The following is a 245,898-nucleotide window of genomic DNA, read 5'->3' as shown; positions in this document are numbered from 1 at the left end:
CCAGGTGATACACTTTTCCCCGGTCTAATACTAAAAACTAAGAGCTCTGACCCAGCGCATTTAACATGTCCCGAATTATTGGTATTGGGTGTCGGTCCTGTTAAGCAAGTGTTGTAGTTTTTTTTAAATAGTTCAAGAAAGACCACTACAAATGAGCAATATTTTGTACTGTTATACCATTTAATAAATCAGAAACTGATGACATAGTGCTGTATTTTGGGGCGGTATGGCTCGGTTGGTAAAGTGGCCCTGCCATCAACTTGAGAGTTCCAGGTTCTATCCCCGCCCGCCATCCTAGATACTGCCGTGGCGTCCTTGGGCAAGACACTTTACCAACCTGCTCCTAGTGCCACCCACACTGCTTTAAATGTAACTTAGATATTGTATTTCACAATGTAAAGCGCTTTGAGTCACTAGAGAAAAAGCGCTATATAAATATAATCCACTTCACCTATTTTACTTCTTTATCTATTTTTTTCAACCAAAACTGCTTTGCTCTGATTAGGGGGTACTTGAATTAAAAACATGTTCACATGGGGTACATCACTGAAAAAAGGTTGAGAACCACTGCTCTAGATGAATGGTGTGTTCTGTAGTGTTCGTCACAGTGATGGGTACATGACACTTTTCTGTCTGGAATTTGCACAATAACATCATTGACGATCACGCCCTCTGGTGGTGGATCAGCCACGTTAAATGGAAAGAGCATGTCCTAACCTGTAGCGTGTGGACAAACATGTGCTCGAGCATAGACAGTGGTGCACACTTGCCATCCCTCCCGATTTTTCCGGGAGACTCCCGAATTTTAGTACCACTCCCGAAAATATCCAGGGTCAACCATTCTTCTGAATACCTCCCGAATTCCAGCCGGACAACAATATTAGGGGCATGCTTTAGAGTCGCTGCCTTTAGCGTCCTCTACAACCTGCAGTCATGTCCGCTTTTCCTCCGTACAAACAGCGTGTCAGCCCAGTCACTCAATACAAGCAGCCTTAACAGAAACAAATAAGTGAAAGCAAGGCATACTTTATCAACAGCAATACAGGTCACACTGAGGGTGGCCGTATAAACAAGTTTAACACTGTTACAAATATGCGCTACACTGTGAACCCACACCAATTAGGAAAGACATACATATTTCAGGAGAACATCCGCACCGTAACACAACATAAGCACAACAGAACAAATACCTAGAACCCCTTGCAACTAACTCTTCCGGAACGCTACAATATACACCCCCACTCCCGTAACCCTGCCCACCTCAACCCCGGCGCCCATCTCCTGAATTCGGAGGTCTCAAAGTTGGCAAGTATGCTGTGGTGACTTAGTGAGCTGGCAACGTCACTCTCCTTACTCCAGTATTTACCACATACACCGGTCTCTGAGTCTACACCAGTATTCTGCAATAGCTTCAAAAACATTGTAGCCTTGATGGGATCCCTGCTCCCAGCTGGGTCATTTGACACTAATATTGTCACTTGCAGCTCACTTGTGGGGGATGAATCACTGTCTATTTTGAAGCTGACTTCTATCCAGCTAATGTAGTGGATGTGCGCGTTATTAGCAGCAAAAACCGTTGGCGTTTCATTATCCAACAGTTCTGAAATGTGCCTGACGAAAGCACGGGGAAGGTGGTGTTGCCGCCAGTTTTCATTTGCAATGCTGGATTGTGCACCTGAATCCCACAACACTTTGATGGGCTGGCTGTCAATGAAACAGTTCACGATACATCAGTTTCCCACAAGGTTTACTAAGTCACTAAGTGTGACTTGCATTGAGACGGAAGATAGCAAACTTCAGTTACAGTTGATGGGGTGATGGCTGCTGCTTCAATGAGGGGTAATGGTTGGCTTGGCTGTTGGTTTTGAAATATTTGGCTTTAGACTACTGCTGGTCCCATCTCAGTAGTCTCTCCCCGTTTCCCACTGATGGCCTCTGTATCCACGAGAGTAGTGACCCTCACGCCCACATTTGAAACAGTGCATGCAGCCTTCTCTTGTTCCATTTTCTTTGCACTTTTTACAGCTTTTTTCCCTCTGTTATGGTGCCATAAACATTTATTTATTTGCGTAGTTCTTCTATAATCTGCTGTGTTTTTGGCTTTGTCCCTTTTATTTTTCTGTTTTCAAAACCACTACAGTGGAGGATATGCTGGGTGATCTCTGAACAGGTGTTGGAGCTGCCTGATATTCTGTTTGGAGCTCTTGCAGCTTTGGAATCTTGGCAGCAGTTTATCTTTTTTGTTCCTCAGATCTTTCATATTTGAGCTTTGAAGCTTTGTTGATTGTCTCCATGAGTTCTTCATCTGATAAGGTCACATGTTTTAGGAGGTCTAATGTTGTGAAAATGGGCACAGCACCTTTAAGAGACTGAGTTCTCAAGTGTCTCACGTGTTCCCGGAATTTGAATGTTGATAGCACAGAGAGCGATAAATCTTGATGAGTGTGCTCTTGGTTTTGCTGTAAGGCACTTCACAGTCCATGCCGAGACACTTCATTCTCCCTGCAGACGTCCACGAGAAGATCTTTCTCCAACTGCTACAAGGCTGCACTCACTTTGTCGCGCAGAGACTGCGTTGTTTCCATTTAGTGATCCAGGGTTTGTCTCTTGGGAAAGGAAGTAGGGTTATTGATGGTGTTGATTTAATGTCAAATCAAATCAAATTAAATGTTTATTGGATTCATCATATACAGTGTACATCCACGACAGAACTACTGACTAAACTACTACCACAACTTGGTTTACTATTTATAAAATATAATAATGTAGGGTTACCTGGAACTTGAAATAGGCCACCCGGCCTGAATCCACACTTGGTAGTAGTTTAGTCAGTAGTTTTGTCGTGGATGTACATTGTATAGTGATGAATCCAATAAACATTTGATTTGATTTGATTTGACATTAAATTTGCAAAATTCAGTTGCGCATTTTGCAAATTGCGCGCCGTTGGTATTGTAATTACAACATTGACTCACTGGCGCCTCCTCCTAGCTGCAGAGAACCACTGGCCAACTCATTTACAGTGCAACATATTTATTTTTGCTAAAAACTGCAAAACAGGAATATATAAGTTTACAGAAGCAAATTCAACATGTTGCTTGTACACTTCCTCATCACAAACTGACTATCTTTTACCGTGTTAAAATACATACAAAACACAATATTACCATTTAAAACTGAAACAATCACTGTTGCTATATTTGTACAATTTTCCCCCACATTTGTCATCTTTACAGATTGACAAAATCTGACGTGTCATTTACAAAAATAACTAACTTGTGCTCGCTGATTTTGTCAAACCTTGGTAGTGTAATTGCTTGCGCGGTTGAATTTTATGCCACATGACGTGTGTTCGATACACGGCAGCGTTGGTTCTTGTTAGTGTTTATCACTGTAAAGATTACGTTTGATAAAGTAACACATTCTGTATCTTTTTTTTTAACCAGCCACCAGAATTCAATAGCTCCATGATGGAGAGGTTTTGTCAAGAAAAAAAAAAGAATCACTTGAAACAAAAACAAAAAATTAAATAACCTTCTCTGTTCTGTACATCACTGTCCAAGTTACATTATATTGTCATCTTCCTTTTTATACCATTTGCTTAAGGTGACAGTAAAACATTATACAACCTGCCCTATGATAAGATTCTACCATGTTGGCAAATTACAGTCACACAAAACATCTACATGTATAAGAGATAAAAGTTATTTTATTATACTTGTATTCATTCAACTAATAAAACGGTCAAACATTTTTTGTTAGTCACTGTCATTTCCAAGAGCTAGGACATACGCATCAATTCAATGCATTACGCATTCTGTAGTTAAAATACAGCTTTTTTTATTTATACATTTGACCAGTAGGTAGAGAAGCTTCAAGAAATTTTCGAACCAATTGGCCAAATTAGTTCAATGCCTAGTGAGGCTTCATCCGACCATCACCACTGCTGTCTATTACAAATATTTTGTTATGAATTTTGCTTACCTGCAAAACAGGAAAATAATATAGGTCAACAGAAGCAGATTCAACGTGTTGCTTGAACACTTCATCATCACAAACTGCCTTTCTCTCCCCGTGAGCTTCCATAATGATGCAGGAGGTACAAAACTCCCTTTGCTGGAGAAAACCTTCATTACTTATTAAAGCAAAATAGACGAACAGTATTCTCGCTGAGCAGAAGTTCCCTTAAGTATAAAAATAAAATGGGAGGGTTTAAAGGCGGCAGCTATTTCCATGTCATAAACCAGGGGTGTCAAACTCATTTTAGATCGGAGGCCACATGTAGAAAAATCTACTCCCAAGCGGACTAGTAAAATCACGGACGATAACTTAAAAATAAAGATTGTTTTTTTTGTTTGTTTAAAAATAGAACAAGCACATTCTGAAAATGTACAAATCATGATGTTGTTGTTTTTTTTAACACTTACATGTTGCGGTTAATAGTATTCTATATTTTTGTTGTTATTTATACTTTCTGAGTAAATGATGTTATAATGTTCATCAGTCAATTCATTGGAGTTAATTTGCAATCTATCAAGATAAAAAATATCAAAATCAAATTACAGTATGTCATTTATGCAGTTTCCAAATTTTCCTCGACATCATGTGGTTTATTTTCTTTTACATAATCTACAAAGAGGGCTTCACGGTGGCAGAGGGGTTAGTGCGTCTGCCTCACAATACGAAGGTCTTGAGTAGTCCTGGGTTCAATCCCGGGCTCGGGATCTTTCTGTGTGGAGTTTGCATGTCCTCCCCCGTGAATGCTTCCTCCCACCTCCAAAGACATGCACCTGGGGATAGGTTGATTGGCAACACTAAATTGACCCTTGTGTGTGAATGTGACTGTGAATGTTGTCTGTCTATCTGTGTTGGCCCTGCCATGAGGTGACGACTTGTCCAGGGTGTACACCGCCTTCCGGCTGATTGTAGCTGAGATAGGCACCAGCGCCCCCCGCAACCCCAAAGAAAATGGATGGATAATCTACAAAGATACAAATAATTGTGGAATCTAGTGGACACATTTAGAACAGCAGCTTCTTCCATTCAAAAATATCGGCTCATTTTTATACTTAGCAAAATCATCCCGCGGGCTGGATAAAACCTGTACGTATGTTTGACACCCCTGCGTTAAACTATATTATAGTGCCACACGTACCTGGATTCTACACTTTTAAAAAAAAAATATTGTTAGCCTTCGGAAGAAAGATTTTGTCAACAAACTGCCATAAGTTCAAATATCCCTATTATCGCTCGTTCGTCAAACATCTCTTGACATAATCACAAATATATGTGTAGACAATGATTAGTTCTGGTGTCAATTTCAGCTATGTAAACGACCGCCTATGTCAGCATTAGTCAGCCAGTCCGAGGGGCGTCAATATAAGCTATGTAATTACATTTTTGTAAAATTACAAATTAGATTACCACAATCCGTTTTTGTTGTCTATTTCTGTTAGCAACACTTTGACTAGCAGACTGTATTGCAAACATAATCTGAATACCATCACTTCCCCAGTGTTCTACTGAATTTAGGACGCTGTGCTGCATTTTAAACAATGTAGCAGTAACTAAATTAATAAACTGGTAATGGAGGCCAATATATGGATAGTCCAAGATCTAATCAAGAGTCATAAGAAGACAACCGAAATATTTATGTTTAGGATTGGTTACCTGACAGTTGACTTCCAAAATAATCTAAAATTGCAACCTAAAATGATGTTGTTTCAATGTAATTCAATAAAAACATACAGTGACTGAATTTTACTCTAAAGGTCTGAGGAATGCTGCAGTGTCTAATGCGTATATGAAAGGACAATATGCTGTACGTAACTTTCCCAAGAATAATAGGGAGACAACAAAATTATTTTGATATAGGTTAATGTCTTCCAGACCTACAGATGTGTCAAATTCTGTCTGTTTTAAGTCATTGCGGTTTAAAGTAACAAAACTGAACAGTTGAACCAGAACTTTTGTAGTTAATTTTATTTTTTATTTTTTATTGAACAAACATACATTTATAATTCACACAAAAGTCAGGGCGGCCCTGTGATAAAGTAGCGACTTGTCCAGGGTGTACGCCGCCTTCCGCCCGATTGTAGCTCAAAGAGAATAAGCGGTAGGAAATGGATGGATGGACAAAAGTCAAGACACTTTCAACATCAAGGAAAGAAAACAAAAGCAAATATAGAGAGTACTAATACTAAGAAATATATAGAAATGATAATAACAATAATAATAATAATAAAGACAAAAACGGCTAACTAAATCACTTTAAATATTTTTAACAAAGATATACAATATAAGGGCCTTTGTACTCCTAATCATTCTCCAAGATTTAATTGATAATTGTAACCCATTAAGCCAATTAGAAAATGTAGGCCTTATTTTCATAAATAATCATTAATGTAGAAAATATAGATAGATAGATGGCTAGATAGATAGATAGATAGATAGATAGATAGATAGATAGACAGACAGATATATAGTACTTGTTTGATTCCTTCAGGAGAATTCCTTCATGAAAATTAAAAAAATGACATATTGCCTGGAGCATAATAATGTTGACAAACATTTCTAGGTTACAGTTACAATTTGGATATCTTCTACAGAGAATGGGGACATCTCCACACCATTGTTTCTCAGCCAATCTCTGATCTCCTCCCAAAACACATTTACACTCTCGCATTCCACAAAAAGATGATTGACATCCTCAACAGCTCCACATATATAACAGCCATCAACATCCTTGTTAAACTTAAGTATCAAAAAAATAATTTGAAGGGTATATTCCGTTAATAATTTCAAATTGTATTTCTTTAAAAGTTGATCCAGAACTTTCTACAACATTGGGCTTTTCCGGCTTTGTTGCCTTATGAATGGTCATCCAAGCTCTGATTGGCCTAGAAGTCCGCCCGTCATTGGTGTGGGTGGAGCTTGTGGAATAACAGCGGAGCTCCATCTTGGTTGTAGGATGTGACGGGGGCTTTGACCTGTGTTGGAGAGGACCCGCACGGAGCTGTACAATTATGAGACCACTCCCACTACAGACGACTTGGCTTCAGAAACTGCTCTTAGCGTAGAAATAGAGTGCTTTCGCTCAGGGTTGACGGACTATTAATTCACAGCCACTTTAAAACATGTCTTGTTTAATTTGCACAATGGTAAAAACACCGCGGAATTGACGGCAAACCACGGCGTTAAATTAGATCCCCCTGCGTTTAATGACATTGTTTGAGTCCGTGACAGCGAGCGCCGTGAGACATGGCTGACAGAACTGCTCCCAACTGCCACCTGAGACTGGAGTGGGTGTACGGATACCGGGGACATCAGTGCCGCAACAACCTCTACTACACCGCCGCCAAGGAGATCGTCTACTTCGTGGCTGGCGTGGGAGTGGTGTACAACACCCGAGAGCACAAGCAGAAATTCTACTTGGGCCACAACGATGACATCATCAGGTATAGTGCAAATTACACGAGTCAACACAAAGAGTTTCTTTGAGCACCCTGGACAGCGTCTCCTTGTGTTACGTGATCCTGTGTATTGGAGTCCTCCACAGGGGGCTTACATGGCGCACACAGCAGCATGCCATGGGCTGGCGTGTGGGTGGGTGGTTTAGTGGTGGAGGGGAGGCTCCTGAGCCTTTTGCTCAAGGACACTTTAGCTCAACACCATTCACTGTCTATATAAATACATATTCAATTGGTGTTAATTGGATCCATAATGATCAATAAACCCAGGATTCTCTCTGGGAGTTGCAATGTTAGATAATGGAAATGACAATTTGGTATTAAATTGATAGATTAATACATATAGATCCTGTGTACGGATGTAAGAAGTAGGCATGAATCTGTATTTTAGCATTACATTACAATAAACATGAATCTGTTCTTGTCAGTCCGTCCCACGTTGTTCAATGTATTTTGTTTGTCAATGCACACTATTACATTAGTGTAAAAAAAATCCAATTGAGCTGAACAGCTTTTGTGTCATAGAGATGTATAGGCAGGTATGGAAGATATAGCATGACATAATCATAATCGTTTACATTGTTGGATATAGGGCGGCAACAATTAATTGATTACAGTAATTTCCAGGCTACAGAACACACCTAAATATAAGCCACACACACCTAATTTTGGGACAAATTTTATTTTGCATTTACTGTATATTGTCCGCAAATATATGCCACAGGTGTACCCATTAAAACAGAAAATATATACACATGCCTTTGTGTTAAACACGGTTTATGATAAACATGGCATACAGTAGCCTACCGGAGAGGTCGTTGGGCACGGCATTTGTCCTTCTTCTCCACTCCTGGTCTGGCCTGTTAATGGTGGTGGATTTATGTTCCGTGCGGCTGTTTAATTTATTTGATAGCAGGGTCGATCATCTTTGCTCTGGGGCTGTGTCGTGTGCATTTTCTTGTTTAGTCTTAATGACAAGGGTGAGTCCATAGCTTTCTAAATAGCTGACTGAATGAGTATATGTGCGTGTGATTTAATTCGAACAATATCATTTGTTCACCGTAACCTGTTCGCAAATTTAATTGGTCTGATGTGACAAGGCTAAATTTATTGGCGGCATGTGAAGCTTGTGAACCCAGAAAATCCATGTATTAGCTGCAGCATTGTATACAGCACAGTATTTAAAGTGTGGGAAAAAAATAACGGCTTATAGAAAATAAAAAAATTAAAAATTATGTTGCGGGCAGCACGGTGACACAGGGGTTAGTGCATGTGCTTCCGGCTACTCCGGCTTCCTCCCACCTCCAAAGACATCCATCTGGGAATAGGTTGATTGGCAACAAAAATGGCCCTTAGTGTGAATATGAGTGTGAATGTTGTCTGTCTATCTGTGTTGGCCCTGCAATGAGGTGGCAACTTGTCCAGGGTGTACACCGCCTACCGCTCGAATGCAGCTGAGATAGGTTCCAGCACCCCCCACGACGTCGAACGGGACAAGCACTAGAAAATGGATGGATGAATATTCTGTTGCTTTGTTTATCAATCAATCAATCAATCAATCAATTATTATTTATATAGCCCTAAATCACTAGTGTCTCAAAGGGCTGCACAAACCACAACGACATCCTCGGTAGAGCCCACATAAGGGCAAGGAAAACTCACACCCATAGACAATGATGACTATGAGAAACCTTGGAGAGGACCACATATGTGGGCTCCAGAGGAATTTTAAACATGTCACGAGGGAGACGCTGGACATTGATTCCGAGTGGATCAGGTTCACTATTGTCAAGCCGGCTGATGGCAGCTGTGGCCGCAAGGTGGTTGGTGCCTATCTTGGCAGTAATACTAAATGCCGTCAAGCTGAAGAAGGAGTCCTATCTGGTCCTTTTGGCTCATGGTACCCCGGAGGCAGCAGACAGGTATTGACAAGCTAAGCAGCGCCGGCTCTGGCAGTCGCAGAGGCAAAAACTTGGGAATAGTAATAGTTTGGCGAAGCAATGGAAAAACGACTTCCAGGCGGCTTTGAAGCGATTCTGAACCTCCATCTGCCGCCTCAGGAGGGGGAAGCAGTGCACTGTCAACATTGTGTGCTGCTGACCTTGACCCAGGATGTTCTGGATCGGTAAAAAAAAATACTTCGAAGACCTTCTCTATCCCACCTACACATCTTTCTATGGGGAAGCAGTGTCTGAGGAATCTGTGGTGGGCTTTCATATTTCTGGGGGCAGAGGTTGCCGAGGTAGTTAAAAAAACTCCTCGGTAGCAGAGCCCCCGGGGTTAGATGAGATACGCCCAGAATTCCTCTGAATGCTGTGGGGTTGTCTTAGTTGACAAAACTCTGCAGCATTGCGTGGACATTAGGGGCAGTGCCTCTGAAGTGGTTGACCCGGGTGGTGGTTCCTCTCTTTAAGAAGGGGAACCGTAGGACGTGTTCCAAATATCGTGAGATCACACTCCTCAGCCTTCCCGGTAAGGTCTATTCAGGTATACTGGAGAGAAGGCTACGCGGGATAGTTGAACCTCGGCTTCAGGAGGAGCAGTGTGGTTTTCGTCCTGGTCGTGGAAAAGTGGACCAGCTTAATACTCTCGGCAGGGTCCTTGATGAGTGTGAATTTGAGTTTGCCGAATCAGTCTACATGTGCTTTGTGGACTTAGAGAAGGCCTTCATTTGTGTCCCCCAGAAAGTCTTGTGGGGAGTGCTCAGAGAGTGTGGTGTATGGGACCGCTTGATTGTGTCCCTGTATGATTGGTGTCAGAGTTTGGTCTGCATTGCTACTTGGATGAGAATCAGCACCTCCAAGTCCGAGTCTGTAGTACTCGCCCGGAAAAAGGTGCCATCTATGGGTTAGGGAGGAGATCTTTCCCCAAGTAGAGGAGTTTAAGTTTCTCAGGGTCTTGTTAACTAGTGAGGGAAGAGTGGATCGTGAGATTGACAGGCGGATTGGTGCGGTGTCTGCAGTAATGCGGACCCTGTATCGATTCGTTGTAGTGAAGAAGGAGCTGATCTGGAAGGCAAAGCTCTCAATTTACCGGTCAATCTACGTTCCCATTTTCACCTATGGTCATGAGTTTTGACTTATGACCGAAAGACAAGATCACGGGTACAAGCGGCCGAAAGGAGTTTCCTTCATCAGGTGGCGGGGCTCTCCATTAGAGATAGGGTGAGAAGCTCTGTCATCCGGGAAGAGCTCTGTTATGGTTTCTACTGGGGAAGGAGACGGCACAGCAACGGGATGTCAAGTTCAATAGATTTATTGAAAACTTGATGATTGTGGGGAGTGTGTATGCTACTATGTGTGTGCGTGAATGGCTATGTGTTCAATTATCATATATGAATACCGTGAGGGTTTGTTGAGGTGCGTGTTGGATGAATGGCGTCCAAATCCGGAAGGGAATAAGCCAGAGGAAGTCCAAACTCCGAGCGGGGTCAGAGGCAGGAGAGCGGGTCCAAAGTCCAGAAAACGAGGTCGAGGATCCGGGAAGGCAAAATGGGTCCAGGAGGGAAACAGCGGTTGTGACACGACACTGTTGGAAGAGCAGGAAAAACAGGGATCAGGGAAACCCAAGGGGCACAAGGAAATAGACAACCAGCTAGATCAGGAGGTAGTCAGAGACACGCAGCTTACAAAGAGTAGTTTACGTTCCGACATCGAGGAGTCAGCGTCGGCCATCTTTATACTGCCCTCCTTCATTAATGTCAGGTGTGGACTGCCGCCGGCTGCAGCGGAGAGTGGGCATGGTCCGCTTGATGAGTGCGGGGGCGTCTCTGGTGTTTGCAGCGGAGCATCTGCGTGCTCTTGCAGCAGCGGGAAACACAGTGTGTGTGTGACACAACAGTGTCCCCCCCTTATGCGAGGCCCCCGACGAGCGCCGAAGAGCTCCAGGGTTGACCCGATAGAATTCTTTAAGAAGATTGGGGTCAGCAAGATAAGAGGCTGGAACCCAAGATTTATCCTCAGGTCCATAACCCTCCCAATTTACCAAATAAACTAACCCCCTCCCTTGATGACGGACCCCGAGAATCTCTTTAACAGTCCATACAGGATCACCATTGTCCAAAATTCTAGGAGGAAGCGGAATAGGTTCGGGGAATGATAATGGAGAACTAGCAACTGGCTTTATCTGGGAAACATGGACTACTGGATGTCGCTTAATAGATGGTGGTAATGATAATTTGACTGCAACGGGGTTGATTATGGTCTCTATGGTGAAGGGTCCTACAAAACGGGGTGTGAGTTTACGTGATGGTACCTCTAGATGCAGGTCCTCAGTACGTAGAAGTACTTGTTGTCCCGGAGAGTAAACAGGGGCTGGAATGCGTCGCTGGTTGGCACTACTGCACATCTTTTCAGATCACTTTAGTAGTGACGCACGAGCAGCTTTCCATATCTGATGGCACTTCTTAATGTGTTTCCGAGATGATGAGACAGATGCTTCCAACTCCTGTTGGGGACACATGGGAGGTTGGTGTACAAGGGAGCACTCAAATGGAGATAAACCAGTTGCTGAACTCTTCATGGAGTTGTAGGCAAACTCGACCCACCCCCCATCCACGAGAAAAAAAAAAAAACAGTCCAAAGTCAAGGGAGGGTGGAGGGAGGACAAGGTGGTGGGCCGCCAGGCCAAGTGTCCCCGCACCCAGTGGGGAAGAGTAAAGTGGCAACGGCGAATAAAACGCCGCTGCAATTTGCGAGGCGGTCGCCAATGAAACGACCACCTTTGTGGCCAACAAGAGTATGGTGGCGCCCTCAGCTGGCCCACCGGACAGGATGGTGCTGGCGCCCCCTGCTGTTGGCCCACCGGACAGGATGGTGGCGCCCCCTGCTGCTGGCCCACCGGAGAGGATGGTGGTGGCGCCCCTTGCTGCTGGCCCACCGGAGAGGATGGTGATGGCGCCCCCTGCTGCTGGCCCACCAGAGAGGATGGTGGTGGCGCCTCGTGCTGCTGGCCCACCGGAGTGCGTGGTGGAGTCTGCCGGCCTACCGTAGTGCGTGGTGGTGCCGTAAGTTGCAGACCCACCGGAGATGATGGCGCTGTAGGTTTCAGATCCACCAGAGGTGATGGCGCCGTAGGTTTCAGATCCACCAGAGGTGATGGTGACGTCTGCCGGCTCACCGGAGATGATGGCGCCGTCTGTTGCAGACGAACTGGGACGTGAAATAGCTGTGCCTCCCCATCTGCACAGCTACTGATAGCCCCCCCCTCAAGGGATGGATCCAAGACGTCCCCCGAGAAGCCAATAGGACAGGGATGGGTGGGAGGGATTGCAAAACGAGGCAAAGTGTTTCCTCGATTTGTTCATCAATTCCAAAACTTTGTTTAGCCTGTCCGACATAGACAACTCTGCGGGGTTCAAATTTGGCTGGATTATTCTGTCAAAGTTAGTTGGTGACAAACCCCAAGATGCAGGAAAACATGATTTAATTTAAAACACTAAGACAAAAACAAACAAAGGGGACAATCAAAAAGCGCGCACGTGGGCGGATAACAAACAAAAAGAGCTAGCGTGGGAACTAGAAAATAAATGGAGCTTAGCATGGAAGCTAGCAAAAACAAAAAGGCCTGGCGTGGAAGCTAGCAGGTCTCGAGCAGGAAACAGAAGTCGTACATGAAATATGAAAACAAACTTGGAAGCAGGGAACAAAAGGCAGTAAGCTAAAAACTGCAATCAAATAAAGCTTACTGCAACACTGCATTGACAAAACACGGCAGGTAGCAACGACATGAGCGACATCGACCTGACATCGACAAATCAATAATCCAGCACTGACTGGAAGACAAAGCAGGTACAAATAGAAGCGGGCTGATTGACACCGGGCGTGGCCAGGTGCCAATCAGCCACAGTTGAAGGGAAACAAAGCACTCAGGGAGACAAACAGGAAGCTGAACCAAAATAAGAGTGGTGACAGGAACTAAGGACAGGAAATACTAAACACACAGAGGAAAAACTAAAACACAAACAAACTGTCAGTGGCAAGCCTGACCCTGCGTATATTATGTGACTGGGCCGACATGCTGTTTGTATGGAGGAAAAGCGGACGTGACGACAGGTTGTAGACGACGTTAAAGGCAGTGACTTTAAGGCACGCCCCTAATATGGTTGTCCGGGTGGGAATCAGGAGAAATTCGGGGGATTGGTTGTCCCGTTCAGGAGGGGCACTGAAAATCGGGAGTCCCCCAGGAAAAATTCGGGAGGGTTGGCAAGAATGATAGAGCACACATGAGAGCGGTAGTGAGCTGTGTGGCGACAAACAGCGGGAAGTTAAAAAAGTATATATATATTTAGGGCTTGGCGATATATCGATATCAACGATATATCTCAGGTTTGTCTCTGTGCAATATAGAAAATTACTATATCGTAATATTCGATTATATGTTCTCAACCAGTTGCTTTTAGCTGCGGGCATTACATTACTGGCGTTTCTCACTCCTCGTCTCTTCTTCTCACAGAGACGTAAAACAAGCCCGCCTTCATACATACGTCACATACTGTCGCGCGGCTAGCGTCATACGCTCTCGCCGAGCAGAAAGGTAGCAGCATGGCTAACGTTAGCTGAGGCAGGTCGAGCGGAGCTTGTGACAATACAAGAGAGAGAAGGTGCGAAACTGATCACAAATGGAAGAAAAATAAATGCCCAAAATAAAGAGCAGGGGATCCATCATCTGCCGGTGGTTTGGCTTCAAGTGGGAAGATATTCAGCAGACAACAGCAATATGCAAAGTATGCAGCAGAAGTGTTACTACAAAAAGGTAGCAACACTATTAATTTGTTCTTTCATTTAAAAAGTCACCAGTGAGAGAATGAAGAGTATTTAATAAATACAGTTTTGGTCAATTGACTTAGTTGTGATTTCCCTCTCTGCATGAAAGTTTAAAAGTAGCATATATTAATGCAGTATGAAGAAAGAAGAATGTTTTAATGTCGACACATAGAATCATCATACTGCTGTGATTATATGCATCAGGTGTTCATTCAAGGCCAAGGCAAAATATCGTAATATATATAGTATATCGCAATATAGCATAAAAATATCACGATATTAATAAAAGCCAATATCGCCCAGCCCTACATTTAATGCACGCTTGATAAAAGTGCAATTTCAGTATTGATGATGTGCATTTACTAGAAAAAATAATAAAGGTTAGGCCAAGCAGAAAAAAAATCTAATTCCGTTATTATTATTATTGATATTATTAAAACAAGAATGGCAAATGTACGACAAATGCAAACGCGACAAGACAACATAGAGCCACAACACAATGAGTTTCAGCTACAGAACTATTGCAAAGGCCACAAAAACACAAACGCCACAACACAATAATACAAACCCCGTTTCCATATGAGTTGGGAAATTTTGTTAGATGTAAATATAAACGGAATATAATGTTTTGCAAATCCTTTTCAACCCATATTCAGTTGAATGCACTACAAAGAGAAGATATTTGATGTTCAACATCATAAACTTTTTTTTTTGCAAATAAAAATTAACTTAGAATTTCATGGCTGCAACATGTGCCAAAGTAGTTGGGAAAGGGCATGTTCACCACTGTGTTACATCACCTTTTCTTTTAACAACACTCAATAAACGTTTGGGAACTGAGGAAACTAATTGTTGAAGCTTTGAAAGTGGAATTCTCTCCCATTCTTGTTTTATGTAGAGCTTTAGTCGTTCAACAGTCCGGGGTCTCCGCTGTCGTATTTTACGCTTCATAATGCGCCACACATTTTCGATGGAAGACAGGTCTGGACTGCAGGCAGGCCAGGAAAGTACCCGCACTCTTTTACTACGAAACCACGCTGTTGTAACTCGTGGCTTGGCATTGTCTTGCTGAAATAAGCAGGGGCGTCTATGATAACGTTGCTTGGATGACAACATATGTTGCTTCAAAACCCGTATGTACCTTTCAGCATTAATGGTGCCTTCAAAAATGTGTAAGTTACCCATGCGTTGGGCACTAATACACCCCCATACGATCACAGATGCTGGCTTTTGAACTTTGCGCCTATAACAATCCGGATGGTTATTTTCCTCTTTGTTCCGGAGGACACCATGTCCACAGTTTCCAAATATAATTTTAAATGTGGACTCGTCAGACCACAGAACACTTTTCCACTTTGCATCAGTCTATCTTAGATGAGCTTGGGCCCAGCGAAGCCAGCAGCATTCCTTGGTGTTGTTGATAAATGGGTTTTGCATTGCATAACAGAGTTTTAACTTGCACTTACAGATGTAGCAACTAACTGTAGTTACTGACAGTGGTTTTATCAAGTGTTCCTGAGCCCATGTGGTGATATCCTTTACACACTGATGTCGGTTTTTCATGCAGTACCATCTGAGGGATCAAAGGTCCGTAATATCATCACTTACGTGCAGTGATTTCTCCAGATTCTCTGAACCTTTTGATGATTTTACGTACCGCAGATTTGGTAAAATCCCTAAATTCCTTGCAATAGCTTATTGAGAAATGTTGTTCTAAAACTGTTTGACAATTTGCTTACAAATTGGTGACCCTTGCCCCAAACTTGTTTGTGAATTGCTTAGCAGTTCATGGAAGCTGCTTTTATACCCAAGCACGGCACCCACCCGTTCCCAATTAGCCTGCACACCTGTGGGATGTTCCAAATAATAATAATAATAATAATAATAATGGATTAGATTTGTATCGCACTTTTCTATTGTTAGATACTCAAAGCGCTCACAGAGAAGTGGGAACCCATCATTCATTCACACCTGGTGGTGGTAAGCTACATCTGTAGCCACAGCTGCCCTGGGGTAGACTGACGGAAGCGTGGCTGCCAGTTTGCGCCTACGGCCCCTATGACCACCACCAATCATTCATTCATCATTCATTCACCAGTGTCAGCGGCACCGGGGGCAAGGGTGAAGTGTCCTGCCCAAGGACACAACGGCAGCGATTTGGATGTTAATAGGTGGGAAGCGAACCTACAACCCTCAGGTTACTGGCACGGCCGCTCTACCCACTACGCCATGCCGCCCCAATAAGTGTTTGATGAGTATTTCTCAACTTTATCTGTAATTATTTTCACCTTTCCCAACTTCTTTGTCACTGTTGCTGACATCAATTTTCAAATCATAGTATTCCGTTTATATTTACATCTAACACAATTTCCCAGCTCATATGGAAACGGGGTTTGTATAAAGCCACAACACAACTTTAGGCCACAAGCTATGAGACGGAGATAATGGAGGCGACAGCGGAGCAAATTTCGCCAACAGACCAGGCGTGGCTGAGATGCATGATTGAAAACGATATAATAAACATTGTATATTAATGTTTTTGAAAATGTAAAACAAGTGATTTATGACTAAAAAGTGGTCACACTAAACTCACTTTTTCAACTTTGTTCATTGCACCGTTCTCAACGTTCTGCCTCAGGAAGTCTGTCTGCCGCTGAAACTTGTCCCCTCTCACTTCTGTTACGTCTTTATATTATTGTGTTTTAGCTTATAGTTGTTGAGGTTTTATGTTGTTGGAGCATTTGCATTTATTGTGACTTTTCTTGGCCATCGTAGTTGTTAATTAAAATGCACTTAATTTCTCAGGTAAACTTACTGTTTCTTTAACCTGAAGACATGTTGAATGCACTTATTTTTTTATAATAATAATGTATAATTTTTATGTTGAAAAACAACAGCAGAAGTAGCAGATATATATATACTGTTAAATGTAGGTTACCGTACTAGGTTACCGTTTAACATGAGAGCAATAAAAGGTTTCCTCTTGTTAATTCAACCTAAAGTTTTGGTTTCACTATTCAAATACAATCTGAATGCGTTGGCCATTTGTTTAATTGCTTCTCTGTATCCATAATTCATTTGTACCTAATTCCCTTACTGGAAATAACAGGAATATAGGAAACTTCGCCTGCAGTGTCCAAATTTCATATCGTGGTTATTGTGATCAAAATAATCACTGTTATCATTATTATTGCGGTATTGTTGAATGTGCTCAAATAGCACTTACACACACACACAAATCTTTTACCAAGTTATTTTTGTAAATAAAAAAAAAAAAAATGACACAGTATAAAACTTACTATTTTGCATGTTTTGTGTTTCAGCTTTACTGATAAGTGTTTTAGGATTTTATTTGTTTGTAGTGCAGTTATCAATCACGGTTTTTTGATTATTTAAATTTAACACTATAAAACTAAACATTGAAGTTTCACTGCAGGTTTTTATTATTACTGTTTATCACACCATCACAAATGTTGTCTAATGATCCATGTACTTCATTGAAATAAAACAACAACAAAAAAACATAAGGGGAATTCAACGGTTTAATTAAATATTTTTTATGAACTGAAACAACCTATTTTAACAGTGATATATCATATAATTAGTACCTGGGGAGCTCAGTGGTCAAACACTGAGGCTATATATACATGGTACATGGATAGATACTGTTGATAGATGTCATACTTGAATGATTTAACAAGGATATTTAACAGATGTCAAAACTTGGCATTAGTCTTTTGCTTCAGAGAGCGAAATAACATGACTGATAACTAGGGATGTTCCGATCAGGGTTTTCTGCTACAGATTCCGATATCGATCAGGTTTTCTGCTGCACATTCCGATATCGATCATCCATGAGCGAGCTTGGCCGATACTAATACTGACACCAATCATTATTAACTGGAATTTTTTTTTTATTCATAGTGAGCGATATCGACATTTTAGTTTAACAATATTAACACAATATTTAACCTTGATCCTTATTCCCTTCCTCTCTGTGTAATATGTTCATTTTTGTCCTTCAATGATACTTAAGAAAACATAAGAAAATAAATGCAATTTATTTGCCATAATGTAGGTGACTATCATTAAGAGCGACTCCACACTGCGTATGGAAACACATAATTAACTGCTAGCTAATGGCAATCACGTACCTTTTTACGAAAATTGGCAGATACTGATCAGTGGCCGATCAACCGGCACGTGCCTATTGATAACAGATACTGTATATAGACTGTATTATTATTAATAATATTGAAATTAATTAAATAATTTAATCCAAAGATGTTATGAAAACAAATGAGTTATACCATATTTTGAATTGAGTGCTTAATGCTTATTTTTGCAGTAGCACTGGCACTGCGAAGCTCTGTTTGGGTCCTGGAAGCTCATCACACATGAGGCACCATCTTTATGATCAAAGGAAGATAATTAAGTATGATGATGTTGATAATCCAGGGTTTCCCAGCACGCCACGTGACAATGACAAGTGTCCAACGATCCAGTGCTTGTGTTGACATGTGTGTGCGTGTTGGCCTGGAGATAACTAGCTTTATATACTGTGTCGATGCTCAGCTGGGCTTCTGCTTCATTATTCATTGGACTATAGCGATACCAAACGCTTGCTGCCTTGTGGGCGAAGCGGCTCACACGGGTGCTGACTGCCTGAAACTTGTGAATTTGCAGAGGCAGGGAGGCAAGAGAAAATGCACTACAAAAACAAGATATTTGATGTTCAAACTCATAAACTAAATTTTTTTTGCAATAATAATTAACTTAGAAATTCATGGCTGCAACACGTGCCAGAGTAGTTGGGAAAGGGCATGTTCACCACTGTGTTACATCACCTTTTCTTTTAACAACACTCAATAAATGTTTGGGAACTGAGGAAACTAATTGTTGAAGCTTTGAAAGTGGAATTCTTTCCCATTCTTGTTAAATGTAGAGCTTCAGTCGTTCAACAGTCTGGGGTCTGCGCTGTCATATTTTAGACTTCATAATGCGCCACACATTTTCGATGGGAGACAATTTGGACTGCAGGCGGGCCAGGAAACTACCCGCACTCTTTTACTATGATGCCACGCTGTTCTAACACGTGGTTTGGCATTTTTTTGCTGAAATAAGCAGGGGCGTCCATGATAACGTTCCTTGGATGACAACATAAGTTACTCCAAAATCTGTCTGGACCATTCAGCATTAATAGTGCCTTCACAGATGTGTAAGTTATCCATGCCTTAGGCACTAATATACACCCATACCATCACATACAGTATGCTGGCTTTTGAACTTTGCGCCTATAAAAATCCGGATGGTTATTTTCCTCTTGGTTCCGTAGGACACCACGTCCACAGTTTCCAAATATAATTTGAAATGTGGACTCGTCAGACCACAGAACACTTTTCCACTTTGCATCAGTCCATCTTAGATGAGCTCGGGCCCAGAGAAGCCGGCGGCGTTCCAAGGTGTTGTTGATAAATGGCTTTCGATTTGCATAGTAGAGTTTTTACTTGCACTTACAGATGTAGCGACCAACTGTAGTTACTGACAGTGGCTTTATGAAGTGTTCCTGAGCCCACGTGGTGATACCCTTTACACACTGATGTCTGTTTTTGATGCAGTACCGTCTGAGGGGTCAAAGGTCCGTAATATCATCGCTTACGTGCAGTGATTTCTCCAGATTCTCTGAACTTTTAAATGATTTTACGGACCGTAGATGGTAAAATCCCTAAATTCCTTGCAATAGCTTATTGAGAAATGTTGTTCTAAAACTGTTCGACAATTTGCTTACAAATTGGTGACCCTCGCCCCATCCTTGTTTGTGAATTACTTAACATTTCATGGAAGCTTCTTTTATACCCAATCATGGCACCCACCTGTTTCCAATTAACCTGCACACCTGTGGGATGTTCCAAATAAGTGTTTGATGAGCATTCCTCAACTTAATCAGAATTTATTGCCACCTTTACCAACTTCTTTGTCACGTGTTGCTGATATAAAATTCTATAGTTATTCATTATTTGTACAAAAAAAAAAGGTTTATCAGTTTGAACATCAAATAGGTTGTCTTTGTAGTACATTCAACTGACAATGGGTTGAAAATGATTTGCAAATCATTGTATTCCGTTTATATTTACATCTAACACAATTTCCCAACTCATATGGAAACGGGGTTTGTACATCTGTGTTGGCCCTGCGATGAGGTGGCGACTTTTCCAGGTTCTACCCTGCCTTTCGCCCAAGGGCAGCTAGGATAGCGATCCCGAAATGGACAAGCGGTAGGAAATGGATGGATGGATGGAATTTTTGATATACTAATTTGCTTTGTCACCTATAACACAAAGCTTTATGTATGTGGTCCCTTCATCTCATAAATGCAGTCTTTTATATGTACCATTCCTTTCTGTTAGATAGTCTGAACGTATCAATACATGGATAACTAGATCTTGATGGTATTTACAGTTGTATAAAAAAGCCCAGACCAGTTACTCCATAAAAGATGTGAGTACAAAAAATGCCCAATTACTAAAAGATGGCGCGTGATTCCATGGACTTTGTGCAATTGCTGCAACTCAGCACAGCCCAGGCATGCGTCACCACGCCACAAGAAATAATTGACTTTTTCTCTGCTCTAATCTGAATATTCTCCCATGCATATAGTATAACTCTAAACCTTGGGTTGCTTATTTATGGCGATGTTTCCAGTAGTACAACAGTACTGTTAGGCCCTGATTTACTAAGTTTCAAATAACACACGCTCAACAGTGTGCTGGTCAGCACAGTGATACAGAGATCATTTAGTGTGCCTCACAATAAGAATGTCCTGAGTTCAATCCCCAGGCTCGGGGTCTTTCTGTGTGGAGTTTGCATGTTCTACCCGTGACTGCGTGGTTCACCCCGGGTACACCAGCTTCCTCCCACCTACAAAGACATGCACCTGGGGATAGATTGATTGGCAACACTAAATTGAATGTGAGTGTGAATGTCGCCTGTATGTCTATCCGTGTTGGGCCTGCGATGAGCTGGCGACTTGTCCAGGGTGTACGCCGCCTTCTGCCCGAATGCAGCAGAGATTGGTGGATGTGTGGTAGTTATAAAATTGTGTGTACTATTAGTGCACGTGTTGCAGTGGCGGGCCATGCGTTTCCCACCAAGGCCTTCAGTGATCTCCGACTTCAATGATTACCTCTCTAAATACCATAATTGATGTCACCAAGCTGAATAAATACTATACAGGAACACATTTACACCCTACTGTGGATTGACACACATTAACAGTGTTCAAAACTGATTATTTTCTGGCGCGTTTAAAAAACAATTAAAACGCATCAGCAATGAAAACATTTACTGTGAACTTCTCTGCTTGGCTTATGCCAATGTTTGTTTGATCTTGAATGGGATTGTGCTGAAAATTTTAATTTCTCCTCTGGGATTTGTAAAGTATGTCTGATTCTGACTCTGCAACTTCAGGTCAATAAAGTTTGATTCAAAGTACACACTTCTCAAATATATATTAACTGCCCTGACCATATGATGGCGACAAATACACATGTGATAACATTAATTAAATGACAAGCATGACACTTTCACAACAAGATTTTACAACTTTTAGTTGTACCAGAATATTTACTGTCAACAACTTGTGATCTGATTAGCTATCACAACTGTCTCTCAACTGTGTGTGTTCTCTAATTCATCCGCTAACGGTCCCGATTAATATCCAATCACAGGACGCGTAAATGTCACGTTCAATGTCAGGCTAGCTAGAAGGCCTTACTGACAACAACTCGTGATCTGATTGGTTATCGCAATTGTCTATCACTGTAAGTCCCCGTTCACTTACATTGCACGGACGCCCGCATTGTTGATGCTGAAGGCGTCTGGCAGATTTCGTACAGCATGGCATCATAAGTTGGTTGAATTCTGATTGGATACCAACTAAAACTAAAAATAATAACACTGGAACAAGCATAATATGATTTGAAGAGAATATATATAATTTTAGATATTTAGGGAAAGTAAATTAAAAAATAATTCAATCTTTAATCATAATCATGATTTTTGGTCATGTTAGGGCCTTGCTGGCCCTGACGGTACACCACTGGCGTGTTGCGTTTGATCTACTAAGACTAGGTGTGCAATAACAACTAGTGCAGACCAACTTATTTTCACTTTGGAGACACCCATTTACTGTACATTCATTTTATCATACATGCAACAGACATTACATGCATGAGCATTTTACAAGCAGTCCCTCAATGCAATCTACTTTTTTAGTGTGCTGAAGGTGCGCTCATGAGAGTCTGGCACAAACTGCTAGTGTGTGCTCAAAATGTAAGAAAATGCATATTGCTAAAAAAAATTTTAATATACAGTCCATAAAAAAATTTCATAATTAAAAAAGAAAAAGTCTAAAAACACCAATGCACATAAATTGAAATAAATTCAATCAGCCCCTGAAGTCATCCAGCAGATCTAAAATTATGAAATGATATTGCTTGATTGGCAAAAGCACTATTCAGCCTTTTCAGATATAATTTTACTTCAATTCCATGATGTCTTAATTACAATGAAGTGAGAGGTTGTTCTTTATTGATTCAACTTTTCCTGGAAATCTAAATTGTTAAGTATCCCCAGTGGAGGCTGCCTTTGTTTTTTTAATTTCTTCATTACCTGTTTGTTTGATAGGATTGAAATATTGTGGCAATTCTTAAGTATGTAATACTTGTTTGGCACCCATTCCAATAAGAAGCATGCACACTACTTTAATTTCCGAGACAAACTGTACATGGAATGTTAAGAAAAATCCCATTGTATCAAATTAAATTACATCTTCCGTGAATAAAGCAGAGCACAACTACACGTACACTATGCATGATTCTGTCCTCCAAACTCCCTTTTTATTTTTATTTTTATGCAGCCAGTGCACGGGCAAGTGTTTCAGATCAAGTTTGTTGGGCGCCTGGATTAAAAATGTCAAACCTCCAGAAAAATCCTAAATATACCCCCCGAAAGTATCTAATCCTTTCCTGCTTTTAAATCACACAGAGGCAGAAACCAAATACAGCCTACTACCGCTGAACAATGTGACTCAGTGTTTTGCAACTGTGCTGGTAGTCACAAACTGATTGTGCCAAAGTTGATTAATAAATGCGACTGCGGTTGATGGTGCCATGTTTCCATCCGGCTGTAGGTCTACTCTATGCATTCTTTCCACAGAAACATCTGCTCCTCATGCACGTTAACATTTATATAAAAAAGCTAAAAAAAATAACAGCCCTTTTATCGATGCATTATTGATGTACTATAATGTATCAAGTATACTGCAAATCAAAGACAGCTGCAAAAGAGAAAAGGATTGACAAACAAGAAGTCCGTGACGTCACGCCGCGGGCTGTTGTTCGACTTGGTGTTTATTGGGACATTTTAGCTCAGAGAAGTTACATGGTCAAAAAGCTGTTGCAAAAATATGTCTTTCCTGATAGTTCTAAAACCAAAGTTGAATGCAATCTGTTCTAGACGTTGACCTCTTGATTTGATCAGATTTCAGAACAAAGTAATCAATCCAAACGTCAAGCCTGCAATCATCAAAAAACAGTATTACTGTGGTGGGAATTTTTGAACCAGACATTCCTACTATTATAACAGTCATACAAGTGTAAAAATAAGTGAAGAATTGTGAAAGCAAAAGGTAAAAACAGTCTTTCGCATTAGCTTGGGCTGTTCCAATCAGAATCAGAATCAGAATCACAATAGTGTTTTATTGCCATTGTTTGAGAACGGGTTCACAAACTAGGAATTTTACTTGGTGCAATTGTGCAACATAAAACATATAACACTGAATAGAATAACATGAGCTGTAACTGAGCTATCAGACATTTTTATTGTTCTTGTGCCTGATGGCCGAAGGGATACAACTGTTCAGGTGACGGGAAGTGGGGGTCTGGATGGAACGTAGTCTCCTGCCTGAGGGTAGAGGGGAGAATAGTTTGTGTCCGGGGTGAGAAGAATCAGCTGTGATCCGACCCACACGCCTCCTGGTCCTGCAGGAATGGGAGTTTGCAGCCAATCACCTTCTCAGCAGCATGTACGATGCACTGCAGTTGATGCTTGTGGCTACATTATACACCCCCGCTAGCACCAAATCCCCCCACCCCCTCCGTGCGTCGGTTGAGGTGGGCGGGGTTGAGGGGAGGCGGGGTTTGGTGCTAGCGGGGGTGTATAATGTAGCCCGGAAGAGTTAGGGATGCATGGAATTCTGGGTATTTGTTCTGTTGTGTTTATGTTGTGTTACAGTGCCGATGTTCTCCCAAAATGTGTTTGTCATTCTTGTTTGGTGTGGGTTTACAGTGTGGTGCATATTAGTACGAGTGTTAAAGTTGTTTATATTACAACCCTCAGTCTAACCTGTATGGCTGTTGACTAAGTATGCGTTGCAGTCACTTTTGTGTGTTAACAGAGGCTTAATATCAAATGTGACCAGTCGGCACATAGATCGCATGATGTAAAAGCGGTCGCGACGACATGTTGTAAATGAGGTTAAAGGCATTACCATCACTGCACACCCTCAATATTGAAGTCTCGGCGAAAGTTGTAGAATTCAGTAGTGTTTCTCACCTTGAACTTGTGAAGTAGTTAGAGATCTGTGCTAGAAGCTACAGTAATGTTATCAGTCATGCCATGTATGAACCTCAACATTTTCACTTGCTGCTCTTTCTGCTTACTCAGACGGTAAACCAGGCGACCAACCCCTTGTTTGGAGGCATTCATTATTGAACTGTCAGACACAAGGCTCAGTCAAATTTTCCCATTGCCATCTACCACCAAAGTAGACTACAACAGCCTTGTAATGGAGGCTCCAATTACTACTTGTCCTAAAAATGGAAACAGTACTTCTCACATAGTGAGGACACACCTCAGAGCTGTTGAATTACTGCAATACACTTGTACACATTGTATATGTATTACATTGTATCGTGTTTGAAAATTGACAGCAAAGCTTGATTTCCTCTTGATTCATATAAAATCTTTCTGGGTTTGGTGGTAATCTTTCGCAGCGTTGTCTGTACCGCCAACTGTTCCAATTACCTCGTCTCTTTGTCGGATGTTATTTTTAGCAACTGATTACATAATTTGTAGGAAGGTTAGCTGAGAAACTGTGCCAGGTGGGTAAGAGGTTCCACGGAGAAGTGAAGAACCTGGAGAGATGGTGGATGATCGAGTCCATCTTGTCACGCGGCCATCAGCCTTTTTACTAGGATGTTTAACCTCTAACAGTCGTACTGAAGGAAAGAAAACTGACAAAGTCGATGCTGCTACGCCTTGTCATTTTCTCAGACTTGCTGCTTGAATATAGACTTAGTTTATAGCTTTCTGCAGAGCAGTCTGATTAGAATGGAGGGAATATGTGAGCGGATCAATCCCAATATGGGGCTCAGATGATAAAGCGGCCGTGCCAGCAGCTAGAGCGTTCCAGGTCTGTATTCCACTTCCGCTATCCGAGTCCCGGTTGGTGTGTCCTTTGGCAAGTGAATGTGAGTGGGAATGTTGTCTGTCTAGTTGTGTTGGCACTGTGATGAGGTGGCGACTTGTCCAGGGTGTACACTGCCTTCCGCCCAAATGCAGCTGAGATAGGCTGCAGCACCCCCCCCCCCCCCCCCCCCGCTGCCCCAAAAGGGACAAGCGGTAGAAAATGGATGGATTTTTTGTTTGCCTAAAATCTTTTGTGTTTTGTTCTCATTACAGTATAATTATATTCAACAAATCAAATAATAACAAACAAGTAAAAAGTATCAGTAACAACGTTGGTATTGGCAATACTTGCTGTGTATCGGATCCATATCAAAATGTGAAATATTGCCCAACCCTAATGACGGTTGCTCTCTACCAGCATGCAATACATAGGTCATGAGCAGGAAAGCAGTCAGAAGGGTTTTCCTGTGAGTTTGGAACGTGACTGGCAGCTGCCAAAAGGATGGGTGGGACTGAAAGGGGGAGGACGGGTGAGAGAGTGAGGGAAAGAGAGAGCTTTATACAACATGCTGTTGCTTGGCTGCAGCGCAGGAGTGTTCCAAGTTGGCGGAGGGAGGAAAGGATTATATAAGAGTGTTACAAACATATGCATGGTATACAAGGAAAACCCCTGCCCAATAAATTAGGCCAGGTGAATTGATCAGAGAATAGTTAAGAATGATAAGATATACAGTACTGTTTAAAAGTCCTAGGGCACCATTGGTTTTGTTTTTTGCATGATTTTACGAGATCAATTCATACAGACCAGTGACGTGCTGTCAGGGGAGTGTCTCACCTGCCACCAGGTGGCTTAACCATGAGATGTTCCAAAACTAAGTAATAAAATAAAATAAGTTTTAATATTTCTCTTTTGGTTTATGCTTTCTATGTGATTTTGGTGTGGTTCCTGTATATTTAGATAATTTTCATGGTCAAAATCGCGGAAATTCCATGTTTCCTGATCAAAACAATGCAGCAGATGAGAAGTAAGGCAGACACAGGCGGTGCCTCCACGGCTACACACAGTGTGTATTGGGCGTGTGCGTGTGAGGGGGCGCATGCTTGTTGCCAAGTGGAAAAGGCAAGTATTGAGGCAGCAAGTACCTCTGCCTCAAGGTAGGGGGCGATATATTGTCAACTTGCAGTTCAATGCCTCAGCAGTACTCTAACTCGCCACACTGGGAGAATTGGGGGCGCTCAAGCTAGCAGACACAGGTCTCTCCAGCGGAAATTGTATATATAACAAACATGGCATTTTTGTCGGATGCAAAAATATTGTTTAATTTCTTGGAATGTAATTGAATTAAATGAATGTTTCTGCCAATATAGAGGATGATGTACTGTATCCAACATTAAACACCTACTCAGTGGCCTAGTGGGTAGAGTGTCCTCCCTGAGATCGGTATGTCGTGGATTCAAATCCCGGCTAAGTCATACCAAAGACACCCTTAATGCTGGCACTCAGCATTAAGGGTTGGAATTGGGGGTTAAATCACCATAAATTATTCCTGGGTGCAGCACCGCTGCTGCCCACTGCTCACCTCACTTCCCAGGGGGTGATCAAGGGTGATAGGTCAAATGCAGAGAACAATTTCGCCACACCTTGTGTGTGTGTGTGACAATCATTGGTACTTTAACTTTAACTTTTTCATGGAGGATAGCTATTGCTGCTTCAGATACAAATACAAAAAGGTAATATACACTCACAATACTTGATTTATTTTGTTAAAAGCAAATGGGACCAAAATGTATTTAATAACAACTTTATCAAATAGTTTTTGGACCCAAAATAGGCCTAACACTGTCAATGGTTGTAGCGATATGGCACATGGGTCAGTAAGAATTTATAACACACAGTCAGGATGTGGATTAAAGTGCGGATACAAGATTTTATTTTCACCATCACTATGGCAACAGTGAAACCGTACATTTCTCAGAATTATAATAGCATCACTTGTCTTCTTATCATCCTTCATGAACCAAAAAGAAACATGCTAACTTACAAACACATGGACCAGCAAAAACACATACAATACTTTTTACTTTCCCTTTTGACGTTGGTGGAGCTCTAGTGACATTCCGGTTATATATGATTGTAATCATGGGCGGCTAAAACAACAGAGCGAATGATGCTCATGAGTTTTTCACAGTACTGTGTTAATCAAATGAGACTATTTGATTTATGTGACTGAAACATAATCATTTATTAGACTCTGTGACTATCCTTCAGCCACCCATTTAGCAATGCTATGTGTGTATGTGCGTGTGCATGTGTGTACGTGCATGCGTGCGTGTTTGTGTGTCTGTGTGTATGAGCATGACGAGTTCAGTCAACCATGTCACAACATCAAGCTGCCCCTCTTCTTGGCCCATTCAGTCCCAACACGGGCTTAATGTGTTCATCTCGTCCCAGTGGTTTTTGCTGGAAGGGTTGATCCTTGTCTTGCTTGCAGCTCTCACAGTACAAATAAAGGGCATGCAAAAATGACAACGCTGATATTATGTTATTTTTCCTTTTCTCCTCTCTTTACAGTCTAGCTCTACATCCTGAACGTGTGTTGGTAGCTACTGGACAGGTGGGCAAGGAGCCTTACATATGTGTGTGGGACTCCTACACTGTGCAGACTGTGTCGATCCTCAAGGACGTGCACACTCACGGCATTGCCTGCCTGGCCTTTGACCTAGAAGGACAGGTATAATGCATATATTTACTTATACCAATTGTCTGTTATGTGCAACTTCCTATTAACAGGTTAATGATATTTAGATATTGTTTCAAAGATGTCCCCATGAAATCAGAAATTTGAGCAATATTTGGATTTTTATTCTGTTTATGATCACAGTGGTGGCTGGAGACTATCCCAGCTGACTTTGGGGCTAAAGTGGATACCCTGGACTGGTTGCTGATCAGTTGCAGGACGATTGTGAATAGCACAATGAGTGACAATTGATCCCGAAATTGGTACAGCTCATGGAACACTACACTACAGATGGCCTATTAATTGAATTTGTATTATAAAATATAATATAAAATGTTTATCACATTAAACAATATTTAAAATTAATTCGTCAATTGAATGTTCATTTTCTCATAGCCAAATGCCCAAGCCTCAGTGAGATGCCTGTTTTTAGTTTTCATTACTTGTTGATCAGTGTTGCCTGTTGGTCTTTCAATTAGGAAAACATAATTTTCAGCTTCTCTGTAAACACAAGTGCAGTCTCCAATCACAAATAGAAGATCTAAAGATTCTCAATTTTAAAAAGACAGGATCACTATTTTTTTTTATTCTCCATATAAACTTGGAACAACATAATTATACTTTGGGAGTGATTTATATTTTTAAGGTCGCTGATTCGCTCATTTTGCTGTCAATAAAATTCAGCCTCAGACAGACCATCCAATCGCCATGAGGAATCTCAGCATTCAGACCCTCCTTGCCCAAGCCCAATTTCCATACACTTCCAGAGACCTCTCTATGTTCCCCCATTGAAGTCAATGGATGCTCAGTTTAATGCACTGACGCTACCAAAATGAATTAGAAGAAAGTAGCGTCAGCTATCAGCGAAAGTAGCTAAACAAAAGTTGAACATATTGTAGCACATATTTAGTCAATGAAATGTAAACACAAAAGTACACATTTGACCACTACTTTTTTTATGTGCAGTCTTAAAGCAATCGCCACTGTTGGAATGATATAAGAGGTGTGTCAGAAAAGTTCCAGGAATACAGTCACAAAATGTTTTTCAAACCCAAACTACAAGTTTTCACCTTAACCTTGTCGTCTAACGCACATTCCCAGCCTTTTCTGCCAAGGGTAGGGAGGTTGTTCCAGCACGGCAATCTTCTTCTCGAAAATTCTTCTCAGAAATGGTCAGAGGCTTCGGGCATTTTGAGTAGAAACGTTGTCATGGTGAACTTTTGCCTCGTTTGGAGCACTGAATGAAGAAAAAGTGCTTGTTGATCGACTGACCCTGTGGCAAGAACTCCATGGACAATGCCCCTCACATTGAAGAATGTGAGCAACATCATCAATCCCGGAACTTTTCTAAAACACTTTGTTTATAAATGTAGTGGCTGGTCTGTGCTGTTGGTGTGCTCAGTCAGTTATGCTGTCACAGCGCGTCACAAAGGCTGATCACACAAGCTCTGCTTGAACTGCAGACGTCATTACTCGAGCAGTGTCATCTGGACAGTTGCACTCAGGCATTTTGTTTGTTAGAGTCATGAGATCATGCAAGGTACAAACCCCGTTTTTATATGATTTGGGAAATTGCGTTAGATGTAAATATAAACGGAATACAATGATTTGCAAATCATTTTCAACCCATTTTCAGTTCAAAGACAACATATTTGATGTTCAAACTGATAAACATTATTTTTTTTGCAAATAATCATTAACTTTAGAATTTGATGCCAGCAACACGTGACAAAGAAGTTGGGAAAGGTGGCAATAAATACTGATAAAATTGAGGAATGCTCATCAAACACTTGGGTGCCAAGTTGGGTGCCATGATTGGGTATAAAAGCAGCTTCCATGACCAGCTACTGTAAGTAATTCACAAACAAGGATGGGGTGAGGGTCACCACTTAGTATGCAAATTGTCGAACAGTTTTAGAACAACATTTCTCAACAACCTATTGCAAGGAATTTAGGGATTTTACCATCTACGGTCCGTAAAATCATCAAAAAGTTAAGAGAATCTGGAAAAATCACTGCACATAAGCGATGATATTACGGACTTTTGATCCCTCAGACAGTACTGCATCAAAAACCGACATCAGTGTGTAAAGGATATCCCCACATAGGCTCAGGAACACTTCATAAAACCACTGTCAGTAACGACAGTTGGTTGCCACTTCTGTAAGTGCAAGTTAAAACTCTGAAATGCAAAGCCAAACCCCTTTATCAACAATATCCTGAAACGCCGCCGGCTTGGCTGGGGGCCCGAGCTCATCTAAGATGGACTGATGCAAAGTGGAAAAGTGTTCTGTGGTCTGACGAGCCCACATTTCAAATTGTATTTGGAAACAGAGGACGTGGTGTCCTCCAGAACAAGGAGGAAAATAACCATTCGGATTGTTATAGGCGCAAAGTTCAAAAGCCAGCATCTGTGATGGTATGGGGGTGCATTAGTGGCCAAGGCATGGGTAACTTACACATCTGTGAAGACACCATTAATGCTGATGGTCCATACAGCTTTTGGAAGAACATATGTTGTCATCCACGCAACGTTATCATGGACGCCCCGGCTTATTTCAGCAAAACAAGTGTTACAACAGCGTAGCTTCGTAAAAAAGAGTGCGGGTACTTTCCCAGCCCGCCTGCAGGCCAGACCTGTCTCCCATCGAAAATGTGTGGCGCATTATGAAGCATACTACGGCAATTAGAAAAGAATATTACAGTCAATTATTGGACCAGAACATAAACAATATGAGAGCAACATGGGGAATCCTAAATAGCATTATTAAAAATGATGCTAAAAAGAACTATCCTAAATACTCCTTAGATGGAAATTTTTAAAAATTACAATATGAACGAAGTAGTTTAATTCTTCAATAAGTACTTTGTGAACATTGGACCAAATCTGTCGGAAAAGATTCCAGATCCTGAGTCAGATGAGGACTTGAATGCCACCATAGATAGAAACCCCAACTCTATGTTTCTAGAAGGAGTGACAAAAGAGGAATTAATATTGGGAAAAAAGGTGAATCCAAGACCTCAACCGATTGCAACAAAATTGATATGGAAACGATAAAAAAGGTTATTGAACAGATTTCAGAACCTTTAACATATATCAACAACCTATCATTTGAAACAGGCAACTTCCCAGACAAAATGAAAATAGCAAAAGTCGTACCGATTCATAAGACTGGTGACAAACACCAGTTTACAAATTACAGAACTGTTTCTCGACTCCCACAATTTTCTGGAATTATTGAAATAGAGCTGAAAATATCTTGTGGCGTACCTCAGGGATCAATACTGGGACCAAAATTGTTCAATCTCTATTCAAACGACATTTGTAAAGTTACAAAGGACTTAAAGTTAGTATTATTTGCAGATGATACAACTGCGTTTTGTTCAGCAGAGAACACACAAAAGTTAATACAAAAAATAACACAAGAAATTAACAAATAAAAAACATGGTTTGACAAAAACAGACTATCTTTGAATCTCAATAAAACTAAAATAGCGCTATTTGTCAACAGTAGAAGAGAAAGTGAAACATAATTCCAAATAGACGGAGTAGATATTGAAAGGGTAAACATTTTGGGGTGTAAAATAGATAACATTAACTGGAAATTTCATGTAAAAAATATACAACATAAAGTAGGAAGAAACACGTCAATCATGAATAAAGCAAAACATGTTCTAGACCAAAAATCACTTCATATTCTTTACTGCTCACTAATGTTACCATATCTGAGTTATTGCTTAGAAATATGAGGAAACAACTACAAATGTGCGCTTCATTCACTAACGGTGTTACAAAAAAGATCAATTAGATTAATACATAATGTTGGATATAGAGAACATACAAAGCCATCCTTCCATCCATCTTCTTACACTTATCCGAGGTCGGATCGCAGGGGTAGCAGCCTAAGCAGGAAAGCCCAGACTTTCCTCTCCCCAGCCACTTCGTCCAGCTCTGCCCGGGGGATCCCAAGGTGTTCCCAGGCCAGCCGGGAGACATAGTCTACCCAACGTGTCCTGGGTCTTCCCAGTGGCCTCCTATCGGTCTGACGTGCCCTAAACACCTCCCTAGGGAGGCGTTCGGGTGGCATCCTGAATTACTGCCGGCAATGCGGACCAAGCTCTGACACTGATTGCACAGGGAGCGGACCGCCACAATCAGACAGTCCGATACCTCATACTTTCTGAGCACACCCCACAGGACTTCCCGAGGGACACGATCAAATGCCTTCTCCAAGTCCACAAAGCACATGTAGACTGGTTGGGCAAACTCTCATGCACCCTCAAGGACCCTGCCGAGAGTATAGAGCTGGTCCACCGTTCCACGACCAGGACAAAAACCACACTGTTCCTCTTGAATCTGAGGTTCCACTATCCGGCGAAGCCTCCTCTCCAGGACACCTGAATAGACCTTACCAGGAAGGCTGAGGAGTGTGATCCCACGATAGTTGGAACACACCCTCCGGTTCCCCTTCTTAAAGAGAGGAACCACCACCCCTGTCTGCCAATCCTGAGGTACCGCCCCCAATGTCCACGCAATGCTTCAGGGTCTTGTCAACCAAGACAGCCCCACAGCATCCAAAGCCTTAAAGAACTCCGGGCGGAGCTCATCCACCCCCGGGGCCTTGCCACCGAGGAGCTTTTTAACTACCTCAGCAACCTCAGCCCCTGAAATAGGAGAGCCCACCACAGATTCCCCAGGCACTGGTCCCTCATAGGAAGACGTGTTGGTGGGATTGAGGAGGTCTTCGAAGTATTCCCTCCACCGATCCACAACATATGACATACTTGCCAAACCAGAACAGACTTCTCCATGGAACACGGCGGCGGAACGGATATACTCAGCCATGAACGGTCAGTCAGCGAAGCACAAAGCGTTCGCAGCGCAGCATCGTTCACAACCCAGTATTATGGCCCACCTCGCAAAATGAAGACCAGATGGTGTATCTTATGCTGAGACAAAGATGGCTATGCTGATAGCTGGAAGCAACATCCCGTTCTCATTTGCGGATGTCTACAACAAATCTGTGAAGGATGTTCCCGGATTCGGAGATCGCTCGCCAATACGCAAATAACAGAACAAAGGTTACTCAAATTGTGAAAAGTAAGTTTGTTTTTTGTTTTTTTAGTAACCAGCAAGCTCAGTACAGTTAATAGAACTGTGTTTTTATTACTGTGTATTGTATTACATACATATATATGTATATATACATACATACATACATATATATATATATATCTATATATATATATATATATAGATATATATATATAATATATGTATGCAATACTCCAGTTGGTGAATTATACGCCACCCCTCTTAACCACGCCCCCCGCCCCAACCACGCAACAACAAAACACCACTCGAGTTCAGATACGTGCGGCCATTCTTTCCAGTCACGATGCCAACATGAACGTTGAAGTCCCCCAGTAGGACAAGGGAATCACCTGGGGGAGAACTGGAAGTGTATCCAAAATGGGTCGGTACTCTGAACTGCTGTTTGGTATATAAGCACAAACAACAGTCAGGACTAGTCCCCACACCCAAAGGCGGAAGGAAGCTAATCTTTCGTCCACCGGGTTGAACTCCAACGTACAGGCTTTGAGTCGGGTGGCAACAAGAATTGCTACCCCAGCACGTCGCCTCTCACTGCGTGCAACGCCAGTGTGGAAGAGAGTCCAGCCCCTCTCGAGAGAACTGGTTCCAGAGCCCCTTGCTGTGCATTGTAGTGAGTCTGACTATGTCCAGCCGGAATTTCTCCACCTCGCACACTAGCTCAGGCTTCTTCCCCCCGAGTGAGGTAACATTCCACGTCCCAAGAGCTACCTTATGTAGCCGAGGATCAGACCGCCAAGTGCATTGCCTTCGGCTGCCACCCAGCTCATAACGCACCCGACCTCTATGGCCCCTCCCATGAGTGGTGAGCCCTTTAGAGGACATAAAAAACCCAGTATTTATCAAAACACAAATATTGAAATTCAACGATTTGGTGCATTTGCAAACTAAAATTATATGCAAAGCAAACTATAACCTGCTTCCGAGGGATGTACAATTCTTGTCAACAAAAGAGGAGAAATATAACCTTAGAGGAAAATGTAATTTAAAACATTTGTATGCGCGTACAACACTTAAAACTTTTAGCAAATCCGTATGTGGAATTAAGTTATGGAATGGATTAGGTAAAGAAATAAAGCAAATCGCCAATATGATTCAGTTTAAGAGACAGTTCAAGCTACAAGTGTTCACAAAGTACACAGAACAATAATTTTGATGAACATCTTGAACCCCTTTTTTTTTGGAGATAAAGATTATTTATGTATTTAATATTTGTTTACCTACTATGGTATATTATTTACTAATTATTCATTCACTGTTCTGTTACAGAGAACAAGGAAATTGTATAAAATTGCTATAGTATGAAAAGGGGTAGGATTAAGTAAACTCTGCTTCTTCTTACTCCTTTTTGGATGTGCTGTAATGAAACAACTGGAAATATTAATATAAATATAAATAACAGAACTGAAAATGTAAACATGCTTTAGCCATCAACAAACATGAGTCAGAAAGCCCTCTGTCAAGAAAAAAATGGTGCCTGCTTGATAATCTATGAAATGCCTTTTTCTTGGCAAGCCAATAAAACGAGACTGAGTGCCTGTTTTAGGTCCAGACCCTAAATTTTGTATTGGGGAATACACATATTGCAGTGTCCACTTAATGCTGATTTAAACTATAAAGATCAATACTGCTTTATGTAGGAACTATTTCTTGATTTTTATCTGTGCATGTCTCCCACGGGAGCTCTTGCGCTGCGGTTATACCTCCTGTATTTTGCCGAAAGAAATAAGTCTATGCTCTTTTTCTGCATGGCTAACGAGCTGGGGAGTTAGATGCAAAGTGACAGTATTTAAAGCAGGAAATGCCTGTGTTGCTTCCCAGTTAGGTACAATAGCTCTATTTATCCCTCCCATTCAAAGAATGTCAGAACAAAACAGAAGGATCCCTGGTATGATTAGGCAGTCCAAATTTAAAAGCAATTAAAGAATGTGCAACAACATCCTCTCAGTTTGACGCTAACCAGAGAAAACATGAAATAGTGTAAAATGTGTTATTTCCGGACCGACTAGCAATCCACTGTTTCCCCTCAAGCATGGTTCAACAAAGAGGACTTGAGATTCCAAAACTGCATTTTCAGCCCTCTTCTGTGCACATATTTTAGCTGAAACTTCCCCATGCTGCTCACCAGTCTGCACATGTCTTAAAACAAGTGAAAAGGGAGACATCCAAAGACTGATTCAGTCAGAACATGTACGAGGACATCCCCTGTCATGCAAAGCAGGCTACAGAGTGGAGCTGCATTTCCATAAGAGGGGCTATGTTCACTTCTGCTCGGTTGCTCCAGCCTACTCACTCAGTTAGCCATAGGAGGCTCCTCCAGCAGAAACACTCCAGTGAGCTCACTGGGAGCGCCAGGGGCTGGACAACTGTTCTGTAGACATTATTATTAACCTTTTCATTGTAACTTGCCATGCCACAGTGAGGGTAGTGAAACAGATTTTACTTGTATTTAGTACAACAAAGCCTGGTCACTCTGTGTTCTTCTATTTGATGTGTGTTTCTGTTCGCAGTGCTTGGTGTCCGTGGGTTTGGACTCCAAAAACACAATATGTGTGTGGGACTGGAGGAGAGGGAAGGTTCTGGCAGCCGCACCGGGCCATACAGACAGGGTAAACACATTCTTCCAGCGCCTTTGTCCATCGACAGTTGTCATTTGTAAAATTGAGAGCCAGTCCAAATAAGACATATAGACAAATCAGCTCCCCTCATTGAATTTGGGTTTTACAGTGAGTGTTTCAGACACCACACAGCTAATCAAAAGGGATTTTCAAATGATGATTATACAGACAGCTGTTGTTTTCCAATACAGCCTACCCACTGTGCAACAGTCATTTCAATCACACACATTTGTCTCTTTTCATTTATCTGTCACAAATCTGGCAAGTTCGAGCATCCCTGCAATTCACACCCAGTTTCAATGGGATGTGATATTTGTGCAAAAAGCCGATATTTGATGTGTTCTATTCTCTCCACAGATATTCGACATATCTTGGGATTTGTACCAGCCAAGCAAGCTCGTAAGCTGTGGAGTCAAACATATCAAGGTAAAGATGCATTTGCATGTTGCTTTTAGAAGGGGAACGGCACTTTTTTGGGGAAATTTGCTTATCATTCACAATCATGTAATACAAGAACACATATGTTTTTCTTTTTTTCCTGCATTAAATCTAGTAAATAATTGCAATCAATAGTCCATTACAATGGAGATTATGGGAGTCCCTCTATTCTCTCTATAACACCCTTAACTGGCTCCCTGTGCGTTATCGAATCAATTTTAAACTCCTTCTATTTGTTTTTAAATGTCTAAACAACCTCGCGCCAACATATCTCTCTGACCTCCTTCAGCCTTACTGCCCCACCCGATCCCTAAGATCAGTCGATCAGCTGCTACTGACGGTCCCTGACACAAGGCTGAAGCTTAGAGGTGACAGAACTTTTGCCGCTGCTGCTCCAAAGCTTTGGAACGACCTACCTCAGAGTGTTAGACAAGCCTCCTCTCTTCCTGTTTCTAAATCGCTCTTAAAAACATACTTTTATTCCTTGGCTTTTAACACTGAGTGATATCCATTCTGCAATGGCGCCCCATTATACACCTGCTGTGAACCTGTTTTTATGTTTTTTTTGTTTTTTTTCATCATGTTCTGTTTGTGTTGTGTTGGTTGCTCGATTCTCGTATTATCTTTTAACCTGCCCATTGTACAGTACTTTGGCTACCCTTGTGGTAAATTTTAAATGTGCTTTATAAATGAAGTTGATTTGATTTAAAAAAACATCCAAACATCTCCATTAAGGTTTTATATACATGCTATAAGTATACATGGAAAGTAGTAGCTAGCACTTTTATAATAATCCATCCATCCATCCATTTTCTACCGCTTGTCCCTTTTGGAGTCGCGAGGGGTCGCTGGAGCCTATCTCAGCTGCATTCGGGCGGTAGGCGGGCTATTTTATAATAATAATATATGGATTTATTATTTACGCAATTTGCTCATTTTAGGCATTTGGCAGGGGATTTATTTAAAAAAAAGCTCCAATTAGATGCCAAAGTTGACCAACTCGTCATAATACGTTCTCATCCTTCTGCTATCCAGGTGAGAGGCATGATTTATGTTCTAGAAAAAACTTCCACGAGCAAGAAAACGAGGAAGCAGCTCATCAATCCATCATGTCAACATTGGCACGCAAGCTTGGGATCACGGCGCCGCTAGAAATAGTTGGTCTATGTTAGCGCTTATAATAACAATATCACTAATACTTGGTTAATATTCAAGTCACAAAGTGTAAATGGAGTATTGTTGGCTTTTTTGGATGGTTGTTTTGTGGGCGAATTAGAGGGCCTCCCATAATCGCTGCATTTTAAGCAGACCTTTATTTACTTTTATTTATAAGTTAGAATTAAAAAAAAAAATCCGTCATTATGTTTTTAAATGGTAAATAAAATATACTTGTATAGCGCTTTTCCACCTTCAAGGTACTCAAAGCGCATTTACACTATTACCACATTTACTCGTTCATACACACATTCACACACTGATGGCGGGAGCTGCCATGCTAGATCCTAACCACGACTCATCAGGAGCAAGGTTGATGTGTCTTGTCCAAGGACACAATGGACGTGACTAGGATGGCGGAAGCTGGGATCAAACCTGGAACCCTCAGGTAGCTGGCACGACCACTCTAACACCCGAGCCACGTAGTCCCTATCAATTGGATGCCAAATGATTGTGAACGATCGGCAACATTTCAAAAAAAGTGCAGTCCATTTTTAACATATACGAATTTGCATAATATTTGAATACACATTAGTGTGTACAACCATAGAGGTGTGCAAATTAATTTCACTCGAGACTCCATGAAAGTGATGTATTACATGTAAGTGTAGAAGCCAATAATTTGTGTTAGCTTCTCACAAATTTGCAGTCATTTGTAAAGAGGAAGGAATATTACAGTGCACTATGACTTCGAGCTCCCTTCATTCAGCTTTTCACAACTCTCTCAAGCTGCAGCTGTGCCGGCATCTTCTTTGGGGGGTGCTTGGCTCTATTGCTGCTCTCTCCACATTCTTCATAAAAAATTAACAAGTTCATCTAGGGTGTCGCTGCCAAACCTTCCTTTGGGATATGTTGCAGTATTCCTTTTGGTGCAAAGCCATTAGGAAATAACAAGGAGCTCAGAGCCTTGGAAGAGTTCCCATTAGGAAGACAGGCAACATGTTTATGGAGTAACTATGTGCGGAGTGGTCATGCAAAGCTGTTTAATGCATAAAATCAAGGTGAACTTCAACGGAATGCTAAAATGTTTAAATCATCCACTAATACTAGGGAAAAGAGACAGTTGGAAGTTTATTTGTTTTTTTAAATGTCCAGAGGTGCTGTGCTCGTGATGCAGACTACAAAGAAGTAGTTTATTTGCAATAGTTATGCACATTAAAATAAGAGATCTCTGTTTTCTACTAAAGATTGACTAAAAATAAATGTTGTTGCAGTGGGGACTTTTGCATGTAGATCGATATAATCTGTTGTAGCTACCCTGATATCTACCCCCAACTGCTATGGCACGGAAACCTTTGCCGGCAACCCCTCTAAGTCCACTCCCTCCTCCCTCTACACTGGTTTCACGATGGCAGGGCAATCCAGCAATTGTCCCACATAATTCCCCAGCCTTTACCCTGCAGACCATGTGACATCTGCTCCCTGGCCCTGGGTTTGCTCAGTGATTATAGCACTCAGAGCATCCAGGAGATTTAGTGGCAGTAATCCACTCACTCGTGGGCTGAGGGAAACAACCACTATGACAACGACCATGGCTGTGGACAACACACACTCTCACACACACACACACACACACCAACACGCACACACACACACCAAGCTAATCGTTTAGCCTTTTATGTTTTTTGTTCGGCAAGTAATAGTGTTGCCAACTCCATGAAAAAAACAAAAAAAGAGACCCCTTTAGGGTTGGTTGACACAATTTTTTTTGTTTGCCTTTTTATTTGTGTGAAATGAGTTTTATACTGTATACACATTGTTAATAGAGGCAACTGGATTCTTATTGTCCAGTCCAGTTGCATCGGTTCAACATTTGTGGATTACCATTACCTGATGACTGACAATGTACACAAACATATTCTTATACTATTTGAGTCAACCACAATCAGAATTGTACTAGATGTGCAGGTTTTGGAGTAATACAAATATGTTGGAAACACATTTAGTTTTTTTGTGTGCAAAATAACAAAATTAATAAATTAAATATGCATTCTTAATCACACATATATCCTGCTTAACAGTAAAAAATTCAGTGTGCTGCCTTTTGATGGAGCAGGGTTATCCATTGTTCATCATTATGGGAGCTACCTAGACAAAATTAAGTCTGTTAAGTGAGAACAAGGTGTGCAATTAATTTTGCGTCTCTGTCTTTATTAATATGCAAAATATATAGTGATTATCAAAGCGCCCACAATGCTGAGAGGAAAAGATGCAAATATAATTATTTAGTACCCGCAATATGATTGATCAACACTCATCACCATTTTACAAGCACTATTTAGAGTTTTATTAAGCACGTTTTTATTATCCGCTGCCCGGATCATATGTTTTTTGGATTTTTGAGTTTGTTAGTGCACTTCCTTGATTGTTCTGTCACCACGGTTGCTTATTAGTTTCACCTGCCCCTTGCTTTTGACACGCACCTGCCTGGTGATTACGTCCTTATTTAAGCCTGCCTTTTCTGTTCATTCATTATCGCTTCCTAGCTTTTTTTGCACGCAACTAGTGACGACGCTGCTTCTGTATTCTGGTAAAACCTGCTTTGTTCTTGCTAGCTTCCACGCTATGCTTTTGTGTTTTTCTAGCTCCCATGCTAGCTCTTTGTTTTTGCCTTTTTGTGCCTAGTGCAAGTTTTTTGTTCTTAGTCTGTTTTTAGTTTTAATAAACCAGTATTTCTTACCTTACGCTGTGTCTGAACCCAAACTGCATCCTAGAGAGAACGCACCCCATCTCCATGCCAGCCAAACGTCACACACGTGTCAGAAAGACGGGCAAACTGACAGTTCCAAACACGGCTGCAAGATCAGCGTTCGCGCTGCAAAGGACATATAATGGACAGATGAGAACCCCCCCGTCCTACATGTGTGTGTCAATATTTTGGATGGTGTAATAAATAATAAAATAGACCTATTTTCTATTCATCTACATAATTTTATGATTTTATATCTGCTAGAGCAGTAGTCCCCAACCACCGGGCTCGATTGGTACCGGGCCGCAGAAGAATTTTTGTACTATTTATAAAAAAAAAAAAAAAAAAAAAAATATTATCTATTTATTATTTCAACATAAAAAACACAAGATACACTTACAATTAGTGCACCAACCTGAAAACCTACCTTTTCAATGACAAAAATCTCCCTTTTTCATGACAAAGAAAAAAAAAAGAAAAGAAAAAAAAGAACCCCCCCACGTCCCACCCGGGCCACGGGACAAATGATCAAGCGTTGACCGGTCCGCAGCTACAAAATGGTTGGGGACCACTGTGCTAGAGGATTTCATTTAATCAATGCGGTTCGTTGTCCTTTAGTATTTTTAATGGTGTTTGTTTTTTTTTCACATATAATATATATTTTTAAAGTATATGAAAAATACTTAAGTGGTGTGCACTTTTGAGTTTCGAGCAAAGGTAAGTGCAGCTTCCATTCCATGCATCTTCAGTGGTTAAAAAAAAAGGAAAACAAAGTGGTGTCAATATAAATGCATTGCTTCTAAAATGCCCATAAAAAGTGGTAGATGTCACCTGCTTGTTTCAAAACATGTAGGAGCATGATAACAAGAATGTGCAGTAAAGGAGAGTGTCTTCGTGGTGATCACCCGTATAATACACACAAAATCCTCATTTAAATCAGGCGGTCTGCACCACTTTTCAGTTGCACACACATTTTTAGTAGATCACACACACATGCTGGCTGATTACCGCATTGTGTTTGGATCTTAATAAATCATAACCTAAATGCTTAAGCAAGTATTATTTGACCCTTTTGGTGAGTTATTGGTATCTCACTTGCTCTCTGTTATAGATACCTGAAGTGTTTCTATCCTGAAGCTGGACACACTATATTTATGTTAAAGGCCTACTGAAACCCACTACTACTGACTATGCAGTCTGATAGTTTATACATCAATGATGAAATATTAACATTGCAACACATGCCAATACGGCCGGTTTAGTTTACTAAATTACAATTTTAAATTTCCCGCGGAGTTTCTTGTTGAAAACGTCGCGAAATGATGACGCGTATGATAACGCGTGCGCGTGACGTCTCGAGTTGGAGGGGACATATTAGCGCAGCACCACTAGCGGCTAAAAGTCGTCTCTTTTCATCAGGCAATTACACAGTATTCTGGACATCTGTGTTGCTGAATCTTTTGCAATTTGTTCAATTAATAATGGAGAAGTAAAAGTAGAAAGATGGCGGTGGGAAGCTTTAGCCCTTAGCCACACAAACACACGGTGTTTCCTTGTTTAAAATTCCCGAAGGTGAAGCTTTACTATGGATCAGAGCGGTCAAGCGAACATGGATCCCGACCACTTATCAACCGGCAGGTTTGGGTAAGAAAATTGTGGTAAAAAGTCGCCTCTTACCGGAAATCAGCAGAGCTTCAGTCGTGCTGCTGCTGCCGTGACTTCCCTCAGGCACTGGCGTCAACACACCCGTGAACACACCCCTCCAACTATCAGGTACTATTTAACTCACTAAAACACTAGCAACACTATTAAAAGAAAAGGGATTTCACAGAATTATCCTAATTAATGTGTCTAAAAACATCTGAATCGCTCACAACGCAATCGCCTTTTTTTTTTCTAGTCCTGAGCTATCAATATCCTCAGCCACAAGTCTTTCATCTTCTCTCAAATTACTGGGGAAATTGTCGTTTTCTCGGTCCGAATAGCTTTTTTTGTTGGAGGCTCCCATTATAAACAATGTGATGATGTGGTAAGGGCAAGGCTTTTTTATTAGCGACCAAAAGTTGCAAACTTTATCGTCGATGTTCTCTACTAAATCCTTTCAGCAAAAATATGGCAATATCGCGAAATGATCAAGTATGACACATAGAATGGACCTGCTATCCCTGTTTAAATAAGAAAATCTAATTTCAGTAGGCATTTAAACAACTTACACAACTAGTGTTTTGAAGACAAGACATCATTATTATGACAACAAAAAAGTTCAAAGTTAAAGTACCAATGATTGTCACACACACACTAGGTGTGGTGAAATTATTTTCTGCATTTTACCCATCACCCTTGATCACAGAAAGCAGAGTTGTTAATGGCACCTGTAAAAATAAAAAACTTAAGGGAGCGTGTTACGATTTGGTGGGCGCATTGTGATGCGCGGAGGTGTCAGCCCCAAGATGCCAAAGACGGGAGCAAGCAGGAGTGGAGGTAGGAACCAGATTTAATAATAAAACACAACAAAACACTTGACAAAGGAAAAGAAAAGGCATGCCACCGCACGAAAAGCTAAATGCTACTTGTAGCAAGGGTAGAGTTCAAAAGTCCGTAAGCAGCGCGAGCCGAGCGCGCGGAAAGCTAAGCTAAAACTTAGCAGAGTGAAAATAATGAGGAATAACAATCGTAACTTGTTGCGGGAGCAAACGAAACAGCCAGGAGGAACTAAGGCAGCAGGTGGTCTTAAATACAACACAAATAATTCAAAACAGGTGTGCGTAGTGAGTCCGTGCGGGAGGCGTAATTAGGTTGCCATGGTGACAATACAAAACAAGGAAGTGCGCTAACAAACGGGATCGGTAGAGTCCAAAACATGATCAAAACATAGTAGGGCAATACAAAAGGGGACTAGACATACTAGAAACAGAGCGAGCAATAATTCTAACTTATAATGTACATTGTGGACGTGATAACCACATGTAGCTCTGACAAAATGGATATTTAAAATACCCCAATGGTTCTTTTTTTTATTACAAACACATTTAGTTGTAAAAAGTCACATTTGGAGTTTGATTGCCAAAAGTTAGGCAAATAACTCAAATTACCTTCCGCCAAGGTGAAGCACAGTGACAGCCAGGGCAAAACGAATACTCAAAGATGCCGAAAAAGGTGAACTGCAATGAGTTTATAGGTCAGCGTTCAGACCAGATGGCATTGATTGGCTTAGCCTGTGGCAAACTGTAAAATATCAATAGAGTCCATCAAATGACCAACTTTTTTTTATTCTCACGGTAATACAAATATGAACCAAAGTGTGTCCCTTGATTTCTCAATACAGGACGAATACTTTTTTTTCTAAATGTGGGACAATTCTGTTGTTCAAAGGACGATTGTCTACCATAGCCACGAATCAAATGTTGCACACCTTCAAAACAATGAGATTGCAAATGTGAATATTTATTATGAACCCCTAAACAAAACAAAAAATGGTTCAATATTAAAGCAGACTACTATTTTGGTTATTGGAATCAGCTATTGTACATGAAAAGGGGATAATATTGGAATCTCCACTCAATATGATTTATTGCAGTTCAACACCCATACAAACTGCAACAACGATAAGGACATCACTAATGACACAACCACGCACCGCATTCTGTTTAAGGTAGTAAGTAACAAAATTGGCTAATTGCAACGCTCAAATGAGTTGGCCCTTAAGAATACACAAATTGAAAACGGCATGCATTACTCTCTGTATGCTATAGAACAGAGATAATACCATTTGACAGAATATGATGTCCATAAAACAGAAAGGGCCTGTATACACATAATGCAAAACTGATCATGAAAACCTACAGTAAATATCAGAATCAAAATAAAGAGTTAGAATTAGCATATTAAGCCTCGTTATGCGAATGTTTTTATTTGCTTAAACGGCAATGATGTAAATTGCCACTGGACTTGACTTGACTCAATGCAGATGGACAAGAACTGTGGGAAAACCAGCTTCAAGCAATGCTCATCTACTTTTTTCTGCGTGCTCTTTGTTGACCTCTACTAGCGTAGCAGTTAGCACTCCGACACTGCTCAGGGTCCCTGTAGTTCGAAAGAAAAAGGAATTGACCGATGATGAACTACAGTCCATTCCCTTTTACAGTAATTGCTTTAATGAAGTTGTTTTTGACAATGGAGCAAATACTCCAGTCTATCATTGCTAGCCCCTGATCGTTGCATTACTGTCCAATGGTTGCTGCTAACATTTAAAAAATAACACTTTGAATTGTTGATGCTTAAAAAGTGTGATTCAAGACTTAAAATTAATCAATGAATTGTACTTAATTAAACTTTTAGTACATATTTAGTACCCCATTTTGTGCTTGTTTAAAAGTAGGAATGGGAAAGACTGTTGATTGTATTTGTGTTTAATAAACTTGTAAGATAATATGATGTTGTGTAATGACGGCATACAGTATTTTGCTCTGTGGCAGAACCTACTCAAGGGCCCAACTTTTTAGCTGCTTAAACAAGCTGCCATCAAAATAAAACAAAACATTAACACTGTTGTTACAGTCAGTCTATCCCAGGGCAGCTGTGACTACAAATGTAGATTACCACCACATAGTGTGAATGTGAAGTGAATAAATGATGAGTTCTTAGTTCGTACCGTAAAGCACTTTGAATGTCGAGAAAAGCTTTACATAAATCTAATCCATCATTTATTATTATAATGTTATTATATTTATTCTTCTGCATCCCCGCTCCACTACAGTGTTATCTTGGTTTTTAATATCCATCCAGAAAGTCAGATGAAGGCTGAAACATGCGGAAACCAAATGTTTCCTATAAGAAACAACGCAAATCCAATTAATGCATTATAGATACCCAATAATATTGACACATAATAACACAAAATTACATACAATAATTATAATTTTACATGCACAAAAACAATATCAAATAAATAAGAATGAGATAAAACGAATAATTGAACATTTAACGGAATTTTTACCTTTTATTGAAAAGATACTCATTGGGTAAGACGGGTGTTGAACAAAGAGGGAGTAGAGGAGCCACATGGACTTAATTAGTGTTTCTCACATTCTTTATCCCAGTTCTGGCACTCGCAACTTTCTTTGACCCTATGGTGCCCGATTTTGCAATCGTACTAAAAAAAAAAAACTGTCTGAAATCCTGTTTGCCTAACACTCAGTTACGCAGTGCCCTTGAATGTAAACAGTGCAGGGAGCACAGTGCTTGATAGATCTTGCTCCAAAATGAAGAAAAGACACAGACCTGGACTTGGAAACAATTCTCTACAGGGGCGTCACTAGCTTTTAAGGACAGGGGGGGCTTAGTCCACAGGAGATGCACAGGATGCAAGCGAACGTAGCGCACAAGCACAAAACTTCACAAATGGCTAACAAAGACTTAGAAATTATTCATTGTTATTATTATTATTTCAGTCGGTGAAGGAAATAAAATATATATGGGAGTCCGAATAGAAATGAGAAATGTTTATATATACTGTAAATAAGAAAGACTTAGAGTCCGTCTGCTGATCTGAAAAAGAGCCAAAGCTGTCAAAGTGCTGAGGGACCATCTTCAAAGTGCAATGCTGAAACAAATAATCCAAACAATAAAATGTAACTTCCAGGGTTTGAGATTAACATAGTCTCATCATTCCGGGGACAGTAAAAAAAAATGCACGGGACGAAATGAAATGCTCCCCGGAACGATGGCTTTTAACCATTTTTTTTCTTTTTCATTTTATGCATTCATTCATTTTACATTTTATTTTAAATGTCTTGGTTTTTCCTCCCTCTAAAAATTCTATGAAATATTTAACAAGCCATCCTATTATAATACAACTGCTATTAATGTAACAATATAATAAAACACATATATTTAATTATGTTTTTTTTTCATTATTTTAACAATAGGCTATATATATATATTCTACAAGAAACCCAAAACTTAAAAACTAAATTATTTACAATTGCAGTCACAAGGTTTCGTACAGCTTCACTCATTTTAAAGGAAGACTGAAGTCCACGCAGGAGAAAAATTACTACAAAGATGTCTGGGTTTTTCTTATATATATTTATATATATAAGTCTTTCATACATATATACATACATATACATGTGTACTAGAGGATGTTGTGTATCTTGTTGACTATTGGTCCTCCTAATTGTCAATCATTCTGGTGATGTTACGTAAGTATATATATATATATATATATATGTATATATATATATATATGTATATATATATATATATATATATATATATATATATATATATATATATATATATATATATATATACACAGTGGGGCAAAAAAGTATTTAGTTAGCCACCGATTGTGCAAATTCTCCCACTTAAAATGATGACAGAGGTCTGTAATTTTTATCATAGTTACACTTCAACTGTGAGAGACAGAATGTGAAAAAAAATGCAGGAATTCATATTGTAGGAATTTTTAAGAATTTATATGTAAATACCAAAATGGATACATGGATGATACAGCAGAAGATTGGGAGAATGTCATGTGGTCAGATGAAACCAAAATAGAACTTTTTGGTATAAACTCAACTCGTCGTGTTTGGAGGAAGATGAATACTGAGTTGCATCCCAAGAACACCACACCTACTGTGAAGCATGGGGGTGGAAACATCATGCTTTGGGGCTGTTTTTCTGCTAAGGGGACAGGGCGATTGATCCGTGTTAAGGAAAGAATGAATGGGGGCATTTATCGTGAGATTTCGAGCCAAAACCTCCTCCCATCAGTGAGAGCTTTAAATGGTTGACCAAATACTTATTTTTCACCAATATTTTCAAACAAATTCTTAAAAATTCCTACAATGTGAATTCCTGGATTTTTTTTTTACATTCTGTCTCTCACAGTTGAAGTGTACCTATTATGAAAATTACAGACCTCTGTCATCATTTTAAGTGGGAGAACTTGCACAATCGGTGGCTGACTAAATACTTTTTTGCCTCACTGTATATATATATATATATATATATATATATATATATATATATATATATATATATATATATATACACTATTGTGGAAGTCTTCCTGCCTGGGTTCTTCAGGACTACTGGAGACCACAACACTAGATTGACACCGTTTTATTTTTCCTGTTTGGCACACTTAATTATCAAATACAACTTAAAGTTTTTCAGCAAATGTTCGCCAGTCTTCTCATGCAGACCTCCGTGCCTTCTTCGGTGTCAGCGTGTCACCCTGCGTGCCTCGCCCGGTCTTTCGACCCCGCTCATGGTCTCCGGCACTCCTGATAAAGAGACAGGTGATTAGACAACTCGTTCCAGCTGAGAAATCTCCTCACCTGTCATCGCTTCACAGCCGGCTCCTGCGCACGCCCCGCCCGCAGGGGACACGTCGACCACGCCCCTCCACATTTTTCCACCGCCAGTTTAAGGCCCGGCAGCTGTCCGGCCGCGACCACTTTCCTCTACCTCCGTAGAGGGGCGAGAGAGGAAGTCGGTCACGGCCATCTGCGTACTCGGCCGGTGGACTACCCGGAAGTTGTAGGGTTGCAACGCGAGGTACCACCGGATGATCCGTGTGTTGGCATTATTCATGCAGTGGAGCCACTGGAGCGGCTTGTGGTCCGAGCAGAGGCTGAAGGGGCGCCCCAACAGGTAATACCGGAGGGCCCCGACCGCCCACTGTATAGCGAGGCACTCTCTCTCCACTGTACTGTACCTCGCCTCCCGGTCTGAGAGCTTCCGGCTGGTGTATAGGATGGGGCGGTCGACACCCCCCACCTGCTGCGACAACACCGCCCCCAGCCCCCGCTCCGACGTGGCCACCTGCCGGCAGCGGTTCTGGATGTTGTTGATAAATGGCTTTTGCTTAGCATAGTAGAGCTTTAACTTGCACTTACAGATGTAGCGACAAACTGTATTTAGTGACAGTGGTTTTCTGAAGTGTTCCTGAGCCCATGTGGTGATATCCTTTAGGGATTGATGTCGGTTTTTGATACAGTGCCGTCTGAGAGATCGAAGGTCACGGTCATTCAATGTTGGTTTCCGGCCATGCCGTCTACGTGGAGTGATTTCTCCAGATTGTTTGAACCTTTTGATAACATTATTGACCGTAGATGTTGAAATCCCTAAATTTCTTGAAATTGCACTTTGAGAAATGTTGCTCTTAAACTGTTTGACTATTTGCTCACGCAGTTGTGGACAAAGGGGTGTACCTCGCCCCCTCCTTTCTTGTGAAAGGTTTAGCATTTTTTGGGAAGCTGTTTTTTTACCCAATCATGCCACCCGCCTGTTCCCAATTAGCCTGTACACCTGTGGGATGTTCCAAATAAGTGTTTGATGAGCATTCCTCAACTTTATCAGTAATTATTGCCACCTTTCCCAACTTCTTTGTAACGTGTTGCTGGCATGAAATTCTAAAGTTAATGATTACCTTATTTTTCGGAGTATAAGTCGCCCCGGGGTATAAGTCGCACCTGCCGAAAATGCATAATAGAGAAGGAAAAAAACATATATAAGTCGCACTGGAGTATAAGTCACATTTTTTGCGGACATTTATTTGATAAAACCCAACACCAAGAATAAGAATCATTCAAATAACTATAACATATAGAACATGCTTTACGTTTACCAAACAATCTGTCACTCCTAATTGCTAAATCCGATGAAATTTTATACATCTAGTCTCTTACGTGAATGAGCTAAATAATATTATTTGATATTTTACGGTAACGTGTTAATAATTTCACACATAAGTCGCTCCTGAGAATAAGTCGCACCCCCGGCCAAACGGCCAAACTATGAAAAAAACTGCGACTTATAGTCCGAAAAATATGGTATTTGAAAATAATTTTTTTTTTTATCTGTTTGAACATCAAATATGTTGTCTTTGTAGCATATTCAACCGAATATGGGTTGAAAATGATTTTCAAATCACTGTATTCCGTTTATATTTACATCTAACACAATTTCCCAACTCATATGGAAACTGCGTTTGTATGTCCTTATGTAACATCACCAGAATGATAGACAATTAGGAGGACCAATGGTCAGCATGATCCACCCAGAAATAAATAAAACAAATGGCTCATCAATAAGCCATTTAAAAAAAAAATGTTTGAATATTTATTTATATGTATTAGGGCTGCGAATCTTTGGGTGTCCCACAATTCGATTCAATATCGATTCTTGGGGTCACGATTCAATAATATATCGATTTTTTTTCGATTCAATATCGATTCTTGGGGTTGCGATTCGATGATATATCGATTTTTTTGATTCAACGCGATTTCTCGATTCAAAAACGATATTTTTCCTATTCAAAACGATTCTGTATTCATTCAATGCATAGGATTTCAGCAGGATCTACCCCAGTCTGCTGACATGCTAGCAGAGTAGTAGATTTAAAAAAAAAAACTTTTATAATTGTAAAGGACAATGTTTTATCAACTGATTGCAATAATGTAAATTTATTTTAACTATTAAATGAACCAAAAATATGACTTATTTTATCTTTGTGAAAACATTGGACACAGTGTGTTGTCAAGATTTATGAGATGCGATGCAAGTGTAAGCCACTGTGACACTATTGTTCTTTTTTATTATTTTTATAAATGTCTAATGATAATGTCAGTGAGGGATTTTTAATCACTGCTATGCTGAAATTATAACTGATATTGATACTGTTGTTGATAATCATTTTTGCTTCACTACTTTTGGTTTGTTCTTTGTCGTGTTTGTGTCTCCTCTCAATTGCTCTGTTTATTGCAGTTCTGAGTGTTGCTGGGTCAGGTTTGGTTTTGAAATTGGATTGCATTGTTATGGTATTGCTGTGTAGTGGTTTGTTGGATTGATTAAAAAAAAAATAGAAAAAATTAAAAAAATTAAAAATAAAACAAAATAGAAAATAGATCAAAACAAAAAATTTGAATCAATTCTCTGAATCGCACAACGTATTCGAATAGATTTTTCCCACACCCCTTAAATGTATCATTATTCTCCTACTCACCTTTCCAGTAGAGGCCTCTCCCCTCTCACTTTCTGTGCTCCTCTGCCCTGACTCCTACAGCTCAATAGGGGTTGTGGACTGATTATTATTATTATCTACTGATGATAGTCATACGTGAATGAGCTCAGCTCCTGTTCTCCATGTGTACAGTGAGAAACAATGCTGATGCTCCAGAAGAAAGTAACCCCAAAGATAGCAATTGGAAAAAAAGAGTGCACATTGAACTTTATAAATAACCAGGACCTTCATGATGCATTTCAGGCTAACTAGCTAACTAAGTAGCAGCATTGTTTTAGAGCGGGAATGTAACTTTTGCCTGTGAAACAACAAATGTACGACGTGCACATAGGTTGTCTATAGTGTGCTAGACAGGTTTCTATTTGTCTAACACAGACCTGGTATAAAGTGGAGCTAATACATTTTACTCCAAGCAGTGATGAATACCTACTTTCTTGAAAACGTTTCTTATGTCCATTTTGCATCCGTTCACGTTCTTGTTCTGCAGCTCTGTGTGCTTTAAAGCTGTACACCTGCAGGACCGCAAGCAAAGTCGCAGAGAAAATGTGGACCGGGTTTTGAGTGATGTGGCATTTTCTAAATGAACAAGTGGAATGGATTGGATACCGACGCTCTAAAGGGGCTCGCTACCTTACGCTATGAGGGGAGGCGAAACTGAGTGAATAATGACAGGTTATATTATTATTTATTTAAACTCATATTCAGGCCACTTCATAATGAATATGTTGGCATGTATTTGTAAAAAAAATCCAAAAAATAAAATATAACACCAAATTATTTAGGGGGGCTTAAGAATATTTTAGAGGGGCTAGAGCTCCCCTAAAATAGGCCTAACAACGCCAATGGTTCTCTATGTGTTTCATGAACCATTCATCCAACCATTTTCTAACGCTTGGGATGCTGGAGCCTATCCCAGCTGCATTCGGGCAACATATAAACCACACACACATATTTAAAGATGATTAAAGGATTCCTTGGCCTTCTATAGTGTTGCAGTCTTTGAAGTCTTTGAAGAACCCCCACTATCAGTAACAGTGAACCCTAATCCAGTCTTCATGGAGACTGAGAATGTATAGTACTTCAGGCATTATAAACAAAAATTCTAATCAGTCCAGATACAGAACATTTCTACATGTAAGCATGAAGAAATGTCAACCGCCCCGCCTCCACGGATAAAACATTTGCTGTCTAAAATGACATGCACTTTGGACACCTTTAAGTTAGTATTGCGAACCATTGATTTACAGGGTCAGAATTAAACGAGTCATATATAACTTTTTCTACACTTACAACATTTCCAGAACTGCATTACATGTAAAGGCGATTTTTTGGTCCAAATTTTGAATAATTATGTTTTACAGACCGTCTTCGTATACTATTATTCTCTCAATGTTATGTTTGTATTGACTTATTAATGTAAAATTTGTAATTTTTTTATTTCTTATCTTTACATACATTTTATAATATGTTTTATACTATATTTTTTAAAGTGTTATTCATTGTAGTTATTTTCCAAAGTGGACTCCCCAAATGTGGTGTTTTTCCTCAAATCCTCGGTGCCATGCCTTGTTTTGCTTTTCCTTTGTTATTGTCAATAGTGCTGTGTGTATGTGTGTGTGTGTGTGTGTGTGTGTGTGTGTGTGTGTGTGTGTGTGTGTGTGTGCGTTTCATTTCCTTCCAACTATCCATTTTCTACCGCTTGTCCCGTTTGTCCCCTTCTTTTTTATTTATTTACTGTTTTATTTTGGACAGCACATTGTTTGTTACTTGCCTGTGTATGAAAAGTGCTACATATACAGTATCAATTTTGATTTCATTCAAGCTGCTTTCTGACGGTCCCTTTAGAATGTGTCGTTTTGTGGCAGTCTTATATATATTCCTCCATTTTGACTCTCTCTTCTTCCCGCCAACCATGTTGTAGTTTTTAGCGCTTCCATAGAATGTCTACCGACCAGATATATGTTTTAACAATACACTACTTTGTATTAGAAATGGCAACAGCGGAAGATGCATGCACAAGCCAGTCTGTCCCTCAACAAGATCATAGAGAAAAACACGGGACTCAAAGCTCTTTCGGTAAATCTTTACCATATATGGAATTTTCTGCTGATGTAACACTTTGGAAAAAAGTCACAAATACGGCAAATTCCTAACGGCTCGTTTGGAGGAAATATGAAGGAAGGCAAGATTTTTTTTATAAATATCTCCGCAATGCTTCTTGCTTTGATTTCAAATGTTCTGTACTTGTGCAGATCACATCCATCCATCCATCCATTCATCTTCTTCCGCTTATCCGAGGTCGGGTTGCGGGGGAAGCAGCCTAAGCAGGGAAGCCCAGACTTCCCTCTCCCCAGCCACTTCGTCTAGCTCTTCCCGGGGGATCTAGAGGCGTTCCCAGGCCAGCCGGGAGACATAGTCTTCCCAACGTGTTCTGGGTCTTCCCCGTGGCCTCCTACCGGTTGGACCTGCCCTAAACACCTCCCTAGGGAGGCGTTCGGGTGGCATCCTGACTTGATGCCCGAATCACCTCATCTGGCTCCTTTCGATGTGGAGGAGCAGCGGCTTTACTTTGAGTTCCTGTCGGATGGCAGAGCTTCTCACCCTATCTCTAAGGGAGAGCCCCGCCACAAGGCGGAGGAAACTCATTTCAGCCGCTTGTACCCATGATCTTATCCTTTCGGTCATGACCCATAGCTCATGACCATAGGTGAGGATGGGAACGTAGATCGACATGGTAAATTGAGAGCTTTGCTTTCCCGCTCAGCTCCTTCTTCACCACAACGGATCGGTACAACGTCCGCATTACTGAAGATGCCGCACCGATCCGCCTGTCGATCTCACGATCCACTCTTCCCTCACTCGTGAACAAGACTCCTAGGTACTTGAACTCCTCCACTTGGGGCAAGGTCTCCTCCCCAACCCGGAGATGGCATTCCACCCTTTTCCGGGCGAGAACCATGGACTCGGACTTGGAGGTGCTGATTCTCATTCCGGTCGCTTCCGATCCAGTGAGAGCTGAAGATCCCAGCCAGATGAAGCCATCAGGACCACATCATCCACAAAAAGCAGAGACCTAATTCCGCGGCCCCGAAACCAGAACCCCTCAACGCCTTGACTGCGCCTAGAAATTCTGTCCATAAAAGTTATGAACAGAATCGGTGACAAAGGACAACCTTGGCGAAATTCCAACCCTCACTGGAAATGTGTTCTACTTACTGCCAGCAATGCGGACCAAGCTCTGGCAGTGATCGTACAGGGAGCGGACCGGCACAATAAGACAGTCCGATACCCCATACTCTCTGAGCACGCCCCACAGGACTTCCCGAGGGACACGGTCGAATGCCCTCTCCAAGTCCACGAGGCACATGTAGACTGGTTGGGCAAACTCTCATGCACCCTCAAGAACCCTGCCGAGAGTATAGAGCTGGTCCACAGTTCCACGACCAGGACGAAAACCACACTGTTCCTCCTGAATCCAAGGTTCGACTATCCGGCCCTCAAGAACCCTGCCAAGAGTATAGAGCTGGTCCACAGTTCCACGACCAGGACGAAAACCACACTGTTCCTCCTGAATCCAAGGTTCGACTATCCGGCGTAGCCTCCTCTCCAGTACACCTGAATAAACCTTACCGGGAATGCTGAGGAGTGTGATCCCACGATAGTTGGAACACACCCTCCGGTCCCCCTTCTTAAAGAGAGGAACCACCACCCCGGTCTGCCAATCCAGAGGTACTGCCCCCGATGTCCATGCGATGCTGCAGAGTCTTGTCAACCAAGACAGCCCCACAGCATCCAGAACCTTAAGGAATTCCGGGCGGGTCTCATCCACCCCTGGGGCCTTGCCACCGAGGAGCTTTTTAACTACCTCAGCAACCTCAGCCCCAGAAATAGGAGAGCCCACCACAGATTCCCCGGGCACTGCTTCCGCATAGGAAGACGTGTTGGTGGGATTGAGGAGGTCTTCGAAGTATTCCTTCCACCTATCCACAACATCCGCAGTTGAGGTCAGCAGAACACCATCCGCACCATACACGGTGTTGATAGTGCACTGCTTCCCCTTCCTGAGGCGGCGGATGGTGGTCCAGAATCGCTTCGAAGCCGTCCGGAAGTCGTTTTCCATGGCTTCCCCGAACTCCTCCCATGTCCGAGTTTTTGCCTCCGCGACCGCTGAAGCTGCACACCGCTTGGCCTGTCGGTACCTGTCCACTGCCTCCGGAGTCCTAGGTGAGGCGTATGAAAACCGAGGTTCCACTGTACTTAAGATAATGTGTTTCAAATCTTTTTTTTTAAATACCAAACGTTGGCTGGAGGATTTTAAACAAAGGCAAAGTGTTTACAAGGCTCTGAACTCGAACTAAATGCGTTTTTTCAAACCATTTCACCTTTTTGCATTCCTCCACTGAGTGTACTGTGCTCCTGCCGCTGGCCTCATCAAAACCCCCTCTGGCATCTCGTCTCCTCTCAGCAATTCAAACAGTAAAGGGATTAGTTGGTGCCCGAGTCTAGCTGCCTTATCAGTTGTGGGCAGGGAGGGCTTTACAGTCACACTGCATCCATCCCCACTACCTCCACAGCAGGGTGGGGTACAATTAAAGCCTCCTCCCACCTCCTTTTGAAGCACCCTCTAACACATAGCGACACACTCAACATAGCCCCGCACGCATACAGCACAGGACCGTCCCAGATTGCTCACGCACCTGTGATGTGTGCGACTCAACTCTCAGCTCCAAACCCATGCACAATTTCTTGGAAATACGCTCATAACTCGGTTAATAATTTTAGAACTCGCTCAAGGACACAGCTCTTCATCTACATTGTATGAATCATGAGTTGGACTACACCCCACATGTTCCACCCCAAAAATCGTAATTCTTAATTTTATCTAGACATTTGGACAATTCTTTAACTTTCTGAGAACAGTCTGAGAAAAACCATTGTCTTTTGAAGCATGACACAAAGATGGGGCCATAGGCAGGCATGGTTTAATGAAAATTTAGGATGAACTACCACAGAGAATGTAAGTCAGGTGTTTTCTGAGGTCGAACTTCAGTGACATTTCACTTCAAAAAAGCAATTATTTGAATCAATGTTTATGAATTACGACACACACACGCAATATTGTCAGTGTGATTTCCGGGGTCCAAATACTCTTGTTGATTGTGCAAAGGTGTCCAAAAATGTTCTGTGTACTGAAAGAATCAAAGAATACGGTCGATGACGTTGGTATTTTTCTTTCTATTGTTCGATTCTATAAAAAGTCTGAAAAAGTTATTTATATTTAAAGACAAAACCTTGTGTTATTAGTTTTTTTAATATAAATATCCAACATCCCAATTTATTTTTCAATTCTCCCCATTTGCATGGCTGCATTTTCGTAAAATTTTATCTCTACAATCTGCCGCAGGCCAAGACAAAAAATATCTGCGGACTGCAAATGGTCAGCAATTTAGACACCACTGATATAGAGCATTCAATGACATATCCATGCTCATCATCCCTCTTTGTGATAATTGGTCCTCCTGTCAACATGTCACATGTTTATCAGTCAGGACAAATGTTTAATCAGTGTTGTGGATTAGATCAGTCGAGATTCGTTCCTTCCTTGATTAACAAAATGATACATTGAGCAATATCATCGTTGCGCAACACTTCGTGTCATTTTGTTCCTGCCTCCAGGTGATGAGAGTGTATGAGTTTTCACGTGTTGACAGCCCTGTCTCAGAATTTGAGAGGCTCATTGTGATCTTATCTTCATGCACGTCTCCTTTCGCTCTACCTAGCTCCTGTGTTTGATGGCTTTAGCCCTCAGACGAGGGTTTGCCCATGCATTCCAATGACCTTGCTTATAAATAATAAGCTAGCTGGCGTCTGTGGGCGCGCACCTGTGTCTGTGCATGCTGATCAGGTGGTTACAGCACACACTCGTAGAAGGGGGACGAGTATTTGAATTTGACTTTTGACATTCAAGGTGACTGACATCATAGTTGATGTGTGTGTGTGTGTGTGTGTGTGGGGGGGGGGGGGGTCATCTATACAGCATTGAGTACTCATTAGTCGGTTATACTCAAACACTCCATAATTGTCCACTAGCTGTGTTACTACAGGATTACACAGGGGATTATTAGCCACCACGACCACGCTCGTTCACTCTTATTTTTGTGTTTGCAGTTCTGGAGCTTATGTGGTAATGCTCTCACACCCAAACGTGGAGTTTTCGGCAAGACAGGGGATCTGCAAACAATCCTCTGCCTGGCATGTGCCAAGGATGAGGTCACGTATTCGGGTGCCTTGAATGGCGATATCTACGTGTGGAAAGGAATCAACCTAATGAGGACAGTGCAAGGCGCTCACGGGGTAGGTTTAAATCACCTAGATGTGCGTGGCAATGCTTCCCACCCCAACAATGCATTCAGCAAAGGTAAAACCAGACATGTTAACTTACTCAATAGAGAAAAATCACTCTTTTGCTCCACAGGATTAAATTATATGGTATCTACGAGATCAACAGCTTTGTTGTGGAATGGGAAGATGGGGGAGGGGATAATAACTACAGTACATGCTGATGCTTGCTTTTGGTACTACCAAATGTTTCACTGGGGATTCCGCAGCATGCTTCTCTAGCACTCGGACAAAGGAGACCACAGACAGACATTTTCAGTGATAACACAATTGCACCTCCTGCTCCTTCAGAGCTCAGTTTAATGTTCAGACCAAAGTAGCAAGTGGCTGCTGTGAAGGCTTCGTTAAACAGCCACATTTACAGTACAGCACAGAACTGGTTCTGTCGATGCTCATTTATCGTACACTAACAGACTGTCATTTCTTCCAGTCAGGGATTTTCAGCATGAACGCTTGCGAAGAGGGTTTTGCCACTGGGGGCAGAGATGGTTGTGTCCGCCTGTGGGATCTCAACTTCAAACCAATTACTGTCATTGATCTCAGGGAAACAGACCAAGGATATAAAGGTGATGTCAAACTGCCGCCTCTCGCTAATTTGGCCTGTTCACAGGCCAAATTAGTCTCAACCCCACCAAGTGGAATATCTATAAACAATGCTGTTTAAGTCATTATTTTATGTTTTCCCTACTAATATTTATTTTCTTCTTTCCTCCATCGCCTTTATTTGTTATCTTGGACCTAACAATAGTTAGACGTGAAAATAGCAGAGGTGGGTAATGTGTTAATGGGCGTATTTAAGAGGTGTGTCAGTCTGTTTGTAGCCATTCCCATATTGTTCTCTTGTTGTTAGTGAATCGTTTTACAGCATTTTTAGATGTCATACTTGCCCCTTGCTCTCGCATCCCTATCTCACTTTATTAAATTGTCAATTGCAAATTGGCAATGTCTGGTTGTGATGTCTTGTGTAGTGTAACCTCCAAGATCAAACACAATAAGTTATGGCAAACTTGTCAACTTCCAATTTGGTTGTACCATTATTCAAAAAGTTTTTTGCTTATTTTTTTTCCCTATAACTCAGTTGTTTTCAATTATTCATGACAGAATTTTTTAGCGACACCCCTAAATTCAATTACTACTGACAACTTGATTATATTTATTTTTATATCTGTACAACACTCTGTATGAGTTAAATGTTTCATATATGCCGCTGACGACAACACCTTTTTTTTTTTTATACTGTCACAAACTTCTCCATTTCTTCGCCCCCGTTAACTCTGTACACAAGTGTTCCCGTGTACTTACTAGTTCTGCAGGGTAGAACAGGAAGCCTGTTTCGATTAAGCACTGCTGCCTCATAGTTGCAGGCTTGTATATTTGTCTAAAATGAATACTAGACTTTAGACACAATCAGGAAAATCTACCTTTCTCCTCATTATCACTCTGACACCTCACCGCGAATCCAGGGGTCCCCACCCACTAAATGAGAAACACTGTCATAATTAATAAAGGATATCAAAATATTGTGTTTGATGAGGTAGCGACTTGTCCAGGGCATTTCGCGCTTTCGGCCGAATGCAGCTAGGATAGCCTTCAGCCACCCCCGCGACCCCGAGAGTGAGTATTGGTAGAAAATGGGTGGATGGAGAGAGAATATTATTTTCTAAAGTCAAACTGTCACCATCATTAAACCGTTATTACGAAAATCTTTGAAATGATGTTCTAAATAGCCATAAATGTTTAAATAGAAGGTAGCCAATGCATAACATAGTAATTGTCTTTCGGCTTCCCCCGTCAGAGAGAGTCTCAGTTAGTTCCTTGTGAGGCTGATAAATAAGCACTGGAGAGCTCCAGTGGGTGGATGCTCCATTGCCACTACACTACCATTAGCACTAAACAAACAATTATTCACCTTTTGATGATGTGTGACAAAAGAGTCAGGGACAACAAAATAGAGAGAAAGATGATCTTGTCTAAGCGTTTTAAGACAATTAACTCCCACAAAAGTGTGAACAATAAATTCCCTCAATAATAACATTTTGAAACTCATTTTTTATGACATGGATGTGAAAAGAGAGGATTGCTGCATATGCCTGGGGTTTTATTTTATTTACGACTAAACTGGCTGACTTTTACTAGTAAATTCACATTTCTGGCTCTATGATTACTGTCATACTTTTCCTCTTTGTAATCACTTTTTATACTTCTGTGAAATCACAACAAAAACACACATAAAAACACTGTTGATTAATTGGATGCTCATTAAGCTGAAGTATCTCTCGATATATTGAAAATTATTTAAACTCCCAAGTTTATTGCATACTTGTGATACAGTCTTCCCTAAAAATGTATCTTGAAGTCCAACATTTGACTTTGCAGGTTCCACTGTAATATTCCTGTTAACATCTGCCTTATTAACACTTGATGACTTATTAAAGTCTGAATCATCTTTTATGTTGTTGCTGAATGTATTTGCACTGGTCAATTTTTTGTTCAGAATATCTTTTGCTGTGTGTTTGTGTGGATAGGGTTGTCTGTGCGTAGTGTGTGCTGGAGGGGAGACCACATCCTGGTGGGCACACAGGATAGTGAGATCTTTGAGGTGGTAGTCCACGACCGCACCAAGCCTTTCCTCATCATGCAGGGTCATTGTGAGGGTGAGCTGTGGGCGCTGGCTGTGCACCCTAGCAAACCTTTGGCGATGACGGGAAGCGATGACCGCTCAGTCAGGTGATGTTATTGCAATATTATATCAATGTTTCAGTGTCTAGGATTGTATTGTTATACAATGTCAGTACATTTCACTGTATTGTATTAATTTGTATTACTGTGCATAAAAGCTCTCTTAATAAATTTTTTAGAGTTGGGTGGTACTCTGCGCATTTAAGTATCAATCTGATACCAAGTAAATACAGGGCAACTATTGCCAATACCAATACTGGTACTTTTTACCTAAAAATGTCAAAATTGTTGAAAGATTTTGTGAGTTTGACTCGCTATGTTGATGATAATTATAATCAGAATAAAACATAACATAGAGTGTGAAAGTTGTCTGTCTATTTGTGTTGGCCCTGCGATGAGGTGGCGACTTGTCCAGGGTGTACCCCGCCTTCCGCCCGATTGTAGCTGAGATAGGCGCCAGCGCCCCCCCGCGACCCCGAAAGGGAATAAGCGGTAGAAAATGGATGGATGGATACCACCATACCATACCATACCAACTTTATTTATAAAGCCCTTTAAAAACAACCATAGCTGAAGAACAAAGAGCTGTACACCACAAAGAAATAGAGCCAAAGGACATACTAAAAAACAACATTTAAAACAGAAGTAAAACACACATTAAAAAAGCAAATACACATTATCCTAAGAACAGTTTGTTAGATAAAAAGCAGTTAAAAAGTTCAAAACAGTTAAAAAAGTTAAAAACAGTTTAAAGTCTCATGCTGGGTTAAAAGCCAGTGAATAAAAAGGGGTTTTAAAAAGGGTCTTAAAAGTAGCCAAAGAAGGGGCTTGTCTCACATGGAGAGGGAGATCGTTCCAGAGTTTGGGACCCACAACATAGAAGGTCTTGTCCCCTCGAAGCTTGCGCTTTGATTTGAGTACCTCCAGGATCAGTGATCAGCTGACCTGAGGGACCAGGTCGGGGCATAGAGGTGGAGCAGCTCAGAGAGGTACGGTGGGGCAAGTAACAGAAAGGGATACAAACATGTTTTATTAAAAGCTTTCATTTGTATTCAACTCAACTATTAATATGAATTTTCCCTTAATTACAAACAGTTGTTGTAAAGTCAACAGTGCAAAATAACTAAACATAAGGAAAAACTATACCATTGCCTCTTTATTACAATACATACAATAGGGATGTAACTGTATGAAAATTTAATATCACGGTTATTGTGACCTATATTATTACTACCGAGGTATTGTTAAGTGGGCTTAAAAAGTACTTTTACACACAAGCACACTATTTTGCATATTTTCTGTGTCCAATGCTTCACTAACAAGAGTATTCTGCCGGGCGTAGTGGTGTCCTACTGTACTCTGTTCAGCGGTCCCTTGAGTGCACTGTCAAAACACACCTTGTTAGTTCAGTCTGTACAATTAAATTGCTTAGTAGCTTAGGCAGTAATGTATACTTTATACAATTTTAAATTGGGGTATGTTGTTTCCCAATGGCGAAAGACGTTAATGTCTGTTATATTCATGTTAGCATTTAAGGTGCTGCCAGTCCATCCGTAAATTTATCAAAGTGCAGCTATCAATCACGTTTTTTTTTATCATTTTAATTTAAACAGTAATACTAACCGCAGAGAGTTTAACCACGGTTATTATTAATACCGTTAATTGCTCCATCCTTAATATACTACATAACAATAAACAATGTAACAAGATAAAACAACACGAAAAACACAAATATATTTTTGATTAATATTGATTACATTGTGGTAGCATAAATCCGATACTGATACGATCTTGGGTATAAATACTATTAATAGTTGGATTGATTTGCCCACCACCAGAACTTTTGTCACAACTTTGATTTCTCATATCTGTACTCTTCCATAGGATATGGAGCCTTATTGATCATGCCCTGATTGCTCGCTGTAACATGGAGGAGCCGATCCGCTGTGCAGCCGTCAGCACTGATGGTATTCATTTGGCCCTCGGAATGAAAGATGGCTCTTTTACTGTCCTCAGAGTCAGGCAAGTATATAACAGAATGACAGACTGTGGAGGTTTTACGTCTGTTACTATTTGTACTTCATTTAACTTTTTGTTGTGCACCCCCAGAGATATGACTGAAGTGGTCCACATCAAGGACAGAAAAGAGGCTATCCATGAGCTGAAGTACTCCCCTGATGGCGCCCATTTGGCTGTCGGCTCCAATGACAACTCAGTGGACATTTACAGTGTTGTGCAGCGGTACAAGAAAGTAGGAGAGTGCATCGGCTCCAACAGCTTCATTACGCACATGGACTGGTCCACGGACAGCAAATTTTTGCAGACTAACGATGGCAGCGGTAGGAGGCTCTTATATAGGATGCCAAGTAAGTCTTGTTTATGTCTTGTATACTTAAATTTTTACAAAATGATTCCAAAATTCAATTTCTGTCTTATTTCTGTTTTTTTTGAGGTGGTAAGGAAGTGACGAACAGAGAGGAACTGAAGCTGGTGCAATGGGCATCATGGACATGTGTGCTCGGCCCTGAGGTAAATGGAATATGGCCCAAATATTCGGATATTAATGATATCAACTCCGTGGATGCCAACTTTAACAACCAAGTCTTGGTAACAGCCGACGACTACGGATTGGTCAAACTTTTACGATATCCGTGTATAAAAAAAGGTAAGGAAAACACATTTACTGTTACTGTTACTCTTCCATTGGTGCAACTCATTCATTATATTTCTCCTAATTTTAGGTGCAAAATGTAAAAAATATTTAGGTCACTCGGCGCACATAACTAATGTCAGATGGTCACATGACTACCAGTGGGTTATAACGATTGGTGGAGCAGATCACTCAGTGTTCCAGTGGAAGTTTGTTCCTGAAAGAAAGTCTAAAGAAGCGCTGCACATTGCGCCGCAAGGTAAGGCAGAAAACTGTCTTTTAAAAGATTGTACACAAGAAACCTTTCATTATGTATGGTTGTGAATATGCATGTGGGAATCTGAACATTTGTCTTGCTGAACAAGATACAAGATTCTTTATTTGTCATTGCACTGAACTACCACTGCATTTGCTGTGTAAAATCAGGGGTGTCCAAATTTGGCCCGCAAATTTAACCTAAAGGGTGACTTCCCAAATTTAATACACATTCATATTGACCTTTTTCAAGCTCACACAATCAATATTGGCATGTCCGCAGGGCTAACTATTTGCCATCTGCCCTTGTTATTTGTACGGATTAAAGGAACTTTATTATTAACATTTAGGGCTTATTGTGTTTCACGCTTAAAATGGCTATGTTTGGCAAAATTTTACTTTGGCACTTGGTGGTAAAACAATTGACCATCCCTGCTACAAACACACTGACATGTTGTTTTTAACAGTACTGCTCCCACTATTTTAATGGTTTTGACATGATGGGTTCCCACTTCTCTGTGAGCGCTTTGAGTATATAACAATAGAAAAGCGCGATATAAATCTAATCCATTATTATTATTATTATTATTATTATAAACCGTCATGGTAAATAATTCACATTCCATAATATTTAAAACACATCCAATTTCTGTGTGGAAAGTATGATTGCATTATCATTTCCACAGTCATTATTTTTGCAGGGAGACAGCGCAGCTAAAATTAAAGCACCACATAACAGTCTTCTTTTCATTTTCCTAATGGACTCGTTGTCTGGATCCGTCTTTTGCTTTCAGTCCAGCTTATTGCCTTTTCTTGGCCCGTCATTGCTCTGCAGCATCAGCATTCGGCTTGGCTAATAAATAGGATGGCAAACAATACGATAACATGACCAATCCTTAATTATATTCAAATAAGACATAGTGACTTTTTACAAAATTTGATAAGCTCGCTATAACACAAAGCTTTTTTTTCTATTTACAGAAACCTTAGCCGACTCAAACAGCGAAGAGTCAGACTCCGATCAGTCAGACGTACCTGAAATGGACTCGGAAATTGAGCAAGAGACACAGCTCACATATAGACGACAGGTTTGTGATTTACTCAGATACCCCCCCCCCCCCCCCCCAACATCGAGCTATGTTTATTTTCCTCATTAAATATTGCACACTCTGCATGAATTCAGGTTTATAAAGAAGACCTACCTCAGCTCAAAGAGCAGTGTAAAGAGAAACATAGAGCAACATCAATGAAAAAGAGAGAGCGAGCACCTGGGAGTGGCTTGAAGCTACACTTTATTCATGGGTGAGCACTCAATAATATCAACAACAAATAAATGGAGCAAATAAAGGTAGTGAATTCACTTCCTGAACTATTTGTATGATTTTTATTCAGCTACAGGGGCTATGATTGTAGAAGTAATCTGTTCTACACTCAGACCGGTGAGATTGTCTACCACGTGGCTGCCGTTGGCATTGTGTACAACAGACAGCAGAACACCCAGCGTTTTTATATGGGCCATGATGATGACATTCTCTGTTTGGCCATCCACCCACTCAAGGACTTCATAGCAACAGGCCAGGTAACCTCATGCTTATATACATGAAGTGATCCAATTTGGGTATCTTCTCATTCAAAACTGATTTATGTTTATTCAGGTTGGCCGTGATTCCTCCATCCACATATGGGACGCAGAAACATTAAAACCAATGTCTGTGTTGAAGGGTTTCCACCAGCTTGGAGTGTGCACTTTGGACTTTTCAGGTAAAATCTCTAGATACTGCAGCAAATAATCAGGTCACAGTGTTTGGCATCTTGCTGTCATAGAGTAGCCAACATCAAGTTACAGCCTCTCGTAATGGGGCCAAGACAGCAAAGCACATTCATCATATTTTTGAATTTCACCAGGCTTTGTCTGTATACGCTTCTAGCAAGGGCCATACATACAAACACCACAGGAGCTTAATCTGTCCGTGCCAATGACATAGGTTTGATTTCTCCATCACAGCGGATGGAAAGCGCCTGGCCTCAGTGGGCCTGGATGACAATCACACTATTGTGCTGTGGGACTGGAGAAAGGGGGAAAAGCTCTCAGCCATGTGGTGAGTGCACCTATTGTTTACATGAAGCTGCTTTCCAGAAACAGAGAGAGCTTTGACAGACCTTTGTGTTAATTCTTAGGATCATTGGAACTTCTCTCTTTTAATATGGACATTAATAAATGAGGATTAAATTGAAGCCATTTTGCAGTGCAGGGCTGACAGTGTGATTCATGGTAAGGAGACAGAAGAATGGGAATTGCCTATTAGATTAAGAGGCTGCTCCATTGCGACACTTAAGCCTGCCAAGGTATGAATAGTTAGAGCAGGAGTGTGCCCCAAGCCTCCAACTGTATCCATAATAAATGAGAATTACTTTTAGGGCTTGTCTGCTTGTGCGACCGATGTTGTATGTCAGATTTTATTTTGACAAGGAGATGAAACTACGTCAACAATATACAATAGCTAATACAAAAAAACAATAAATACTGAAAGACCAAATGAAAAGTGATAACATACAACCACATTACTGATTCTCAAAGCGCCTATTAGCTGCTTTAAGACAGTACTGAATAATTACACAACCACAATGATAGAAATATTTAGCTGTGAAAAAAGTCTGCATATCAAAATATATTTCTTCTTTCTTTATTGCTCAGCCCACTTGAAATTTACATTTAGTTTCACCTCGATTTAAAATCACCCTGACAAGTTTGAAGCAGTGTTTATTTTAACTGCAAGTTCACAGACGGCTTGAAGCTCCACTAATCTTCCTTGCTCACCCTGGTGGGTAGTGTGCACTGAGGGGAACTGAGGGGAAAGATGCCTGAGAGTAGCCTTTCAGCTGGGAGGTAAAATGTGGGAGTGACTTAATTAATGGAATAGAGGCTGGAAGACGGGCAGAGGAATGGGAAATGAAGTTTACTGTGGTACCTTGGTTTTTGTTATTAATACGTTCTAAAAGACCTGTCAGGAAAACCAATTGTTAAATAAAACTAATGCATTTTTTTCTATTAGAAATATTGTAATCCAATTCAGACATCCAAACATATCAACACATAACCTATTTTATAGAACAGGATTATAGTTTTATATGTAGAAAACAATGGGAAATACATTTAAATTATGGACAGTCAGAGCAGTGTATTAGCTTTCTTTAGCTTGGCTTAACACTTTCTGTGTTTACTGTCTCTCCCTTAAACCGTTCCCCCTGAAACCTGTATTAACTGCAATCGGCACTACCTTTGTACTTCACTACAAGATTTTTCTTGAATTCAATAGCCTTTCTCAACTTATTTATCAAAGTGCATTCTTCACAGATACTGACTCACCAACGTTTTTGAGCTCTCCGCGAAATAATACACAGGAAAATGGAGTAGTTTGTTATGCCGTACGAAAACCGAGCCATTTTTTTTACCAATACATTTTTTCAAATTCTTCAAAAACTGAGTTACCTCTGATTTTCTATATCAGTAATTCTCAAACTGTGGTACTTGTACCACTAGTGGTAAATATTGAAACAAAGAGTTTCTGTTCAAAATGTGTGTAATGTAATAGTTGATGTAATAGCCAAAAAATGTTAAATATACCTATTAAATAAAACGTCTGACTTGGTTTTAATGAATACTTAGGCCTACTATGCTACTTTATTTTAATGTTCGTCATTATGGTGGTTGTTCTTCTGTCTTTTCCTAGATGGAACGTGGTAAAACAATTTTGAGAACCACTGCTCTATTTTAATTATTTGTTTTCGCTTTACTTTATTTTGTTACCTCCGCTGGCACAATAGGTATCGTTATTTGTGTACATATTATTTGTTAGCAGGATAGCTCAAATAGTTATTTGAAAAAAATATATATGTAGCTTTGTCATGACTGAAACACAAATTGATTCACACTGTTCATTCGCTCCTGCACATGTTGTGTTTGCAATTGCACTACGAGATCTTAAAATAGGCCACACCACACAAGTTGTGTGTTGTCATAAAAAATATTTTTTGATTTTATTTGTATTCATTAATAACAATGTTTGTCATATATCCAATGATATTCACAAGAGTTGACTTTCTCATTAGAAACAAATTGATTTCTTGAACATATTTTAATGCTACATAAAGTGGAACCTCAATGGTTCTTGAACAGGGTTCGCCGACCAAAATGTTTGTATAGTGAAACAGATTTCTCCATAAGAAATAATTTAAACATGAATAATTGGTTCCAGCCTCGACAAAAGTCCCCATTTTGTATTATCAAATACACAGTTTGGAGACAGTATGGTGTAAAAAAAAATAAAATTAAATAAAATTAAAAAAATATATATATATACATATATAAACATTATAGGTTTGAATCAAAATAACATAACAAGTGGGTAATGGCTCAACAATCTATATTTTTTCATCCAAAACACGACAGCAACAGCCATCTGTCAAAGCGTCCGCACATGCAAGTCCCTTTGGTGCAATTCAAAATGTTGCTACAGTTAAAAACCTGAAATCATTTTACCTTGTGTCCTTGAATATTTGTGACATTTGTTAAACACTATGGGAAAGGTAAACAAGCATAGCGTCTCCTTCCACATGTTCCAGCCACCTCTAGTTTTAGCACAAACCAGCAGTGTGAGATGGCCGTCCATTAAGTTGTTGTTTTCCGGTACTGCAATCTCCTTCGCTGTTATAAAGAGCTTCTCTGGCATAGTTTTCCAAAAATGTCTGGTCTTACCACAGTAGCCTCTTGTGCTCGCTAGTGTTACCATATCTGAGTTACTGTGTAGACACATGGGGAAACAACTACAACTGTGTGCTTCTTTCACTAACAGTGTTACGGAAAATATCAAATAGAATAATACATGTTGGATATAAAGAATATACAAACCCTTTATTTATTGAATCAAAAATATTGAAATTCATCGACCTAGTGCATTTGCAAACAGCTAAAATGATGTACAAAGAAAACTATAACCTGCTTCCCAAGAATGTACAACATTTTTTCTCAACAAAAGAGGAGAAATCTAACCTTGGAGGAAACTGTAATTTAAAACATTTGTATGCACGTACAACACAGCATATCAGTTTGTGGAATTAGATTATGGAATGGATTAAGCAAGGAAATCAAACAAAGTATTAATATGATTCAGTTTAAGAGACTGTTCAAACTACAAGTGTTCACAAAGTACAAAGAAAAACAATTATGATAAACATCTTAAACCTTTTTTATTTTTTTTAAAAGCACGAGTGAGAGATAATGATTATTTATGTAATTAATATGTGTTTACTTACTTATAGTATACTTATGTATTTATTCAATGTTCTCTTACACACGGAGAAACAATAAATTATATAAAACTGCTTTGAATGAAGGGTTAGGTATTAATAAGCTCTGCTTCTTCCTACTACTTTTTGGAAGCGCTATAATGAAACAACTTGAAATGTGATGCATTACATAATAATTGTATTGTATGTATGCTCGAAATAAACTGAAACTGAACTGAACAGTTAAAAAGATAGGTAGAAATCCCCCCTCTTGAATAAAATCTAAGTTGAAGCTTCAGCGCTGTCCGAGCATCAGCAGGCATGCTGCACCCAACGCTGTAAATGACGGCTCCTCTTTTGAAACTTTTCTAAACACCCACGGTTCGTCTTAAATTATTATTCCGTGCAGGTTCGAGCATGGTCGCTTCTGGACATAGTCGCCATTTAAATGGCCAGCACTCACTCAAATGATAGCCTCGGAAATGCTATCACCTGCTGCTTCTCATTTAGCTACTTGAGCAACAACTTTTTGATCTGCTCTTGGACCTTCTATTCGTCCTTGCGAAGATATTTATCTCCTTCGGCAAAGTCAGCCACCATATAAACATTCTTTTTTTGATAATTGTTGCAATTGTGGTCTTGTTTCTTCATTATCTGTGAGCAATACCGTTAGCTTTTACAGACACCGCAGCTGTTACTTGGCTCAGAGTCGTCAAGACACAAAAAAATCTCCAATAACACCGGAAAAAGTCACTAGATTTATCGCTAGTAGCTGTTTACAAAAAAAGTCAACAACAGGATAGGAAAGTCGCTAGATTTAGCCACAAAGTCGGCAAGTTGGCAACACCGCTCGGAACAAAACATAAATAGGATCTGACGTTGGGGGCCCGTCTCTTCAAAATGGTGTTTTACAGGAAGTGTTGTCATCAAAATTGCTGCCCCCTAGCAGCAAATAAAATGAATAAATAAATGAGAAAATTAATGAAGCTACCGCACACCGAGACATTGGTCGCACACCAAGGCATATTGGGCTCGATCTAAATGTCCACAGACCGAAAAGAACAAAAATAGAGGCGTTTGTTTGATTGATTGATCGATACTTTTATTAGTAGATTGCACAGTACAGTACATATTCCGTACAATTGACCACTAAATGGTAACACCCGAATAAGTTTTTCAACTTGTTTAAGTCGGGGTCCACGTTAATCAATTCATTGTGAATCGAGGTTCCACTGTATATAAAAGAATATAATATGTATCCTGTGCATTAAATTGTGTTGATCTACAACCATGCATGTCAAGATTTTAAATGTATCAAATTTTCATTCCAATTTGTTTAAAGTCTGGAGATGAAGTATTAACTCTGCTCTTTCATATTGCAGAGGAACAAACTGCCTAATTAGTATATAAAACATATTCTAAACTATTTAAATTATTAGTGTAGTGTCTGTATGTCAGTCTTACAAGTGCCTTTTCTAGTTTTGTTACTATGTTTGCCTGTCCTCTCAACAAGATTACACAAAACTAAATGAGAAATCTCCATAAAACCTGGAGGAGTGGAGGTTGATGCTGAGCTATACCATTTTGCATAATGTAGGATTTGGAGCAGATCCAGTTGGTTTTGTCAATAATGAATATTGTTGTGTTTCCAGTGGAAGCAAAGAAAAGGTCTTTGTGGTGAAAATAAATCCCTACCTGCCTGACAAGCTCATCACTGCCGGTGTGAAACATATGAAGTTTTGGCAGAAAGCTGGTAAGACACACTCCAGCTTATTGACACTGACAAGCAGCCACACTAACAATCTGAAATCTGGCTTGGCTGCGAGGTATCTTACAGTGCATCCCATCTCTCAGGTGGTGGACTAATTGGGCGCAAAGGAAGTATGGGGAAGACAGAGACTATGATGTGTGCTGTCTACGGTTGGTCGGAGGAGATGGTCTTTTCAGGCACGTGCACCGGTGATATTTGCATCTGGAGAGACATGTTCTTGATGAAGACTGTCAAAGCCCATGACGGCCCAGTTTTCAGTATGCATGCGCTTGAAAAGGTAATGGAAGAGCTTTGTAAAGCAAATTTAAAGGATCCAAAATCATAGCTGAACATTATTCTGTTTTCCTAAATGAATGGTGTAATTACTGGTGACATGTTCATTCAGATTTAAATAGACCATTTACTGTCACTGCAGGGATTTGTGACCGGAGGAAAGGATGGTATAGTCGCGCTTTGGGATGACACATTTGAAAGATGCCTCAAAACCTATGCCATCAAGAGGGCAGTCCTAGCTCCAGGCTCTAAGGGTAATGTCGTCATCAAGTGCCAGATATTTTATATATCTGTCACTGCAAAACCACTGAGCACATCTGTCCCGGTTAAAGCAGAAATAACTTATTTTTCATTTTCTTAACTCTGTAGGCTTGCTTTTGGAGGACAACCCATCCATACGTGCCATATCGCTTGGCCACGGCCATATTCTAGTAGGAACCAAGAATGGAGAAATTTTGGAAGTGGACAAGAGTGGCCCTATTACTCTGCTTGTCCAGGTGTGACTTAGAAATTCTCATCCATATAAGAATATATACCATAGCTCTGGATCTGAGGCACAAAGAACACTAAATAGAATTTATGATTTGGAAGTCTAAAAAATACTGTATATTCAGTGGCAATTGCTCTAAAACTGCAAGAGAAGCTTAACTTCCCCTAAAATGTGAAAAAAATAAGTGGTGAAAGCTGTAATTTTGTGTTTACATTTCATTTACCTAATGTGCGCTAGAATGTGTTCAACCTCCTTGCAGAATCAGATACATTTGTGACAGCTGACGCAACTTTCTTGTCATTCATTGTGGTATCGTCATAGTGCATTAAACAGTGTTAAACCTTAGCGTCCTTTGACTTCAATGGGTATCATTGAGTGAGTTGTTCCACTGCACCCAAGCTTTGGATATTAGATAAATGCTCGGCTTTTTCCCTCCCATTGGATGCTTAGCGTCTCTAGAAATTGATGGAAAATGATCTTAGCCTAGGTCCTCATGACGATTGGATGATCTGTCTGAGGCTGAATTCCTTTTTAAGTGACAGTGAAACGAGTGATTGAGCTATCTTGAGTCATAAACCGCTGCAAGAGCATTTTTCATGTTTCTTATTTTTGTTCTGAGCTGATGTATAGAATTTTACAATCCTGTAAGTGACATTTTTTTTGTAAAATCTAGGGTCTTTGTATCTTTTATCTGTTTAATGGAGAGTTTACTTGTGTTTAGAGAGAAGCTGAAAATTGGCTTTCCCCCATTTAAAGCATAATTTTTAAAATACAATATACATTTCGGCAGCTGGTGGTCTTTTAATCAGAATGTCTGATTCTGATTCTGATTAAAAGACCACCAGCCGCCAAAATGTATACTGTATTTCAAAAATTATGCTTTAAATAAATCTAATATATGTTTATTTTTTATAACATATCTGTAAATGTTCTGAACTTCTACATTCACAATGTTTTATTAAGCACAATAATGCTGCCCAGAGGAGTTGTCACAGCAGACTTATTATAACCTTCCATGGCTGACATTGTCTTTTTCTTCTTTTGACTACAAACTATTTGATGCTCAATCACCAACACTTCTGCAGCCATTTTGCCTCAAACTCCTTCAGGACATGATTATTTCAGTTTTACAACATCAAGCCTTATTGTAAATTAATTCATTATTGTGCCCATTTCAAGTTGTAATTGATTTGTCAGTATTTGAGATAACACATGCAAATATACAATCTAGCACTCCATCTTATTTAACACCTCTGCTGTCCTTTACACTGATATAACCCAAATAGATGTTCATAAACAAGAAAAAAATGGTGCTTCTTTAGGTACAATTGGTTATTTAGCCAAGTGGCCCTTCACGGTGTACTTGTATTTAAACTGTCAGAGTAGTAACGATTACTCTTATTTATTATATTTTGAGGGATGTGGCCAATCGATAAAGGGAGAGTGAAGTAAAGGTTTTCTTCAGTAAGCTGTTGCACAGATAATTTAGATAATTCTCAAAACTTGTAGCCACATTTAAAGCCATTGTTCATTGTTAAAACACATACTGGATTATACTGCCCTTTTGAAATCACTAACTATGTCATGCAGGGTCACATGGAAGGTGAAGTGTGGGGCCTGGCCACCCATCCCCATCTCCCTCTATGTGCCACTGTCAGTGATGACAGAACTCTGCGCATATGGGACCTATCCCCCAGCCACTGCATGTTGGCCGTGCGCAAGCTAAGGAAAGGTGAGTCACCAGCTGATGAGTGTACAGTAGTTCCTCTTCATTTAGCCTGACTGCGGGTGCATCGGTCCCGGGTCATTAGTAAACACCTTGTTGTCCCCAGGTGGCCGTTGCTGCTGCTTCTCCCCTGATGGCAAAGCTTTGGCGGTCGGTCTAAACGACGGCAGCTTTCTCATTGTGAACGCAGATACCCTGGAGGACCTGGTGTCCTTCCACCATCGCAAGGACATCATCACAGACATCAAATTCTCCCCAGGTTTTTAGTTTAAATTTGCTCACATTGTTACATTGACACCATCAATCCCTAGAAAACATAATCCTAATGAGTTTATGTCACTGAAAAGAAAATCTGCTATAATGTTGGCTTCTTTGGGATTGAGAAATCTAAAAACCAATGTGTGTCTCTGCTCAGGTTCTGGCAAGTACCTCGCAGTAGCATCAGGTGACACTTTTGTGGATATTTACAATGTAATGAGCAGCAAACGCGTTGGAGTGTGCAAAGGATGCCTCAACTCCATCACACATCTGGACTGGGACAGGAGAGGTAAATGTCCCTCCCGCCTTAATAGTTAATATATTTAATTTTTTTGCTGAAAAAAACAATTGACCCTTTCATTCACAGGGAAACTACTCCAAGTCAATACTAGTGCCAAAGAGCAGTTTTTCTTTGAAGCTCCTCGCGGAAAGCAGCAGACCATCCCTGCTGCAGAGGTAAGGATGAACAAGAAGCAGTCGAGAAGTGGTAGTAGTCAAGTTTTTTATTGAATAAGGAAAGTCAGGTAGGTGGAACACGGCATAAAAGAAGAAACTCTTTTGTCGAACCATTTAAACTTTGGCACAGAATGGCAAACATTGTATCTCACTCACATAGCTTGTGTCTTGCAGCCACCATAGTGATACTTTTGTATGTAGAACATTAATTAATGAGGCAAAAAGGGTATTAATAATTTTTTACCAAAATCATGGTATTTAAAAACAAGTGTGTCTAAAGTTTTTCAACAAAGGCTTGTGGAAAAGTCAAAGTATATACAGTGGCCCATTTGATATTTTTTATTTTGTAAAACAATGCTAAAAGCATTATGTATACAATATTTAAAGGTAAAACAGCTTTGTGTTGTAAGTGACAATTCTTTATTTATTTTTTCTCATTAACTTACAACTTTTTGCTCTTTTTTTTCTACATTTTTAATGGGTTTTTATTTTTCGACAATATGCAGCGGGCTAACAATACTTGAGTTACCGTCCACTCTTTGGACACACCTGGGTTTAAAGGTTCATCAACTTGTAAGATTCCTTATTAGGTGGAGTGAAGACTATTCTTGTATCTGAATTCACACTTACATATATTTTTTAGTTTTTTGAGTGCATAGGTGCCTTAGGACTAAAATGCCATCCACTGTCAGTCCCCGAGTGTTGCACTCAAAATGTTCAAAATGGCGATTGCATAAAAAGTTAAAGCTAAAGTACCAATGATTGTCACACACACACTAGGTGTGGCGAAATTATTTTCTGCATTTAACCCATCACCCTGGTGAGTGGAGCAGTGGGCAGCAGCGGTGGCCGCGCCCGGGAATCATTTTCGGTGATTTAACCCCCAATTCCACCCATTGATGCTGAGTGCCAAGCAGGGAGGTAATAGATCCCATTTTTATAGTCTTTGGTATGACTTGGCCGGGGTTTGAACTCACAACATACCGATCTCATCGGACACGCTAACCCAGGGGTGTCAAACTCATTTTAGATCGGGGGCCACACGGAGAAAAATCTACTCCCAACTGGTTAAATCCCTGCATGATAACTTTAAAATAAAGACACCTTCAGATTGTTTTCTGTGTTTAAAAATAGAAGAAGCACATTCTGAAAATGTACAAATCATAATGTTGTTGTTTTTTTACACTTACATGTTGCGGTTAATAGTATTCTATCTTTATTTGTTGTTATTTATATTTTCTGAATGAATGATGTGATTGTGTTCATCAGTCAACTCAATGGTGTTCATTTTCAATCTATCAAGATAAAAAAATATCAAAATCAAATTACAGTATGCTATGTATGTAGTTTGATAATTTTCCTCGATTGATGTACTAACATCATGTGGTTTATTTTGTACATATGTACCATCATCTACAGCAGGGGTCGCCAACCTTTACCACTCAAAGAGCCATTTTGACCCGTTTCACAAAATAAAGAAAACTATGGGAGCCACAAGACTCTTTTGAAATTTTTAATGAAGTAACACAGCGCACAAGGTTTTGTTTTGCTTTGTGCTATGTATTAACCAGGGATCTCAGACACACGGCCCGCACCTTAAGATGAAAATGTAATATTAGTGCGAGTTTTATTTGAATGCCGCTTGACAACGTCACATTTGCCAACCATCTCAATTTTTCCGAGGGACTACCGAGTTTCAGAGCAACCTTTCTCTCGACTGTCTACTGGTTTTCACCCAAACAACAATAAAAATGGTGTGCTATGATGACAATGCGTTTAGCGCCCTCCACAACCATAACAAATAGCTTACTAGCCCAATTGCATGTTGTATGTGGCTTCCGCAGACACACATATGCGACTGCAAGGCATTCTTGCTCAACAGCCATACAGGTTACACTGAGGGTTGTGATATAAACAACTTTAACACTCTAACTAATATGCGCCACACTGTGAACCCACACCAAACAAGAATGACAAACACATTTCGGGAGAACACCCGCACTGTAATACATTATAAACGCAACATAACAAATACCCAGAATCCCATGCATCTCTAAATCTTCCGGGCTCCACTATACACCCCCGCTAGAACCAAACCACACACCCCCCCCCCCCAACCCTGCCCACCTCAACCGACGCACGGAAGGGGGGGGTGTTATTCACTGTAACAGAACAGTGAATACATAAATACAAAATAAATAATATACCATAAGTAAGTAAAGAAATATTAAATAGATAAATAATCATTATCTAAAAAACAAATTAAAAAAAAGTTCAAGATGTTTATCATAATTGTTCTTCTTTGTACTTTGTGAACAGTCTCTTAAACTAAATCATTTTGGTTCTTTGTTTGATTTCTTTGTTTAATCCATTCCATAATTGAATTCCACCTACGGATATGCTCATAGTGTTAAGTGTTGTTAAGTGTTAAGGTTATATTTCTCCTCTTTTGTTGAGAAGAATTGAGTGTACGGTCTTGGGTGGCAGGTTACAGTTTTATTTGTTCATTATTTTAGCTGTTTGCAAATGCACCAAGTCGTTGAATTTCAATATTTTTGATTCAATAAATAAAGTGTTTGTATGTTCTCTATATCCAACATTATGTATTATTCTGATTAGTCTTTTTTTGTAGCTCTGTTAGTGAATGAAGCGCACATTTGTAGTTATTTCCCCATATTTCTACACAATAAATCAGATATGGTAACACTAGTGAGTAGAATATATGAAGTGATTTTTGGTCCAGAAAATCCATCCATCCATTTCCTACAACTTGTCCCTTTTGGGGTCGCGGGGGGTGCTGGAGATTCGGACATATTTTACTTTATTCATATTGACGTGTTTCTTGCTAATTGTTGTTGTATATTTCTTACATGAGGTTTCAAGTTAAATTAGTCATATATTATTAAACCCCCCAAATTTTTTTTCTACCCATTCAATTTCTACTCCGTCAATTTGTATTGATGTTTGACTTTCCTTTCTACTGTTTCCTTTCTACTGTTACCTTTACCTTTCTGCTGTTAGTTTTACTGAGATTCAAGGATGGTCTGTTTTTCTTAAACCATCTTTTTAATTTGTTCATTTCTTCTGTTATTAGTATTAGCTTCTGTGTGTTCTCTCCTGAACAAAACACAGTTGTATTATCTGCAAATAATACTAACTTTAAGTCATGTATAACTTTACAAATGTTGTTTATATAAAGATTGAACGATCCCTGAGGTACGCCACAAGATACAGTATTTTCAGCTCTATCTTCACGTATTGCTTCCTGTTTGTTAAGTAGCTTCTAACCCAGTTCAAGACCAAACCTCTGATTCCATACCTTTCTTATTTGTTTATTAAGATACTGTGTATAACTGTGTCGAATGCTTTTGTTAAATCCATAAACACTCCAGCAGCACATTTTTTGCTATCTATTGCATTGGACTGATGACAAACACCAGTTTGTAAACTGGTGTTTGTCATCAGTCTTATTTGTAGATGAATGTGCACCTGAGTAAAGATCTTCTTGTTTGGTAATCCCGTGGAGCGTTGTAATTTTGTAGTCGAATGTCAACGTTTGTTTTCCGTCAGACTCCATTATCATTGTTGTTATTGTGGTTGCTGGGAGTTCTGATATTTGTCCAGATCCTGGATGTCTTTGACAACTAGGACTCTTGCTTGTGGACTTCCATTCAGCTAAATGTAGACTTTGCAGTCGGCGCTCCATTCCATTAATTTCCCCCCGTTTTCACAAGTCGTGTGCTTTCTTGGCGATTTCACCATTGCGTTTAGTGAGGTGCACGTTCATGTACACATTTGTGCCCTTCAGTTTTTTCCCTTGGTCAGGAATGCCATTTTGGATTTCCTATTGACGAGTTTAACGGTGGTGACTGGCATGGTATTGTTGCCTCTTCTATTCAGTGGTGTTAATATCGACATCAATTCCCTTTGATTGCAGAAAGTTGACCACTTGTTGCTCTGTTGAAGCAGTGTCTATATCATCTCGTTCTCCTTTGTTGTCAACTGCTCTTGCATAGGATCGAGGATTGATGCGTAGCCTTTAAATGATTGTCATTCTGTTGTGTAAACTAATATGGATGTATGTTTTTGTTATCTCACATTGAGCTGTTGTCTCAATGAAGCCATCTCCTCCCAGAAGTTATTTAGTCTCAACGGTTGCCGCAATGTTTCTATCTTTGTTCTAACGATCTCCACAACACTGCTGTTGTCCCAATGGGTGTTGTCTTGCTGCTTGTAATTCGACTGTTGGTGCAATGTTGCATTCTCCTCTTTCAGCCACCAGATATTTTTTATCAGGCAATCCAAATTTTGGTGATAATACTCCATTGAGTGTTTGCAATCCACTATTAAAACGGAGAGAAGTAGAGGAAGCAAATACATTTTGTGACTGTCATTAGTTAGTGTGTAATACTCAAAATTTGTGGACAGCACTCAGTATACTGTATTGAATATTATAGTCTTTTGTTTATCGCTGTTAATTGCTTCTGGACAAGATTGCAATAAACATATTTCTGCCTAGTAGGAATCATTATATGGATTGAAAGTGTGATGTGGAAATGCATTGCATTGTGGGTGTTGCTGGACTCTGAATTGTTTATTTACATAGGTGAATGCAACTCTGTGCTTCAGTTTTTCTTTTTTTTCTTTAGCAAGTTCAAAACATGGCGCAAACGTGCGGCATCATCAACTGCCACAATCGTGGTCATGATCTCTTCGGGGGAAAAAAGGATTTGATGAAATTTTTCTCAATAAGGACGTTTATTTTTTCACTTAGCAGGCAGCTGCTGCAGTTCTCGCGTATCTAGTCATCCATATACATTTATCTATGCTGTGCGCACTAACATTCCAAAACCGGAAATCAGGCCATATGGCATATGTCAGTAGCCAAAGGAAGAGCCTTTTAGACATTTTATTAATTAAATATGATACATCCATGATATATAATCATATATAATATGTTAATAATATACATCCATCGTGGGGGTTGTGGGGGTTGAGCCTAACCCAGCAGCATTCGGGCAAAAGGCATTGTACACCCTGTACAAGTCGCCTCTCATCGCAGCACCGCCAACTCAGATAGAGAGACAACATTCACACTTGCATTCACATACTAGGGCCAATGTAGTGTTTCCAATCAACCTATCTCCAGGTGCATGTCTTTGGAGGTGGGAGAAAGCCGGAGAACCCGGAGGGAACCCATGTAGTCACAGGGAGAACATGCAAACTCCACACAGTAACACCCCGAGCCTGAGGATCAAACCTAGAACCTTCTTATTGTGAGGCATACACACTAACCCCTGTACCACCGGGCTGCCCTAGTAATATACAATATAATAATAATATAAAAAAAGGTAATTAAAGGTGCATAAATAATCAATGTATTATCGAATCGTAGCTCCTGAATTTTAATCAAACCGTGAGTTGCTCAAAGATTCCCACAAATCTATTACATTTGAGGTACCTCACAAGATTTTGTCGAATTGCGCATGAAAAAAAAATTCAGAGTATATCCGGTGGGCTACATGATGGTTGTCAACCATGTGTTTTGAGTGGAGGATGTGTTTAGAAATAGATGCAGTGTGAATGGCTCACTTTTCACATTTCTTTCTGTGTTTTGAGATATTTTAGTTCATAACTAGGTTCGCAAAGTGTCACATAAAGTCATCCACTTTTCTGCTTGGTTAAGGTGGAGAAGATCGACTGGAGTATGTGGACGTGCGTCCTTGGCACGTCTGTTGAGGGCGTCTGGCCTGTGATCAGTGAGATCACAGAGGTGACGTCTGCTTGCCTTAGCAATGACAAGAAGGTGCTTGCTACAGGAGATGACTTAGGATACATCAAGCTCTTCAGATACCCAGTCAAAGTAAGATACTATGCTTAATGTGAGATGGTAGTTTATTGTCGGAAGTTAAAATCATAGGTTCATGACAAGTGTTATTTGTCACTTCTAGGGGAAATTTGCAAAGTTCAAACGCTATGTGGCCCACAGTACCCATGTTACCAATGTGCGGTGGACCCATGAAGACAGCCTTTTAGTGACGGCTGGCGGGGGAGACACCTGCCTCATGATCTGGGCTCATGAGCCTGAGACCCATCGGGAACTCAGACAGTGTGACAGCGAGGAGTCTGACATCGAGAGTGAGGATGATGGCGGTATGAGAGCGGGCTCTTTGAACTAAAGTATGTCCAAATTGTACCTACTGCTGTACCGGTGTTGTTATTCACCAGGTTATGACAGCGATGTGACAAAGGAGAATGAGATCAACTACACCATCAAAGCCTTATCCACCAACATGCGCCCCATGACTGGTGTAAAGCCTCACTTGCAGCTGAAAGAGCCTTCTGTGGATGAGAGGTATTCCATAGTGAAGTTGGTAAAACAGGAAAAATATACCTTCTGTGTGTCCTAGATCTCTTTTGTCAACATATTTTCTATTCTAATCTATAATACCCACCCTTTTAAAATAACTTGCACCTTTTCTGCTCTTCTTCTTTCCTATAATGGCTGCATTCTCTTTCTTGTCCTGCATGATTCTTTTATTCCATCTGAAGACAGGGTGTAGTCAGGTAAGATGTTTCATGTTTGTGGCTGTCTCATCCCAGTGTAGCTTATAGACTCATACGATTCCAAGTTTTGCTAATACTGGGGAAGGATAGTTGTCTTGTAATGCTTACAAATTATTTTTTGTATTTTCCAGTGTATGGAAAATAATTTAGATTTTTCCATAAAGAGCCTGATTTACTAAAGGTTTGCGTGTACTAAAACACGTCCAAACCTCATAGCACACGCAAAGCTGATCTACTAAACATGTGGAAAGTGAGCAGAACAAGGCATGCCATCCATTTTGCCTCCCTGTCTTCATGAATACGTAGAATATATGCTGATCATCAAAACGACCACAATTCTGTGAGGAGAAGATGCAAATATCATTAGTTAGCACACGCAATGTGATTCATCAACACTCATCAGTGTTTGCGCGCACTATTCGGCTTTTTATTTAGCACGTGTCAGAAGGACTTGCAAACTAACACTTCTACACACAGCTGCAGGATCAGTGCTCCCGCTGAAAAACGATCCTGCTTATGTGTCGACATTTTCGTATGAGGAGCCGTCAGGGACATTATTCCAAATTACCTCTCGCAAATATTACTGAAACGCTTTCACATAAACAACTGAAAAATTATTTACTCACACATACTACTGAAATGCTCTGATAAACTACTGAAACACTCTCACATTAAGGCCCCTCATATTTTTGGATGGTCAGAAATAAAAAATATTAGACATATTGTCTATTCAGCAACATCATTTATAATTTTATAGCTGCTATAGGCAGGGCCGCCTTAACATAAGGTGGGTTCCGACTTCAGATTTTACTCGACAGAAAAACAGAAATGCAAAATCCAATCCAATCCACTTTATTTATATAGCACATTTAAACAACAAGAACGTTTCCAAAGTGCTGCACAGCCATGTTAAAAACAATATTAAAAACAATATTATGCTCCACCAATGACTGAATAAAAACAAAAAATAAATTAATATAAAACCAATATAAAAACAATATAAAATAAATATGATTAAAACTATTTTAAAGGGTAAAATCAATTCAAACAATTAAATGTTCAGATACCCAATCAAAGTAAGATACTATGCTTAATGTGAGATAGTAGTCTGCAAAGTGAGTTCCTTGAACAAATAAGTAAATAAATGAATAATCAATCAACAAATGAGAATCAACCATTGTAAAAAAATGTTTTGTCCATAAGTACATCTCCTTTGCGACAGGCACATCACATCTGTGCGTGTGTAATAGAAACTAGTCAACTTCAAGTAAAGTGCTGGATAGCTGTGAGACTGCCTGTCATTTTAGCTCAGTAATAGTATGCTGGTCTTTCACATAGGCAACGTGAGTTTGAGCCCTGCTCGGAGCAGTATGAAAAAAAAAACGCAGCCGAGAGAGAGAACACGATCACTAGACAAAATCATACGCAACACGGCCAATGATAGTACACACTATTTTATAGATTGCTCACTTTGTTTACTTCGTGGTGTTTGGATCTTAGTAAATCACACCCTTAGTGTATTATTGTATTAATCATGGAGAATTATATTTACTTAGGCAGTAAAACATTAATTTATATGAATTTATTAATTCACTCATGTAGTTATAAGTGAATTGTTTATATTGTCAGATAACCTAGAAATCGTGCAATGAAAGGAATCCAAATCTATGAAAATTGTGTAATTTTTCAGTCGAAAGCTTGTAAAGACTAAATGCAGCCTCCACAAGGCAGCAGACTTTGGTTGTCATGGCTACTGCATGGCAGTGACTTCTCTATTTTACATGTATGTCCTCAGCAGCTGAGGTGTTGTCTTGAAGTGCATTTCCATTGAGCAGCAGTGACGGCTGTAAGAAACCTTTTTGGTAATTTTTGCTTTTTCTTTGCTATTGCTGCCATACAGAGGGTCAAGGTAAGCTACTTAATATTTTATGCATTCATTATCCCCCTACTGACGCCATGTTGAGATTAAAAGTGTTCATTTTATAGTAAGACTGTAATAAAAAAAGTACACATATTAAATGTTATTTTTGCCTCTTTTGTTTACTGTATACAGTATTTACTGGTCACAATACAGCCTTAAAAATATGTCAGAGTTTTGATCGGTACCCATCCTAATCCAGCAGTTTGTTGTCAGGCCTCCTGTCAGCAGAGCTTTGCCACAGCCTGAGAAGCTGCAGACCAACAATGTGGGGAAAAAGAAGAGACCCATTGACGTAAGAGAAACTTTGTTAATGTCCAAAATAACAGCTCATTTTAGATACTCTGTTAATAACTTGGAGAAATAGAAAATAATGTATCCCAAAAAATTTGAAAAAAAACACAGAAAGGCTAAATATTGTAAACTACTGGTTGACACTAATAATCACAGTCGATACTGAAATAAAATAGGCTTTCGAGTATGTTTCAGAGCATCATGTGATTAAAAAGGTAACTAATTAAAGATTTAAAGATGTGTCTGCTGTTCAGACAACCTCCCTGGTGATGCTCTAATTGAATGAGAATTTCAGCCAAGAGCTGGTTCTGCACATCATTGTTGTCATGACAACGAACAACCTTTCTGACTTTCTGACAGTCTCCTCCAACTCTTTCTGCAGGACTTGGTATTGGAGCTAGTTTTCGGTTACCGTGGCAATGACTGCCGCAATAACGTGCACTACCTGAATGAGGGGGCTGACATCATCTACCACACAGCCTCAGTTGGCATCGTGCTCAACTTGACCACCTGTAGGTTTGACGGAGTGCATGGAATTTTAAGACACTGCAAGCACAGATGATTACAGCATGTGTGTGTTTTCTTGAAGCTTGCCAAAGTTTCTATGTTGAACACAGTGATGACATTCTGTGCCTGACAATCAATCAACATCCCAAATTCCCCAATGTGGTGGCAACTGGCCAAGTAGGTATGTTTGTTCGACAGTGATCTCTCTTGTCAGCTTTATGCTTTTTATCTATAACTTACAAAAAAATGCATCATATATAAAATTTGTACATGCAGAATATTATAATATATAAAAAGAAGTACATTTTTACCAGAGGTTACCTGAGTCTCGTGTGGACAAATGTTCGTTCATAAATAAAATAAATCCTCTGTCCTTTTAGGTGATGCTGGTGACATGTCAGGTAAGAAATTGATCTTAAGAAGTCTTTTTTGATTGATTGATTGAGACTTTTATTAGTAGATTGCACAGTACAGTACATATTCCGTACAATTGACCACTAAATTGTAACACCCGAATAAGTTTTTCAACTTGTTTAAGTCGGGGTCCACGTAAATCAATTCATGGTACAAATATATACTATCAGCATAATACAGTCATCACACAAGTTAATCATCAGAGTATATACATTGAATTATTCACATTATTTACAATCCGGGGGGTGAGATGTGGAGGGGGGTGGGGGTTAGCTTTGGTTGATATCAGCACTTCAGTCTTTAAAAATTGCATCATCAGAGAAATGAACATTGAAATAGTGTAGGTCTGACTTGGTAGGATATTTACAGCGAGCAGTGAACATAGTGAGTTCAGAAAGAATAAGAACAACAAACATTTGATTATTTACATTTGATAATTTACAGTCCGGGAAGCTGGGATGTGGAGGGGGGATGGTGTTAGTCAAGAGTTGAAGTTGCCTGGAGGTGTTGTTTTAGTGCGGTTTTGAAGGAGGCTAGAGATGCACTTTCTTTTTCACCTGTTGGGATTGCATTCCATATTGATGTGGCATAGAAGGAGAATGAGTAAAGACCTTTGTTAGATCGGAATCTGGGTTTAATGTGGTTCGTGGAGGTCCCCCTGGTGTTGTGGTTATGGCGGTCATTTACGTTATGGAAGTAGTTTGACATGTAATTCGGTATCAGGGAGGTGTAGCGGATTTTATAGACTAGGCTCAGTGCAACTTGTTTTACTCTGTCCTCCACCCTGAGCCAGCCCAATTTGGAGAAGTCGGTAGGAGCGAGATCTGATCCGGGGGGGAGGTCTAAAAGTAACCTGACAAGCTTGTTCTGGGATGTTTGGAGTCTAGATTTGAGGGTTTTGGAGGTACTAGGGTACCAGGAGGTGCAAGCGTAATCGAAAAAGGGTTGAATGAAAGTTCCCGCTAGAATGTTCAAGGTGCTTTTGTTGACCAGAGAGGAGATTCTGTTGAGAAATGTTGTTCATTGGTTGACCTTTTTGATTACCTTGGTTGCCATTTTAACACAGGAAAGATCGGCCTCTAGAATTGAACATAGGTAGGTGATCTCATCTTTCCTGGTGATAACAATGTCACCCACTTTTATAGTGAAGTCACTGACTTTCTTAAGGTTGATTTGGGACCCAAATAGGATGGATACCGTTTTACCCAAGTGTATGGAAAGTTTATTGACAGCCAGCCAGGTGCAAATACTACGAAGTTTAGCACTGAGAATTTTTTCCACCTGTGACTTGTCCTTGCCGGATACCAGCATCTGCAAACAGGTAAAATTCACAGTCGCATGCTGATGACATGCCATTTACATATATTACATATATATGGGGGGGGGGGGGGACGACACGGTGCTGTTCACCTCTACCACCTGTTTCCTCCCCTCCAAGTAAGATTGCATCCAGCTCGATAAAGTTTTATCAAATCCGATTGCTCTGATCTTATCCAACAATATAGCGTGGTTAACGGTGTCAAAGGCCTTCTGAAGGTCCAGCATGACCATGCTGCAGTAATTGCCCGCGTCCACCTCATGTTTGATGTGGTCGGTCAGATAGAGAAGGCATGTGTCAGTGGAGTGGTTAGTTCTGAAGCCAGATTGGAATTTGTACATTAGTTTTTTAGTAGCAAGGTAACTATCGATCTGTTCATAAACTACTTTTTCCATTACTTTCGAAATGGAACTGAGAATAGAAACAGGTCGGTAGTTACCAAATACTAATTTGCTTCCTTTTTTAAAAAAGGTAGATACTCTTGCTATTTTGAAATCTTTTGGTACTTGGCCTTGTTTAATTATGATGTTTAATATGTGTGTGTGATGATTGGGGCATTGGTGGTGGCAGAGTCCCTGAGGAATCTGGAGGGGGATGTTGTCAAGGCCGGTGGCCTTGTTTAGGTGAGGGGCGCTCAATTTTTTTAAGTAGCTCGTCAGCTGAGACCATTTCTAATTTGAAATCGTTGTTGAATTCTCCTAGCTTTCTGTAGTAGCCTTTAATGTGTTCTACACCAAAGCGACCAGAGTGGTTGGACAGCTTGTTAACTAGAGATGTGGCTAGGCTGGTGAAAAAGGTGTTAAGTCTGCTTGCTACCTTCATTTTGTCTGTAATGAGGGAGTCGCCCTCCTTGATATTGATGTTGGTGAGTCTGATTTTAAGTTTCTGGCTGCATCACATGGCTTATTTGTGTTTTCCTCTATTTTGTCGTTACTGTAATTCTTTTCAAGGATTTAGTCAGGTTTTTTGTCTTATTTCATAGTTTATTGCATTGCTTTTTGAGTTTTGTAGGGAGTGATTAGAGGTTATTATTGGGTTGTTTATCTACTTCGGTTTTACACTTTTGGTATTTGGAGGATTTTCTGTCTGTCTTTTATGGCAGCTGGTATCATCTTAAGCAGGGATGTTCAACTAAATTTTTTGGAGGCCACATCTTCAGAATGCTTAGGACCAAGGTGCAGAACTTCTCCTTTTATACTTAGTCTTATTTATATATGTATATTGCAGAGAACCAGCGTCTACGACAATAGGCATTAGATTTTTGTCTGTTTCTTTTGTCAGAGTTACAGGATCACTCTGCTATGGGACCTTCTGTTAAAAAGCTATTCACAGATCACCTTGCTAACTATGATACAAATGTAGTGATATCAAGAATCTGCAGCAAAAATGTGACTCTTTCACAAGTTTTCTTAACTGAACTGAATGAAAAAGAGATCTAAAAATGTAACCTTGAGGAACACTTGATCGGGATGTGCCGATCAAACATGTGCTTGGTTTAGACCACTGTGAGACAGGTTAGTTTTACCCTACTGATGATGTGTTGTTGCAATAGAAATCCGATGGGTATTGGATAAAAAGTATGTGATCAGCCATTGCCGTTTAATGCCTTTTAATGCCAATCACAAACGCTGATCCTCACTGGATGACAAGCAACTATCAGCTAATTGTGTGTCTGTATACACAGTGTAGATAAGTTCCACTAAACTAATAATAATGCCCTCCAACACGGCAAACAAAGTGCATTACTTAGTATCATGAGTATGATAATTAGGTATTATTTTGCTAGAAGACGAGGCTCTACATGTTACACAGCGAGAGAAAGCCAGGAACAGACATTTTATAGGTGAGCTAACAAACTCATGGAATAATTCCCTGGATATTGGAAAATTTTAAGGGCTGAAACCAAAGGATTTAAAACAATAGTAGATAGTTCTTTATTTTGTTTAATTATTCTGTACTATTGACTTTGTTTCGCTTTAACTAGAACCTTTATTTAACCAGATAAGAAACCCATTGAGATCAAGCTCTCTTTCACAAGGGTGACCTGGCCAAGAGGTCAACAGCACATGTCACAGAGCAGTTTCCAAAAAGTAATACATTAAGACATACATTTTAAAATACATAAAAGAGAACTGTAAAACAATAAAGATTTACACCTTTTAAAAACACAGGCACTGAGCAAAAGTCTCTTGCTCTCTGTCCCTCAGGACAGAACGGAAGGCTCCAAATGGAAGTAGTTCAGTGAGTTTCAGTTTCGTCTGCAATGCATTCCCTGCCATAGGGGCAGCAATGCCAAAAGCTCTTTTGCCAAATTCAGTCCGTACATGGGGAACAGTTAAAACATACAAATTGTTAGAACGTAACGCATAAGAGCTGTTTTTTCTTTGTAACAAAGTACACAAGTATGGAGGTATTAAACCTAAAAGAGTTTTATAAATGATGGTCAGCCAATGTGTGTATCTGCGTGCACTCAATGAAGATAAGTCTGACTTCATATACAGTTGACAGTGGTGGGTGAGACTACGACAGCCGGTAACAAATCTTAGTGCTGAGTGACAAACAGTGTCCAAGGACTGGAGGCATTTAGATGAAGCACTAAAATAAAGCACGTCTCCATAATCAATTACGGGCAAGATAGTCGCTGTCACCAATTTCCTTCTGACTTTAAGAGAGAAGCAGTTTTTATTTCTAAAAAGGAAACCAAGCTTTACCCTAAGCTTAGAGACCAAGTTGTTAATATGGGCTTTAAATGAAAGCTCCTGATCAAAAGTAAAACCCAAGTACTCGTAATTTAAGACCTGCTCTATAGGGTTTCCATTTGATGTTACAATATTTGGAATATTTTCCAGTAGCACCCTTGAATGAGAGAAAACCATTACCTTGCTTTTATCTGTCTTTAATTTTTTTTTTTTTTTTGTCCCGTCCAGCTTCTCAGGCAAATCATATAGTTGATGTAGATGCCCATGTTCGGATTTACTTTACAAAAGAGAAGTGTAGGATACTTCTCTTGTTGCCTTATTTGAGTTTGACTTTATTAAATGTATTTATATTATCATTTGGTGCAGCCGGGCCGGAGCAGGAGGGGATGGAAAGAGAAAAAAAAGGAAGACAGAGGGGGAAATTGTGGGGATAAGAGGGGGATTAGACAGAGAGACAAAAACAACAACAGCAAATACAACAATAACAACAACAACAACAATAGAACAACACCAGCACATACAATATGTACAATTATGATCGTAAAAGTGATAGCAAATAAGCAGTTAGCGAAATAAATAATAATATAGTAATGACAATCAGCATTTTTACACTAAAACTGGATCAATACAAATACCAATAGAAAAAGCGCTGTTGATCATGAACAAAACCAATAGTTTACCTCTATTATCAACAATACAGTTTTTCAAATGCAACAATACGTATACATAATGATAGCTAGAAAGATAATTAAAAAAAATAGAATAAATGAAATAAAAAAATTAAAAAAAGAATACCGAAAGATGAAAGGGAAGACAGAGAGGCAACCTATATTAATCTTGTAGATTGTTATAGTAACAATGGGTTAAGCTTTGTCAATATGCCATGTGTTACCCAGTTTACCCTAGGGCAGGGGTAGGGAACCTATGGCTCTAGAGCCAGATGTGGCTCTTTTTGTGACTGCACCTGGCTCTCAGATAAATCTTAGTGGACATTGCTTAACACGGTAAGTAATGAATAATTCCGCCTGTAATCACAGTGTCAAAAATAACGTTCGAAATATAAAACATTCTCATGCATTTTAATTCATCCATCCGGTTTCTACCGCACCTGTTCAAGAAGTCGCATTAATGGTAAGAAGTATTTTATTTATTGTTGGTTAGCGTCAGAATAACAATGTTATTAAAAAGAATAAGATACTTATTATACACTAAAAATGTTGGTCTTACTTAAAAATGCGCGGATTTAGTTGTATTCAGTCTTGAATAAAATATTATATGGCTCTCATGGAAATACTTTTTAAAATATTTGGCTTGTATGGCTCTCTCGGCCAAAAAGGTTCCCGACCGCTGCCCTAGGGCAACAACGTTGATATATATTTGATGAAATGTGATTATGTGCATGAGTGTATGTATGTATATGTACTTGTATACTAACAGAATGTGTATATGAATGTTTGTACAGTGAATGTATATGTACAATATGTGTATGTTTGTACCGTGAATGTGCGTGTAGATGGACGGACTTGGAGTATGTAGGTATGTAATGTATTTGTGTATGTATGTGGGAGCGTAGGTACCTATGTATGTACGTTTGTATGTATGAATAACGGTGCATGTGTGTGAGTATATGTGTGTTTGTATGTACAATATATTTGACTCCCAGTGTGCGTGGGAGCCAGAGTGCGGCCCCAGCCGCCCAGAGAACCCAACCCATATCTGTATTTAAAACCAATTTAAGATCAAATAAGAGAGCCTGGATGACACCAAAAGCAGCTTGTAAAAACTCAAAAGCCTGAGTGATGGAGGTTGAACAGCAATAAATAATGGTGTCGTCTTCATAAAAATGGTACATTGCATTTGACAGATTATTGCAAAGATTATTTAAGTAGATAGAAAATAAAATGGGCCCCAGCACTGAGCCTTGTGGAACTCCTTTGGTAATGTCCAGTAATGAAGAGGTTGTCCCAGCCACCTGTACACGTTGTGTTCTGCTGGAAAGATAGTCTGTGAACCAAGCAGCTGCATTTTTTGATAATCCAAAGTGATGGAGAGCTTCAATGAACAGACTGTGGTCTACTGTGTCAAATGCTTTTGACAAATCAATAAAGAGGGCGACACAGTATTGTTTGCCGTCCACAGCCTTGATTAAATCATTGAGGACCTTAAGAGCAGCTGTAATAGTGCTATGCTGTTTTCTAAAACCAGATTGAAATGGGGATAAAATATTGTTTAATTCAAAAAAATAATTTAGCTGGTTACTGATGATTTTCTCAAACAATTTTGCTAAAATGCATAATTTACAAATTGGTCTGTAATTATTTATATTTGTGGGTTCACCCCCTTTTAGCAGGGGAAGAACAAAGGCTGATTTCCAGATTTTTGGAATGCTTTTACTTGTTAGACTGAGGTTAAAAATATGCGAGAGAGGCTCATCAATAAAATCAGCAGCCAATTTTAAGAAAAAGGGTTCAATTTGGTCAGGTCCTGCTGCTTTAGTTGTGTACAGGCTCTTTAGTGCATTGTATACCTCAGATACTGATACAGGTGTGAAGTCAAAAGTGCAGGTGCTGCTTCTAATTACAGCCTGTGGTGTATTTGGGATATTAACATTAGTTAAACCAAGTCGTTGAGGATTCAACGACTCAAACAAAAATCCGGCAGAAACAAAATACTCATTAAAACAATTTGATATAGTTGTTTTATCAGACAACTTTTATCAGGCTGATTTCCAGATTTTTGGAATGCTTTTACTTGTTAGACTGAGGTTAAAAATATGCGAGAGAGGCTCATCAATAAAATCAGCAGCCAATTTTAAGAAAAAGGGTTCAATTTGGTCAGGTCCTGCTGCTTTAGTTGTGTACAGGCTCTTTAGTGCATTGTATACCTCAGATACTGATACAGGTGTGAAGTCAAAAGTGCAGGTGCTGCTTCTAATTACAGCCTGTGGTGTATTTGGGATATTAACATTAGTTAAACCAAGTCGTTGAGGATTCAACGACACAAACAAAAATCCGGCAGAAACAAAATACTCATTAAAACAATTTGATATAGTTGTTTTATCAGACAAAGTACCAGATTGAGTAATCAAAGGACATGGAAAGTCATTTGTTTTCACATGATTTACAGAAGCTTTTATGGTTTTGCCAAAACTTTTTGGGGTCATTTATATGTTTTTTGCATTCATGCAGGTAAAAATCAGACTTGGCTCTCTTTTAACAAGCGAAGTACATTTATTTCTAAGCTGGCGAAAGCTAAGCCAGTCAACCTCTGCCTTTGTTTTTCGAGCCCTGGCCCAAGCAACATCTCTCTCTTTGAGAAGGTTTCCAATTGCAGCGCTAAACCAGGGATTATTTCGACCTTTAACTCTAAATTTTCGAAAGGGAGCATGTTTATTGACTACATGTTGAAATTCGTTAGAAAAGTATTTCAACGCTATCTCAATATCATCAATAAAGCAACTCTGTTCCACTTAAAGGCAGCTAATTGTATCTACCCATCCATCCATTTTCTACCGCTTATTCCCTTTCGGGTCGCGGGGGGCGCTGCTGCCTATCTCAGCTACAATCGGGCAAAAGGCGGGGTACACCCTGGACAAGTCGCCACCTCACTGCAGGGCCAATTGTATGTAATAAAATAGAATAAGGAACTACTTTAAATGGTATGTCAATATTGTTAAATTCTCAAAAACCTTGATTGGAACGTACCTACTACTAGTATAACTAAAGAAGTTAAACAAATGACTACTGACTACATCTGCAGTAAACAAGCTACAACAATAGCTTGGTTACATACATCACATTACGATAAGAATCTGTAACTGCCAAATAGAAAGGGACTTAAAGGCGTTTCTTGAGCAACGCCTCAGTTATGTTACTCACAAATTTGGACCCCTGTATTCAATGTTTGCTAGCAAGGTTAAACTGACAATATAAGAATCTGCCAATGTGTGTACAGTGGTCCAAGTTCCTCTATACCAGGGATCAGCAACCTAAAATGTTGAAAAAGCCATATTGGATCAAAAAACCAAAAAAAATATATGTCTGGAGCCGCAAAAAAATAAAAGCCATATTAAATACAGATCATGAGATATATATTGAATTAAGAGGATTCAAAGGAAACCAAATGAGCTCCAATATAGCTACAAATGAGGCACAATGATGCAATATGTACATATAGCTAGCCTAAATAGCATGTTAGCATCAATTAGCTTGCAGTCATGCAGTGAACAAATATGTCTGATTAGCACTCCACACAAGTCAATAACGTCAACAAAACTAACCTGTGTGCATTCATGCACAGCGTTAAAAGTTTGGTGGACAAAATGAGACAGAAAAAGAAGTGGCATAAAACACATCCTCGAAAGTCGGAGAAAGTTATACATGTAAACAAACTACGGTGAGTTCAAGGACCAGCAAAATTTGTAGGACAAAACAGCGCTCGCCAAATACTCGAAATTGGTGAAGCATGTTTAATGTAAATAGTGTGCTTTATAACAATTAGGGAGGTTTGTGTCATGTTTGTCCTCCTGCAGAAACCATATTAAAACAAAAAATATGTTTTTTTTCCCCCTCATCTTTTTCCATTTTTCAAACATTTTTAAAAAAGCTCCAGCGAGCCACTAGGGCGGTGCTAAAGAGCCGCATGCGGCCCTAGAGCCGCAGGTTGCCGACCCCTGCTCTATACAAAAGGAGCATTCATGTTTTTAGGAATTTGCTGGAAAATTGTTTGTCTCCAAAGATTTGAATTGAACTCTGGAGTGGTATGGTATCATTCGCAAGTCGGATTTGGCCCGCAAGCCGTCAGTTGAATAAAGGTGGACTAATTGTTTTAAAACAATCCACATAAATGGTTCTTACTGCTTTTTCTCTCCCTCAGCCACATCACCATCGATTCACGTGTGGGACGCCATGACCAAGCAGACGTTATCAGTGCTTCGCTGTTTCCACTCGAGCGGTGTCTGCTCTGTCAGCTTCAGCGCCACAGGGAAGCTCCTGCTGTCCGTAGGCCTGGACTCTGAACATACCCTCACCATCTGGAAGTGGCAGGAAGGTACAAGCTGATCTAACACGGGAAGTTTAGACGGTCACTTTCATCTCACCTTTTATGTACCTGTACTTTGCCTATCAGGTGCAAAAGTAGCCAGCCGTATTGGTCACACTCAAAGGATCTTTGTAGCTGAGTTCCGTCCGGACTCGGACACTCACTTTGTCTCAGTGGGGATCAAGCATGTCCGCTTCTGGACGTTGGCGGGTCGAGCTTTGCTCAGTAAAAAAGGAGTACTAAGCTCAATAGAGGACGCACACATGCAGACCATGTTGTCTGTTGCATTTGGAGCGGTAAGTTGCTTCAGATCATTGTCACATTCAGCATGGAGACAGCTTGCTGATGCTGTAAATAATTTTTTTGTAATATCCCACATAATCTTAAAAATGCTGCTGTTGCTATATTTTTGTTTCTGTAATGAAATGCTGCTGAACAGTTTGTGCATTGCTTGCTCTGCTCTCTTAGACCACTAGATTAGTGCAGATTTGTTTTCTTTTCAGAATAACTTGACATTTACAGGTACCATAAGTGGGGATGTATGTGTGTGGAAAGATCACATTCTAGTAAGGATAGTGGCCAAAGCTCACACGGGCCCAGTGTTTACCATGTACACCACACTGAGAGATGGCCTCATTGTCACTGGAGGCAAAGAGAGACCGTAAGTTGCATAAACTCATTATTTTTGTTTCGGCTGGTTCATGAGTTGATTAAGCTAGGCTGATGTGCACCTATTGTTGCCCTCTTCAGGTCAAAGGAAGGAGGAGCTTTGAAGCTCTGGGATCAAGAGTTGAAACGCTGTCGAGCCTTCCGATTAGAAACCGGACAGGTCATTGACTGTGTGCGTTCCGTATGTAGAGGAAAGGTAACAATGGAGATCTTACGCTTCACCTAAAACATGATCTGACATCATTCTCTTCAATTCATCCCTTTTTGTCCTTTGCTGCATTAGGGTAAAATCCTAGTGGGAACCAGGAATGCAGAAATCATTGAAGTTGGGGAGAAGAATGCAGCATGCAACATCCTGGTTAACGGTCACATGGACGGGCCTATTTGGGGTTTGGGCACACATCCATCCAGAGATGTGTTTCTGTCTGCTGCAGAGGATGGGACAATTAGACTTTGGGACATTCCGGAGAAGGTGAGTCCACTCCACTCCACTCAGACTTCCTTTAAAGAAGTTGCTATGTGGTTATTAAAGTTTATATGCTGGAACTATTACAGTCAATTACAATCACTGCAGTGATGCTGGTTGACAACTGATTTAGAGATAATCTGTTCTAGGGTCAAACTACAGAATTATTTGTATACTGACCAAGCTTAAAGGAACATTTTAACTATCGACCTGTGAAAACAGCTTAACTATTGTCTGTATTAGGAGATTTAAAAAAATATTTCACTTGAGTTAACATAATGATGAATTTGTAACATTTAAGCATAGGTAGAGTAAGGCACAGATATACATCTCATTTTTTAACATTATTACTTGCGAATGTTCTTATCTATCCAAGTCATTAGTCTCAGGGCATTGAATAAATCGCACTGCTAAGACTAACTTTAAAAAACCCAATTGGCCTCTCAACCAAGCAGTCTTCATCAGTTTATGCTTAAGACTATGGTAGATATGACAGCTTTAGTTTAAGGGGACGGTGTCTTGTGGGATCCAAGGTAGAAGCAACAGGCATACCAAGAATGATTTCAGTCTTTTAGAATGCAAAATAATAATCGTTAAGATACATCTGTAATTTTGCATTACAAAAGAGTGAAACCATTGTTGTTGGTACATGCCACTACATTTTAGCAGATGAATACTTGTATTCCACACCATCCTTTCAGACTAGAGCTGAGCTATGTAGTCCTGAGCATGAACTGTTAAAGCCTGCATGGATTAGAAATGAAACCTCTTCTAAGACAACCCAAACAGTCCATTTACAATCGATTGCATCACCTAAGACAGAGTTGGGCAAAATACGGCTCACATTAATATGAACTATAGAAAGTACTGTATTTCAGTGGTTGGAATCTGGGTTTTTGAGTTATTACGGTAATCTATGTCACAGCAGCTCCAGGCATCCGAGGTAAGAAGCATTGTGAGCGGGGTTTGCTTACAGAACAGCCAGTCTGAAACACTGGTGTCAGGGACAAACGCTGGAGCAGATTTTTGGTGTAAAAATATGCAGAAGAGTGATATTAAATCAGATTGTATGTGTTCGTTACCTTTCGTGTTCTTATTTCGATGTGTTTGTTACATTTTTGCTGTGTTTTGTCTGATTGTAAAAAAGATGTCGATGCAGGAGTTAGTCTGAGAAGTGAAAAAGGAGCAACGTTCATTTGTTGTTAATATTCAGTTTTTAATCATTAGTAGTTAATATTATTAATTCCACATTTTCATGTACAGTCTGGGTGTCTCATTCAGTAAAAACATTTAAAATTCCATTCTGTTTTTTGAGGTGGTTTGTCATAACATATATATATATATATATATATATATATATATATATATATATATATATATATATATGTCTTGATTGGATTATCCAGAGAATAGTGCTCGATACCGTGGTAGAGCAAAATATGTAGGTGTGGGAAAAATCACAAGACTACGTCATCGCTACAGAACTGTTTCATGAGGGGTTCCCTCAATCATCAGGAGATTTTAATGGAAGCATTCACATACAATGGTTTATATAGGGCACAGAGTGGGTGGGTACAGGCAGGCGTAGGGTGTGGTGATTGGCTCATGAGTTACCTAGGAGGTGTTTCTCGCCCGGAAAAGGGTGGAATGCCATCTCCGGGTTGGGGAGGAGACCCTGCCCCAAGTGGAGGAGTTCAAGTACCTAGGAGTCTTGTTCACGAGTGGGGGAAGAGTGGATCGTGAGATCGACAGGCGGATCGGTGCGGCGTCTTCAGTAATGCGGACGTTGTACCGATCCGTTGTGGTGAAGAAGGAGCTGAGCCGGAAGGCAAAGCTCTCAATTTACCGGTCGATCTACGTTCCCATCCTCACCTATGGTCATGAGCTTTGGGTCATGACCGAAAAGATAAGATCACGTGTACAAGCGGCCGAAATGAGTTTCCTCCACCGTGTGGCGGGGCTCTCCCTTAGAGATAGGGTGAGAAGCTCTGCCATCCGGGAGGAACTCAAAGTAAAGCCGCTGCTCCTTCACATCGAGAGGAGCCAGATGAGGTGGTTCGGGCATCTGGTCAGGATGCCACCCGAACGCCTCCCTAGGGAGGTGTTTAGGGCACGTCCAACTGGTAGGAGGCCACGGGGAAGACCCAGGACACGTTGGGAAGACTATGTCTCCCGGCTGGCCTGGGAACGCCTCGGGATCCCCCGGGAAGAGCTAGACGAAGTGGCTGTGGAGAGGGAAGTCTGGGTTTCCCTGCTTAGGCTGTTGCCCCCCGCGACCCGACCTCGGATAAGCGGAAGAAGATGGATGGATGGATGGATGGATGGTGTTTCCGTCTGTGGCGGCATGTTGAAATGATTTCACTGCGCTTGTTGAGGGATGATAGATCTGGATGATATATAATAAACAGTTTCTCTTTTAAGCAATAGTGGTAATAAAAGATGCAACCTATGCTTAAAAGAGAAACTGTTTATTATATATCATCCAGATCTATCATCCCTCAACAAGCGCAGTGAAATCATTTCAACATGCCACCACAGACGGAAACACCTCCTAGGTAACTCATGAGCCAATCACCACACCCTACGCCTGCCTGTACCCACTCACTCTGTGCCCTATATAAACCATTGTATGTGAATGCCATCCATCCATCATCTTCCGCTTATCCGAGGTCGGGTCGCGGGGGCAACAGCCTATGCAGGGAAACCCAGACTTCCCTCTCCCCAGCCACTTCGTCTAGCTCTTCCCGGGGGATCCCGAGGCGTTCCCAGGCCAGCCGGGAGACATAGTCTTCCCAACGTGTCCTGGGTCTTCCCCGTGGCCTCCTACCGGTTGGACGTGCCCTAAACACCTCCCTAGGGAGGCGTTCGGGTGGCATCCTGACCAGATGCCCGAACCACCTCATCTGACTCCTCTCGATGTGGAGGAGCAGCGGCTTTACTTTGAGTCCCTCCCGGATGGCAGAGCTTCTCACCCTATCTCTAAGGGAGAGCCCCGCCACACGGCGGAGGAAACTCATTTCGGCCGCTTGTACCCATGATCTTATCCTTTCGGTCATGACCCAAAGCTCATGACCATAGGTGAGGATGGGAACGTAGATCGACCGGTAAATTGAGAGCTTTGCCTTCCGGCTCAGCTCCTTCTTCACCACAACGGATCGGTACAACGTCCGCATTACTGAAGACGCCGCACCGATCCGCCTGTCGATCTCACGATCCACTCTTCCCTCACTCGTGAACAAGACTCCTAGGTACTTGAACTCCTCCACTTGGGGCAGGGTCTCCTCCCCAACCCGGAGATGGCACTCCACCCTTTTCCGGGCGAGAACCATGGACTCGGACTTGGAGGTGCTGGTTCTCATTCCGGTCGCTTCACACTCGGCTGCGAACCGATCCAGCGAGAGCTGAAGATCCCGGTCAGATGAAGCCATCAGGACCACATCATCTGCAAAAAGCAGAGACCTAATCCTTCGGTTACCAAACCGGAACCCCTCAACGCCTTGACTGCGCCTAGAAATTCTGTCCATAAAAGTTATGAACAGAATCGGTGACAAAGGACAGCCTTGGCGGAGTCCAACTCTCACTGGAAATGTGTTCGACTTACTGCCGGCAATGCGAACCAAGCTCTGGCACTGATCGTACAGGGAACGGAACGCCACAATAAGACAGTCCGATACCCCATACTCTCTGAGCACTCCCCACAGGACTTCCCGAGGGACACGGTCGAATGCCTTCTCCAAGTCCACAAAGAACAAGTAGACTGGTAGGGCAAACTCCCATGCACCCTCAAGAACCCTGCCGACAGTATAGAGCTGGTCCACAGTTCCACGACCAGGACGAAAACCACACTGTTCCTCCTGAATCCGAGGTTCGACTATCCGACGTAGCCTCCTCTCTAGTACACCTGAATAAACCTTACCGGGAAGGCTGAGGAGTGTGATCCCCCGATAGTTGGAACACACCCTCCGGTCCCCCTTCTTAAAGAGAGGAACCACCACCCCGGTCTGCCAATCCAGAGGTACCGCCCCCGATGTCCACGCGATGCTGCAAAGTCTTGTCAACCAAGACAGCCCCACAGCATCCAGAGCCTTAAGGAACTCCGGGCGGATCTCGTCCACCCCTGGGGCCTTGCCACCGAGGAGCTTTTTAACTACCTCAGCGACCTCAGCTCCAGAAATAGGAGAGTCCACCACAGATTCCCCAGGCACTGCTTCCTCATAGGAAGACGTGTTGGTGGGATTGAGGAGGTCTTCGAAGTATTCCTTCCACCTATCCACAACATCCGCAGTCGAGGTCAGCAGAACACCATCCGCACCATACACGGTGTTGATAGTGCACTGCTTCCCCTTCCTGAGGCGGCGGACGGTGGACCAGAATCGCTTCGAAGCCGTCCGGAAGTCGTTTTCCATGGCTTCCCCGAACTCTTCCCATGTCCGAGTTTTTGCCTCCGCGACCGCTGAAGCTGCACACCGCTTGGCCTGTCGGTACCTGTCCACTGCCTCCGGAGTCCTATGAGCCAAAAGGACCCGATAGGACTCCTTCTTCAGCTTGACGGCATCCCTCACCGCTGGTGTCCACCAAGGGGTTTTAGGATTGCCGCCCCGACAGGCACCAACTACCTTGCGGCCACAGCTCCGATCTGCCGCCTCGACAATAGAGGTGCGGAACATGGTCCACTCGGACTCAATGTCCAGCACCTCCCTCGTGACATGTTCAAAGTTCTTCCGGAGGTGGGAATTGAAACTTTGTCTGACCGGTGACTCTGCCAGACGTTCCCAGCAGACCCTCACAATGCGTTTGGGCCTCCCAGGTCTGTCCGGCATCCTCCCCCACCATCGCAGCCAACTCACCACCAGGTGGTGATCGGTAGAAAGCTCCGCCCCTCTCTTCACCCGAGTGTCCAAAACATGAGGCCGCAAATCCGATGACACAACTACAAAGTCGATCATGGAACTGCGGCCTAGGGTGTCCTGGTGCCAAGTGCACATATGGACACCCTTATGTTTGAACATGGTGTTTGTTATCGACAAACTGTGACGAGCACAAAAGTCCAATAACAAAACACCACTCGGGTTCAGATCCGGGCGGCCATTCTTCCCAATCACGCCTCTCCAGGTTTCACTGTCGTTGCCAACGTGAGCGTTGAAGTCTCCCAGTAGGACAAGGGAATCACCCGGGGGAGCACTTTCCAGTACTCCCTCGAGTGTTCCCAAAAAGGGTGGGTACTCTGAACTGCTGTTTGGTGCATAAGCACAAACAACAGTCAGGACCCGTCCCCCCACCCGAAGGCGGAGGGAGGCTACCCTTTCGTCCACCGGGTTGAACTCCAACGTACAGGCTTTGAGCCGGGGGAAAACAAGAATTGCCACCCCAGCCCGTCGCCTCTCACTGCCGGCAACGCCAGAGTGGAAGAGGGTCCAATCCCTCTCGAGAGAAGTGGTTCCAGAGCCCTTGCTGTGCGTCGAAGTGAGTCCGACTATATCCAGCCGGAATTTCTCGACTTCGCGCACTAGCTCAGGCTCTTTCCCCCCCAGTGACGTGACGTTCCACGTCCCAAGAGCTAGCTTCTGTAGCCGAGGATCGGACCGCCAAGTGCCCTTCCTTCGGCTGTCGCCCAGCTCACAATGCACCTGACCTCTATGGCCCCTGCTATGGGTGGTGAGCCCATCGGAGGGGTGACCCACGTTGCCTCTTCGGGCTGTGCCCGGCCGGGCCCCATGGGAACAGGCCCGGCCACCAGGCGCTCGCCATCGTGCCCCACCTCCGGGCCTGGCTCCAGAAGGGGGCCCCGGTGACCCGCGTCCGGGCGAGGGAAATCTGGGTCCATGGTTTTTCATCTTCATAAAGGTCTTCGAGCTGCTCTTTGTCTGATCCCTCACCTAGAACCTGTTTGCCTTGGGAGACCCTACCAGGGGGCTTTATGCCCCCGGACAACATAGCTCCTAGGATCATTGGGACACGCAAACTCCTCTACCACGATAAGGTTGCAGCTCAGAGAGGAGCTGCAGCTCAGAGAGGAGTGTATGTGAATGCTTCCATTAAAATCTGATGATTGAGGGAACCCCTCATGAAATAGTTCTGTAGAGATGACGTAGTCTTGTGATTTTTCCCACACCTACATATATATATATATATATATATATATACAGTATACAATACAAACCCCATTTCCATCTGAGTTGGGAAATTGTGTTAGATGTACTGTAAATATAAACGGAATACAATGATTTTCAACCCATATTCAGTTGAATATGCCACAAAGACAACATGTTTGATGTTCAAACTGATAAACTTTTTTTTTTGCAAATAATCATTAACTTTAGAGTTTGATGCCAGCAACACGTGACAAAGAAGTTGGGAAAGGTGGCAATAAATACTGATAAAGTTGAGGAATGCTCATCAAACACTTATTTGGAACATCCCACAGGTGTGCAGGCTAATTGGGAACAGGTGGGTGCCGATGCCTCAGACGGCACTATATCAAAAAACGACATCAATCCCTAAAGGATATCACCACATGGGCTCAGGAACACTTCAGAAAACCACTGTCACTAAATACAGTTTGTCGCTACATCTGTAAGTGCAAGTTAAAGCTCTACTATGCAAAGCTAAAGCCATTTATCAACAACATTCAGAAACGCCACCAGCTTCTCTGGGCCCGAGATCATCTAAGATGGACTGATGCAAAGTGGAAAAGTGTTCCGTGGTCTGACGAGTCCACAATTCAAATTGTTTTTGGAAATATTCGACATCTTGTCATCCGGACCAAAAGGGAAGCGAACCATCCAGACTGTTATCGATGCAAAGTTCAAAAGCCAGCATCTCTGATGGTATGGGGGTGCATTAGTGCCCAAGGCATGGGTAACTTAAACATCTGTGAAGGCACCATTAATGCTGAAAGGTACATACAGGTTTTGGAACAACATATGCTGCCATCTAAGCGCCGTCTTTTTCATGGACCCCCCTGCCTATTTCAGCAAGACAATGCCAAGCCACATTCAGCACGTGTTACAACAGCGTGGCTTCGTAAAAGCTGTTTATTATATATCATCCAGAGTGCGGGTACTTTCCTGGCCCGCCTGCAGTCCAGACCTGTCTCCCATCGAAAATGTGTGGCGCAATATGAAGCGTAAAATACGACAGCGGAGACCCCGGACTGTTAAACAACTGAAGCTCTACATAAAACAAGAATGGGAAAGAATTCCACTTTCAAAGCTTCAACAAATAGTTTCCTCAGTTCCCAAACGTCTGTTGAGTGCTGTTAAAAGAAAAGGTGATGTAATACAGTGGTGAACATGCCCTTTCCCAACTACTTTGGCACGTGTTGCTGCCATGAAATTTTAAGTTAATAATTATTTGCAAAAAAAATAAAGTTTATGAGTTTGAACACCAAATATCTTGTCTTTGTAGTGCATTCAATTGAATATGGGTTGAAAAGGATTTGCAAATCATTGTATTCCGTTTATATTTACATCCAACACAATTTCCCAACTCAAATGGAAACAGGGTTTGTACATTTTTTTTTCTCAGTGTGGCCCGTGAGTCAAAATTATTGCCCAGGTCTTAATTAATAAGTAGTATTAATTCTCATATTATCATTTTTTATAAACTCAAAGACAATACAGCAGCAGTACAAGAAGCTCAAGTAGCTAGGATTACATCTTGCAAGTGGTCAAAGGAGCAAGGTGATTTTTCACTATGCAAGAAATGTAGTTCCTCAGTGTTAGCTCTTAGAGTAAGAATGTCACTTTAGCTTGGTTAATATGCAGGTCACTGCATATTAATATGCAGATCACTGCATATTAACATAGAGTTGTTCGCGTTTTTTTTTAAATATTTTTTGAGGGCTTTATATTCGGAATAGATGAATTCCCTTTGAACTTATAGGTTTTTTGTATATTTATTTAACATGACTTCAACAACAAGAGAGAGCCTTTAAAGAGAGAGCTTCCATTGTATACAGCCGTTGTTTAGATGTTACATTGATGAAAACTTGCTATGTAAGGTCGGAAGATGTCAAAGGAAAATTCATCTGAATTTGATCCACATTTTAATTTAATTTGGAAAGCCCCACTTTGCTATGCTTGGATTTGAGTTTTAAAACCTCGTCAGATTAGGTTGTAATTTGTTTTGCTTAAGTAAAATGGTATTAAATGGAATGTTGTCCTGAATTAAATTTTACCTCTGTTTAGCTATTAAGATCCTGTATTTATACTCCTTTTGACTAGGGATGAACAGTATACAGAGTACCGGTATTATTTGCTACTGTTTCCTAATTGTGTCGGTCCAGCAGGATTGTTAAGATTCTGAACAACTCGCTACGGCTATCAGTATTTCGTAATTAGGTGACGCGGTCACATTTAGTTCAAGTGTTGCTGCTAAAAAAAAAGATACTAGTAAAGCAGGTTGAAATAATCACAAAAAACAAAGCCACGCCACACAAATGTTTGGAACAGAACACTATTTCTTCCACAAAAGTCCCTCAAAGTCACACGCACTTTAAAAGAGTTACTGTCAGTGCTTTATCCATGTCTGCCGCTACATCAACCGTCTTCCTAGCGATCCAGTAATCCATAGGCCAATGTTAATCCACTCAAAAAAGTGGATAATTGAAGTAATATAATAATCCATAAAGTTGCTCTGCAGTAAGATTGCATCCGCTGACAGGTATCTTGTCGCCGTCTGACATCACTCAAAACATTCCTTGCTAAAATGCACATCCACCTAACATGTTAATTGATTGTATTGATTTATATTGTACATTGATATGATACATCATGTAAAAGGTCTGTACTCTGCAAATGCATTTCTTGCGCTGAAAATATTGTTGACTTGTTTGAGACTTAAAAAGCAGGTGTTAAGACTTCCCTGCTGTGAGATTTTACATAATGTTGGTGATGTACAACTATGGAGGTTATTTGTGTCTTTATTGTGGAAGTTTTTTTGACACTGAATTTCTATCATTCCATCCATCCTCCACCGCCTGTCCCCCTCATTGGGGACACTGAATTCATTTAACTGAATTTTTTGCGTTTAAATTTTGTGAACTGAATTTTTTTACATCAAATTATGCTGACAATTTCATCAAAAAAAATCTGTGTTTTAAAATTCAGTCCATAAAAAATTCAGTATAAAAAAACATAATTATATAAAAAAGCAAGACTTCAAAAAGAAAGACTTCCATCCATCCATTTCCTACCGCTTATTCCCTTTGGGGTCGCGGGAGGCGCTGGTGCCCACATCAGCTACAATCGGGTGGAAGGCGGGGTATACCCTGGACAAGTCGCCACCTCATTGCAGGGTCAACACAGATAGACAGACAACATTCACACTCACATTCACACACTAGGGCTTACTTCCAGTAAATTAGGGCTGAAGCAATCAATCCTCTCTCAGAACCAGCCAATGAGGTGTCCAGTTTGAAGTCACGTAAATGGTAAATGGATTATAATTGTATAGTGCTTTTTTACCTTCAAGGTACTCAAAGTGCTTTGACACTATTTCCACATTCACCCATACACACACACACACACACATTCACACACTGATGACGGGAGCTGCCATGCAAGGAATAACCACGACCCATCAGGAGTCTTGCCCAAGGACACAACGGGCTCTAGGATGGCTGAAGCTGGGATCGAACCTTGGACCCTCAAATTGCTGGCACAGTCATTCTACAACCCCATCCACGCTGTGCTTGACACGTAACACAGGTCCTGCAAAACGGCATAAAAAGGCAGTTTCCTGGGCTACCCTGGCATAATAAAACATAATAAAAACTTCTGACCACCAGAATTACACACACTATCACCTGACCACCAGGTGTGAACTCACACACACTAGCGTCTGACTACCGGGTGTTACATCACACACACTAGGACCTGACCACCAGGAATGACATCACACACTAGCACCTGACTACCAAGCGTGACGTCACACGTGCTAGCATTTGACTACCAGGGGTGACGCCACATACAACCACCAGGTGTGACATCAGACAGACTAGCACTGGACCACCAGGTGTGACCTCACACACACACACACAATCAGCAGGTGTGACGTTAGACACACTAGCACCTGACCACCAACTGTTACATCACACACACTAGCACTTGACCTCCAGGTGTGCAGTCACACACGGCACCTGACTACCAGGTGTGACGTCATAACACGGCATAATCCAGCGTTTTCAAACTATAGAAATGATTCCAATTGTTACAATAGGCACATTTCAGTCATTTCTACAACAATGTTCTGCAGAACAGTGATATTATATTGAATAAGTGGATATTTAAAAAAAAAAAAATCTTTATTTTTCCGCCATGTTCGTTGCATCTTTGTTGTTCTTACTTGGGAAGTAGAGGAACAACGATCATATATTTTAAATATTCAGTGTTTTATTGTTCATAGTTAATATTGTAAATCCCACATTCTGTATTTTCATTTACATTCTAATTGTCCTTTTTATTAAAAAAGTAAACAGACCATTTCAAAAACGGAATTAACTTTTAGTTTTTTACTAAATTATATGACAGGCAGAGAATGTACATGAAAATACAGCATGTGGAATTTACAATATTAGATATGAACAATAAAACACGGAATATTGAGAATGTATGAACATTGCTTATCTACTGCAGACCAACTCCTTGAACAACATCTTTATAATCCAGCAAAAACAACAAAGATGCAACAAAAACTGCGAAACATAAACGCAAAGGGTAAAAAGCATCCATATATATTCGATATAAAATCTCTGTTCTGCAGACCTTTGTTGTGGAACTCTGCCTCTGTCTTACATTCGCTGCTCCGTGTACAAGCACCCACTCTACCCCACTCTCTCCTTATGCCCGGTCTGCATGAAACAAAGTTTCAGTGCAGACTCTAACCATTGGAATCATTACTGTTGTTTAAAAACATCCAGCGGGCCGCTGAAATATGACGTGTTATGACATCACACCTGGTGGTCAGGTGCTAGTGACTGTGATGTAACACCTGGTGTTCAAGTAGTAGTTTGTTTGGCGTCACACCTGGTGGTCAGGTAGTAGTGTGTATGACTGCACACCTAGTGATCAGGTACTACTGTCTGTGATGTAACATGCTGGTCAGGTAGTAGTTTGTGTGACATCACACTCGGTGGTTAGGTGCTAGTGTGTGTGATGTAACACCTGGTGGTCAGGGGCTAGTGTGTGTGATGTAACACCTGGTGGTCGGGTACTAGTGTGTGTGACGTCGCACCTTGTGGTCAGAAGTGATTATTATGTTGTATTATGCCAAAGTAGCACAGATAACTGCCTTTTTTAGGCTGTTTTGCAAGACCCGTGTTACGTGACTTCAAACTTGACACCTCATTGGCTGGTTCTGAGACAGGATCCATTCCTTCAGCCTTAATTTACTGAAATTGAGTCTGATTTGTGAAGCAGCAAATTTTTCGACTTTGAATTTTCATACACTGAATTTATTTTACTTTTTTTTTCACAGATTTTTTATACACTGAATTTAAAATCATTATGAAATTGTCAGAATAATTTGATGTAAAAAAATTAAGTTCACAAAATATAAACGCAAAAAATTTAGTTAGATAATTTCAGTGACAAAAAAAAGCTTTCCTAATAAAGACACAAAATAACCTCCATATACAACCTCAAAAAATGCATTTTTTCACATCTTTATTTACACCATTTATTCAGACAAGAGCACCAATAAATACTGGTATCAATAAGGAATATCGACATTCGTATAAGTATCAATTAAATCCTAATGATATACGGTACATACCTACTTTTGACAAAGTTGAAACTATGATGACGATTTAATACAACTATGAATGGGCTTGTGGGTCAACAGAAGATGCTGAATAAGGTGAACTTGGGTCACCCGGCGCGCACCATAAACTACAGTCCTGAAGGAGACATGGTGGCCATTGGCATGAAGAATGGAGAGTTCATCATCCTGCTAGTTGCTTCTCTCAAAATCTGGGGCAAGAAAAGGGACCGGCGCTCCCCTATCCAAGACATTAGGTGAGGGTGGTATAAAGAATAATTTTTTTTAAAATAGGTCAAAGCGATATATCGAACAAGTGCTTTGACATCTATGAGATTTTGTACATAAGCCTGCTCTCAGGACTACTTCCCTGGCATAAACACACTATGTCAGGGGTCTGCAACCTGCGGCTCTTTTATCCCTGTGTTGTGCCTCCCACTAGTTTATGTTTCTGTGTACTGTGGCCACTACACTGTCCTTTGAGGCACTGTCATGAGTCTTTCAAAGTTCTGCACCAGCCAATCAATTCTAGGGTAGGACTAGAAAAATTATCAAATTTTAATTTCGATTTCAATTATGGCTTCTAACGATTAGGATAATATAATCATCAAAACAAATGATTAATGGGCCGTGCAACGTGCATGCACATTCTGGACATTGTGACGTTCAAACAGATGGGAGGGAATAAGCAAAAAAAGAGCACAACCTACTAGAAGTTTGGGACCTCATCATGGTTGCTACTTTTTTTTTGACACAATGCAAGTATGCCTTAGCAATTGATTGATTGAAACTTGTATTAGTAGATTGCACAGTACAGTATATATTCCGTACAATTGACCACTAAATGGTAACAACCGAATAAGTTTTTCAACTTCTTTAAGTCGGGGTCCACGTAAATCAATTCATGGTAATCACTACACTCAAAAAAAAAGTAAGGCATATGATTTCTGCGTTAATGTAACTGTGGTCGGAGTCACATAATTAGACAATAAAATGGAATCCACTGTTAAACGCAGAATATCAGGGAATTTGACATAAATGTTTATAAAAATGTTGTCATTGTGAGAAGAAACATTTGTTTGGAAAAAATAATATCTCAGGTAATGTTCATTCATCCGCAAAACACTCAACAGCGCCACAGGGTGTTCTGAACTAAACAATGTCAACCAAGTCATTAGTACAGATATGTGGATGACACATGGGTTAAATGAGAAGTCAAGAAGTGCATGCCTTCACCAACCCCAGCGGACAAAAACATCAAGTTTATGTGAGGATTTAAAAGACAGCAAGTTGCCTTTTTTGGACTGTGATGTCCGCATTGGGGAAAACAGGAGCCTCCATGGCCTCGGGGTTTACTGAAACACATATTGATCAGTACCTATTTTTTGACTCACACCACCCACTGGAACACAAACTGGGCGTTATCAGAACCCTATAACACAGAGCTGATGATGTTCCTACCAGCCCACAGGCCAAAGAGAAAGAGAAGAGGCATTTGAGGGAAGCCCTCACAACCTGTGGTTACCCCAGCTAGTCGTTTGTAAAAAGTGCATCCAGAAGAAACAAGAACAGAGTGACAGACGCAAAAATATTATCAATCCTAATGTATCAGGTCTATTTGAGAAACTCAGAAGAATTTTTAACCAACACAACATCCCGGTACATTTCAAACCAGGCAGGCAACACTGTGAGACAGACACATCCTAAAGACCGGACACCCCATGCCTACAAAAATAATCTGGTGTATGCTATCCAGTGTAATGATGAATGCACTGATTCATATATTAGAGAAACAAAACAACCACTAAGCCATCCATCCATCCATTTTCTACCGCTTATTCCCTTTAGGGTCGCGGCGGGCGCTGGTGCTTATCTCAGCTACAATCGGGTGGAAGGCAGGATAAATAATAAATAAATAAATGGCTTGTACTTGTATAGCGCTTTTCTACCTTCAAGGTACTCAAAGCGCTTTGACACTACTTCCACATTTACCCATTCACACACACATTCACACACTGATGGAGGGAGCTGCCATGCAAGGCGCTAACCAGCACCCATCAGGAGCAAGGGTGAAGTGTCTTGCTTAGGACACAACGGACGTGACGAGGTTGGTACTAGATGGGGATTGAACCAGGGACCCTCGGGTTGCCCACGGCCACTCTCCCAATGCGCCACGCCATCCCCACCCAGGATACACCCTGGACAAGTCGCCACCCATCGCAGGGCCAACACAGATAGACAGACTAAGCCAGTGCTTCTCAAATAGTCGGGCAGGCCCTCCTGGGAACATGCTTTTTTTTGCCATACCAGAATATGATGAAGTGTATGTAGCACTTTGTTTCACTGGGAGACAAGGAATTATGGATGTGTGGTTTCCTTTAATGTTAATAAGCTTACAATGTTAAGCAGAGGTATAGTTATGACAATTTTATGGACAAATTTTGCTATTTATAGTCACAAGGGTGAGTGGGGGGGGCGATATCTACTTCCTCCTAGTGGGGGCGTAACAGAAAATATTTGAGAAGCACTGCACCAAGCAGGGCAGCACGGTGAAAGAGGGGTTAGTGCATCTGCCTCGCAATACTTAGTTCCCGGGTTCACTCCTGTGCTCTGGATCTTTCTGTGTGGAGTTTGCATGTTCTCCCCGTGACTGCGTGGGTTCCCTCCGGGTACTCCGGCTTCCTCCCACCTCCAAAGACATGCACCTGGGGATAGGTGGATTGGCAACACTAAATTGGCACTAGTGTGTGAATGTGAGTGTGAATGTTGTCTGTCTATCTGTGTTGGCCCTGTGATGAGGTGGCGACTTGTCTATGGTGTAACTCGCTTTCCGCCGAATGCAGCTGAGATAGGCTCCAGCACCCCCCACGACTCCAAAATGGACAAGCGATAGAAAATGGATGGATGGGTGCACTAAGCAGACGTATGGTACAGCATAGACGAGACAAACTCCTCAGGCCAAGACTCAGCTGTCTACTTGCACCTCAGGGAGAAACAGCACTCCTTTGAGATTCTGGACAGGGAGGACAGATGGTATGAAAAGAGGAGTGAGGGAAGCCATCTATGTCAAGGTTGCAAAAACATCCCTGAACAGAGGAGGAAAGGCCTGTGACGCCACCTATCTACCACATACAACACTGTCCTTTCAGCCTATCTTAAAAGACTCCGCAATTTAGTCTCTAACAAATAACAGAATATCTCTAACAGGCATTAAAAACCTTCTGGTCACAGATGCTCTTTTGTGCCATTTGTTTACAACTCAATGAAGTGCTAACTTAGTGTGTGATTCCGACTGTTGTTTGGCGGTTAGTGGTCGATCCACAGATATCGTTCTGCCACACAATACCTCAATGCCAACTAAAGGAAATTATACTTCAACGACTATAGTTGGTATTTAAAGCAGTATTGCTTGTTGGTATCTCAACCATTTTTGTTTTTTTTTCACTATGACAGGGCGAACCCATCCTTGCCCTGGCACACCCTCCTGGTACTGGAGTATAAATATTTGGGGTTTTAGCACCAGCCACTAGACCAGATCTGACCAATCTAAGTCTATGAGCATGAACTCATGAAGCCTATTTGGATGAGAGGCGAAACGTCTTCTAAGACAAACCAAACCAACCCTCACATTTACACCAATAAAGGATTTTTGCATTTAATGAGCAAACATTTTATTGCATTTTATTTTACCCAAAAAGTACACACCTACTGGTGGTAAATATGTGTAAAAAGTAAAAAATTGAATTAAAAACAAGTAAAATGGAAAAACTGAATTTTATTGCTCTTTTATATTGCTATTGTTATTTAAATGTATTGCTATTATTAATTATTTGACTTGTTGTGGTTTATTTGTTACTAATTTATATTCTTCTTCTTTTTTTTAAATCCAGGTTTTTTTAACTATAAAGTTGTGTTTTGGTTGTTCAAAAATACTCCAAAAATATAAATTAATAAACAATGTTGTAATTATTTGTGATTAAAATATCAATCAAAATAGTTGTGATTATTATTTTTGCCATAACTGTTCAGACCTCTTCCTAAAGGCAGTCTTTCCAGGTGAGAAACCATGACATTTAACTTTTCATGATTTAGCAACAACGGTAAATAGAGAAGGAATGAGTGTTTTTAGAAATGTTGCTTTGTTACAATACTTTAACTGCAAACAAAGAAGGCATTTTTGCAAAGGTAGGCGGTATTCCTCATGAGTGAATCGCATCAACACAGGACAAGAACCAAAAGCCAACCAATTACTGCCTTTGCTATGTCGCTGTGTTGCAAGGTACGTCACGCTACAGAAGAGGATTTGGAGGAGGATGAAAGAGCTGCTTATAGAGCAAAAGTACAGAAACCATGGAAACACCTAGTAAAGGAGAAACATGGAAGAAAAGGAGTGTGACAATCAGTGTAAGGCATAATAAGGTGTGGGTTTTAACAAACTCTAGGGAAAAAACTAGTAATGAAACCACAAACAAAAAACCATTCAAAATACGAGTAAAAAAAGAACATGACGGGAACAATGTGATAATACATTAAAGGAAGCTATATAGCATTAACTTCAATATAGTGGTCCGATCGGTTTTGTGGCTCCAAGTGTGAGCTTTTTTTTTTGTCCTTTCTAGCTTCTCAGGCAAATCATATAGTTGATGTAGATGCCCATATCGGCTGTTCAGATTTACTTTACAAAAGAGAAGTGTAGGATACTTTTCTTGTTGCCTTATTTGAATTTGACTTTATTAAATGGATTTATATTATCGTTTGGTGCAGCCGGGCCGGAGCAGGAGGGGATAGAAAGAGAAAAAAAGGAAGACCGAGGGGGAAATTGTGGGGATAAGAAGGGGATTAGACAGAGAGACAAAAACAACAACAGCAAACACAACAATAATAACAACACCAGCACATACGATATGTATAAATATGATTGTAAAAGTGATAGCAAAGAAGCAGTTAGTGAAATGAATAATAATATAGAAATGACAATGAACATTTTTACACTACAACTGGAGCAATACAAAAACCAATAGAAAAAGCGCTATTGATAATGAACAATACTAATAGTTTACCTCTATTACCAACAATACAGTTGTTCAAATGCAACAATACCTATACATAATGATAACTTCCAAGTGTGAGCTTGATTATGTGGAAATTGTCCCAAGTGGCTCTTTTGATGCAAAAGGTTTCCAACCCCTGCTCTATGCGTTTGTTTAGGGCCACAACTACTTAGGGGACCGGTTACCATGGCGACCAATCACTTCAGTGGCTGATCACCACTGTGGTCGTCGTGCTCTGCAGGTGTTTGCTTGTTCTACTTTGATGGACTGGATTACCTAATGGATACAACTATAGTTTGTTCCTGGTTAATTTCAATTTAGCAGTGAGTCAACATGACCTTTTAACAGTTTTAGTTTGGTTTAGCAAGATCGCAGCTGCATCCATTCAAAAGCCCATAGAGATAATTACTAATCGCTTTGAATGCCGTCATTGTGACAGATGTATGGCAGTATTTCTAAAACAACCATACTATTTAAATGTATATTGTAACCGTACCTTTTCCCTAAAGATATGTCTAAAATACATTAGTTTTTGCCCATTTACTGTGTTTTGTTTAGCGGTACTCTTTCAATAAATACAATCTCAATAAATGCAATCAACCAACCAATACTGTTTTGAATTGGCTTCACGGCGCTAGGAGTTATCAAACACTTTTCTTTCCTATTATGCCACAAAGTGTGAAGCAAAATGCACCACTTTTTAAGGTTTTATATATATATATATATATATATATATATATATATATATATATATATATATATATATATATATATATATCCATCCATCCATCCATCCATTTTCTACCGCTTATTCCCTTTCGGGGTCGCGGGGGGCGCTGGCGCCTATCTCAGCTACAATCGGGCGGAAAGCATATATATATATATATATATTTATTTTTTTTTTTACTTGCTTGCTCTTCATACTGCTGTTTGCAGTCCTATTATTGTTACGATCCGGCATGGTGTGATGTCTGCGCTTACAAAGATGTCGAGGACAGCAGGTCGCTTGCAGGTTACTTAATGATTAAATTCCAAGACGCAAAGTAAAATACAAAACTTAGGTACGATTCTATTCATGGAATGAACCTCGAGGTTAGCTCGAGGCTTACTTAGTATAGTGACACAAATTACATGCGAAGAAGTTAAATAGTCAAAATGCTCGTAGAACGTATTTAAAGAGTCGCGTATAGCGACTGACACCAAGAGCCGAGTGAACGGTGACACAGGTATTTAAAGGGGCGGGATTAGCAACAAAAACTCCTAGTGGGAACACGAATCACTAAGCAAAGGCAGGTGCGTCAAATCAGCGCACCTAGTAACAAAGTAAACAAAACAAACCAAATGGTGCTTGGAACAAAACTAAACTAAAACACAGGAAAAGGCTACCAAGCATAAACTAAGACATGACCAGGGCAACGGATCATGACAACTATATTTGCAATCTCTTCTTGCCATCTGCCCGTCACTGCATCTGACCACTGATTGGTCACCTGCTGCATGCGGTCAGCCATTGAGGTGCGGTGACGTTCCCAAGAAAAGTCAGCACCACAGAGCTCAGTGAGCTTTTTGGCGGTCTAGTGAACACAGGCTTCAGTTGGAGCGGCAAAGTGCTAGTCCTTGACTCGTCTCTATTCAATACAGAGTAACATTATTTTTGGACGGTATAAGGTGCAGGGGACCAAAACTGCCTTTTGAAAAAGTTATGGTCTGACAGACCCAGCGTGTCTCTTTCCAGGTTCAGCCCAAATTCCCGCTTCCTGGCCGTCGGCTCCACTGAGAGCGCTGTCGACTTCTACGATCTGACGCTCGGCCCGCAGCTGAACCGCATCAACTGCTGCCGGGATATCTCCAGCTTTGTCATGCAGATGGACTTCTCTGCAGACAGCACGTACATCCAGGTGCAGACCCTACAGCGGTGCATTCAGGGGTCCCATCACACACCCACTAATGTTCCTTTTGGCTTTGAATCAGGTCTCCACTGGTGCTTACAAGCGCCTGGTCTATGAGGTGCCCTCAGGGAAGCACGTCTTAGAGCAGTCCCACATCGACAGGATTACCTGGGCTACCTGGACCAGGTCAGATGAGAAGCACTGCTGTTGTGTTCTTACTTGTGCTTTGACCTTTCCATCACTGTTTGCAGTGTCCTCGGCGACGAGGTGGTTGGCATCTGGTCCCGTAACTCAGACAAAGCAGACGTCACCTGTGCCTGCGTGTCCCACTCAGGCCTTAATGTGGTCACAGGTGATGACTTTGGAATGGTCAAGCTGTTTGACTTCCCATGTCCAGACAAGTTTGTAAGTATGATTGGACTTCCTTTTACTTTCATTGTTTGTTTGGTTTTGACTATTTTTTTGTAATAATGTACAGCAGGGGTCTCAAACTCAATTTACCTGGGGGCCACTGGATGCAGAAACTGGGTGAAGCTGGGCCGTAAGATAAGATTTCTTTAAAAAATCCAACATGCATTTTTTAATGAATTCACCTTCTATGAATGGCTTTCCCGCCCTAGCAACATACTTGCCAACTCTCAAAATCTTCCTGGGAAACACCAAAATATCAGTACCCCTCCCAACAATCTCCCGGGGCAAACATTCTCCCGGTTTTCACCCGGTCAACAATATTAAGGGCGTACCGTGATGGCACAGCTTTTAGCGTCCTCTACAACCTGCCGTCTCGTACACTTTTCCACCCTACAAACTGTGTGCCAGCACAGTCACATATTGTAAGAGGCTTCCGCAGACCCACGGAAGTGACTGCAAGGCATACTTGATAAACAGCCATACAGGTCACACTGAGGGTGGCCGTATAAACAACTTTAATACTATTACAAATATGCGCCACACTGTGAACCCACACCAAACAAGATTGACAAACACATTTTGGGAGAACATCCGCACCATAACACAACAGAACAAATACCCAGAATACAATGCAGCCCTAACTCCTCCGGGCCACAATAGGGGGCAGGGTTGGGGGGTGGGAGGTGTATACTGTAGGCCGGAAGAGTGAGGGCTGAATGGGATTCCGGGTATTTGTTCTGTTGTGCTTATGTTGTGTTAGGGTGCTGATGTTCTCCCAAAATGTGTTTGTCATTCTTGTTTGGTGTGAGTTCACAATGTGGCACATATTTGTAACAGTGTTAAAGTTGTTTATACGGCCACCCTCAGTGTGACACCTGTGTGGCTGTTGATAAACTAATGTCTTGCAGTCGCTTACTGTCACTACAGAAGCCGTATTATAACATGTGGCTGCGCTGGCACGTTGTGTGTACAGGTTGTTGAGGAAGCTATAAAGGCAGTGCCCCCACGGTGCCCCCTTAATATTGTTGTTAGGGTGAAATTCTGGAGAATGATCGCCCCTGGAGGGGAGCTGAAAACCGGAAGTCTCCCGGATCAATCGAGGGTATACAAGTATGACACTGTAAAGCGCCATTCATATAAAACTAGCGGGCTGCACCAACATAAAATTTTCATATTAAGAAGCGGGCCGCAAAATAACGTCTCGCAGGCCGAAATTGGCCTGCGGACCAGGTGTTTCAGACCCCTGATGTACAGTATAAAGTATGTAGTACAGGTCTTTTACAGACACTATATTTTAATATATCATTCCCAGTGGGTGAGTAAAAAAAAAAAACTGAATGTATTTTACCGATGAGCGGGTCTAGTCAGGTCTATTTTTATACAAAAGGCGCACCAGATTATAGAGCGCATTAAAGGGGTCATGTATATTTTTCTTTTCTAAATTGAAAACACTTCCTTGTGGTCTACATAACATGTAATAGTGGTTCTTTGGTTAAAATGTTGCATAAATTGTTTTACAGATAATCTTTAAGCCGCTTTCTGACAGTCGCTTCAGGATGCACCGTTTTGTAGGCCGTATTTTTTACGTGGCTCACCCTTGGCAGCGTCTCTGTTGTAGCGGTGTAGCATGCAAGGACAGGAGTGGAAGAAGTGTCAAAAGATGAAACTTATTTTAAAAAAAACATTCAGACTTTACTTAAATCAATAATGGAGCAGCATCTCTTCCTCCGTGGCTCACTAGTGCAATAAAAAATGTCATAAATGTGTCCCGTGAAAAATCATCCGACCGGAACTCATTACTGGAGTTTCTTGGGTGAATAATGTAAAATCACGACACCGGTATGTTTTTGTAATTTCATGGCGAGTTTACTGACAGATATAAATAAGAACTTTACACTACTTGCAAGATGGCGGCGCCCGGACGGGCTGCGACACTGCGGTGCTCTTGCTAAAGATGGAACATTTGGCGGAAATGCCGGACAGTTCTGCAGACTTCATGGCTGGCTCGCATCGTGGTCACTCCGTGATCACGTACGACCGCCAGACACTTCTGGATATGGACACATCGGGCCGTTTTGGACTGATAGACGCGGGCGTGCTAAACATGCTAACTAGCATGGGGATACGTCGGCGGCTACATCCAGCGGCCTGTGAAGCAGCGGAGTCTAGTAGCAGCGGGGGCCGTCTACGGAGCAGACGCCAGCGGTGTGATCGGAAACGCGGATGTCGAGCGGGGCTAAAAACAAAGCAGAAGGCTAATCCCCACAGAACACCACTTCCCTCCACCCTGAAGACGGATTTAAATAGAGGATGCGAGACTACTGGTCTGGGTAAGGAGTCAGTTAAATCAGAACAAGTTTTTTCTGCTTTGAGTGTTTCAGCGTTGGACATGTGTTTTACTGAGGTGGCTAACTATGATGCGTGCAGTTTATCAAAGCAACAAACAAACAATCGGAAAATCCCCGTTACTGAGGAGGCTAACCATGATGCGTGCAGTTTATCAAAGCAACAATCAAACAATCGGAACATTCCCGTCGTATCAATTCCTAGATATGGTCGTAATTATACTGAATGCACTGGGCATAATAAACACAACATTATTAATATTGCTACTACGGATAATTTGATCAAAAATTCCCTAAAACAGCCCACTACCTATAATATAGGTTTTTTAAACATAAGATCATTGTCTCCCAAAACGTTGTTAGTTAATGATATCATCAGAGACAACAATCTTAACGTCATCGGTCTCAGTGAAACCTGGCTTAAACCAAACGACTTTTTTGCGCTAAATGAGGCATGTCCTCCTAACTTTACACATGCGCATATTGCCCGTCCGCTTAAAAGGGGTGGGGGGGTCGCACTAATATACAACGAAAACTTTAACCTTAGTCCTAACATAAATAATAAATATAAATCGTTTGAGGTGCTTACTATGAGGTCTGTCACACCGCTGCCTCTACACCTGGCTGTTATCTACCGCCCCCCAGGGCCCTGTTCGGACTTTATCAATGAATTCTCAGAGTTCGTTGCTGATCTAGTGACACACGCCGATAATATAATCATAATGGGGGACTTTAATATCCATATGAATACCCCATCGGACCCACCGTGCGTAGCGCTCCAGACTGTAATTGATAGCTGTGGTCTCACACAAATAATAAATGAACCCACGCATCGCAACGGTAATACGATAGACCTAGTGCTTGTCAGGGGTATCACCGCTTCCAAAGTTACGATACTCCCGTATACTAAAGTATTGTCCGATCATTACCTTATAAAATTCGAGGTTCAGACGCATGTTCGTCAAACTAATAATAATAATAACTGCTATAGCAGCCGCAACATTAATACGGCCACAACGACAACTCTTGCTGACCTACTGCCCTCGGTAATGGCACCATTCCCAAAGTATGTGGGCTCTATTGATAACCTCACTAACAACTTTAACGACGCCCTGCGCGAAACCATTGATAACATAGCACTGCTAAAGTTAAAAAAGGCTCCAAAAAAGCGTACCCCGTGGTTTACAGAAGAAACTAGAGCTCAGAAATTATTATGCAGAAAGCTGGAACGCAAATGGCGCACGACTAAACTTGAGGTGCACCATCAAGCATGGAGTGATGGTTTAATAACTTATAAACGCATGCTTACCTTAGCTAAAGCTAATTATTACTCAAATCTCATCCACCGTAATAAAAACGATCCTAAATTTTTGTTTAGTACGGTAGCATCGCTAACCCAACAAGGGACTCCTTCCAGTAGCTCCACCCACTCAGCTGATGACTTTATGCAATTCTTTAGTAAGAAAATTGAAGTCATTAGAAAGGAGATTAAAGACAATGCGTCCCAGCTACAACGGGGTTCTATTAACACTGACACGATTGTATATACGGCGGATACTGCAAATATCCAAAATAGTTTCTCTCGTTTTGAGGAAATAACATTAGAGGAATTGTTACAACGTGTAAATGGAATAAAACAAACAACATGTTTACTTGACCCTCTTCCTGGGAAACTGATCAAGGAGCTCTTTGTATTATTAGGTCCATCAGTGCTAAATATTATAAACTTATCACTTTCCTCGGGCACTGTTCCCCTAGCATTCAAAAAAGCGGTTATTCATCCTCTTCTTAAAAGACCTAACCTCGATCCTGACCTCATGGTAAACTACCGACCGGTGTCTCACCTTCCCTTTATTTCAAAAATCCTCGAAAAAATTGTTGCGGAGCAGTTAAATGAACACTTAGCGTCTAACAATCTATGTGAAACCTTTCAATCCGGTTTCAGGGCAAATCACTCGACGGAGACAGCCCTCGCAAAAATGACTAATGATCTATTGCTAACGATGGATTCTGATGCGTCATCTATGTTGCTGCTCCTCGATCTTAGCGCTGCTTTCGATACCGTCGATCATAATATTTTATTAGAACGTATCAAAACACGAATTGGTATGTCAAACTTAGCCCTGTCTTGGTTTAACTCTTATCTTACTGATAGGATGCAGTGTGTCTCCCATAACAATGTGACCTCGGACTACGTTAAGGTAACGTGTGGAGTTCCCCAGGGTTCGGTCCTTGGCCCTGCACTCTTCAGCATCTACATGCTGCCGCTAGGTGACATCATACGCAAATACGGTGTTAGCTTTCACTGTTATGCTGATGACACCCAACTCTACATGCCCCTAAAGCTGACCAACACGCCGGATTGTAGTCAGCTGGAGGCGTGTCTTAATGAAATTAAACAATGGATGTCCGCTAACTTTTTGCAACTCAACGCCAAAAAAACGGAAATGCTGATTATCGGTCCTGCTAGACACCGAACTCTATTTAATAATACAACTCTAACATTTGACAACCAAACAATTAAACAAGGCGACACGGTAAAGAATCTGGGTATTATCTTCGACCCAACTCTCTCCTTTGAGGCACACATTAAAAGCGTTACTAAAACGGCCTTCTTTCATCTCCGTAACATCGCTAAAATTCACTCCATTCTGTCCACTAAAGACGCTGAGATCATTATCCATGCGTTTGTTACGTCTCGCCTCGACTACTGTAACGTATTATTTTCGGGTCTCCCCATGTCTAGCATTAAAAGATTACAGTTGGTACAAAATGCGGCTGCTAGACTTTTGACAAGAACAAGAAAGTTTGATCACATTACGCCTGTACTGGCTCACCTGCACTGGCTTCCTGTGCACTTAAGATGTGACTTTAAGGTTTTACTACTTACCTATAAAATACTACACGGTCTAGCTCCATCCTATCTTGCCGATTGTATTGTACCATATGTCCCGGCAAGAAATCTGCGTTCAAAGGACTCCGGCTTATTAGTGATTCCCAAAGCCCAAAAAAAGTCTGCGGGCTATAGAGCATTTTCCGTTCGGGCTCCAGTACTCTGGAATACCCTCCCGGTAACAGTTCGCGATGCCACCTCAGTAGAAGCATTTAAGTCTCACCTTAAAACTCATTTGTATACTCTAGCCTTTAAATAGACTCCCTTTTTAGACCAGTTGATCTGCCGTTTCTTTTCTTTTTCTTCTATGTCCCACTCTCCCGTGTGGAGGGGGTCCGGTCCGATCCGGTGGCCATGTACTGCTCGCCTGTGTATCGGCTGGGGACATCTCTGCGCTGCTGGTCCGCCTACGCTTGGGATGGTTTCCTGCTGGCTCCGCTGTGAACGGGACTCTCGCTGCTGTGTCTTAGATCCTCTTTGGACTGGACTCTCGCGACTGTGTTGTATCTATTGTGGATTGAACTTTCACAGTATCCTGTTAGATCCGCTCGACATCCATTGCTTTCCTCCTCTCTAAGGTTCTCATAGTCATCATTGTCACCGACGTCCCACTGGGTGTGAGTTTTCCTTGCCCTTATGTGGGCCTACCGAGGATGTCGTGGTGGTTTGTGCAGCCCTTTGAGACACTAGTGATTTAGGGCTATATAAGTAAACATTGATTGATTGATTGATTGATACTTTATATTAGAAATGACAACAGCGGATGATGAATGTCCATAACAAAAAGATAGAGAAAAAGAAGAAGCTTATAGACTACAGTGTCGCCACAGACTTCAAAGGTGGATGCGCGCAAATTTTCAGGACTTATGCAGATCCCACATTCAGATCAGCAGGTACCAGAAGGTAAGAAAAGTTGCTTTTACATAATATTGCAAAACACAACGCCAGATAATGTCTTACCTTATACATACACCATAATAATACTCGTATGTTGAAGCACAATACAATCCATCAAGCGGTGCGGCTTCATAGCTTACCAAAGTTGTACTAAAACATTTTGATAGATTTTTGAGCGCCGTCTGTAATGTTCTATATTTTCAAAGGAACAATTTTGGTGTTATTTACTTGAGTCATATTGCCATCATAGTGCTGTCTACATGTGTGACTGCCATCTACTGGTCACACTTATCATTTCACCATGTACAAAATAAAATAGCTTCGAGGCCGGTAAGCACAACCAAAATTATTCCGTACATTAGGCGCACCGGGTAATAAGGCGCACTGTCGAGTTTTGAGAAGAGGACAGGATTTTAAGTGAGCCTTAAAGTCCGAAAAATACGGTATTTATGAAGGCTGGACTTTCGTCCCTTGTTTGTTGCTGTGAATTGGTTACGGACATGATTGTGATAAAATAATTTCCCGTAAGTAGCTTATACATCAAATATTTTCATATCTAGAGCATAAAAAAATGTTTACAACCTTCTAAAAAAAATTTTTATAAAATGAGAGCACTCAATGCATGAAATAACACCCTTTAGTCACATTTCCACTTGTTTAATCCAATATAGTAATGATGCCTGAGACTGAGCCAATCAGTGGCTGAACTAAACAGTCCGCTCCGATTTGTTTGGTCTCCTGCAGTGGCCAATATTTTACTGTTCTGTTGATATTTGTTTATTTCGCCATTTTTCTGCTTGAGAAGGCTTTTTTTTAGTACTAAAACATTGTAGAATATGCTTCAAAACAATTTAAATACAGTAGTACCTCAATTTATGAGCTAATTGGTATTTGAAAGCATCGCCGCCCATTCAAATGAGTTGAAGTCAATTTAATTGGTGTTTGCCCACAAGCACACCCCAATATTAACATGAAACTTGCTTTTAAAAATGAATACAAACTTATTGATAAGCAATAGTATTTGATGGAATAATGTAATAATAATGTACAGCTTTTATGCTGGAGAGTGAACTTCTAGGATATCCCCTTCCAGTTGCTGCGTCCAACACACCATTAGCAGATTTTCCATATTTTCATCAATAATTTTTTACCATTTAGACTTTTTTGTTACCATCCCTAGCTGCCGTTAGACTCATTCTTCTTCGGTATGGTGCAGACTCGCTATGCTCGAACTGCTTTGCCAAATTTGGTATGCCATGCTTTTGTTGATTTCTTACTTTTAATTAAATGAATATCAGCATCTCTTTTAGCACTCTCCTTCACACTCTCTTTGTTCCTTCCCATGGTTGGAAAACAAAGTTTTGTCAATATCTAACTATGAAGTAATGCTAGCAAGTAAAACCAGATGTTTTGGGCGGATTTAACAAGGTTCATCGTGACATTTGTTACGCCAACTAATGGCGGAGATACTTGCAACTCACATTTTTGCTTGCAACTTAAAGCAAAACAATAAAACAATTAGCCGAGGTACAGCTCTTATTTCAAAACAGTCTTAAGTTGAGATATCACTGTATATTTAAAAAAAATCTGGAGGGTGGTGAAGCCGCAATATTTGATGCGCGGTTTGCCAAAAGACAGCTGTACTTGATATTATTTAAAACATTGATATTATTACCATGAATTGATTAACGTGGACCCCGACTTAAACAAGTTGAAAAACTTATTCGGGTGTTACCATTTAGTGGTTAATTGTACGGAATATGTACTGAATTTTGCAATCTACTAATAAAAGTATCAATCGATCAATCAAATTGCAATAGCAGTCATTTACAACTGCTCTGTACCATAGTGAGAGGTGTGTCTATAATGTTGGCTCTCATGAAGCTACAAATAATAACTGTGTGTCTAATGATTTCGTATTGCCTGACAAGCTACATCAAGTTCTATATTGTGAATAGCTTAAAAACTACAATTGATAATGTGCCTTTTTTATATATATTTTCTTAGGCAAAACATAAACGCTTTTTGGGCCATTCGGCTCACTTAACAAACGTACGCATCACTAGTGGAGACCGCTTCGTGGTGAGTGCTGGTGGAGATGACAGAAGGTATGTATTTAAATGACAACATAGTTCATCAATGACATGGCCATCAGAACATCAGATGTCCCTTTTTCTGTCTGCTTTTGTAGTCTTTTTGTGTGGAGGTGTGTCCACGCTCCCCACTGAGGACCACATCTGTACCGCACTGCCCTTCGCCTCCCAGCGACTATCCAGTGAAGCATAAAGGATGCGTTTAAAGTAGAAAATTACTGCCTCAAAGCGTTGTGCGTGCATACTAGGGTGAGTTGTAAACCGAGGTGGCGTTCACTCAGCCACTATTCTCATGACATCGCTGAAAAAAACAACATCCATTGTGTATGTATGTGTTAAGGGATGGGTGTCCTAAAAGGCAGTCTTGCCAGTTGAAGGCCTATTGTGTTACTAACAATGCCATTAAAAAAAATACATGTAGCAAACTCAATTAGCCTTAATGTGAGTGTTATGAGGGTTTGTTTTTGTTGTGGTCATTTGTATGTTCTATTTTTTTACTTACTTCTGTGGCCTTCCTCCTGAATGTAACATCCACTGTTATGTTCTGGATGTCAGCATGCCAAAGCAGACTATGCACTGTACACCCGACCCAGTCACTGTGTCACCCCGATGGATTATCTACGTGCTTGTGATTTAGTGCTGGTAATGGTAGTGGTTGTTGTTGATTGGTTAATCCCTTTCATGACTGTGTTAGTGTTTGTTAACGGGTGTGCATGGAAGAAAATCAGTCTCCCCAGAAGGGAAAATAGCTGTAACTTGATGTTCCGAATATTTCTATCACTTTACAGAGTCCGCTGCTACCATGTATACTGAAAATGTTACATTTTCATCAATAGGAAGGGTGAAAGTTTAGTGTTTGTGTAACTGGATATATTAATGGAATGTTTTATCGCAAGAAAAATAAGTCTCCTTTTACGACTATATAAAAACAATATTCTACATATTTTGATTTACACCAGTGTAAATACCATTTGTAGATATTCTTTTTGTATATTTTTGTGAAATGTTTCTTAAAGTCCACTTTAATATTTAAAAGAAGAAGAAACCATGAACAGGGGGTTTTTCACTTGTGACTGTATAATGTTATGTGTGCATATACAACACTTTATTTAACCAATGTGATCAAACTATTGGTGCTCAATTGTTATTAAAAAAATCCTGGCTGATTTGTCTCTTTATTTTTTGGTTTTTGGGAAAAACTTTCCAAAGGGAAATTATGCTGCACTTTTCAAAAATATCATCAGAGGGATGAAATAATTTGCAAAGTTCTGGACTCCTGTTTTTATGGAAGTAAGTAAATTTTATTTATACAGTGCTTTTCACAAATAAAATCACAAAGCGCTGTACAAAACATAGGTGAAGTAAAACAACAATTCAATTAAAACAAAAGGGGTGACATCATAAAAGGATACAACGTGAGTTAAAAATTATAGTTAAAAGGTGCATTAACTAAAAGGTTTACTAAAAAGAGAAGTTTTCAAATGTTTCTTAAAAGTTTCAACAGTCCAGATCACGGAGGGACTGGTGCAAATTCTTCCAGAGTCTGGGAGCTATAGCCTGGAATGCCAGGTCTCCACGGGTTATAAAACAAGTTTTTGGGATCTTTAGAAGACCGGAGGATGCACCCTGAGGTGTAGGGGCATAAAAATTCACTAAAGTACTGAGGGGGCCCACCATGCAACGCACGGAATGTCAGGACTAAAATCTTAAACTCAATGCGAAATTTAAGCTACGTTATGCCAGAGTTGCTTTGAGCACAATAAAGTAGGTCTGTGTACTTGCAGATGTCATGCTTCATTTACTTCAAGGCATGATTAAACAACAATAATCATGCCTATCTCAACAAAAAATACATTGAAAATAATTCTTAACTTTTTTATTTTCAACCGCATAAATAGGATTTGTTTGGCTATTTACATATCGTACATGCATGAATTAAAAACTTAAAACATTTCAGCTGATACTTTACCATATAGGAATCTGTTACAAGCTAAATATGGTTATTGACAATACTGCCAATAATTAAATAATTGTCACAGATTACAAAGTAAAAGCCTTGCAATGGTTGTCCATTGAAATGAATATACTTTGTGTGTAAGAAGCTGGTACCCCAGGAGTGCAGGGAGTATTGCCATGGTGAAGCAGCCGATAAATGTTAGAGTTTAACCGAGAAGGAGCTGCCGCAGGAACAGCCGTGATCAGCTTGAGGATTTTTGAGTACTAGAAAGGTGGCGCGGATCAGTTCTTGGCTGAAATCCACCGTGGCTCCTTTCACAAACTCCAGACTATCTTGGTCCACAACGATGCCCACGCCGCCCTCCTCAAACACTCTGAATGAGATATGGATACTCATTAAGAAAACATTCCAAGGATTTAAGTGAAACAAAAATTTGAGAAAAAAATACTGTACCGGTCATCCTCATTCCTTTTACTATCAACTGAGAATTTGTACTGGAAACCAGAGCAGCCTCCTCCTTCTACATGAATTCTCAGGTACTCGCCTTTTTCCATGATCTCACCAAGTCTCTGAAATATGGACATGAACACAGCATTAACTACAGTACCAAAACAAACACACCAGGGGTGTCTAAACGCTGACTGAAAAATAAATTATTATTTGAAGCTTTTGATGTTTCAATAGCCGTGGGACAGACAATACTGAACCATTGATGCCTCTTAAAACACAAGGAGTGATACTGTGTCCCTCGAAGCCTCAATGTGTGTGTGTGTCGATTTAAGAAAAGAAAAACATGTGACTGAAAGTGTCAGACTGCTGTGCACCAAACTGTTCATCAGGCTCACTAGTGACAGCGAGTCGGAGTGTCTCTCGTGCCCTGTTTGACATTGGTTTTCATTTCCATCTTCAAACCCATCATCGATCAAAAAAAATAAGAAAAAGGAAGTGTGAGATCATTTTGACCTAATAATTTTGACTAGAGTTGAGCGTTTTGTATTATTTTATGCATGGCTATTTGCTTGAAAATAACAAGCACCTATACGTGCTAACTATTCATTTTATTTGCAAGTACAATGTAGTGACAATTTTTTTTCCGGTCGATGACGGATGGCCATTATGAAACGTTGACAGTCTCAGTGCAGTGTCAATACAGCTAGTAAGTTTGCCATACACTCACTGAGACGTTTAACCATCCCTAGTTAGTGGAATCAACATTAGGAAATTACATTATGCTTTTTTACGCACTCTTTTATTATTTGGATCTCTACAATGTGCCCTGCCTGGCCTATTAAAATGTAGCTTGTGGTCGTAAACAGATCCCTTAGGACAGTGGTTCTCAACTTTTTTTCAGTGATGTACCCCCTGTGAAATTGTTTTTAATTCAAGTACCCCCTAATCAGAGCGAAGCATTTTTGGTTGAAAAAAATAGATGAAGAAGTAAAATACAGCACTATGTCATCAGTTTCTGATTTATTAAATTGTGTAAAATATTGCTAATTTGTAGTGGTCTTTCTTGAACTATTTGGAAAAAAATATATAAAAATAACTAAAAACTTGTTGAAAAATAAACAAGTGATTCAATTATAAATAAAGATTTCTACACATAGAAGTAAATATCTCTATTACAATCCCCTCTTTGGGGATTGTAATATCAATCAATCAATCAATCAATGTTCATTTATATAGCCCTAAATCACTAGTGTCTCAAAGGGCTGCACAAACCACAACACAAACCACTACGACATCCTCGGGAGGCCCACAAAAGGACAAGGAAAACTCACACCCAGTGGGACGTCGGTGACAATGATGACCCATGATAAAAGAGATCCATCTGGATTCACGAACCTAATTCTAAACATTTCTTCACAAAAAAATAAATATTTAACATCAATATTTATGGAACATGTCCACAAAAAATTCTAGCTGTCAATGTTGTAAGCATTTCACCAATCTTGTGCACTTTGCAAATTTGGACGCGATCTAACAGCAAAACATTCTCCCAACACTGCGTAGATGGCATCAAGGCCTATTTATCCAAGCGTGAGGGTTGGGAAACGAAGGTGTCTGGCGAGGGAAGTGTGGATTCAGGCCGGGTGGCCTATTTCAAGTTCCAGATAAATAGTAAACCAAGTTGTGGTAGTAGTTTAGTCAGTAGTTTAGTCGTGGATGTACACTGTATAGTGATGAATCCAATAAACATTTGATTTGATTTGATATTACAGTTTTAAAATGTGGTTGCGCATTTTGCAGATTGCAGCCATTGGTATTGTGCTTACAACATTAACACTGAATATTGCATTGTTGCATTTCTTTTCAAGGTTTATGAATTTACATTCATATTTTGTTGAAGTATTATTTAGTAAACATATTCATGAAGTATTTTTGAATTGTTGCTATTTTTAGAATATTTAAAAAAAAATCTCACGTACCCCTTGGCATACCTTCAAGTACCCCCAGGACTTCAGACAAAACTGTCCTACAAAGTGACTCTCTTTTCATATTATGCAATTCCTTTGAAATTTGTGTCTACGTTAAAATGCGTAACTGAAAGGCTGCAAAAAATTGAGGACAACACAGCATATTAAAACATTGTAACAATAAGCAGTTATTTTCATAACGTTGGTTTTAATTAAAAACGGTTCATGAAAACACAAAGACCTGTTTACCTTGACGCATGACTCAGTGAGGTTGACCTTGTCTTCAGAAGGACCTGAATCTTCTGGCTTCAGCTGAGTTGAGGTGCTGCAAAACGCAACCATTTGACTGCTGGAGAGGAGCTGAGGGCTCTGCAGGGTCCGAGGAAAGCTCTGTCTCGCGGTGACGCGATTCAGGAGAGCAGAAGCCCTGTAAAACATCACTGGAAGGTTAAATGTGATACAAAACTGTGGTTAACTTAAGGTAGTCCGAAAAACGTCGGACTGTAAGCACGCTGACGTAAAAAAAAGCAAACCCCAATGTTTGTAAAATGTATATAATGAAGTCCTCTACTTAGACAAAAAGCATAATATTACCTTAGAAGGCTTATCACTTTTGACTTCGACGCAGAGATCATAGCTAGTTCTAGTACTTTCATAACAAACAACAAGGAAGTCCCGCCTCCAATGACAGAAACACGCTATTGGCGAATGCAAAAAACAATTTGTTCATAGACCTGTCAATCAATTACGTATGGTGTGGGCGGGTGTAAGATGATTGCCTAGATTTCAAGACCGCGGTTTTGTCTTTCAGGCACAACGCTTCAGTTGTATAATCTTTTTCAAAAAACAAAAAACGTCAAATGTTTTGATTCAGGTGACATTTTGTAACATTAATGTTTTTTCATCTCATTTTTTTTTAATGCAATACAATTCATTTGACTAAACACTTATCCTTTCAAACTAAATGTTGGGTACACTTTTAAACCAGGCGTCATTTTGATCTCGTGATAGGAGGAAATAAAAAGTACTGGGCTGTGGTCTACCACAGTTTGTTCCAGCAAAAACAAGTGGACAAACGTCACACGGGGTAATTTTTTTTCTGTGTCTATTTTCTTAACGATAATGTAATCGAAGTGAATTTTAAGGGTAATTATGTTGCTACTATTTGTTGGCATTTCGTTAAACTTCGATAAAAGCGAAGTCAAGAAGTCACAATATTGAACACGTGTGCCAACTTTGTTGAAAAGCTGCAGCGCGCCTTTAACAAAATCTGCTATGTACTTTCTTTTAGGTGGTCTAAAGGGAAAATCAACATGGACTTAAGAGCTGGCTTCGTTGTTATTTTGCTGTGCTTAATGGGGCTCACCTGTGCGGATCCAGTCAAGTACATCGATTGTGGTAAGTTTGCTGTTCAAGTCGAATCACTCAAGGATTCAGTAGAAACAAACATTGGAATGTTTAAAAGGTCAACCCTATCTCTTGATTGTCTTCAGGCTCATCCTCAGGCAAAGTGACCATTGTGGACATTAACCCTTGTGCCACTCAGCCTTGCCAGCTCCACAAAGGACAGTCCTACAGTGTCAATGTGACCTTCAATAGTGGTGAGTGATGCTTATTCACGTATGTTTTCCACAAAGTCCTCTTTTAATCTCACTAACTATGTTTGGTTGGCGGTAGCTGTGGTGAGCAAGACAAGCAAAGCTTTAGTCCATGGCGTCATCGCCGGAGTTCCCATCCCCTTCCCAATCCCCATCCAGGATGGCTGCGAGTCTGGAATCAAGTGTCCCATCCAGAAGCAGGAAGGCTATTGCTATGTGAACGCTCTGCCGGTCAAGACGGAGTATCCTGCGGTAAGGCTCCCGTTCAACATTGGGCACCATATCAACCAAAATGAAGTCATTTGAATTCAGTTGGTTTTCAAGCTCAGGCTTCTCTTTGACTTTATAGTTAGTCTTATGACTCCCAGTATACAAAAGTTAGGGTTCACTGCATTTGTTCATGGAGTAGGAGCATGACTACAGTCATGACAGCTGTGATTGACCGCTTAAATGCCAGTCATCTTTTTTTTTTGCCACAAATTGCAATGTTTACTAATTGTGCCAAACATAGTGCATATTTGGTTAAATATGTTCTCTTAAACTACTATTTGTAGCATGTAGTTTTTGTATGCTGCACCTTGTATGCTGCACTCTATGTGGGAAATCTGTATACAGCTGTACCATACCAAATAATATTTACTAATACATGCAGTAGTTGCAACCGATTCTTGTAGCAAAATGATGGACATAGTTGTGGGTAAAACACCCCTCAAACCTCTGCCAATTTTACACACAATTTCTAAATTTTACATGCATTATTTGCTAATAAACTTGTGCCCTAAATAAGAAAACCCATAATCTATATATACCCTTTTATTTAGCGTTTAGATCCACACATACATCAAATATTAGATTGGCATAATCTTGCCAACAACAAAATGTTTCCTTTATTATTCCACCCTAGTCCTTTAGGTGGCAATGAAGCCCATTTGCAGTGATTGACTGCAAACTTTGCAACTTTCCACCAAATGTTTTTTTCTAATTAGGTTTTATAAATTGTATATATCTGTAATGGTGCTTCATTTTATTATTTATTTTTAAATTGATTTATATCTTTTTGATCCTCATGATAAATGGATTGTGTAATTAAGCTGTTTGGTTGTGGTAGTTACAAAAGTGCAGCCCACTTCTCTTTATCTGAGAAATTGACTGTTCTGAAATAGGCAGTAGTTTATTTCGACTTCCTTTTTTTTTTTTTAACAATGCCAAAGTGCACCTGTTTCACTTTGCCTTTTTCTTCATCCAACTTCTAGATTAAGCTCGTAGTGGAGTGGGAACTGAAAGACGACAACAACCAAGATTTGTTCTGCATCAAGTTTCCAGTACAGATTGTCAATTAGATCTGCAGAGCTCGATGTTTTTAAGGGAATGTGACTAGTAAAAATAATGACTACAATAATAATTCTACACAAAAGTCCTTGTTTTATTCACTTACCGAATTGATTTTATGATTCATATCTCTTTGCCATGTTTGACTGCACAGCACCTATTTTCTGTTTACAGTCGTGGCCATGGACAAAATTGCAGTCAACGTTAATTCAGAAGCCACCTTTCATATGGTGCACGTATATTAATGGCTGCTATTTAGTCTGAATTTACACTGCAAACATTTATGGATGCTACAGAACAGTAACACTTAAGTAATTTCGTGCTATCTTTGCTGTAGGACACAAACTTAAGACATTTTAATGAAATGGTAAAAATAAAGAATTATTTTCATCTTGTGAATATGACTGAAATGCCCAAAACATGTCTAATTCCCTTTTTATTCTTACCCCACACTCACGTTAGTCACTGTTTTAGTGGTTTATTACACACAAATGCATGATTCAGAAACTTCATTGGTCTGCACAAAGGCCAGCAGTAAGGAATGACAACATAAGCACTGTAAAGTTCAGCTTTTAAAGCAATAAATTGACTTGGCTAAGCACATTTCACTTTTAAATGCCAAATGGTCATTCAATGCATTGTGCTATGCAGATCAACTTCAGACTAGCTTTGTTACAACTTGAAATGTCTTTGAATAAAGTACATAAAGGTAAGTTTTACTTCTCTAACCAAACAATCAGAATAAGGAAGTAAATTCAGCTTTAGCCCTTAGGACCATTGTAAGAAACTGAACAGCTGACGAACTCAGGTCACATCTGCAATGCTATTAGTATAAAAGATGCAGGAATGCACAGATGCAAATGTGCAGCATTAGAAGCTGAACATTTTTTCCGAGGCAAAGTCAACAGCAGATTGTTTGAATCAAGCTCAAGCAGCCAGCCAACCAGTTAGGTATGAACTACCGTGTAGTCAGTCATTGGGTGATATGGAACAAAGCAGGATTGATAGGGATAGTAGCGATAGGGATTGTTGAACATTCCATTCTGTATTCTTGGATGTGACCAAACATTTCTGCAGCTTTGTGAGCGCATTTACTGTCCATTTTGCTTGAGGTTTTCTAGTCGCTGGAGCAAAGCATTCCCAAAGGCTTCCCTGTATCCTGGACTCAGGGTGTCCAGTAATGAGTAGACTGTCTCGTGATACTGTGTGTTCAGGTCCTCGTCCACATGGTTAAAAGCGTAGCCCACCACCTATTTGCATGAACAAAAAACATTTATTAGAAAAACTTAGTACTGTAAAGGTGCTTGGACAGACAGACCCAGTGTTTACCATATGGCCTACCACAATCAGATTTGATGCTACTCAATCTTGTGTATCTTTCATTTGTGTTTTTGATGTTTCCCTCTTTTCATGTTTTTCTTTGCCTTTTGGTTCAGGCCCCTTCGACATTGTGCAACAAGGCAAGTATTTGTGTGACTTCTGCTGTGCTTTTTAGTTATTTTTTTGTAAAATGCTGATCTCTGCCACACCTGAGTCTGCGTGGAGAGACCGGAGGAGATGGGGATGCATCATGGAGCTCAATGAGCATGTATCCGACACTTACGTCTCCGAAGAAGGATTCTACGCGTGGACATTGCCCGGGGGATAGTGGGCAGCCTAGGACAGATTTTGTGTGCTTTATTTGGTTGGGTTTTATCCTGTCTCTAGCTGTGACCCTCCACGACCCTCCACCACCGACGATGGCATGAAGCACCGCAGAGGCCACCACGGTTTATATGGGTGTTAAAATTTAGTTTTATTGTCTACGCATGGTGCAATCATATGTGCGCAATACCTATGATTTATTGCTCATTTTTTATAATATTTAGTAATGGCGCCGCTGAAGTGGCAGCTGGTTGCATCAGTTTTGTGCTCTGCTTTTTGTATCTTGTACAAAATTTGAAAATAAAGGTTATATCACCTTTTAGTCAGTTGCCACTAAATGGTGGAACACTTATGAGCTGAGAGCTGCACTAAATGCTGGAACACTTATGAGCTGAGAGCTGCACTTTCTGTTGACATTCGTAAAAAGCAGTAGAAAACATTTAAGCGTGCATTCGAGTAATATTCAATAAACATTTTTTATTACTGTATATATTTTTTTACTACCACATTTTATTTTGCTTTTTCTGTTACATCATGCCGAATGCTTGTTTAGGTTGTACTATTTGTATTTGACCATGTAAAGCACTTTTTGAGCTCTGTGTTAAAAGTGTTGTGTAAATGTACTTAATTTAATGTCCTTTGTGTTCTGTAATGTTTCTCTCGTTTTCTAGTGTTTTACCAAATGTTTATGGACTTTTTGTAGTTGTACTACAGGTACATAATTTTTCAATTGTGGGATTAATAAAGTCTATCCTAGCCTAGCCATGAACTTTGCACAATGCAAAGTTTTTAAGACACAGTAAACGGTGACACCTGATTGTGTCACCACCACTATCATGAAAAAACATATGCATTATAAAATACATCACTGCTCCTGTAACTCTGGATGCATTGTATATTTTTCAGAACCTACATATGAATATATAGTTGTATTAGTTATATTGTACAAACCCCGTTTCCATATGAGTTGGAAAATTGTGTTAGATGTAAATATAAATGGAATACAATGATTTGCAAATCCTTTTCAACCTATATTCAGTTGAATGCACTACAAAGACAAGATATTTGATGTTCAAACTCATAAACTTAATTTTTTTTTTTGCAAATAATAGATTGTCATGGCTGCAACATGTGCCAAAGTAGTTGGGGAAGGGCATGTTCACCACTTTGTTACATCACCTTTTCTTTTAACAACACTCAATAAATGTTTGGGAACTGAGGAAACTAATTGTTGAAGCTTTGAAAGTGGAATTCTTTCCCATTCTTGTTTTATGTAGAGCTTCAGTCGTTCAACAGTCCAGGGTCTCTGCTGTCGTATTTTACGCTTCATAAAGCGCCACACATTTTCGATGGGAGACAGGTCTGGACTGCAGGCGGCCAGGAAAGTACCCGCACTCTTTTACTATGAGTTGTAACATGTGGTTTGGCATTGTCTTGCTGAAATAAGCAGGGGCGTCCATGATAACGTTGCTTGGATGACAACATATGTTGCTCCAAAACCTGTATGGACCATTCAGCATTAATGGTGCCTTCACAGATGTGTAAGTTACCCATGCCTTGGGCACTAATACACCTCCATACCAACACAGATGCTGGCTTTTGAACTTCACGCCTATAACAATCCGGATGGTTATTTTCCTATTTGTTCCGGAGGACACCACGTCCACAGTTTCCAAATATGATTTGAAATGTGGACTTGTCAGACCACAGAACACCTTTCCACTTTGCATTAGTCCATCTTAGATGAGCTCGGGCCCAGTGAAGCCGGCGGCGCTCCTTGGTGTTGTTGGTAAATGGGTTTTACTTTGCATTGCAGAGTTTTAACTTGCAATTACAGATGTAGCAACCAACTGTAGTTACTGACAGTGGTTTTATGAAGTGTTCCTGAGCCCATCTGGTGATGACCTTTACACACCGATGTCTGTTTTTGATGCAATACCGCCTGAGGGATCAACGGTCTGTAATATCATCGCTTACGTGCAGTGATTTCTCCAGATTCTCTGAACCTTTTGATGATTTTACCGACCGTAGATGGTAAAATCCCTAAATTCTTTGCAATAGCTAATTGAGAAATGTTGTTCTAAAACCGTTCGACAATTTGCTTACAAATTGGTGACCCTCGCCCCATCCTTGTTTGTGAATTACTTAGCATTTAATGGAAGCTGTTTTTATACCCAATCATGGCACCCACCTGTTCCCAATTAACCTGCACACCTGTGGGATGTTCCAAATAAGTGTTTGATGAGAATTTATCAACTTTATCAGTATTTATTGCCACCTTTCCCAACTTCTTTGTCATGTGTTGCTGGCATCAAATTCTAAAGTTAATGATTATTTGCAAATGTTTATCAGTTTGAACATCAAATATGTTGTCTTTGTAGCATATTCAACTGAATATGGATTGAAACAGATTTGCAAATCATTGTATTCTGCTTATATTTACATCTAACACAATTTCCCAACTCATATGAAAACGGGTTTGTACATGCAGTTACAATGTGGTGAGTCACCGAAATATTGTTTGTATCGATCATTCCTAAATGAATGATATACATTTATAAACAGGTCAGTAGGTAAGTCTTTGACTTTGTTTGTGGCCATCCAGTGAAAAGTATTTTTTGAGAAATAAAACCAGAAATTGTGGATTGCAGCACAAGATTTCGTTGGATAAAATCATGTTGGGAATTTAGAAAATTATTACACCTACTTTAGGAGTTGATAACACGATTTGAGTGCCAAGTTTTGATCTTAAGCAGCATATATATATATATATATATATATATATATATATAAAAAAAATATTACCATTCAAATATTTTTATGAGATAAACAACTGTACAAAAAAACACATTTATTGTGCTAATAATATAGTGAAATAATCTTGTATGTGTGCCATTTGCCCACAAGAGCATTAAATACTGCTCATGATGACTATTTGTGTCATGAAGCAAAATATCTGCTTTGATTACTTGACAAAATAAACACAAATAATACCATAGTTATTTGGACAACGACTTGGCAAACAGAAGGCTAAAACGTGAACATAAATTCTTCATCTCAACATTTCTCAGTCACGGTATATATTACTCTAGCTCTCCAAAAAATAATCTTATGACCTTAGTTGACATAAGCACTAATCTAAAAACATTGATTTTTTTCTTTAAATCGCTTTCATTGTCTTATTTCATTAACAGTCCAACTGGTGATTCTTAGGCTATGTCAACACAAACTTTTTTGGCCTGGGTGAAGAGTTTCAAAACTCTGTCCTCAAAAATGTCCTTGTGAACGGCTTAAACGGACACTTATGGCTTGCACCGTACAAGAGTAAACACCATTGGCTTTAAACATACTCAGAGAATGTATTGTATGTTTAAACGTAAACATAGTGCTACTTCCACTCTACACTTTCCATGTATGTTGCGACACTACTGCCGGCGCCAATGACAAGATCCCAGTCAGAACTCCAGGTGATAGGACAACTTTGAGAAGCAAGACTTTCTTCTTTGAATCATAAGAAAGGTACATTATCTCAACTTTTGAACCCTTATTTACCAACAGATTATCAAGTTGTTTACTTATGTGTGTTAGTTCCTTTTGTGCAGCAGTAGATGGGTGTGCGACGGTGCTTGGGCTTTATAACGCACCTGGGTGACTAAATAAAAGCTTTGTGATGTTTTCTGGGCTCTTTGTTCGTCTATGCTGATGTTAACAAAAAATGTGCACTTCATTGCACATGTAATATATCACCATATCCCCACAAGAGTTGGTTTTATTTTGTGCAGCAGGGCATGTGTACTGCAGGCTCTTAAAAAACTTTCAAGATGTTTCCGGAGCGTCTTGTTAGTGTGCACGGGTGTTAAGGATAATGCACACTTCATGTAATGTAATATGTAATAACATGTAATATATCACTACGTTGATGATTGAATGCGTTATAATTCCACGAGTGTTGGCTGTCATTAAGTGCAACAGCACATGCACTTTTGCGCACTGTCAGCTCTTCCCTGCGCTCTGTGTAAGTGTGCGCTGATTTTAAAGATAATGTACATGTCATTGTATGCCCAGTATATGATAATAAACAGAAGCAAAAAACATGATCATATCAAGAGAGGCGTAAAGGCACCGAATCAACTGTGGCTACTTTTCTGGGCTTCTGATTGGACAAAATGTGCATGACAGATGTCTTTCCAACTCCACTTTTAATTTTTTAAAATATCTGTGTTTGTGGGGACATGGTTTTAAACTCATCACCATATTCATGATTTAATTAGCACAAATCTATCTCACCCTCAGTCCTGCTTCTGTGAGCTCCAGACAAAAGCGGTTCCCTTCTCTAGTTTCCACATTTATATAGGCCACTTCTGATGTACTGCTGAGGTGTTTGGACACCTGCATTTGGATCACGGCAAAAAGGACATCGTTGACCACAGCCTCCGCTTCCAGTCTCATGTCCTTGACGTCGCAAAGCAACACGCAGTCATCTTCGAAAGCGGACACCATGGATTCCTCGGACTGGCAGTCCACTTCCATCCCTTGTAAAAAAAAAAAAAAATAGAAAATCAGTCACAGCAGTGCACACTTTACTGTGTTATCAAAACAAGAAGAATGTAACAGTCAACACAAGACTTGAACCATGAACTCTCATCAACAGTTGGTGTTGTCTTATAAAATCAAAATACACACTCTTGTTATTTTTTGTCTACACTTGTGTACCATTGTAGTGTCGTTGGAATGGCTGGTCTAAATGTGAATTACCTTTTATAATCATTTTTCAAACAAGTTTTATTGTCTTATGCGTGTTGAGGTATACTTAGTATACTTAGTTTTTATATAGCACATTTTACTATTGCGGTTATGTAATACACCAATGCAAAATGCGTGATGCTGGTTAATGAATTGCTTTAATATAAGTTAACTGAATTTCTATTTAATTTTTATGTCATTTTATACAGTAATTGTTCATTATGTTGTGTTTTTGGAAATAGTTTATTTAATTTTTTTCTTTGCAGCTTTAGGCAAGATATTCTAATGATAATTGAAAAAAAATGTTTTCTCGGTTGGATGTGAAACAATTATTTATATTTGTATTATTTGCAGATTTAACATTTAGCAGCAAGTTAATGTGAATAATGTAAACCCATTTAGAATGTATCCATGGGCTCAAATCAAAACACAGCTTCAACATTGGTTTTAATATGTTAATCTTATGTAAAATCATATTATTTAGGTACACTGCATCCAGAATATAAATAATCTGGTTAAACCAGACCACAGTACCGAACCGCACGTACAACCCTAGCTGATGGTGATCAATGAAGGATAGTCATAAAACTGTAAAAACAGCTAAGAAATATGTTTTTTTGTTGTTGTTTTTTTTAAATGGTGTCTTCAAAAGATTTTCCAAATGAGTCTTGAAAAAGAGGTGTCGTCTTGTACAGTTAGAATTTCGATTATTGTATGTGACGTCATTACAATCTAACTTCTCTCTTTTACGAGGTAACATGAACGTACCAGTTGGCCGATATGCATAATGCCAGTTTGCTTTACTACAACATTAAAGCAATTACTAACGTTTGGTTTATTAAAATGTCTACTTTTTTGCTTCATTTCCCACCGTTTCTCGCAGCTGGCAAACAGCCCGACCTTATGTAGGCCACAAGTGAATGAGTTTTCGTCATGAATGTGTCGAAGTCCATATTTAGGTTTCATTCAATTGCAATTGGATGGTGTAAAGCAGTATTTTTCATGCGCTAATTTTCTCACCTCCTCGCTGGTTGTGTTCCTCCGTCGAAGATTCTAGCCCACTATATCTCGGTATAGGCGGGTTGCGCTTACTTGGGATGGGAAGCCTTTCAAACCTTTTGATTATTTAACTTACCAAAACCTCGGCTCCATAATGTCAGACTAGTGTGTTTGAGTTGTAAATAACAACGTTAAAACAATCCCAGATGAAGTGAGTGCGCTGCATGACTTAGCCATGTTATGACGCAGCTGGTTGGGTCCCGCCCACATGATAAAAGTGCTGCCGGAAGTGTTCAAAAGTGCGATGCAATTGGTTTATTTTTTTGACTGAAGTTTAGCTAGACGAATTAGACGGCATCATTCCAAAACACTATTTATTTCGCTGCTGCGCCAACCTAACTAGCGTCAAGCATCCGGGGAGTGTGAAGGCTCAGGACGTGCGGAGTCATGAGAGTGTTTGTAAACAACACATTATCAAGGTAATTTATTCACCTGTATATTCCCTCGCTTTGTTCACATACGTAATGACTTAGCGAGACTTTTTTTGTTTAGGATATTAGTGTGGCCTGTATAGCGTATCGTAGCCAACTAACTAGATACATGTAAACCATAGCTTATGTTGGCTCTCTGGATTCTTTATTTGCTGGCTAACTAGCTTGATAGCCTTGTACTTGCCAGCCCAGCGGCTAATAAATGACATGCCTTTTGTCCCCTGAGCAGTTAAGCGCATCTCCTGTCGTGACAGCTCTGCTACGCAGCTCATGACTATAGCAGCTTGTTGGCACGCTAAAAGCTATTTCACAAGTGTGTTTCTCCCTTCCCGGTTGGCAAAGTGGGTCATTAAGAAGAATAACTGTTCTGTACTGTTATTTGTAACTGTTCTTCGGGGCAACATTGCATGATATGCTTTTAAGTTCAGTATCATAACACCAATTTTGTTTGTGTTTGATGTAAACTGTCTGTGTAATCATGTGTTTCTGTGTATAGGTGCAGTAAACAGGAGTCAGACCAGTGTCTTCTCAGATCCTCATCCTCCAAAAAGTCCCTCATTGTGGGATGTGAAGGATGTCTGAGCTCATCTTTTTTGACTTGTCAACAGGATGAAATAACTGTGCTTAATTCATAACCATTTGACATTCACATTTGGGCACAGATAAAAAAACAACTTCTTTCTTTTTTTTGCACTGCGCACACTTGAGTCAAGATGCCTTGGCCATTTTCAGAATCAATTAAAAAGCGGGCATGCAGGTACCTTTTGCACCGGTACCTTGGCAACTTTCTGCAAGAAAAACTGAGTTTGGATCAGCTCAGTTTAGATCTATATCAAGGCACAGGATCTCTGGCACAAGTGCCACTGGATAAATGGGTATGTTGATTTAATTTGTCTAGCAAGTAATTGTATTGTCTAGCGTCTGAGTCAACATTGTCTTTTGTTTTCAGTCTCTAAATGAGCTCCTAGAGACAGCAGATGCTCCCTTTGAGATCATAGCAGGATTCATTCAGACTATTTCACTAACCGTCCCGTGGGCCGCCTTGCTACAGGAAAACTGTGCTCTCGAGGTCAAAGGTTTGGAGATGGTGTTTAGACCAAGGCCAAGAATAGGTAAGACCGTTTTAGATCATCTATTGATACGTATGTTATTTTTACATTGGTTTCACATCATGCCTCACCTTCTGGCTAATCTTTTTTAGCGTCCGGCACTGAGCCCATGTACTGGTCCAGCTTCATGACAAGCAGCATGCAACTGGCTAAAGAGTGTCTGAGCCAGAAACTCACAGATGATATGGGAGAGAGCTTTCAACCATTTGAAGGACTGGAAAAGTTTGCAGAAACTATAGAAACAGGTTCTGGACATGAAGCACTTGCTCCTGAGAAACATAAGATTCTTACATGTCCACCAATGTATTTATTATATGTTGTTTATCTCTTATAGTTCTGAGAAGAGTGAAAGTGACATTTTTGAATACAATGCTGAGGGTTGAACACATTCCAGAAAATTCCAAAACTGGAATTGCTCTTGAGATTCGGATCAACAAGTAAGTGGAGACGATATTTACCAAAGCAACTTTAAAAAGAAAATATAGAAAATATGAGCACTCTTTTGAAGATTGTCTGGCTTTGTATATATGTATTTATGTATGATTAAATGTATACATGTTGAACATTATGATAAAACTTACTCATTTCATATTTTGTTAGACATACACTGCTGAGAAGTAACATGCTTCTACTGCTTTATTGCAAGGCTTTTGAATAATTGGTAAATATGGTTGCTTTGTTTTTATACACGCTACCTCAAGCAAAATAGCATATGTCTTTGTAGTGCAGTAAATGTAAAGGAGGTCATCTGGTTCAAAACGGATGACCTTGATTTTTTTTACTTGTTTTTCTTCCAGGATTTTTTATTCTGATGAAACAGGAGAGGAAAGCTCAAGTGTGAATGTGCATCAGCCGACCACATTCGCTCATAAAAAGCTACAGATGGAAGGCATCACCATATTTTGGGATGAGTTCTCAGATGTTTCTCGAGCTGGTTTTAAATCTTCACCCCCTCCTACGGTTTGTATTTTCAATTTTAACGTGAACAAGAGGTGTAGCGCTGCCACTGTTAAAATATATTCTTGTGTGCTTCTTTGGCAGGAGACTGAGCCAAAACTCTCACCTAGCTGGAATCCCAAAATCATTTACGAGCCTCATCCACAGTTCACCGAGACATTGGCCTCTACTGTGCCCTTTCAACCTGTGCAAGTTGGGAGTCTCTGCGGTAAAATTGAGCTGTCCCTTACACTAAAAAACAACCTAGCCATGCCTGGAGCAAAGGTGAGTCGACTATTGCTGTTGTAAAATGTTTGGTAATTAGATACGGGAATTGATATTTATAGACATGACTCCTAATCTTTCTTTGCGTTTCAGCTGGATGTTGCAGGTCACATTGATACACTGCTTATTCTACTGTCACCGCGCCAAGTCCATCTACTTCTGGATCTGTTTGGAGCTTTTTCCAGTGAAGGTCAGTACTCGTCTGTTGATGAAACTGATCTAAGATGTCGCTGAATGTAGCTGGTGTAAGCTGATCTTTGCCTTCGCATGAAGGTGCGCGAGAATGGCCTAAGGACAGAAAGAGTCGACCCATGCAGCAAGAGGATGAGTACCGACTCCATATGGAACTAAACCGCTGTCTGAAGAAGGACACGGCTATGGCTGGAGCGGAGGCCGACCTCTTTGAGAGCCAGATCACTCAAACTGCGTCCAGTCGAGGTTTGACAATTTTATTTTTTACAGTGCAACCTCTAAAGACAAACACATGGATGGAAAAATGTTTATGAGATCAAACAATTGCTACAAAGTGACATTTCAACAAAGGTTGTCAAAATTAGTGCATTATTGTGGATTAATCCATCATCATCATTATTACCATATTTTCTTGAATTTCCGCGGGGGCGCTAATTAATTTAAAACCTCTTCTCACTCCTGCGGTAAAAGTAAGCATGCGCTAATTTATTTTAAAACCTCTTCTCACTCCGGCACTTACCAAAGGTATGCAGTAAAAATTTGAGTGTGATGTAAGCTTGGACCTTAAATCATACTGAATAGCTCTTAATCTTCTTCCTTTTATGCGATTTCAAATTACCGGTAATGAAATCAGCCTCCTCCATTTTGAAAATGATGACAGGGGAAGTGTCACTCGTGACGTCACGAGTTTGACCAGGCGGTAATAATAGGCATGTGCTAATTATTTTGGAAAGCGAAGGCGCATACTATATGCCCTGTGGCAATTCAAGGAAATAAGGTAATCTGCCTAAGAATTTTAACAATTATATTACCTGAAACGTCTATGGCAGCACATAAGAGGCACTATTCCCATGTGCTTAAGTGAAAAAAGCTGCTCAGTTGCACAAACTCTGGAGGAGCAACATCTCCCACTCACCTTAAAAGGTAACTTCACTTTTTTAGGTAATTTTGCCTGTGATTTACAATCCGTGTTTGAGACAAAATCTGTCTTTCTCTTTTTTTAAGTGCCTTTTATCTTTGTGTTATTTGGCTCGTATTACACGGCTAACAGGCCCTGCGATGAGGTGGCGACTTGTCCAGGGTGTACCCCGCCTTCCGCCCGATTGTAGCTGAGATAGGCGCCAGCGCCCCCCGCGACCCCAAAAGGGAATAAGTAGTAGAAAATGGATGGATGGATACACGGCTAACAATGTACTGTAGCTAAAATAAGTCATGTATTCTGCACTTAGACCTCTCAAACATACAAAAACTGCCAACAACACTGCATTTACATGCCATTACCTGCATATTAACAAAATATTAGTAACATTGCTATTAAGCGCTAATGCATAAAAACTATTTTCTTTGCGGGCTACATAACATGTGATGATGGTACTTTGGTCAAAAAAGAAGGTGCTTATTGACTTCAGCACAGACTATAATGGCAGATGCATGCAAAGCACTTAGGGCAAATTTGGACATACAAGCAATGTACTGAAACATTTGAACATAAAGCATGCAATCACTATAAATGAATGTCGCGTTTCTGAACCGCGCCAAACTCTTCCTGACAACAATAGTCAGCCGACGTAAATACAACAGGTACTAAATGATACCGCCTATAATGTAAGCGCTATTACATGTTAAAGTGAAATTAATGCCTTCTCATTCAGATGAGCATAAGTAGACAGTAATGGCCTCAGTTCACTTTTGTCGCTTGCTTCCACTTCGGCAAGGAAGAGTACCACTTGGCCAGGAACAGTGAATGTCACCATGCAGTGAATTAAGTTTATATTTAAAAGCCTGCAACAATTTGCCACAGAGATGCTCCTTTGGTAGGTGAATGTTCAACTGTAGTCAGAGAAAAGTAATACAAGTTTTCCTCTAACCACATTTTCACTCAGTGATTATATTATACAGGTGAAACTCCTAAAATTATAATATCGTGTTAAAGTCCATTCGTGTGGGCAATTAAACTTCAAATGTGAAACTAATATATGATATAAAGTCATTACATGCAAAGTAAGATATGTCAAGCCTGTATTTTCATAGTGATGATTATGATTTACCGTTTTCAAAGCCCCACCTTTTCTGAGATTTTCAATTCAAGGTAATGTGGGGCGGCATAGCTCGGTTGGTAGAGTGGCCGTGCCAGCAACTTGAGAGTTGCAGGTTCGATTCCCGCTTGTACCATCCTAGTTACTGCCGTTGTGTCCTTGGGCAAGACACTTTACCCACCTGCTCCCAGTGCCACCCACACTGGTTTAAATGTAACTTAGATATTGGGTGTCACTATGTAAAGCGCTTTGAGTCACTTGAGAAAAAGCGCTATATAAATATAATTCACTAATGTAAGCCATAATTATCAACATTATATCAAAAGAAGGCTCGGAATATCTTGTGTTGCATGTTATGAGCCTATGTGTAGTGTTTCATCTTGTAAATCTAAACAAACCTTCGCACGGTATATTTTCTAGTCAGATGACAAATATTCCTAAAAATGTTTAAAATGTTACATTCCTGTGTAACTTCCACATATGTTTTATTTTGTTAATCAATCCATCCATTTTTTACCGCGTATTCCCTTCGGGGTCGCGGGGGGCGCTGGAGCCTATCACTTTCTGTAGAATTTTAACAAAATTCTACAGAAATGTTTTTTTGGGGGGTTTTTTCAAGAGTTTTTCTATGTTATGTACTTCTAAGGACCTCACTGTTCGTTTTGTAAGGTCATGTTAGCTCTATAAACTAAACAAAAGTGATGCTAATCTAAAAAATTTTTTCCTAATAACAATCAATAAGAGAACCGATAAAGAACTGAATCGTTAAGCAGAATCGGAATTGGAAAAATCTTACCAATTCCTATCCCTATTGATGGAAAAAAAAAGTTTTTTTATTTTTCAATCATTTTATAGATATAAGAATTGGGGAGAAAGGCAGAGATAAATGCAAAAACACAGGCCTAGAGTTCAATCATCAGATTACTGCTGAGCTTTTGTGCAACTTCAAAAGCAGATTTTCATTCCAAACTGTTTAGATTTATTCTGTTACTTTAGGGTCTTTAAATTTTAGCATTTCTACTGTATAGGTTTAAAAAAAAAAATAACATTAGTTGTCATTTTCATCTTTCTTTTTTTGGATGGAGTAGATGTCTTCTTCTCCATGGCTGCTGACATGGACATGTCCCACAGTTTGTCATCCCTCCCCCCACTGGGAGAACCTCCCACAGTGGATTTGGACTTGTCGCTCAATAGCAACTACTCTGCATCCCCTGGAGAATCTCCATCAGGAAACGCAACTGTAGGTCTTATCATGTGTCGCTCAATCAAAAATTAGGACAAACAATTTGTTGTTGTTTTTGCTGTTAGACTAATGAACCTATGCATTATCATTTTGGTCTGTATATGTTGTGGCCCTAGGCTTTGTGGGATGATTGTATGGACATACCACGACAGAGAGAAAAGCAGACTCCTGGACAGTCACGAGAGTCCCAACTACCTCAAACGTTGTTACGACAAACTTGTAAGTGTGTGTATGTGCCTGTGTGGTCACAGCAATCTTTAATTCAAACCAAAGATAATGTTGTCTTCTTTCCTAGTTAGTTCTTGTCTGCTCTGAGAATCTGCATTTGATTCAGTGAAAACACTAAGGGCCTGATTTACTGAGATTCAAATACTGCGCTAAATCTGTGTGCACAAACAATAATATTTGTGCGCACTATTTGTGGCTTTGATGCGTGTGATCTACTACAGTAACACTGCCTTATTTAATCGGGGATTTTGTGTTTACAGAGTTTTCACCAGGAGACACTAGATCATTTATTGCACATTCCCTTTATCGTGCACCTACCTGTGGTGTTTGGTTATGTTTTCAAAAATGTAGGAAACATGTTCCACTTTTATGGGCAGTTGCAATTCAATGTACATTGGAACCATATATTTTCTTTTCAGTGCTGTAAAGTGTGCTCAAAACGCAAAAAATGCATACTTTAAGAACAGTTTATTATATAGGAGCTTTGTTGACCATATATATTCTATGTTAAAAACAAAACACTATTAAAAAACAATAAAGGACTCAAACACATCAATTGAATTTGTTTTAAACAGTCTATTAGTTTTTATTTATGTCAGTCCAAATTTGTTGACACACACGTAGTACAGAGGATTCCCGTCTGTCCATCGTCTTCGCTATCAAGTTTGGATGTGTTTTAGTACATGCAAACTTTTAGTAAATCAGGTCCTAAGTCATTTGCTGCTCAGAGTTTCATCTTGACACATTGATATTGTGTGTTTCATGCTTATCTTGTTTTTGAGTTTAGCACATTCATCCAAAACCCACGGGGACGAGTCCAGGCCAGAGTTGGTGTTGAGCCTGACACTTGGTAGTCTGGCTGTCTCAGTCCTCCACATAGACCCTCTGCCACCACCAGATGGTTCCCCCAGTCCTCGGGGCCCTATGGCTGCACACTTCTTCAGCATGGTGGGCCCTGGCCAGCTTGCTCCCACCGCCTTCCTTCAGTCTCGACCAGTCTTTAATCAGGCCTGTCCTCAAGACCACCTCAGGTGCACTTTCCTTTACCGTTAGTTTTTTTGCTATTTTGTGCAATCTTACAATTAAAAATTTGACCCAAATTTTCCCTTAAGATTGCACATTATTTGATCCTGTTAGAAAAAGGACCGACTTCAACATAGGGTGTTACAAGAAAAATAATACCGGTATACACATGAAAAGTTAACTTAAGTAAGCAAACAGCATTCAAACCAGTAAGATTCCAGTAGTTATTATTACTATGCATAGGGGTCTCCAAAGTGCAGCCAGAGTGGCCCGCAGCAAATTTTTTTAACAGCCCACAGCACATCTTACAAATACTATTACAATAAAAACATAAAAACCGGAATAAAAGAGCAAATCATCGGTCTAATTTAACGAAGAAATTATATTTATAATAATAATAATATTTTAACGCTAATGACAGAAATTTAACATGCAGGCTTTTTTATTTTTGTTAAAAAAATCTATATACTGTATTGCACAGTTGTCAAACTTAAAGCCCGGGGGGTCCAGATTTATGTGTGTATGTCCAAATGCCTCGCTTTTATGACCATTTTTAGGCGTATTACCTTAGCTTGTGGAGGTGCATTCAACGCAGAATGTACACTTTGTGTCCCTAACTAAAATGTCTAACAGTGTTGGAAATCTGTGCGCAGCTGCACCAAATCAAAACTCGCATAACAAAAAATAGGAATTAAATTACTATTGTACCCTTAGGGCTTTATTTACTAAGAATCAAATACTACACGCTAAACAGCGTATGCAAAAAATGAAACAGTGTGTTATGAGTGGGCATGTTGCGTGTGATATCCTAAGTGGTGCAGACTGCCTTATTAAATGAGGATTTTGCGTACACACGTGGCTTTTACCATAGAGACGATCATTTTCTTCACATTCGTGTTATCATGCGTCTACCTGTGTGGGATGTGTAATCTGGGACAACAGAAACATATGCACACTGACACTTGGACACTCTTCTTTCACTTTCACATTTATTGCACGAGGCTGTGGATCACATCACTTCCGCATTTGTGCGCCTGGATTGACTAAAACAAGAAAATGCATAGTGAAAGACGTCTTTTCATGTAGGAGGTATAATATAGTAATATATTTCCGAAAAAAAAAAAAAAAAAACCTACATAAAAAAAAAAAAAAAAACGCCAGCAGACACCAAAACGCATCAATTGAATTAATTTTATCATCCTTATAAGTCATCCAGCAGCAATACAGTTTTAAAATGAAATTGCTGAATACACGATATGTTTAATAGTTTTATTTCTGACTGTCCACCAAAATGTTGACACACACACAGGAAAGAGGATTCTCGTCTCTCTGTCGACTCTCCGTCGTCTGTCCGAGCAGCACGATTACTGATCCTGCACCTTTGTGTGGAAAAGTTAGTTAGCCATCCTTTTGACATGTGCTAAATAAAACGCAAAAAGTGCTACGAAAACAGTGATAAGTGTTGATAAATCACATTTTATATTAGAATTTTTTCCTCCCAGTATTGTGGGCATTTGGATGATACATATTAATTTAGCATGTTAATAAAGACGGAAACACAAAATGGATTGCATGCCTTATCCTGCTTTTTTAACAGACACAATCACTTTGCGCACGTTTAGTAGAGCAGCTTTCCGTGTGGTATTAGGTTTGCATGTGTCTTAGTGCACGCAAACTTTTAGTAAAACAGGCCTTTAATTTTCCATTTTAAACTGGTTAACTTATTTTTACACTTTCATGAGGCAATAATGCTAAATTCTGCATTTTCTTCCAAAATATGTTTTGAAATATACACAAATAGGAGGTTGACCAGCGTTTTTGAGCCTTCTGAATTTGCTCTGTTCATATTCCTAATTGAAACATTAAAAATCTGTCTACATGTTGTTACATCTGCAGGTTTGTGGGCCAGGGTCTGAAGATCATCTACGAACACTGTCAAGGATTTACCCTGCGGACTTTCAGCACTGATGTCTCCCTTGACCAAATGGAGTTGCTGGAGTGTCTATTCCAGTCAGAGAATGTCATTAATGGCTCTCAGAAAGGCATTCAGTACACTGAGGTCAGCAATGCAGTGCTGACTCGGCACATTTTGCAGCTCTGCACGCAGTCTTTGGTAGACTCGCATGGTCATCACACATTTCTCTGTCACAACACAGCTTCTGACGTTTACCACTGCAGCCAGGGCCGACACATCGCTTAGCACATGCTTTCACCTGCTATACAAACAGGCCGAGCGCAAAGGCCCCCAGGTAAATGCATATAAATTTAAAAAAAGGCAACATTCACCAAGAGCATTTGCCACACACACTCGTCTCCTGACTTTGCATTTGTGCAGGGTGGCCAGGTGCGCCTTAACACCATCCCCAGAAAAGCTGAAATGCGGGTGGAGCTTGGCCACGTGCGCTGCGAGCTCGACATCAGCATTGTGGACCGTCTCAACTCTGTACTTCAACCTCAGAAGCTGGCCACCACCGAGATGATGGCGTCACATATGTACACATCCTACAGTAAACATGTCAGCTTGGTAAGAATCCTCTCTAAACTCAGTCCTAAGTACAAACTCCGTTTCTATATGAGTTGGGAAATTGTGTTAGATGTAAATATAAACAAAAAAACAATGATTTGCAAATCATTTTCAACCCATATTCAGTTGAATATGCTACAAAGACAACATATTTGATGTTCAAACTGATAAACATTTTTTTTGCAAATCATTAATTTTAGAATTTGATGCCAGCAACATGTGACAAAGAAGTTGGGAAAGGTGGCAATAAATACTGAAAAAGTTGAGGACTGCTCATCAAACACTTATATGGAACATCCCACAGGTGTGCAGGCTAATTGGAAACAGTTGGGTGCCATGATTGGGTATAGAAAGCAGCTCCCATAAAATGCTAAGTAATTCACAAACAAGGATGGGGTGAGGGTCACCACTTTGTAACCAAATTGTCGAACAGTTTTAGAACAACATTTCTCAACGAGCTCTTGCAAGGAATTTAGGGATTTTACCATCTACGGTCAGTAAAATCATCAAAAAGTTCAGAGAATCTGGAGAAATCACTGCACGTAAGCAATGATATTACGGACTTTTGATCCCTCAGGCAGTACTGCATCAAAAACCGACATCAGTGTGTAAAGAATATCACCACATGGGCTTAGGAACACTTCATAAAACCACTGTCAGTAACTACAGTTGGTCGCTACATCTGTAAGTGCAAGTTAAAACTCTACTATGCAAAGCCAAACCCATTTACCAAAAACATCCTGAAACGCCGCTGGCTTGGCTGGGCCCGAGCTCACCTAAGATGGACGGATGCAAAGTGGAAAGGTGTTCTGTCGTCTGACGAGTCCACATTTCAAATTATATTTGGAAACAGAGGACGTGATGTCCTCCAGAACAAAGAGGAAAATAACCATTCGGATTGTTATAGGCGCAAAGTTCAAAAGCCAGCATCTGTGATGGTATGGGGGTGTATTAATGCCCAAGGCATGGGTAACTTACACATCTGTGAAGGCACCATTAATGCTGAAAGGTCCATACAGGTTTTGGAGCGACATATGTTGTCATCCAAGCAACGTTATCATTGACGCCCCTGCTTATTTCAGCAAGACAAGTGTTACAACAGCGTGGCTTCGTAGTAAAAGAGTGCGGGTACTTTTCTGGCCCGCCTGCAGTTAAGACATCGAAAATGTGTGGCGCATTATGAAGCGTAAAATACGACAGCGGAGACCCCGGACTGTTGAACGACTGAAGCTCTACATAAAACAAGAATGGGAAAGTATTCCACTTTCAAAACTTCAACACTTAGTTTCCTCAGCTCCCAAATGTTTATTGAGTGTTGTTAAAAGAAAAGGTGATGTAACACAATGGTGAACATGTCCTTTCCCAACTACTTTGGCATGTGTTGCAGTCATGAAATTCTAAATTAATTATTATTTGCAAAAAAAAATCAAGTTTATGACTTTGAACATCAAATATCTTGTCCTTGTAGTGCATTCAATTTAATATGGGTTGAAAAGGATTTGCAAATCATTGTATTCTATTTATATTTACATCAAACACAATTTCCCAACTCATATGGAAACGGGGTTTGTATATTTTATCATGCAAATGCTTGTATTTTTGCCATAATTCTTTTAATGTTTTTATAATGCTTTATGACAGTATTCATGGAAACAACTTAGTAAGAAGCAAAAAAAGAACATATGGACAAACAACTATGGATGACAAAGAGACTAAAAAAGCTTGTTACAATAAACATACACTATATAGAACATTTATAACAATGTGTGTTCTTTATTTTCATGACTATTTACATTGTAAATAGTCATCAAAACTATGAATGAATACGTGGAGTTATGTACTAAACAAAAAAGGTGCAATAACTGAAAACATGTTTTATATTCTAGTTTCTTCAAAACCACCACCCTTTGCTCTGATTACTGCTTTGCACACTCTTGTCATTCTTTTGATGAGCTTGAAGAGGTAGTCACCTGAATTGGTTTTTCAACAGTCTTGAAGCTCATGGAGAGAATACCGAGAGTGTGCAAAGCAGTTATCAGAGCAAAGGACACCAATATTTGTACTCACATGCAATTAATCGTCAAAATGTAATTCAGAAACGTTTTTAAACATTTTACTTGAATGGATGTCATTAATTGCCCAAAACTTGGTTAAAGCTCTTTCAGGTTGTTTATTTCTATACAGGTGCAGATAATTGCACTACTTACAAATGCCAAATGCTCTTTTTATGTAAGTTTACAATTTTGGTACCATATTGGGTTTTGAATTTTCAATGTTTAATATTGTCACTTTACTGAATATTAATTTTTTTAAATAAATTATTTCAATTCATATCATATTGCACACTACAATCTATTGAGTTTGATAAATACCACATTTTCTACAATACTGTATACAGTGTTTTTATTCTTCAATCATTTGATATAAATGTATTTGACATTAAAGATGTTATTGAATGTAATAGCGTATAAAATAAAGGAATGAAAAATAACATGTGTTATTTTACTGAGTAACTAGTTACTCTTACAATGAGGTAACTGAGGTACTAACTCAATTACTTTTTGTGAGAAGTAATTTGTAACTATAACTAATCAAGGTATGATGACCATCACTGGATGTCATGCAGTTGTTGTATTTCTGCTTATAAAGAACTAATCACCACATGTTAGTGAATAAATGATTAAATAATAACTTTCATGATTGTTGTCATGTATTTTTTGCAGCATAAGGCCTTTGCAGAGGTTTTTCTGGATGACAGCCACACTCCGTCTAACTGCCACGTGTCACTGACCGTTAATACCCCAGTATTAGGACTGGCAGTCCGCTTTCCCATTCCCGATCTGCGCTCAGATCAGGAAAGGGGTCCTTGGTTCAAAAAGTCTTTGCAGAAAGAAGTAATGTACCTGGAGCTGGCAGACCTGGAAGTTAAAACAGAATTCAGAGGTGGCACCACTCCAGATCAAACTAAGATGGAGCTCACTTTTAGGGAGCTTATTGGTAAGTGGTCAGAGGTAAATACATGTTCCCCATTGTCCTCTGAATGTTCTCTAATCACATGCTTTCCTCATTGTCATTCTACAGGCAGGTTTCAAGAGGAGCCAGATCAAGCACTTACCCGCTTCCTCAGGGTGTCCCATACAATGGACGTAGACATTACAACATCCGAAAGTGTGAAATTTGATTGGCCCCGGTAGGTTTTTACCATCAAACCTAGGAATGGGAATTGATTAGATTTCGCCGGTTCTGATTCCACTTTTGATTCTGCTTAACGATTCGGTTCTTTATCGGTTTTCTTATTGATTGAAAAAGATAGTAAAAAGGTGGAATAGGTGGATTTTGTTAAGTTTTAAATTGACATGAATTTCAAAGCTGACAGTAAAGTCTTAAGAAGCACATAGCATAGAAAAACTCTTGAAAATAAATAAAAAAAATTCTGTAGAAATTAACAAAATAAAATATTTGGAAAATACACAGGAATGTAACATTTTTAAAACTTTTGGGAATATTTGTCATCTGTCTGGAAAATATACTGTGCAATGGTTTGTTTAGCTTTACAAGGTGAAACAAGTATAAATGGCTCATAAAAAGCAACACAAGATATTTTAAAGCCTTCTTTTGATATAATGTTGATGATTATGGCTTACATCTTATGAAAACCTTGAATTGAAAATTTCAGAAAATGTGGGGGTTTTAAGAACTGTAAACCATGAGCATTAAAATTATATTAAATGAAGGCTTGACATAGCTCACTTTGCATGTAATGACTTTTTATCACATATTAGTTTGACATTTGAAGTTTTTAATTGCAGACATGAACAAACTTTTGCACAATGTTCAAGTTTTATGAGTTTCACCTTTATAATATAATATAATCATTGAGTAAAATGTGGTTGGAGGAAAACATGCAACTTTTCTCTGACTACAATTGAACATGTGGAAAATTTAGTCAATGCATGGTCGTTCCTGGCCGAGTGGTACCCTTCCTTCCCTGTCGAGGGGAAAGCTTGCGACGTTGTGACCTGGAGCTATTACTGCCCACCTCCTCACCAGTCAGAATATGTTTCCTCATGCTCATCTGAATGAGAAGGCATTAATTTCAGTTCTTACAAGTAATAGCGCCAACATGATAGGCGGTATTATAGTATTTACGTCAGATGAGTGCTGCTGCCTGGGATGACTTTGGGGCGATTAATTTATAGTGATTACATGCTTTATGTTTAAATGTTTCAGTATATTGCTCGTATGTCCTCTTTATGGAATAGCAACCTTGGAATTATTCAAAGTATTGCTGTTTCAAACTTTTCTTCAAATTACAGAGCGCTTTTTCCACCCAGACAGCCTTTTTGCGATTTGACGTCACTACGCACGTTGCGAAAAGACATCATTTCCACCTGTAAGAACTCTTAAGGGAACCGCTAGATAAAATGCCATGCAATTCCAAGGAATTGATACACTGTGAACCGGTTCGGAAAAAGAAAAAAGAACTGGTTTTCGATTCCCATCCCTAATTATACCTAAGTCAGACTTTTGCTTGTTTGTTTGTCGTCGTCTCCCACTGACTGCATAATTCTCTGGACAGTGTTGTTTTACAAATGAACCCCACTGCGGTCCACTCAATCCTTGAGCGTGTGACAGCCGAGGATGACGAAGGGGCTGAGTACCACTCACTTGAAGAGGAAGAGGAGGATGGGGCTGCTCATTCACTAAAGGATGTGTGTGACTTTGGAAAACCAAAACCATCGCCCTTTTCTTCCCGACGGGTTATGTATGAGAATGAAGAGGTAGGGCATGGTTGTGTATTTTTAAGTTTATGTATTGTTAATATAAGTGCAACAGGAGTACCACTATTGCTGTTCAGGAAGCAGAAGACGACATCTTTTTGGAAATTTCTATGTTTTTAATTTCAGATGGTCATACCCGGTGATGTTGCTGAGATGACAGAATTCCAAGAGAAAACCACAAACAATTCACGTTTTGTTCTTGAACTATGTTTTCCCAACGTGCAATTGGCTCTACCCAGCAAAACATTTTATGAAAAACTACACAACAGGTATTTTTTTCATTATTTGCCAATACAATTGAGGAGTTATAATTATAGTACTGCTGTTAGACACAGTTGAAAAAGAAAATTATAATAACGTTTTTGTTGCACAATAATGTATCCCACAATAATGGTTGTCTCTCCAGCATGAAATGACCTTTTTTCCTCTTGTGTAGTACTCGCTAATGCACTTAATAATAATAATAATGACTTAGATTTTGTATTTACATTTAAAACTGAGAACCCATCATACATTCCCACATTGATTGACTTGATATGCTTTTGTATATTATCTGTATTGCAGAATAAACAATGATCTTCTATTGTGGGAGCCTACTGCTCCTTCCCCTGTGGAGACTGTGGAAAGTATGCCATATGGTGTTGGACTGTCTGTGGCCAGTCAGTTGATTAATACTTACACGAAAGACAGCTTTAGCCAGTTCCGCTCTACAGGACCTGAGGGTGAGGTGGCAGAAACGCGTGATGCTACTCAAAAGAAGCATGTTCTTAAGTACTGTGTTTTGTGCTTTCAGAGGATACCAGTGGTTCAGAGGAAGAAAACATGCACTACTACTCTCCTTCTTCTGACCGGGGCTTCAGGTCTCGCAAAAAGAAAAGGCCCAAAGCTCAGAGCAAAAGCTCCCAGAGCCTCTTCTCGGTCATCGTCAGTGTCAATCATGGCCTGGTAGCTCTTCAAACGAACGTCAAGGTATGCTGAAGGCCTTTTGCATTATACCTCACTTTCCTTGCATATTAATTCTTACCACTCTGCATCTTTTTTTGTAGAAGGAGGATAAAACACAATTGAAAAACAAACATGGAGAATTCTGGCTTGAGGTGAAAAACGCAGTGCTGTTCAGTGTTACACAGCATGAGGGCTTTAAAGACCAGCACTATGTCTGCTTCCACACTACTAATAGCTCCATGTATCACCAAGGTATCCACCTGCACTGTCATGGTGTTTGTAAGTTGATGATGTGACATATGACCTGTTAATTTTTCAACATACATAGGTCTTGTAGATGGAAGCCCTTCCATATCAGACATAAAGCTGCCATGCAGGTCACATCCACATTGGCTGGAACCAACCATCTATCAATCAGAATCGGCTCCTGAGAAATCTTCCAATCCCTCAGAAGGTATTAGTTTGGAGGCCCGCAGTATGATCTCTGTCGCTGTCAAGATCTCCTCACAGAATGCCGAGCGCAGTGTTAAGGTAGGCCATTTACATCGCTGACAAGTCAAAGGGCTCTAGTCATCAGTGGCAGGATATTTCAAATACACAAATTATAGAGTGTGAGTGTTTTGTTACTGTGTATTTATGTATGAAGGAATTCTTGGTTGCTGTCGGAGTGAGAGGAGCAACAGTTCAGCACAGAGTTGTCCCTCAGAACCTGGGCTGGTATGATCAGGTAGCAACACTACACTCACATTGAAATTATCTATAGCTCACTCAATGTACACATAGAAAACAATCAGCAATCTATTTACAACAGATGGTTGACTTTTTGAATGTTTCCGATGAGCCTGTGTTGGGTTATGCTCCTCCCACATCTGTCAGCACCCTACATCTACATTTATGGAGCTGCTCTCTAGACTACAGGTAAAGCACACCACTAATTGCTAAGTGTTTGTGTATGTATTCTAATGCTGGACCTATTTATTTTTGGAAAGACCGCTTTACTTACCTCTCAGATCGCTGCTTGTTGTGGAAACATTTAGCATCTCCAGCAGCGTGTCTTTAGACCAATCCTCATCAACTCTCAGGTATGACTTGACTTTTAGAGGAACTTCGGAGGTTGTGTTTCCACTGAGGATTTCCGTTACTGACTTTGTTCCAGGATCATTTTGGATGAAGCGGCCCTGTTCCTCTCAGACAAGTGTAACGCTGTATCTGTCAATTTAGCACGTGGTAAATCAACTCTCCATGACTGTTTGAAGAGTTCAATGAGATTTTTAACCTATTTGTGTACTTATGTTTATCCCCCACAGACTATGTCCAAGTGGTAGACATGGGAACTCTGGAGCTCAGGATCATAGCCGTGAAACCTGGCGTGGATGGAAAATTGGTAAAAGTATGATTATTTTTAAAAATCCAGTAAATTAGGATTGAATATTTCTTACACTTTCTCACTGTATTTTTGGTGGTAGTCTGAACCAAGATTTGAGCTTCGATGTTCCAGTGATGTCATCCACATCAGAACATGTGCTGACTCCTGTGCTGCTCTCATGAACCTCATCCAGTACATAGCCAGCTATGGTGATTTGCTTCCTCCTGCAGAACTAGAGGCCAAGCCAAGCGGCTCCACACAAAGAACCAAGGTGAGCAGTGCCACTACTCATGACCAAGTTACTCTACAACGGCAAGGATTCCCTTTTAATACATACACTACATAGATAAAGGTGTTCAGACACCACTTTTAATTATTATTGTACAATATCATTACTTTAGTGCTGAAATTTATCTAAAAAAAAATACTGGTAATTATAGTGTTAATTGGCAATCATTTGTGGTAAAATATATCGCAAGCAAAATTTGTTCTCAACCCAGGCCCTCATTATAAACATGAGCCTTAACAGAAGCGTTCAAACTGTTTTCATTGCAAGGGGTGATCACTACATTAATTCACTACATGTAATGCAGTGATCATATATGATCATATAAATAATTTTGCTTTGATAGTGTACTTAGTTTGGGCATATTTATCTACAGGCAGAGATTCCTAGCGGACCTGTTGCTCAAACCCTGTTGCTGGCCGAGACAGAGCAACAGATGTTGCAGGATCTGATGAGTGAAGCGATGGAGGAGACAGATGGCCAGCACACTTCAGGGATTCAACAGAATGGTCTGCATTTGATTTAGGGTCATTTGATTTATTTTAAAGGGGAAATTGCCTTTTTTTTTTTTTTTTTTTGCATATCGTTCACAATCATTATTAAAGACATGAAGACGAATGGATTTTTTTTTTAATGCATTCTAACTTGTAAACAAACGTCCACTTACAGCGGAGCAAAAGGGAGGTTGTCTATTCCAATTCCAGCAAATAACTATCAAAAAAGTGATAACAGTACTCCATTTGAATGTTGTGACTTAAGTGATATTGTTATAATAAGTGCTAACGCAGACAATCTACTTACAGTGGCGCCGTGATCACTAACGTGGGTGCCGATGATACATCATCAATTGCTGCTTTTTCCCTTTGTTGTTTCCTAGAAGTTTATTATAGATATTAAATCTTCCTCTCACCTGGATAGAAGAGGGCTGAGGATGTACTCCGACATGCTGGTACACTCTGACAGCCAAATTACACCCGGAAATGGCGAGAACAACATGAAAAGCCACTTTGTCCCATCCCCTTTTATTCTTGGGGATTATGAGTCATTCTTCATCAAAATGGGAATATATCAACAATCAGTCGGCATCCTAATGACAGTAGACCTTATTCAGTATAGCTCGGTTGGTAGAGTGGCCGTGCCAGCAACTTGAGGGTTCCAGGTTCAATTCCCGCTTCTGCCATGCTAGTCACTGCTGTTGTGTCCTTGGGCAAGACACTTTACCCACGTGCTCCCAGTGCCACCCACACTGGTTTAAATGTAACTTAGATATTGGGTTTCGCTACGTAAAGCGCTTCGAGTCACTAGAGAAAAGCGCTATATAAATATAATTCACTTCACTTCAGTAAGTGATGTTTTATTATGTTTGTTGGCTGTTATGAAGTTTGCAGTGAGTCTTAATCAGGGATGTAGTAAAAAAAAAAAAAAAAGTGAACGTTATGATGCGGTTTTTAAATGTGTCGCGTATGCTTAAATGCGTAAATATTAAATGCTACAATAAATATGCCCGTTGCTACATTACATACTTACAGCAAGTACAAAACCCAAAACCAGTGAAGTTGGCACATTGTGTTAGTCGTAAATAAAAACAGAATACAATGATTTGAAAATCGCATTAACCTTATATTCAATTGAATAAACCACAAACACAAGATACTTAATGTTCAAAAAGGGAAAGGTAATTTTTTTTTGCAACTAACCATTATCTTAGAATTTAATGGCAGCAACACGTTGCAAAAAAGTTGGCACAGGGACATTTTTACAACTGTTACATCGCTTTTCCTTTTAACAACACTCAGTAAACGTTTTGGAACTGAGGAGACCCATTTTTGAAGCTTTTCAGGTATAATTCTTTTTTGATTTACAGCTTAAGTTGTTCAACAGTCCAGGGTCTCCATTGTCGTATTTTACGCTTTATAATGCACCACATATTTTCAATGGGAGACAGGTCTGGACTACAGGCAGGCTAGTCTCGTACCTGCACTCTTGTACTACAAAGCCACGCTGTTGTAACACGTGCAGAATGTGGCTTTGTATTGTCTTGCGGAAATAAACAGAGGCGTCCATGATAAACATATGTTGCTCTAAAACCTGTATGTACCTTTCAGTATTATTGGTGCCTTCACATATGTGTAAGTTACCCATCATGTCTTGGGCACTAATACACCCCAATATCATCACACATGCTGGCTTTTGAACTTTACGCCTCTAACAGTCTGGATGGTTCTTATCCTCTTTGGACCGGAGGACACAAGGTCCACAGTTTCCAAAAATAATTTGAAACATGGACTCCTCATACTACAGAACACTTTTCTATTTTGCATCAGTTCATCTTAGATGAGTTCAGGCCCAGCGAAACTGGCGGAGTTTCTGGGTGTTGTTGATAAATGGCTTTTGTTTGCATAGTAGAGTTTTAACTTGCACCTACAGATGTAGCGACACACTGTAGTTTACTGACAGTGGTTTTCTGAAGTGTTCCTGACCCCATGTGGTGATGTCCTTTACACACTGATGTCGGGTTTTGATGCAGTACTGCCGGGTGGATCGAAGGTCACGTTGCTTTTCGTCCTTGCTGCTTATGTGCAGTGATTTCTTCTTATTCTCTGAAATTTTTGATGATATTACGGACTGTAGATAGTGAAATCTCTACATTCCTTGCAATAGCTCGTTGAGAAATGTTGTTCTTAAACTGTTCGACGATTTGCTCACGTGTTTTTTCACAACGTGGTGACTCTTGCTCCATCCTTGTTTGTGAATGACCTGAGCATTTCATGGAATCTGCTTTTATACCCAATCATGGCACCTCCCTGTTCCCAATTAGCCTGTTCACCTGTGGGATGTTCCAAATAAGTGTTTGATAAGCCTTCCTCAACTTTCTCAGTATTTTTGCCAGCTTTTTTGAAACATGTTGCAGAATTCAAATTCCAAATGAGCTAATAATTGAAAAAAAATAAGTTTCTCAGTTCGAACGTTAAGTATCTTGTCTTTGCAGTTTAATCAATTGACAATAGGTTGAAAAGTATTTGCAAATCATTGTATTCTATAATTTAGACAACATGCTAACTTCACTGGTTTTGGATTTTGTAAATAAAACTTTAATTGAGGTGTTTTGTGGTTTTTTAATAGGCTTCATATGCAGAATGGAGTAGCTCTTATAGGCTCCATTGTAAGCGGACTTTTGATTGAATGTATTTAATATTTTGAATGCATTAAAAAGAAATAAATACATCCGACATTTTTCCATAATGATTGTGAACAATAAGCAAAATTCCAAAAAAAGAAGCAGTTCCTCTTTAAGCTTCATAAATATCTAATTTTCACTCTTGCATGTTTAGGAGCGCATGAGGAGAGGAACCATGATCACGACCCCCCTCGCTCCGACTTGTTCCTGTTCCCAGATGAGAGTGGCAATTCAAACCAGGATTCAAGCTCTACTTACCCCATGCTCCACTCTCCTCTCATCACTCCTGTCCCCACCCTGGCACAGGAGACTGACGACTTCTGTATTTTGGAGACGCCCAGCTCGAGGACGGAGGTCAGCAGCCATAACAAACACTGGTTTTATACTTTATCGTTTCCGGCACATGATTGTTTTGTGTGCAGAACATTGGTCACAGTTTTATTTGGAACTTTTCACATTTAACCTGACATCTCAACATGGGAAAATGTATGTATTGTGTTTAAGGACCTCGATCAAGAACCAATAATAAAGCAGCTCACCACTGAGCCAGTGCAAATCAGATACAATCACTTCAGTCAGCCTCTGGACAGGATTGACTCCAGTCGCGGCACCTTCAATTTCCCCGTCCCTGAGGTGCGTTACCTAATTAAGGAGATTTCTGTTGTGTGGCACCTTTATGGCGGCAAAGATTTTGGCAGTCTGACATTCACAGCTTCTCCCGCAAGGAGCCGAGGGTGAGCCATAAAGTTTTTGACTGCACATCACTGTTAAATAATAATGTAGAACTCAACTAAAATGTTGAGTATTTCTTTCTATCTTTGCGATGCAGTGCTACTCCCCACAGCTCCCCCTCTCAAACTCCGGTCCGACAGTCAAGAGTTTCAGGACGCACAGGAGGTGGAAAAGGAAGGAACCCTGATGTCCTGATGGAGATCCAACTCAGCAAAGTACTGTTTTATACATACATATTACCATTACCGTCCTTATTCTTAATTGGCTCTCGAGGAACTCTGAAGAAACGTTTATCCTTTTCGCGATTCGAATGGTTTGTACAGCCTTAAACAATGCAAGCATAGAGTATTTTTCTTTGAGAAAGGCTAAATGGCGACTAGTACCCATTGAAAACAGATGCTGGTTTGACCACCACACATTTAAATTATCCAGATGTAATGTCATGTAAATCCAAGTAATATAACCGGAAGTTACGCAATATGTTACCGCATACATCAGGAGCTAAATTAGTAGCCTCTGTAACATGTTTTGAATTAGTGACATACTGTATATCGTTATTGCGGGAGGTTGCAAGAAAAAGTATGACAACCCTTTAGGATTACAAGGATTTTTGCATAAATCGGGCATAAAATGTGTTCTAATCTTCATCATGGTCACAACAACATACAAACAGTCTGCTTAAACTAATACTGCACAAAAAATATGATGTTCTCATTTTTTTTGGAACACAACATATAAACATTCACCGTGCAGGGTGGAAAGAGTATGTAAACCTTTGAATTTTAAACTGGTTGACCCAAGCTTGGCAACAATAACCTCAACCAAACGTTTCTTGTAGTTGCAGATCAGACCTGCAAAATGGTCTGGAGGTATTTTGGACATTTCATATTTTCAAAAGTTTAGCAATATGGTAGGGATGTCTGGTGTGAATTGGGTTGAGGTCAGGACTCTGACTACACTCTAGAAGGTGTATTTTCTTCTGTTTAAGCCATTCGATTGTTGATTTACTTTTACGCTTTGGGTAATGGTCCTGTTGCATCACCCATCCTCTCTTGAGCTTCAGTTGGCAGACAGATAGTCTTGGGTTTTCCTGCAAATTGTCTTGATACATTCAGGAATTAATATTTCTGTTGAAGACAGAAAACCATGATGCCCCTTCCACCATATTTCATTGTTTGAAGAGGTTTTGATGTTGGTGTGCTGTGCTTTTTTCCCCTCCATGCATTGTGTTGTGTGTTTCTTCCAAACTAATCAATTTTTGTTTCATTTGTACACAGAATATTTTATCAGTACTGCTGACTAACATCTGGGTGCTCTTTTGCAAACTCCCAATGTGCTGCAATTTTTTCTTTGACAGCAGAGGTTTCCTCTGTAGTGTCCCTCCAAGAACTCCATTCGTGTTTCATGTTTGTTTTGTTGTTGACTGGTCAACAAAAATGTTAGCATGTGCCAGAAGTCTTCAGCACTCTACGATTATTTGTCTGTGCTCTTGCGGCCATCTTTACAGGATGACCATGCCTAGGGAGAGTCGCAACAGTGCTGAACTTTCTCCATTTGTCGACAATCTGTTTTACCGTAGACACATGAACATCCAAGCATACTTTTGTGACCCTTTCCATCTTCATGTAAGTCAACAATTCGTGATCATAGGCTTTCAGAAAGCGCTTTTGAGCGACGCAGCTGTTAATGTAAGGCAATACTTCTTGAGAACAGCAAACTCAAAATTGGTTTGTTTTTATTTGGCAGGGTAGCTCTAACCAACCTCTGCAATCTCATCACACTGGTTAGATTCCAGGTTAACTGACTCCTGGCTCCAATTGACTCTTAGAGAAGTCATTAGCTTAGGGGTTCACATACGTTTTTCTATACCTGCACTATCTGTTTACATGTTGTGTACAATACAAAGTGAAACAATATTGCACTTTTGTGCAGTATTAGTTTAAGCAGACTGTTTGTCTAATGTTGTGACTTAGATGAAGATCAGAACACATTTTGTGCCCTATTTCTGCTAAGGTCCGCGTAATCCCAAAAAGTTCACATACTTTTTCTTGTTACTGTTTATCGCAAATTTAGGCCATACCGCCCATCCATCATTCCTCATAAACAATATATTAGAAAAACCTATCGGTATTGTTTAATGTGGCGCTATTGACGAGCAATATCCTCAATTATAAACCTCTCTGAAACAAACTAATATTGTATATTGGCAAAGACAAACTTATTGACACAGCCCACTGTACATACTGTTGCGGTTTTCAATTGTATTCCTTCATTAACCACCTTGTTTTTGGACCCAAGGTAAGATTTCAGCATGAGGTGTACCCACAAGATCAGGTGACCTCAAGCTCACCGGCGGACCAGCCAGTGTCACGACAGGTGTTTGTTGTTCAGGACTTGGAGATCAGAGACAGACTGGCAAGCTCCCAGATGAACAAGTTCCTCTACCTGTATTCTAGCAAGGAAATGCCCCGCAAGGCTCATTCTAACATGGTAAAGGAAGCAACACTTGCATATTCATTTTTTCAATTCTCAGTAGGATCAACTTTAATGTTCCTGTTTGTTGTTGCTTAGTTAACAGTAAAAGCGCTGCATATGTGCCCGGAGTCTGGCCAGGCTCCACAGGAGTGTTGCTTGCGTGTTTCCCTGATGCCTCTCCGCCTCAATATTGATCAGGTAAAATGTTTTGACTTTGTACGATTGACCAATAAAACAAAGTCAACAACATTTCCAACATGCTTTTGTTTCTTTGAAGGATGCACTCTTCTTCCTGAAAGACTTCTTCACAAGTCTTTCTACAGAAGTTGAGTTTTTCTCTCCCCCTACTCAAGATGGTAATTTATTCAACTGGCTTAAATATCATTAAGGTCTAAGCTTGCTTGAAGTATAGCCTGATTTGAGTATTCCATTCTGCTGTAGTAACAGTGTCCATGAAGAAAGCGTCCGCTCCAGAGATCTCATGCAGCTTCTCCAAGCATGCTAGCACCAGCCAGGACCCAGCACCCATCATCTGTGTGCCCGCTCAGAGACGCATGAGCCACAATGGTTTTCCCACGGGTGTACAGGAGGAGGCCAGTGACAGTGATGCACCAACTTCTTTCTCAGAACAGCCCATCTTTTTTAGGTTGCTGTCAGAAAACCAAAAAAATGTCAAACGCTATAGATTCTAGTTACCTTCCAATTGACTTCTCTTTTTTCCACAGGGAGTTCAGATTTACTTCTGAGGTTCCAATTCGCTTGGATTATCATGGAAAACATGTTTCACTGGAGCAGGTGCTTACTCCAACTTGGTTTTGACAAAAAGAGATTTCCCTGCTAATTTACGTAACAAATTACTTTATCATTGTTTTATCTCCCAAGGGAACATTTTCAGGGATCATTATTGGGTTGACGCAGTTGAATTGTTCAGAGCTCAAGCTGAGACAGTTGTGCTACAGACAAGGGTAAGTTAACAAGATTTTTTTAAGAAGTACATATTTTTGTTGGACCATAATTTCCCCGTCCCTGAGGTGCGCTATCTGAGGTGGCGGAATAAATGGTCAGCACATCGACCTCTCTGCCAAGTGATGCAGTGGTCAGCTGTTGACTTGGATGTCGCTTTGTGGAGTTTACATGTTTTCCTCATACTTGCCACATATCAATCTTCCCGTTTTTGCCAGGAAATCCATTTTCTTGTCATTCTTTCCCGGCGTCTTCCCGGTCCTGTTTTTACCCAAATGTGGCTTTCCATTAAAAAAAAAATCTCTACCAGTACTCCCGCTACTATAGCAATTTGGGTCCGTTTGACTAAAGCCTTGAAACACTTGGTGGTGGCAAGTTGCATTTGGCATGATGGATACACTTGAATATGAACACATTTCTGTCAAAAAGCCTATCTTTTTGTAAATATATATCTAGGAGATGTATTATCTTTACCAAAAGAAGAGGATGCAACTTGTCACACTTCCTCATGCTTTGTGTTACATCGAGAAAGAAATGTGCGCCATCTTGAAAAATGTCTCCGCCATAATACCCGTGAAAGAGCCAATAATTTTGTATTTTCATTTACACAATTTAACAGGTTTTTTCTCAATTGGTGTCTGAGTAGTTTCACTTGATCAAACCTTTTCTGACATTCCACATTACAAAATAATGAGAGTATACTATGATTTGTGCTGATATCGTATCGTAATAATATTGGTGTCAGGCAATGTTCCAATATTGATATCGTATTGCAAGTAGAAAAACTAAACATGCAATAGAACGATTTAAAAATGGTTTACAAAGTTTCCTTGGTTAGCTGCTGACAATAGATGGTAGCACATTGCTTAATTTCCTGTTGTATTTATCAAAATGTATCCTTAATCTACTTGTTAATAGCTGGTTACTTTCTGTTGTAACGTCTTAGACTTCCTTTTTATTGTCATTCAAATTTGAACTTTACAGTACAAAAAGGAACGAAATTGTGTTGCATTAGCTCTTGGTAGTGCAGGATAAAAAAAAAAAGCAATTAGGTGCAGATATAAATAAATAGATTACTGTACAGATAAATACATTGCACTTTTTCACATGCGTCCATGTAACGTCACTGACTAATCCAAATTTTAACACTATTATTGAAACAAAACACTATGGTGGGCTAGCAATATATATTCAATATTTTGCTTATTTTCTTATTTATTTTTATTACATACAATACTTTGAGGAAAATAAATGCATAAAGGCAAAATAGCTAAACACAATCAATAACTCCTATTGGCTCTATTTTAACATCCTTCTGTGTCCAGATACTTATTTCCTGAGTTTTTAAACAAATTAAAGAAAATGTCTGATGCGTTGCTACAGTCAGCTCTAATGCATTGTTGCAGCTCGATGATTTTTGAGCACATCTTGAAACGCGCGTTTGCAAGACGAGCGAGGGAAGTGTGCGGCAATGCTCGAAGTGTGTGGCCGCGGTGTCGAGAGCAGTGCGATATGAGGCTGAAGAGAGAAAGGCGAGGCATGTTCAGGGGCGAAAATGTGTGTCTGTTGGCCAATCTGCGGGTGGGGATGTCACTGATGTCATATTACTGTATTTTCCGCACTATAAGGCGCACCTAAAAACCTCCAATTTTCACAAAAGCTGACAGTGCGCTTTATAATCCGGTGCGCCTTATATATGAACCAATATTAAGCCACAACAGGTCTCGCAACTACGGAATGCATAACGTAATGCCAGCCTCTACTGTAGCGTCTATTCTATGCGCTTTATAATGCGGTGCGCCTTATAATGCAGTGCGCCTTATATATATGAACAAAGTTTTAAAATAAGCCATTCATTGAAGGTGCGCCTTATAATCCAGTGCGCCTTATAGTACGGAAAATACGATACTTTTTTTTTTTAATATTTTCGCAATTGACCAGTAGGGTCCCAAAGATTGTATGGTCGATCGTTAGTGACCTCTGTCCCATGGTGTGTATAATGTAGCATACTTTGATAATTCTGGTCATCTAATCCGCTAGTGATAACAATATTTTGCCTTTTTTTGCCGTCATGGAGGCCAGGATTAGTTAGCCGCTGTCTCACTAGCAAAGACGCTACATACCTCTTGAGGACGCGGTTGTTTTCTTGTCACTGTCTAATTGGCAGGAAACAGATAAAACGTGTCATCAACATTCATTATTAGGTTATGACGATGGTATTAAAAGCTCCATCGTCAGTCAAATTGATATTGTATGTATCAAACATTGTCTGTATTGTTCAACCCCAATTTCATTCCTATGGTTCTCTTTTTTTAGTTTTAAACATCTTTTTTCTTTGCAGTTTATTGGGCGTGGATAGGCTTGTTTCTTATGCAATTAATGAGTGGCTAGCCGACATAAAGAAAAACCAGCTTCCAGGCCTGCTGGGTGGTGTGGGGCCCATTCACTCGCTGGTCCAGCTGGGTAACTATACAGCTGTCCATTTATTTAGATACATGCACATTATATTTGATTGTTATAAGGAATTATAGCTGTTTTCTCTAATGTCTAAGATCAACTCTTTATTTATACATTGTAAATTCAGTATATTTCTCATCATCTGTCAGCTTCTATCAGAAGTTCATGATATGCCATAAAGGACAAGATCAGTCTGATTGTGTATCTTCCATTAACGTTTTTTTCAGTTCAGGGATTCCGAGACTTGGTGTGGCTCCCGATTGAGCAGTACAGAAAGGATGGCCGCATCGTGCGTGGATTTCAGCGCGGCACTGCCTCTTTCGGAACTTCCACAGCGATGGCTGCCCTGGAACTTACCAACAGGATGGTGCGGACCATTCAGGTAAACCGGCAACTCTACTGCTACTGGGAAACAAACATTGAAATGGCGATAATTTGCTTTTACCAAGGTGCTTTGTGCCGTTTATTTTAGGCGGCAGCTGAGACCGCCTATGACATGGTGTCCCCGGTGGCAAATGAGAGAAACAACAAAAGGATAAAACGGTTTTCCCACTATGGACTGGCTCATCAGCCTGTTGACCTGAGAGAAGGCGTAGCCAAAGCCTATACAGTTGTGAAAGAGGTACAAAACTGATGGAGCAACAGTAAAGGTCACCTATTATACTACAGGGAAACCTAGATTTATAAACATATTTGTTTCTTGAATAGGGTTCATGAATAGAAAGGTTTGTAAATTGAAGCGAATTTCGCCTTCAGAAACAATGTAAACTGGGAATGTACCGATTAGTGGTATTAATGACAAACAGTGGGAAAGACACCCTATGGTTAGTATTACAGTTTTAAATAGAAATTATTTAAAATCTGTGATTAATAACTGCAATTTGATAAACTCACAAGCCTAAATGCTAATATAAAAAAATAAGAGACATTAACATCTTTACCCATTAACAAACAACATACCCAATATAAACTTATATATACTGTACACATTGCTGTCTGAGCAACTCACTATTTAACTGTGCACATTGAACCTACAAACTGTGTTCCCTTAACACAGAGTGATCGTTCTACGGTATACTCATGGAGGAATACGGGACAGACAATAGTGTACTCAAAGTGTATTCCTCAAAATGTAGCCTAGATCCAGGAATTTTGACAGTTCAAAAATGCTGTAAACACTATACCGCTATGTTCATCCAAGACTGTCCGACCAGTTTATTTGGCACCAAAAAACACAATAGTGAACTCTATCCATTTTTTACATCTACACAGCAACTCTGCACTTGTCCAATGTTATAATAGATGCCAAATATCACATCCAACCATGTAACATGTAAAGAGTGGGACAGGAAGACACAAACGTTAGTAACACTACAGTAGGAAGGAGATTCATACGGTCTCATTTGTCGCGGTTTACTGCACACATGAAACGTGACGAATTTGGGGTTGCACTGTCCACTTTAGCCGCCAGATGGCAGTAGAGTGTTGACTATTTCAGAGTTGTGTATAGAGAGAGTATGGCCAACTCAATTCAAAAGTTGGTTACAAACATGGCGCCCTGTAGTCATGAAACAGGCTTTTGACCAATCAGAAAAAGTATGGCAAGAGGATCTCTTAAATGATTGGTCAAAAGGCCCACACGTGGCTACAGGGCGCCATGTTTTCTACCAACTTTGAAACTGAGTTGGCCATAAACGCTCTACACGGCTCTGGAATATCCTAAAATGTGTTTTGTGGCAAATCCAATGTTGACCACAGTGCCAGTTGCTATGTACAGTGGTGCTTTCCATAGTTTTCAACAGACTGCATTGAAAACTGGTTAACTTATTCTCTTCCTCTCACGAGAGATCCACCCTGGAATGGGGCCATATGAATTCCATCCTTACTGTAGCATAGCTTTGTGAGCTAGTGTTAGAATACAGTTGCTTTTAACAGCACGACGGATCACTTTGCAGAGCTCCAGCTTTATTTTGAGATGTGTGGCAAAGCCTCCTTTTTTCCCTCTGCAAAAGCTGTCCTCCATGAAGTAATGGGCACATCTTCTTTTAAAAGTGGAGCAAACGAGGTGAATGATCGATTTTACTGACGCCCGGTGGTCATATACAGGCTCTATGGACAGATGGCTGTTATAAAATCATTTAAGAGTCAATTTCACATAATAGGAGACCTATCATAGTTAAGATTCCCTTTCTTCATGCTGAATGTTTGTTTTCTCTAGGGGATCACAGACACAGCACTGACCATCTACGACACGGCCACTCGGGAACATGAACAACGCGGCATGACCGGGGCAGTGGGTGGGGTACTTCGTCAGCTACCGCCGGCTGTGGTCAAGCCTCTCATTATGGCCACGGAAGCCACCTCCAATGTCTTGGGTGGTATGAGGAACCAGATTCACCCTGATGCTCGCCAGGAGGAGTCTCAAAAGTGGAGGCAAGGAGAGGAGTAGCAAAGAACTGTCCTGGTGTAAATAAGGATCATTTCATGGCAATTCAAGCTCACCTTCTGCCCTCACAGTGCCTTCATGGTTAATAACATTGTCCAACTCGTTTATTCAAAAAAGGGAATGAACTGCGAATGAAGGATTTTGTTGACTTCAACAAAAGATACAATATATCAACAATATATCAACATATAATCATTGAGATGATGTTTACGATGTGAAACTCTCTCATTCTAGTTGGTGTCAGTAAAAATACTACACTCGTCGTTCTGGATTAATAGTACTGTACATTGTACATAGCCTCATTTCTACCATTTCATGCACATATTGTAATGGTGGGTGTTGAATGTGGAGTTAAAGCACTTTTGAGGAACTTGAAGGGTTACCCAAAGAAATTACATTTGGGGCAAAGTTTTCATTAGGATTTTTCATGGTTAGATTTCCAACTGTCACAATTGTCAAGATTCCACACACAGCTGCTTTCATTTTTATCCTTTGTTTAAAAAGAAATTCAGATGTAGTGAAATATCTTAAAAGACTTCAGGTTTTGCTTGTTTATATTTGCAACATATGCTGCACTCATTTGCTTCCTGGTGTATTTGGAAATAATTATTGTACATACTTGTATAGGTTATTCTTGAATTTGTATTAAAAGCATGGATGGAAATTATTTGAATATTTCAATTTAACATACAATCATGTTTGCAGCTCTGACTCAAATATTTAACCTGCTGAAACTGAACTTAATGATGTCGTAGAAACAAGACATATAATTTGGGGTGGGCGAAACCGCAAATTCTGTAATAGATTTCTGATTTTGCAGATACTTAATATTTATTGCTCAGTTGTCAAGATAAGCCATTTGTGTATTACTATTACAATCAGAAGAAAATACAAACTTTTTTGTTAATTTTTTAATTTAAAAAATGTAATACAATGTAGAATATACCAACATGTTGTATTCCCCTTCAATACATACAATTGTTTGAGAAAAATAAAGTCAATAATGCAACATAACTCAACAAAAGCTAAAACTACTATTAGCTCTTATTTGAAAACTAACTGATAAGTGCCAACCAACAAGATAACACCGATCTGGAGAATATTAAATATGAATATAAAAGATATCATCATTGCAGGGCTGTGCATCACTCAGATCTTACACTCTACAATGTTAAAGGATCTACAAGACCATTTGACACAATCATAATATCTTAATGAACAAAAGTTAGAACAGTATGGTATCGGAGGGTTGATCTTGAACTGGGTAAGAAGCTAATTAAATAACAAATAGCAATATGTAATGCAACTTAGGTCTACAGGGCTAAATCTTGTGGCGTACCCCAGGGTTCAATACTGGGACTAAAATGGTTCAATCTCTATATGAAGAACGTTTGTAAAGTTACGAAAAACTTGGTATTTGCAGATGACACAATTGTGTTTTGATCAGGAAAGAACACACAAGCTAATACAAAAACAACAGAATAAATAAACAAATTAAAGAGATGGTTTGACAAAAACAGAATTATCATTGAATCTCAAAACTAAAATAATGTTATTCGGTAACAGTGGAAGAGAAAGTTTAACACATACAAATAGAGTAGACATCAAAAGGGTAAGATGAATTATATTTTTTGATGTAATAATTGACGATAAAATGAACTGGAAGTTTCATAAAAATATAAATTTAGAAAGAAGAAATAGAAACACAAAATATGTCTAATAAAGCTAAATACCCAAAAGGGGACATCCATCTATCCATCTTCTTCCGCTTATCCGAGGTCGGGTCGCGGGGGCAGCAGCCTAAGCAGGGATGCCCAAACTTCCTTCTCCCCAGCCACTTCGTCCAGCTCCTCCTGGGGGATCCCAAGGCGTTCCCAGGCCAGCCGGGAGAGATAGTCTTCCCAACATGTCCTGGGTCTTCCCTGTGGCCTCCTACCGGTCAGACGTGCCCGAAACACCTCCCTAGGGAGGCGTTCGGGTGGCATCCTGACCAGATGCCCGAACCGACTCATCTGGCTCCTCTCGATGTGGAGGAGCAGCGGCTTTACTTTGAGCTCCTCCCGGATGACAGACCTTCTCACTCTATCTCTAAGGGAGAGCCCCGCCACCCGGCAGAGGAAACTAATTTTGGCCACTTGTACCTGTGATCATATCCATTCGGTCATGACCCAAAGCTCATTACCATAGGTGAGGATGGGAACGTAGATCGACCGGTAAATTGAGAGCTTTGCCTTTCGGCTCAGCTCCTTCTTCGCCACAACGGATAGATACAACGTCCGCATTACTGCAGACGCCGCAGCAATCCTCCTGTCGGTCTCACGATCCACTCTTCCCTCACTTGTGAACAAGACTCTGAGGGATTTGAACTTCTCCACTTGGGGCAAGATCTCCTCCCCAACCCGGAGATGGCACTCCACCCTTTTCCGGGCGAGAACCATGGACTCTGACTTGGAGGTGCTGATTCTCATCTCTGTCGCTTCACACTCTGCTGCAAACCGATCCAGTGAGAGCTGAAGATCTTGGCCAGATGAAGCCATCAGGACCACATCATGTGCAAACAGCAGCGATCTAATCCTGCAGCCACCAAACCAGATACCCTCAACGCCTTGACTGCGCCTAGAAATTCTGTCCATAAAAGTTATGAACAGAATCGGTGACAAAGGGCAGCCTTGGCAGAGTCCAACCCTCACTGGAAACGAGTCTGACTTACTGCCGACAAAGCCAACCATAGCTCTGACACTGATTATACAGGGAGCGGACCGCCACAATAAGTCCATTACCCCATACTCTCTGAACACTCCCCACAAGACTTCCCGGGGTACACGGTCAAATGCCTTCTCCAAGTCCACAAAGCACATGTAGACTGGTTGGGTAAACTCCCATGCAGGGTGAAAGGACTCGGCCGAGAGTATAGAGCTGGCCCACAGTTCCACGACTAGGAAGAAAACCACACTATTCCTCCTGAATCTGAGGTTCGACTACCCGGCGTAGCCTCCTCTCCAGTACACCTGAATAGACCTCACCGGGAAGGCTGAGGAGTGTGATCCCACGATAGTTGGAACACACCCTCCGGTTCCCTTCTTAAAGAGAGGAACCACCAGCCCGGTCTGCCAATCCAGAAGTACCGCCCCCGATGTCCACGCGATGTTGCAGAGTCTTGTCAACCAAGACAGCCCCACAGCATCCAGAACCTAAAGGAACTCTTGGCAGATCTTATCCACCCCTGGGGCCTTGCCACTGTGGAGCTTTTTAACAACCTCTGCAACCTCAGCCCCAGAAATAGGAGAGCCCACCACAGATTCCCTAGGCACTGCTTCCTCATAGGAAGGCGTGCTGGTAGGATGGAGGAGGTATTCGAAGTATTCCCTCCACCGATCCACAACATCCGCAGTCGAGGTCAGCAGAACACCATCCGCACCATACACGGTGTTGACACTGCTCTGCTTCCCTTTCCTGAGTCAGCGGATGGTGGTCCAGAATCGCTTTGAAGCTGTCCGGAAGTCGTTTTCCATAGCTTCCCCAAACTCTTCCCATGTCCGAGTTTTTGCCTCTGCAACCGCTGAAGCCGCACACCGCTTGGCCTGTCGGTACCTGTCTGCTGCCTCCGGAGTCCTATGAGCCATAAGAGTCCAATAGGACTCTTTTTTTCAGCTTGACGGCATCCCTTACCGCTGGTGTCCATCAGCGGGTTCTAGGATTACCACCACGACAGGAACTAACCACCTTGCGGCCACAGCTCCAATCGGCTGCCTCGACAATAGAGGTACAGAACATCGTCCACTTGGACTCAATGTCCAGCGGGAGGAACTCAAGGTAAAGCCGCTGCTCCTCCACATCGAGAGGAGCCAGATGGGGTGGTTCGGCATCTGTTCAGGATGCCACCCGAACGCCTCCATAGGGAGGTGTTTAGAGCACGTCCAACCGGTAGGAGGCCACGGGGAAGACCCAGAACACGTTGGGAACACTATGTCTCCCGGCTGGCCTGGGAACGCCTCGGGATCCCCCAGGAAGAGCTGGACGAAGTGGCTGGGGAGAGGGAAGTCTGGGCTTCCCTGCTTAGGCTGCTGCCCCCGCGACCCGACCTCGGATAAGCAGAAGAAGATGGATGAATGGACTAATTTGTTTATTCATGTATTTACTTTCTCATTCGTTTAGTTATCCTATGTTATCTGACAGATTGAGTACAAACAAATATGATAATTTGCTATAAAACGAAAGGGGTATGCTTAATTAAATAAGCTGGTTGGTTCTTCCTACTTCTTTTTTAACTTGCTGTAATAAGAAACTGGACATATGTGATGTACCATTTTGTAATTGTATGCAATTAACGTATTGTGCGCATGTATGTTAGTAAACTAACCAAAATGCAAAACTGATTAATCTGATCTAAAATTGTAATCGTTTGACAGCACTAATAGAAGTAACTAACAACAATGTAACACGGCAAGAAAACCTAAATCGACCTCGTCACAGTAAAATTGATATATTAATGTCGATACCATATGCAACCACTTGCAAACCATATTAATGATTATGTTTTTGACGACATTTATGTTGAAAGCTGTTAACGTGTGCTTCGTCAAAAGTGCTAAAGACCATCAATACTGAGACCAACGCATATGACCGCTTGTTAACGGTATACCAAATCTCGCGAGAAGATCATTTTACTGCATACTCTGCTCCCTCGGCTCTTGTTGATCATTGGTGATACTTTGACGGAAACACGGAAGTCTCGAAATTCCCAGCACATCCGTCAGATGACTGCCGTGACATGGACGTCAGTTTAATCGTGGCCTGAGTGGACTTTAATCGTCCCAAGTCGTCCCACTTGTGGCATTCGTGGTAAGGTGCATTTTGTATACTAACACATCCTCTTGTTTTTTTTTCCAGTTATACGCTAGCTTGTGTGAGCTAACAAGCTGCCATGATGCTGAAATCGTGTCAGTTTAGGGCGACGGAGTGTGATAATAAAAAATCGAGTACATTTAACACGTTTAATACTTTTGATTCGCTTTTCTAATGTAAGATATAGATGTCGTAACGACTTGTTATTTTACAGTTTGTCGCTAGGCGTCTGTTGCATTTCTCCCTCCCAGTCTTCCGGAGGGGCGGGGCTTCATCTTTTCAGCCACGCACACTGATGTTTGTCTTGTCTTTATAGCCATGGAGAGGTTGGAAGCCACAGCAGAGCTGCAGTCGCGGCTGTCTTCGCTTTCCTTCTCGTCTTTTCCCGGAACAACATCCAAACATTGCGGGAGCAACCTTATGGACAGGTTTGGTGCTGCGTTGAGCTTCCTTTTGCTTTTGATCTTGTTGCTATTAATCGAATGTGTTATATTTGTTGATTTTAGCCTCCAAAACACAGACCTCTCCAAGAACTTAAGCCAGCCCCAAAAACAAGCCGATATGGATGCATATAAGCAGCATGAAGAGGTAGTTTGATGTGCAGTCATTGAAGTGTGTGTTAATGCAATATATTTGTGCTATAAATGGCTTGTTTATGTATTTGAGGCTAATGATGAGGCCCCTGCTGAGCCCGCCTTAGGGGACCAGGGTGAGAAGAACAGTGCAAGGAGCTTTCCCCCGTCCACTGAGATTAAAGGTGAGGATGTTCTCATATTTGATGCTTTTTTTTCTGCACGGCTCGGATTCAAAGAGTGATTTACGCTATGTATGATAGGTCTATTTTCTCATTACACTGTTATTATTCCCCGTAGCTGAGATGCCACCTTTGAAACCCCCGTCAACATGGACATCGGCTGCCCTCAAAGACCTTAAGGCCAAACTGCGAACGGAGAAGGACAGCATGGTGACTGTGTATCGAGGAGATATCATGACAGTGCACGTGCCCACTGTCCCTGAAGCCAAGAAGGTGTGCTGGGAGTTTGTCACGGACGGCTACGACATCGGCTTTGGCATCTATTTTGATTGGACTCCTGTCACGAGTCGTACTATAACCGTGCACATCAGTGAATCAAGCGATGATGAGGATGAAGAGGAGGAGCCCGAAGGTCAGCTGGTGGTTGCATGTTTAAAAAAAAAAAAAGAAATTGTGGCATTACACCTGTGTATAAAAAAAACAATGTGTTGACTTTGTGGTTTTTGTTATTTCAATCGTAGGCCCCGTCACCAATGGCGATGTGGAAAAAGGCTCCAAAGCACAAAGCAACTCAAACCTGGTGGAGATTGTACCCGTGTTCCGTCAGGATAGCCACTTGTCCGTCTACGGTGGCAGCCACGACTTTCCAGGCGAGGGCACTTACCTCTTCAAATTTGACAACTCCTACTCTTTATGGCGAAATAAAACACTTTACTACAGAGTTTATTACAGTGCCTAAAATGTCAAATCTTTATTATAAAAATGTATGATTTAGAGAATGACATCAATTACTGTTCAGAATGCTAAATTATTTTTCAGTTTTGATACACAGCTTACATATAGGCTTATCTATTTTTATCACTCAGCTTAGGTTGCCGCACGTTCAATTTGACAAAGGCTTTCATAAGCGTCTGTGCCATTCAAATAGAAAACTGTGACACATCGATATTGTAGCAGTGGTCAGGAAAGACCGACACAGCATTTATCTTACCTGCCAGCTGCTCTTCAAGTGCTCGAATCACATTATTTACTCTTCTTTTAATCACACCTCTATTGAAGATATGTTATAATGTGTTAGCAGGGGACAAATTAAGAATGTACTATACCAAGCGATGACAGATAGTCCAGTGTGTTGTTTATGGCACAACTAAAGCCACTCCTTATCATGAAAAGCTCTTATTATGTAATATTGATTCAATATTTACATATGCCTGGTAGCCCGCCTGTCTTCAATTTGCTGTTTCAGAGGTTGACTAAATGTAGTGATGAAGGTCCCTGTGCTTGTATGTTTTGTGTGTCAGTCGTGCTTTTGTTGAGTAGTTCAACATTTTATAAGATTCCTATTGTTTGCCGTACTGTATCTTAAATTATGCTGTTATATGGAATTTGTATTCTACAATAAATATATTGTCTATGTAGCAGTGTGATTAATCCTTCGGTGAAGTCTGAAATTGTTAAAAACAAAAATGTCAAGCCAATCTGATGCAACATCATTTCTTGTGCTTCTCAGTACTCCATAATTAGAAAGTCCCCTGTGGATCCATTAAATGGTGGCATTAAGGGAGTGATGTAACATGTGAAACTACAATCTTATATTCAGATATCCCCAGAGGTCCTGCAAGGCTTGGTTGCAGTGTCAGCCATATTGAATCTAAAATACCTTGTCCTTAAATTTAGGAATACGTTTTACAAAGGACAGCATCTTTATATATGAAGCTATGAATAAAGGATGCAAAACTCAACAAAAAATGATGAATTTTTTTATACCTGCAAAATCATTGTGTTATACTACAATTTAATTAACCACATTATTCAATTTGAATTAAATGGCAAATTTTAAAAATATAATAAAAATACATATTCATTTAGAGTGCCCTGCGGTGAGGTGGCGACTTTTCCAGGGTGTACAACCCCTTCCGCCCGATTGTAGCTGAGATAGGCACCAGCGCCCCCCCGACCCCAAAGGGGAATAAGCAATAAAAAATGGATGGATGGGATGGATTCATCTATAGTGCTGAAAAAAAAATTGACGTCAGAATCACAATTATTATTCCGATTCTAAATCAATTTCTCATTTTCCAATGTCGATTTTTAAGAATCACCTTTTAAAAAAAAAGAAAAAGATACATTTCTACGCTGTTACGCGCTGCATGTATATATCAGGAAAGAGGAGCTTTTGTAACCTGTAGCGTGTTTTGAAAGGTTTTGTTAGCATTTCTATACTAAATAGTAAACTAGGACAATCAATCAATCAATGATTATTTATATCGCCTTAAATCACTAGTGTCTCAAAGGGCTGCACAAACCACAACGACATCCTCGGTAGAGCCCACATAAGGGCAAGGAAAACTCACATCCAGTAATCGTGTTGAATAGAGAATCGAATCTGAAGTGAATCGTCACCCCAAAAAATTGGAATAGAATCGTGAGTTGTTTTAGTCACATCTTTAATATTAAGATTACATCTCTCTAAATTACATAATAATATATGTGTGTGTGTGTGTATATATATATATATATATATATATATATATATATATATATATATATATATATAGGCGAGAACCATGGACTTGGATTATTATGTGATACATGAATATATATATACACATATACATACTGAATAATACTGAATAATAGATCGGATTATAATTTATTGTTTATAACATCGGATTATATCCACCCATCCATCCATTTCCTACCGATTGTCACATTCGGGGTGGCGCGGGGTGCTGTAGCCTATCTCAGCTGCATTAGGGTGGAAGGCGGTGTACACCCTGGACAAGTCGCCTTTCATCACAGGGCCAACGCAGATAGACAACATTCACACTCACATTCACACACTAGGGCCAATTTAGTTTTATTAAATTGGAGGTGTAAACAATAAAATATGTACGATTTCAAAAAATATATTTATACATCAAAATAGAGTCAAAGTATTGAGGGAGCAAAATACAAGACATACCGTATTTCCTTGACTTGCCGCAGAGCATATATTATGCGCCTGCTTTTAATTACTGCCGGGTCAAACTCGCTTCCCAAAATAACTAGCGCATGCTTAGTATTACCACCTGGTCAAACTTGTGACGTCAAGTGTGACACTTCCCCTGTCATCATTTTCAAAATGGATGAGGCTGATTTCAATACCTGTAATTTGAAATCGCATAAAGGGAAGGAACTTAAGAGCTATTCAGTAGGATTTAAGGTCCAAGCTTACATCACACTAAAATGTTTACTGCATACCTTTGGTAAGTGCCGGAGTGAGAAGAGGTTTTAAAATAATTAGCGCATGCTTACTTTTACCGCATGCCTTTGGTAAGTGCAGGAGTGAGAAGAGGTTTTAAATCAATTAGCGCTCTGGCGGCAATTCAAGGTAATATGGTAAATACACGGCAACACGGATTAATTTTTGATGTCTTAAGTTAAAAAAACAAAAAAAACGTCAAAATAAAATGTAAACTGCAAAATAATGTTTATACTTCAAACAACGTAAATCGTGAAGTTTTTTGTTTTTTTTAATTGAACTGAAACATATGTCCGCTGTGAGCTAACAAAACAAAATCCATCCATCCATCCATTTTCTACCACTTATTCCCTTTGGGGGCGCTGGTGCCCATCTCAGCTACAATCGGGGTACACCCTGGACAACTCGCCATCTCATCGCAGGGCCAACACAGATAGACAGACAACATTCACACTCACTTTCACACACTATGGACCACTTAGTGTTCCCAATCAACCTATCCCCAGGTGCATGTCTTTGGAAGTGGGAGGAAGCCGGAGTACCCGGAGGTAACCCACGCATTCACGGGGAGGACATGCAAACTCCACAAAGAAAGATCCCGAGCCCGGGATTGAACTCAGGACTACTCAGAACCTTCGTATTGGGAGGCACATGCACTAACCCCTGATCTACCGTGCTGCCATATAACACATTAAAGGTAGCAATTAAGTATCAGGTGCGAGTCTGTGACTTCCTTGTTCTGAACCAATCAGAGGCCACAAAAAGGTGGCTTACATTTTTGTGCTGCACAAAAAAACAAGTACTGAAATTTTTTTTGTTTACACTCACTGAGAAGCTTAAGAAACAAAGAATGGGACGGATCAACTTTTACGTTCTTTGGTCGCTCCGCGACGCTCCTCGACAGTTCATCAGGTACCATTCGTATTATTTTACCGTTTGTTATGTTATTCCGCCATCTTTACTGCCGTCCATTTGTTTTCATTAATGGTGTACAGCAAGTCAAACCGAAGATACTTCCACGTCCACGTCCCGCTGCCTTTACCCAAACAGCTGGTGATCTTTGGGCTCGGCGAGTGGGGGTGCAGTGAGACCACCGTCTCGGTGGAGGTAGTTGTCAGTGCTGACGTGCTGTCTCAGAACATTGGAACGCTTACATCACAAGCTAGGTAGGCTTTTCTTTTTCCTCTTCTTCTTCCACCGTGGAGATAAGATGGACAACGTGCTCTTCCTACAGGTGTCTGACCTTTGAGGGGGACTGGAACTCTGACACACTGGCTGTGGCAGCAGAGAGAGGCAGGAAAGGAGTTTATGGCAAGATTGTGCTCCAGGTGTGTGGACATGTTTTTGGCTTTTGTTTCATATATCTAATGCATTAAGTAAAATAATTTAAGTACGATGAAGTAGGTAGGCTATTTTTGACGCAGTGTTCATACATACTTACTAGGGATGGGAATCTGACTGCAATTTACGATTCTGATTCCTGGGGTTACGATTGGATTTAGAATCAATGCTCAGTTCAACATGATTCGCAATTCAAATTATGTAATTCAGTTTTTAAAAATTTGAATAAAACATTTTCAAAACTGGGCTTCACGGTGGGACAGGGGTTAGTGCATCTGCCTCACAATACGAAGGTCCTGAGTAGTCCTGGGTTCAATCCTGGGCTCGGGATCTTTCTGTGTGGAGCTTGCATGTTCTCCCCGTGAATGCGTGGGTTCCCTCCAGGGACTCCGGCTTCCTCCCACTTGCAAAGACATGCACCTGGGGATAGGTGGATTGGCAACACTAAATTGGCCCTAGTGTGTGAATGTTGTCTGTCTATCTGTGTTGGCACTGCGATGAGGTGGCGACTTGTCTAGGGTGTACCCCGCCTTCCACCCGATTGTAGCTGAGATAGGCACCAGCCACCAGCGACCCCAAAGGGAATAAGCGGTAGGCTGTTGATGTACGTGCAGCAGGAAAGAGATGGTCTAAAAATGTCTTTTAAAAATGAAATATTCGTTCTTAAAACATTTCTTAAATTATAAGTCCATTCATAATCAGAAAAAATACAAATATCGATTTAACTGTAAACGCACACTTTCTCATATTTCCACAACCATTTTTAATACAGTACAGTTGTCCGTTGTTTATTGCTGAGAATTGAATCCGGACATGACCGCGATAAATGAATTTACGGGAATTAGGAATTTATTATGAATCAAATATTTTCACAGCTAGAGCATAAAAAGCCTGTTCACGACCTTCTGAATAGTTTTTCAAACATTTTTTTATTATGAGTCCTCAAGGCATGAAATAACACCATTTAGTCACGTTTCCATTCTTCATCAAACCATAGTAATTTTGGATCTTGAGGGAACCATTCTTTTTTAAAGGGCCATTTTTTTTAAATATAAAGGAATCAATCAATGGAAGCAGTTTTAAGAATATTTGAATCAGAACAATTCAAATTTACACATTCCACTGTTATGTACTTTATTTAAATTAATTTATCCGAAATCTTGATAAATTAATTTGGTGTAGGTCAACACACACCAAATCAAATTGATTACAGATAAATTATGTTTTTATGTTAAACATTCCATAAATTGGGCCCTATTCCAAACCATATGCATTGACAATGAGATCACTACTTTGAATTTTCCCCAACCTGAAAATCATTGAAAGTACAGAAGATATATACAGACAATATTGTAAAAATTATTTGGATATACTATAGAGTAATCGGTGTACAGGTTTTGTAGCTGTTAGAAATGGCAATTTCGGCTCTTGTAAGGGAGACAGGTTTTTTGACTTGAATTGATCTATTTCCGAAATAAGTGTAAAATTACTTTCTAAAAAAATTTAGCAATTGGTAATCATTTGAATTTAATTATTATATTCATATGCTCAAACTAGAACAGATTGCTACAAAAACATTACCTGAGCTTGTTTCCTGCTTCTAATTTTCAGCATGTACAGGGTGACCCCCCAAAAAAATGGATTCTGTAAATGTTTTTTTGTGCATGAGATATTGGAACAATAGCCTTCACCAGCATGTCTTGGTCAACAAAGGAAAATGCTTTTTGTTTGGAAGCCTATTTACAGGCCTTGAATTTTAACTTGCCAAGGCAAGCGTTGCCTTAAAGGAGGGCTCATATTTTAGGGCACCAAGGCAAACATTTTTTTCTTTTGAGGCAGGGGCTCCAAAGCATGTGTGCGTGTAATTTTTTAGATGTAATTTTTTTTAAAGGAAAGGGGGGGTAATAACTGGGCACAAGACCGGTAAGCCAGTGTAAGGGGACACAATGGCCAATTTATTAGTTGTTATGCCCCTTGCGTGCATGTGTGTCTGTTTCAATAAAATAAAATACACAGGTCATACACTGTATGATACAATCTTGTAGTAAAGTTGGGTATAAAAGAATGTAAAAACGCCTTGCAATTTTCACTCCATTATTGTTTACATCAGTGACTTATGTTCAATGTTAACAAAAAAGTAAACAAATCCATGTGTTACACCCTTGGTTGTTGACACTATGAAATTAACCTACCTAAAAAGTTGTGTAGCTCGCTAAATTTTTTCCCCAACACCCTGTAATTGGTATGCGGGCTCTATCTAGTGGTATGCCAAAAAATCACTTGATGAAATATTCAAACACAGTGTAACTCTTTAAACTGTGTGTAATGTTACAGGCTAATAATTCTTGTTAAATAAAATGTCTGCCTTGTTTCTAATTAATATTTAGGCCTACCACGTAAGTGTATTTTAATGTTGGTGTTTTTGCTGGGACTTGGAGAGCAAAGCGTTTTCAGAGGTGGTACTTGGTGAACAAAGTTTGAGAATTTCTGTTTTAGAGAGTATGGTATTGTGCAAACTCTTAATTCTAACATTCCAAAGAGGAATGTGTTTGAGTAATTGACGACTTTGCGCAACCTATATGCAAGTTTGCATATACGTTGCATCTTTCAGAAAGAACATGACTTCAATGCGGGCTTCACGGTGGCAGAGGGGTTGGTGCGTCTGCCTCACAATACGAAGGTCCTGCAGTCCTGGGTTCAATCCTAGGCTCGGGATCTTTCTGTGTGGAGTTTGCATGTTCTCCCCGTGAATGCGAGGGTTCCCTCCAGGTTCTCTGGCTTCCTCCCACATGCACCTGGGGATAGGTTGATTGGCAACACTAAATTGGCCCTAGTGTGTGAATGTGAGTGTGAGTGTTGTCTGTCTATCTTTGTTGGCCCTGCGATGAGATGGCGACTTGTTCAGGGTGTACCCCGCCTTCCGCCCGATTGTAGCTGAGATAGGCGCCAGCAACCCCAAAAGGGAATAAGCGATAGAAAATGGATGGATGGATGGATGGATGGATGACTTCAATGCAAAGCTAGTAAGATAACAGAAACTTTGGGGAATGATCGTACACAGACTGAAGTTTAAGACATTTTCTTGAAACTTTCTGACTTTTGTAGGATTTGTTTATGGTCTAAACAGTTTGCAACACAAGTGAATAGCAGGGTAATTGTGTCTGGGCCAACAGTCAACAAGCCTGTTTGTGGTAGTGTTGTGGTCTGAGGCTGCATGAGTTCTGTCTGCATTGTGGGGGCTGCAATTTTAATATGGGCGAAACATTCATTTTTCAACATAAGGAGCCCAAACACCTCCAAGATTATTATTTTTTTGCTGAAGAAGGTAAAGATCATGATGTGGCCAATTGAACTGAACCAAGAGGGTTAAGACAGTGCTACATAACACTAGTGCTCATACTAAATATTGACTCTTTGTAGACAATTTGGACATTTGAGGTGTACTCGTGTTCCCTGCAACAGTATTAGGCCAATAATAGATATTGGCTTATTTTCCATGGATAATAAATCTATACTCCTTTCACTGACTTGTACTACTCTAAAGTATACCCAAAATATTTGTTTAGAATCAGAATCAAAATCAGACATACTTTATTAATCCGCGAGGGGAAATTAAAAATTTCAGCACAATCCCATTCAAGGTCAGACAAACATTACAGGGAGACAGAACAGGATCGCTGACGGGTCTGCCAACTTCCAGTGCCCCTCACAAAAAAGATGAGATACAGGTAAACAATTGGGGGGATTGGGAGAAAAAAAAAAAGATTAGAATAAAATAAAACAATCCGTCTAAGCCTGGGCCCCTGGAGAGGGGGTCCAGACTGAGGCCAAGGGAAAAAAACAACTCATAGCCATAGCACACATCCCTCTTACATTCTTACATGTGTGTAAGAGGGAAACATCAAACATCAATGAACAAAAAGGACACTTAAGACATTAAAGTTGCGGAGCTGATGCAACCAGACACTTCTACATTGAGCTATGAATATAAAATAAACATACACTCTGGTGGCTTCTGCGGTGTTCCACGCCGTCGTCTCCTGGGGTGGAAAGAGCATGGCCAGAGACAGGAGCAGACTCAACAAAGCAACCAAGAGAGCCGACTCCACTCTCGGTTGCCAACCAACTCTCGGCCAGTGTCCAGTCCGCATGGATGAGCGAGGATACGTCCAAAAAGACCGGGGTGTCTGATACCTGCTCATTCAGCCAAGACACTGTGAACCTTGTCTGTCCCGACGCTCAGTGCTAGTTCCGCAGCCCTGTCCCTTCATCTGCATCTCCTCCAGTCTCTCCAAATGGACTCTGGTGTGGCAGAGACCCAGCAGCTGGTCTCCATGGCCAAAAGGCTCCCGGGAGGCAGATCCAGAAGTCCACGTAAAAGCACCGCACAGGTCACGAAAGTGCCACCCCTTGTCACACAGTCCAAAAGGGTCCCAGAACAAAAGACAAAAAAAATAAAAAATATATAAATATATATATATATATATATATATATATATATATATATATATATATATATATATATATATATATATATATATATAAATATAAATAATATAATAAAACATGAAAACAAGAGGAAAACACAAAAGGATGACACAAGAGCACAGAGCTCCTGCTAACAGCAGCCACTACACTGGCGCCATCTTGGAAAAGAAAAAAAAAGCTTACAAGATTTTCCCTAAATAAGATATGTTTAATATTGCTGAAATCTGACGATTAACACATTTTTATTAAATAATATATTGTTACTTTAAGAGATTACTTTACATTCTATTTATTGAGTTTTCACTCTTTCAAATGCAGTTTCAGGAGCCACACAGCACCTTGAACAGTACCCCACTGGTCAAAAGGGAATGTTTGTTCCCAGAGCAGTTCGGCATCACTGATCTCTCCTGCACCTCACACCAAAGTGCTGCAGAAGACACGGTGAGCCAGCTGGCTTGAAGTCTGTTCACGTGTGGTGTATCGGCCAAATTCACACACACCTTTCCTGGTAGGTGACCCCCAACACCTCACAGTTGGGCGACAGTGTTTACTATGGCGAGATCCACGTTAATAAAGTTGACACCAGTGATTCGGCCTTGGTAAGTAAATCTTCACTTTGGCCAATGGTAAGTATTTTTGCAATATGTGAGTCGATAATAGTCAGCACTTAGAGGTTTTCATCAGAGATGCAATTAACGCAAATGCAACCCATAGGATAATTATTAGATAAAGTTTCTACCTTTTTTTTTTTAATTTATTTTTTCCAGTGCAAAAATGTTCACAATGATATTTTGATAGTATGTTTATTTCGGGATAGGATGAGACGCCCCAACGAACTGCCATCAGCAGGAGACGTCGCCTACCATGGAGCGCAGAGAAAATGGAGATTTCCAGAGAGGACATTGGGCGATCGTCAACTCCCAAGAAAATGAGGTTTAACAGCAAAGATGAAATGACTGTGCTGATAAAGGAAGAGGACAAAGAAGGTCAGAAATAAAAATATATACACAGTTTCACGTCAGGGGGCAGAAAAAAAAAGTTATTAATAAATGCCTGGCTCAGTTTCAGTGTTTCCGTCAAAACGTTGGAGCCACTCCATGTGCCTCATTGACCCTGACACCGTCATCCTCATTGGGGGTGAAACTTTGGAGGAAAACTTCAGCAAGGACTCTTTATGGAAGCTGGAGTTAGGTCAGTACACTGTCAGCTTCCAAGGCAGAATCGTTTTTGTTTGGGAAAAAAACATAAAACACACTCTTTCAGTGTTTCCACGTGGCCTGGAAAACTTGTAAAATGAATGACCATTCATGGAAAATGACGAGAAAAGCGTAAAATGTCCTAAAAACCACAACGTTGAGGCATCTTCTACTTGCCTTGTGAGCAAATGCAAACAGGTTCAAAGTTATGGGCATGACTGTCATCTTATCTTCTGGGCAACATTAAAGCAGAACTCGTGTCTGCTTCAATCGATGCAGCGCCCCACGTGATGCTACCCGTTTAACAAATTGGCATTTCTGCCTAGAAAACTTCTGCAATCCAGTGCTTTCAATTTACTTTTCAGACCTTGTTAAGGGTTTAGCACAGAGGTCTGCAAACCAAAATGTTTAAAGAGCCATATTGGACCAAAAATACAAAACAAATCTTTATGGAGCCGCAAAAAATTAAAAGCCTAATACAATGAAGGCAACACATGATACAAGTGTCTATATTAGGCATTTTAACATATACTATCAAAATGACCAAGTGGTGAAGGCTGATGCAAATCTTTGACAGAAATGTTGAAATTTAATATTTATTCTGCAAATTTGTATACATTGTAAAATAGTAAAACTAAGGGTTGTCAGACAATGAAACTACTGGAAATTACCCCGAATGGAATAAACGGTAGAAATGGATGGATGACTTAGAATGGCCAAAGATAAAGAATGTATGTCCAAGTTAAAGGAAATGCCAGGCTGTCTTCTCATAGATTTATTTCTTGTGGTCTGGAACGACATGGCACAAAACATACAGCTAGCCTAAATAGCATATTAGCATTGATTAGCTTGCAGTAATGCAGTGACCAAATATTACTGATTTAGCACTCCACACAAGTCGATAACATCAATAAAGCTCACCTTTGTGCATTCATGCACAACATAAAACGTTTGGCGAAAGAAATGAGACAGAAAAAGTGGCATCAAACACGTCTTTCTGGGGCAGCGTCGGAGAAAGTTATAATGTGAGCAAACTTTTGGGTCACAGTCCACACAACTACGGTGAGTTCAAGGACTGTTGAAATTAGTAGGACAAAACAGCGCTTGCCGAATACTCATCGGTGAAGCATAAACACAAACCTATTAAACATTTGGCTTGCTGACAATTAGGAAAGTTTGTGTCGTGTGCTCTCCTACAGAAACCATAATAAAACAAGATATATTTTTTTCCCCTTTTTCCATTTTCACAAATTTTTGAAAAGGCTCCAGGGAGCTACAAGGGCAACGCTAAACAGCCGCAGTTTAGCACTCAAGACAAAACTAGCAACTAAATAGCCGTATTGGTTCGCGAGTGCAGTTTTTTCTCTCGCATGGTTGTGCAGTAAACGGGGTGAAACAAAATGAATTTTATGGTTTTTCAGTGGTTTATTGAAAACATACAAATATTTGTAGAGTAACAGAATGAGGGGAAACAAGTAAGAAGAGAAAGTTGAGTTGCAAATATGCTTGATTGACCATTGTAAGTACATTTAGTCACAAGTTAAAATTGTAGGAAAGAACACTTCCAAAGAAGGAGGTGGACAAGGGGATATATTACTGTATGATTATAGTAACTTTTTTCTATCATCTAGAACATTTCAGGAAGAGTGGAAACTGTCTTAATCTCTGTTTGCCATAACTTTATTCAATAGATAGATAGTACTTTATTGAACTTGGAAATCACTATGTATTTTCTGTTCTCCAAGTCAACACACTGTCTATGTAGCTAAATAACATGTGAGTAAAACATGTCCAAATTGTGTCTGTGAATATTTCGAGTCACTAGCATTGCATTGATCCTCTTGGGCATGGAATTTACTAGATCGAAACAGTTGTGACTGAAAAATGCTCCTCCGCATGCCGCTTGATGGTCCAAGGAAGAACAAACTTTTTTGTATGGCTCTGGAATTTTCCTTCACTATTATGACCCTTTGAATTTTGTCTTGCTATTTCATATGCATATGCTTCAATTATGTCATTAAAAATGCACACATTTTTAATGACATAATTGAAGCATATGCATAGTTCTTACAAATGTTGCTAATTTCAAATGAGGGATAATCAACCTTGAAGGAGGTAAATGATAAACGGGTTGTACTTGTTTAGCGCTTTTCTACCTTCAAGGTACTCAAAGCGCTTTGACACTACTTCCACATTTACCCATTCACACACACATTCACACACTAATGGAGGGAGCTGCTGCAAGGCGCTAACCAGCACCCATCAGGAGCAAGAGTGAAGTGTCTTGCTCAGGAAACGGACGTGACGAGGTTGGTACTAGGTGGGGATTGAAACAGGGACCCTCGGGTTGCGCACGGCCACTATTCCACTGCGCCACGCCGTCCCTTGGTCTTGTGCTCTACTGAATTGTAAGTGCTGCAGCCCCAATATGGTTGCCTCTCTTGCAGACAATGACCTTTGGTATCAAATGAACTCATCCACATCTGGACCTGCACCATCTTGCACCCGAGGATTCTCTGCGACCTACGACCCGGACTCTAAGACGATCTTGGTGTACGGTGGCCTGAGGGAGGGTCAACGCTACAGCGAGCTGTACATTCTAAATACTCTGACCTGGAAGTGGAAGCTTGTCACAGTAAGTTTGTCACAAGCTTGTAGGAAATAAACATTGAAAAATTCAGCTTTTTGATATACTTTGCTTCATTTAGGCAAAAGGAAACATTCCTTCCTTGGCATATCACTCTGCTGCTTTTTATGAGAAGGAGCTGTTTGTCTTTGGTGGGATTCATCCGCGTCAGTCTTCCAGGGATAAGATGTGCAGTAATGCTTTGTACATTTTCAACCCAGATTTTGAACTGTGGTATCAGCCCATTGTAGAGGGGGACAAACCTATGCCTCGCTTTGGGTCCGTATCCTTTATAATCACTACATCACATTTACTTTCTTAAGGGTCGTTAATTTATTATGTATTTTCTTTTGCCCAATAGACATTCAGCCACACTCCTGTCACAAAAATTGATCATATTTGGTGGCAGGACAACTGCAACTTACCTAAATGACCTCCATGTTTTAGACCTGGGTAAGAAAAATGTTATATTTGTTTGCACAGATGTCATGGATATTTATTTTCCTTTCCGGGTGAAGGCTTCATGGAGTACACAGCTGTGAAGTGCGAGAACATGCCGCCGTTGCCTCGAGGGTGCGTGCAGCTTTGAAAGACCTTGAGAAAATGTCATGTCTTCAATATAGCACGTTAAATGTCTTTCCATTTAAAAAAAAAACCTCTATTTGTGTATACTTGAACAGGTTTCATGCTGCTCTCCCAGTTTCAGACAACAAGATTTTAGTGAACGGGGGATGTAGCACGATTGGTCCTTTGCAGGATGTACATGTTTTCAATACTGGTAAGTACTATATACCAGTGTTTCTTAACCAAAGGGCCCATGGTTGGGCCGTAAGCCCCCCCAAGAGTGCTTCCAAAAATTATCAGTTTCTCAGCTGCAGTCTGTACTTACTCAAAAATTACTAAAGTGATGTAGCTGTATTTTCATTGGGACTTAAATTTTGTATACAGTTTCTTTTAAGAAACGGTATTATAATTTATTCAGAATGTATTTATTTTAGCACTGCGTAATTGTACATTTATTTCTTTTGGTTTTTTGAGTCCCTTCTCATGGAGTATATTTGATTAGTATTTTGTAACCGCCTGCTCTAAACCCTGATAATAATCTTTGATTAACACATGGTTTCAGATCAATTGACAAGGTTGTAAACTAAGTTGGTTAGATATAATTAATGAACACAATTCAAATCAAGAGTAAGATAACTAATATAGTGTTAATATTTGAGTGGGCCTTGGGCTTCTCTGTAATGGAAAAGTATGGAAGTACAATTGTCTGTATATATATGTATGTATGTATATATATACATATATAATATATGATATTAATACATATGTGACCTACATACTCGCCTAAACAACCAGCAGAAGGCAATGCAGCCAGAGCGGTCTGGGTCACAGAGCATTATATGCAAAATGCCTGGAGTTCTCTGCACAAAAAAAATCCACGTATTTACAGAGAGAACTCACAAGGGGCCTGAGCTAGCTAATGTTAGCGCTGTATTAGCTAATGCTAATTTATCCAGTTCATCTGAAAGACCGTGCTAGTTGTTTATTTTATTGTATCAATGCCGTTTAATGACTTTGTCCCGATGTAGATACTGATCTCTTATCACAGTGGTTCTCAACCTTTTTTCAGTGATGTACCCCCTGTGAACATTAATTTAATTCAAGTACACCCTAATCAGAGCAAAGCATTTTTGGTTGAAAAAAAGAGATAAAGAAGTAAAATACAGCACTATGTCATCAGTTTCTGGTTTATTAAATTGTATAACAGTGCAAAATATTGCTCATTTGTAGTGGTCTTTCTTGAACTATTTGGAAAAAAATATATACAAATAAATAGAAACTTGTTGAAAAATAAACAAGTGATTCAATTATAAATAAAGATTTCTACACAAATAAGTAATCATCAACTTAAAGTGCCCTCTTTGGGGATTATAATAGAGATCCATCTGAATTCAGGAACTTAATTCTAAACATTTCTTCACAAAAAAATAAATCTTTAACAATAATATTTAAGGAACATGTCCACAAAAAATCTAGCTGTCAAGACTGAATGTTGCATTTCTTTTCAGAGAGTATGAACTTTAATTCATATTTTGTTGAAGTATTATTAAATAAATATATTTATAAAGGATTTTTGAATTGTTGCTATTTTAAGAATATTTAAAAAAAATCTCACGTACCCCTTGGCATACCTTCAAGTACCCCCAAGGGTACGCGTACCCCCATTTGAGAACCACTGTCTTATCAGGCTGCAGTGCCCTCTGCTGGTTGTTTAGGTCACATTTATTTGTGCATCTGGTTTGTGGGAGGAATGTCTCATCGACACAAAAGTAAAAAAACTATCCACATATGCAAATTCAATACAAAATCAGGCATTTATATTAAAATCTCAAATGCATTTACAAACACACGTTTGTTTGTACAAATTCTTGATTTATTTTGCAAGTCAAATTTTTATATTTATAAATTTTTATTTGTATATATTTTCAAATCTCAAAAATATATTTACAAATACGTGTTTATACAAATTCTTTAATTTGTATATCATATTTGAATATTTATTAATATATGCATATGTATTATCATATTAAGATATATAAGTTGATGTGAGACAGTTCTACTTCCATAGAAAAGTTGGTCCCTGAGGTCAAAAAGGTTAAGAACCCCTCCTGTATATGACCTACTGAGATTTTTTTTTTTTTTTCAAATTTATCAGTAAAAGTGGAACTTCTTCAAGTTAAACCCACTTTTTTAAGTTTGGAAACAAGTTTCTTCAAAAAAAAATTAAATTTTAACTGTAATGGCTATTTTAAAGTTAAAACAGTTTGAAATGTCTGATATAATCAATCTGTATTAAAAATATTATTTCCGATCATGCCGGGGTATGTACACTCGTGGTCAAAAGTTTACATACACTTGGGAAGGACATAATATCACAGCTATCTTGAGTTTCCAATAGTTTCTACAACTTGTATTTCTTTGTGATCGAGTGATTGGAGCACATGTTGATTACAAAAAACATTCATGAAGTTTGGTTCATTTATGAATTTATTATGGGTCTACTGAAAATGTGACAAAATCTGCAGGGTTTAAAGTATACATACAGCAATGTTAATATTTGGTTACATGTCCTTTGGCAAGTTTCACTGCAATAAGGTGCTTTTGGTAGCCATCCACAAGCTTCTGGTTGAATTTTTGACCACTCTTGACAAAATTGGTGCAGTTAAGCTAAATGTGTTTGTTTTCTGACATGCACTTTTTTCTTCAGCATTGTCCACACATTTAAGTCAGGATTTTGGAAGGCCAATCTAAAACCTAAATTCTAGCCTGATTTAGCCATTTCTTTACCACTTTTGACGTGTGCTTGGGGTCATAGTCCTGTTGGAACACCCAACTGCGCCCAAGACCAAACCTCCGGGCTGATGATTTAAGTTTTCCCTGAAAATTTGGAGGTAATCTTCCCTTTTTCATTGTCCCATTTACTCTCTGTAAAGCACCAGTTCCATTGGCAGCAAAACAGGCCCAGAGCATAATATTACCACCAACATGCTTGACGGTAGGAATGGTGTTTCTGGGATTAAAGGCCTCCCATTTTCTCCTTCAGATATATTGCTGGGTATTGTGGCCAACCAGCTAAATTATTGTTTCATCTGACATCACATGGACAACGATAAGACTTTCTGGAGGAAAGTTCTGCGGTCAGATGAAACAAAAATTTAGCTGTTTGGCCACATCACCCAGCAATATGTTTGGAGGAGAAAAGGTGACTCTTTTAATCGCAGGAACACCATGTTACCGTCAAGCATGGTGGTGGTAATATTATGCTCTGGGCCTGTTTTGCTGCCAATGGAACTGGTGCTTTACAGAGAGTAAATGGGACAATGAAAAAGGGAGGATTACCTCCAAATTCTTCAGGACAACCTAAAATCATCAGCCTGGAGGTTGGGTCTTGGGCGCAGCCGGGTGTTCCAACAGGACAATGACCCCAAACACACATCAAAAGTGGTAAAGGAATGGCTAAATCAGGCTAGAATTAAGATTTTAGAATGGCCATCCCAAAGTCCTGACTTAAACGTGTGGACAATGCTGAAGAAACAAGTCCATGTTAGAAAACCAACAAATTGAACTGAACTGCACCAAGTTTGTCAAGAGGAGTGGTCAAAAATTCAACCAGAAGCTTGTGGATGGCTACCAAACGCACCTTATCGCAGATTAACTTGCCAAGGGAAATGTAACCAAATATTAACATAGCTGTATGTATACTTTTGACCCAGCAGATTTGGTCGCATTTTTAGTAGACCCATTATAAAATCATAAAAGAAACAAACTTCATCATTGTTTTTTGTGACCAACAAGTATGTGCTTCAATCAATCTATCACAAAAAAATATGAGTTGTAGAAATTATTGGAAACTCAAGACAGCCATGACATTATGTTCTTTACAAGTGTGTCTGTACACTTTTGACCATGACTATTTCCTGGATTCCTGTGTGCAAAGGATGACTTCATCATACTGCACTGTGCTCCACAAAACAAAAAACTTGCTAACACAAGACCTGTATCTCCACAGCGTGGGATTACTTCAGTGTTTGGCGTTTTGGCTTGTCAATAATGCAATTGACAATGACTGTAAAGCGTTGGTTATGTAATGTGGCAGTAAAGGTGTTGTGGATGGGGGTGTGGCCTGCGGGCCTGCAGCGAAGCAGGGTGTGCCAGGACCGGCTTCGACATCAGCGACAGGTGCGTAGATGGCCCACCTGGGCCTCTCTTTCTGACAGCATCTTGCTGTTGTAAAGGATGGGCCGGGACAAAACCGATCCCAATCCTCTGCCCGACGCGTCAGCCTGCTGACAAAACGGGAGAGAAAAATCAGGCACGTGCAGGACCAGCTCCTCGCAGAGGGCCTTTTTAACCCTCTCAAACGCCTGCTGGCACTTCTCCGTCCACTCGACCAGATCTGGAACACCCTTTCGGGTGAGGTCAGTTTTCGGGTCTGGCAGGTTACCACCGGAGGTTTATACCCCGGTTTGCGGACCTGGCCAGCCCACTAACTGACCTCACCCGAAAGGGTGCTCCATATCTTGTCCAGTGGACGGAGCAGTGCCAAAAGGCATTTGAGAGGGTTAAAAAGGCCCTCTGCGAGTAGCCGGTCCTGCACATACATGCCTGACTTTTCTCTCCCGTTTTGTCTGCAGGCTGACGCGTCAGACAGAGGACTGGGAGCTGTTTTGTCACAGCAGGTGGAGGGCGTCGACCGACCCATCCTTTACATCTGCAGGAAGCTGTCCGAAAAAGAGGCCCAGGTGGAACATCTACGCACTTGTCGCTGATCTCAAAGCCGGTCCTGGCACACCCCGCTTTGCTGCAGGTCCGCAGGCCACGCCCCCCCTCCACAGGCATCTTCTTTCAAAATTTCTAATATTACACCCCAGGAGGAATCACTCTCACATGCAGCAAAATAGTGACTTGTCAATACTGAAGAAAACTACCCAGCTATACCCGGTTTATAATTTCACTGATTGTATTAGTCCAGACTTTCATACTTTACTTTATTTTTTTAAATGGATGTTTGTGCCATGTAAAAAGGTGCAACTTTCCAAATTGTCGTCTTCATTTATTGGACATCTTATTGATTCAAAAGACTAACCTGTCTTACTCGGTAATGGTAGGAGAACGTGTTATTTTAGTTGACTATTGATCATTATTTTTTTGTAATGGCTATTTTGGTGAGACAAAACGTTGAATTCAAATATGGCGCTTTTCCTATAACTTACATTGCAGTATTTGTCTTGCTCATCACAGTAAAGAAGTATGTGTTTATTCATTAAAGCAGATGTGACCTAAGAGCTGCTGCATAGTTATGGAGCAGTTGGTATCTGTATTAGAAATTAAGTGCTGAACACAATTGGATATCTGTAGGAAAGCCAATGTCAAATCTCTCTTGAAAAAAAAAAAAAAAAGTTGTAAATGACAAAAGCATAGTGCAAAATTGATGTATGCTGCAGATGCACCTCACTTCTTAAAATAAGTTTAATCAGTGTTAATAGTACTGTAGTCTTTTCATAGTATTCTCTTAACATCCTTTTTTAATAAAGGCTGGTACTACTGTACTATAAAATCAAAGTATCTATTAAGCTGATTTGTGACATGATATGAAATCATGAAGGCTGTGATCCATCTTTTGGAGTGTTGTGATGAACTGAGATCTCAGTGGTTGAAACTCCGAACATTTTAAGTTTCTTTTTCCTTCATTTCGGTCAAATTATCAACTAGACAATGTCTGGGGCATTTGATGATGGGGGGGTTTCACTAACAACCATTTTGTACCAACACTGCTTGGCTCTGTGTTCAGACACCAACATGTGGGGTTCAATGGCGTTGTCGGAGTTGGGCTCCAAGCCTCGTGCTGGACACAGTTTGATCCTTTTGAGTTCATCCACCTTAGCAGCCGAGCAGGATCGACCTGTCAAAGTCCACTGCAAACTGCTGGTGTTTGGGGGCTCAGACTGCTCTGGTAACTTCTACAATGACACCGTTAAGTGCACATTGGAGATTCCTTTATGATACATTTTATCTTGGATGGACACTGAACAGGATGTCATGGTTTTTTAAAAAAATGCTAGCTTCTTCATGTAGTTTACTTCTTAACACTTGAAACATTTTCTGCTGCCTTGTCCTTGTTTTAGTGTCTGCCATAAATAACCACACTTCCTCCGAGCAGCTGATTTTCCGCAAGCTTTGCATAACAAATCTGTCATTTGCATGTTTTGCAAGTACTCATGTTTCAGTGAAATGCTGGTGCTTTAATATTGATATTAATAAATGCCAATAACTATTTATAACGAAGTGTTATTGTTTCAAAAAACTGCAAAAATAATGGAGTTATATCCAAAGCATTTTATTTTAGTGTGTGTGAAGTGGGAGCCCAGCATTTGCTATACTCTCAGTTCAACAGGCGTGTCTGGCTGGCAAGATGGATGGCTCACTTGGAAAGCTTCGATCTCAAGTAAGCTTTGATTTAGCCTGTGGATTGTTGGATACAAACTGACGTCCACTTTAAACCTGCAGTTTAAAAACAAACTACATTGTGACATTTTCTAATTAAATATTTTTAACGTACTGTACCTCTCTGCATTGTAGACTTGCGGCACCAGGCATATGTCAGCCATGGATATCTAAAAAGGTAAAATGACTCATCAAATAAGCCCTCAAAATGACAAGGTCATTAACAGGCTGTTTTAATGGAAAGCTATTACCTCATCACCGACGCAATATTTCCCAGACGTTTGCTTGAGAATAGGCTCAAGAGCTGCACAAGAACAAACAGGCATGAACTTAATATTCAAATGTCTTGGTTATGGGAGATGTCAAAGGATTCTGCAAGTGGTGCACACCAACCTTCAAAACCACGATTAATGAAATACTGCGCCCACGGCACCTTCTCTGCTCCAATCTTTTGGATCACGTGTAGATTCTAAAATATTTAGAAATAATGATGTCAAATATGACCACTAATATATATTAAACTACTACAGTGGTTGCTCTGTTTTTGTCCCAAAGGTCTGATGAAAACTAAAGCAATTTTTCCCACATAGAAAAAGTCATAACAAATCCAATTAAGACGTTAGACACTCACAAATGTTAAAATAAAACACATTTTAGAGAATTGTACTTTTGCATGGGTACCTTTTCACATTTGAATCGATATGACACCATTTCCCGGTACCCGGGAATTTATCGATAGGCTACTGTACCAATTTGTGTGTTTATTTTAACCAATATTAATTTGTTTATTAATACAATCGCTAACATTAACAATGAGCTAAAATCTATGCTGTCCATTAGTTGTATATAGATTTTTACAATTGAGTCTAATGTGCAGGTAATATACAGTTGACTTTGTATGCAGTTGCAATTACAAGACATTAGATGGCAGTAATGTATATGCTAATCCGCGGAAATCAATGCCAATCCATTTTAAATAGCGGAGCCTTACTGTATGTTAGTGTCTTCGATCAAGCTTACTTGCAACATTACCTAGCGGCAGTCCTGCTTGAAAAAATGTCTGCTCGCCAAGTGTTTGAGCCAGTCGAGTCAGCAACTGGACATGTCATGTGCAACAAAGGAATCGAAATATGGCCCCATTTGATTTTTGCGTGAATCGATACCTGGTAGGACTGACAGAATTTGGTTACTGCCTATAGAAGTGACATATTCAGTACCCATCCCTAAAGACAATACAAAATGCTTGTAAATGAGGAATACAAGGGATAAATAAACATTTGACATCACTTTTATATTTTTATTGAAGATTACTGTTGGCAAAAGGGGAGAGGAGAGCCACCCAGACGCCACCTTTTGTAATTTGCTATGTGTTCTTTCTTGAATTCAATATTGTTTCCCTCCTTCTTTAGTAAAGTGCTGGCACTCACAACTTTATTTGGCATCATGTTGGTTTGGGTGTTAGGGAAATGGACTAGTTTGATGTGCAATGAACGAGATGGTATACGAAAACCATTGTAAACCTTTGGTGTGAATTTCCTTTAAATAAAAGTGGGGCATACAAAAACTGAGGTACCACTGTATAATGATTACGAGTGTTTGTCTACCTGCAGAGGTTGTATCCCAGAAGCAATAAGATCACTTATCATCCGAACCTGGGCCCGTTTCTTTGGCTCTGATGGCAGAAGGCGAGGTCCTGGCCTGGTCTCATCAATGTACTGGATCACTGCCAACTGTGTGAGCCCAACAGTAAAAGTAAGATCTGAACTGGGGGGAAAAAGAAAATCTTAGGTGAGAAGTTTTGGTGAGGTACTCACTGACTGGGAGAGGGTGATGCCATCAATTTCCACTGCAGGCACTTGCTGCATTGGGTTGAAAGTCTTGTATTCCTCTGTGAGCTGGAACGCACATTTTTTGTAACTCAAACATAAACTTTCAACTGATGTTGACTTGTAAACATTTAACTCTACCTGCTGACCTCCATCTTTGATCAGGTTGACAGGCACTTGGTCATATTCAATACCTTTCATGGCCAAAGCTATTAATGCACAAAAAGTTTAGTATCGCCATGTTGAGCAAAAATGTTAAGGAATGTCTTACCGATTCGTACTCTCCATGTGCAGGAGCTTCTGAAGTATCCATGGAGGACAGGCTGCAGGAAGAGAAGAAACACCATAGGAATAAAGAACATGATGTGCTCCAGTTCATCCTTTTCATTTCTTTTATGGCACCTTAGGTTGCTCTGACATAACTTCTCAGTCGAGTTTGCACCAAAAAGTGCGGCTGCAAAAAGTTGTATAAGCTGACCTCATGCCCGTCCTGTGACAGCCAATAGGATGTGTTCCTCGCATCCCTCCTACCTCCTCTTTGCTCCAGGACTGAGCAGCATCACAGCACATCTGCTTCATATTAGTCATAGTGTTCTCTTTGGACAAACTAGCAAACAGTTCATTTTAAATTAAATTACCTTTGCCAGGAGAACCCAGGACAAGCGCATGGTGAACTTTTTTTTTTTTTTTTTTAAAGTTTCCTCATTTGTGTCGCGAAGGATGTTTAAAGCGTCCTCTTCACCCTTTTACAGCTTAGTATGTCGGTCATTGTCATAGATACCAAGTTAGTTCGGCTAATACGACAAAAAACGCGGAAGTTGTTTGAATCGCTGATTGGTCAGTAGAGGTAAATAAGGCGGGAGTTTATACATTCTCTATTGACTATTGGTCAGAATCACCCGACGTCAACCAACCAGTTAGCGTCATTTTTACACAAACGAATGGTAGGCCTCAGATATTGATTAAACCCCGCCCATTCTAGTGACCCTAAAGTAAAACCTCAACGCAGTCGTCTTCTGGCGACCAACCCTCTCCCTACTCGTGGTTATCTCTTCTTAATGTCCTCATTATGGCTTCCATGGCTTTAAGATCAGCACTCAAAGCGAAGGTATGGTTTTGAAGCAAAATTCGTTCAAATTTCTAATGTTACGAGAGGTCATTGGCGGCGTGGACTTGTTTACACACTTCACTCACACAGGATGAACTCCCCTTTACAATTGTCATGCAGCTTTTTAAATGACAACTATTCCGAATAATCATGTGAGAGGACTTGCATTATTGTTTACATTTAATTCACAGGTTCCATTTAAAGTTGGTCGCATGTGCTACTCTTCTTCGGTGGTAAGTTTGAAAACGACATCACTGTCATACATGATTAAGTAAGTTGTGTAATTCACGTCTTGCAGCCCACTATCAAGCTGCTCATTGATGGAAAGTTTGTTGAATCCAACACTACAGAATGGCTTGATATTCACAATCCTGTAAGTATTCATAACATAACTGTAATATGCATAAACATCCGTTAAGTTTTTTTGATGCACATGTAAACTTGAGTGTAACGAAGAAGTAACTCAAATATTGATCATCTCCACTGCAGGCTACCAACGAGGTGATCGCCCGTGTGCCAAAAGCCACCCAGCAGGAAATGTTGGCTGCTGTGGACTCTTGTTCCAAGGCCTTCACGTCCTGGTCTGAGACTTCCATCCTGGCCCGACAGCAGGTCTTTCTGCGCTACCAGCAGCTCATCAAAGACAACATTGTGAGTCAAAATTGTGCAAGCCGACCAATAGCATCTAATTGTGGAAACTGATTAGAGGTTCTTTGTGTACCCCAGAAAGAGCTTGCCAAGTCCATCACAGTAGAACAAGGCAAGACCCTTGCAGACGCAGAGGGGGATGTGTTCAGGGGATTGCGTAAGTAACACACGCATACAGTAGTATATATAACTTTACAAAGGGCAACGAATAGGTAAATGTGTACTCTGCGCGTGTGTGTGTGTTGTATCTCATGGTTAATGAGTAATGTTGGCCACTAAGAACAAAGGGCAACTCACTCACTGTCTTTGTCTCTGCATTTTTAACTAGTTTCCTGTGTTTTTTCCCCTCATTTTATACATCTTATGCTATTTAAACAGATGTTATTAGTTAAAGTTAAAGTACCAATGAGTCTCACACACACTAGGTGTGGTGAAATTTGTCCTTTGCATTTGACCCATCCCCTTGTTCACCCCCTGGGAGGTGAAGGGAGCAGTGGGCAGCAGCGGTGCCGCGCCCGGGAATCATTTATTGGTGATTTAACCCCCAATTCCAACCCTTAATGTCAAACCCCAGCCGAGTCATACCAAAGACTATAAAAAAATGGGACCCATTGGCTCCCTGCTTGGCATTGATGCTGAGTGCCAAGCAGGGAGGCAATGGGTCCCATTTTTTTATAGTCTTTGGTATGACTCGGCCTGGGCTTGAACTCCCAACCTACCGATCTCAGGGCGGACACTCTAACCACTAGGCCACTGAGTAGTTTAAAAAGAATGTGTTTCTAGCTAGTGTTTATTTTAATAAACAATCAAACTGAGCATTTTTTTTTCCTGTTTGGTGGGGTGTTGTCCAGTAAATTATATTTATTTAATGTTGCAAGCTACTTTTGCCTTGGAGCTTCCTACAATTCTCTGGGGGTAGCGTCCCCTGTATCTTGGCAACATTTAATCAAGAGTCACTTGTAGCTTAGCTTACATTTTCTGAGTAGCTTGCCCATCACTGCATATTTCACATCCTTCATGAAGCACAAAGTAACCTGTTCTATGACAAATATATAATTCATAAACCTCTTAAAATGGTTGCTTTAGTCATTTTTTTCAGAAAACACAAAAAGCTGCTACATAGTAAATACTCTCGGCATATATGCCAAGTACTAAAAGTGTTACTCGCACTGCTAGATGACATTTTAGTTGTATGTGGCCTTTAAAGTATAACATCATATACAATAACATATCATGGTAATTTATGACTTTTTTGTTTTTTATCGTAGCAGCACCAAAATTAACAAATGAAAAAAGTGAAGGTGCCTTGAATGCTCATTTGTTTTTTACTTTGATCAGAGGTTGTGGAGCACGCCTGCAGCATCACCTCTCTGATGCTGGGTGAAACTCTGCCCTCCATCACCGAGGACATGGACACATACACATACCGCCTCCCCCTCGGGGTATGTGCTGGCATCGCCCCTTTCAACTTCCCCGCCATGATCCCGCTGTGGATGTTCCCTATGGGAATGGTGTGCGGCAACACGTACCTTCTAAAACCTTCCGAGCGGGTACCCACATGTGCCATGCTGCTGGCCAAGTTGCTGCAGGATGCTGGCGCTCCAGACGGGACCCTCAACATTATCCATGGACAACATGACGGTAAGAGTTTGTGGTCCACATTCTGTTTATTTGTGCTTATTGTTATTTGTGTGTGTATATAGAAATAGTATTATATGATGGTGTGAAGCAGTGAACCTCTCCTCGCCAGTGTGTGGTTCATTTACTGGAGCTTCAGTGCATCACAAATTTTAAAGTACCATTGCGATTTGAGAACCCATTTAGCTTTTCATGTTAAAATTACATACATTTTAGAGTGCATTCAATTTAAGTGTGTGTGAAGCACTAATAAAGACATTAAATACATATAGTCATAAAACTCAATAAATATCGTCTCGGAATTGCTATACTTCACAGAAATTCCCCTACCACAGGCGTCTTGAATATAACCAAGATAAATGATAAATTGATGAAACACTGCATATGCACATTTTTCAAAGACAATATGTAGCTATAATAATAATAATGGATTAGATTTATATCGCGCTTTTCTTTTGTTAGATACTCACAGCACTGACAGAGAAGTGGGAACCCATCATTCATTCACACCTGGGGCGGCATAGCTCCGTTGGTAGAGTGGCCATGTCAGCAACTTGAGGGTTGCAGGTTCGATTCCCGCTTGTGCCATCCTAGTTACTGCCGTTGTGTCCTTGGGCAAGACACTTTACCCACCTGCTCCCTGTGCCACCCACACTGGTTTAAATGTAACTTAGATATTGGGTGTCACTATGTAAAGCGCTTTGAGTCATTTGAGAAAAGCGCTATATAAATATAATTCACTTCACACTTCACCTGGTGGTGGTAAGCTACATCAGTAGCCACAGCTGCCCTGGGGTAGACTGACAGAAGCGTGGCTGCCAGTTTGCGCCACCACCAATCATTCGTTCATCATTCATTCACCAGTGTGAGCAAGGGTGAAGTGTCCTGCCCAAGGACACAACGGCAGCGATCTGGATGTTAATAGGTGGGAAGCGAACCTGCAACCCTCAGGTTTCTGGCACGGCTGCTCTACCCACTACGCCATGCCGCCCCTAGTAGTAGTTAATCACAACTAGAAATGTAACCATAAACAGTATAATGAACCGTGGTAAAATTCCAGATGGTTAGTAATACAGTTTAAATACTGAAAAACTGTCATTTATTAATGCATTTTTGGCAACACCGCTGACTTCCTGGAAACGGAGTCTCAAGCGCATTATTGCTGTTTGGCTTTAAGAAATATGACGGGCCTTGCTCCAGAGATTTTCCCTTCAAGTAAACTGAGGCTATGGCTTCGTTTTACTTGATTTCACTCGCTTCACTACCGTGGAGTCTCGATGTGCTTTTAAGAGTGTACTGCTACTACTATTAGGTGGCGACAGGTGTGTCACACACAAAAAGTATACAGCAAAGGTGAAAAATATTTGGAATTGCTTTTAATTTTTCTCCTTCACTCAGCCTCTGTGAGAGTTACCATGCAGCAGGCGATGTTTAGGGAAAGTTGCCACAATTTGTTCATAAAGTCTTGCTGTTTGTTTACTAGAATGGTCACTTGTCCTTTATTTAACTGCTAACTTTGTCAGTGTTCCAATAACATCAATACTAGCTAAAATGTTTTTTCACCTAATCGAATTGAACGCAAGCTGTGAAGTGTCAACACAGTGAAGCACAAAGATTGTGTATTATACTGTATCTGAGAGGTATCGCTCCTATTTGTTTTGTTTGCCCAAACTGTTGCACTGATATTACAGTGAATTAGTGGACAGGAACAAAAATAATATGAGAGCAACATGGGGAATTCTTAATAGCATTATTAAAAATGGTTTTAAGAGGGATTTACCCCCAATACTTCTTAGATGGAAATAAACATAATGATAACATAAAGGAAGTAGTTGAAAGCTTTAATAATTACTTTGTAGATATTGGACCAAAATTGGAAGAAAGGATTCCAGACCCAGTTTCAATTGAGGACTATAATGATACCATTGAGGGCTTCACGGTGGCAGAGGGGTTAGTGCGTCTGCCTCACAATACGAAGGTCCTGAGTAGTCAGGCGTTCAATCCCAGGCTCGGGATCTTTCTGTGTGGAGTTTGCATGTTCTCCCCGTGACTGCCTGGGTTCCCTCCGGGTACTCCGGCTTCCTCCCACTTCCAAAGACATGCACCTGAGGATAGGTTGATTGGCAACACTAAATAGGCCCTAGTGTGAATGTGAGTGTGAATGTTGTCAATCTATCTGTGTTGGCCCTGTGATGAGGTGGCGACTTGTCCAGGGTGTACGCCGCCTTCCGCCTGATTGTAGCTGAGATAGGCATCAGCGCCCCCCACGACCCCAAAGGGCATAAGCGGTAGGAAATGGATGAATTGATGATACCATAGAGTGAAATTCCAACTCCATGTTCTTCAGTAATGTGACACAGGAGGAAATAGTTACAGTTGTGAAAAAATGTAAATCTAAGACTTCAACTGATTGTAACGGAATTGATATGGAAACGATAAAAAAGGTTATTGAAGAGATCTCAGGACCATTAATGTACAGTATATTAGTAACCTATCATCTCAAACAGGTACATTTCCAAACAAAATGAAAATAGCTAAAGTTGCACCAATTTATAAGACTGAAGACAGACATCCATTTACAAATTATAGACTTGTTTCTTTACTTCCACAATTTTCTAAAATCATTGAAAAACTGTTCAATAACAGATTAGAAGAGAGTTTCATAAATAGAAATAGAATACTTGTAGAAAACCAATATGGATACAGAGCTAATGTTTCAACTTCAATGGCTGTAATTGAAATTATAGAAGAAATTACCAATGCAACGGATAGTAAAAAATGTGTGGCAGCAGTGTTTATGGATCTAACTAAAGCAATTGACACGATTAATCACAATATTTTAATAAAAAAATTAGAACGGTATGGCATCAGAGGGTTAGTCTTAAACTGGATAAGAAGTTATCTAACAAACAGGAAACAATACGTGAAGCTAGGCGAACACACTTCTACAACGCTAAATATATCCTTTGGTTTACCTCAGGGATCAATACTAGGACCTAAATTACTCAATCCCTATATAAATGACATTTGTAAAGTTACAAGAGATTTAAAGTTAGTATTTGCGGATGATACAACAGCGTTTTGTTCAGGAGAGAACACATAGAAGATCACACAAATAAAAACAGAAGAAATGAACATATTAAAAAAATGTTTTGACAAATACAGACTCATTGAATCTCAGTAAAACTAAAATAATGCTATTTGGTAACAGTAGAAGAGAAAGTCAAACACAAATACAAATAGACGGAATAGAAATGAAGAGTGAATGAAACCAATTTTCAAGGTATGATGATTGATGATAAATTGAACTGGAAATCTCATGTAAAAAAATATACAACATAAAGTAACAAGAAACACGTCAATAATGAATAAAGCAAAACATGTTCTAGACCAAAAATCACTTCATATTCTCTACTGCTCACTAGTGTTACCATATCTGAGTTACTGTGTACAAATATGGGGAAATAATTACAAAAGTACACTTCATTCACTAACAGTGTTACAAAAAAGATCAGTTAGAATAATACATAATGTTGGATATAGAGAACATACAAACCCTTTATTTATTGAAACAATGATACTGAAATTCCATGACATAATGAATTTGCAAACAGCTAAAATTATACACAAAGCAAACTATAACCTGTTTCCCAAGAATATACAACAATTCTTCTCAACAAAAGAGGAGAAATGTAATCATAGAGAAAAATGTAATTTTTTAAGACCTTCAGTATATCAGTATGCGGAATTAAATTATGGAATGGATCAAGCAAAGTAATCAATGTACTAATAATATGATCCACATCAAGAAACTCTTCAAACTTAAAGTATTTGCAAAGTACAAAGAAGAAGAACCATGATAAACATTCTGAATTTATTCATCCAACCATTCTTTCATTCTCAAAATAATCTTACTTATCTCATCGTATGGAATATAATTTACTTCACCAATTATTTATTTTTATTGGGATTACTTATGGAGTAAATTTTTGAATACATTGAGAACAGGAAGTGTACAAAAGTTTTAGCAACTGTTATGTAAAAGAAAAGGGGTAGGATTAAATAAACTCTGCTTCTTCCTACTCCTTTTCAAACATGTTGAAAAGAGAAACTGGAAATTGTGATGTACGGTATCATGTTGTATGCTTGCATTTTCGAAATAAATTCAAATGAACCACATGGTGGAGAAGAACATAACTTGTTTAGTGTTAATGTTCATTAGCCAAACTGCTTTGTTTTATATTGATACCAAAAAGTAAACATGCATGTTTTTTTTACATTTGTGGGGATTGTTGCATGGCATAACATTTATTTAAAAATCACTTATATGACATAGCATTTTGTTAATGTTTTATGGTGTAGTTAATTCCTATGTGACATTATTCTGGTCAAACACTAAGGTTTTTTTCCATATACAACATGTAAATACATAAAGTTCCTATAAATGTACTTCGCACAGTTCAGTACATATTCCGTACAATTGACCACTAAATGGTAACACCCGATTAAGTTTTTCAACTTGTTTAAGTCGGGGTCCACGTTAATCAATTCATGGTAATAACTTAAATATAAACTTTTCTCTATTAAAATGTATAAATAGAGATAATGGCATCATAGGAGAAAAAGATGACACGATTTTAGTGAACAAAAACACAAATGTGTTGAATATACATATGTATAGCGTTTTTATTAAGCAATACAAATTACATTATGCTGTCGCGTTCATGTCCCACACCAACATTTTTACATAACATAATGATTAATCGGGATTTCAATATTAATCAAATTAATCATGATTATCATTTTGGCCATAATTGTGTAAGTGTAAATGAAAAATTAAATTTTTTAAAAATTAAATGGCCCAAAAGTGCAGTTACATCTTATGATCATCAGATGTCATCTTTCAAAATTCTTACATTTGTTTTTCTTTAATATTTTTCTCTCCTGTCCATTAATTGCTATCTTATCATACTTTTTTAAAATGATTTTGTTTCTGCCATATTACTTTGTTTATAATGCTTGTATTGCTTGCACGTGCATATTACATTTATACTCGAGGTACATGAAACATTTGTTTTATCTACAATGTTTCTTCTATAACATAAATGTTTAATGTTGTTTTTTTCAATAAAACTTAGTTAAAAGATTTCAGTAAAAGTCTTTATTTTTTTTAATTTTGAGCACATTTTTAAATACCGCAATAATAACAATTGATCATTTTGGTCACAATAACCGCAGTAAGAAATGTTCATACTGAGAAATCCCTAATTAAAAGTACTAGAAAGGCTTGGAAACTGATCTAAAGATGCATGAACTTTACCATTTACTTTTGTTAAACTAATTGATGTAGAGCATGGCAGTACTTAAAAGTATTTGACACAATAATAACTACTACAGCACTAATTGGTAAAGATAATCATCGTTATTGACCCATCTGCCAGCTGTTGGTCAGTGTGTGAAGTGTATTTATATGTTTTCTCCCCCCCCCCCCCCCCCCCCCCCCCCCCCCCTTCCCTTTCTCAGCTGTAAACTTTATTTGTGACCATACGAGCATCAAGGCTATCAGCTTCGTTGGCTCCAATCAAGCGGGGGAGTACATTTATGAGAGGGGCTCCAAAAATGGGAAGAGAGTGCAGTCAAACATGGTGAGGACACACAAGGTGCAACGCAGAAATTACGCATCCTGTAAACGTCCACTAGATGGCAGCATAATTTAAAGCATTGTCATTTGTGGACGGATTAGCAGAAGACAGAACTGTAGTGCTGTGTTAAATCTTGGGACACGGGTGTCCAAACCTTTTCTACCAAGGAATGCATACTGAAAAACAAAAAGGACTCTTGATATATTTTTTGTATTTTGTAAAAACAGCAAAAAAAAAGTTTGCGCATGTATATAAAGAAAACACTTTGTGTTTTAGTGTCAACATTACAGCTTTTTCTCCCTACATTGTGTATTTTTGTTCATTTTTCCATTTTTGCTGTTTTCTACAGAGCACCCTGGGCTGTACTATAAACACCCCAGTTTTCGGTTATAAAATGACCATATCGAATGATTTATATTTCAATTATCCCTTAAAAATAGTTATTTGCATAGCTAACCCAATCTCTAAAATGTGCATTACTTTTTATATAGTGCTTGGAAAGATACTCAAATGTTTTGAAGAGAACTTATAAGTTGATGTAATTTAAAAAAAATGGATTACAACCCTACTTAATGCTGTTAAATCCTGACGAAGACTTATGCACACACCACTGTGTGAAAAAAGGCATAAAAGTAAAACGTATATATTACTGTAGGGCGCAAAGAACCATGGCGTGGTGATGCCTGATGCCAACAAGGAGAACACTCTCAACCAACTTGTGGGTGCAGCATTCGGGGCTGCAGGCCAGCGCTGCATGGCTCTGTCCACGGCCATCCTGGTGGGCGAGGCTCGCAGTTGGCTGCCGGAGCTGGTGGAGCGCACCAAGGCGCTGCGTGTCAATGCAGGTACCCTTCAAGTTCTGCTTTCTATGAGTTAGCTTCAGTTTCCTGGAAAGCCCTCTGCTCAACCACAGACTATCAGACTCTCCTGAGTGAAATGGAAATGAAAACAGATATGACGCACAGGAAACCCTCAATTTTTGAGGGAGTTCCTCAGGGTGCCCCTTGTTCTGCTACTTGTGTGTTTCTGGGCAACGTATTGGAATATATGCGCCACATCTTGTGAGGCGCCATATGTAACCTTCTAGCTGGTTGTTTTTGGGCTCCGTGCAGGAGACCAACCTGGTGCAGATGTGGGTCCACTGATCTCCCCTCAGGCCAAGGACAGAGTCTGCAGTCTGGTCCAGAGTGCAGTGGATGAGGGTGCTAAGGTGCTCCTTGATGGCAGACATGTTAAAGTTACAGGTTATGAGAAGGGCAACTTTGTGGGTCCAACCATCATTGGCAACGTCACAGTATGTAGATTCCTCTTTCAAAGAGTAAAACTTTTTTTTTTGAGTTCCAACTAGTTTTGTGTGTGCTTAAACAGCCTCAGATGAAATGCTACACCGAGGAGATTTTTGGACCTGTGCTGGTCGTTCTGGAGGCCAACACTCTGGATGACGCTATCCATTTAGTCAACGAGAATCTCTACGGCAATGGTACCGCCATCTTCACTACAAACGGGGCCACTGCTCGCAAATACACACATGAGGTGGATGTGGGCCAGGTGAGTGTGTTCACATTTTGCCGACATAATCCGTCATGCACCAAAAAACTATTTTCCATGTCAAGTATAGCTGTACCGACCAAAAGTACACATGTTCAGCATCCCTTGTCCCACCAAAAGCTCCAAATAGTCACAGCAAATATGTATTCAATCATAACAGGGGCACACTGACAACGTTTTATTATAAATGGAGGGATTCCGAGCGTCCTGTATATGTGCAAGCATACCATCCTTCACCTTGTTTGTTTGCCCATGGAGCCTACCCTGTTTGCTGTTCACATGTCGGGGAATGCTGTACAGGCCATGTGCTTCACTCCTCTCCAAGCCGCTCTGCAACAAACAACCTTTTTTCCCTGCCGTTCATCTTTGGCAAAAAGACTTTCTTTCCATGCCTATTTGTCCCTTTTTTGAACATTCTAACCAACGGTGTCATGTCCCCCCCCACCCCCACCTTCCCGATCATCGAAGAACTCCGTTTGCAAAACAGCAAATCTCAGCTCCAAGTTATGTTTCTGTTGGCCAAATTATGTCCCGAGAGATTTTTTTTTCATATGTAAAAACTTATTCATTATATTTGTCTGCAAAACACTGCTTTTGTGCAGGTTGGAGTCAATGTTCCCATCCCAGTGCCACTGCCCATGTTCTCTTTCACGGGATCAAGAGGATCTTTCAGAGGCGACATGAACTTCTACGGCAAACAAGTATGTCGACTAACGTATCCCATCCTAGAAAGCAAATCAAACTCACAGATTTTGACTACCTGATTGAAACACTGTTGTTTATTTGTGTCCAGGGCATTCAATTCTATACGCAGATCAAAACCATAACCTCACAATGGAAAGCTGAGGACGCTACCCTCAAGAGTCCAGCCGTTACCATGCCAACCATGGGACGCTAGAAAAGCAGTCAGTTCAAACTGATGAAATGGAAATGACTGTTCAATGACTCAGTGGCAATTGCTAATAAATAGTACAGTAGTTCCCTTTTTAAACATTGTGTATGACAACAGTGTCTATATGGATTATCTTGCCAGTCAATGATGCTTTGTGCACATAATGCTGGTATTTATTTCCACATTAAATATTGGGACACCTGGTCATTACAGCTGAAGTAATGGAAAATGTGGAGTTGTTCTCCACTTTGCAGCATCTACTCTGGTGTGAAAACTTTCTGCAAGATAAGGATGTTGTTTGGACATGCATAGACCTTGCCAAAACAAACATGAAGCTGGAAGGCCAGAATCCAGAATAACATCTTTTAGATAAACAAGAGAGTCAAAGGGAATCCAAATATGTCCAGCAACCATGAGTACCGGTATTTAAAATAACACTGCACCCAACATGTTTGGAAAAGTGAAAATGAGGTGTGCTACTTGCGACAGAGACTATCCAAAGTGTAATTAACGGTGGACCAGAGGTCACGTGGTGCGTCTACCCATGGTTGGAGTTTGTGGGTAGGAGGGAGTCAGGAGCTTGAGTAGTGAAGGTTGACGGCGCGCAGATCTTCTCTCTAATTCGAAAAAAAAAAATATCATTATCATTATTCGGCATACAAATATAGCAGATTCATTGTGTTAAATTCATGTTCTCACAGCAGTGTCTTTGCAGCTAAACATGGAATGTGGGCGCAGTGTATTGTTATTGCAAGGATGAGGTACAACTTTTATTCCCCAACATTTATTTTGTGTCTTACCCAGCGAGAGGACTGTCACTGTGGAATGTCTTCTCAAACAGAAGATTGTTGGTTCTCCTGTCATGGAAATGCAGATTTGCTGTTCATGCAGTAACTCCTTGCCCTTTTTACACATTCCTTCTTCTCACAGACTAGTTTCTTTATGGTTGCATTTACACCACATTATATTTTTGCTCCCATGTGGAATAGTTCAGATATGCGCTATGACAGTGTAAAATGCATTGAATCAGATATCCTTAGTCAGAACCACATCTTTAATTAATGTGGATGATATCTGATCTGAATACTAAAGATTTCCTGATTTTAAACCCTTGATTGGTTTGACCAGGCAATTTGAAAGTGCCCATTGCATTTTCTACCTAAATCAGTGGTTTTTAACCTACTCAATGGCCTTGTGGTTAGTGTCCGCCCTGAGATTGGTAAATTGTGAGTTCGAACCCCGGCCGAGTCTTACCAAAGACTATAAAAAAAATGGGACCCATTGCATCCCTGCTTGGCACTCAGCATCAAGGGTTGGAATTGGGGGTTAAATCACCAAAAATGATTCCAGGGCGCCCATTGCTCCCCTCACTTCCCAGGGGGTGATCAAGGATATGGGTCAAATGCAGAGAATAATTTCACCACACCTAGTGTGTGTGTGACAATCATTGGTACTTTAACTTAACCTGGGTTCGATCGAACCCTAGATGTTCGGTGAGTCGGCCTCAGGGATTCGACGGAACCTCCGCCGCGGATGTCAAGACACACCCGACTCATCGTGTAAATAAAAACTTCTCCCTATCGGCTTTATGGATACGGCAACAGCAGAAGTCAGACTGATTTGCAGGTGTGTAATTTGTTGTGAGTTCATGCTCTGTGTTGCTTTTGTTCTTTGAACAAGGTGATGTTCATGCACGGTTCATTTTGTGCACCAGTAAAAAAAAACTTAAGTGTCTCGAATTTGAAAAAAAAAAAAAAACATTTTATTTTTCACGAAAGAAGGGTTAGGTGAATGCTTATATGAAACTTGGGGTTTAGTATCTCCAACAAGGTTAAGAACCACTGACCTAAATATACAGTATCCTACGAAAGTGTGTACACTTTGAACACTTCAATTTAATCACAGTATATTTTTTTCGAGACACTACTGTAAAATGACACTTAGTTATATTTTAGGGCTTCGCTTAAATAGCAGTGGAGATATACTTTATCATGAAAATGACTAAATAGCTGGCAACACAAATGATTAGCAGGATAATTGTCTTGCCAATTGTCATGCGAGGTGACTTGGGCTGCATGAATGCTGCCAGCGATGGGGAGTTGCGGTTCATTGAGGGACAGCTGAATTCCAACATGTACTGCGGCATTTTGAAGTAATGCATTACGCCTTGTCTTACGAAACTGGGCCACATGGCAGGTTGCCAACATAAACCGAAACATCTTTCAGAGGACAGTAGGCCTGTACTGCAATTATGGCCAGGAATATCGGTGTGTTTATAAGAGCGAAACAACACACAAGCTTTGAGCCATCTACACGGTAAAAGTCAAAGTGAGTCCACACTTTTTATTTTCACGGTGAGATGTATACATTTTACGTCGCTAGTCAAGTCCACTAAAAGTGCTGCTGTTTTTCTTTTGCAACTTCAGACCTCTCCCTGACTATGTAAAACACATGAAGTAGAAACAAAATATGAAATTTATCAATGGCAAAAAACTTAATTGTATTTTAAAGTTATATATCACCATGTATTGCCATAATTTGTCACATTCCTAACTGTAATACAAGCTGTACAAAGACTACATGTCAGATATGTTTTTATTTCGATACAGTGCATTTGCAAAGTATTCACAGCATGTTACTTTTTCCACATTTTGCTCTTACAGCCTTAATTTCAAAATGGAATTAATTCATTTTTATCTTCCAAATTCTACACACAATACACCAAAATGACCATGTAATTTTATTTTTTAAAGAAGCAACTAAGAAATCACATGTACATAAGTGTACAAAACCTTTGCCATGAAGCTCAAAAGTGAACTTGGGTGCATCCTGTTTCAACTGATCATCCTTGGGATGTTCCTACTGCTTAATTGAAGTCCACTTGTGATAATTTCAGTTGGTTGTACATTTTTTTTACCAAGGCACACACCTGGCTATATGTAAGGTCTTACACTTGACAGTGCATGGCAGCACAAAAACCAAGAATAAAACCCAAATAATTGTCTAAAGACTTCTGAGACAGTCTTGTCTTCATTCACAAATCTTGGAAAGGGTACAGATAAATATCTGCTTCTTTGAAGGTTCCAATGAGCACAGTGGTCTCTATCATCCGTAAATGGAAGAAATTTGGAACCACCGGGATTCTTCCTGGAGCTAGAAGTGTGTCTAAACTGAAGGTGGGAGGGGTTTCTGGTCAGGAAAGTGATCAAGAGCCCGATGCTCACTCTGTCAGAGCAACAATGTTCTTCTGTGGAGAGAGAAGAACCTTACAGAAAGAAAACCATCTCTGCAGCAATCCACTAATAAGGCCTGTATGGTAGTGTGGCCAAACAAAACCCAATCCTTCATAAAAGTTCATAATGCACCTGAAAGACTCTCAGACCATGAGAAACTAATTCTGTGGTCTGATGAGACAAAGATTGAATTATTTGGCGGAACAGGGGTTATTGCATGTGCCTCACAACACGAAGGTCCTGAGTAGTCCTGAGTTCAATCCTGGCCTGTGGATCTTTCGTTTGGAGTTTGCATGTTCTCCCCGTGACTCCGTGGGTTCTCTCCGGGTACTCCGGCTTCCTCCCACCTCCAAAGACATGCACCTGGGGATAGGCTGATTGGCAACACTAAATGGGCCCTAGTGTGTGAATGTTGTCTGTCTATTTGTGTTGGCCTTGTGTTGAGGTGGCAACTTGTCCAGGGTGTACGCCGCCTTCTGCCCGAATGCAGCTGAAATAGGCTCCAGCACCCCCCACAACTCCAAAAGGAATAAGCGGTAGAAAATTGAAGGATGGATATGAATGCCAGGCGTCATGTTTGGAGGAAAACAGGCACCAGGCCAATAATATCCATAAAGTGAAGGATGGTGGTGGCAGCATCATGCTGGCAGTAGCAGGAACTGGAAGACTAGTCAGGATAAAGGAAAAGATGAATGCAGCAATTTACAGAGACTTCATGGATGAAAACTTGCTCCAGAGCGCTCTTGAACTCAGCCTGGGGTGACTGTTCATCTTTCAGCAGGACAACGACCCTAAGCACACAGCCAAGTCGGGCTGGGCGAAATGGCCTTTTACCAATATCTAGATATTTTTAGGCTATGTCACGATACACAATATGTGTTTCGATATTTTGCCTTAGCCTTGAATTAACACTTGATGCATGCAGCTACAGAGGGGTTAATACGTCTGCCTCACAATACGAAGGTCCTACAGTCTTGGGTTCAATCCCAGGCTCGGGATCTTTCTGTGTGGAGTTTGCATGTTCTCCCCGTGAATGCGTGGGTTCCCTCCGGGTACTCCGGCTTCCTCCCACTTCCAAAGACATGCACCTGGGGATAGGTTGATTGGCAACACTAAATTGGCCCTAGTGTGTGAATGTGAGTGTGAATGTTGTCTGTCTATCTGTGTTGGCCCTGCGATGAGGTGGCGACTTGTCCAGGGTGTACCACGCCTTCCGCCCGATTGTAGCTGAGATAGGCGCCAGCGCCCCCCGCGACCCCAAAAGGGAATAAGCGGTAGAAAAATGGATGGATGGGTGGATGCATGCAGCTGAGATAGGCTCCAGCGAGCCCCTGCGACCCTAAACGGGACAAGCGATAGAAAATGGATGGATGGATTGATGGATGGGCATATAATCACAGCAGTCTGATTATTCTATGTGTCTATATTAAAACATTCTTGTTCATACTGCATTAATATGCTCATTTTAAATTGACCAAAACTGTATTTATTAAACAGTTACTAAGCAGTGGCACAAACATTAATGTCATTTCAAAACAGAAAGTGCAAGATTGTCAGACAGATTTTAAAACAAGTTATGAGTGCACTTTTGTGAATGGTGTCACTAAGATGGCATATCAAAACAACACTAAATTAAAGTGCACTTTTTTGTAGAGAACACCACTACAATATTATAAAACAAATCAAGTGCACTTTAGTGCATGATGTCACACAAGATATTTCAATAACTGTCAAAAAAAAATGAGCTGCATAATAGGAAATCAAATAGTGTATGTCCTTCACTATGTGGTAGGTTCCTGCGGACGTTATCTCTTTTTGTTGTTGACTATTTTTTTCATACAGTGTTGATCTGGAACTGGTTGCTTCGGCATTTTGTGGGTGTGGCACTGGCTGAGATGTCGACATGCAGGATTTCAAGAACTCCTTATTCTCTAGTGGGTGACTTTTCAAATGATGCTACATTAGGAGTGCTGCTACTTTTTGTAGCAACGATTTGCCGCATACATGACATATTACGGTTGTCTGGTCGACATATTCCCGCTTGAAGCCAAATCACCACCAGACGAACCCCATGCTGTTTTTCTTGGGATTAAATTCTTACTTTATTTGTTACCAGTTTCGCACCTTCTTTCTCTCGTTTTACCACTCGCACCAAACCGTTAGCACCACAGCTAATGTTACCTGTGTCGCTACCTCTCTGGCGAACCATGTGCAACGTCATGATGCACGGGCGACAGTATGTGACATATGTAAGAAGGTGCGCTCATTTTAAGTCTGTGAGAAGGAGAGACAAGAAAGTGTGAGGAACGCCTGCAGTATAATGCCCGCAGCTAAAAGCAACTACGTGAGAACGTATACTCGAATATCACGATATAGTCATTTTCTATATCGCACAGAGACAAACCGGTGATATATTGAGTATATCGAGTATATTGATATGTCTCCCAGCCCTACAACCAAGATATAAAAGTAATGGCTTCAGGACAACTCTGTAAATGTCCTTGAGTGGCCCAGCCAGGCAAAGCCCAGACTTGAATCCGACTGAACATCTAAGGAAAGCAACTGATGGAGCTTGAGAGGTCCTGCAAAGAATAACAGGTGACACTGCCCAAAAGTAAATGTGCCAAACTTGTGGCTTTGTATTCAAAAATACTTTAAGTTGCAATTACTGCCAAAGGTGCATCAACAAAGTACTGAGCAAAGGCTGTGAATAATTATGTACTTGTGATTTCTTAATTTTTTTTATTTTGAATTAGCAGAAAAATAATGTTTTTACTGTAACATTAGGAGGTATTGTGTGTATAACTTTGAGGACAAAAATTAGTTGATTACATTTTTTAATAAGGCTGTAACATGAAATGTGGAAAAAGTGAAGGGCTTTCTGGATGAACTGTAGTACTGTGCCTCAAGAAGATATGATAAAAGATGAGGGGTGTACACACTTTTGTCAGAAACTGTATTATGTGCATTTGGGGAAGTTTTAGATGGTCTGTAAATGTAAACTCACTTAAAAGGCTGTGTAAATATAATTTCTGAATTGGGCACTTACACCTGCAGTGTAAATACAGACTCAAGGGATGGACACACAAAAGGTTTGTTGAATGTTTAAGCCTACAAATGTTGTGTAATACCAGTGGAGAACTGCCAGGCGGCTGCTTATATGATATACGTCTCCTTTGGTCATACATCCAGATCCCCTGCACAGTCCTCCTTAAAATCATGTTACCAGCTGCTCGCTGACTCTGACCACAAGTCTTCAAAGAGCTAAATAAACTCAAAGAGCGCACGTAAGGAGGAGCCAATTGCCTGAAAGTGCATTGACGTGACCAGATGTTTGTTTCTAAGCATACAAGCCTATTTTTACTATTGTGCCAAGACCCTTTCTTTACTTTTTAAGCAGCAGAATGGAAAAGAAAATTGGTTAAAGCCTAACTGATGTTTTATGGTATCCTCTTAAGCAGAGAAAATGACTGTTAAAAACATTAAAGAAAGGGAGGAGTCACCAGAAGTTCAGCCTTAGCTATGTGAGTGGCTGCACTTTAGTTCCTGAGTTCATAGTTTGATTGTAGGGATGTTACCAGTGGACTTAATTTGAGGGAAAAATAAACAACCAGAAAATCACAAAACCAACACAATTACAGAGACTTTCTTTACCGTGTCTTTTGTCTGTTCATTTTAGCAAACAGAAGCCGAAGAACTTGCTCCTTCTCCTCCCACGTCAGGTGTGACATTTCCACTTGGCTCCCAAGCCCATGTGCCCTAGAAGACAAGAGATGGACTGAGTGTGTTAAAGCTTTGTGACATAGAAAAGATAAGATAAGGACCTACCACCTAGCAGCCGCCTCCATGTCTGAGGAAACGGAGTTGGTGCTTGGAGGAGTGTTATGAAAGGTACGTATTGGCGGGAACTTGAGCTTTCCTGCATCAGCCTTTTTAAGTGTGAAGTGACAAACCTGCTGCGCCTCCTTCTTGTATTGCAGCCGGCTGGCAACTATCTCCTCCTTCACCTGAGCCAGCGCCTCGTGGAAAAATTGCTCCAGCTCTGTGCGCTGCGCCACAATGGTGCTTGCTAACCTCTTGATGTGCTTCAGTTCTTTCTCCCGCATGGAGAGCACCCTCTTGAGCTGCTCCAACTCTAATTTGCTGGTCGGAGAGCTGACCAGCATCTTCTCCTTGGGATGGCCTTGTTCAGCAGTGTTTTGCTCCAGAGAAGCTACTTTTACTTTCAACTGAATTAACTCTTCTTTTTGGGCCACCATCTGGGATGCATTCTTCTTTGCCATCATCTCCAGTGTCTTCTGTTGGAGCCAACACAGGACTAAGTTGTCTTACTTTCAAGCCAAAAAACATTGCATTCCAAGCCCAGCTGCTGAGGAGGGTTTTGCTTTCCACAAGGTGGACTGTAGTCAATTAATTTACTGTCATCATCTCGAAGATGTACGCCAGTGTGGCCAATATTTATTTGAATTAGTAGAAACTAGAAACCAGCAAATATGAGCCTGTAGGCTGGTGGAAACTCACTACAACCACAGACCATGGAGAAAGTAGCAAATACACAGCGGCAGACCAAGCAAACAACACCACCTGAATTACATGTTTCATAACTATCATGATTGAAAATAACCACAGAAAAATTAAACTTCTCCATCAAAGCACTGCCTAATAATAGCTAACCAGCTGTTTGTTGTCTTTTGGCCAAACACTTTACCTTGTCCAGTGCCAGAGACGAGTTTTCCTTTGCCAATGAGTTTGCCAGTTTCTGCAGGCTCTCAACCTCCTTCATGTGGTGTTTCAGTGTTTCATTGAGACGAACGTTCTCCTTGAACACACATCGTGAGGTGTCATCTAGCTGCCTGAAAGGTCACAAGTGCAAACAAGTTAGGCCAATATAGGTGGCCTTCGGGTCATGAACAAGTTACATTCCTACAAATAAACTGAGTTTAAGGTCTGACTTGCATAATTATACCTAATGTAGTATATTCTTTCACATGTTCAAAGATACAGTGCATCACATGTTCAAAGATACAGTGCATCCATCCATTTCCTACCGCTTATTCCCTTTCGGGGTCGCGGGGGGCGCGGACGCCTATCTCAGCTACATTCGGGCGGAAGGCAGGTACACCCTGGACAAGTCGCCACCTCATCGCAGGGCCAACACAGATAGACAGACAACATTCACACTCACATTCACACATCACATGTTCAAATATACAGCACTATTCATGATGATAGTCATAGCGTTTGAGCGGGCATGTAGCCAATGTTGATATTTCCATTTGTCCACTGAGTGTTTTCGATGCCTTATTTCACATAACTCTGAGCCCAGAAGATTCTGCCTCACACTTAGGAGCTGCAGTTGTCCTTTCTCAGTGTAGCGTGATGAGTTTGTATTATTTTGACTACTTATTTTTCTGTAGCTCGCACAGAACTAGTTTTAGTTTACTTACTGTATAGTATAGTATTACATAGGGTTGTCAAACTGCACTTTTTTTTATAACTTTGCCCAACATTCGTAATCCTTATGTGAGACAAGAGCACACATCTTTCCGTTTTCTGTGTATTCTAACTAATAAAAAACTGCTAGCAAGAGGCAGCTAACAATGCAGGTAATAAAGATATCATTTATTTTATAATCCTCTGTAGAGAAAAGCCTCCTACAGTTTTGTACACATGCTGTACTGAATGTATATAAGTATGTAATGTAGTAACAGGCTGTCACACCGCAGTGAGAGAAGTCTTGTCTTGTTTTTTCTGTCTTGTGATTGACGTGTTTTATTTTGAAAAGCTATCCCCCTGTTTCAGATCATGGGCCCTTCGTCTTGTGTCACTAGTCTCACGTCATCCCTGATCCCTGAATGTTTCCACCTGTTTCCCATTATCCCCATATCCTATTTAAGCTCAAGCCTCCTCTTGTCCTGTGCCAGATCGTCTCGTCTTACGTGCCTTTCTAGTGTCTATGCCCATGTCCATGAATACCTCCTTGTCTTGCCCTTTTTCCCTGGTTCTCCTTTTTGGATCAAGGAGTCTTATCGCTGTAATTTTGAGTTTACCTTTTTCCTCCTTCGAGCGCTCTTTGTCATCCTTCGCCTACCTAATTGGTTAGTTTTTGTTTTCCAAATTTCGTGTTGTTTGCCTCATTGATTGAGTTTTTTTTGTTTATTCTTATTTAGTGTGTATATGTGTGTGTGTATATATATATATATATATATATATATATATATATATATATATATATATATATATATATATATGGATCGTTTGTGTTTTTTCCTCCTGTTGGAGCACTTTTGGTTAATTCATATATTTATTCTACATTTGTTAGTTTTTTCTTAGATTAGGATTCCTCCTATTTTTTTGGGAGTGATTCTGATTTACCTTTTTTCTCAGTATTATTTTCCACGTATTGTGATTATTCTTGCAAAATACTTTTTGCTCTGGAGGTAAAAAGTTATTTCAAAATAATAGCTTTATTTTTTTAACTTGCTCTCTGCATCTGGGTCCTCTCCTTATTCCGAGTCCTAACACAGGCACTTTCATGATAACATGTAATTCTTCCAGTATTTTGGTCATTTTAAGCATTATAAAAACTTATTTCCTGGGCGCATTGATTTCACAGAGCGTATAGCAATGGTAGCGTTTGTTTTTACACACTAAACGTTTCAAATAAGTAGCTAAAACAACAACTTGCAATGTCTACATCTCAATGGGATGTTGATTGATGGGGTGTTGGATCTTTCTTGAGCTGAAGAATCCTCACTCCTCAGATGAAAAATGCTTCCTCCCGATGTCAGGGTTTCCCCTTAATGTATTTAATCATCACGGTGTACCAGGGCAAAATATTATCCGCCTCACCTTAAAAATGTGTTTTTACATTCAATTATGCAATTAGCTCGCTACTTTTCAGAATGATTAATATTCCCTGAAATGACTCTGGCAACACATTTCGGGCAGTTTATACAAGTTGTGCTAACATTGCATATGTGCAAAATGGGAAGTTGATCTTATAATGACAAGGTGCAGAAGCAAAACAGTCAATATAGAAGACGCTAAACAGCACAATAGCCCTCTTGATGGGAAATGTAAGCACAAAAAAAATCATGACGTACAGTAACAGTCGACAGACAAAGTACTATAGACATTGAAGAAGAAATTTCCCTTTCACCAAAGCACTTCAGTCCTAAAACACCACATTAATGACAATAATGTACGTTAACGTGTACAACATGTGTTCACTAAATATGTTAAGTGTATATATTTCCTTCTTTCTTGAGTCTCTTTACTCATGCAAAGATGGAACGTATCCACAGCAACTATTTGATTAATCTGATTAGTAATTTAAATTGCCCTGCACAAGTATGGATTAATTTTAGGAGGGCTTTCATAACCACTAAACAGAATGAAGACTACCAATACATCTCTTTAAGATGATGCTCCATCCTCCAAGAAGTTTATACAATTTCCTACATAGCACAAAGTACAAAACCCAAAACCAGTGAATTTTGCATGTTGTGTAAATCATAAATAAAAACAATGATTTGTTTTAATCTAAATTCAATTGAAGACTGCAAAGACAAGACACTTAACATTCAAACTGGAAAAGTGTGTTATTTTTTTTGCCAACATTAGCTCATTTGAAATTTGATGCCTGCAATAGGTTTCAAAAAAAGCTGGCACAAGTAGCAAAAAAGACTGAGAAAGTTGAAGATTGCTCATCAAACACTTATTTGGAACACCCCACAGATGAACGGGCTAATTGGGAACAGGTGTACGCCATGATTGGGTATAAAAGCAGCTTCCATGAAATGCTCAGTCATTCACAAACAAGGATGGGATGACGGTCACCACTTTGTGGACAAATGCGTGAGCAAATTGTCAAACAGTTTAAGAACAGCATTTCTCAATGTACGGTCCTTAATATCATCAAAAGGTTCAGAGATTCTGTAGAAATCACTGCACGATAGCGACAATATTACGGACCTTTGAGCCCTGAGGCGGTACTGCATCAAAAAGCAACATCAGTGTCTAAAGGATATCACCACAGTGGCTCAGGAACACTTCATAAAACCACTGTCAGTAACTACAGTTTGTCACTACATCTGTAAGTGCAAGTTAAAACTCTACTATGCAAAGCGAAAGCCATTTATCAACAACACCCAAAAATGCTGCCAGCTTCGCTGGACCCGAGCTCATGTAAGATGGATTAATAATGCAAAGTGGAAAAGTGTTCCGCGGTCTGACAAGTCCACATTTCAAATTGTTTTAAGAAACTGTGGACATTGTGTCCTCCGGAACAAAGAGAAAAAAAGACATCTGGATTGTTATAGGCGCAAAGTTCAAAAGCCAGCATCTGTGATCGTACGGGAGTGTATTTGTACCCAAGGTATGGGTAACTTACACATCTGTGAAGGCACCAAAAATTGTAAAAGTACATACAAGTTTTGGAGCCACATACGTTGCCATCCAAGCAATGTTATTATGGACACCCCTGCTTATTTCAGCAAGACAATGCCAAACCACGTGTTAAAGTGTGGCTTCGTAGTAAAAGAGTGCAGGTACTAGACTGGCCTGCCAGTAGTTCAGACCTGTCTCCCATTGAAAATGTGTGGCACAACATGAACCCTAAAACACCACACCGGACTGTTGAACAACTTAAGCAAGCAAGCAGGGGAAAGAATTCCACCTGAAAAGCTTCAAAAATGGTCTCCTCAGTTCCCAAACGTTTACCGAATGTTGTTAAAAGGAAAGGCCATGTAATACAGTGATAAAAATGCCCCCGTGCATACTTTTAGCAATGTGTTGCTGCCATTAAATTCTAAGATAATGATTATTTGCAAAAAAAATAAGTTTTTCAGTTCAAACAATAATTATCTAGTCTTTGCAGTCTATTCAATTGAATATAGGATGAAAAAGATTTGCAAATCATTGTATTCGGTTTTTATTTACGAATTACACAACGTGTGAACTTCACTGGTTTTGTTTTTTGTAAGTCACAACAGAGGACATTTAAGGATACCTTTCATATAAAACAGGTACATTATACATTGTTCTTTTATTTAACACACTTATCATATTTATACAAGAGCATGTCATGGTCATGCACACAACTTCTCTGCATCACGGGTTGGGGAGCAATCACAGTAATTAAAAGACATGTCTTTATTTTCATTTTGTGGACTACCGGTAATTTGGAGTAGGGCTGGGCGTAGAGCTGGGGGATATATCGATATATGCGATTGTGGGGGGAGGTTGTGATCAGCACACTGCAGATGTAAAGGTCAGCGACCCTGTCTCGGCTACTGGAGACAGTGCACCCTCAGACGGGGGCGTGGCATGGGCGGGACAGCAAGACGCAGCTGGCAGGTGATTACATTTTGCAGGTGGTACGCGTGATTCTAATCAACTGTTGGCTTTAAGAGTGAGCGGCCGGCAAAGGAGGAGGAGAGAGGATTGGAGAGACTGAAAAGTCTACATGAAAATGCACATTGACGGAAAGAACTATATTAAAAACCCTGTCAACTCTGAGCAACTGGCTTCCGCTGTGTATCTGTGGCACTGTGAGTAGGAAAAAGCTTATTGCGGGTTTGTCTCTGTGCGATATAGAAAATGACTATATCGTGATATTCGAGTACCGTATTTTCGGATTATAAATCGCAGTTTTTTTCATAGCCAGTTGCTCAGAGTTGACAGGGTTTTTAATATAGTTCTTTCCGTCAATGTGCATTTTCATGTAGACTTTTCAGTCTCTCCAATCCTCTCTCCTCCTCCTTTGCCGGCCGCTCACTCTTAAAGCCAACAGTTGATTAGAATCACGCGTACCACCTGCAAAATGTAATCACCTGCCAGCTGCGTCTTGCTGTCCCGCCCATGCCACGCCCCCGTCTGAGGGTGCACTGTCTCCAGTCTCCGGGGGTGCGACATATACTTCGGAGCGACTTAGGTGTGAAATTATTAACACATTACCGTAAAATATTAAATAATATTATTTATCTCATTCGCGGAAGAGACAAAGAAAATGTCAGCAATCGTCAGACACACACATCAGCAATCGTCACACACACGTCAATCAATAAGAATTCGACGGGGGAGGGTCATGGTAGAAGTGCATTGTGGGTCATGGGATGCTAACTGCTATATGCTATATGCTACTGCCGCAGCTAATAAAATGGATCATTTCAACGTTGGCGGTAACTTATAAAAACTGAGAAGGGCTGAACAAAAATGGCTCCGAAAAGGAAATCATGTACTGCAGATTACAAGCTGGACCTAGTGAAATATGCAACAGAAAACGACAAGAGGAAGTGGCGCATACCTTTGGAGTTGGCAGAGGAAGAAGATTTCATCAGATTTATCGATTAGGAATGACAGATTGTTTGGTAAACGTATAACATGTTCTATATGTTATAGTTATTTGAATGACTCTTACCATAATATGTTACAATAACATACCATGCACGTTCTCCGTTGGTATTTTATGCGTTATATAACGTAAACTTATTCATCTTGTTGTTCACTATTCTTTATTTATTTTAAATTGCCTTTCAAATGTCTATTCTTGGTGTTGGATTTTATCAAATACATTTCCCCCAAAAATGCGCCTTATACTCCAGTGCGACATATATGTTTTTTTCCTTCTTTATTATGCATTTTCGGCCGGTGCGACGTATACTCCGGAGCGATTTATAATCGGAAAAATACGGTATACGTTCTCACGCAGTTGCTTTTAACTGCGGGCATTACACTACAGGCTCTTCCCACTCCTTCTTGTGTCTCCTTCTCACTGACAGTAAACGCACCTTCTTACATAAGTCACATACGTATACGCCCTCGCGGAGCAGACAGGAAGCAGTATGGGTAATGTTAGCTGTGATGCTAGCGAAGCCGTGTGAGTGGTAATATGAGAGAAAGAAGGTGCAAATCTGGTAACAAATGAAGGAATAATTAATTCCCAAGAAAAACACCACGGGGTCCATCGTCTGGCGGTGGTTCGGCTTCAAGCGGGAATATGTCGAATATGTGGTGTGATTGTATTATGAGAGAACTACAGAGTCGACAGGCTATGACGTCACGAGTGTGCGACGGAGCGGGAGACACAGTGGGAGTGAGCTAGAGAGGTGACACATGTGTGACTGGGCTAATAAATGTATCCACGTTACAAAGTACAGCTGGACTCGCGTATTAATTAAGTAACTCGACATGGTGTCAGAAGTCCTGTAGTTAATGTGGAGTGTGAGCCAAGTGGAAAGATAGTTTGTACGCGTCTGTGGGGAAAGAAGTGAAGGACAACATGAGCGAGGGAGACGGAGCCGCAGCAGACCCTGCACGGCAACCCGACGCGCCGGTGGTTGCCGTGGGACCGTGCGCTACGTTCAACATCCAGCCACCGGAGTCCTTTGACTTTTCAAATCCGCAAGAGTGGGACAAATGGATCCGGAGATTTGAAAGATTTCGCCTGGCAAGTAACCTAAATGCAAGCTCCGAGGACAATAAAGTGAACACATTGATTTATTGCATGGGGGACGAGGCGGATGATATTCTCCGTGGGCTAAATTTGACGGCTGCTCAAAGACGTACATACCAGGGAGTGCGCGATGGATTACAAGGTTTTTTTGTTGTGAAGAAAAATGTTATCTACGAGCGTGCTAAGTTTAACATGCGCAAGCAGAAAGAAGGGGAGAGTGTGGATTCGTTTGTCACTGCACTATATGCGCTGGCAGAGCATTGTAGCTACGGGATGCTACACAATGAACTGATCAGAGACAGACTTGTCGTCGGATTGCAAGACAAAGGGCTGTCTGAACGCATGCAGTTGGACGCGGATCTAACCTTGGATAAAGCCATAAGAATGGCACGACAGAGCGAGGAGGTGAAAAGGCAGCAGTCTACTCTCGGAGGGGACACCACCAGTTCAGAGGCAAGTGATGCAACATCTGTTGATAGAGTGTTCAAGAGCAACTTCAAGTCTGCAAAAAACAAACCTCAATATGCTGATAGCCCAAAGTACAAGCCACACAGTATTCAGTACAGCAAGGATAAGGGCGCACAGTCACTTTGTCAAAATTATGGCAGCTCTCCATCCCATCAAAAAAGTGACTGTCCTGCTAATGAAGTGAAATGTCATGCATGTGGGAGGAGGGGACATTACAAGCGTGTGTGTAAGTCCAAATCAGTGCATGAAGTTGAAGAAGATGAGGAGGAAATCTTCCTCGGCAGTGTCACGAAGGATGGGGATCCTTGGATGGTCAAAATTGGCATCCATGAGAGCAGTGTGACATTCAAAATCGAAACAGGTGCCGATGTGACAGTCTTGCCTCACTCAGTTTTCCTAAACACATACAGAAATGATCCGCCTAGTCTCACAAAGGCAATAAAGCCACTCCTGGGACCAGGAAGAAATCCCCTCGACGTTGTGGGCGTCGCCAGGTTGCTACTGAGGAGAGGAGATAAGACAGAGAGGGAGGATGTGTATATTGCTCGTCATGTGCATACTGCCCTGCTGGGAAGATCTGTGAGCTGTCGGCTGGGGCTTGTAGCACGCCTAGACAGCGTTACTATGGAAACATTAAAGGAGCACTACCCAAAATTATGCACCGGGCTCGGAGAAGTGGGGCACCCATAGGCCATCAAGCTGAGTCCAGGGGCGGAACCATTCTCACTAAAGACACCAAGGAGGATTCCATTGCCTTTAATGGACAAAGTCAAGCAGGAACTGTCCCGCAATGAACAACTCGGGGTGATAAGTAGAATTGAGGAGCCAACAGACTGGTGCGCTGGCATAGTGGTGGTGCCAAAGAAGACAGGTGCTGTACGCATATGTGTCGATCTCACAAAACTCAACGAGTCAGTGTGTAGGGAAAAGTTCATTCTGCCATCAGTGGAGGAAACACTAGGAATGCTGGCTGGAGCCAAATTTTTAGTAAGCTGGATGCAAACATGGGGTTTTGGCAAATTCCTCTAACTGCAGATTCAGCAAAACTGACAACATTCATTACACCCTTCGGGTGCTATTACTTCAGGCGCCTACCGTTTGGCATAGCATCCGCCCCCAAACATTTTCAGAACTGGATGGTGACGGAAGTCACAGAAGGGCTTGAGGGTGTTGTTTGCCACATGGATGACGTGCTAGTGTGGGGCCGAACACAAAAAGAGCATGATGCTCGCCTGCATGCCACACTAGAAAAGATCCAAAAGGCAGTCATCACTTTGAATGTTGATAAGTGTGACCTGTCAAAGTCAGAGATGACCTTTCTAGGCCACGTGCTCTCCACCAGTGGCATCAGCCCAGACCCAAGCAAAACAGAAGCTGTGAGAAAGATGCAGGAGCCAACAACTGTGACTGAGTTAAGAAGTTTTCTTGGAGTGATTAATCAACTTGGGAAGTTTGTGCCGCAGCTGGCTGAGAGAGACAAGCCCCTGCGATATCTCCTGTCGAAAAAGAACTGCTGGGTGTGGGGCGTCGATCAGGCAAGGGCCTTCCAGGATCTAAAGGATGCACTGACGTCTACACCAGTGCTAGCCATGTATGATCGCAACAGAGAGTGCAAAGTATCAGCAGACGCGTCGTCATACGGGTTGGGAGGCGTCCTGCTACAAAAATGGGACGAAGAGTGGAGGCCAGTGGCCTACATGTCGCGGTCTCTCACACCAACAGAGCAGAGATACGCGCAAGTAGAGAAAGAAGGTTTGGGACTGACCTGGGCCTGTGGGAGGTTTCGCAACTTTCTCATCAGGAAACATTTCCAGATGGAGACGGACCACAAGCCTCTCCTGAGTCTTCTGGGGTCTCAAGCACTGGATGCTCTACCTCCACGAATCCAACGCTTCAGAATGCGTCTGATGCGCTATTCGTACTCTATCTCTCATGTGCCAGGGAAGTGTCTGTGGAAAGTTGATACATTGTCACGAGCTCCTGTTAAGAGAGAGGAGACAGCAGCGGACAAAGAGCTGTTGGAAGAAACCAACATATATGTGGACATGGTACTGGAAAACTTACCTGCAAGTGCTGACTACCTGGAGGAGCTGAGAAAGCAGCTACAGAGAGACAGTGTGTGTGCACAGGTGATGCAGCTGTGTGCCGAAGGCTGGCCAGCACACGGTTCCAAAGAACCAGCACTCAGGCTGTACAGGGCAGAGCAGGCGTTCCTCACAGTTCAAGATGGTGTCTTGCTGAAGGGACACAGGCTTGTCATCCCTTCTACAATGAGGAATGGTGTACTCGCCAAATTGCATGAAGGACACCAAGGCGTGGTGAAGTGTAGACAGGGGGCACGACAGTCAGTATGGTGGCCCGGGCTGAGCCAGCAGCTAAATGAATTGGTTCTCAACTGCCAAACATGCTGTAAGGAGAGACAGAACCACAGGGAGCCTCTGATGCCGTCACCATACCCGGGGCGACCATGGGAGAAATTAGGAGCTGATCTATTCATGGTCGGTACCAAGACCTACCTGCTGGTAGTGGACTACATGTCAAGGTACGTGGAGATTGCTTTGCTGACCTCCACAAAGTCAAACGATGTAATCCAACACCTAAAATCCATTTATGCACGTCATGGAATCCCGGATCTTCTCGTTTCGGATGGAGGGCCCCAGTTCTCCGGAGCAGGCTTCGCCGAGTTCGCAGAGTCTTATGGATTCCGTCACGTTACCAGTAGCCCAAGATATCTTCAAGGTAACGCTGAAGCTGAACGTGCAGTACAGACAGTGAAAGGTCTCCTAAAGAAAGCAGACGACCCCTATCTTGCTTTACTCACTTACAGGGCTACCCCTCTCGACAATGGGTATAGTCCAGCGCAGCTTCTCATGGGGAGGAGACTCCGCACAATAGTGCCTATCCTTCCAGCTTTGCTAAATCTTGCCCTTCCAGATAGCGAAGCTGTTAGGTTGAAAGAAGGGGAGAAGAGGACAAAAGATGCACAACGGTACAACCTGCGGCATCGTGCAATGAACCTTGACAGACTGAATCCGGGACAGGACGTGTGGATCAAGGACCAAAAGAACGCAGGAGCTATCATTGGACATCACACCACTCCACGATCGTATCTGGTGGAAGGACCCAAGGGGACCATCAGACGGAACCGTCATCATCTCATCCCTATGGGATCCTCGCCGGAGCAGAGTGGCTGTGGTACAGCAGAGCCGTTCCTAGGGGGTGTTCCGGAACAACCTTCAGCAGAAACATCGCAGCAGAGTGTTCCAGAACCTCCATCTACTCCTACTCCTAGAACCAGGTCTGGGAGGGCTGTGGTAAGACCAACTAGGTTGGACCAATAATTTTGTTTCCTAGAGACATTACAGAGACTCTAATGAAAAAAAAGAATGTTACTGTATGTGAAAAAAAAAAAAAAAAAGTGTAATTGGAGCGTTTTGGATATGTTTTATTGTATTGTAAATGTTCAAGTCAGTTGCAGGGCTTAGGTTGAGGACAGTACAGGATTAGTATAGGATGGATGTCTGAGTATTGATATTGAAGTGGATTGTTCTAAGGGTAAAATATGTGTTTGTGTTTGATTGTTTGGTACAGGCCCATATAGGAGCAGACCTTCCAACCACGAGGCAGAATAATCCTCAAGGTCTGTTGAATCAATGGCAGTCTACCCATTGATTCTAGAAAGGGGAGATGTGGTGTGATTGTATTATGAGAGAACTACAGAGTCGACAGGCTATGACGTCACGAGTGTGCGACGGAGCGGGAGACACAGTGGGAGTGAGCTAGAGAGGTGACACATGTGTGACTGGGCTAATAAATGTATCCACGTTACAAAGTACAGCTGGACTCGCGTATTAATTAAGTAATTCGACAGAATAGACAACTTTAATTTGTCAAGTGTGGGGCACAAGTGTTGCTACCAAAAGTAGCATTACTGCTAATATGTAGCATCATTTGAAATGTCACCTGCTAATAACTGTTTAATAAAAACAGTTTTGGTCAATTGACTTAGTTGTGATTCCCTTCTCTGCATGAAAGTTTAAAATGAGCATATATTAATGCAGTAGGAACAAGAATGTTTTAATGTAGACACATAGAATCATCCAACTGCTGTGGTTATATGCATCAAGTGTTAATTCAAGGCTAAGGCAAAATATCGAGATATGTATCGTGTATCGCGATATGGCCTAAAAATAGAGATATTTAAAAAAGGCCATATTTGTTGTGGAACATGTGCAGTCTGCGTCTCCCTCCGCTGCGGGACCACCCAGATGACCCGCTGACAGCGCACCAAGACACGCCCAAGCTCACGCTGAGCACAGCACGCCCATGCAGCGACAAGCCTGCACTGATTTACCAATCTGCTCACCTGTACTGATAAAGGGGATGCTCAATAAAGGACCAGTGGACCCAAGGATCGGCGCGAGAACTTAGTTCTCTATTCGGATACCGTAAGGCTTATGCTCTCTCTGCGCTTTTCCCTCGTGTTCTGACATCCTTGTTTGTTCTCCCGTGTTTCCCTTCCGTTACCCTGGATCTGGACTGCCTCCCTCGTTTCCCGAGTCCGCGCTCGCCCCCCGGACTACGACGACTCGCTCCTTCCTATCGACCCCGTTTCCGCCCCTGAACAACCCTGCCTGCCTTGCCCTTGTCTGACAGCACCACGTCTCCAACACTACTTATTTCACATAGTCTTACACCATACATACTCTTGGATTTTTGACACACAGCATTCTATAGTTTGTAATCTACTGTTTTATTATATATATATATATAGAGTGCATACCTACCGTATATATATAATAAATCATAGAACATACTGCCCCCTGGTGCCAGTCTGCCGTCACTCCTCTTAGTTAAACCATAACAATATTGCCCAACACAAGCTGGGCGATATATCGATATACTCGATATATCGCGGGTTTGTCTCTGTGCGATATAGAAAATTACTTTTATGTTGAAGAGGTTAATTTAGCCTACTGACCTGTATTTATAAATGGTTGATTTATATAGGCTATATAAATCAACCATTAATAAATAGAAAATGACAATATTGTGATATTTGAGTATACGTTCTCAGGCAGTTGCTTTTAGCTGCGGGCATTACACTACAGGTTTTTATCACTCTTTCTTGTCTCTCCTTCTCACAGACAGCAAGCGCACCTTCTTAGAGACGTCACATACTGTCACGTCATACGTCACATACGTATACGCACTCGCGGAGCAGAGAGGTATCAGCATGGGTAACCTTAGCTGTGATGTCAGCAAAGAGTTGCGAGTGGTAATAAGAGAGAAAGAAGGTGCAAATCTGGTAAAAAATGAAGGAATAATTAATTCCCAGGAAAAACAGCGGGGGCTCTATTGTTCGAATATGTCGAGAAGACAACCGTAATTTGTCAAGTGTGGTGCTAAAGCGTTGCTACAAAAAGTAGCATTACTTCTAATATGTAGCATCATCTTGAAAGTCAACTGCTAGAGAATGAACAGTGATTACTCAGCATGTCAACATCTCCATTCGGTGCCACACGCCCACAAAATCATGCACAAAAGTGCACTTTATTTGTTTTAAACTATTGTAGTGGCGTTTTGTACAAAAAGTGCACTTAAATTTAGTGTTGTTTTGATATGTCATCTTAGTGTCATCATGCACAAAAGTGCACTAATAGCTTGTTTTAAAATGTCTCTGACACTCCTGTTACGTTGGGACGAACGCATTGCGATGCGCGGAGGTGTCGACCTCTAGATGCCAAAAGACTGGAGCAAGCAGGAGTGAAGGTAGGAGCTGGTTTTAATTATAAAATACAACAAAACACTTGACTGAGAGAAATGAAAAGGTGTGCCACCGCACGGAAAGCTAAATGCTAATCGTTAGCAGGGGTAGAGTTCAAAGTCCAAGTAATAGCGCGAGCCGAGCGCGCGAAGCTAAGCTAAAACTTAGCAGAGTACATACAAGGAGACAAACGTAACTGTCGCATAGAGCGAACGAACCAACCAGACTGAACTAAGGTAACAGGTGGGCTTAAATACAGAGAACATAATTACAAACCGGTGTGTGAACGGAGCCGTGCAGGAGGAGCAAATTAAGTAACCATGGTAACCAATATAAACTAGGAAGTGCTCAACTCAGGGGAACGGAAGAGTCCAAACATGATCAAAAACACCAAAAGGGATACGAACATAAACTAGAGATGTGATCCGGTTCAACAAATCCTGCACTTTCTGTTTTGGTAATGACATGAATGTGTGTGCCACTGCTTAATAACTGTTTAATAAATACAGTTTTGGTCAATTGACTTAGTTGTGGTTTCCTTCTCTGCATGAAAGTTTATAATGAACATGTGTTAATGCAGGATGAACAAGAATGTTTTAATGTTGACACAATGAATAATCATACTGCTGTGATTATATGTATTAAGTGTTAATTCAAGGTTAAGGCAAAATATCGAGTATCGCGATATCGCCTAAAAATATTGAGATATTAAAAAAGGCCATATCGCCCAGCCCGAATTTGCAGTCTTTTTAGTGCTTTCTATTATTGAATTTGCAACTGCAGTACAGTTTCATTACTTTTACTAAGCCTTGGCAAAAAGTTAAACAAGGTACTAGCTAGAGGTGGGTGTAACAATATTTTTTTTCATGCATCGTAATTCGGACAGGGCCAACTATAAAATCGATTAGTTTCATCAATGCTGAACTGGGTCAAACCCAAGCAAAAATAATTAAAAATGTTATATTAACAGCTTTTCTCTACTTTATTGTAAAAAAAGTAATGCAGACAGTTCTAAATTTGTCTGACTGCAGCATGCCACCCAACCGAGAGATCTGAGCAGCTCCTTTATTTTAGGGAACTTATGTTCCAGTTATGTACACTTTTTATTAATTTAATAAATGTAACGGGAAATAATTTTAACTGTTTATTATTACAAATTCACTGTTTTTAAAAGTTGCAATTGATAAACGCTTCTTTAGTGAAACGAAAATAAATGTAAAACTACATTAATGTACATAAATTACAGATACATCAATAATCGATTTTTAACGGAATTGTAGCTCCTGAATCGTAATCGAATCGTGAGGTGCCCGAAGATTCCCACCTCCAGTAATACCCTATATACAAGCAAAGTATCTTTATAAAACAATACTAAAATATAATCAGTATAGATTCTATGTTTCTAGCTTTTAAACATGCTTTTTAAACTTGCTCATTGACTCACAGCAAGACCAACATCAGCTTGTCTTCTCTCTGAAGGCCTTTCTGGTATATGTGGGATGTGATTTTTGGCTTAGTACTCTATTGAAAATATGACCATCCAGTGCGGTTCACAACATTTAACTTTTAGATTATATACCTAAATGACCAAATTGTTTTTCTTTGTGCACTGAACATGCTATAAAAGAATAAAATTAGTCCGTCAAGTGGCATACTCACAAAACAGCTTCATGGTGGGCCCGCTCTTCCGCCTGTGCTATCGTTTGCTCAGCATCATTCTCCAGGCGAGCCTGCAAACATGTTAATCTTTGACATGGCTTATAATTTGTTGAAATTATAAGGAACAAGGTACCTTTTCTTTGAAGAATCTGTACTCCATATTGTTGAGGTTTTCCCCGTATTCCTTCTCAGTGAGTTTTATACTTTTACGGATCTGTGATACATGAGGGTCATGCTTACTCGTCGTGATGAAGCAAAACCATAAAAAAACATTATTTTCGTGAGCTCACATTGCTGAGCTCCTTTTCCATTTGTGCTTTTGTCGTCTTGAACTCTTCAATTTTCTTAATTCCATTTTGTATCATCTCAAACTCACTAGCTTTCTTCCTGAATAGGTCCTTCATTTCATTGACTTCAAGTGTGTAATGGTCAATCTGTTGAAAAAATTTACACAAATAAGTTCGTGTATTGTAATCAACCATCCACTAAAATCTACACTGCAACGTTTGAGAATTAAGGGAAAAAGATTCCTGCCTCAGATTTCACCCGGACCACTAGTTGCGCACAAACTTAAGGTCATATCAGTTGAAGTTAAATGCTTCAAAATGCCACCAGAGAAACCAGTTTGAAGAAAATGTGACCAAAATCACGAGAAAGTGGCAAAGCACGCACCCTCAAATTTGTACATGATGACTAAATGAGAGGCTATCAACCATTTGATTACAACTTTTGTCCAAATCGTTATTCTTCACAAAACTATGTATGTTTGCCTAAAGAAGTGCCTCAATCTACACATGACCTCGCTTTAAGAAAGTTATATTTACTGTAGATCAGTGTTTCACAAGCTATGTGTGGTGGCTCCATTTGCAACATTCTTTACAGCATAATTTTTTGGTTAAGTCTATCAAAAAAGACTCACTAACCCTTCAGACATGATGGTAAATACATTTTACAGTCAGTGACAAAAAGATGTATCCAAGCATCATCTTTTGAGTTGACCACATAACATTTTAGTTTCTAAGATACAGTATGTGACAGTTGCACACATGTCTAAAATCCTGATGTTTCCAGACCGTGCATTTTTTCCTCCGCCAAAGCCTATTAAACGCCACTTTACATAAATGATTACAGTAAATGTGGTGGGATAGAAAACCGCCGCTCGAAATTTTGTCATGTCAGCTGATTTTTAATTGGCACCTACTAAGTAAAACAAAATCCGTTTTGTGTTATCTTCCAAGTAAAGTCCATTTTAGGATTTATGGCATACCGTGCCAACATGACAACCTGTCACAGCCCTATCCCGAATTACCTGCGCCAAGCATGTATTACTGGAGTTATTTTATTTTAAAGGCCTAACTTTTTGCGGAGAGTATTTTTTTATGGACGTAACGAACAGGAACAAAACACGGAATCCATCCTATTTGGGTCCCACATCAACCTTAAGAAAGTCAGTGACTTCACTATAAAAGTGGGTGACATTGTTATCACCAGGAAAGATTAAATCACTTACCTCGGTTCCATTCAAGAGGCTAATCTTTTCTGTGATAAAATGGCAACCAAGGTAATCAAAAAGGTCAACCAAAGAACGAGATTTATTTACAGAATCTCCTCTCTGGTCAACAAAAGCACCTTGAAGATTCTAGCCTTTTTCGATTACGCTTGCACCTCCTGGTAGCCCAGCACCTCTAAAACCCTCAAATCTAGACTCCAAACATCCAGGGACAAACTAGTCAGGTTACTTCTCAACCTTCACTCCAGATCACACCTCACTCCTGCCCACTTCTCCAAAGTGGGCTTGCTCAGGGTGGAGGACAGAGAAAAACAACTTGCACTGAGCCTAGTCTATAAAATCCACTACACCTACCTGATACCGAAGTACATGTCAAACTACTTCCTTAACGTAAATGACCGCCATAACCACAACACCAGGGGGAGCTCCACAAACCACGTTAAACCCAGATTCCGATCTAACAAAGGTCTTAACTCATTCTCTTTCTATGCCACATCAATGTGGAATGCACTCCCAACAGGTGTAAAAGTAAGTGCATCTCTATCCTTCTTCAAAACCGCTCTAAAACAACACCTTCAGGCAACTTCAACCCTTTACTAACACCCTCCCCCCTTCACATCCCATCTCCCAGATTGTAAATAACCAAATGTAAATCATGTATATACTTGTTCTTATGCTATTTGAAATCATTGTGTTCTCTGCTCGCTGTACATATCCTACTAAGTCACACCTACACTGTTTCAATCTCCATTTCTCTGATGATGCAATTGTTGATGACTGAAGTGCTGATATCAACCAAACCCTCCACATCCCACCCCACAGATTGTAAATAATGTAAACAATTCAATGTATATACTCTGATGATTAACCTATGTGTTGACTGTATTATGCTGATAGTATATATTTGTACCATGAATTGATTTACGTGGACCCCGACTTAAACAAGTTGAAAAAACTTATTCGAGTGTTACCATTTAGTGGTCAATTGTACGGAATATGTACTGTACTGTGCAATCTACTAATAAAAGTTTCAATCAATCAATCAATCAAACAGGAAGTTCCAGGGGAAATGGGGGGATTGACAGTCATGACTTATGGTTATCATCTATGGTAGCTCCACAATAAAAGACAAATACAACTAAACAGTACTAAAATTTAATAATTTAGATTCATACAGAACTGAAGGTTAATGTATGATTTGAAAAAAGTCTGTTGGACTTTTCCAGAAATTCTAAACTTAACTTTGGAAGTCCCCCTGACAGTATAGGAAATTTGGGTAACATTGAAAAAATACAAATGTTGAAATTGTGTGTATGGAACATGGCTCCCAACTAGAAAACAAGACTTGCACTTGCGACTTTATTTTTCCCACCAAGCTCTTTAAAATTAAACTTTTAAAAAATTATTAAAAAAAACACAGCAGGTAATGTAAGTTTGTTTTTGTTTTATGGCCCCTTTGTTACAGGTTTAGTCTGGCGCAGAGTAGCTTAGCTAGCATGCAAGCTTGATTTCAGGGATACAGAATTTCGCATGACACCGGTAAGATAATTTTTGGGGAGTTAAAAAAAATTATATATAAACTTACCAGTTTGTTTTGCTGCTCCCAAGCAATAGCCTCTTGGGTTTTGAGTGCGCTCTGGAGCACATTAATCTATCATACACAGATAATATGTCGTTAAATCGTTGTTCGCTTTAATCAACATGCACCTGCTAAACGTTTGTTAGCCGCTTACCTTCCCATCTTTGTCAGCTTCCAGCTTCTGCCAGTGGGCGGTAGCATCCAGGTTTTCCCGCTCAGCGTGTGACAGCTGATTGGTCAACTCATCGTTGGCACGAGCCAGCTGGCGGCAGGTCTCGCGATATTCCGTGAGACTTTGTTTAGTTAACTTGAGCTTCATCTCCCTTAAAGCATCATTAGTTTTACCTTTTTCTACGTCTAAATCTTTAGACACCTTTTTACCGCTCTTCTTTCCTTTGCTGGTGTGAAGCAGTGAATAAAGATTACACTTTTTAGTGCAATTGTGGCTAAAATAGAGTAAATATGCGCACTCACCGGGGTTTTGTCTTTCCTTTGATGAATTTCTTCCTCTGCATCTTTCTGCCCGTTAAAATGCCAAGTTGATGATTATGACAAAAATGCGGGTGCGCTAAGTACTGGCACCATCTCCTAGAACCTGCTCTGACTTTCTGTGTAGTGTTGCCATGGAGACGCAGCCTGCCATGCAACAAAAGGTCAAATTTCTCTGCCATACGATCTTTTGTGGGCAATGTACATGTGATACAGAGGCTTTTGTGTATTTGTCTTTGGTTCATCTGGGAATCCAGTGAGGTTAAACTGGTTTCCTCAGGCCACATTGTAAACCCGATTTCTTCAGTGGACCAAGTCCATGAAAAAGTGCTGCCCGAGAATGGGAATTGTCCATCAGTTAGTTTACACAAAGAAACATAAAAACTTTTTTTTGTTAGGTTTTGTCAACCAAAATGACTCAGTTTTGTGCAGAAATGCATAGGCATATTGTATATCAAATCGTAAACCACTGACCTCCATTGGAACCATTGTTTAACTTTTAAAACCATTTTTTACCATAATTATAAGGGTGATCAAACTTTCCCACCGAGTGCCACATACGTCTGTTAAGTTGTGTTTGTAAACAGGTTACAGTTTGTTTAGGATTTTGTTAACTATTCTTTCTAGAATCAGCAGTTTTTACACCCGTACATAAGAAGCAATGCAATTTAAATTATACTGTTCGACTTAAAATGTTGAAATGGCTAAACCATTGGTAACTGTACAGCCATTTTTTAAAGTAATATTTTAACATTATTGTGTAAGACAAGTCAATTCCCTGTAATAGTGAAACAGCTTCGGGGGGAAAAGCAAAACGATCAAAACATTTTAAATTTGAATTATTCAGTTCCAGGGTGAAACTGTCTCCATCTTAAAGGGTATACTGCACTTTTGGGGAGAAATGTTGCCTATCGTTCACAATCACTATGAAAGACATGATAATGGATGTGTTTTTTTTTCAATGCATTCAAAATATTAAATAAATGCGAGCAGAAGTCCACTGACAATGGAGCCTATGTGAGCAACTCAATTCTGCCTATTAAGCTCTTAAAAATATCCAAATACCTCCATTAAGGTTTTATATACATGATGTAAGTATATACTGTATGTAATGTAGTTACGGGCACATTTATAATAACGCATCACGTTTTCTTTTTTTTCCTTCATCAGTGATTATTACTCTGCAGACTTAACGACCACCAACAAACATTATTAAACATCACTTACTGTGCAATTTCTGCTGTCATTAGGAGGCCAGCTGCTGGGATGTTCATATATTCCCATTTAGATCAAAATTACTCATAATCTTCGCGGAGGAATGGGCTGGGAGCGCAGGGGGACCAAATGTCTTTTTGTGTCGTTCTTGCCAGTTCTGGTTCGTAAATAGCTATCAAAGTGTACCAACTTGTCGGATTACTTCCTTAGCCATCTACTTTCCAGGTGAGCGGTATGATTTACGATCTACTATACACTTGCAGGAAGCGAGAAAACAGCAGACCACTCGATGATGTAAACATCGGGACATACAGAAGTAATCAAGTCGCCGCTATAAATAGTTTGTCTGTGTTTATAATTACAATATCACTCATACTTGGTAAATATTCAAGTTAAGAAATGTAATTGGAGTATTGTTGGCACTTTTTGAATGGTTATTTATTGGATTTTATGGGCGAAATAGAGGACCTCCCATTGTCCGCTGTAAGTGGACTTTTATTCATGTTCATTTTTATATTTAGAATGCATTTAAAATAAAAAATGTCGTAAATTTTTCATAATGATTGTGAACGATAGAATTTTTTTTTAAATTGCAGTTTCTCTTAAAAGTAGCTGTAGAATGGAAAAACAAGTTGACTTTATGCACTTAGTTGGGTTTCATTGTATTCATTAAACCATGTCTAATTGTATTTCCAATGCCATGAAAATACCGCTTTAACGTCACAAAATTCCACCATTTCAGACAGCCATTTTGTATATTCCTCTTTGAATCTATTCTGCAATTTCTGTAGATTTGGGGTCCGATGATGTCACAATGGGAACGCTTCTGCACTCTGATTATATCAGCAGATCCGTCATACTGGAAATATGCAAAAATTGGAAAGAAATGTGCTGTCTTGCATTCACACTCCCTATGTAAGATATAAACATATGCTTGTATTTTTTTTATACATTGTAAGTCATAAATAAATATAATGTTTGCTAACAATAGAGTCAATGGGGGCTCTCTATTCCACCAACCAAGCCCTTTAAATAACCATCCAAAACACGGCAACAATATTAACCAAATATTAGCGATATTGTTATTGTAAGTACTGACTGTCAGAAAAATTGTATGTAAATTATCAAAAAACTTTCTGCTCTCTGATTTTCCAGTGAACAGATGAGAGCTGTCTTTGTTTGACCAAGCAAAGTCTTGGAAGATTACGCTGTGTACGTTGGAATGACACAGGAGGGGTTATCTATTGTCCTCAAAAACCTGCCAAAGCTGAATCCAGGACAAGCCCAAGCCCGAGGCATCTTCTTCTTTTTTCTTCAATGTGACCGAAAACAATGACTGTTTACATACACCCCATTTCTGTTGTGACATGTGTTGTTGCGTAAACATTGAATATCTAAAAAAAAGAGGAGACGTAAACCTTTTTTGTCAGAGCGTCGTGAAGGACTGTACAGAGAGTACAGTGGCCATGTCCCTCCTCAGATCTGAGTCCAAATTCAATTCTGTCTCTGTTTGATTCTTTGTCTTTTGTCTTGTTTAATAGATGTCATCAGTGTTTGAACCTGACACTGACACAGACAAACAGTTTTTTAGCGGAACATTGATTAAAGACTGCTAACTACGAGCACCGTATGCTGCTATACTGTGTCTCAGCTGGTGTACTACTGCTCCCGCAACATTGTGTCCTGGCTCGTCAAAATTGTTCCAGATTATAATTCAGGCTTCTCATCTGGATAATAGGAGGATTTAGGCATAAATCTGGAAATTTTTCATCTGTGACAATTATTTTATACCTGGATATAGAGACAAAGACATGACAAACGAAGACCATGTATGCAGGCAGCCACTTCTCTTTTTAACCTTTTGTGTGGATTATAATTTTTTCTTCATCTGAATGGGAAGATATGAATATCCTATCAGTCATCATCACAAGAAGAGCAGACATTGTACAGTAAGTGATTGTTGTATTATGTTCGTGGTTTGTATTTCTTGTTTAGCACTTAGCAATTATACTACATGATGCATGTTTCGCTTAATATGGATTTGTTTTGCATGCAGCTTCTAAAAATTGTAGCTCACCCTCCTTATATTAAAGCTAAAAAAATACAGGGTTCTGGATCATAATTTTTCCCAAAGTAATTGTTGCTGGCTCTCACAAAGTCTGCTTGATTGGCATTGTTGTTGGTAGGTAAGGGATGTTTGGTACCCACCTCTACGTCACATGACTGGCTTGCTCATTTTCTCTCAAAATGGCTTGGAAATCTCTGAGATATATATTATTTTGATCATATGTTTTGACACGCAAACTTTGTAAGTCTTTCGGTGTTATAAATCAGATAGATATTATAATAGCTTCAATAAAGAGCATGGGTCGGCAACCTAAAATGTTGAAAGAGCCATATTGGAGCGAAAATACAAAAACAAATCCGTCTGGAGGCGCAAAAATTTAAAGCCATATTACATACAGATAGTGTCATGAGACATAAATTGATTTATGAGAACTTAAAGCAAACTAAATGAGCTCAAATATACCTACAAATGAGACATAATGATGGAATATATACATACAGCTAGCAGAGGCGCTACATTTACTCCGTTACATCTACTTGAGTAACTTTTGGGATAAATTGTACTTCTAAGAGTAGTTTTTATGCAACATACTTTTACTTTTACTTGAGTATATTTATAAAGAAGAAACGCTACTTTTACTCCGCTCCATTTATCTACAATCAGCTCGTTACTCGCTATTTTTTATCGATCTGTTAATGCACGCTTTGTTTGTTTTGATTTTGTCAGAGACGCATTCAAAGTAGGAACTACGCATGCCTGCGTTTCACCAAACAAATGCAGTCACTGGTGACGTTGGACCAATCAAACAAAACCAGGCGGTCACGCGACCGTCACACGTCGAATCCGACCTAAAAAAGTTGAAAAACGTATTGGGGTGTAACCATTTAGTGGTCAATTGTGCAGAATATGTACTGTACTGTGCAATCTACTAATAAAAGTTTCAATCAATCAATCAAAAGTGTAAAGGAAAAAATATACTTTTTATTTCAACCGTACTTCCCGTCACAAGCCTAAAGACTGATCGCACAGTTCCTGTCTTTACAATAAAAGCGCCGCTCCATCGTGCCTGCGCTAACAAAATAAGAGTCTCCGAAAGCCAGCGCAAACAAACGAGCAAGCTACGGAGTTTGCCGCCAATGTATTTCTTGTAAAGTGTATAAAAACGAATATGGAAGCTGGACAAATAAGATGCCGAAAACCAACGACTTTCATGTGGTATTAGACAGAAAAGAGGAACTTTTTTTCTCCTCCATTTGACAATGTGGACATTATCAGCACTATACTGTCTGATTCCAATCAATGCAAGTCATCAGAATCAGGTAATACACCAAGTTATATTCTTGTCTTCATGAAAGATAGGAATAAATATGTTAAACATGCATGTATATTCATTAAAACACCTTTAACATTTCAACAAAAACGGCAAAATAAAAATCTATAAATTATATACTGTATATGTACATGTATATATATATATATATATATATCTATATATATATATATATAGATATATATATATATATATAAATTTGATATGTGTGTGTATGTATATGAGGTAGATCACCTCGACTTGGTCATTTATTAAGTAATTGATTAATGTTGAAAAACTTATTGGGGTGTTACCATTTAGTGGTCAATTGTAGGGAATATGTACTGTACTGTGCAATCTACTAATACAAGTTTCAATCAATCAATCAATCAATCAATCAATGCCTACTGAGCCTATGGTGCTGTTAAGTTATTGTGGCTCAATTTGCCTTATTTCTTTTGTTTTAATGTATTATTATTTAATATATATTATTGTTTTAGTTGCTTAAGAGATATTCCTGGCTATGAATTTGCTCATTGCTATTTTTATGTTTTTGTGCATTATCTGTTGCCGTAATTATTAAACGAACAGGTTACTCATCAGTTACTCAGTACTTGAGTAATTTTTTCACAACATACTTTTTACTTTTACTCAGGTAAATATTTGGATGACTACTCCTTACTTTTACTTGAGTAATAAATCTCTACAGTAACAGTACTCTTACTTGAGTACAATTTCTGGCTACTCTACCCACCTCTGACAGCTAGCCTAAATAGCATGCTATAATCGATTAGCTTGCAGTCATGCAGTGACCGAATATGTCTGATTAGTGCTCCAAATAAGTCAATAACATCAACACAACTCACCTTTGTGCATTCATGCACAACGTTATAAGTTTGGTGGACAAAATGAGACGGAAAAAGAAGTGGCATAAAACACGTCAAAGTTATACACGTAAACAAACGACGGTGAGTTCATGGACCGCCAAATTTAGTAGGACAAAACGGCGCTCGCCGAATACTCGAATCAGTAATGTAAATACTGTGCTTTATAACAACTAGGGAGGTTTGTGTCATGTTTTTCCTCCTGCAGAAACCATATTAAAACAAAAAACGTTTTTTTCCCCTCATCATTTCCATTTTACATATATTTTTGAATAAGCTCCAGTGAGTCACTAGGGCGGCGCTAAAGAGCCGTGGGTTGCCGACCCCTGATATTGAGGAAACCTGTTTTTCCATTCTGCTGATACTTTAAGTCCTTTGTGTATTTTACAAGGAATTTGGAGTGCCATTTTTATATTTGTAATGAACGTACACGTATTACAAATATTAGCCACTATACAGCAGTGACGTGAGGTGAGGTTCATGGCTGGTGAGGCACTGACTTCATCACAGTCAGATTTACAAACATATGAACCCTAAAGAGTATCTTATTCACCATTTGATTGGTTAGCAGTTAACGGGTTATGTTTAAAAGCTCATATCAGCATTCTTCCCTGTTTGGCACTCAGCATCAAGGGTTGGAATTGGGGGTTAAATCACCAAAAATGATTCCCGGCCGCTGCTGCTCACTGCACGTCACTGACATACAGTAAATATGTTAAACATTGTCTCATAGTTTTAATGATGGATGTAATATAATTTGAGTTACATAACCTTAATTGTAGCCTAAGTGTAAAAATAAGTTAACCACTAATGTGTTGTAATATTACCTACCTTAGTAAGTGAACACGAGTACCTCAGCCTCACAATCTCCACTTCTGTCAGAGATTGCTATAATGCTGAACTTCTGGCTCAATTTCACATCATTTCTGGCTGGAATGCCACTGAAGTCAGCACTATAAATGGGCATTTGCACAGTTATTTAATTATTTTCTGACAATTTGATTTACTTAATAACACAACTTTAGTATTCAATAGCACTACTTTAGAATTCAGCTGCAAAGTGGAATGAAGCATGTAATGTTTGTTAGTTGTGTTCTTGTGCAGCTTTCTCTCCTATCATAACAATTTCTTCAAGACATAGTGGGTTCTATATCAAGTTGTATCATTGTTTTTAATCACTCACTTAGTTTGTGTTTCTAATTTTGCACATGACTTGATCACAAATTATTGCCATCTTCAACATTTTCCATGACTATGGTGTTTTTATTGTCTTATGTTTCTTTCTTTTTTAAGTTATGAGAATGCCTCTACTACGTAACTGCAGTGGTGGTTCTGGTAACAAAAGGCACAGCTCATAATTGAAAGCTAGTGCATTCTCCTCGTCATCTCATTCAGAGAGTCCTGAATGTGGTCCATAGGTTGTTCATCAAACCAGACCGTACACGAGATTATGCAAAAGCGCTGGGTGTAGTTAAAGTGGATCATATAGGGTTGTACTTTGCTCTAACATAGCGAACAGAGTTTGAAGACTAAATTTAAAGGTAATTACTATGACAGTGAGGAGAGAAAACTGAAATAACCCTGAGCTTTTCAAATCTGTCATTATCATTGGAATTGTAATGAGAAGGTTTGGGCCTCTTCAGTGGACCTTTAGGGGCAGGACACCCACAGACATGGCATTCCTGAGGCCAACCTTGCAGCATATTAATGATATATTGCACTGTGTAGATTACAAAGCTGAGGTTCCATCTTGCGCTTTACGGTTTCACTTAACTTGAAGCAAAATACCAACCCTAGTATTGAAACTACTTCTTCTCTAAAACACTGTTGCTAATGTGCTGTGTCATGCCACAGTGGTGCACTTTTACAAGGCATCCTGACATGATTTACAGGCTGTAGTGGCACATTTCTAAAATTACTGGTGTAAATCTGCCCTCATATGACATTTTAGTTGGAAGGGCTGCTCTATTACATGACTTTATAATTGAAACACCACAGTTGGTGTGCGTTGTTATAAGCAGCCTGTGATTCAAGGCTGCAGCACCAATTTCCCCTAAGTGGATCACCGCTATCCAAACGATGTACACTATTCATTCTATGGGTGCATTTTTAGCATCATACCTGAACAATTGTGAGGCATGCAACCATATTGCAGCACAGCAGGCTATATTTTTTGGTCAACTCAGTCTTATGGAAAAATGAGTTATGTCTTCGGCCACCTTGGTTTCGTCGGTCTTTTCATAGTACGGTGCGACTTTTGATGTTCAACTCTACTGAAAAGTTCAGAGTTCAACCACGATTTTCTTGAAAAAGGGCACAAAACCTCAGAGTTAAACCAGACGCCTTTGGTAATCTGGTAAGCTCTCAGCTTCGCAAACTACATAAAGTGCATGCCCACAACAACCACCCATGTGGTTATTGTGGGCATGCACTTTGCTTTTTCTTTACCTTTTTTGCAACACACACTTTGCAGCAAGCGTCTTTGGATTAACTTTGCGCATGTTTTGCTTTTTTTGCTTTGCAGCGCCTGAAAAAAGAACCCGCTAAGAAAAGATGTGACGAATGTGACAAAAACAATTAGACACTGGAACTTTGTTAAGTACGGAGACGTACGTTCAACGTGGTAAGACACTTTTTTTTTTTACAATGTGGAACTTTTTCTTACATTAACAACACACCACTGTGCTCAATGTTGAAGATGTGCATTTACTATAAAAAAAGAATGAAGGTTAAGGAAGGCAGAAAAAATCTTTGTATTCCCTAAAACAGTGTTTTTCAACCTATTTTGAGCCAAGGCACATTTTTTTCATTGAAAAACTCCGGAAGCCCACCACCAGCCAAAATCATTAAAAAAATAAATTCAGTAGCTGATATTGACAATAAAAGTCATTCTCGCAAGTGATGGATATGAAATCAAACCATAACCAACATGCATCACTATAGCTCTTTTTTCAAAGTAGGTGTACTGTCACGACCTGTCACAACGCACCATGACTTATGACTTATTTTGAGTTTTTTGGTGTTTTCATGTGTATAGTGTTTTTAGTTCTTGTCTTGCGCTCCTATTTTGGTGGCTTTTCCTGTTTTGTTGGTATTTTCCTGTAGCAGTTTCATGTCTTCTTTTGGGCGCTATTCTTTGCACCTGCTTTGTTTTCGCAATCACGATTTAAATTGTGCAAGCACTATCCTTCTTTATGTAGACATTGTTGATTGTAATGTCATGTTTGGGTGTACTTTGTGGACGACGTCTGTGCTCCACACACTGTAAGTCTTTGCTGTCGTCCAGCATTCTGTTTTTGTTTACTTTGGAGTGAGATCAGTTTTAGTTTTGTTTTTGCATAGCTTTCCCTAAACTTCAATACCTTTTTTTAGGGGCCTTCCCCTTTTGCTTATTTTTGGTTTAAGTATCACCTGCACGCTGCCTCCCGCTGTGGTCTGCATATTATGATCACAACAAACCATACTTGCCAACCCTCCCGGATTTACCGGGAGACTCCCGAATTTCAGCGCCTCTCCCGAAAACCTCCCGGGACAAATTTTCTATCGAAAATCTCCCGAAATTCAGGTGGAGCTGGAAGCCACGCCCCCCTCCAGCTCCAAGCGGACCTGAGTGACGTGTATAAATAGCGTGTCTGCCCAATGACGTTATAACTGTAGCATGATCGAGGGCGAGTTCTTGGTTTCTTATGTGGGTTTATTGTTAGGCAGTTTCATTAAAGTCTTCCCAGCCCGGTAATAACACACAACAACAGCAGTCACATTTTCGTCTACCATAAAGCAGTTCGTCTGCCGTAAGCTCCAATGTTGTGAACTTCTGACACTCTTAAACAAGACAATACTGCCATCTACTGTACATAGAATAGAATAGAATGTAGAATAGAATGTACTTTATTTAATTCAGCACCACAGTTCGCTCACAATAAACAATGGTAATAATAAATACTTTAATATATATTATATATATAATATATTATATATAATATATGAATAATATAAATATATTCTACATATATTCTACATTTAAGTGCAGTCAAGGAACATATGCATTATACAGTCTAATGGCTGTCGGTATGAAGGACCTCCTGTGTCGTTCCGTGTTACATTTTGGGAGTCTGAGCCTTCCACTGAACGTGCTCATTCTCTTCGCAAGGTCCGATTGCAGTTGGTGGGAGGTGTTGTCCATAAGGGCTAGGAGTTTTGCTAGACTTCTTTTCTGCCAGAGAGTCGAGCTGTGCATGCATATGGTTAGAAAAATAGTGACAGAGAATAGAACAAAGATGGACATTTCAACCCTTAACTCAACAATGAGTAGATAAGTGTTATGTATGTGTATATGTATATATATAGAATTCACTGAAAGTCAAGTATTATATACATATATATTCAATATATATATTGAATATATATTTATATATTATATATTTGACTCTTAACCACGCCCCGCCCCCGACCACGCCCCCCACCCCCACCTCCCGAAATCAGAGGTCTCAAGGTTGGCAAGTATGCTACAAACCATGTTCCCGACATCTACAAAGCAACTACCTGCTGCCACCCACTGATTTGGAAGAGTATAACATGGTTACTCTACCGAGCTCTAGACAGTACAGACACTTAACAACGGCACATTATATGCAGATTATAATTACTGGTTTGCAATAAATATTTTTAACCCAAATAGGTGAATTTACATAATCTCCCACGGCACACCAGACTATCTCACGGCACACTAGTGTGCCGCGGCACAGTGGTTGAAAAGCACTGCCCTAAAATATGCATTGAGGCTATAATGTGTGTTATAAGATTACTGGATTAATCAAACAAAATAATCGATCGTTGCAGCCCTAAATTTGGAAAATTTGGGAGAAAATTTGCGACCACAATCACCATACATTATGTTCATGTGGTAATAAGTATGTTTACATCCCAATGTAGTGGTTGACTTGTTTTCAGTTATATGACAGTCAAACATGTTTAAATGTTTCTTTTGGAATTTATTTTAAACCGTATAAAAGTTTTCATTATGCCCTCAGTTTGACCTTGGAATGCTCAAATTGAATATTTACAAAAACCACAAAGAGAATATAACGGAATAGAATATTACATTAACAATTTTGGAGAGGATGAGAATGTGAAAATGAAAACAAAATGTGTGATCACATGCTCATTTGTATAAGTGAATATATTGCACCACACAGCAGCAACAGAACCAATGTTGTAATATCGGTAAACAACAAACTGCTTTGCTCGCATCAATACTGGTGATAAACCGATTGTAAACAACCGTTCGATTTTCTGTGGAACTTGTTTTGAAACTCAAAACCCAATAAATGTAATAACATGAGCAACATTGCAAAAGAAGAAGAAAAAACATTAAATTGTATACAGCCATTGCCAGTCTGAGTTCCCACTCAGCTGGATGTCTGGGTTGGAAAACTATCTCCATCCAAACAGAACTAAGAAGGTTCACGGAAGAAGCTGTCATGGAACCCCCCAATCATTGAAAACATGACTGTCTGGACAACAAATAAAACTTGGCATGGTCTCATACTTGCTACTGTGTTCAGTGAAGCAAGCAGATCTCCACAGACAGGAAAGTGCTGCATACCAAAAAGATATTCTCATCCTTGTAATTTGTTCTTGAGTGATCACATTACATGTTAGCCACAATCACAGCACAGATGTTGTAATTCAATGATACGTATGGGGACTTTGTCGGACGACGTTGCGGTTCTAACATCATATTTTTAGTAGTGAAAAGGTTCGGAGATGGTTTCAACTTTGTGTTAATGAAATTTGTCGCAATATGCCTTTTCAAACCTTAAACGTGTGCCAAATATCATATTTACAAGAACATAAATGTGTGCGTGTGATGCTTTCAGTTGCTTTTTAACAATGAACAAACTCATGACACATATAGTATGCAATGTTTACATACATGACTTTTTGCTTAAGTTGGGTGTCACGGGTGCTGTGATCCCAATGAAACGAGGGTCCGTGCAGGGGCACACATTGAGTGGTCCTGCACATGTACGCTTTGATAGTGGTTAACGACCACTACGGCGAACCACAGGATTGAAAAAAGTGGCCACAGTATTTAGAGAAAAGGAAGGAGGAAAGAGAGTCCAATATTTTTAGTTCAAATTACAGTGTTGGAACCGTGCTGTGCACAGTTGAGTGTCCTGGGAGAGGAAAGGCACGGTGGAAGGACGATGATGCCAAGCCCCACCCCTCCCCTCCCCGCATATTGTCCTCTCCATGGACTTCCTGCATTCTCTCGTACCCTTCGCAGGAGCTCTGCCCTCCCATTACCCTCCTGCATGGTCTGGCTCTCTGCTCACTTTCTCCCCCAGTCACCCGCACATGAGGTGAAACCACATGTTAGGTGCAAGGTTGGGTGCAGGTCACGCTGCGTCCATTGCTTTGTGACCTCCAGTGCCTCTTGTTAAGACATAAAACACATTTAAATGAGGTCACAGGCCTGTTTTGCCTCTGTGACCGACTATATTCTGGGATGTGTTTGATGCATCATTTGCATCCCGAACATGACAAGAAGAATCCCTTACTGATGGATTATAACAGCCTGCCAAACACCCACCTAAATACACTCGAGGTTTTTCATGCAGTCCCTCTTGAAACGTGCCTTGCTGCCCAAATATACTGCCCTAGTAGTTAATAAAAAAAAGCATGTGGCCAACACAGATGAGTGGGAGTATTGTGCCAGCTGGGCGCAGATTACATTTGCATATTTTAAAGTTGGTAAGGCATTTAATGTGGTAAATACTCTGATAGCTTTTAATCCGGAAAATGTATGTGTGTGAGAGAGAATCAACAGTTGATACAATGGACTCGTACTATAATGAAAGCAAGTCGTTGATTTCAAGAATATGTGTAATTTATTAATGCTGAAATTCTGACAACTGACGTTTCAGCATTAAGGATAGTTTACGCCATTTACGCAAGCGTTCTTCTTCTCCTCCTCTTTGGCCTTGCCGTTTAACCATCAAACAAACGCCATGGGAACATCGCCCCCTGGAGTTACAAATTCCGATGGGTAACAGATTTCGGTACAACACCGGCAAGGCCAAGGAGGGTAACAGATTTCGGTACAACACGAGAATATGCTATATTTACAATGCAGTATGTATAGATTTTATTCTTATTGTCAGAGTTACACATTGTTTGGGGAAAAGTCCTGTTAAACAAAAGAAAAAAAAAAGATGTATTCCCCATATTGTCCCAAAGAAATATGAACACACTTAAAGGCCTACTGAAACCCACTACTACCCACCACGTAGTCTGATAGTTTATATATCAATGATGAAATATTAACATTGCAACACATGCCAGTACGGCCTTTTTAGTTTACTAAATTACAATTTTAAATTTCCCGAGAGTTTCTTGTTGAAAACGTCGTGTAATGATGACGTGTACGCAAGATGTCACGGGTTTTAAGGAAATATGAGCGCTGCACACACACAGAGCTAAAAGTCGTCTGCTTTAACGGCATAATTACTTAGTATTTTGGAGATCTGTGTTGCTGAATCTTTTGCAATTTGTTCAATTAATATTGGAGAAGTCAAGGTAGAAGGATGGAGTTGGGAAGGTGAAACTTTCCTATGGATCAGAGCGCGGTCAAGCCAACATGGATCCCTACCAAATGTCAACCAGCAGGTTGCGGTGAGAAAATTGTGGTTAAAAAGTCAGTTCTTACCGGAGAAAAGCTGAGCTTGTGCCGTCCATAGCTGCCGTCGACTCCCCTGAGACACTGCGCGTCAAGATACCCGTGGAGACACTCTTCCGACTATCAGGTACTTTTTAACTCAATAAAACAGTAGTGACACAATATAAAGATTTCCCAGAGTTATCCTAGTAAATGTGTCTGAAAACATTGGAATCCGTCCCAATGCAATCGCGTTTTTTTTTTTTTACTTTTTTTTTTTCAATAATTTTTTTTCCTAGTCCATCGCTATCAATATCCTCGAACACAAATCTTCCATCCTCGCTCAAATTAATGGGGAAACTGTCGTTTTCTCGGTCCGAGTAGCACTTTTTGTTGGAGGCTCCCATTAAAAATATTGTGAACATGTGAGGAGCCCACACACGTGTGACGTCATCGTCTGCGACTTCCGGTAGAGGCAGGGCATCTCTCTTAACACCGAAAGTTGCAAACTTTATCGTGGATGTTTTCTACTAAATCCTTTCAGAAAAAATATGGCAATATCGCGAAATTATCAAGTAAGACACATAGAATGGACTTTCTATCCCCGTTTAAATAAGAAAATATCATTTCAGTAGGCCTTTAAAACGGCATCCTAACATTATGTTGTCTTTAGAAGCAAAATTGCTAAAAAAAAACAAAAACTACCCCCAGAGCGACGTCCGATGCCAATTGTGTGCACTTGTCAGGATGCATTTGGGGTTAAGAAACTTGTTAGGCAACTTTCTGATTACTTTTTTTTTTGTCTAACCACAACCATATTTCCACATCTCTGAAAGTTGTTCCCATTCATCTGGACTGATGCCCCCCTCTCTCCTTTCCTAGAAGGGTGACCTGCACATCCAGTAAAGATGAGGAGTGAAAACACAGTCAGAAATAACCTCCTCCTCCTCCTCAAGGAGAAAAAAAGCAAGGGAGGCAGGTAGTCTCCAGCTCAGCTTCCAAGAGGGGGGACTGTGGATGGAGCGGGGATGGACCGCTGCAGGATTGGAGGATGGCTGGTGTCGGTGTGGCCCCTCGCCAAGCCCATATGTCTTTATATAGTGTAAAGACGCGAGAGGACAGTTCTAAGTGTGCATCCACTCTGCTCAAGGCGCACTTATTTGTGCAGCATCCCCCACTTCTCCTCATCTCCTCGCTATGGCCGCACCGAGCCATCTTCTCGCGCTCTTCTTGGGGCTCCTGTCGGGCAGCCTCCTAACCGAGGCCACCTACTACCGGCCCCACCGCTACTTCCCTCACTTTATCCGCTTCCGGGAGCCGGCCGCCAACTCAGAAAATCATCTCCCGGAGGTCGACAACCGGGTGCCCACAGCGCCGCATCCCGGCGTGCCGCGTCACCCCGTCATCACCGCACTCACCCAGCGTTCACCTGAGACCATCCAGAATCTACCGGAGGCTTTCCACCCGGCGCCAGAAGTCGTGCATCCCGCGCCCGACACTTACCATAGGTCGCCACCGGAAGCCCCCTCTCCAGTCAACATGAGCCGGGTCTTCTACGGCGTCATGTTCGATGCAGGCAGCACCGGCACCCGGATCCACATCTATAAATTCATCCAGAAAGATCCAGGTAATACTTCCAGCACACCCCGTCTGTCCTATACGTCAATGCCCGCACTGCTAAACATATCTGCGGTCGACTAATTGAAACGCACCATGTGGTGGATGTACTGTGAAAGTCATCATGTTATACTTCTAATAAATCAATATTTTTGTTTCTGTCATGGTCATTTCATTCATTTTTCTTGTAGTTGAGCTGCCAGTCCTGGAAAATGAAATGTACCATGCTGTCAAACCTGGACTTTCTGCTTATAAAGACAACCCCGAGGAGGTATGTATGTGTATTCTTTTTGCACAATTTCTTGTGTTCTTCACCTTTAATTATCATACAGTGTCTATTTGTATGTACAGTATTAAATCCCATACAAATGTAAATATTAATTACTGTATATTACAGTAAAGAGCTCTTTATATTATGCATTGTTTCACTTCTTTTTCTTTGCAGTTGTTGCTGTTATTTTTATTTAGTTTTATTTTATTTTTTTTCAAATGAGCGCCATTCACTGTCCATTTAATTAGGGACACTTTCTCCCTCCAATCCTGACATATACTTCTTTCTTTACAAACACAATTCATTTTTAACAACTTTAATCATTGCGGTGTAAAGCTGTGTTGGCAACTCATGATGCTAAAGAATGCCACCAAAATATTAAGAACACCACTTCAGATCTGCACGATAGCACATGTATTGTTATATTGTCAATGAAAAGTAGACATATTATCTTTGTGTAAAGACAGATATTGGCTCTCAGGAAATGTGTTTAAGTGTTTATCATCAAACCTTTTGGGATTTTCTTTGAGTTGCAGACAGTTACACAAAAAAGTGCTGTATTTACCAAACCACCTAGGTAAATACAGTATCTCTGTTCTGGACATACGTGACTATAATGACCATCCATTTCCTCCTCAGGGCGGCAACACAGTGCTTCAGCTGCTGAAGATAGCCAAAAAGACCATCCCAGAGGAAGAGTGGACGAAAACCCCGGTGGTCCTGAAGGCCACGGCGGGCCTGCGCCTTCTGCCTGAGGACAAGGCCAACGCTCTTCTGAAAGAGGTGAGTCTATAGCAGTGGTTCTTAACCTTGTTGGAGGTACCGAACCTTACCAGTTTCATATGTGCCTTCACCAAACCCTTCTTTAGTGAAAAATAAAATGTTTTTTTTTCACCATATTCAAGACAAAGTTATGTTTTTTTTTTTTTTTATTGGTGCACACAATGAACCGTACATGAACATCACCTCGTTTAAAGAACAACACAAACACGGTGCATGAACTCACAACAATTTACACATCTGCAAGTCAGATGGAAAATTAGAGGGAAAATTGTTTGGTGGTATACATAGGGAGAAGTTTTTATTTGCACGATGAGTTGGGTGTGTCTTGACCTCAGCGGCGGAGGCGCCACCGAACCCCTAGGGTTTGATCGAACCCAGGTTAAGAACATCTGGCCTATAGTCTATAGGTATACCCCTCCTGCTACCCTCAGACACCCTAACACAAACACTGTACCACCCCGCAGGGGAGCAGGATGAAAAATCAGAAGGTGCTTACAAGTGTCGTTGGGAAAAAGGAAAAAGGAGCAACTCTGCCCATTTGGCGGCTGTGATGTTGCAAAAAACAGCTGTTGTGGTGTTGTGTGGAGTAACCATATTTGTCATTGTATAAAATCTACTTGTGCTGCAGCTGACTTATGTGGCGCTTCTTAAAAGCCTGTCAGTGTTGCAGACACGACTAAATCAAAATGATGAACACATGTTCTTTTTATTGCAGGTGAAA

At 40.3% G+C, this 245,898-nt stretch overlaps 11 protein-coding genes and 1 long non-coding RNA gene across 22 annotated transcripts in view; 7 read left to right on the top strand and 5 right to left on the bottom strand.

The window, feature by feature from the left end:
- Positions 1 to 6,918: 6,918 nt before the first annotated feature.
- eml5 (EMAP like 5) lies at positions 6,919 to 121,186 on the top strand. 4 transcript variants are annotated; one of them, XM_061895336.1, is made up of 43 exons: positions 6,920 to 7,457; positions 28,275 to 28,434; positions 36,064 to 36,162; positions 36,529 to 36,597; positions 56,715 to 56,900; positions 57,376 to 57,511; positions 57,694 to 57,714; positions 59,471 to 59,672; positions 61,509 to 61,646; positions 61,734 to 61,990; positions 62,077 to 62,289; positions 62,366 to 62,533; positions 63,511 to 63,617; positions 63,713 to 63,831; positions 63,922 to 64,108; positions 64,185 to 64,290; positions 64,535 to 64,628; positions 69,468 to 69,568; positions 69,670 to 69,863; positions 70,002 to 70,113; positions 70,229 to 70,356; positions 71,940 to 72,081; positions 72,182 to 72,334; positions 72,491 to 72,622; positions 72,701 to 72,789; positions 78,476 to 78,652; positions 78,741 to 78,942; positions 79,018 to 79,144; positions 81,491 to 81,569; positions 81,951 to 82,080; positions 82,158 to 82,256; positions 82,456 to 82,476; positions 91,382 to 91,555; positions 91,634 to 91,842; positions 92,050 to 92,207; positions 92,297 to 92,411; positions 92,499 to 92,687; positions 104,526 to 104,698; positions 111,228 to 111,390; positions 111,464 to 111,567; positions 111,633 to 111,786; positions 119,935 to 120,035; positions 120,119 to 121,186. In XM_061895336.1, exons 1-43 carry the CDS (start codon positions 7,261 to 7,263, stop codon positions 120,153 to 120,155), a joined length of 5,922 nt encoding a protein of 1,973 aa, XP_061751320.1. In that variant the 5' UTR covers positions 6,920 to 7,260; the 3' UTR covers positions 120,156 to 121,186. The 4 variants fall into 4 exon arrangements, with proteins under 4 accessions (XP_061751323.1, XP_061751320.1, XP_061751321.1 ...); XM_061895337.1 differs by lacking the exon at positions 57,694 to 57,714; XM_061895338.1 differs by lacking the exons at positions 6,920 to 7,457; positions 28,275 to 28,434; positions 36,064 to 36,162; positions 36,529 to 36,597 and adding an exon at positions 42,311 to 42,994.
- Positions 27,611 to 43,305, bottom strand: LOC133549679 (uncharacterized). Its single transcript, XR_009806138.1, has 3 exons — positions 43,192 to 43,305; positions 40,505 to 40,639; positions 27,611 to 28,422 (listed from the first exon to the last, which is right to left on the bottom strand). It is a non-coding gene; the product is annotated as an uncharacterized LOC133549679 (long non-coding RNA).
- Positions 121,187 to 121,881: 695 nt separating the features above from the next.
- Positions 121,882 to 125,138, bottom strand: isca2 (iron-sulfur cluster assembly 2). The gene is made up of 4 exons (XM_061895340.1): positions 124,989 to 125,138; positions 124,644 to 124,821; positions 122,431 to 122,546; positions 121,882 to 122,350 (listed from the first exon to the last, which is right to left on the bottom strand). The coding sequence occupies exons 1-4, from the start codon at positions 125,048 to 125,050 to the stop codon at positions 122,176 to 122,178; spliced, it is 531 nt and encodes a 176-aa protein (XP_061751324.1). The 5' UTR covers positions 125,051 to 125,138; the 3' UTR covers positions 121,882 to 122,175.
- A 178-nt stretch (positions 125,139 to 125,316) lies between these two features.
- Positions 125,317 to 127,720, top strand: LOC133549677 (NPC intracellular cholesterol transporter 2-like). Of its 2 annotated transcripts, none has more exons than XM_061895341.1 (5): positions 125,317 to 125,481; positions 125,686 to 125,792; positions 125,888 to 125,995; positions 126,072 to 126,244; positions 127,246 to 127,720. In XM_061895341.1, the coding sequence occupies exons 2-5, from the start codon at positions 125,708 to 125,710 to the stop codon at positions 127,330 to 127,332; spliced, it is 453 nt and encodes a 150-aa protein (XP_061751325.1). In that variant the 5' UTR covers positions 125,317 to 125,481; positions 125,686 to 125,707; the 3' UTR covers positions 127,333 to 127,720. The 2 variants fall into 2 exon arrangements, with proteins under 2 accessions (XP_061751325.1, XP_061751326.1); XM_061895342.1 differs by lacking the exon at positions 125,317 to 125,481 and adding an exon at positions 125,518 to 125,540.
- A 63-nt stretch (positions 127,721 to 127,783) lies between these two features.
- Positions 127,784 to 134,974, bottom strand: gskip (gsk3b interacting protein). The gene is made up of 3 exons (XM_061895343.1): positions 134,729 to 134,974; positions 133,253 to 133,497; positions 127,784 to 128,571 (listed from the first exon to the last, which is right to left on the bottom strand). Exons 2-3 carry the CDS (start codon positions 133,493 to 133,495, stop codon positions 128,413 to 128,415), a joined length of 402 nt encoding a protein of 133 aa, XP_061751327.1. The 5' UTR covers positions 133,496 to 133,497; positions 134,729 to 134,974; the 3' UTR covers positions 127,784 to 128,412.
- A 109-nt stretch (positions 134,975 to 135,083) lies between these two features.
- Positions 135,084 to 165,070, top strand: LOC133549674 (autophagy-related protein 2 homolog B-like). Of its 3 annotated transcripts, none has more exons than XM_061895333.1 (43): positions 135,084 to 135,186; positions 135,695 to 136,073; positions 136,148 to 136,310; positions 136,400 to 136,552; positions 136,642 to 136,744; positions 137,105 to 137,267; positions 137,349 to 137,528; positions 137,622 to 137,718; positions 137,802 to 137,966; positions 140,845 to 140,996; positions 141,116 to 141,218; positions 142,015 to 142,258; positions 144,147 to 144,309; positions 144,407 to 144,499; positions 144,586 to 144,774; positions 147,498 to 147,771; positions 147,856 to 147,964; positions 149,354 to 149,555; positions 149,682 to 149,824; positions 150,120 to 150,277; positions 150,349 to 150,524; positions 150,602 to 150,752; positions 150,829 to 151,031; positions 151,147 to 151,227; positions 151,312 to 151,418; positions 151,490 to 151,582; positions 151,657 to 151,724; positions 151,808 to 151,884; positions 151,967 to 152,137; positions 152,529 to 152,661; positions 155,485 to 155,684; positions 155,835 to 156,064; positions 156,160 to 156,277; positions 158,361 to 158,552; positions 158,634 to 158,735; positions 158,815 to 158,893; positions 158,979 to 159,183; positions 159,263 to 159,332; positions 159,420 to 159,502; positions 161,842 to 161,963; positions 162,185 to 162,339; positions 162,430 to 162,579; positions 164,176 to 165,070. In XM_061895333.1, exons 2-43 carry the CDS (start codon positions 135,912 to 135,914, stop codon positions 164,404 to 164,406), a joined length of 6,213 nt encoding a protein of 2,070 aa, XP_061751317.1. In that variant the 5' UTR covers positions 135,084 to 135,186; positions 135,695 to 135,911; the 3' UTR covers positions 164,407 to 165,070. The 3 variants fall into 3 exon arrangements, with proteins under 3 accessions (XP_061751317.1, XP_061751318.1, XP_061751316.1); XM_061895334.1 differs by having other exon boundaries at positions 151,657 to 151,727; positions 158,454 to 158,552; XM_061895332.1 differs by having other exon boundaries at positions 151,657 to 151,727.
- A 4,016-nt stretch (positions 165,071 to 169,086) lies between these two features.
- tmed8 (transmembrane p24 trafficking protein 8) lies at positions 169,087 to 171,420 on the top strand. Its single transcript, XM_061895331.1, has 6 exons — positions 169,087 to 169,245; positions 169,565 to 169,676; positions 169,755 to 169,836; positions 169,915 to 170,005; positions 170,121 to 170,414; positions 170,524 to 171,420. The coding sequence occupies exons 2-6, from the start codon at positions 169,567 to 169,569 to the stop codon at positions 170,739 to 170,741; spliced, it is 795 nt and encodes a 264-aa protein (XP_061751315.1). The 5' UTR covers positions 169,087 to 169,245; positions 169,565 to 169,566; the 3' UTR covers positions 170,742 to 171,420.
- A 2,423-nt stretch (positions 171,421 to 173,843) lies between these two features.
- Positions 173,844 to 189,803, top strand: zgc:163014 (uncharacterized protein LOC100038766 homolog). 2 transcript variants are annotated; one of them, XM_061895324.1, is made up of 14 exons: positions 173,844 to 174,158; positions 174,242 to 174,412; positions 174,481 to 174,574; positions 179,394 to 179,516; positions 179,588 to 179,674; positions 179,893 to 180,061; positions 180,138 to 180,266; positions 182,719 to 182,906; positions 182,980 to 183,049; positions 183,119 to 183,176; positions 183,259 to 183,350; positions 183,416 to 183,470; positions 183,578 to 183,675; positions 189,253 to 189,803. In XM_061895324.1, the coding sequence occupies exons 1-14, from the start codon at positions 174,097 to 174,099 to the stop codon at positions 189,462 to 189,464; spliced, it is 1,608 nt and encodes a 535-aa protein (XP_061751308.1). In that variant the 5' UTR covers positions 173,844 to 174,096; the 3' UTR covers positions 189,465 to 189,803. The 2 variants fall into 2 exon arrangements, with proteins under 2 accessions (XP_061751308.1, XP_061751307.1); XM_061895323.1 differs by having other exon boundaries at positions 173,848 to 174,158; positions 182,980 to 183,176; positions 189,253 to 189,785.
- Positions 189,778 to 192,529, bottom strand: gstz1 (glutathione S-transferase zeta 1). Of its 3 annotated transcripts, XM_061895330.1 has the most exons (10): positions 192,370 to 192,502; positions 192,134 to 192,301; positions 192,003 to 192,054; positions 191,873 to 191,940; positions 191,720 to 191,800; positions 191,510 to 191,635; positions 190,299 to 190,374; positions 190,157 to 190,209; positions 190,026 to 190,075; positions 189,778 to 189,962 (listed from the first exon to the last, which is right to left on the bottom strand). In XM_061895330.1, exons 2-10 carry the CDS (start codon positions 192,149 to 192,151, stop codon positions 189,836 to 189,838), a joined length of 651 nt encoding a protein of 216 aa, XP_061751314.1. In that variant the 5' UTR covers positions 192,152 to 192,301; positions 192,370 to 192,502; the 3' UTR covers positions 189,778 to 189,835. The 3 variants fall into 3 exon arrangements, with proteins under 3 accessions (XP_061751314.1, XP_061751313.1, XP_061751312.1); XM_061895329.1 differs by lacking the exon at positions 192,134 to 192,301 and having other exon boundaries at positions 192,370 to 192,529; XM_061895328.1 differs by having other exon boundaries at positions 192,003 to 192,301.
- Positions 192,118 to 203,425, top strand: aldh6a1 (aldehyde dehydrogenase 6 family, member A1). Of its 2 annotated transcripts, none has more exons than XM_061895327.1 (12): positions 192,118 to 192,400; positions 193,031 to 193,072; positions 193,138 to 193,212; positions 193,329 to 193,490; positions 193,566 to 193,644; positions 194,826 to 195,128; positions 200,649 to 200,770; positions 201,423 to 201,612; positions 201,880 to 202,061; positions 202,136 to 202,315; positions 202,918 to 203,016; positions 203,109 to 203,425. In XM_061895327.1, exons 1-12 carry the CDS (start codon positions 192,398 to 192,400, stop codon positions 203,211 to 203,213), a joined length of 1,542 nt encoding a protein of 513 aa, XP_061751311.1. In that variant the 5' UTR covers positions 192,118 to 192,397; the 3' UTR covers positions 203,214 to 203,425. The 2 variants fall into 2 exon arrangements, with proteins under 2 accessions (XP_061751311.1, XP_061751310.1); XM_061895326.1 differs by lacking the exon at positions 192,118 to 192,400 and adding an exon at positions 192,494 to 192,839.
- Positions 203,094 to 229,396, bottom strand: LOC133548849 (basal body-orientation factor 1-like). The gene is made up of 10 exons (XM_061893783.1): positions 229,356 to 229,396; positions 229,036 to 229,279; positions 228,888 to 228,953; positions 226,083 to 226,226; positions 225,926 to 226,006; positions 225,793 to 225,863; positions 211,149 to 211,293; positions 210,269 to 210,738; positions 210,095 to 210,199; positions 203,094 to 203,824 (listed from the first exon to the last, which is right to left on the bottom strand). Exons 1-10 carry the CDS (start codon positions 229,394 to 229,396, stop codon positions 203,746 to 203,748), a joined length of 1,446 nt encoding a protein of 481 aa, XP_061749767.1. The 3' UTR covers positions 203,094 to 203,745.
- Positions 229,397 to 243,524: 14,128 nt separating this feature from the next.
- The window catches only part of entpd5a (ectonucleoside triphosphate diphosphohydrolase 5a), a 6,091-nt gene continuing 3,717 nt past the window's right edge, over positions 243,525 to 245,898 (top strand). The window contains exons 1-4 of the mRNA XM_061895320.1: positions 243,525 to 244,133; positions 244,315 to 244,394; positions 245,034 to 245,177; positions 245,893 to 245,898. The exon at positions 245,893 to 245,898 is cut by the window's right edge and continues 70 nt beyond it. Coding sequence (XP_061751304.1) covers positions 243,704 to 244,133; positions 244,315 to 244,394; positions 245,034 to 245,177; positions 245,893 to 245,898 — 660 coding nt within the window. The 5' untranslated portion in view covers positions 243,525 to 243,703. The remainder of the gene's footprint in view (positions 244,134 to 244,314; positions 244,395 to 245,033; positions 245,178 to 245,892) is intronic.

This window comes from Nerophis ophidion, linkage group LG03 (genome assembly GCF_033978795.1).
Source record: "Nerophis ophidion isolate RoL-2023_Sa linkage group LG03, RoL_Noph_v1.0, whole genome shotgun sequence".
Taxonomy (NCBI): domain Eukaryota; kingdom Metazoa; phylum Chordata; class Actinopteri; order Syngnathiformes; family Syngnathidae; genus Nerophis; species Nerophis ophidion.
This window is presented reverse-complemented; position numbering and strand designations above follow the sequence as displayed.

Bases quoted from the DNA above. Each gene is read 5' to 3' on its own strand.
- eml5 (XM_061895336.1), top strand. From the start codon at position 7,261: ATGGCTGACAGAACTGCTCCCAACTGCCACCTGAGACTGGAGTGGGTG. The intron at 28,435-36,063 runs GTATAATGCATA...TTCTGTTCGCAG, and splicing joins CCTTTGACCTAGAAGGACAG to TGCTTGGTGTCCGTGGGTTT. The intron at 82,257-82,455 runs GTATGTTTGTTC...CTGTCCTTTTAG, and splicing joins GGTGGCAACTGGCCAAGTAG to GTGATGCTGGTGACATGTCA.
- isca2 (XM_061895340.1), bottom strand. From the start codon at position 125,050: ATGAAAGTACTAGAACTAGCTATGATCTCTGCGTCGAAGTCAAAAGTG. The intron at 122,547-124,643 runs GTAAACAGGTCT...TCCATATTTCAG, and splicing joins TCACTGAGTCATGCGTCAAG to AGACTTGGTGAGATCATGGA. The intron at 122,351-122,430 runs GTACAGTATTTT...TATCTCATTCAG, and splicing joins AAAAGGAATGAGGATGACCG to AGTGTTTGAGGAGGGCGGCG.
- LOC133549677 (XM_061895341.1), top strand. From the start codon at position 125,708: ATGGACTTAAGAGCTGGCTTCGTTGTTATTTTGCTGTGCTTAATGGGG. The intron at 125,793-125,887 runs GTAAGTTTGCTG...GATTGTCTTCAG, and splicing joins AGTCAAGTACATCGATTGTG to GCTCATCCTCAGGCAAAGTG. The intron at 126,245-127,245 runs GTAAGGCTCCCG...TCCAACTTCTAG, and splicing joins TCAAGACGGAGTATCCTGCG to ATTAAGCTCGTAGTGGAGTG.
- gskip (XM_061895343.1), bottom strand. From the start codon at position 133,495: ATGGAAGTGGACTGCCAGTCCGAGGAATCCATGGTGTCCGCTTTCGAA. The intron at 128,572-133,252 runs GTGAGATAGATT...TCATGCAAATAG, and splicing joins TCACAGAAGCAGGACTGAGG to GTGGTGGGCTACGCTTTTAA.
- LOC133549674 (XM_061895332.1), top strand. From the start codon at position 135,912: ATGCCTTGGCCATTTTCAGAATCAATTAAAAAGCGGGCATGCAGGTAC. The intron at 136,553-136,641 runs GTTCTGGACATG...TATCTCTTATAG, and splicing joins TGCAGAAACTATAGAAACAG to TTCTGAGAAGAGTGAAAGTG. The intron at 161,964-162,184 runs GTAACTATACAG...CGTTTTTTTCAG, and splicing joins TCACTCGCTGGTCCAGCTGG to TTCAGGGATTCCGAGACTTG.
- tmed8 (XM_061895331.1), top strand. From the start codon at position 169,567: ATGGAGAGGTTGGAAGCCACAGCAGAGCTGCAGTCGCGGCTGTCTTCG. The intron at 169,677-169,754 runs GTTTGGTGCTGC...TGTTGATTTTAG, and splicing joins GGGAGCAACCTTATGGACAG to CCTCCAAAACACAGACCTCT. The intron at 170,415-170,523 runs GTCAGCTGGTGG...TTTCAATCGTAG, and splicing joins TGAAGAGGAGGAGCCCGAAG to GCCCCGTCACCAATGGCGAT.
- zgc:163014 (XM_061895323.1), top strand. From the start codon at position 174,097: ATGGGACGGATCAACTTTTACGTTCTTTGGTCGCTCCGCGACGCTCCT. The intron at 179,517-179,587 runs GTGAGCCAGCTG...CTTTCCTGGTAG, and splicing joins AAAGTGCTGCAGAAGACACG to GTGACCCCCAACACCTCACA. The intron at 183,471-183,577 runs GTGCGTGCAGCT...ATACTTGAACAG, and splicing joins ATGCCGCCGTTGCCTCGAGG to GTTTCATGCTGCTCTCCCAG.
- gstz1 (XM_061895328.1), bottom strand. From the start codon at position 192,093: ATGTTCTTTATTCCTATGGTGTTTCTTCTCTTCCTGCAGCCTGTCCTC. The intron at 191,801-191,872 runs GTAGAGTTAAAT...TGTGCGTTCCAG, and splicing joins TCAAAGATGGAGGTCAGCAG to CTCACAGAGGAATACAAGAC. The intron at 189,963-190,025 runs GTACAGTACGTT...TTTAAACTGCAG, and splicing joins CAAGTCTACAATGCAGAGAG to GTTTAAAGTGGACGTCAGTT.
- aldh6a1 (XM_061895326.1), top strand. From the start codon at position 192,801: ATGGCTTCCATGGCTTTAAGATCAGCACTCAAAGCGAAG. The intron at 192,840-193,030 runs GTATGGTTTTGA...TTTAATTCACAG, and splicing joins GATCAGCACTCAAAGCGAAG to GTTCCATTTAAAGTTGGTCG. The intron at 203,017-203,108 runs GTATGTCGACTA...ATTTGTGTCCAG, and splicing joins TGAACTTCTACGGCAAACAA to GGCATTCAATTCTATACGCA.
- LOC133548849 (XM_061893783.1), bottom strand. From the start codon at position 229,396: ATGCAGAGGAAGAAATTCATCAAAGGAAAGACAAAACCCCG. The intron at 228,954-229,035 runs GTAAGCGGCTAA...TGTGTATGATAG, and splicing joins AAGCTGACAAAGATGGGAAG to ATTAATGTGCTCCAGAGCGC. The intron at 226,007-226,082 runs GTGAGCTCACGA...CATGTATCACAG, and splicing joins TGGAAAAGGAGCTCAGCAAT to ATCCGTAAAAGTATAAAACT.